The 288,358-nt window shown below is 41.1% G+C and overlaps 3 protein-coding genes, 1 long non-coding RNA gene and 2 pseudogenes across 6 annotated transcripts; 3 read left to right on the top strand and 3 right to left on the bottom strand.

Annotated features, from left to right (window-relative positions):
- Positions 1-110: 110 nt before the first annotated feature.
- TM4SF1 (transmembrane 4 L six family member 1) lies at positions 111-7,578 on the bottom strand. Its single transcript, XM_061194578.1, has 5 exons — positions 7,237-7,578; positions 5,625-5,714; positions 5,390-5,535; positions 2,817-2,997; positions 111-981 (listed from the first exon to the last, which is right to left on the bottom strand). Exons 1-5 carry the CDS (start codon positions 7,411-7,413, stop codon positions 967-969), a joined length of 609 nt encoding a protein of 202 aa, XP_061050561.1. The 5' UTR covers positions 7,414-7,578; the 3' UTR covers positions 111-966.
- Positions 7,579-76,476: 68,898 nt separating this feature from the next.
- Positions 76,477-89,722, bottom strand: LOC133093037 (protein Jumonji-like; annotated as a pseudogene).
- A 14,791-nt stretch (positions 89,723-104,513) lies between these two features.
- TM4SF4 (transmembrane 4 L six family member 4) lies at positions 104,514-127,969 on the top strand. Its single transcript, XM_061193554.1, has 5 exons — positions 104,514-104,875; positions 105,643-105,732; positions 116,602-116,741; positions 126,055-126,244; positions 127,489-127,969. Exons 1-5 carry the CDS (start codon positions 104,702-104,704, stop codon positions 127,504-127,506), a joined length of 612 nt encoding a protein of 203 aa, XP_061049537.1. The 5' UTR covers positions 104,514-104,701; the 3' UTR covers positions 127,507-127,969.
- A 14,003-nt stretch (positions 127,970-141,972) lies between these two features.
- Positions 141,973-271,325, bottom strand: WWTR1 (WW domain containing transcription regulator 1). The gene is made up of 7 exons (XM_061194576.1): positions 271,043-271,325; positions 270,179-270,612; positions 192,716-192,852; positions 166,133-166,335; positions 151,526-151,659; positions 149,966-150,078; positions 141,973-145,372 (listed from the first exon to the last, which is right to left on the bottom strand). Exons 2-7 carry the CDS (start codon positions 270,607-270,609, stop codon positions 145,188-145,190), a joined length of 1,203 nt encoding a protein of 400 aa, XP_061050559.1. The 5' UTR covers positions 270,610-270,612; positions 271,043-271,325; the 3' UTR covers positions 141,973-145,187.
- Positions 270,217-274,546, top strand: LOC133094076 (uncharacterized). 3 transcript variants are annotated; one of them, XR_009701356.1, is made up of 3 exons: positions 270,217-270,629; positions 272,040-272,420; positions 274,270-274,546. It is a non-coding gene; the product is annotated as an uncharacterized LOC133094076 (long non-coding RNA). The 3 variants fall into 3 exon arrangements; XR_009701357.1 differs by having other exon boundaries at positions 274,081-274,546; XR_009701358.1 differs by lacking the exon at positions 270,217-270,629 and adding an exon at positions 271,506-271,680.
- A 4,714-nt stretch (positions 274,547-279,260) lies between these two features.
- LOC133093630 (large ribosomal subunit protein uL30-like) lies at positions 279,261-279,975 on the top strand (annotated as a pseudogene).
- The last annotated feature ends 8,383 nt before the right edge of the window (positions 279,976-288,358 follow it).

The following is a 288,358-nucleotide window of genomic DNA, read 5'->3' as shown; positions in this document are numbered from 1 at the left end:
AAACCCCTAGCAATGGAGACCGTACAACCTGCAGACTGGAAAAAAAAAAAAAAAATAGGAAGAAAAAAGGAGGAACTTGAAACAAAGGATGATGAAACTAGACAACAAAATGGTAGTGAATACTTTATTTGTTGTATTTAAACAAGCAAATTTGGGGGGGGTGGTATTTCCTCATGGTCCTCCCGCCCTCCCTCCCCTATGTTCCCATGATGATGATCAACTGCTTTATTCCGTTCCCCATCTTTCTTCTTATCCAATTATCCAGGCCTTTGTCTTTTTAAATCCATGATCCTCAGTCTTGTCTTTGAAGGACGAAAAGCTTTCCACGTGTTAGGAAAATTCAGGATCTGGTAGTCCTTGCGACAACTCGCTGCATGTGTATTTTGACTCATTCATGTGGCTTCGCGCATTCTCAACCTGTCCTCCCACGCCAGGGAAGTATCTGTCTCTTTTATAACACGACTCAATTCAAAAGGCCCCTTGTTAGAGATTTGCAGGCATGCAAATGGGAAACACCATATAAACAGTGAAAAAATACATCTTTTCAGATTGTTGGATTTTCTCCTTAATGGTCTTAAAAAAAGCAACTAGAAACCTTTCATTTCATAAACACGTGCACATATAAATATTTACAGTCGTAATCAAAATGTGATATTTATCCTTGTAATGTTTCTCAAAAACATGACCTCAGCCAGAGTTTATCTCAGGTAGGCTGAGAACTGTCACTCAGTTTGTAAATTACCTCCAGAGTGTGGTTTATTTTCTCATTCCGAAAAAAAAAAAGAATTTCTCTGCTAAGTTCAAACACTGACATCCCGTGAAGATGCCAGTCTTTATACACACTTATAAAAGTAGAACATGTGCTGTATGATACACTAGTACAAAGTTTTACAAATTATTACAAGTAAATTATATAAATTACAGTGACATTGAGGAAGATTGTAGTTTTATCTTGGGGTGGTTCTTCTAGCAATCATATTGCTGTAAAGAAAATGAAATAAGCATCAGGTTCTGATCAGGCGAAACAAGGATGACATTTCAGTGCTTTAAATTCCTGTTTTAAGCAAACATAAAGCAGACTGATCTCAGCTTCAGTAGAGGTTGGGTCAACAACACTGAGAGCTTTGACAATGCTCACAAAATGTTTCCTAAACAAACCAGACTGTTGTCCTTCCCCAGTAAAAGCTGCAGAGAGAGGCCATAGAAACTGCAGTTTACGATGCTTGGCTGGCTTTGAATATGCTTGGGGTGGGTTTTTAATCTCAGGGATTTAAGAGATAATGCCTTGGGAGTTTCACACTGATGGGGGCTCAAGGCAGGCAACTTTTGAATTAAATGCTACAGAGTTACAGATTTGACTCATCTACATTAAAAACCTTGCTCTTTGAAACTGTCTTTTGTCTACAAACAAACATAACAGATCTGACCCGCAGTGTCTGGGAAGAAGCCTCTCTACAGTGACTCAGATGGGAAACCCAGTGGGACTCTTGGCTCCCCCCGCTCAGAGGAGAGTGACTTTCTGCCGAACCACTACAGCAATTTTGGTCGTTGACACTTATGCCCGTCCCCCAAATGCACCGGCGCTGAAGTCCAGTGGGTTCTCACCTAATTTAAACTCTGCCTTGTAGGAAATTCAAGGCTAAAAATAGGTTATTTTATAGTAATCCCAAGAGCATTCTTTGCCTCCCCCCAACCATATTGCCTGGAAACGACTCCAAATTGAAGGCTTTCCACTCTGCTGTTTTCTTGGAAATTTGGCAGGCTCCCAAGGCAATTATTAGTCTTGCTTTATTTGCCTGATAAGGAAATCTAGAATTTTATTTTAACTTCCCCTCAAAAATCGTAGAAAGTTTCCATCTATGTTCAGCAAAGTTTTTCGTGGTAGCAATGGGCTTTTCATTTTCATTAGGTTTTGTCTTACTTTCAAAGAAAGTTAGGAGACCTTGAACCAGAGAAGTGAATGGTTAGGAAAATACAAATTAAGTAAGTTTTTGTTTATCTAATCCTGCTTTACAGAATAAGACATTAAAAAAAAAAAGAAAGAAAGAAAAATTGGACCAAAGCTGGACTTCCATCAATTCAGTAATATATGTTTTTTAGGAAAATACAGAAACAAAAACTTTCCTTACTAACAAATGCGTATTTCTCCTCAAAATCATATCCCCAGGAAACAAGTGCTTCCTGGTTTTCTTTCACAGTGAAAGGCTTTTAATGAGCTGCTATTCAAAGGCCAGTAGTGATTCTCTAGGCTTAGCTGTTTGGGCATTATTGTGACTCCTTATAAGGAAGGAACTGTAGAAAACCCAACAGAACAGCAAGTGCTGCATACAGGTTAAGAGCAGAAGCTGTGGCATAAAATGACCCAGGGTTTGAAGCCTGTTACTTCCTTACTAGGTGATCTTAGAAATGTTGCTCAATCTCTGCATCATAGGCTTTTCTGGAATAGGGGTTTAGCACAATGCTTAGGGCAATGGATGATCGCTGTTACTTGTGTATACTAGTTGGGAATGTGAGAGCAAGCAATGAAAGGACATTTCTTTTGTGTCTCTGCAACCAGAGCAGGGGCAGTGGGTTAGATCCTGAAGGGGCACTCTGTCTATGGGTGACATTGTTTTATATACTCAGGGCCAGCTACAGAAAACCAAGATAACCCAGTGACTGTGACACTCAAGGAAGCTTCCTATTGAGAGCAAAACTGAATGCTGTCAATGCTATGCCACAAAAAATGGAATAAACACTGGTAGGTGGAGCAGGGTTTGACTTTGGCTTTTTTCTCTAGGATGAAAACAATGGTGCATTTTTACACAGGTTCTTACCTGTTGGCGAGAGCAGCAATAACCACAGATGCCTCCAAGCACTCCGTTTATTATTTGAAAGAGACACAAGATGAATTCAATTCCACCAAGTGCCAAGAGGATAGAAAACAGAGAGACATTCCATTCCACTGCATGCTTGGGTTCAATGCACTGGGACCACGTGGAGCTATCCAGAAGGTAACTGCGGATAAAAAGAGAACCTTCTGACATATGGCCACACCCAGTGGGATGTCTCATGAGCATACTTTTTGTGTGGTGTTTTTTTCATTCATCAATAGATTTATTCAATGCCCTATATCAGATTCTTCCAATCCAAGTCATTCCACAAAATGAGGAATTTAGCCCAGATCTGGTTGCTGTATAATAAACAAAAAATTCAACAAAGATTATGGAACACTCGGTGTCGGTTAGACATCGAGACAGAGCTGGGGATATAATGGCCTGGGTTCTGTCCTGGAAAAGCATCGCTTAAGAGAAGAAACAATAGCTAATCTCAGTGTAACCAGTACACTGATCAGGTAAACCAAGGGTAAAAGGGCCATAGAGGAAGGATACCTAACTTAGGCCAGGGAGAAGAGTTGCTTATGCATCTAGCCCACAAGTCTGAGCTCCACGAAGGTAGGAACCAGACCTATTCATCATTGTATATCCAATTCCCAAGCCGGTATCTGGCACATAGTAAGTACTCAACACATTGGAAAAGTCATCGAATGATGAATAACAATCCGAAGTCACTGTAAAATGTTAGCAAACCATACTGGGATCATTATCTGAATATATATATTCTTGATGAAATAGGATTCAATCACATGGGAAAATCTAAGATTGACTTAATTCCACTAAGAGATCTGGTATAATTCTTTCCTTATCACTTCTTCCTACCACAACAGAACAAAAGGGCTGCAAATTAGAGACCTCGCTTTGGAATGGTTCATTGAGCCAATCAGAAATTCAATTTGTTGATGACATACAAAAAAATTTTGTTCTTCTGGCCCTGTCTTTCTGCATATAAAGTGGAACAAAAATCCATAATTTCAGAACACAATATAAAAAAAATTCTTTGCCTCCACTTGGCTATTGAGCAACTAATCACTGGCTTGTTATTCCCCATATTGAAATCTCTGGACAAGTTGAAATGAGGAATAACACAGAAGCAGGAGGTTTCTTGCAGAAGCTGGGGTGGATCACGAGAGGGGCTATAAAATAATCAGCTATAAAAAAGTTTAGTGATACTCTCACCTCTCCTTGGATTAATCATAACGTTTTTTAGAGGTGGGTTTGTGCAGTAGATCATATGTTTTTGTATACGTGTGTAACCAATTTGTCCTGGTACATTCAGTATGTTCAGAACAAAGCATGAAAAGTATGAGCTGAAAAATCATGATCAATAACAATTTTGAACACCAAACTTTCAAACTCCTGTGAGTACTGATTTTCCTTCAGAAGCTACCATTGGGCTGTACCTGTTGAAAGCGAGTAGATAATATTAACAGCTAAGAATGGCAGTGCTCATGCTGTGTCAGCTTCTGTGACAAATATTTTATACACAGTATCTTATTAATCCTCCAGACAACTGCCATTGGCTTTATTTTACAGATGAAATAACTGAGGTACAGAGAGCTCAGTTCACCTTTTCCAGGTTACTGAGACAGTAAATGCAGAGCTGAGATTGAACCCAGGTCTATCTAATTCCATATTCATGATCTGATGACTTCATTATATGCTACAAAATTCATGGGAGACAAACATTCTTGAAAATATAAGGGCAATTCAAATTCATTATTCTTATTATTTTCACTCGTGAATCTCATTACTAAACCTTTCAAAATTCAAAACAGAATGTCATTCATTTATCATTATGTACATCAGTTTCTATCAGCTATTTCTGTTCTTTTCTCAATAATGGATAAGAAATAAGTATCAACATAAAACAATGGAGCCACTTAATTTTCCTGATGTTAAAGTCACGAATAAGATCTGTCTTATACAGCCTGATCACTTTAAATAAAGGGTGTGTTATACACAGTTATTACGTTATATGTGAGTGTGTGTGTGTGTCTTGGGGGGGGTAGTATGATTGACCCTGGGCTTTGGTTAAATTCATATGGTTTTCATCCATATTATGTAAGGATCCCATAATATTTTCTTAGAAAATAGTAAAATTAGCCAATTGCTCTGGCATAGTATACACACTGTATAAGCACAAACTTCACAGCTAGGCTGCCTGGGTTCAATTCATGACTGCCATGTCTTAGCAATGTGACTTTGGATACGTTACTTCATCTCTCTGTGCCTCCATTTCCTCATCTGTAAAATGGAAGCAATAGTGGAAGTCACCTCATACCGTTATCACAAGGACTGAGTCAGTGAATCCGTTAAAAAGCTTCTCTGGGTCAGGGACTGGGCATTCATCCTCCGATACCCCTTGCCTAAATTGTGCCTGAGTTAGTGAGAATAAACCTGGTTGAGAGGATGGATGAATGAATGGTTGATGCTTTTTTAGTTTGATGGGTTTACCACTATACACACGTGGTGGATAAGAACGTGCGACCTGATGGGGGTCAATCACTTACCCTCCCTCTGTGTTGGCAAAGGTGTAGTTCCATTGGCCACTGGCATCAAGACATCTTGGTCCTTCCGCTAAGCCCAGTGCTGCCACAATGACGCAGTAGCCAGATCCTGCAATTCCGATGAGAGCGGCCAGTACAGAAGAAAACATCTAGGGGAAGGAGAATCACCAGAAGTGAGGCACAGAGCGTCGCAGCTACCTCTTAGGGACCACTTCCCCACCGGCGCAGGAAAACCTACCGCGCATCTTTTGCCGCAGTTTTCGTGGCCGCCGCAGCCGCAGCAGTCGTCCTGTTCCAGCCCCATGAAGATGAATGCTGGCAGGAGCATCTGTTTAGAAAACACGCAAATTAAAGTCATTGTCTTTCCCCAGGTCCATAGGGTCAGTCAGGCTCAGCATCTTTTGGTAAAATATTTTTCTTTCTGACACTGTTGAATGTCTTTGGGTTAGGTTGACAAAATATCTCAAAGAATGTAAACTCTGAGGAGAAAAAAAAACCCTCTAAAGTCTAATATCCCTTTGTTTTCATGTAACGTATCACATTAGGTAGGGTCAGGGTCTAGCATGGGAGGGGTAAAATAATTACCTATAAATGTGTTAATCCATAAGAGTTCATAACATAGTTCCAGAGGCAAACTCTGTTCGGAAACTATTAAACCCTGTCTTTTAAGTCTGTTTGTTTGTTTGTTTTCCCTTGAAAAGCATAGAAGATAACAACAAATCTTCAACAGAATAACAAACTTTTTTATAAACAAGAGAGATGAAAGCTCTGTATAATAGAGGTGAAGTGCTTCTTTGAAGACACAATTGCATATGGTTGTAGCTTCACAATAAAGCTCATAAAAGAACATAAGTTTGAAATACTTTGAGTTCAAGATCAAAAGAAGTTTAAACAAGCAAGGTGTTGTCTTAAAGACAAATGATTACGAAATTAACTGTACCTCAAAAAATAAAACAAAACAAAACAAAAACAGACCTGAGAACTAGTGGGGAAAGAAAAGACAAATGATTATGTTAACATGATGGTAATGCTTAAATTCAAAGCAGATTTGCCAACCATAGTTAGTGTATTAAGTCTAAGTATCCTTTACTTGACTAAGAAAAATATTCTGTATGGTATTAGCAATTCCATAAAACTTCTCTTCAAAATTCTCAATCCCAGCATTTCAAAGTGGCAAACTCAAGTTTGTCCACATTATTTCCATGCTGTAGTTGAAGCTAATACTTTCAGCTCCCAGGTTGGCAGGCAAATTCCTCTCACTTCACTTCAAAACAAACCTTGGAACAAACAACACATTCCACTATTACCTTCAGACACTGATTTGTTGCTAACTGAAGGATTTTTCCTAAACACCACACCCCAGGCTTACATAAAGGAGAAAATTTATAGTCCTTTCCCAATAGCAATGCACTCACAATTCAATATTTTTCTCTGTCACTGATGCCTGAGAATAAACAGCAGAGAATTTGGATCCAAAACTCTGTTGATTTAGACAGAGAACCAGTGGACTTCTCCCAGCTCCCCAGAGCAAAGGTTAAATGACTGGTGCTCCAGGACTAGAAACTACAGTTTTTCAAATCGGATTTAAAAGCTAGTATCTGTTTCTAGCTGTAGAGTAACAGAGTTTAGCAAAAAAGTAGTTCACTTTTCGTTGAATGGGGATTTTGTAAAACAACATCTAATAAAATCAATACACTATACCTATCTCAACTTTCGTATAATCTGCTTTCAAAAGAAGAATGAACAAAAATCCTGGATTTGGAAACATACCTCATAGAAAACTTTCTATGAAAACATCTCATCTGACGAGAAAGAATTTTTTAAGGCTGGAATGATTCTGAATGACTTACCAGCAAACCTCCTCCTATGATGCCAGAGAAGAACCACACAAAGTGGCTAAGATGGTCTTCAGAAGCGTACTTTGTTTCCCCATTGGGAAAGTACAGCAAAATATTAGCTACAATGCAGAGGATGGCGAGCCACACCAGAGAATGTCCGATGCATCGCGCGCATTTCCCGTAGCACATAGTGGCGGAGTTTATTTTTTCCCCCTTCTCTCTGCGGCTTGGCTCGGTGATGGCCCAAATCAGAGGAGAGCGTGCCCGTCTGCGGAGAAAGCAAAAGCCATTCTCAGCCCATTCCTGCAACCTCTTAAATACTCTGAGTTCTAAGTCACCGGGTGGATGAGGTCCTTGGCTTTCATTGGTCCTGATTGCAGGCTCCGGTTGGGGTTGGGGGGAGGTGGGGGAATGTCCCGCCCTTCAAATGAAATCCTTGGGCTAAGCGAAACCAGGGGCAGGACTTGAGAAACAGCCTCAGTCATAGGCAAGAGAGAAGATGATTAATCCTCCACAAGGAATTCACTGTGTAACTCCTTCGCAGGATAAAAAAAAATCCACAGGAAAGTCTAATATAACTTTCCAGTAAGTGCCAAGCGTCCACAGCATGACAGCTCTGGTTGAGGCTGTGATTTTGTTCCATGCAGCTGTCTGGACAGCTTCCAGTCTGAGGGCTCTGTGTTCACTTTCACCTCTGCACTGATTTAATCCAAGACCTGGGGCAAGTCTCCTGAGCTCGTTTCCTTGTCTGTTAAAGGCAAGGTGTCCAAGCCATCACCCACGGATTTAAGGAAGCTTTTGGGAAAATTACAGAGCTGCCTTCTTTCCTCTGCCTCTGGCGTGCTCGGCAGGACTGCGCCTACTGTCCAGCCTTCCCGGACATCTGCCTCCAAAACAAATCTGGCACCGAAACAAAGGTGGCATTAGTCAACACAAAGGGCTCAGGCACCTTTTTATTCCTGGGTACTGCTGTCAGGCAAAGGGTTGCCAGGAAGGTCCAAGGGAGGTGCAGGCTCAGAAGGCGAGGCAGAGAAAGGCTGTTAGACTAACTTTCTGGTATAGTCTACCAGTCAGGTCTGTTGCAGGCTCAGAAGGCAAGGCAGAGAAAGGCTGTTAGACTAACTTTCTGGTATGGTTATCTTGCAGAAGGAGGGGTCAGATTCTGAATAATTTTAGCCCTTGAATAGCAGGTGGCACCGGCCAGCTGGGTGGGGGGAGGACTGAGTGGCCAGGTGAGGCCAGGAGGGCTGGAGGGACCCCATCACCAGGACAAAATGGTGAGTACAAAATAGAGGCAAAAGGTCTCTTTTTTGCTAAGGAGTTGTTAGTTCAAAAGAGGAAGGTGAGCCCCACTGGTGAATCTAGAAGCTCAGGCTGAGGCCAGAGTCTGAAGGATTCGGATCAAATCTAGAGGGCAGGACACATACCAAAACTGAGCAGCCAGCTGGGGTTAATGATGTGGGATCCAGACTGGGAAAAGGACCCAAGAGGAAGCATATGGCCTGAGTGTACTAAGAAGGATGTGTATCCAGACTGGCCTAAGAAATAGATGGATGGAAAACTGAGTGCAGACAGGGAAGCCTGAAACCACCCACCTGCTCAGTTATAAGGAGGCAGGTCTTCACAAGAACATTAATCCATCACCACCATGCATCCAAAAACCAGGCACGTGTGCCCTCTGTCCTGGCTTTAAGTCCTACTGGAAACGGGATTCCACTGGTGTCAGGGTCTGGGGTGGCAGTGCAGGTGAATGACTGGGTCCTCTGTTGAGGCATCGTCATTCTAACCCTCACCTCTGAGGACCTAGCCCATAGATAGAGGTCAGAAAGGGGGAGAGAGACCCTTTGATGACTTTGCCTCCAAGTGCTTAAATCCCCTTCCTCCTTCTCTACCCCACCCCTACTGTCAGTGGAGCAGGGAGAAGAGAGGGAGGGGCTTGGAAAGAGAGAGTCTGAGGTGACAGCCCAACTCTGCTCTCTGCCAGCTTTGAGGATCAGGAAAGTCACGTACATTCCTGGGACTCTGTTTCCTACTCTCTAAGACAAGGGGCAGGACTCCATCAGTGGTTCTTACGTTTCTGAGCCTTGTAATGGTATGGACCCCCTCCCCAGAAAAAGAAATGTACATATATGCAAGCACACACATTTTTCATTCCATTCCTGGGGGTTCACGGACTCCCTGAAGCCCGTTAGTGGATCCTTTCCCACGTTTCTCAAGGTGTGGCCTGTCCAGAGACCACTTGCATGACAGAGGCAGATTCCTCTTCCCTTGCTGGATGTCCTAAATAGCAATTTATCAAGGTGGGGTCCAATCACCTGCATTTTTTACAAACATTTCAAATGGGTCTTATGTTCACTCAGGTTTGGGGATCACTGGTCCAGTCCACAGCCCAGGTTAAGTCTCATTTGTATTAGATGTTCTCTAAGGCCACTGTCACCTCCAATGGCGCCTCAGTTCTACCAGAAGACAGTGCATGCACGAATTGTGGCGACACGTCACAACTCAGCATAAGGCACTTTCAGGCTTGAGCTGACAAAATTCTCTTGTAATATGGAGTCCCTTTCCCTTGCCCACCCTCTGCTTCTACCCCTCAGCTGATAACCTAAAGCAGGGTCTTTTCTGTTTCAGCTCTTGGTTTAAGACCAGATATGGTTTTCTGGACAATTTCTTTAACCACTTGGCTCTGGTCCTAGCCAGACTTTGCCCAACAGATGACCCTGGCCTTCTTCCTGGCCGTGAACTCTCAGTTTCCTGTGCAGACCTGCTATTGCCATGGGTTTCTTTCCACTCTCCAACTCCCACCGCTGGCCGTTCCCCCACCTCTACCTTCCTGTCTTCCTTGTTCTGAGTCTTATCTTCTTGCAGGGCTTCAAGCTGTAGGATTCTACTCATACATCACCTCAAAGAGGCCCTTTCCTAGGACCCTACCTTATGATGCTGTGCCCCGCCTCAGTTACTCTTCATCACATGCCCCTGTTCTGTTATCATCCCAGAATTTATCATCCCTGAAATTATTCTATGTATTCACTTGTTTCCTTTTCTGTTGTCTGTCTTCCCCTCTCCTCCCCTCTGACTAGGGAACCCTTTCTGCCTCATCCACCATTGCTTCCCCAGTGCCTGGAACAGTGCCTGGTGCATAGTAGGTGCTCCGTAAACTTTTGCTGAAAATTGAATGAATAAATAAATGAATCAATGACTTTTTAAGGCTATTCTCAGCAGGCTGGTGCTCCAGTCCCTCAACTCTATTTTGCCTCTCTGTGAGCCCACAATCTCACCCAGAACCCCCTTAGCTTTGGAGTCCACAATACTGCTCCTTGATCCTGCCACTGCCTGACTGTCTGTTTGGGGCGAGTTATCAACGATTCTGTACCTCAGTTTCTATCATTCATTTGTTCACCAATGTTTATTGAGCCCCTACTATGTTTTCTAAGTGCTGGGGACGCAGCAGTAAACAAACAAAAATCCCTACCTTTAAGAAGAGTCCATTCTATCAGAAGGAGACAAATAAAAAGTAGTGCTAAATAAATAAAATACATTGTGTATTGGTGATAAGTGCAGGAAAGCGGAATGAATGGGTGAGGAAGAGGGCCTCTGAGACAGGATAAAATAGAACCTACATCACAGAGTTACGATGTATGAAGTGAGTCAACGTGTCTAAGGCGTGAAGCACCTGGCATTTAGCAATCACTCCATAAATGTTACTTATTATTACTATTTTCATCAACACACTCTCTCCCAGGCAAGATGTCTCTACTCCATTTACGATTCATTATGTCTACGTCCCTAATATTCCATCACTCCAATAGACACTGGATCCCTTTATTATTTTTTGTGACTAATTTTTAAATACTGGAGCTCCTATAGTTATTAAAAGTTCACTTTTATCTCCCTCATTGCATCTGGAATCAACCTCAACTCACGAATACCTTTGGAAAGAGTGGTTTATACTGCACTACAGGACCGCATGTCCCTGAGCACGTTTTGGGTATGCTGCCCCACTGCCAGAGGGCCCTGTTCTTCCCCCCCGCCCCAGTCCATCCCCCCAGCTTTGTTCCCTAGGCCGAACTCATCACTCTTCCATTACACCTCCCATCACACCCCTGCCTACCTCCCAGAGGCTTATCACTCCGACTTTGCCCTTAACACACCCCCATCGAGCACCAATCAGACCACGATGCACTAATGCGCATCCTCACCAGCTTCCCCAGCTCCACTGAGGTCCCAGAGAGCAGGTCATCTTTTCTCCTTTGAAGGCACAACAGCTAACACAGTCAGGCATTTAGTTGGCTCCCAATAAATATTTGCTAAATTTTGTTCAAATACATAGGGAAGTTGAATATGGTCAGTTCAAAGATGATTTGCTCTTAAGTGAAGCCAAAATGTCTTATGAAAAGTTAGGCAAAATTGGCATTTGTTATGTTTAAATTAGAAACATTTCAGTTTTACCCATCATGCACATGAGCAGCTGTCATGTGCCACTTATAATGAGCTCTCCTAACCATTTGATGTGTGGAATGTGACTTCAAGAATAATTCCAAGGAAAACTCCTTTTGATAATATCGAGATAATATCAATGTAAACATAGATTGTAGTGTTGGAAGAAGCCTCAGTAGAGTGAATGGTTCAGCTCCCACCCCTTCACAGAATCTTTATGGTCATTTTATAGTTAAACCCACAGGGATTAAAGACTCTTCCCAATGTCATCTAGCTAGTGGGCAGTAGAAAGCAGTTACCTTTAAGAACTAATGTCAGTGGTCTGTGAGTCTACGTGGTTGTGAGATTCTAAGAGGAAGATTTTAACTCATATCTCTTGCCTCCTGGTTGCTTTCTTCCACATGTATTTTGCCTTCCTTGTTGGGAAAGCACTAGTTTCTCACTCAACTGACACTTGAAAAACATAACCATTCATAAATAATAACCATACTCATTAGAGCTTTTTTGATTATAAATAACAGAAGCCAGTTCCAGCTGCTTTAACCAAAGGGACATTAGTTATGAACTCCGAAGGTAGGGATGCAGATGGAATGGTGGGAATCATGCACAAGGGGAACCAAACTCTGTAGGAAATCCAGAATGTCCTCCTCAATCTCCATCTTATATTTTTGACTCTTCTGTCCATAACTTCATTCTTTGTAATGAAAACTCGTTTTCTCTCTCACACGAAAGAATACGGCTACTGACGATACCCAAGTTTACATTTTTCTCTGTTCAAGAGTCCCATTCCAACCCCAGATTCTGAGGGAAGGGAGTTGCACTGGACAAGACTGGGACACGTGCCCATGCCTGGGGGGCCTGAATAACTTGCTGCAAGAAGCCATCTCCGCAACCGTGTAGATGGAGGAGCAGGCATCCTCAGGAAAAGGTGAGCGTTGGACCAGGTGGAGAAGCCAGGAGCTGTTCTTTACTTGAAATTGAAATCAGGGTATCCCACCACAGTAAGAGGAAGGCGGAGAGAGGGAGCAGTGGTGAGCCATCCTACCCACAGCTTCCTGGCTTTCCCCTCACTTTAGAATGTAGCTCAATTTATTCTTATTCTTGGGTTGAAAATAAGCTTCTTGGCAAACTCACAATGAATCACCAGTCCACACCTGTCAGAATGGCCATCCTCAAAAAGACCACAAATAACAGATGTTGGTGAGGATGTGGAGAAAAGGGAACCCTGTACACTGATGGGAATACAAATTTGTGCAGCCACTGTGGAAAACTGTATGGAGGTCCCTCAAAGAACTAAAAATGGAACTACCATATGATCCAGCAATTCCACTCCTGGGTAGATATCCAAAGAAGACAAAAACTTTCGTTCAAAAAGACACATGCATCCCAATGTTCACAGCAGCATTATTTACAATAGCCAAGATATGGAAGCAATCTAAATGTCCATGAACAGATGAATGGATAAAGAAGATGTGGTATATATATACAATGGAATATTATTCAGCCATAAAAAAAATGAAATAATGCCATTTGCAGCAACATGGGTGGACCTAGAGATGATCATACTAAGTGAAGTCAGAAGGAGAAAGACAAATACTCTATGTTATCACTTATATGTGGAATCTAAAATATAAAACAAACAAATGGAAATGCAAACAAAAAAATAAGCTTCTTGGCCCAAGATTAAACCAGAGTTCCGTTTTTTCCCCTCATCCATTAACTTCTCAGTTCCCTCATCTCCATCTGGTAGTTTTAGCTCAACGTTTCACAGCCATCATTTTACCCCCTCATCAAGCCAGGGAACTCCCTGGCCTCATTGCCATTTTCAGACAAGACACCTCCTGGGACACCTGATCCATATTCTGAAGCTCCAGATGTGGGTCTAGCTCTCCCTTCTTGGGGGCTGTCTGCTCAGAAGGGCTGGCCTGCCCCCTTGTGTGATGGGTGAGCTGAGGCTGACAACCCTCACGCACGCCTGTGACAACCAGCGCACAAATACTTTAAGAGAGAAGGACTCTTGTTTTCTGACTTGAGTATCATTTCTTTGGGTTTTGTAACAGAGCCTGCCATATGAGATGGTGGAGGGCTTCAAAGATGATCTGAGTCTCAATGGACAATGGCCTGTGGGTCTCTAAAACCACACACACTGGCAAAGCCCAAGGGAAACAGGGACTCTCCGGGGTGGGGCTAGGAATCTGAATTTTAAGAAAGCTCCCCAAGAAATTCGATGCACAGTCAGAGTTGAAAGCCACTGACGCAGGTGACCCAGCTTTCTAGTTATTTTATAAATGAGGCCACCGAGGTCCAAAAGGGTTAATTTCAGTTCAGAAGAAAAGCCACAGATAATTAAAACAAAAACAAACCCTAAAAAATGAAAGGTGATGAAATCGTCTGTTTGTGTTTTTTGAACCCATCAACCAGGTGCTTCCCGTTGTGGTTCTCTTTTACTTCCCCAGATCCCAGCTGCCTTTGAGGAGGATGGTAAAAACTGTTATCAAGTTACTGTGCATTAGAGGAAGGAGGGAGGGACAATAATGTATAGACACGTGCCAGTTCTCCTGCGTGGTAATTGAATTTTACAGCTGTCCTGTGGGGAGCTGTTTCCAGGTGAGGAAACTGAGGCTCATGTGGGTTATGCATGCAGGCTGAGGTCACGAGGCTGGTGAGTGACACGTTCCGGACTCCTCCTACTCAGGTATCTCTGACTCAGACCCTCATGCTTTTCCCTTCACACGTTTGGCTTTTTTCTACTATTTCACCACACCCTCTCTAGTGAAAAACGTTGACCAGATTTAAGGACTTTTAATTTGGCAGTTCTGAATAACATAATTCCCAGACATTAATCATTTGGGTTCTACTTTAATTAGATAAATGATTTTCAAGTTAACCTGAGAGGGGGAAAAATTAGGAGTATGGGATTAACAGATACACACTACCATATATAAAATAGATAAACAACAAGGATTTACTGTATAGCAGAGGGAACTATAGTCAATATTTTGTAATAACCTATAATGGAAAAGAATTTTTTTAAATAATATAGTTAGATACATATACACGTATAACCAAATCACCTTGCTGTACACCTGAAACTAAAACACTATTGTAAATCAATTATACTTCAATTTAAAAAAATAAATAAAATTTAAAAAATAAAGTTAGCCTAGTGTTTTCAAATGAGACTTTCCACCAATGTGGGTTGAAGGGTCAGAACCCTGGTGGACAGCACAGGACTAAGCCTATGGACAGTATTGCATGAACTTGGCTTTATTGTAGCATAATAGAACTGTCAAAAATCAAGATATGTGCACCACTAAAAGTTTAAAAAAAGAGTAATTTATTCTTTTTCTAGATTCGGTATAGGAGAGAAATAATAAAACCTCTTTTCATTTCCTTTACCCTAGTCTAATGTGTAAAAGGATTTCCCCACTTGGCCTTTGAGCTTATATAAAAAATATGCTTGCCTTTTTTTTTTTTTTTAGAAAGGTTAGTGTGGAATTCTCTCCCCTGCTGCTTTCCTGTCATTTAAAATTCAGCCCAGTGGAGCTTCTGCCAGCCGGCAGTTGAAGATCACATAAGGAAGTGAGAGTGGTTGGCTCAGAGGTGATTTTTAGGCACCACTTTCCAGGAATCCCTGGTGACAGGGGATTTTGTGTGTGTGTGTGTGTGTGTGTGTGTGTGTGTTTGAGCTCTGAATAAAAAGAATCTTCCTGCTGTACAGTTTTTAGTTGTTTCTATGACTTCAACACTCTCCAAGATTTAGATTGAAGCATAAGTAAGAGGCAATGTGAACCTTCTCCAAGTTGGTGAGTTAATCCTCCACCTAGACCTCGTGGCCTCGCCACTTCTCAGCCAAGCTGTTTTTGTGGCTGTCAGTCAAACTCCAGCATGGCACAATTCCCACTGATAATGAATGAGCTGAAAACGTGGGTTACTGTTGATTTTGTCCTAGGGAATTTTACCCAGAACAGCATTACAGCAGTGGAGTAGTTGAGACTTGGTGTGTGTGTGTGTGTGTGTGTGTGAGAGAGAGAGAGAGACAGACAGACAGACAGACATCAAGGAAACATGGCAGACTTGGGTTGGCTCAAAGGCTCAGTTCTGGCCGAGGTGGACGCTGACCTTACTTTCTATCTCCCTGTTCATAGTCTCTACCTGGCACCAATGCAGGAGAACCGAAGTCCAAGTAAGCACTACCCCAGCATCTAGTACAAACACCATGCCTCAGATTTCCTCCCCAGAAAGGGAGTTGAGATTCTAATTAGCCGAATCATCTAGTGACAACTCCCTTCATTGTCGTAAGTTACAAAAACACAGTCACGTACTCTGGGAACCCTGATGGGAAATTCATTCCATTTTCAAGTTAAACAGTTAGCCTGGCCTGTTTCAAATGACTGAAAGATTCTTTAGAGTCATGCTTTCTCAACAATGCCTTCACAATGATTCAGAAATTACTTTTTCAGATTTAAAAGGCGAGGAATACTTGAGCAAGAATTGCAAAGAGCCTGAAATACCAATTTGAAACATAAAAATCATCTAGAATATTTCTAATGCATTTGTTCCTTGCCCAATGGGAACAAAATAAGCTTCTTTAGTGAGAGCCTTCAGGATAGCTGTCCCTCCAAGTAATTAAATCAGGAATTTGAGCTAGAGATACCAGTTGTCAAGAAGATATTATTAAAAGCAGGTTCAGGATGTGGAAACCCTGCTCTGCCTTGCATCTTCCTTTGCAGATGCAGGTTCTGGCTGCTTTCACTCCCCTTCATGAGAACACAGGGGAGAATGATCACAGGACCTTGTCCTTCTTGACCACCTCCTCCTCCAATTTCCTGACTGTCTTCTCAATAGTCTTGGTGTCTTCTGAGATGACTTGATGTTTTTAGGAATCAGAGTCCCATACACAGGTTTGGCATGAGGCTTGTGTGAGTTACTTTCTTTCTTTCTTCTTTTTTTTTTAATGAAGAAGGAAGAACATGAACATAAATGAGTGCAAAGCATTTTTTTTCTTGAATCACATATGTGACATTTCACAGGAGGTCTTCTAGCTTCTCACAGTATATTAAAGACAATTTAAAAGTTATTGTGGGGAGTTCTTAAAGAAAAAAAATTTCCATTAGAAGAATGAAGATCCCTGACAAATTCACTTTTTATTTATTTTCTAAAAAAGATGTAGATTAAGGTTTTCCCCTCATTTTCATTCTTCCTTCAGAGCTTCTGATCAACATGAGGATCCTTCATTCAATAAATATTTACTAAATAACTACTGTGTGCCAGGCCTGAGCCTGAGAACTTTACATGTACACCTCATAGCAATCTTTTGAGATAGGCACTGCTATAAACACCATCACACAGGTGATCCATTATAAGAGACTCTCCCAAGGCCTTGCAATTTGTCCACGGTGGCCATGATTTGAGTTCAGGCAGTCTGGATCCAGAGCTGACTCTCTTAACCACTACACCATATTGCCTCCAATCCAGGAGGCTTGGTCAGATGAGAACAGGTATAGTCACAAATGTTAATACCATTATAAGTAAAATACACCTAGCACCCAGATACCGGTTTCTAAATATTGGGTTGGCCAAAAAGTTCGTTTGGGTTTTAAGATGTTATGGAAAACCCCGAACGAACTTTTTGGCTAACCCAATACCATTCTCCAATAAAAGGAACCAAGACCCTTTGGAGAAATGGCTGATTCTAGGGCTGAAGCAGCAAAATACAAGATGGTTCTGGAATATCCTGTGCTCTGTGTTCTGTGTTGTTTTATGTAATAGTCAGTTAGATGTGGCCACAAGAGGAGACACAGTGGAAGCCTGGAAAACAAAATGTATTATACTCACAGCCCTGGAAACAGGATGCCACCCAGGGCCACATGGAAAAGACACTAGGGTGGTCAGGAGGCCGAAGGGGCAGGTGTGAGGGGAGAGCTTAGGCCACCATTGGTGGCATTTCAAGGGCAAAGCAAGGCAGGCAGGGTAGACAATTAGAATTGGCTAGTTTGAATAATTTCAGCAGGCTCTAAGCTATAGGGATTGTCCCTAGTTGCCTGGCACCTGGCGCTGGGATGATGAAGGCAGAGGAGTACTGCCTCCTGGAGTCATGGGCCAGATAGGGGCTATCTGGCTCTGGACCGATTAGTTTGCACGTCAAAGGCATGCTGGGCCTTTGCTATCTCTAAGAGCTGACTGGCCCCAGGAAGGGTAGTATCTCCCCAGCCAGAAATGTTATTAAGATATTGAAACATCATGATATATAGAAAATAAAAATATAAGCAATACAGCCAGAAAGTAAGGAAGTGCTTAAGGGATGATGGATCCCTGTCAAAAGGACACAGGGGTCAGTTTTAAACAGCTTTCCCAGGCCAAATCTGGAACAGCTTGAGCATTAGCAATAGATTATGACTTGTTGAATACAATAGGAATTCACAAGTTTATAGAGACATTAATTCATTAAAAGTTCGATGAAAATGCAATATTGACATTGTATCAAAGTATCTCCCTACAAAATGCTTACGATTTATAAAGGGGAAAAGAGTAACTGGAGAAGCCTGGTGGACACAACCTTAATCAAGTGCTTCAAGTTAACATCGCCAGTAGTGAGACTAATGGATCTCGTGAACCACTGGGTAGCACGCAAGGAGGATGCAGCATCACTGTGGTGGACTTTAATGTGGCCCCCATAATCCCACCTCCTGGTATTCATGTCCTTGTAGAACCTCCTCATCATGAGTGTAGGTGGGATCTGCAACTTCCTTCTAATCGATAGAATATGGCAAAGGTGATGGGAGTCATCCTGCTGTTATCTTACATCATATCAGCCTCCATCTTGCCAGCAGAACCATCTTAGAGTCTTGCTCTTCTTGCTGACTTTGAAGAAGCATGAGCTCTACAACCAAAAGGAAGTAAATCCTGCGAACAACCTGGGTGAGTTTGGAAGCAGGTCCTTCCCCAGTAGAGCCACAGGATGAGAACTCAGCCCTTGACTGAACCTTGATATAGCCTCACAGAGCACTCAGCTACACTGAGCCCAAAGTCCTGACCCACAGAAACTGTGAGATAATAAATGTGTATTGTTTTGTTTTGTTTTTATAAATTTATTTATTTATTTATTTATTTTAGCCTGCATTGGATCTTCATTGCTGTGCACGGGCATTCTCTAGTTGCAGCAAGCAGGAGCTACTCTTCATTGCCGTGCACAGGCTTCTCACTGCAGTGGCTTCTCTTGCTGCAGAGCATGGACTCTAGGTGCACAGGCTTCAGTAGTTGCGGCACGTGGGCTCACTAGTTGTGGCACACGGGCTTGGTTGCTCCACAGCATGTGGGATCTTCCTGGACCAGGGCTCAAACCTGTGTCCCCTGCAATGGCAGGCAGATTCTTAACCACTGCACCACCAGGAAAGTCCCATATGTATTGTTTTAATCTGCTAAATTTGTGGTAATTTATTGTGCTGTACAGAAAGTGAGTACAGTCACTTCTACAATATTCCTGCCAAAGATGCCTGCAATCTTCAAATGTGTCAGAGGGATGAAATAAACTGGACTGAAGGAGACTAAGGACACATAGCAACTAAATGCAAGGGATGATCTTGGATTGGATCTTGGACCAGAGGGCAAAACCTTGTTATTAAGGACATTATTGTGACAATTGGTGAAATTTGAATATGGACTGTGAGTTAGATAATAGCATCTTATGAATGTTGAATTTCTTGATTTTAAGCATTGTATGGTGATTATATAAGAAAATGATAAAGTGAAGATAGCAAAAAAACAATTGGTGAATCTGGATAAAGGCTACCTAGTAGTGTTTGGCACTATTCTTGCAACTTTTCCATAAACTTGAAATTATTTCAAAATAAAAATAATTTTAAAAAATTTAATGTTAGATTTCACTTCAAAGTTGTACTGGAAACAATTCAAAAAGCCCTATTGTCACTTTGGGAAATTCAAGGGACTTGGGGACCACTGTCATATAAGATATTCACTACCAGAGTCACATAGATATAAAAAATGTGAATAATAAAAAACCTTTGGTCACCTTGTATGGGTTTGGTGCATGTTGTCAGGAATTTGACGTAGAGACTTGCCCTTTGGGACTAAGCCTTACACGTTATTCGCCTAGGAGCAATGGTCCTTGGGATGGTGTGCAGGAAAGTTGGTGTGGTGCCATGTAGTGAACTCTCTGGGGCACTGCCCAGATCCCCTTTGGGCCTGAGGCCCTTGTTCCCTGGCGGCTGAGAGTGTGCTGGGCGTGTCCGCCATCCCCAGCTGAGGCTCTCTGTGGGAATTGCTCCCAGCCTAAGGAAGCTGCCTCACCTGAGGTAAAGCCCCTCCTGAGGGTGACCCACTTCTAACGACTGATGAGGAGGAATAGGCCCAACCTCCTTGCTTCAACTGGGACAACGTGGAAGGGCCACCTTAGTTCCAGGGCTCTCTGTGGGAGCAGCTCAGGTCCCTGCAGGAGCTGCATCATAGTTCAACTTCTCCTGTTGCCCAGTCCTGTTTCCTCCACTCTCCTCATAGGTGATGATCCCGAGAGCCCTCCCTAAGAAACCTTCTTCAAGGCAATCTCTACCCCAAGTTGGTTTTCCAGGTAAGTGGATCTTCAGCACGTGCCTTCTTCAAACCCATCGACCTGCCTCATGACCACATAGACAGTCTGCCTGACTACACAGCTGCTCCTTCCTATGGAATGGAGATAGGAATATTTCTGATCCATAACAAATGTGAATTTTAAAATTCAGGTTCTTTTTTTAAACAATGTGGCCACAGAACCTAACAGAGATGAGGTATTTCTCAACCTTCTGTGCCACAATGTCCTCACTCAGGAAAAATTGATCTCTAATGATTTTGTTTACTTTAAAACTTTTAAACATAACACAATTAGGCAGAATAATATAAAATAAGGCCCCCGCAGATCCCCTCAGCCAGCTCCAATAATTAGACACAGCCAATCTTGCTGCATCGGTAACTCAAATACTTCCTCTTTTCCATATTATGTGAAGCATATTCCAGACATCAAATTATTTCATCTGTAAGTTTTTCAGTATGTATCTTTAAAAGAGAGTGGCTCTTTAAAAAACATAACCACCAAAGCACTATGTAAAATGTTATAAATTAGTAACAATAATTCCTTAATATCATCAAATGTCCTTTCAGTGTTCAGATTTAGTTGTTTTGCTTCATTTATACAGTTAGTATATTTGAATCAAGATCCAAATAAGGTCTGAATATTATGATGGGTTGATCTGTCTCTGAAGGTTCCCTCTATCTATTTTATTTCCTTCCTTTCCATGTCTTTGTTGAAGAAAGCTGTAGAGTTCCCCACAGTCTGTAAACCTGTATTGTTTAACGTGCTCACCGCCATTTCCTGAAAATTGGTAGTTGGATCTAGAGGCTCCATCACATGTGGGAACTTTTTTGTTTTCTTTTTTTGGCAAGACAGCTTTTTAGGTGGGATTATATTCTTTCATTAGGAGCCACATAAGGTCTGGTTGTTTCCCATTTAGAGATGCTCACTGCTGTTAATGATCAATGCCCAGATAAATACTCATTAGGAGTTATAAAATGGTATATTCTATTGTTACATCTTCATTTATTAGCTGGCCTACTTTTAAAAAAGAGAATTTTCCCCTTGTCCATTATTTGGTGACTCAATAAGAAATTTGGCATACCAGCATTCAAAATAAGTGGGTTCCTCATCATCCTCACAGTATGACCAATTAATTTAATTTTGTCTAATATCATGATGAACTCCTGGAGGTCATGATGTACTTCAGACCATTGAGTTATTATCTTTAATGATACTCAAGATGTTCACTCTCTGGTCAATGGGAACCTCTTCTAGTGGAATCCTGGGTCCTTTTGCCATGGCCCTAGTCATCTTTGGTAACTTCCCTGCTATTTGGTATAACAAGATATACCAGGCTGATCTTGTACATTTCCTGCCCTAGACCTGGAATCAGCTATTTCTCCAAGAAGCTCTGGGTCTTTGTAGTGGGAAAGGTATTTCAAAACCACAATATGGGCTCAGGAAAACATTCACAGTCATTTTTTTTTTTTAATTCCTATATTGGAGGAAGTTGGATGAAGGGATTCTTTTTATACCCCTCTGTATTATTTGAATTTTCATCATGTGTATTCATTCTTTTAAGTTATTTATGGCATACAATAATACATAAATACATTTTTTACAAAAAGTAAAAATTCTTTCACACCCTTCTGGTACCACTTTCCTGCCAGAGATAACTTCAGTTATCAGTATGTTGTGAATTCTTCCAGATTTTGTCTTAGACAGCATTGTTACCTAAATAAGATTTCTGTCCTAAGGATTCCAGATTCTATTCAGATAATTCAAAGGAAGAGTTATCTAAGGTAAAAATGCAATGCATAGCAATTTAAATCTTTATTGGGACCAATAACTAGGGCTTCTGTGTTGCCAACTCCAGGGGGTGCTGTTTACATCACAGACTCTGATTGATTCCTCCTGGAATTTGCAGCACACAATACACCTACCAACAAACCAATAGGAGGATAAGCAAAGGACAGAACATAGAGAAAACGGCCTTGAATATATGAAAAAATGCTCAAGTTGGCTTTTAATAAGAAATATGCAAAATAAAACTACAACAAAGTACCATTTTTCACCTCTCAGATTGGCAAAGGTTAAAATGCTTACTAGCACATCATCATTCAATGCTGGTGGAATGACGGTATTTCTGGCTGTTTGACAATATGAATTCATTTACAAATTTATTAACACTTGCTAATTCAAAACACTTCTAGGTATTTACAAATATATACAAATACCGTTGACTGTTTAGGAAATGGTGTATGTGCAAGGCAGAACTTCTTAACAAGAGCTCCACAGAAAAATTTAGAGAATTTATCAACTTGAATGGTAAAAAAAATTGTGTTTTTGTTTTCGCTAAACTCTAACTGAAATTTATCATTTCCTTTAATTATGAAACTAGGCAGGAAACCATAATAGTATCAGTCTGTGCCTTTGTTACCAATAAAAGTCATATTTTATGTCATATTACAGTTGTAGATATTTTGAAATATCATTTATGCTCATCCATACTTTGAAATTAGAGTAGTTATTAGACCCATTGCTAGATCTCATTATCTAATTCATCAATAAACACATATATTTCTAAATAAAAAATATTTTGATAATTACATTTCAGTATAATTGGTTTACTTTTGATACTAAGGATTTTATTTTACATACTTGAAAACATCATGGTGAGAAGAAATTTATAGGCTTCACCAGACTGTCAAAGGGGTGCATGGGCACAAAAATAAGTTAGGAATAGGATAATTCATAGCATCATGTATATCATGGCAAATGATTGGAAGTAGCCCCAAAAGTACATTGCTACCATGGAATACGCTGCAGCTGCAAAAAAAAAAGAGGAATCTCTTTATCTAATAAAATGAAACAATATTCCAGATATTGTAAAGACAATAAAACAGTGTGCAGAAGGCCTTGTGTAATATGCAACTACTCATATAAAAAATGAGGTGGGGGGAGAATATATAATACAAACGTCTATCTGCTTGTAATGTGCATGAAATACCTCTGGAAGACAGACAAACAACTGGTAGTACTGGTGGCCTCCAAGGATGAGAGCTGGGTGGCTGGGACCTGGATTGTTAGGGAAGCTTCTTCCTGATACACCTCAGAGTACATTTAAAAATTTGAAACTGTGAATGTTCAATCTATTCAAAGAATTAAAATAAATAAAATTTAACATTTAAAAAGTTCTTACCAGAGTCTGTCGAGGGGATTGATACACAGCAGCACATCTTAAAGTCCAGTCCCCACCTGGTCTGTGAACTTCAGCCTGTCCTGCAGTGAGCCCAGAAAGTTCTGTCATTTCAACCCCTTACTCAGCCCAAACCCCCAATAAATTTTTTCTAAGACTTCCTTGGTTCTTGCCTTTCCTTCCACCTTTAGTCTTTTATCTTCCAGAAGTAAAATTTAGCTTATTCCATTGCAAAGCACACACATTCCCATCTTGTCTCTACTTCTATTGTATCACAAATGCTCACAAACCTAGTTGGCACCGGTGGAATTATTCTTAATGGGCAGTGAAGGGAACTATGTGGATATTCACAAGTTAATCATTTTTTGTCTCCAATATTATTTGTTCACCTTTTCATAATATATTTATTTTAAGGTGAAGTGTTACTCATAGAATGGGGCAGATTTTTAGTTGTGTTATTTACAAGGAGGGTCTAGTTGCTACTATTTGTAAGAGAACATAAATATTATGGTATTAGATCACTAAAATATTTCTTCTTTCCAAAACTTCTCTCATGAATTTCCTACTGTTTCCAAAAAGGAAGCCAAGTTTCAGCATAATACGCTGATGACCACATTTGTCCATAGGTCTTTGGCAATATAGGGTACATTTATACTACCAAAGTAAAATATTTTGAAGAAAACATTAATGCTGAGTTTTGAAGAGCAATGCTAGCATGAATAATGATTGCCAAAATTATGCAAGTGACAAAAGAATTGTGTTTATAAATATTTGTTTGGCACTTTGTGGTAACAAATGTTAATTCTTCTTGAGATTTGGGTCAGCAGAGAGAAGACTGTTTTATTTTTTGGAAAATATATTGCTTAGAAGTAGACTTGAGGTTCTTTGTATGATAAACAAAACTATGCAGGGTTTTGCCACAAAAACTTGAACAAATCATTTTAAATTAAAACATAAGCTTATTGTTTTTACGGTGGACACTGGGAAAATAGTTGAGGTCTCAACAGAAACCTCCAGCTTGTTTGTGAGTCAGAAATGTGTTTTCTTTGGAGTCATGAACAGGATGAAGAAAACTGGGACAGCTGCCCAGACCCCATGCTTTGAGCTCTTCCATGCTGCAAAGCGAAACAGTGGCTGGAACTGTGGGGACATTCAGGGCTGCCAGTGGAAGGGGGGTGGGGACACGCTTTGGGAGGAGGGAGATAAAGTTTCCTGTTACTTCTGAAAACCTGTGTAACAAGGTGAGTTGTTAAGAAAGGAATAACTGGTATTTCCAGTTCCTTTTCCCACCCGTGACACCCAGTACAAAGATTTCCCTGGATTGTGTTCCCCAGAGGAGCACATGGAAGTTGGGGCTTTGAAGTTGAAGCCACAGAAGCTACCTAATTGAGGTGGAAGGTTAGTTTTCTTCAGGCTGGGAGTGGAAATGTGCACAGGAACCAGGCAGATTTTTGGAGGAACCTGGGACTTGGGCTCCCTTGCATGTAAGTGCCTAACAGGAATTATTTCAGGATGCCTATTAGAGACTCAACACTTACCTCCAGGCTCATAGGAAACCCTGAGGCCTTGGGGGGCTCTGTGGGCCTGTGTGTGGTAGAGGAGTAGACCACCATGAGGGACATCTCTGGTCTGCTTGGAACATACTGCCTGAGCAGTGCTTTGGAAAACTGTTGAGCCACAGCTGACGGAGTAGCTGATAAGGACTCTGCAGGCTACGGCAACCCAGATACCAGGAGATTCTTGAATGAACCCCTGGAGGATAAGAGAGAATCCCCCAAGCATGACTGAGGTTGAATTTTCTGCCAGTTATGTAGGTGAAAGTACAGAACCAATTTCTCTGATTTAGAGAAATGTAGCATTTAGACACCAGTAAGTGGCAGAGTAACTTTCATACTTGTCACATTGAAAATATTTATATACAGCCAGGCATAAAGCTCACCTCCCCTGTATTACTCCTCCTCACACACACACACACACACACACACACACACACACACACACATTTCTGTCAACATCTTGGAACTGAGACTGCTTGGGATCAACTTGCTTCCCTTCCCTTCCTTCCACATTCTTCAGTCTTCATGTTACCTGTCACATTAGTCTTTCATTTGTTGGCTTCATTCACTTATTCATTTAATTCTACAGAAAATCTTGAGGGCCTAATATTTGCCTATAACTCAAAGGCATAGTTCTAGTCATGAGATGTTCACAGTCTAGAGCATGGTGTTGAGTAGAGAGTGATAGGGTCTGGGTGGATGGGCAGCGAGAACAGTTCATGACCCTAGAAGGAGGACAGGGGACTTCCCTGGTGTCCAGTGGCTAAGGTCCAGTGGCTAAGGTGGTCTGTGCTCCCAATGCAGGCGGCCCGGGTTTGATCCCTCGTTGGAGAACTAGATCCCACATGCCACAACTAAGAGTTCGCATGCCGCAATTACAGATCCTGCATGCTGCAACTAAGACCCAGTGCAGCCAAATAAATAAACAAATATTAAAAAAAGAAGAAGAAGGAGCAGGACAGAAGACTTTAGCAGTACAGAGGGACATTTAATCCCATGTGGAATGAGAGGAGGGGTCAGGCTAAATTTTTGCAAGAAAATGAGGCCTTAGCAGATCTTGAGGTTGTAGGGAGTAAATGGGAACAGGAAGAACGTTGCAGGGAGATGGATCAGCCAGGGCACATGCATGGGGACATGAAGAATATCATCTGCTCAATGAACCACAGAGCTTGACACTGTAAGAATACAAGCTGTAAGAGGAACAACCACATATTCTTTCTACCTATTGCTGTTTCTGAACACGATGCTTTATATACTCCCCTTGACAGTCATCTAACTAACTTCTCAAAGATTCTGCCCAGTGTGGATACATGTAAGAAGAAATAGCAAGCTAAGCAAAAGGATTTTTGGCAGCAAAGTAGAAGGCTGGACTATTGGGAGAGTTTTATTAGACCAATCACATGGAAATTCTGAATTCCTCTTGATATATATGGATAATCAAAATATATTAGTCAAATACTTAGAGCCTTTCATTTCTATACGTAGATTAAAAATTGTAATATAATGGTTTTCTGAGAAAAGCACATATTAGCAGATGTTACTGCAACAAATATCTTCCCTTATGTGAACAGATTTAACATATAATTTAGTGCTTGTCAACTGAAATTAAAATTATTATTTCCTGCATAATTTGATTATCTGTGGTCAAGAGGACACAGAAAGCTGAGTAAAGGGCGTGGTTTTCCACATAAAGACAAATGCTGTTTTCAGACTCAATGCAGAATGTCCTCTTAAAGGTAAGGTCTTGTCCTTGGCTAATTCCTCCACACAAATATTCCTTCCCTTTCCACTTTACTCTCCACCTTAAGCCATCTCTTCTTTTGGGAAGTGTCCCATGAACCAAACTCAGCGTTTTTAGCAGCTTGGTCACTTTTCCCAAGAAGAAAAAGGAGAATCATTTTCAATGAAAGTTTATTGCCCTTGGGCTGTTTGTCAGTTCAATGGACCAAGGAAAGAGATGGAAGAGATGATGAGATTAAGGAATTATTGCCTCAACCTAGTTTTTTCCTTAAACAAAACAAAAGTTTTAAAACTTTTGTTCCTTAGGAATAATTTAAGATTTTCAGTGAATGTTCCTTTAGAGTAAGTTTTTAAAATTCTATTTGAACCATAGACCCTGTGACAGCATACTGATGTTTATACCCCTTCTAACAGTAATGTTTTTAAATGCATAAAATAAAATACGTATGATTACAATTAAAATAAATAATTATACAAAAATACAATGATGAAAATTGGTTTTAAAACTTCATGATAATATGTGTGTCTTTATTAACACATTAAATAATAAGATCCAGCTCCAAATATAGTAGCTACAATATTTTGAGGTAGTGATGAACGTAAAGGATATTTTCAAGATATCTACAACAATTGTAATGTGATGGGAATTATTTCTCTTGGTGACAGACTTACAGGAACAGTTAATAATTACTGTGGTTTGGAATCTATATTCATAACTGAAGGAAGTATTAGAGGTTCAGGAAAAAAAAATTTTTTTTAACATCTTTAGTGGAGTATAATTGCTTTACAATGTTGTGTTACTTTCTGCTGTATAACAACATGAATCAGCTATACGTATACATATACCCCCATATCCCCTCCCTCTTGTGTCTCCCTCCCTCCCACCCTCCCTATCCCACCCCTCTAGGTGGTCACAAAGCACCGAGCTGATCTCCCTGTGCTATGCGGCTGCTTCCCACTAGCAAACTGTTTTATATTTTATAGTGTATATACATCGATGCTACTCTCTCACTTCATCCCAGCTTACCCTTCTCCCTCCCTGTATCCTCAAGTCCATTCTCGACATCTCTGTCTTTATTCCTGTGCTGCCCCTAGGTTCTTCAGAAACTTTTTTTTTTTTTTTTTTAAGATTCCATATATATGTGTTAGCATACGATGTTTGTTTTTCTCTTTCTGACTTACTTCACTCTGTATGACAGACTCTAGGTCCATCCACCTCACTACAAATAATTCAATTTCGCTTTTTTTTTATGGCTGAGTAATATTCCATTGTATATATGTGCCACATCTTCTTTATCCATTCATCTGTCGATGGACACTTAGGTTGCTTCCATGTCCTGGCTATTTTAAATAGTGCTGCAATGAACATTGTGGTACATGACTCTTTTTGAATTATGGTTTTCTCAGGGTATATGCCCAGTAGTGGGATTGCTGGGTCATATGTTAGTTCCATTTTTAGTCTCTTAAGGAACCTCCATAATATTCTCCATAGTGTCTGTATCAATTTACATTCCCACCAACAGTGCAAGAGGGTTCCCTTTTCTCCACACCCTCTCCAGCATTTATTGTTTGTAGATTTTTTGATGATGGCCTTTCGGACTGGTGTGAGGTGATACCTCACTGTAGTTTTGATTTGCATTTCTCTAATGATTAGTGTTGTTGGACATCCTTTCAAGTTGGCAATCTGTATATCTTCTTTGGAGAAATGTCTATTTAGGTCTTCTGCCCATTTTTGGACTGGGTTGTTTGTTTTTTTGATATTGAGCTGCATGAGCTGCTTGTATATTTTGGAGATTAACCTACTGTAGGTCGCTTCATTTGCAAATATTTTCTCCCATTCTGAGGGTTGTCTTTTCATCTTGTTTATGGTTTCCTTTGCTGTGCAAAAGATTTTAAGTTTCATTAGGTCTCATTTGTTTATTTTTGTTTTTATTTCCATTTCTCTAGGAGTGGGTCAAAAAGGATCTTGCTGTGATTTATGTCATAGAGTGTTCTGCCTATGCTTTTCTCTAAGAGTTTTAGAGTGTCTGAGCTTACACTTAGGTCTCGAATCCATTTTGAGTTTATTTTTGTGTATGGTGTTAGGGAGTGTTCTAATTTCATTCTTTTACATGTAGCTGTCCAGTTTTCCCAGCACCACTTATTGAAGAGGCTGTCTTTTCTCCATTGTATATTCTTGCCTCTTTTATCAAAAATAAGGTGACCAGGGCTTCCCTGGTGGTGCAGTGGTTGAGAATCTGCCTGCCAATGCAGGGGACACGGGTTCGAGCCCTGGTCTGGGAAGATCCCACATGCCGCGGAGCAACTGGGCCCGTGAGCCACAACTACTGAGCCTGCGCGTCTGGAGCCTGTGCTCCGCAACAAGAGAGGCCGCGAGAGTGAGAGGCCCGCGCACCGCGATGAACAGTGACCCCCGCTTGCCACAACTAGAGAAAGCCCTCGCACAGAAACGAAGACCCAACACAGCCAAAAATAAATAAATAAATTAATTAATTAAGAAAAAAAATAAGGTGACCATATGTGCATGGGTTTATCTCTGGGCTTTCTATACTGTTCCATTGATCTATATTGTTGTTTTTGTGCCAGTACCATACTGTCTGGATTACTGTAGCTTTGTGGTATAGTCTGAAGTCTGGGAGCCTGATTCCTCCAGCTCTGTTTTTCTTTCTCAAGATTGCTTTGGCTATTCTGGGTCTTTTGTGTTTCCATACAAATTGTGAAATTTTTTGTTCTGGTTCTGTGAAAAATACCATTGGTAGTTTGATAGGGCATGCATTGAATCTGTAAATTACTTCGGGTAGTATAATCATTTTCACAATGTTGATTCTTCCAATGTAAGAACATGGTATACCTCTCCATCTGTTGGTATCATCTTTAATTTTTTTCATCAGTGTCTTATAGTTTTCTGCATATAGGTCTTTTGTCTCTTTAGGTAGGTTTATTCCTAGGTATTTTATTCTTTTTGTTGCAAAGGTAAATGGAGTGTTTCCTTAATTTCTCTCTCGGATTTTTCATCATTAGTGTATAGGAATGCAAGAGATTTCTGTGCATTAATTTTGTATCCTGCTACTTTACCAAATTCATTGATTAGCTCTAGTAGTTTTCTGGTAGCATCTTTAGGATTCTCTATGTATAGTATCATGTCATCTGCAAACAGTGACAGTTTTATTTCTTCTTTTCCAATTTGGATTCCTTTTATTTCTTTTTCTTCTCTGATTGCTGTGGCTAACATTTCCAAAACGATGTTGAATAATAGTGGTGAGGGTGGGCAACCTTGTCTTGTTCCTGATCTTAGTGGAAATGGTTTCAGTTTTTCACCATTGAGAACGATGTTGGCTGTGGGTTTGTCCTATATGGCCTTTATTATGTTGAGGTAAGTTCCCTCTATGCCTACTTTCTGGAGAGTTTTTATCATAAATGTGTGTTGAATTTTGTCGAAAGCTTTTTCTGCATCTATTGAGATGGTCATATGGTTTTTCTCCTTAAATTTGTTAATATGGTGTATCACATTGATTGATTTGCGTATATTGAAGAATCCTTGCATTCCTGGGATAAACCCCACTTGATCATGGTGTATGATCCTTTTAATGTGTTGTTGGATTCTGTTTGCTAGTATTTTGTTGAGGATTTTTGCATCTATGTTCATCAGTGATATTGGCCTGTAGTTTTCTTTCTTTGTGACATCTTTGTCTGGTTTTGGTATCAGAGTGATGGTGGCCTCGTAAAATGAGTTTGGGAGTGTTCCTCCTCTGCTATATTTTGGAAGAGTTTGAGAAGGATAGGTGTTAGCTCTTCTCTAAATGTTTGATAGAATTTGCCTGTGAAGCCATCTGGTCCTGGGCTTTTGTGGTTTGGAAGATTTTTAATTACGGTTTCAATTTCAGTGCTTGTGGTTGGTTTGTTTATATTTTCTACTTCTTCCTGGTTCAGTCTCGGAAAGTTGTGCTTTTCTAAGAATTTGTCCATTTCTTCCAGGTTGTCTATTTTATTGGCATATAGTTGCTTGTAGTAATCTCTCATGATCCTTTGTATTTCTGCAGTGTCAGTTGTTACTTCTCCTTTTTCATTTCTAATTCTGTTGATTTGAGTCTTCTCTCTTTTTTTCTTGATGAGTCTGGCTAATGGTTTATCAATTTTGTTTATCTTATCAAAGAACCAGCTTTTAGTTTTATTGATCTTTCCTATCATTTTCTTCATTTCTTTTTCATTTATTTCTGATCTGATCTTTATGATTTCTTCCCTTCTGCTAACTTTGGGGGTTTTTTGTTCTTCTTTCTCTAATTGCTTTAGGTGTAAGGTTAGGTTGTTGATTTGAGATGTTTCTTGTTTCTTGAGGTAGGATTATATTGCTATAAACTTCCCCCTTAGAACTGCTTTTGCTGCATCCCATAGGTTTTGGTCATCGTGTTTTCATTGCCGTTTGTTTCTAGGTATTTTTTGATTTCCTCTTTGATTTCTTCAGTGATCTCTTGGTTATTTAGTAACGTATTGTTTAGCCTTCATGTGTTTGTGTTTTTTAGTTTTTTTTCCTGTAATTGATATCTAGTCTCATAGCACTGTGGTTGGAAAAGGTACTTGATACAATTTCAATTTTCTTAAATTTACCAACGCTTGATTTGTGACCCAAGATATGATCTATCCTGGAGAATATTCCATAAGCACTTGAGAAGAAAGTGTATTCTGTTGTTTTTGGATGGAATGTCCTATAAATATCAATTAAGTCCATCTTTTTTAATATGTCATTTAAAGCTTGTGTTTCCTTATTTATTTTCATTTTGGATGATCTGTCCATTGGTGAAAGTGGGATGTTAAAGTCCCCTACTATGATTGTGTTACTGTCGATTTCCCCTTTTATGGCTGTTAGCATTTGCCTTATGTACTGAGGTGCTCCTATGTTGGGTGCATAAATATTTACAATTGTTATATCTTCTTCTTGGATTGATCCCTTGATCATTATGCAGTGTCCTTCTTCGTCTCTTGTAATAGTCTTTATTTTAAATTCTATTTTGTCTGATATGAGAATTGCTACTCCAGCTTTCTTTTGATTTCCATTTGCATGGAATATCTTTTTCCATCCCCTCACTTTCAGTCTGTATGTGTCCCTAGGTCTGAAGTGAGTCTCTTATAGACAGCATATACATGGGTCTTGTTTTTGTATCCATTCAGCAAGCCTGTGTCTTTTGGTTGGAGCATTTAATCAATTCACGTTTAAGGTAATTATCGATATGTGTGTCCCTATTCCCATTTTCTTAATTGTTTTGGGTTTGTTATTGTAGGTCTTTTCCTTCTCTTGTGTTTCCTGCCTAGAGAAGTTCCTTTAGCATCTGTTGTAAAGCTGGTTTGGTGGTGCTGAATTCTCTTAGCTTTTGCTTGTCTGTAAAGGTTTTAATTTCTCCATTGAATCTGAATGAGATCCTTGCTGGGTAGAATAATCTTGGCTTTAGGTTTTCCCCTTTCATCACTTTAAATATGTCCTGCCACTCCCTTCTGGCTTGCAGAGTTTCTGCTGAAAGATCAGCTGTTAACCTTATGGGGATTCCCTTGTGTGTTATTTGTTGTTTTTCCCTTGCTGCTTTTAATATTTTTTCTTTGTATTTAATTTTTGATAGTTTGATTAATATGTGTCTTGGTATGTTTTTTCTTGGATTTATCTTGTATGGGACTCTCTGCACTTCCCGGAGTTGATTGAGTATTTCCTTTCCCATATTAGGGAAGTTTTCAACTATAATCACTTCAAATATTTCCTCAGTCCATTTCTTTTTCTCTTCTTCTTCTGGGACCCCTAAAATTCGAATGTTGGTGCATTTAATGTTGTCCCAGAGGTCCCTGAGACTGTCCTCAAGTATTTTCATTCTTTTTTCTTTAATCTGCTCTGCGGTAGTTATTTCCACTATTTTATCTTCCAGGTCACTTATTCGTTCTTCTGCCTCAGTTGTATTCTGCTATTTATTTTTTCCAGAGAATTTTTAATTTCATTTATTGTGTTGTTCATCATTGTTTGTTTGCTCTTTAGTTCTTCTAGGTCTTTGTTAAATGTTTCTTGTATTTTCTCCATTCTAGTTCCAAGATTTTGGATCAGCTTTACTATCATTACTCTGAGTTCTTTTTCAGGTAGACTGCCTACTTCCTCTTCATTTTTTTGGTCTGGTGGGTTTTTACCTTGCTCCTTCATGTGCTGTGCATTTCTCTGTCTTCTCATTTTGCTTAACTTACTGTGTTTAGGGTCTCCTTTTCGCAGGCTGCAGGTTCGTAGTTCCTGTTGTTTTTGGTGTCTTCCCCCAGTGGTTAAGGTTGGTTCAGTGGCTTGTGGAGGCTTCCTGGTGGAGGGGACTGGTGCCTGCATTCTGGTGGATGAGGCTGGATCTTGTCTTTCTGGTGGGCAGGACCACGTCCGGTGGTGTGTTTTTGGGTGCCTGTGAACTTATTATGATTTTAGGCAGCCTCTCGCTAATGGGTGGGATTGTGTTCCTGTCTTCCTAGTTGTTTGGCATGGGTGTCCAGCACTGGAGCTTGCTGGTCGTTGAGTGGAGCTGGGTCTTAGCGTTGAGACGGAGATCTCTGGGCGAGCTCTTGTCGATTGATATTACGTGGGGCTGGGAGGTCTCTGGTGGTCCAGTGTCCTGAACTCAGCTCTCCCACCTCAGAGGCTCAGGCCTGACACCCGGCCAGAGCACCAAGACCCTGTCAGCCACACAGCTCAGAAGAAAAGGGAGGAAAAAAAAGAATGAAAGAAAAAACTAAGTAAAATAAAATAAAGTTATTAAAATTAAAAAATTAAAATTAAAAAATTAAAAAAGAAAAGAAGAGAGCAACAAAACCAATAAACAAATCCACCAATGATAACAAACGCTAAAAACTATACTAAGATAAACATAAAAATCAGAAACAGGTCAGTCGCATACAGCAACCCCCAAGTCTTCAATTGCTCCCAAATTCCACCACCTCAATTTTGGGATGATTCGTTGTCTATTCAGGTATTCCACAGATGCAGGACACATCAAGTTGACTGTGGAGATTTAATCTGCTGCTCCTGAGGCTGCTGGGAGAGATTTCCCTTTCTCTTCTTTGTTCGCACAGCTCCTGGGGTTCAGCTTTGGATTTGGCCCTGCCTCTGTGTGTAGGTCACCTGAGGGCATCTGTTCTTCGCTCAGACAGGAGGCGATTAAAGGAGTGCTGATTAAGGGGCTCTGGCTCACTCAGGATGTGGGGAGGGAGGGGTACAGAATGCGGGGCAAGCCTGTGGCGGTAGAGGCCAGTGTGATGTTGCAACAGCCTGGGGCATGGTATGTGTTCTCCCAGGGAAGTTGTCCCTGGATCACGGGACCCTGGTAGTGGCGGGCTGCACAGGCACCCGGGAGGAGAGGTGTGGAGAGTGACCTGTGCTTGCACACAGGCGTCTTGGTGGCTGCAGTAGCAGCCTTAGCATTTCATGCCCGTCTCTGGTGTCCGCACTGATAGCTGCAGCTCACGCCCATCTCTGAAGGTCGTTTAGGTGGTGCTCTGAATCCCCTCTCCTCGTGCACCCCAAAACAATGGTCTCTTGCCTCTTAGGCAGTTCCAGACTTTTTCTCAGACTCCCTCCCAGCTAGCTGTGGTGCACTAGCCCCCTTCAGGCTGTGTTCACGCAGCCAACCCCAGTCCTCTCCCTGGGATCTGACCTCTGAAGCCCGAGCCTCAGCTCCCAGCCCCCGCCCACCCCAGCAGGTGAGCAGACAAGCCACTCGGGCTGGTGAGTGCTGGGCGGCACCGATCCTCTGTGCGGGAATCTCTCAGCTTTGCCCTCCGCACCCCTGTTGCTGCATTCTCCTCCGTGGCTCCGAAGCTCCCCCCTCCGCCCGCGAAGGGGCTTCCTAGTGTGTGGAAACCTTTCCTCCTTCACAGCTCCCTCCCACTGGTGCTGGTCCCATCCCTATTCTTTTGTCTCTGTTATTTCTTTTTTCTTTTGCCCTACCCAAGTACATGGGGAGTTTCTTGCCTTTTGGGAGGTCTGAGGTCTTCTGCCAGCGTTCAGTAGGTGTTCTGTAGGAGTTGTTCCACATGTAGATGTATTTTTGATGTATTTGTGGGGAGGAAGGTGATCTCCACGTCTTACTCCTCTGCCATCTTGAAGGTCCTCCTCAGGAAAAATTTTTAAAGGAATTTTTTCTTCATCTAATCCCATGGACTACTGAATTCTGTCCCTGCACCCAGACAAAGGACTCTTGTTTTACAGGGGTCTGGGATCAATACATTGACTCCATTTCTACTGTTAATGTGGAGAGCACCTTAGTGAGACCCATCCCCCCATGAGAAGGCAAGAGGCATCTTCATTCCCTTAGGAGATGGGAGAAGGAAGAGGAAGGTCTACTCTTCCATTGTTCTTTTAAAGCCTGTATACCTAAACTCTGTATTCAACCTGTTAAACACTGTAAACTCATTCCATACACCTTCCCTAATCCTTTACAATTTTAAAATTTATTAAAAAAAAAAAAGTTTTAGCCTAGAGACAGCACAGTAGAGTAAAACAAACATGAACCTGCCAGAGAACCCTTGTGCCCCAGCTTCATCTCCTGCACCACCTTGGTAAGTCCCTTGACTTTGATCCTTGGCTCAGTCACCATAAATCAGGCACAATAATATCTACCTAGCAGCATTATGGTGAAGTTTAAAGGTGGCAACATCTATGAAATTTGTAAGCTCTGAAGAGCTGTGCAAACACTACAGAAGTCCACTGTATATTTACAGAGGACTAGGTCTCCTCTATATGTCTTTTTCTCACTGTGTGTACAGACCATGGCCCCAGAGAAAGGTAAAGTCAATAACAGCGCATTAAGGAAGAAGTGTCCCTGGCTAGGGACTGGTACAGAGCGTCAGAAAGGTAGAGAGTTTCCTTTGCACCTGGTGTGTCTCAGAGCTTCTTTCCCTGCTGCTTTGTGGCTGGATAAAACCATCCTGCTCCACCAGCTCCCACAAGAAGAACATGTAAAGTTTCCCAAGTTTGCTTTAACCACCAAAGTATTCATCCATCCACCCACAAATAGTTATGAAAGGTATTAGAAATGGCTTTGCAGGTGCCAACCAATTGGAATTGTAGAGCCACCAGGGAATACAATGGCTCTTCTGTTTTGAAATAAATATTTAAACCTGCAAATATTTGTGGGCATTTTGTTAAGCCCCTGTACACATGGCTAACTCTTCAGCCTATACTCTGCCAAATGCCACTAATACAGAAACCATATTCCATTTTATGTTATTCTTTTAAGCAGTTATTCTTTTAAGATTTGTACATATATTTTAGAGAAACACACTGAAGTATTTTTGGATGAAATGATATGAAGTATAGATGAGTGAGATTGACCATGTGTTAATATTTGTTGAAGTTTCATGATGGACGTGTGGGGTTTAATTATACTATTTTTTCTACCATTGTATATGTTTGTATTTTTCCATTATAAAGATATTTAGAAGCTTTACCTGTACATAAGGAAAAACAAGGTATTCCACATTCATGTTAAATAAGTGGAAATAAAGTGAATTAGTGAAAATTTAGACTCCATCAGGTTCAGGAGAGATGGTTGCTATGCACCCTACCTTGTCCTAAAATTTGTTTTAGCAATATTGGCGCTATTATTTTACAGATAATAACAATGAACATTACTTTAGGCAGGAAAGCACATAAAACATGGTTTTTTTGCTCTGTCTGCACCTTTTTCAGCTAGACTGATCTGATTGCCAATGACGATATCCACCAGTTGTATCTGTTCAAATACATGCTGGTCTTTTATAGTAAAACTTAGAATAGCTATTTTTTCTGAAAACACATATGAGCGATCAACAAGGTGATCAATTTGAGGGACCTGTGTCCAAAATATGTAGTATATATTTAAAGTAGAATTAAAATTCATAATGGAGACACTGTTATTTACTGAGTATTTTAGGGAATCATCATATCTTTAGTACATGAAACACATATGGCAGCCTCAGTACTATAAAGATATCTTTCAACAGCAAGTTACAAGTGAACCACAATTTGAGATAATATATCTTTACGTAAATAATTCACCACTTTATCTTATAGCCAAGCCATAGATGCATTATTAAAAGGATTATCTCCTAAGAACATGAAACTGGTGATTACAGTTTATTAAGGCAACACGTAAAATGGCATTAACCCATTTACAGATGATCCTAGAGATGAAATTTGAAGAAGTTTAAAAAATGTTCTTCTGCAGGTTGTTTCATCTCTATTTTCCTCAGTATCATTAAATTTTTATAATAGGACAAATACATCACATTTAGGAGTGTTTGCTAAAATCCAAATGAAATGTATTAGTTTCTGCATGTTATTTAGGTTATAAAAAAGGAATATTTATCCCTTCTGTCACTTTTATGAATATCTCTATGAATATATATTGATATTTATGAATTCCATATTTTCATGAAAATCTAAAATATGAATATTAACTCTTTTCTCCCATTCCATGTCAAAACATACAACTTTTGGTTATAGCAATAGTGACTTGCTACCACAAAGACCAGCTCCCTATATAATTGGTTCCTCTTCTCCAAGAATCAAGAAAAATCTTTCTGGGACTTCCCTGGTGGTCCAGTGGTTAAGACTTCTCCTTCCAATGCAGGGGTGCGGGTTCGATCCCTGGTCAGGAGCCAAAAAGCCAAAACATAAAACAGAAGCAATATCGTAACAAATTCACTAAAGACTTTAAAAATGGTCCACATCAAAAAAAAAAAAAAGTCTTTCTGCACCACCCAGGAAGCTGATTCATGACAGAAATCAACAAGCTGTTAGATAGCATTCTATATCCTGTTCAGGGTCTTACTGGGGCAAATTGGGTCAAGGGTAGTTGACCAAGTTTTAAATCCTTTAAGAACATCTAATGAATAAGAAAGAAATCATAACTTCTATATCTTTATCAAATGCTGATTTGATTCTGCTTCGGTTTTGATTGCTTTGATCCAGCTCGTCACATAAAAAGAGTCCAAAAAAACAAGTCGGTTTGGCCATGATCTAAAACTTTCAATCACGTGTGCATGGTATTCGCAACTGTATCTGCTTGATTACTTAGAGTGATATTTCGCTCAGTGCAAAAAAAAAGTGAAGTAAAAAACTCAAAAGGAGTGCGGTGGATACAGTCCTTACTAATAATACCTCCATTTATGTAGAACTTTATGGTCTTCAAAGCCCTTCTAAATTCATAACCAAAATGTTGAGAAAAAAGCTGTATGATTATTACATTTATTAACTAGACTTGAGCTATTTCGTTTGATGCACGAAACAGTGTTAGTACAGGCAGAGCAGGTATTGTTACCATTTTGCAACTGGGAAAACTAAGACCCAGAGAGCTCAAATGACTTGCCCAGGATCACAGAAAATGTGGCAAGCCTAGAAGTAAACCTATGTCTCCTGGATCCTAGCACTTTTTCCCTCCTGACATGCCATACCGTTTCTAAGATAGTTATGAATGATGATTGACCTTAAATTACTTGTCTATCTTTGGAAAACGTTTTTTCTCCCCGGATCCCCAGCTGCCTGGCACCAGTACTCTCCTCAGGCTCTTGGAATCATGATTAACAGGAGGGGAACAGGTGGCAGCTTGGCCATCTGCCACATGGAAAGACTAGGTCACTTCCTCTTTGTAAAGGACTTCCAACCTCAGATTTGTCAGGCATTCTAAAATGGAGAGAAAAACAAATCCACCTCTGAAGCAGATGGAAAAATAAACACCTAAGTCGGTATTTTGGGTTCCAAATGAAAGCGTCATTCTAAAGGTAAATAATTGTTATTTCTAGAAAGAGAGAATAAAATTTCAGCTCGGTGTACCAAAACTATGGCCTCATCCATTAGGGTTACTGATGCAGAAGCAAGTAAAAACTACTGAAGGTCTGGAGTTCCTATATGACTAGGTAGTGCTTAAATAAATACTCGGTTCCCATCGTACAACTCAATGTTTAGCCAAGTCCAAACATACTGCTGCCAACATTTTAAAGTCAACACTGATATCTAAAATAAACACAGGCTGACTATCACACACTGGTACTTTGATGAAAATGTATTGTGAAATAGCTCCTTGCAAAGAGAAGTTCTTGGGCTCTTTCTCTGGTTAACTGTTGATTATTCAGAAGAATGGTAAACCCCCTAAATATTTTTTTTAATTCATTCATTCAACAGAGTTTTGTTCGTTTGTTTTGTGTTGTCATTGTTTTTGTTTGTTTTTTGAGCACTTACTCTCAGGAACTGTATGAGATTTTGCCCTACTTTCAAGTTCACAAGTTAGCTTGCCACAGTTTCATAGATGCTGACACAAGTGGTGAGATTCCTGGGTCAGAGACAAAGGACTTTATCACTTCGAGCTGTAGGAGTAGCCAGTGTCAGCATTTGAGAGAACTCTGAGCTTAGGGAGACCAGGTCTCTTACACTGAATAGTAAGCATACCGGCTTATTGCTATTGAAGGAGACTTCCTCCCTCTTCTAAGGCAGTTTGCTGCACCAACATCCTTGAAAAATATTGCATAGCAGAGACATTCAATGCCTCTACATGGAAGATGTGTAGAAATGTGAGAAATCTATGGAGAATTGTCTCCTGACACCTCTTCTCCACCAGACACTGTGATAGATGCTAAAGATATGAAGATTAAAAGAAAGAACATGCTATCTTGTTCCTGATAAATCTAATAGTGCTAATAGATTCAACCATGACACTGAACTCTTAAATTCTGTCCACAGAAAATGTGGGAAGTACAGTTTGCTCAGTATTCCTCCCTAACTTGATTCTTATAATCAGGAAAATTGGTGGGGGGTCCACAAAGCAGAAATCCTATCCTTTGGGTCCCAACATGTTTGCTACTGAAGTGTTAAAGTGATAAGTGCCAGCAAAATGGAACTAACACATTGTAATTGCATTAAAGTGCAATATTTCAACATTTCCAAAGCATCCAGTTTGTGGCATAATGATCCAAATGACATAAAGGTAAAGGTCATTGGCAGGGGAAGTAGATAACAGTGTTTAAAGAAAGAGGTGGAAACTGATAGAAAAATATTGTGAGGGAAACCTCTCTTAATTGTACTGATAGGACTTTGCTATAAAAGAAATGAGTCAAGCCACACCAAAATAGTTGGCTCTAGAAAATGAATCAGTGACAAAAGGCCTTTAAAACATATTTTAGAGGTGAATTTTTCTGTGGGGACTTGAGCATTATCACCAGAATGTATTAAAAAGACAAGTTTTTAAATTTCACTGAGAATATACAGTCTGAGCCTCTGAAAAAAAATACAGACATTTTATCCAAATCATTTCAGCCTCAGTTGATTCTTTATAATGACAGTTCTCATTAAGATGATCCAGCTTCCTTTATTCTGACTTTGTTTTTACCAAGCGTCTTTCCATAGTACTCAACTTCTGAGACAGACTTTCCCACAAGTGAGAGAAAATATTGACCTGAGAACATAAATATTCCAGACCCCTTAATAGCTCTATTTTTTTTCCACTTCAAATTACTTAATCAGCAACCTGGTTATCAATCAGGCTCTTGTAAATTTGGTTGGTACAAGGCAGCTCTGTAAGACTCTGATTTCCCCTAACATGAAAATAACTGAGTATTTGAAAATTCAAACACACCATCAAGCAGAACTAATACAACATTGTAAAGCAATTATACTCCAATAAAAAAGAAAAGAAATACTTATGTTCATCAATGGGCTCATCCTGGGACCCCACAGATAAATACACATATCTGGAAGACTCTGAAGGATTAATCAGCTAGCTTTCCTCCCTTGACATCTTCTCAATGTACTAATGATTTTATTTGTCCTTTTCCTTTGACTTTTCCATAAAATTTAAAATTAAGAACTTGCTGAAGATCTAGCTATAGTCTTTAGTACACAACACCATTTCCTACACTTGAGTATTCTTGGACAACCTACAATAACGACAATATCCAAATCATTTTATATGGTCATGTCTGTAATTCTTTGATCTCAGAAGTATTTCCTTTAAGATTTTTATATATATATATATATATATACACATATAATGTATATGTTTTATGTGTGTGTGTGTATATTTATAACGTTTTTGAGACATAGTAGAATAATATTGGATAACAAAGGCCTAAGTGCATATGTTCAGATTATTTAAATCCATTTAATTATGATGGTGGCATTATCCCCAAATTAGTTTATTATTCCAAAATATTTGAATCATTTAACACTTAAGAAATTGTAGGAAGTTGTTCAGTTTCCCAAGGTCTCTGGCACTTTCTTTAATGAGTATTTCCTCCAATGTACTTTGATGGTGGAGAAAGGGCTGCGAGGGAATCTTAGTATCTCCATATTTAGATACGTCCAATGTTCTGAGGCTCTTAAGAAGAACAGATTATAAAAGTCATGAAATTTGAATTATCATTAAAAAAAGTAATAAAATACCATTTCTAATATCTATTGACTGTGTCTGAAGAAGTTACTCTGCTCTGTGTAATGTGGGCATGAGCTTGGATTCAGAGGACAGTGTGTAAGAGGCTGGTGAGACATCTCCACAGAATCTGCCCAGCAAACTCCTACATTCACCCATGGCAAGATTTTCAGAGAAGTTCCTTGGATGTGTAAGGAGGAAGAAGGGAAAATATATTGGAGCCAAGTTTGCTTCTCTATGTTTTGTTCTGGGTCCCCATTATTCAGCTGATACATGTCTTTTCCCAGTTTTCAAAACCCTGCGTAAGGGGAGAAGGTAGATGGCAGGTCACCCAGAGGAACTGAAAAGCCACGAGCCAGTCAGTTTAAGCAGGAAAGTTGTGGGCATTTTATTTGGAGGGGGATTAGATGTATGCATGGTGGGAGGGGGTCTGTATCTGCCCCCTGCATGGAGTTTCCCAAAGTTGCACATTTTTTAAAACAGTTTTTTAAAACAAAAGTTGCACATCTTAAAAGGTTTAATGTCTTTAAGGAATTACTTCAATGGTACATTTGTGAAGGTCATGATGAAAAGATAAAACAGGAGGGAATGTGAAAGCAGGAGCCTAAGACCCTGGGAAGGGGTGACGCCTCTATGTGATTTATGTGTTTGCCCCCCAGCAACTGGTATCAGGCCTTGCTTTCCAGTCAGCCTGGCCCCCAGGTTTGCACCCTCTCAAGTTAGATGCCTGTTTTTACTCCTAGCAAGAAATACAACAAGGGATTAGAAACAAAACACCAAAAAACCCAAATATCTACCTAAATAAGAATATTTGCTGCCATTCCCTATCTTGACTCAATTACTTAGCTCAGTTTTCTTGCCTATAAAATGGAGTTTTGACACCAACCTCACAGAGCATTATGAAAATTAAATAAGATTTAATTAAATAGTTTGTGTCTTAAGTTTGTGTCTTAAGTTTGGGTTCCCAGAAGAGACCTGAAATGGGGATTTGGATGCAAGTAGCTTATTTGGAAGGTGAAGGGAGTATTCAAAGAGGAGGGCAGTAAAGTCAGGAAAGAAAACGGCCGGTGAAAGGTGCATTAGCAAGCCAGCTGTCGCTGTGCGTTATTGGGGTTTGCTATATCTCCAATAATTCTGTGAAAAAAGAAAAGACAGTCAAACTGGCTGTATGACACTGTGTGAATCCTACGAGATTCATGGCAGAGGAATTCTCTTTTTTAAATTGGTTGTCATGTGGGATACCAATGCTCAGGGGTTTGTCCCTTTATTTAGTTATAAACTATCTAAAACAAGTAGGGCAAAGAATATAAGCTAATATGTCAGTTCTGACTGAGTGATAGCACACCCTAGAGTTTTATCTAGAAGGATTCTGAGGGTCCACCCATGCCCAGAAACAAAACAAAACATAATGGATTATTAACATGAAGAGGGAGAACAGTACCCAGGCTTTGTGTCTGCCACCCCTAACTCAGCTGTCATCCAGGTTATTCATTTACCCAGGCCCAAAACCTCTTCATTATAATAACTTCCTTTACTGTGAGGACTTGAAAACAATAACCTAGATATCTTTTAAAACATTACAGCTAGGGACTTCCCTGGTGGCACAGTGGTTAGGAGTCCACCTGCCATTGCAGGGGACACTGGTTTGAGCCCTGGTCTGGGAAGATCCCACATGCCGCGGAGCAACTAAGCCCGTGCTCCACAACTACCGAGCCTGCGCTCTAGAGCCCACGTGCCACAACTACTGAAGCCCATGTGCCACAACTACTGAAGCCCACATGCCTAGAGCCCGTGCTCTGCAGCAAGAGAAGCCACTGCAATGAGAAGCCCACACACCGCAACAAAGAGTAGCCCCTGCTCGCCGCAACTAGAGAAAGCCCATGTGCATCAACGAAGACCCAACACAGCCAAAAAAAAATAAATAAATAAATAAATAAATTTCAGCTAGAATGTTATGATTAGTTTATAATAAGAAAAATTAATTAGAACCACAGGATCACTTTTTTTAACCTACAGATTGGCATATATTCAAAGCATGGATGAGCTTCTGGGGAAAGAGGTCCTCACGTATATTTTGGTGGGTTATAAACTGGAACATTTCAGAGTTTAAGTGTGCGTGTCCTTTGATTCACCAGTTCTAAGCATTTAACCCACAAATATACTCACATGAGCACACAAATATATGTTGAGGTATGCTCATTACAAAAATGTTAGTAGTAGCAAAGATTGGAAGCAACCTAAATACTCATTACTAGGGGGAGGCTCATAAATTACAGCACATTCAGACAATGGAACACTAAGCAACTATAAAGAGTAATGAAGATAGTCTATACAGTGATATACATGGAAAATCTTCATGATAAGTTGTTTAAAAAGGTGCAAAGTGATTTATTATGCTAGCATTTGTGTAAAAAAGAGAGGGAAATATATATACACACAAATGCACATGTGTATTTATTCACACAAATTATATAGTTAAATACAAAAACGTGTTAACAGAGGTGGTCTCTGGGAAAGAAAATTGAAGGACAGGGAAGTGTGAGTGGAATGGGTATTTATATTCTCCCTCTCATGTCTCTTCTGGCACTTTTTCAATTTTTTAAACTATGTTTAGGTACATTTTTAAATGAAGAAAATTAACTGTTTGCTAATTCTAACTGTTCCCTATCCTACTTTCTTTTCTTCATTAACCTTAATGAGAAAGGAAGGATGGAAGGAAAGAAGGGAGGGAGGGAGAGAGGGAGAAAGGAGGGAAGGGGGGAGGGAGGAAGGATCATTCCTATTCCCACCACTCAGGGAAAATCATCATTAATATTTTCGTGTATTGATATTACCATGTAGTCTTTTTTTCTCTGCATGAATATTTCTCTGCCTTTTTATAGTTAAAAAGTGGTATCATGTTGTACATATGCTTATATCTCCTACTTTTTTCACTTATATCACAGCTTATTGTGTCATTTAATATTCTTCTACAACATGATGTTTAATGCCTTATTGCACTCCAGAGCATAGATATAATATAATTTATCCAATTAATGGTTTAATATTAGATATTTAGCCATGCAGTTGTTGTTGAGAGTTGAAAACATAAAGAGACTATAGTAATGAGACTGGTTTTTGTGTGTGGCTTGAGGTACTAGTTCCTTTCCCTTATTCATGGACAGTTAACATAGTTCTCTCTAATTTATCACAACCTCAGGTATCTCCCTTAGCCAAAATCACATATGGAATATATAATTATAAAGCAGCCTTTTACTACCAACGAATAACTTAAAAAATGTGCATATTAAAACTATTTCACAAATTATTTGCTCATGATTATGACATTAATTGGAACTAAAAGAATGAGCATGCTTTAAAACCAAACTCGAGGGATTATCCTTTTAAACGATAAAATATGAGGAGATGTTCATTTTGTTTTACAGACTGTCTCATAGAGTAAATTTTTTCCAGAAATCAGAACATTTGAAGAGCAGAAATGCAAGGAAGAATGGAGCATGTTTATCAAATAATGCAAAGAAAGTTATCAATGGTTTGTAGCTTATGAAAACAACATAACAAATTCTTGCATCTAACAAAGCCATTTCAACCATCTGTTCAAAAACCACAGTTCCATACAAGGGCAGGTTTATAAAGGTAAAAAGCTGAAAGGAAGCTCTTGGCTTAAATTCCCAGTTCCCCACAGTATCAACCCTATGTGCTTGGAGGGATGCTGACGCTCACAGCACCATCTCAGCAAGTGGACCTGAGCAGCTGCCCTTTTTTTTTTTTTTTTTTTTTTTGCGGACTTAGAGGATCTGGGAAGTGCTTCTGTAATGAGCAGAGTGGTGCCCTTGGGAATAACTTACTAAATATAAAATAGAAATCATTATTAAAATAAGACATTTTTTAGAAACTTGGTATTATAATCAACATTTTCATATACACTAAATTTGACCCAACTGTTTATAAATCTTTTGATATGTATTTGGCACCTTAAGCAAAATATTAATGTATGTTTCTTCATTCATTCAACAAATATTTATTTGTGCTTGGTGCCAGCTACCTTTTTCAGTTCTGGGGATATGAGGATGAAAGGGGTCTTACATTCTCATGGTAGGGACTGTTATTTTTTTAATATAATAAATAAGCCAAAAAATAAACTATTTGCAACAAAAAGCAATAAGTTCTAGGAAGGAAACAAATATGGGCTGAGATTGAGAAAAACCAAGGGAAACCTCCTCTAGGTAAGCAGCCAGGGAGGAACTCTCTAAGGAAATGAAGCTTGAGCTGAGATCATCCCCAGGAAGAGATGGAGCCAAGCTTGGGAGATGGGAGGAAGGGCATCCCTAGCAGAGGGAGCAGCCTCCAAGGGCTATGAGTACAGATAAGACTTGGCGTGTCTGAAGAACTGAACCGAGACAAGCTCAGCAGAGCATCATGAAGTAGGAGAAATGGAACAAGACGAGGCTGAAGAGATAGGGGTGGGGGACCCTCTTCCACAAGCCCTGTGGGCCAGATCAGAACCGGGATTTTTTTCATAGCATGAGACCAAGCACAATGTTCGTAATATGCTTTATTAAAGGTCCAGTTCCAGAAGTTAAATAAACTCAATATCAGTGAATTGTTTTACTTTAAGAATAAAGACATGATAAGGTTTATTTAATGACAACTCAGGAAGCAGATAGTGTCATGTAGCCAAATGCAACCAGAAAAAAATTGGTCAGGGCAGGGTGATTATATTTCTCAGTTTGCTCAGAAGAGTCCCAGTTTACACCTATATTCTCAGCATCTTTTTGGTGTAACACTTGTCCCAGAAGTGTTTTTATTAATAGTTTTGTCAAAACAAGCCAGAATGGGTTGGGTAGACAGCCACTTTATACTACCAGCTTCTGTCACAGTCTCATTGAATAGTATATGAGATGCTTGTGTGATGTTTTCACTTTAACATATGAAAAATCTGAAAGAAACCAGCAATATCCCATTTTTCTTTTCCCAACTCTTTCCAGAAGCAATATAGCTAATACTCCCTTGCCATCATGCAGGGCCCTCCCTGATAAAATGAGGTACACTCAGTCATGAGCTGCTAGAGACAAATAACTACTTTTGGTTTCAGGTCGTGGTGAGAGAAATAGTCCATGGGGCTGACCCCGCCAGCCACTTGTTGTATCATCTTGTGACATTCTCTGAAATGCACAAAGTCATCAAGTGCCAGGTCAATGGAAAATATGTAGAGTTATGGGTTAGGTAAATATATATATATGTCCAGGAAATAGAACACGACCCGTCCTACCATAGAGCTCACTGTGTAGCCTGAAGCTATGGTGGCTTTACCATGTTTGAATGGTGTAAAGCCACAAATATTTATTTTATTGTTTGACAATGCCTTTTGATTTTTCAATAAACCCTTTCAAGAGCAATGATCTCAAGGAAATGAAAGTATGAGTTTAATGAAAACTTAAGCACAGAACTTCCACTTTTCAAGAAAGTTAATTATGAAAGCAAAACTTGCACAAAATGTATACATTATGACCCACAATGGGACCCACAGTGAAATCACTGACCTCTTGAAAATGAGGAGATACCAATCTTCTGAAAAACACCAGAGTCTACTTCAAAAGTTAATAGTTCACTTAAGAAGATTGGGATTGAATACAAGAGTTGAGCGGGTGCAGCTTCAGAAGGTATATTTGCACAACCCCTCTTGAATCATATCTTTTGATGTAGCTCCAATGACCTTTTTCTATTTTAATTTTGTCCTGTTTTAATTCCAAGCTCCTTCATGTACATACACTTGTAAAGTGATAGCCAATAATGTTTTGACTCCATTAACATAAGAAGAACTTGCCAAACTATTAAATGATGCCAATTTTATATCTCTGTCATCTGGTGTCATAAAAAATCCAGTAAATTATAGCAACAGTTGAAGCCCTCCAAAAATTTTTTCTTGGCATCAGAGTAAAACTTCTAGGATTTTATTTTGTTGAAAGCAAAACACCTGAAATTATTGTGACTGCTATTGTAAATTCAGTTACAAAGTTCAACACCAAGGATTAAATTATTTGTTTTTGCAGCCATAATATGTTTACAAACTTTGGTGGTGTACAGAATTATGGGAAAAAACAATGCTCTTACTAAATTAAAGCTATGGAACAAAAATGTACTGGAAATGATTGCCATGCACGTGATTCATAATTGTGTTCAAACAGGCTGTGATACTCTACCAATTGTAATAGAAGCTGTGTTATCAACATTTACAAATATTTTTATAAATATACAGATAAAATAACTGAACTATATAATTTTCATGACAACACTGTTGTTGAAGCAATAAAATACTTGGGTATGGAGGTGTATAAATTCACTTTTTGCTGTCCAATATTAATTAGATTTTAGAAACATTTGAATCTTTCAAGAACAAATATCTAACTCAACATAAGTGTCCTGTAATGTCATTGAACATTTTTTGTAAATATGTTATTTAAAGTTTGCTGCATTTTGTACAAAATCAGTTGGAAATGTTTATTCGAAGTATTCAATAAGTGGAGTTCCCCAAAACTTCAGCTTTTACATTTTGGCAAATTGCAATTATTGAAACTAAAGCTTGCAAACAGGAAGACATTGAAATTAAGCCATATAAAAACAAGGGAGGAATTGAACAAAATAAACAATGAGAGTTTAAGTGGTTTACAAGATTTAATTTTAAAATTCCAAAATTGTGCTTTTGACTATTTTGACTCATATGAAGAAATGTTTGATAAACCTTTTATTTTTAATTGCCTAAATTTGTATTCTGTACCACAATAGAATGAAATTGAAAGGCCTATATTTTTGCAGCATGTATATTTGTTGATACACACTCAAAAATATATATATATTTTTTGATATACACTCAAAAAAATCATAATATAGAGAATTTTTTATGATATTTTTCTTTGAAAAGTATTTGTCAAACAAAGGTGAAAAATTGATAGTCCAAGAGGCAAAAAAGAGTACCTATGAAAATATTTGGATTTAAGTATTTATACATTTTAATGCAAAAAAATAAAATAAAATTAGAATCGAAACTCACTTTGCTCTGAGCTTATCAGGTATTATGCAGACCTTAAAATTTTTAATTTTTTAATTTAGATTATAACTATACAAAAAAAGGTGTTAACAATTCAAATTAATTAACTATAAAATGCAAATTTGAAGGTTTCAGGAAATTTTGTGAAAAATTAAAAATAAAAGGACCCTATTGAAAAAGAATATAGTCTTCAGGAAAAAAACACTTATGAAGTGTTATTAGAGACAGATTATGTCTAAGAAACCTTTAAAGTATGTTACTATGTACCAAAAATAATTGTTCTTCTTATGTTACTTTTTATGTTCAAGTAATCATTATAAAGTTTTTTTTTTAATTTTACTTTAATACATATGAACATGCTATTTTTATTTTTGGAAGCAATTTTATTTTTGAAAATAGTTTTTGAATAGAACTACCTTATAAATTCAATAATTTGTCATTCAAAAATATTTTTAGAGCTATATTGCTTTAATTATTTTTGTTAATCTCTTTTATTCTTAAAAATGTCCCAGTCTGTATGATAAATTGTATAGTACTTAGTTAGCGCAGTGTCTCCTTGCAGGAATAAGCCTAAGCACAGGGACTGAAATTTCTGGATGCCCAAGCCAGCTGGGAGCCCCTCCAGGGACGTCAGGCGTCAGGAGCACAAATGCTCAGCTCCCATTTGCTCTCAGGCCTCCTGCATTTAAAACACCTCCCTCTGAAATCTTCCCTTGGTACTTGGCTCTATCGCAAGAGGAGCCTGAGAAACACTGACCAACCTCTGTCTCTCCGAGGCTGGACTCTTAGTCTACAGTAGATGTAGGTCACACGCCCCCGAGTCCCTCTTTAATAAAGAGGAGGTGGTGGGCAGGTCTGCCCTTCCTGGGTCCAGTCTCCCGTGGAAAGTAAAGAGAGTGGGAGGAAGCATGCCAATGAAAAACAGGCAAAAATCCCACAAAAACCCTACTTCAAGAACATTGGCAAGAAAGGCCAAATATAAGGACAAAAAGTAACCCTGGGAACTTGTTGCTGATCCTTGCTGAGAGCTCTGAGCTGAGTTTGAGAGTGATTAAGGGGGCGTAAGGGAGCCAGAATTTCCCTCATAAGCCATTTGATTTACTCAGAGGTCCTGCTCTACTAATCACATAGGACTCCAGTGTTTTCTCAACTACGAAAAGGCAGAAAGTCTTCTTCACAGGGAGGAATGGTATGTCCTGCTCCACCCTGAAATAGCAGAGTTCAAGTTCTTAGCACTTTCCATTTCTCGAGGTTTCTATCTCTCAGAAAGTGGGAACTCTAGGTTAGATGGGTTATGATTCCTTTCAAGGAAAAAAAAATTAGTTAAAGATAAATACTCAAGAAAGTTAGAATTTTTTAAAATAAATTCTATTTTAAAAGGAAAGAAAAAATCAAATACACCCTTCATAATGTCACTTCTACAAAATTGTTCCTATTTCCTTTAGGATACAACTTCTGAAACACTCTTTTTCCAGGCTCTCCATGTTAATGGCCCAGCCAACTTCTCCATCTTTATGTTCTCCTAACTCTTAATCGTGGACTTTCACTCTTGTCATCTCGTATCCTCACTGTCAAACACTCATGCCCTACCCCTCTTTGCCCAACTGGAAGCCCTGTTTCTGATGACTTTAATTCTATCTAAATGCTACCCTTCTTTCAAGTATCTAATCTCTCTTTCACCATAAAGCCTTCTCAACCTACTCAGCTCACAGTGATTTTTCATTTTTGCAAATCTACAGCACTTTTTAACAAGTTATTTCCCCTCTGGTCATCCTCATTTCCTTACCCGCAAATGAGTGACACCGCCTACTTCTTAGTGCAGTTAGTGAAGACTGAATAAGATGATACAGACACCTGTTTCTGGCCCCAGTATATAATTATCAATCGATGATTGCCACTGCATTGGAAAAGAGTGATATTATGGAAGAATAGATTGATATTGTGGAGAGAGTTTTTTGGTGCTGCCAGCATTGGGTTCCAACATCGTTTAATCCCCTGAGTTTGTAAAATGGGAATAATAGTTACTATTTCATAGAGCTGTGATGAAGACCAAAGAAGAGAAGGTAGGTAAGGATCCTCCCGGCTCTAGTACACTCAGTTTGGTTGTTTTTTCACCTTATTTCCTCAGAGGTAATTCATTCATTCACTCATTCCCTAAGCATGTATTGAGGGCTTGAGATACAACTGTGAACCAAACATAAATATTCTCCTCTCCCATGACCCGGCAATGGCGGTGCTGTGATGGGGACATTCAGGATGCCCATGGGAAGGGCACCTGATCCAGACTTGGGAGGTCAGGAAAGCTGGGAGCTGAGGGTAGCAGGGGCTATGGCAGTGATGCATCTCAGGTAGAGGCAAATTTTTATTATTTAATTTTTATAATAACAGTGTTTAACTTCTGAAAGTTTAACACTCAGGTCTCGTGAGCCTGTACAAGTCAGCCCAGCACACTGCTGCTTCTGTGGGAAAAAAGGGTCACCTTAGGTTTGATAGAACATCACACAGTAATTCCCTGTGGCAGAAGCATGTTAAGAATGAATTTCAATAAAGGGATGTCGGTATTTAGCTGTCAGAGTAAGATCTGCCGACGTTATCCTGAATAAAGAGAAATAACCTAATTCTTGTCAATTACAATTCAAATCTTAACACCAAATAGTCTTTAAAAAAAGAGAGAGAGAGGGGAGTCCTAATGTCCCTTTCAGCTTGAACATTCTAACAATTTAAGGTTCTGTGCTCCAACTACTGTGCGCGCACCTTGGATACGTTTCTTGTCCTCTCTGAGTCTTCATCTGTAAAATGGGGAGAATGAATGACTTGTGAGATGGTCACGAGGAAATAAAATACTATCAGTGGTTTTTCAGAAACAACCCAAAGTCCATCAGCAGATGAATGGTTAGACACATTGTGGTTTACTCTCTGATGGAATACCATTCAGCAACAGAAAGGAACTAACTCTTAATATGTACAACGTGGATAAATCTCAAAATCATTGCCTGAGTTAAAGAAACTAGATAAAAAAGTGAACATACAGTATGAATCATTTTTATAAAATTCTAGAAAATGCAAAATAATATGGGAACCGAAAACAGATCAGTATTTGCTGGTGAGAGATGTAGAGAAAGAGTGAGAGGGTAGAATTACAAAGGAACCCAAGGAGACTTTCGGAGGTAAAGGAAATGCTTGTTATCTTGATTGTAGTGATGGCTCCATGGGCATATACATGTGTCAAGACTTATTGAACTGTACACTTTAAATATATGCAACTTGTTGTTTGCCATTATACCTCAATAAGCTATTAAAAAACAGGAGAGGGCTTCCCTGGTGGCGCAGTGGTTGAGAATCTGCCTGCCAATGCAGGGGACACGGGTTCGAGCCCTGGTCTGGGAAGATCCCACATGCCGCGGAGCAACTAGGTCCGTGAGCCACAACTACTGAGCCTGCGCGTCTGGAGTCTGTGCCCCGCAACAAGAGAGGCGGCGATAGTGAGAAGTCCGCGCACCGCGATGAACAGTGGCCCCCGCTTGCCGCAACTAGAGAAAGCCCTCGCACAGAAATGAAGACCCAACACAGCCAAAAATAAAAAATTAATTAATTAATTAATTAATTAATTTAAAAAAACAAACAAACAGGAGAGACCAAGAAGCAGTGTTTTCTCCATGAATCTGAATTTATAATGAATCTTGTCATTCAAGAGGATGCTAATAGTTATGAATCAGTTTCGTTAGCAATCCTTTCCCACTACAAAGGAAATGCAGTTTTCTAACAGTTTGTGCCCTTATCATGTCCCACGAGATCAATTCTCATGACAGAGGATCATGAGGATCCCGTTTTAAACACTCAAGTACTCACCAGAAGCTTGTAGTGTGCGTTCGTTGTTTTAAATTAGTGGCTAAAAATTCCTTCTCATGACCCTGCCCACCTTTCACATGAGTTCAGGAATTACTTGTGCAATCTGCTGTTGGACAAAGTCACAGACCTAGTTTCTGGGAAAGATTATATGACTAAGCTGAATGACAAAATTGGCTGGAGTCAGTCTTTCTAAAGATTCAAGCTGCTCAATTATTTATATATTTATATGCATACATTATAAAATGTTTTATTTTTGAAGTAATACATTCATCTGGTATGTGTGAATACAAAAAGGTACATGATGAATAGCCTGAGTGCTGCCCCCGCCGTTTCTTGCCATTCCTGGCTATTCCCTGAGGGTAATCCATGTTAACAGATTTTTGTTGTGTTTCCAGATATAGAAAAAAACTACATATATGTATATTCTTCCCTCCCCCCCATTAAAATCCAGCAATTTGTGTTTTAACAGGCTGTCCGCGTAACCCATTGTGCACAGAAGTTTGAGAAGCACTGACCTGACATAATCTTACCCCCTTGGGTTTTTAGTTAACAGAGGTGGATATCTTTGTCCAAAATTCCTGAGTCAGGAATTACAAAGCCTAGTTCTCAGCTGGAAATGGGGTGACGGATGGGAGACAGGAAAAACCAAGGGGGGAGCATGTAGACAACACTTCAATCCATCACCTGATTTCCTTTATTATTCATGCCTTATTTTTAACTACAAAATAAATAAATTCCCAATATATAAAATTTGTGAAATCCCATTACCCGTAGGTAATCACATTACATATTTATGTATCACTGAGGGCAATGGGATTTTATTGAATATTTTTATATGTATAAATACGGTGTTTTTCTTTTCTCAACAGTAATTCTATTGTATGTCAATTTGTGTCTATATTTTTCTCAATAACAGTATATCTAAAGAATTTTTCCAATGAGGAGGAGGCAGTTGGTAGGCTAGTCCACTAGTTGGTGGGGAAGAGGGCATGGCAGGGTGTCACAAAGCTGCAGAGACTGATCTTGAAGGCAGCCTGGGATGCAGGTTGGATCTGAGACTGTCTGAACAGGCAGGCAGCCCTGAGTGAACTGTATAGAATCTAGGGGCAGTTACCTACCTGAAAGTCAGTGGGTGAGTTGGCCTGATACTAACATGTCCATCCTTATTTTATAGAACCCCAGTTGATGAGCCACAGGTTTTGGGGACTGGGGCCCGGCTCAGAAAGGGAGAAAGGTACCAACCTGGGCTTGAGGTTCAAAGTGGTACTAATTCCTGGAAAGGATGGCTGTGTTGAGAGTGAGAGTGAGAAAGGGAGAGAACCCTTGATAACCACACTCACTGGCACATCTATTAGGGATAAGGTTAGCCCTAGACTAGCTCCAGCCTGGGGATGCTGAAGGCTTGAATTAGAACAGTAGTGGTAGCGATGAAGAGGATGGGGTAGATTCAAGAATTAATCTTAAGTAATAACTGGTATGAGATGGTGACGGGTGAGGAAGGAAGGGAGGAGTATAAAGAAGTTTCCCAATCTTCTCTGCTAAGAATCAACTGGAAAGCCTGATAAAGACACTTCCCAGCCTCTTTTCTGAAGGTTCTGGCTTAACAAGTCTGGGGTGGGATCCAGGAATCTACATGTCATTCTTTTTTGTGTGTATATAGTTAGTATTTTTAATTTTTTTATTGAAGTACAGTTGATTTACAATATTGTGTTAGTTTCAGGTATACAGCAAAGTGATTCAGTTTATATGTCATTCTTACTGGTAGGAAGATGACTTCCGGGTCCCTGGCTTGGGGTATTGGATAAGGCTAATGGCATTCACTGATTTCAGTTTTAGTTATGTTGAGTTTGGAACATTACAACAATAGTGACTAAATCTGTTGAGCATTTACTCTATACTGGTGCTTTACATGCCCTATTTAATTTAATCCATACAACATCCGTATGAGGGAATTACTATGGCCATACTCATTTTGTAAATGAGTAAACTGAGTGGTAGGGACAATAAATAATTTTCCATTAATTACACAGCTAGTAAAGGGCAGATCTGGCTCTTAAACCCAGGCACACCTTACCCCAAAGTCTTTGTTCTTTCCAACAATGTTCTACTGTCTGCTGAGTGGACACGTAATCCTGGGCAGTTAACACCTGAGATGAATCACAGGTCAGGGCTGGAGATAATGATTTGAAATGAGAATTTGCTTTAGATTGCCCAGAGAGAGGCTGCAGAGAGAGAAGAGTATTTGGCCAGAGATGCAGCTGTGTTTCTATTTTGAAAGATGGGCAGTGGATGAAAAGGCCTTGGGGGTCAGAGGGATTCAAGGAGAACCAGGAGACACAAACATTTTATAAACTAAGCAAGTTGAATTGCCAGACAGAGTAAATTTAAGAGCAGCAGAGAGCTCCAGGAAGATAAATTATCCATTGAATTTTGCAAAGGGGGTAATTTTTGACCTTGCCCAGGAAGGTGCGGAGCGGGGGGAAGGCCAGGCTCCGCAGATTGAAGAGTAAAGAGATGAGGAGACAGAGATGGTGAATGAAGGCTTGTTTTTCAGAGAGGCTCAGCCATGACAAAATAAACGGGAAAGATACCCACCAAAATGTTGTTCACTGCGCTCATCTCGAAGTAGAAGGATTCTAAGTCAGTTTTATTTCCTGATTTCTTTTTCTTCTCTCAGGCTGAAAAATGCACTTTAGAAAGCATCGTTCTGGGGAAAGTGTAGGAAGCAGGTTTGCCTCCAGTAGCCTGGGATGGACATAAGAAAAAGATAAACTGTGGTCTTACCTTCATGCAGGGGCAGATGAACCGTGGAAATGAGAAAGATACATTCAGTGTCTTTAAAAAAAATTTTTTTTTCAACTTCAACTTTAAAAAGTAAACATGTATTGACAATAATAGGAAAATTATTTAAGAAGAAAATTAAGGCATTTGGGACTCAAGAACAGGAAGGACAGAGTCATGGCTAGAAGGGCTGGTAGGAGAGGTTTCCAATTGCAGGTGCCTGTTCACAGGACAAGGGAAAGAGCCTGGTGGAGGGAGAATTGGTTGGATCAGGATGTCTCAGATGCAATAGGGCTGAGAAAACTGGGGCCTGGCAGAGAGAGGAAGCCAGACTACGGGAAACAAAAAATATCTCTTTGTCATCCTGTGGATAATCCCTCTAACGTTTTCAGCTTCTACTTCTAGTTTGGTTTCCATATATTTATGTAAAGCATTTTTGCTACAAAACGGATCATCATTTTGTAATGTGATCTTTTTCACTTAGTATAGCCTTTTACATGACATTAAATATTATTTTAAAATAATGTTTTAGTACCTAATAATCCCTTATATCGATGTGACATTTTTAGGGCTAGTGAAACATTTTCAGATTACTTTCTAGAGAAATTATATCAATTTCTTTCCCAGCAGAAATAGATCAGTCCCGCTTCACCACACTCTCACAAGCTGTGATGTTATCAATTTTTTCCATCATTGTCTATTTGATAGGGAAAATAGGGTATAGAGTTGTTTGTTTTAATTTGCATTTCCTTTATTACCTTCAAGGTTAGTTATTTTGGTGGCATTATTAATCATATATATTTCCACTCTGAAATATTTACGTCCTTTGTTCTTTTGTTTAATATGATAATCATGCTTTTATTAATTTGAAATAATTTTTAAAATATCAAACATATTAATATTTACCTGCCGTCTTGGTCACATGTTTTGTTTTTTAAAGATTTATTATTTATTTATTTAATTTATTTTTCACTGCATCGGGTCTTAGTTGCGGTGCACAGGCTCTTCGTTGTGGTGTGCGGGTTTTCTCTTCTCTAGTTGTGGCGTGCAGGCTCCAGGGCGCGTGACCTCCATAGTTTGCAGCACACGGGCTCTAGTTGAGGCACACGAGCTCAGTAGTTGTGGCACGAGGGCTTAGTTGCCCCGTGGCATGTGGGATCTTATTTCCCTGACCAGGGATCAAACCCTCGTCCCCTAAATTGTAAGGCAGATTCTTTACCACTGGACCAGGGAAGTCCCAGTCACATGTTTTTAATTTTAAAAAAGTTTAGAGGGAGAATAGCAAACCTCTAAATAGAATGTTGCAGATATTGAAAAGTGATAAATATTTGCAAATATTTATATACGTTCTCCTTTGTTGACTGTATGATTTAAGTGCCTGCAAGCATTATCATTATCATTATTATTTTTACTTCATGCTTCAATATTTACTCCAGGTATTCTTTTTCTTATTTTTCACTTGAGTTAAAGATTTCCAACTATGATTATTGGGTGGCATTTCACTGCCAGTGGATTTCTTCATGGAATGTGAAGGGTTGAGACGGGAACAGCAGATGGGCTGTGTTGCTTTTCTGTGAAACGTCTAATTTTTTCAATGAATTGAAATGAGAGGAAAGGCAGCATTTCATAGTGATTAAATGTGGCTGCAGGCTTTAGAGTCAGAAAGCCCTGATTACTAGCCAGGAATGTATCCATGGCCCATATTTCCTCACTGGGTTGTTGTTTCTTCCTCTGTAAAATGGGACTGCAGTCTTGGGGGGGGGCGGTTTGTGAGGTTACATGAAGGATGCATGCAAAGTGTTTAGTTCCAGGCCTGGCACATGGCAAAGTACCCCATAAATGGTGCCGTTCTCAGGTTCGTTGGATGCAATGCCATTGCAGAGATTATCTCCTCATGCTATGACGTGCTGTTTCAATGTGATTCTGCTTTTCAAGCATCTTTAGAAAATCTTTACAATGATGAGCCCTCTTAAGTTCTGTTCTGTGTAGACTTACCTTTGATCCTTTTATGGAACTGCGATAAAATATTACAAGAAGAAATAAGTCTGGGATCCTCATAGCAATTGCTGATGGGTGGAGAAGCGCTTGTTCCTATGTAAAAACCCAACATTTAGATGTCTCATGGCACACTGTGAGTGCTTAAAATACAGCTATTAGTCACCAGATTCTGATTAGTGGCTTGACTTGAATTCTTTCAATGAATTAAAATGGTACTAGCTAGAGTTTAAAACAATAGTTATTCTCCTCTTTCTCAACTTGTCAAATTTCTAAAGTAAAAGAGATTACTTCGTGGCCAGCTCACATCTAGAAAACAAAAATAGGAGGTAAAGTCCGGATCTTTGTGAAGAAACAAAAGTCATCTCTAAAGTGTACAGCAGTTCCTGGTGGTTCCCATACAAGTGCTGGCTATTCTCACCCTTTAATTCTCACCCTTTATTCTCACCTGTCATATCACCTCAACGGTCTTATCTCAGAGGCCTTCTGGACTGTTCAGTTCCTTGCCCATCGTTTTCTTTCACTTTCTGCTTGGTTCCAATGTTTAACACATTCTTAACTGATTATTTGTGTTGCACATGCATCGTCTGTACCCTTTCCTGGGATGGAAGTTCCATGAGGACAGGGGCCAGGCCTCAGCATCCAGCTCGGGCCAGGCATGATGCAAGAACTCTGTGTATCTCTTCTTCCAGGCACACCTGTTGATTGAGACAACTTCACAGGTGAGCTAACAGTTCAAATCAGCCATCTCTGTACCTCTGTACTGACTCTCCTCTTTGCACGCTGGCTCCCTTTGTACTTGATGAGAACACATATTTGAAATTTCTCCAGGCATGCTCAGCTCAGGCCCTTATCAGCTCTCCTTTAGTCTATGACTCTCTCTCACGGGGTTCCCGGTGGGTGGTAAATGGAAGCCCATGGAGTAATGTGGTTGAATCCTCGCTCCTTAGTCCACAATAGAATTTGCTCAGAGTAAATGCAGAGCTAAACTAGGCTGCCTCCATGCCTTTGGTTAGTCAACAAAGATAAGGATAAACATAACAGCTCATTGACAAATTGAAATAAAAATGTAAGTGGCATCTTTGTGGTATTCACCAGGACTGGAGCCTAAGGATATTTGTCTCTCTCTGCACCTTTCCTTATCTCTCCTCTCTCACAGGACCTCCAGAGAAAGCCTTTGCTTCTAAACCAGCTCTTGTTCCCCGCGACCTGTAAATAGGGTGTTTTTCCTTTATTCCACACCACTCTGCCTCAGGCCAGCACACCCGGCCTTTGGAGACCTTACCTGGGGCAAAACTCTCAAGAGCAGGGGTTTTCATTTTTCAGGTATCAAAACATTAGTTTTGTTCATGGTTACACAGAAACATGGTAACACATGGAAAACACAGAAAAATGCCAATCAGACAAGTATGAGCGCTGAAACCACTGCCTTCCCCTGGGGAAAAAATTAGCAACAACATTCTGGCATACCCCTCCAGGAGGTTTTATTTTTTTCTTCCTATGTACTTATTTATCTCTATAAGTACAGAAAGAGCAATGATGCATTTTCAAAAGGAAACATCTTTCAGTCTGCCACAAAATTTACTTTTAAAAGAAGAGGCAAATTTTTTGTTTGAGCAGGAGAAGGATGGTTTGTTGGTTTAATTCATGGCTATAACCCTGCACTTAGAATAGTTCTTGGCTCAATAATTATTTATTTGAATGAATGAATGAAAGCAAATGACATCACTCTGTTAAACAGGAAAGCTACTCTATATTGAGAATGTCTATTTGTCTATGTCGTTTTCTTTCCTTGTCCAATGTTTCCCTACATGCAACCCTTGGGCAATTCTTCCAAACAAATTATAGCCTCCCTTTTCAGGGAAGTCTTTAAAAAGTGCCTTGGAGTCTTTATGGTGGGCAAGTCCAGAGTCTTTAGCCAAAGTCTACGGGGTTTGATTGAAAAAGCTAAGTCAATGATGAGCCCAGAACGTTGCTTGTTCAGAAACAAACAAAACCTTTGAGTATCTGGTCTAGTCAGAATATAAAGAAATAAAAAGCTGCCCATTTGAATTCTCAAATGCTTAGCCTTACAAGCTGCTTGAGTGTTGTCTCTTTTAAAGTGTGTGTGTGTGTGTGTGTGTGTGTGTAGTGGGGTGGGAGATGAGGAATGGGGGTGGAGAACAAAATGACATCACGTGTCTCCCGCCATTGTCTATATAGAATTTCCACCAAAAAAAAAAAAAAAAAAAATGTTTCATCGGAATCTAATTGTGAGGAACAATCAGACAAACCCCACCTGAGGAGCATTCCGGCCCGAATTCTTAAAAAATGAGCCAGCGTGTATATGCGAACCCCCGAGAATTGCAGTAGAACTTAGAGATGACAGTTTTTTTCTATTGCCTCCTATTTCCATTGTCTAGATTATGAAAGTGAGCTAGCCAGGAAGTAGACTCTTTTGCTCTGGAAATTAAAGTAATTTAATATAGAAAATGGCCAAATCCCATTCATTACCTAATTAACAGGAACATCTTTCTCCTTGATTAAAATTTGTTGACCTCATTAGCTTAGAGCAGAAGCGAAGAGAATACAGCAGCTGTCTCTAGAACATGTATTCCTGAGATAATGAAATAAAAGCCAGAGATATACTGTGCAATTTATAGTTCTCTCTTTTTTACCCCTAATCACCTCGTCTCTCTCTGGCACTCATTACCTGAGATATGGGCATTTTGGACTTTTTCTCTATTCTCTTTGTCAGCTCCACTGTGCAAAGTAGTCCTAGCTATAGAGTGAAGGCGATTTTCATTTTGGGAGGATGTGAGATGTAGTTTTCTCACAAGGCAAAGGAGGCACCCACTAGCTCTAAGATACATTTACCATCAAAAGTCTAAGGTGGAGAAAAGAGCAGGAGGCGCTCTTCCTTTTAAGCCCCTCATCCTACCATTGCCTTTGGAAGGTTAAAAATCTGCCGTTCCGGGCTTCCCTGGTGGCGCAGTGGTTGAGAGTCCGCCTGCCAGTGCAGGGGACACGGGTTCGAGCCCTGGTCTGGGAGGATCCCACATGCCCCGGAGCAACTGGGCCCGTGAGCCACAACTACTACTGAGCCTGCGCGTCTGGAGCCTGTGCTCCGCCACAAGAGAGGCCGCGATAGTGAGAGGCCCGCGCACCGCGATGAAGAGTGGCCCCCGCTCGCCGCAACTAGAGAAAGCCCTCGCACAGAAACGAAGACCCAACACAGCCAAAAATAAATTAATTAATTAATTAAAAAAAAAAAATCTGCCGTTCCATTTTAACACACAGAAATATAACCAAGGAAGAGAGTTAAGTTCATCACAGGGTTTAGTTGGCTGCATTGGATTTAGATTACTTTTACTAGTTAATTAATTCAACATGTATTTACTGAATTCCTACTATATTTGGGAACTCTGGTAGATACAGATATAAGAGAGTGGAGGTCACTGACGGGTGGACAGTCATTATGAAGCTAGTATGTAATTATCTAATTATCTACTTGATTAGAATTGAGAAGAGGGCTAAATGAGAGAGGTACGTGGTGCTGTGAGAGCATATGACAGAGGGTCTAACTCCATCTGGGGAAATGCAGAAACACCTCCCTGAAGAAGCAGTATTGACCTGGGATTTGGAGTAGGAGTGGGAGTTGACCTGAAGAAGGTGGTCAAGGGAGAGTATTCCCTAAGAGAAGGCCAAAGTGATGAGGCACAGAGTGCTTTGGGACATCTGTCAAGTTGAGTAAGCAGAGGTCAAATGGATCTAAGACCTTGCAGGTGGGTTCAACTTTTTGATTTTAATCCTGACAGCAACGGGATGCCACTGAATGGTTTACACTGGTGAGTGACACTGCAGGATAGTGAGCCAGTCAGAAATTATCTTTGTGCATAAAGCTTTGTATGCCAATCAGCTCACTTCATCAAGATATTTTCCCTAGTGGAAAATTATTTAAGTCAGAGAATGTAAAGTGGGGAGGGGGGGGTTGGTTGGTTCTTTTACATTTTATTATAGAAAATTTTACATACATAAAAACTGAAGAGAATAGCAAAATGGATCCCTATATAGCCATTTCCCAGCTTCAACAAAGATCAATATATAATCAATCACTTTTCATCCATACTCCCATGCAGGCACAGCCAACCTCCAATGGATAATTTTGAAGCAAATTCTAAACATCATTATTTCATCTGTTAATATTTAAATATGTATTTCTAGAATATAAAAATGCTTTTTGTTTTTTACCCTAACTTCAATAGAGTAATTGCATCTAATAATAATAATAATTCTTTAATATGGCTAAATGTCCATATAGAGTGGTTTAAATATATTAAAACTTTGGATACACATTATTAAACTGCTTTTGGGAACGTCTAAACAAATTTATATTTTCACCAACCATGTTTGAGACGGTTCGTTGCACTTTTATCAAAATTGTGTATTAGTTTTCTTTCCTTCACGAATTTAATAAATGAAAAATGTTATTGATATTTGAATTAGCATTTCTTTCATCAGTGGGGCTGAACATTTTTTCATAAGCTTATGAATTATTTATATTTCCTCATTAGCGCACTGTCTGTTCCTGGCCTTTGAACATTCACCAGTTGGCATCTTGGTGTTGCTTTCTGGGAGATCTGCATGAAAGTTTGTTAGAGAGGTGGCAACTATTTTTCCCATTTATGGCTTGCTTAGCCTCTTACCACTGTCACTGAATGTCACTGAAAGAAAAAAAAACTCTGAAGTTAAAACCCCTCCCAGAGTCATCCAGTCCTATGTCCACACCATACTTCCATACTTTGCCTGAATCGATCCTGCCAGATCTCTGCCAAGGTGTACCTGGTTTCTGTTTAAACATTTCTAGTAATAGAAACTTCACTATTTCAAGGGCATCAACCCTAAACGTGGGCCATAATGATTAGAAAATGCCTTACATCAACTGGAAGTCTTTATATTGAACTTAGTCACTTCTACCTAGTTCTCTTGGATGGAGTTACCCAGAATGTCTTTCTCAGCAGATGACATCCTTTTAAATCTTTGATGACTCTATAGTTCCCTACATTCTCCAAGCCAACATTCCAGTTCCTTCAACCACTCATTTACTGTCATCTCTAAGCTCCACATTATTTTTACCATTCTCTCCTAGACACACCCAGACTCAACGTTCCTAATAAAATGTCTCTCTCTGGCTCCTTATTTCTCCATCTACAAAATGGCTTGCAGGACAAAAGGGGTAATACTACCATTCTTGACCTCCTGCTTTGTGAAGTTGATTATAATGTAGCATTTTTAAAAATTCTTTAGGGACTTCCCTGGTGGTCCAGTGGCTAAGACTCCGTGCTCCCAGTGCAGGGGTCCTGGGTTCGATCCCTGGTCAAGGAACTAGATCCCACATGCCGCGACTAAGGGTTCGCATGCGCAACTAAAAAAGGATCCCCCATGCGGCAACAAAGATCCTGCGTGGTGCAACTAAGACCCGGCACATCCAAATTAAAAAAAAAAAAAATTCTTTAAAATATGTCTCTAGATGTAAGCCAAACTTTAACATGGAATTGAGCTTTTAGAGTTAGAATGAGATCGTTATAAATCATCTTACTTCCTAATATATAACACTTGATATTTTCTATCAAATTTAAATAGCACAAATTATAAAGTTGTTCAGATGCTCTACAAACCCAAGACGTCAAATTATATCCTGTGCATATTTCTGTGTTAGAGTATGGTTGTCAATATATATTCTCCTAACCTTTGAGGATTCTGCAAAAATTAGGTTGTGAAATATTTTCCCCTCGGATAGTGCCTAGTGATTTTTTTTTTTAATGGTAGAATGTAGACTATGGAAAGCACTTTAGATATCATGTAGTCCAACCCTCCTTCCCCAGTTTTCCAGAGAAACAAGCTGAAGTTCAGGGAGGTTAAGAGATTTTCCCAAGAACACATAAGGAGTTAGGGGCAGACTTTTGAAGAGGTTAGCCAGTCAGCCAATATTTTCTATGAATGTTTGTGGGAATCTGAAAGAGATTGGTCACTGATATCAAGATACCAGACCACTTTTGATTCTCAGAAAGTTTTCCTAGTCAAAGATATAACGAGTGATGGAATCTGCCAAAATAACTAAGGTGGAAGATTGTATTTTCTGAAGGTAACCACAGCAATAAATCCTGAAGGATTTCTTGACCCAGTAAATCCACACATCTGTGAGGAATAATAAACTATTGTTTTAAGGCATGAAAATTTACAGTGGTTTATTATGCAGCAGGCTTTCTAAACCACTCTCAGTTTTTGTCTTTTTTATAAACTGTTTTCCAGTGGGTACGATTTATTAAAAGAAATGCTAGCGAAAGTCATATAAAAGTATTCTTGACTCCTTAATCCCAGTGTTTAAAACCACTGGCCCTCTTTCCCAACTCTATATACTTAGTTTATTTTGTTATATTTTGTTAAATTTACTCCTAGCCAGAATCTTTTAGACAAGACACTACAATTCTCACTTCACAGATGAAGTGCTCTAGACTGAAAGATAAGAAACTCTCCCAGAAAGTTATAGAGCCAGATTCACATCCACGGCTCTCTAACTAAATCTGGAATTCTTTCTGCTTTCAGAGTTAGTGAAAAGGGCAAGATATTATTGGGTCTGGAAGAAGGCCTGGCTTTGGTTGAGTGTTAAGAATTACAGGCAGGGAATTCCCTGGCAGTCCAGTGCCAAGGACTCAGGTTCAATCCCTGGTCAGGGAACTAAGATCCCACAAGCCTCATGGTGTGGCCGCCATGAAGTGGCAAAAAGAATAATTATCTGATAGGGCTGTTGTGACGATTAAATATAATACATATGCAGCAGTAAGCACAGTGCCTGTCTGGGAGGGTTTCTATATATGGCCTCCAAATAATTCCGCCCATCCCCGTACACACAGCTGCTCCTCACACAAGCCATGCAGTCTATCTCCCCTCCCCTTGACTCCGGGTTGGCCTGGTGGCTTTTTTCTCCAGTTTCTAAAATTTACACGAAGACATTATTTAAAACTCTGGTGATATGCCAGCAGCACTTTTGGTTATTGCTGTGGAAATTATTAATTTGACTGACACACTTATTAGGTATACTTCTAAATCTCCATAATCACTGAACTCAAAACGCTTTTTCCCCTATTGAGAACAACAAGACAAATATTGACATATAAAGTTGTACATGGTGAATCTACTGAAATCTAATTATAAAGATGATGTCAGCAAGGATTGAGATCAACTGAGGAAATTTTAAGTGTGACTTACGATGGACAGAATGCAGTGAAAGGGATGTTCTGGGACTTCTAAGCCCAGGTCTTAAGAGGACCGGCAGTTTTCTACTTCTTTGCTGTTAAAATGCTCCCTCTTGGAATGCTTGAGACCGCCATGCTATGAGGCAGCCCAAGTCAACCACCTGAAGAACAGAGGTGTCCAGGACAGGAGCCTCAGCTGAGCCTGGTCCCAGGCAATCTGCCAGCTGAATGAAGCCACATGGTGAATTCTAGGCAGGACCAACTGCCCATTCAACATGCATTATTGTGAAAAATAATAAGTTAGGTTTTTTTAAGCCACTACATTTTGATGTGTTCTGCTACTCAGCAGAAAATACTGAAATGTTGAAACATATTAATGCTCAATTAAATATAATCGTTTAGTATATTATTACTATTATTCAGAAGTCTTGTATAAAGGATAATGACATTTATTTAGACCCAACTACCAATAAGAAACTTTTGACTGCATGGGAAATGGGAATAAGGATGGGATGATGAAGAAAATTCTCTTTAATCCTTTGTAGATTTCCATTTTTATTATGTAAAGTAAGAACTTCAGTACTTCAGTTCCAACCTGGAAAATCCTTCCTGCTGTGACGATTGAAATCCCCAAGATGAAATCTGAGTCACTCAATTGTTTATTTCTTATTCAACCTGGAATCTGCCTCCATCAAATGGCTTTTAAATACATGTCTTGTCATATCCTTGCTTTTCTTCCTGACTTGCAACTTTGTGTAATTGCTGTCTAAGTAGACATTGCAGCAATCATTTATCAGATTTATAGAAACAGCACCTCCTCTAAGCAAATACATAAATGTTTCAACCCTCTCTCACTTCCCTGCCACCCCCGAACATCTGGAGTTTTAACTTCCTTCATCTATTTTAAACAGAAGAAAGATGTTAGTGGAGACATCTCTCCCCTAAAAATGATTTGCTTTCCTTCTTCCAAGCAGCACTTAGACCCTTGGGAGAAATTTTAATTTGTTTTCTCAACAAGGGCATCTTGTTTCTCTAAGGAAATACTGAGGGGACAAGGAAGGACTCATATTTGCAAATAAGACTTTTTAAAATCCAAAACTGGAAAAAAATTTTTTTTAAATCCAGATTTCCAGGCAAGGTGCCAAATGGAACACAGCTAGTCTCACCCCTCCCCAATCTCACTTACACAACAATAAAGAGTGTTTTGTTGTTGTTGTTGTTGTTGTTTTTAGGCATATGGCGACAAAGATGTGAACAGGGGAGGAGACAAGAGCCACAAAAGAAAGAAAGCGCTAAAGCAGGACAAGTGGCAACTGAGGATGCAGACAGGAGAAAACTGAATCCCAAGTGAGTTTGTTTCCTAAGGCTGCTGTAACAAAATAACCATAAACTGGGTGGCTTAACCAACAGAAATTTATCTTCACACAGTTCTGAAGGGCAGAAGTCCAAGATCAGGGTGTGGGTAGGTTTGGTTCTTTCTGAGGGCTGAGAAGGATAATCCGTTCCCTGCTCCTCTCCTAGCTTCTGGTGGTTTGTTGGCAATCTTTGGAGTTTCTTGGTTTGTGGAAGCATCACCCAGTCTCTGCCTTCATCTTCACATGGTGTTCTCCCTGTGTGCATGTCTCTGTGTACAAATCTCCCCTTTTAATAAGGACACAAATCCTCTTGGATTAGGGCCCACTCTCATGACTTCATCGTAACAAAGACCCTGTTTCCAAAGAAGGTCACATTCTGAGATACTGGAGATAGGACTTCAATGTATGAAATTTGGGGGGACACAAATCAACACAACACTGAGACCCAAAGCAATTTACACCACAGAATCTCCCAGATTCCCACAAGGTGTCACCGGCTATCTCTGGAAGTGGAGGTGAAGGGGCCAGACTGCAATTAGCAGGATGGGATCAAATCTGTGTAAGCAGCCAGGAAATTGAATTTACTCTACCCTTACTGGAGGCTAATTCTCTACAGCTGAGCTGTCCAATAGGTTAGCCACTCGCCAAATGTGGCTAATCACATTGAAATGCTAACTAATTAAAATGAAATAAAATTAAACATTCAGCTCCTCAGTCGCACTAGCCACGTTTCAAGTGCCTAAGCCTCATGTGGCTAGTGACTATCTTATTGGAAACTACAGATATAGGACATTTCCATTATTGTAGAAAGTTCTACGGGACAGCACTGCTCTGAGGCATACACCAGAGAGAAGGGGACAGAGTGAAGCCTGTGCTACTGGACGTTAAGAAACCCCCGACACCACAGCCCTCTTCCTTCACTTGACCCACCAAATCATGCCCCGTGGGCACAATGCAAAGCATAATTTTATCCTTCTGGATCAATAATAGAAAACCTGTACCTTCAGTGTTCTCCTTCTAGGAGAGCAGGAGAAAAAGTGAGGGCACTTAATCTAACTTTTTCTTGATTCACTACTGTATGCCAAGCATTTGACACATATTTTCTCATTTAATCCTCATAACAACTCAGAGTGATGGGTGTTATTCTCATTTAAAGATAAGGAAACTGAGGCTCAAGAAGGCTGAGTAGCTTGCCCAAGCTGCCTTGTTTGTGGATGCAAACTCAGGACAGTTTGAACCCAAAGCCCACATTTTGCTTCTGCTATACTATACTGTTTGCCTAAATGACTGGTTGCCTCACTAACTTGGTATAAACAAGTCTCTAATTGTCTCTAGGTCTAATTTGCCTCCAGTGTCAAATAAGTTAAAGAACATCCACTCTATAAGATCAGCTAAGAGAAGGTTGAAAGCTTAAGTTTATTAAAAAGTCTGCATCTCTGTACAGATGCAAAATATCCTCCTATCCACACAGGAAATCCTCACAGAGAAGACTATGCATACAGTTTTAGAAGGTCCCACTATAGATATGGCTGCATTTCTACAGGGACTAAGGAGTCTTCTCCATCTTTAGCTTTGCCACATAAAATAAAGATGGTCCCAGGGTATTTTCCTGTAGTGCAAAGTACTGTCCTGACTACTAACACTGAAAACAGCACAGAGATTTCCCTGCTGGCCAAGAGCCTTGGGAGTGGCCCTCCTTAACCAGGTTTATCCTTAAGGACAAGACTAGCTGTAAAACTTCTCCGTAACACACTTTATAAAGGACGATGACTTGCGTCATTGCAAGTTCATTGGTGCACATTTCTACACGGATGTGAATTTGTTTGGGGCTCTTTGGTATTTTGCCATCTGTGTGGTTAACTTTTACAGGCATTTGTTTCTATATCAAGAAATTAAGTGATTGCTAATGAAACATTTTCAAATGCTATTTAGAAGAAAAGATTGTTTCCTGATTTCTTTCTACAGCTGGATGTGGTATCTAAAAAACTGGATTTTCTTTAGCTTAAACATATCTGTTTCAATTGAAATTTTTCTTGAGGTAATTATAGATTCATAGGCAATTGTAAGAAATAACAGAAATCCTGCATACCCTTTTTTTTTTCTTTTTTTTTTTTCTGCATACCCTTTACCCAGTTCAAACATATCTTTTCAACTGTCTTCAGAAGAAGTCAATACTGTTGACTTCTGAGTCAGTACTATTGATGTGTATTATACATGAATAGTGCAAACAAATTGGTCAATTACTCAGTCCTCATTTTCCAATATTTAAAAGGAACAAGTTGTACTAATTGATTTGTAAGGGTTCAACCAGTCTGATATTCCATTAGAATCTGAGATTAAGTTCTCTGGCAAACCATGGCCACCGCTGTTTCTGTACAGCCCATGAGGATGGTTTTTACATTTTTAAATGGTTGAAAAAATCAAAAGAATACAACTTTTTGTGACATATGAAAATTACACAAATTTCAAATTTCAACGACGATAATAAAGTTTTACTGGAAACAGCCATGCTCACTCATTTTCATATTTTCTATGTCTGCTTTCATGTTACAGTAGCTATAACAGAGACCATATGTCCCACAAAGCCTAAAATATTTATTGGCCCTTCACAGAAAAAGTTTGCTGGCTCCTCTTTTAAACTATTCTTGCTCTTTAACCCAGGAATGCCACTTCTAGGGATTTCTCCGAAAGAAAAATCAGAGATGTCCACCACTAGGGAATTCATTACATAAAATGTGCTACCTTCATCTGATGGAGAAATACACAGTCATTAAAGACCATGTTTTATAAGAGTATTTAATGATTTAGAAATGCTCACAATACATTGTTCATGCTCATGTTCTTTTTAAATCTATTTTTGGGGAAAAAAAAAAAAACCTCTCCATGTATTTATATGCATAGAAAAAGACACCTGACAAATCTCTCAGTGCTTGTCTTAGATGGAGGGGTTTTGAGTGATTTCCATTGTCTTCTTTATTGCATTCTGCATTTTCTAATGTTTCTACAATGAACATGTTTTACTTTATTTCATCTGAAACAAAATTTTGTTTTGTACTAGGTTGTTTATTTGCACTACTTCTAGCTGAATAGACACTTATAGATGTTCTTAGCAGGAAATTAATATATTTTCTTGTAGTTTGCCAAAAACCATCAGAATGTAAAGCATAGGAAAATCTAAGCAAGAAGGAACTGAAATTCTAATTTCTCACCTGATAATACTTTATAGTTACAATAAGGCTAATTATGTAGTGGTTTTATATTCTCTTTAAATAAAGTTAGGTTTTGAGATACCATCAGATTAACAAAATCTTAAAAATCTGAACACTGTTGGAGAGACAAAATTTTTAATATACTTATGATGAAAGTGTAAATTAGATCAACCATTGTAACAATTTGTAAACTTCTAGTAAAACTGAAAATGCACATATCTTATTCCCCAGCATATCCATTTCTAGGTATATACCCTAGAAAAATTCTCTTGTGAGTGCATAAGGGTAAAAAATCAGGGCAAAGATATTTATTAATACATTTTTTTCAAGACAGAAATTAGAAACATTCTATATGTCCATGGTCAGGAAAATGCATTAATAATAAGTGTTTTGTTGATATGGTAATCTCATACAACAGTTAAAATGAATGAACTCTATCTATGTCATTATGATTAGATCTTAATCTAATCAAATGAAAAAGGTGCAAAAGGATATGCGTAATATAATATTTATGTAAAAGTGTTAAAAATCACAAGAAGAATATTATATATATTGTTTCATTACATATACAAACAGAAAAATATATGAAAATGTAAACTTAAAAGATACACACCAGGTCTGTGATAGCATTTACTCTGGCGAGGGAAGAAGGGAATTAGAACTGGGGAAAGGTAAGAAGGGGACTGCAATTTTATTAATAAAGTTTCATTTCATTTCCAAAACAAACAATAAACAAACATATATGACACAATGTGAACTTTTATTTTTGTTGGATATCTGCTTATATTTTATATAGTTTGAATTTTTTTCCCCCTTAATACTGCTTTAACAGCCCAAGGAAGACAAGATGGGTAAAGTTCACAGACTGTGATAGTACAGAAGTGAAAAGTATCTCTAAAAGCAGATGGTACTGAGTTATCTCACAATTCACTGTAACTATTTTGAATTCCTATCTATAAATGTTCTTCTGGGGCTTTATCTCTAGACCTTATCATCCCCGGAAGTCAGGTGCCTTCTCTGGTCTTACGTTAGAACCAGAGCTTTCTCCGCCAAGCTAGTGACACTTCAAAGTTCAATGACATTTACAATGATAGTCATTACCGCCCTTTAAAATAACTAGAGGAGAGGGTATGGGGTTTCTTTTCAAAACATCAAGACTATGTCTCACAAGTAGAACAAGAATCACAAAGGTTCTGGGGAAAAAATAGGTAATTGTTGGTTATTAAGGAGATAATTCACAGATTCTATTCTCATACCAATTATTAATATCGGCTTTCAGAACAGTCATCTACAGTTCACCTAAATTTTATCCAATTGTGTACACAAATTTTTAAATCACTCTCTCTCCGTCATTAAAAATACATATATAGGACTTCCTTGGTGGTGCAGTGGTTAAGAATCCGCCTGCCAATGCAGGGCACACAGGTTCGAGCCTTGGTCCGGGAAGATCCCACATGCCGCGCAGCAACTGAGACCGTGTGCCACAACTACTGAACCTGTGCTCTAGAGCCCACAAGCCACAACTTCTGAAGCCCGCGCTCCTAGAGTCCGCCCTCCGCAACAAGAGAAGCCACCGCAATGAGAAGCCCACGCACCGCAAAGAAGAGTAGCCCCTGCTCACCGCAACTAGAGAAAGCCCGCGCGCAGCAACGAAGACCCAACACAGCCAAAAATTAATTAATTAATTAATTAAAATATATATATATATATATATATATATATATAACTATGTGTGTGTGTGTATATATATATATAAAACTGACCAGAGCACAAGAGTTAGATCTAGAATGCCTGGGTTTGAATCCAGATTATGCCATTTACTCTTTAGGTGACTTTAGGAATGTAATTTAGCTTTTTAAAATAATTTAATCATTTTTGCTGTTTAGCCTTTACAGTTTTCATCTCTAAAATGGAAATAATAATCTTACCTACTTCACAAGGCAATTACACAGTTTACATGGGTTAATATAAAAAAGTGCAAACAAAGACGTTCAATAAACGTTGGAATCTTGTATACTCCTTTAATACATTCATTTACATGGATGCCATGCACTCAGTAGGCACCCAGTAATACTTATGATAATGAACATGAAACAGCCTAAACATAGACATGAAATCCATTAAGTCAGTACAAAGTCATGACTCCAGCCAGTAGATTGCTTTATATCTACTCTTGCACATTAAGGCCCCATCCTTCTTGGTACTTGATGTCACAATACAGCACAGCTGTCACAGTCTTCTTCCATAATGCCACAGAGCAAGACGGAGGTCTCCCTGAGCCATGACTTTCAGGAGGCACACAGCTCTGCAGAGATAAAGTGGCTCCCCCAATACAGACAACAACAAAATGGTAGAACCTTCATAAAACTGAACTTCCGACTTAGCCTTCTCAGCTCTGAACCTAACTCCATCCCAACTCCTTTCATCTTCTCTTATAGATGTTGTCTACTCATTTATTTTTTCCTTTTGTTCTTTCCTAGTCCCGCATGCATACTTTAAAGTGTAATAAATTTCCACACTGGATAGGAGGGCCTGCTGCTTTCCAGCGGATGCGCCATACATAGTCCCATGATTACAAACCAAACCATGGCACTTCCAAAATAAGAATGCTAAGTATGTAGTCACAAGGTTCAGCCTCTGGGGCACCAGATTTTCAGCTCTAGAAATTACAGTTTAATATTAGTTGGCACACAGCTATACGGTTAGCTCACAGTAAATGGCCTTATGCTACATATAACTGAAATCTGCCGTGCAAGGTACATTTTTGGAAGGTATTCAAAATATATGTTGGTAATTCTGTGTGCCTGTTTTGATGATTGTAACCATGGTTTCCCTAAATCTTTAATTTCCTGTGGAGGTTTCTTTGGAAGTAACACAGAATAAATGTGACAAGAAGATTCCACTACTGAACAATAGAAAGCCAAAAAACAAAAAAATTCTTGTATCTTAACATTTTGATATGTCTACTTTGATTCCGTTGAAGAGCACATTCAAATTTCTCAACCAGGAGTAAGAGGACTAAAGATAATTTAGAGTCTTATTAAAACAATACCACGTCCCCCTCAAAAATTAAAGATTTTAGCATTTATAACGGCATTGAAATCACTCAATAAGCTAAAGTGTTAGCTTATGTGACTCTTTGCGATCTGAAAGCTGCCAATTGTATCTCCCTATGATTTAGACACACTTTTCTCTCAGGTCTTAATTAGAAAGGTTTTTTTTTCTGTTCAAACCATCTTATTGCATGTGGTGCATTCTGCCACCCAAGCCACATGACATTTTTACATCCAACCTTCAGTAATCAGTGAAGGCTACAAAGATAAACAAGCCATTAAACAGAAGGAAGTAATTAGCTTTTATTAGAGAACACTGAGATGATTACACCCCATGGTTTCTAGTCATCTTGAGGTGTGGCTCACTCTTCTTATTTTTAGCAGCAATAAACATACATCTCTTCCTACATTGCCGTTGTCTATGTATTCACAGGGCTAACTGGTATCTAAAGTAATTTCCACTTGGAGATTTGTATAGAGAAAGAGCAGCAATGCTACCTGAAGCACATGGGGAAAAATGAATCTTGTTCATTTGTTTTTCCTTCCAAAAGGCTGCGTGATAGGAATATAAGATACAGTCTCTGGGACTTCCCTGGTGGCGCAGTGGTTAAGAATCCGCCTGCCAATGCAGGGGACGTGGGTTTAATTCCTGGTCTGGGAAGATCCCATATGCCTCAGAGCAACTAAACCCATGCGCCACAACTACTGAGCCTGCGCTCTAGAGCCTGCGCGCCACAATTACTGAGCCTGCATGCCGCAGCTATTGAAGCCCACGTGCCTAGAGTCCGTGCTCCGCAACAAGAGAAGACACCGCAGCGAGAAGCCTGCACACTGCAATGAAAAGTAGCCCCTGTTCGCTGCATCTAGAGAAAGCCCACGCGCAGCAACGAAGATCCTTCGCAGCCGAAAAACAAAAAGTACAGTCTGATGAAGTCAGCTTCCCCAACTGTCTTCTCTAGTTCTGGGTCTAGACCTTACTGTGCAAATAACAAGCACTGACCAACATTGCAGTCTCTCCTGCCTTGTCTGATGCTGAGTCTTTACAAGAAGATAACCACTTGCGCTACGAACTCTGTGACAGCAACGATCCTAAACTTCCAGTTAAGGTCACTAATCTCTAACTTCAAATTTTAAACACAGGTAGAAAACATTGTTACACTGTAACTCTTTCTTCTGAGTAGTTAAAACTGGTTGCCTGTGGATTGAGTTCTTACTTGATGACATCACAAGCTCTTTTTCAAAAAGGAGTTTTGCTTACGAATACATGTATCATGGGTTCTTACCTGAGTTGAAAAAAAGAAAGCCTGATATAAATGGCAAGAATGGAACAAAGGTTATGGCAAACACAGTGTGATGTGGAGCCCTTAATTACCATGCTAAGCCCCAAAACATGATTGAGAGGTTGTGACTAACAGGCAGTGTCACGTCCCACTAGCAGGCATCCCCTCTCATGATGGGGTAAACCTCCAGCCATGACCAGCTCTCCTGTTTAACCCTGGTGTGGCAGGGGCCTCCCTTTTCTGGTCATTAGGCCTTGAGGAGGGACACTGCCTGTAGGTTCAAGGAGGGTAGGAGTAGGTGGGACCTACATTCTGAAGTAGAGAAGGGCAATGGGATGGCTGGTTCTCTAGATGGGGGAAATCACCCAGACCACCGTCCCCCAAATTGTCACAACTTTAGTTCCAGGAAGACCCAGAAAAGATGGAGTTTGTATAGCAGCGGGGTAAGGCATTTCACAGGGAGGAAAGAGAGTCCTGCATCAGCCATGGGAGAGATAGCAGTGATTTCCTATGCAGTGGGCAAAGGAGTCACCCAGAATCTCACTGGACTCCGGTGGGCCAGGTGAGGGCTTGGCTAGATGCTTCCAGGGGCTGGTCCTAGGGCTACCAACTTGGGTCCCAGAGTCTCTCTATGAACTATGTAAGGTGAGATGAATATCATGCCACTTTGAGAAGACACACACACACACATACATACACATACACAGCACCATCAATTCTATTAAGGGACTTATAATCAAAACAGTCTAATTGAAGTTGACATATGGGAGCTGGCATCAATTAGAAAGAGTGGCAAAGAGACCACTGACAGCTCGTGTGGCTTCTCCTATGACAATGCCAGGCAAGGCCATGTCTCTCGGTCCATTGGTGAGGAAGCGGGTGCCTATAGTTCCTGAAGGACTAAACTCATGCTACTAAGGCAAATAACTCCTTTACAGAAATGTAATGCTTTGCCCCATGGGGACACATTTTGATGGGAGGGGAGTCTGAACTGTAATAAGAAGAGCAGCATTCATCCTCATTCATAGCATGCGGCCATATCCTTTGGAAACACAAAACAGGCATTCAGAGAAATGCAGAGGCGTTACTGGAGGGATGAAGCAGTGGCACATAGTAGAGTTTTTCTAGCATCATTAGAATGAGAGACTTGAAGGGAAGAAGAGTTGTATGTGTGGGCCTGAGGAAGAGAACTGAGGAGAGAAAAACAGGTGGAAGAACAGGTAGGTTCCTAGGATACCCATCCTTTAAAGACCTTCATAGAGCCTAGGAGGGCTCAATTTTTTTTTTATTTCGAAAACAGTTTCCCTTTTTTATTCCAAACACAACTGAAGAAGGGCAACAGCTACTCCATTATTATTTTTTGCTGTTGTTCAGTGATGTAAGCAGCACTTATAAATGTTACAAGAAAAACCCTGTAAGCATCCAAGCCAACCGATGAAGAAACTGAAGTATAAGACTTTTCTTCATCTCGTCTTCTCACCCCTTCCCCTCCCCGACCCAGAAAAAGACTCAAATATTTAAAACAAAGTAAAGGCTTAGGTACAAAAGGGACAGGATTTTTTTTTTCCTTTTTTTTTTTGTTTTTGTTTTTGTTTTAGTTACAACATGAAGAGAAAAAATAGACCAGATGAGCACAGATACATTTTCACATTCAAAAAGAACGGCAGGGGCTTCCCTGGTGGCGCAGTGGTTGAGAATCTGCCTGCTAATGCAGGGGACGCGGGTTCGAGCCCTGGTCTGGGAAGATCCCACATGCCGCGGAGCAACTAGGCCCGTGAGCCACAACTACTGAGCCTGCGCGTCTGGAGCCTGTGCTCCACAACAAGAGAGACCACGATAGTGACAGACCCGTGCACCGCGATGAAGAGTGGCCCCCGCTTGCCGCAACTAGAGAAAGCCCTCGCACAGAAACGAAGACCCAACACAGCCAAAAATAAATAAATAAATTAATTAATTAATTAATTAAAAAAAAAAAAGAACAGCAGACCTCCTAGCGGCCCTAGATGTGACCACTAGAGTCTGTCATACAGAGTGAAGTAAGTCAGAAAGAGAAAAACAAATACCGTATGTTAACACATATATGGAATCTAAGGGAAAAAAAAGGTCATGAAGAACCTGGGGCAAGACGGGAATAAAGACACAGACCTACTAGAGAATGGACTTGAGGATGTGGGGAGGGGGAAGGGTAAGCTGTGACAAAGTGAGAGAGTGGCATGGACATATATACACTACAAAACGTAAAATAGATAGCTAGTGGGAAGCAGCCGCATAGCACAGGGAGATCAGCTTGGTGGTTTGTGACCACCTAGAAGGGTGGGATAGGGAAGGTGGGAGGGAGGGAGATGAAAGAGGGAAGAGATATGGGAACATATGTATATGTATAACTGATTCACTCTGTTATAAAGCAGAAACTAACACAACATTGTAAAGCAATTATACTCCAATAAAGATGTTTAAAAAAAAAAAAAGAAATGTAAGAGACATAGCAACCAATTACAATGTATGGACCTTATCTGCATCCTGATTCAAATAAGCAAACAGGAAAAAAATGACTTTTATGAGACAACTGAAAATTTATACATGAATGAATATTTGATTATAATTAAAGACATTAACTTAGATGTAAAAAAAAGAAAAAGAAAAAAAAGAAAGATTAATGCTGACCTGTGAAGGTGTAAAACAGCAAGCAGTGAGATGAAGATGGAATGTTAGAAAGATAGCACATCCATGACAAAGAAGCACTTACGGCTTCAGTCACTTTTTTCCTTTTTTTTTTTTCTTAAGGATGCTACCGGAGGGTTTTTTGATAAAGTACCCAACAGCACCAAAAACTAACAGAATGGATTTCCTAATGAAACCAGGCATAGGTTTCCCTCACGTGACCCCTCCAAGGCAGGCAGTCTTTTTCTTCTCTCTTTCCTTTTTTTCCTTAAACAGATGCCTAGTGATGTGCTGGAAAAGAGAACCTAGTCACTCCAACCTCCCCATCTTGCCTATGGTTAGGGAGCAGCGTTTGCCCGCAGCTGCCATAACCGCCCAAAGAAACAAAATGGGGATTCTCCGGTTTTAACAATCACAAACTCACCTTGCACGCGACAGAAGAAAAGATAGCCAGAATAAAGCCATTTCTTTCAAGTTTTGTGTGTGTGTGTTCTATCCCTTTTCCTCTCTAGAAAAAAGCTGCTCACATGACTGATGGTTTTAAAATTTGTTCTCCAAACTTCACCCTCTTCAAAAATGGGTTAAAAAGCACTTTTCCCCCAACAATTTAAAAAAAAAACCCACAAACAAAATCAAACCAAAAGGCTTTTGTCAGCCACAAGGGGTGATACAAATTAATACAGCCTCTCAGGTGTTTTAAAAGAGTGAATAGAGGGCAGTTTCAAAAATCTGACTGCAGTACCTAGGTATTCTAAGTACAAAAAACGTTCAACAGTTTAAAGCTAAAACAAAATTAGGCCTCTAAAACCAGAAGAAAATCTTCTTTAGAGCTAGTGCAAAGACAGCTTGTATCCTACAGAAAGTACTCCAAACTAGAATATAATAATTACAAAAATACATATATATACCCCTGGCCCGCAGTGCTGGCATCTTCACGAGGAGAAGGATGCGAGCCGGAAGGGCGACCCGGCCACCGTCCTCTCTTGCTGGGCCCTCTGTGTGGTATGGGTTTACCGAGACAGTTCTCGATGCTGCGGTTTTTACCAGATGCCTTGCCACAGATCTGATTGACCAGGCTGATAATTTGTTCCTTGTCCTGGCGGTACATGAGCTTCAGGCCGCGGCAGGACTTCTGCTTCTCCACGTGGCGCAGGGCGCACTGCAGGCAGAAGACCACGTTCTCCTGCACGATCATGAACAGGTAGCGCAGGGCTGGCAGATCTGACACCTCCTCTCCGCGGTCTCCAGCTGCAGCCACTTCTGAGGCTTTTTCTTGCCCTCGGGAGTCGCGCTGCTGCCCGCCTGGAACAGCTGCCACAGCTCCGTATCCCTGAGCTCTTCCAGAAGGGCTGAGATGGTACTGACAGTGGAACCGCTTTCCTTTTTCACTTCCGCTTGTGCGATCTTGTAGGGTAACTTCTCCATAGAGAATGGCTTAGCTCTATGGCGACGCTTCATTTCCTTGGCTGTCTCGAAGCCCATACTGGTCCACTGGGTGGTGGCGAGGCGCACAGTCTCAGACGCTGTAGCCGCTGCACGCTTTGGACCCACAGGATCGCGGGAAGCCGACGACGAACTGGCCGCTCTGTTGCACCGTCCTGTGTATGTACCTTGACCCCCTCCCTGCACAGCACCTCCAGGGAGATCACGACGTTGCTCTCGAGCATCTGCAGGCCGGGGGTGCCGTGGGCTTGCAGCAGGGTGTGCACCACGTCCTCGAGCTTGTTCTCCTCCTCAGCAAGAATGCAATACCAAATGCAGTGTGTAAGTAGTCAATGTAAGGAAGGGGGTTTTGGTCTCGAGACCAGCATGAGGTAGAAAAGACCATCTCACTATTTAGCCAGGGAATTGTCACTCCAGGCACAGCACCGAGGTGATGCGGGATGGAGCCGGTGTTATTGAGGAGGATGGTGAGTTTCCATCCGTGTCTTGAAAACGGCTCGCACAGCCACGTGGCAGTCCTTCTCAGAAGGGCTCAATTTTTATAAGACACAAAAATCTCTCAGCCTGCAAGCATTTTGATGTTTATTTTTCCTGTTCTGAAATACCCTTTGGATACTTACCTCCCTTTTTAATAAAGATACAGTGGGGTAGGGCATAGGGGAGGACATAAAGATAGATGGAGATTTGAGATGGAAAGGGGCAGACTGGTTTCTAAAGTCATCACGTTAGATGAAGGTTGCTTATTTTCAAAATTTACCTTGAAAATCACCTAGATCTCCCATAACACAGAGGATATGAGGTTTCTTACAAATAAAGCAGGTCATTTCTCTGTCCAAGGTCATTTGCACATTTTCTCCATGGACCTTTTCCGTGGGCACGGATTGTGTTGGGCTTGACTGCATCCTTTGCCTAATTACTGTAATTGAGGCAATCGCTAGTTTAAAGGGCTTCTGATCTGCCACAGGCAGGAGAAACCCTTTAGTAAGAGGAATTTATGTTGAGACTTTGCTGTGTACACATCCAAACGTGTGTGGTTGTATATGTGTGTACATGACCTGCTGGAAGATGCCTGCGATAGGATTACTGTGGTCCCTATCATTAATTTCAAGCCTTGATGGAGAAAGGCATACTCTACTATGTATTTGCTCTTTTGTGTGGGATCGCATTTGGTTATTGGCAAGAAGGGAGAGAGTGAGAGACACAGGAAGGTAAGGCCTGGGAGTGGCCAGGGAAGACCTTCAGGCATGAGAAATCGTAAAACCAAAAGTGTAGACTGTCTCCCACCTTGATAGGTTAGGGGAGATCACTACTCCAGGCTGGAATGGGAGGCACCATGTCACATAGGTTGCATTTTGTTCATCTCAGAACACTTCTTAAGAATCCATTGCTATCTGTTCTTCTTTACTGTCTACAGGACTACATATTTCTTAACTTCCTCAGACATATATAGATTGCATGTCCCAGGCCATGAATAAGTCTCTCTACTTCATGATGGTTCTAATATACTTTCCCTTTAGGACTTCACAGTTCCTGAAATGATTACTTTCCAGGTGGAGAAAACAAATTGAAGAACAAAAAATTATCTGTTGTAAAGAGGATGCCCTTTTGGTCCTAACAATTCTTTGGATAGAGATGAGATCACAGTTTAAAAGTTATGGCTTTTCTATTCTTTGCTCCCTTCCTAAGAAGGGAGGCCAAATGAAGTATTTTCAAGGGGTCTTTCTTATAGATATGGGCAAACAGATCTGTGGGTCTTTTCTAGATGAACATAGTTTTGTTTAAACATGATGATGATTAAATAAATTAAAACAAAAATATTGTCTTAGAAAGGAGTTAGAAAAACTGCTTCTACCTCATCCTCTTCAGATGACCCCACTGCAATAAAACTGCTGTTGAAATCTGAATTCTGAGTCTAATTGCTAAGTTGGAAACCGTGCCAGACATCTGATGTATAAAATATAAGACTTGCTGAAGGCTTGCAAAGTCACTATCCTTGGACTTGAAATTATATTTTTAACCAGGAGGACAACATGTTTTTCTTTTTCTATTCAATGTTTCTAGTAGTTTTAAATATATATATATATCCTATAATTTTATTTTAAACTAAAGCAAATATTTATAATGCTTTATCATTTATAAAACACACATTCATATATTACCTCATTTAATCTTCACAGCAACCTTTTGAAGTGGGTATAAATATTAGTCCTCTTTGACAGAGGAGAAAACTGAGGCTTGACCAGCCTAAGCGCTTTATCTGACTCTAAGCTGCTAAGTGTCCTGGGTGGGACTTTAAGTTGATTTCAGACTCTCAACTCAAAATTCTTTCCATTAACTTGGCTCTCTCATCTTCAGTCATTTTCCCACATGTCTCATTTGCAAGTATTTTCCTGAAACCATGGCCCAGTCACTGTAAGATAAAAATATACAGTGGTTCTCAATAGCCTGCATTCTTTTCCACAAATTTTCATTTAAGTCAATCCCACAGATGTTTATTTAACTCAGTGATGATGACACAGGGGCTCACTCTGTTTTAGGAAGGTAGAATATTACAGTGGACTAAAGACTCTGGAATCAGACTGCCTGGGCTTGAATCCCAGCCTACCACCTCCTAAAAGTGTGACCTTGGACAAGTTTTTGTGCCTATTTGTCTCCATCTGTGTAAAGGGTTAATAATATCATGTACCTCATAGGGTTGTTATGGTAACTAAATGATGTTATTCATATCAAGCACTTAGAACGATACTTGAGACTTATTAAGAACCAAATAAATCTTGGTTGATATTATTTGGAAGGGAGGAGATTTGTGGTGATCATACCTACATAAATAACTATTTGAAATGCATAAATAACTCTGCCACTTGGAGGAGGCCGATAAGTGCCACAGAATAGGTATTAACTAGGCTTTATTGAGGTTCTAACTTAGTGAGAACCGCAGGAGGACGCTGTTTGAGAAGGCCTGTGGGCTGGGGGAGGATTCTAAAAGAGTAGAACAGTCAGAGACACTTAGGTTTTCAAAAAAATGGAGACTGAAATGAATATTTGATGTAATTTTTTTTAAAGCAATGCAACCACTGGTGCCAAGCTCTAGGACAAAGAAAGTGGAAGAGCTTCCAAACCTCCCCGCCCTCCCATCCAAGGAAGCACAGGACTTGAATAGCACCTGACTTGAATTTCTCAATCAATTACCTTGTGGTGATGCTACCTAGATTCAGAAAGACACATGTAGTATTCCTGCCAAGGAGATGAAAACTTCCAGGTCTGTCTGCCCTCCACTTCAGTTCTGACTTAACCTGTGACTTACCTAAGTCACATAGCTCCTTAGGGGCCCCTCCCCACTTCTCTCTTCTCCCTTCCCCCTTCCTTCTCCTCCTTCCCTTCCATATTATTCTATCTAATGATGTTTTAGTGAAGGATGATTGAGACACATGCAATCATTTTGTAAAAATACAAAATGGCCTGTGTGAAAATGCCCTGTGGTTAAATGATGACTAAAAAAGAAATAAAAATCAGACCAACAAAGCCTAACTATCTGTCAATCTTCACATGAACTAGCTTGCTCAATCTCAAAATTAATGATTTCAGATATGTTAATTTAATGATGTGTCAGACCCTCGGGCTTGATACTGTTATTATATAAAGGAGTGATTTGCCTCATGGATGCCCATGAGTTAGCAGTAGAGTCAATAAAACGCCTCTAAGACTTGACCCCTGGCTGGATTAGCAGCCTGATGGTAACCTTCAGCTTGCTTTAGACTGAGAACTTCTGCTACATGTTCGAGTGGCTCAGAGGGCTGCCCTCAGAGCTATAAGAGCTAGGCTACAGAACAAGCCCTGTAACCACATGTTTGTAGCCTGCAGATGTCCTCCAGCCTTGGGGGTGGTGACTTTGTCCTTTAAAATTTCCCAAAGCAAGTACGTATGTACATATATGTATATGTATGTATATATGTATACAGACAATACATATATATGACTTGGAGCTTGAATATATAAAGAATTCTTGCAATTCAGTAATAAGAAGACAACCGAATAGAAAATGGGTAAAAGATTTGAACAGACACTTCACAAAAGAAGATATATACAAGTGGCCAATAGGCACATTAAAAATGCTCAACACCATTAATTATCAGAGAAATGCAAACTAAAACCTCAAGGATATATCATTTTATATCCATTAGAGTGGCTGAAATTAAAAAGACTCACACTACAAGGTGCTGCCAAGCTTGGAGAGGCACTGGAGTTCTCACATATTGCTGGTGGGATTGTACATGATACAACCACTAGAGAAAATAACTTGACAATTTCTGCCAAAGCTTCCATATGACCTAGCAATTCCATTCCTAGGTATTTACCCAAGAGAAATGAAAACACGTCCACACAAAAACATGTCCACAAAAGTTCATAGCAGTCATGTTCTGTGGTAGGCAGCCTCTAACATGGATCCCAATGATTCCCACCTCCTAGAATTCATTCCTTTGTTAATACCCTCTCCGGGAGGGTGGGCTGAACCTATGACTTACCTCTAACAAAGAGAATATGGCTACAGCAACATGGATGGACTTAGATTATCACACTAAGTAAAGTAAGTCAGACAGAGAAAGACAAATATCATATGATATCGCTTATATGTGGAATCTTAAAAAAAAAGATACAAATGAACTTATTTCTAAAACAGAAGGAGACTCACAGACATAGAGAACAAACCTACGGTTACCAAAGGGGAAAAAGGGGTGGGAGGAGGGATTAATTAGGAGTCTGGGATTAACATACACACACTACCATATATAAAATAGATGACCAACAAGGACCTGCTGTATCACACAGGGAGCTATACTCAATATTTTGTAATAATCTATAAGGGAAGAGAATCTGAAAAGGAATATATATACACATATATGTAAAACTGAATCTCTGTGCTGTACACCTGAAACTGATACGATATTGTAAATCAACCATATTTCAATTTAAAAAAAATAAAGAAAAAAATTTTTAAAGAAGAGAGAGAATATGGCAAAAGTGATGAGAGTAGGCCACAAAAACACTGATTTTGGTATTCTCTACTCTCTCTTGCTCTCTTCCCTGTTTGCTCTGATGAAGCCAGTGGATATGTTATGAGCTTCCCTATGAAGAGGCCACATGTAACGGAACTGAAGGACACCTCTGGCCAACAGCCAGGGAGGAACTAAGGCTCTTGGTCCAGCAGCCCACAAGTAACTGAATCCTCCCAATAACCGTGAGCATGGGGACGAGCAGTCTGGCCAACACCTTAATTACAACTTCATGAGAGACCTTGAGGCAGAAGCACCCAGGTAAGCTACACCCGAATTCCTGACCCACAGAAACTGTGACATAATAAATGTTTCCCTTTTATTTTCTTTTATTTTTAAAAAAATAGTTATTTGGTTGCACCAGGTCTTAGTTGTAGCAGGCGGGCTCCTTAGTTGTGGCTCCAGGGCTCCTTTAGTTGTGGCTTGCTGGGCCCTTAGTTGCAGCACATGGGCTCCTTTGTTGTGGCAGGTGGGCTCCTTAGTTGTGGCATGCAAACATTTAGTTGTGGTGTGCATGTGGGCTCTAGTTCCCTGACCAGGAATCGAACCCAGGCCCCCTGCATTGGGAGCAGGGAGTCTTATCTACTGCGCCACCAGGGAAGTCCCCTAAATGTTTCCCTTTTAAGTCACTAAGTTTTACGGTAATTTGTTACACAGCAATAGATAACTAATACATATTCATGGTAGTCAAAAACTGAAAACAGCAGGAGAATGATAAACATACTGCTGTATTCATACAACGGAATGTTACTTGGCAATAAAAAGAAACAAACTTCTGTTATCTGCAACAATATAGATGAAACTAAAACCACTAAACTCAGACTTCCCTGGTGGTGCCAAGGTTAAGAATCTGTCTGTCAATGCAGAGGACACTGGTTCAATCCTCAGTCTGGGAAGATCCCACATGACACGGAACGACTAAGCCTGTGCGCCACAACTACTGAAGCCCGTGCGCCTAGGGCCCACGTGCCACAACAAGAGAAGCCACGGTAATGACAAGCCCGCGCACCGCAGCCCCACTCGCCGCAACTAGAAAAAGCCCGTGTGCAGCAACGAAGACCCAACACAGGCAAAACAAAACAAAACAAAACATGAAACTCAGGAAAACAAACTGCAAACAAAAGAAAACATACAGTATGATTCCATTTATATGAGAGCCTAGAAAAGACAGTATTTACAGTAACAGACCATACAATAAACTTAAGGTGATTAAAAACTACCAAAGGCTACTTAGAAATTATTTAACTTCTTGATATTCAGTTTCTTAATCTGTAAAATGGAAATAAAGTAATACTTACCACACAGAATTTTTATAAGAATTGAACAAATATGCTTAGTATAATACTTGGGACACAGTAGGCACTCAATACTAGTTTCCCTGGTCTGAAGTGGTGTTTTGAGTCCTTTTGAGGATAACTTTACTTCTCTTTCCAGATGGATAACGTAACATTACTTAATTCAGTCAACAAACATTAAGTTCCTCCTTTTGAGGCTCTTCCCAAGGAGATTCCCAACTCCACAGGATGGGACAGAGACTTTCTGTGTTTTTCTTTCCTGGACCTAATTGTGGAGAGAGAGGAGAAAAGACAGCTAAAAGCAGGAAGCAGGAGGCTAAGCTCTCAGAAAGGAAAACACCACCCAGGGAGGTAGGAGATCCCTAAAGAATGTCTTCAGCATATTCCACACATACCCCCTGTGCAAGCCCTAAACTAGGATGATAACTGCCAATTCTGCACTGAAGAATGCTGAGGTTTCTAAAGTCTAAGCCATGGTGTTGCAAAGCTGAGCACTTAGCTTCTAAAGCTAAGGGCAAGATTGATGGAACCAGAGCTTTTCACCACAGGTGCCTTCACCCCCCTCCCCCAGCTCCTACACCTCCCCCCAGGGGAAGCATCTGGGCTGAGGGTGGAACCTGCTCTCCCTGGGAGGTTTGGGAGTGGCATTCAAGGAAGGCAGCCTCCTGCCAGGTTGGAGGTCTGAAGGAATGTGGCAGGTCACTTCTCTGCTGGCCTCCTCACCTCTCCATACCCCATGAATGTTTCTCTTGGCCTCCTCCAAGATCTGGGAATGTTCTAGCTTTCAGACAGCTGCTGGAGCCTCCTGCAGCTCTGACCTGGGTGACACAGATTCTTAAGAATCTGCCACCGCATCATAGGAACTTTTCAAGAATTTCCATAGGTGACTTCTGTGGACTCTCCTCCAGATAGACATGCACATTCTAGGCAAGGTAACTGGCATTGAAATCAAACAGGTCTACCAACTGGGCCCTGCCATACAGCAACTCTGTGGCCTCAGTTTTCTCATCAATACATTGGGGATGATTATATCACCTCCTTTTAATAGTATTGAGAATGACGGGGGATAGCATACGTCAAGTGCATGGTACTGTCCCTGGCTCACAGTAGAGCCTCAATAAATATTAGTCTTCCCTAATCACTGTCATGTCACACACTTCCAACAGGAGCATGAAAGACAATTCCCTCTATCCTGCAAATTTTCCCCAGTGCCCCTTACAAAAAGTCACAGTGAATTTTGGCGAGATCTGGTTTGTTCTGCAAAAGACAGTTCAATTCAATTTTGACTTAAGAAGGATTTGTGGAGCACAAGCTACCTCCTTGTAGGTCCTGGATGTTAGAGATGATTACTGGTTACCTATTGCCAAAACCACACCAAAATGTAGCGTCTTAAAACAACAATGTGTTATTGACCTTTGTGGTTCTGTGGGTTGACTCAGCCTAGCTGCCTTGTTCTCACACAATGGCACTTAGTGCTGAGTCATCTGAAGGCCTGTCTGGGCTGGGCATCCCAGACAGCTTCTTCACTGATTTATCTGGTGTCTCAGTGCTCCTCTACATGACACCTGTCTCCAGTAGAGCAGCCTAGACTTCTTACATGGTGGCTTAAGGCTCCAAGAGAGAGGAATGATCTTAAAGCCTGAGCCTAGGAAGGACCCAGAGTGTCTTGTGACAGATTCCGATGACAAAGCAACTACAGGCCAGCCCAGATTCAAGGAAGAAGAGAGACAGGCTCTACCTCTCAATGGGGGAGTAGCATATGTACACAAAGGGAAGGAATTGATTGATGGTGGACATCTTTAGATACAACATATGATTTCCATGTGGATATAAACACAAGATATTTACTTGTATGACTTTTTTGAGCTGATAGTTTTTCACCCAAGTGTGCTGTAAACACCATTCATCACATGTTTCAAGCTTTTGAGTTCCTACCACTGAAAACGAGGCCACAGCGAGGGACAAATTTGTGAACGCATCAGATCATGACATTTTCCTGTTGGCTAAGATGGCTTCATCGCCTTGGAACCCTTTTCCCCCACAGATTTCATCCTCCATGTGAGCTTGTTACTTTGTAATTCATTGTTCTGTCTTTAAAGTAAAAACCAAGGCTTCTGATCAGTCAGATGCTGCTTTATATCTTTCTACTGGCCCAATAATCATAGCTTCCAATGAGCTCTAGTTACTCAGCTAATTCTTCCAGTTAGAATAAGCCACATCCTTTAATAGCTCCTTGTACTTCAAAGCACTTACCTTAATTTGTAACTGTATTTGTGAGATTGTTGGATTGATTTCTATCTGCCTCACTATACTCGAAGCTCTATAGTCAGGTACTATTTATCTCCAGCATATAGATCTGTACCTAGTACATACTAGATGGTCAATAATATTCCTTGAATGAATGCATCGTTTCTTTTTTCCCAAACTATTTAAGGCTGAGAGAAGATCAACCCCATTAAAATGGAAAGAAATTTTAGAAATTTATTTCAAACGTATAGTGTTTAAGTGTCAGACCTTAGAAATCTTGACATCCAACTTAAGAAAAGTGAAATTATTGGATTCTGTGACTGAAGCAGTACAAACGAAGTAATCCTTAAGAACCATTCCACAGCAGAAGATATGACCTCCGGCACGCTAAGCTCTACTACAGGAATATATCTAGGTTTCGACTCCCACTTACCATTCCCGACCGTCTTGCTGGTTCCTGCATCTCACATTCCTTCCCAGTTGCCTCATACCTGGTTACCTAACCCCAGCTGATGGATGTTACAGCTGTAGTGTCCACTTGGCTTAAAATCTCCCTGAACTTCCTGACCCTCTCAGACAGTAACTTTCAAAGTCCTGCCCTGCCTCACGCCCACACGCACACATAACTCTGGAATCCTTGATTAAATTCCAATACCCTGATTCTCAACGTATTCAGACACAGCCCCATTCCGCTTTGGGAGTCCTCAAACTGCAAACACGGGTGAGGAATTAGACTCTAGAAATCTTTTTATTCTTGCTTTTTATTATGAAAATTTTAACAGTAAAGAAAATACTGTAATGAACTTTGATATGCCCGTCACCCAGCTTTAATTATTATCCACTCATGACCAGTCTTTTTCCATCCACAACTCCACCCACTTCCCCTCTCCCCTGATGGATTTCAGTATCCATCTCCAAAAGATAAGTACTTTAAAAAACACAGCTTAAAAAATGATCATACCTAAAAATTCTCAGGGCCCTCTAAATGTCAGTGACTACCAATCTTCAGTCTGAGAGATACTGACACAACAGAGCCCCATAAACTTAGCCCTTCTCTAATACTGCCCTCCACGACACTCCACAAGTGAACACGGGTACGTACGCACTCTCTAAAGTACACAAAGGTGTACATTTCTGATGACGTCCTTTACTGTTCCATGTAAGACATGGCACTAACAGACTATTGGCTTTACTTTTTTCTGTTCTTCAAAGACCACCAGGAACACCTGTATTTGGACAAGTTGGGTTTTTCTTGGGTGGTAGTGGTGGGAACGCACACCATGGGGAACCATGGAGCATCTCAATAAGAGGGGGTCAGAAGGAAGCTAGTAAAGGATTTGGGTGCTGGTGGGGTAGTTTGGGGGACAGTTGAAGGAAGCAGGGTCTTACTCTGGATTGGGGGTTGTCAGAAAGTGGAGGCAGTTCTATGAATGGATATCTCAATAGGTCACCTCTGTGGGAGGTCAGACTAGAGAGAGGTGAACGCTGACGTTGGTAAAGAAATTACCGTCTCCACTCAGTAAACGAGGGGAACGTTTGGTATTTTGTGTTGCACGGCGACCTTGTTTTTGTCTCACTTGATTGTGGTCTGAGAGGGACCTCGTTTGTTATAGATATTCTGTAAGATTGTTTCTGTGCAACAGGAAAGCAAAGTGATGCTGTGAGTGCCAGACCAGCTTGTAACAGTGTTGACATCTAGCTGTGAACATCAGATCCATTCTGGATGTCAGGGGCAATTTTTTTTCTTTCTCATTATCCTACCACTTTTTAGGGTATATGAGTTCACTGAATACTACTATTTTTAGTCCTGGTTCTGCATAACTTTCTGAACCTATTTCTCCTTAAAGATCATTTTTTATCACTCATAATTTACACGTGTGTGTGTTCTATTATACTATATTCAGCTGTTTATAAACTTTCTTAACTCTTTTTCTGGAGAAGAAAAATGAATTCATTTTCAAATGAATGTTTGAAAATGTAAAACTAGCCCAGCTATCTATTATTTATTGTCAAACACTCCAAAATCAAACTCATTTTGGGTGGACATTCAATAGCATTTTATGTGCGTAGGGCAGTCACCAGCCTACATTACAATTAATGCATTCAATTTAACTGGGCAATTTTCTCAAACTTTTTCACCTTCACTGGGACCTTTGGAAAGAAGTACATTGTACTCAGTAAAAGGTACACCACAAAATACACACCTCATGCACATACCTTACCAAACTCAAAATTCTACAAAGCAATGCTTATTCTTACTAATAGTGATATACCCCAATACTTCCTATTTTATTTCATTTAAAAATTAAATACTAACCTTCTAAATTGATTTCACGACCTCCTCATAGATCTCAACTTGCAGTCTGAAAGACCAACTTGGCACTAGGAAGTTACTTTGCACAAAGTAAAATATTTATAGGTTCTTCATTGATATTGATGTTGCCGTTGTTTTTTAAAACCACGGTGGGTGCTGTAAAAATCATTTAAAAATCTTTCCTGCCTAAAATGATGGCAATCATGCCGAATGGCATAGACTGTGACAAATTATTTGTGGAAAGAAATCCTGGCCCTCCCTCTTACTACTTTTTGGCTATCCCCATGCAGAGATAAACTCCATCATACATCAGAACTCTCATAACTGGATTTTAAGCCAAGTCCAACCTTAATTATCAACAAAGAAGAACTGCATTCCAGTGCTTGTCAAGAAGAATGATTTCTCTTCTAGCCCTACCAAAAGCTTATCTGGAAGACATGACTATAGAGGGATGACATTTGGAGATATGTATCAAACCTAGGTTTTTCTTGTTGACTCCCCATTTCTACCCTCGTCACTGTCAACATCATTCTTTTTTGTTTCCTGGCCCTTTCATTTGCCATAAAGAAGAAAGGACCCAAATTTACCCAAAGTAAATGTGATTCAGAATGGAGATTGTAAACTCACCATCAAAAGTAGACATAGGGCTTCCCTGGTGGCGCAGTGGTTGAGAATCTGCCTGCCAATGCAGGGGACACGGGTTCGAGCCCTGGTCTGGGAAGATCCCACATGCCGCGGAGCAACTAGGCCCGTGAGCCACAATTACTGAGCCTGCGCGACTGGAGCCTGTGCTCCGCAACAAGAGAGGCCGCGATAGTGAGAGGCCCGCGCACCGCGATGAAGAGTGGCCCCCGCTTGCTGCAACTAGAGAAAGCCCTCGCGCAGAAACGAAGACCCAACACAGCCATAAATAAATAAATAAATAAATAAATAAATAAATAAATAAATAAAAAGTAGACATAAATTTGGCTTTGAAGATCAAGATCCAAAGAGATCAAGACATCTATTCACCAACAATAGATTCGAGACCAAAGAACAGAGTAGCAAGACCAGGCTGAACACTTCAGGATGGACAGCCTGGGTTGGGCGTGGGGTTGAGAGTGATGGAGATTAACAAAGGAGGGGGCATTACTAGGCTGGAGGTGAGTGGGGTCCTGCTGGGGACACCTAACCAGAGAGGAATCCTGGCAAGAGTGGACTAAGCATCAGGGGGCTGCCCAACCCTGCCAGAGTGAGCTCCGTCCTTCACAGTGGCCGACGGTTGAGCCAGTACATTTGACTACCCATTGCCATTCACCTAAGGAAAACACTTCAATTTTAAATAATCATTCTCGCTAAGCGTAGTTGTTTTAGCTGCTATAAAAGAGTTTGAGCACCTTAAAAAAGAAGGCAATTCTGACACGTGCTACAACATGAATAAACCTTAAAGACATTATGTTAAGTGAAATAAGCCTGACATAAAAGGACAAGTATCGTGTGACTGCATTTATATGAGGTACCTAGTGTAGGAGGTGTCTCCTGCCAGACTGTCCATTGCCTACACCCCCATTCCCTGAGGGGAAAAAGAAGAAAACAACTTTTTCTTCCCTGAATTATCTTCATCTATAGAGTTACCATAGACACAGTTGCTCCGGTCAAAAACCTGGGAAGTAGTTTTGGCTTTTCTCTTTCCCTGTGCCCCCTCATCCAGACTTTGTCATGATTACCCTCCAAATCGTATCTCAAATCTGCCACTTCTCTGCCACCATCAACCTCAGTAAGACTCACTTGGGCCACTACCATGGCCTTCTATCTGGTCTCCTGACTCATATCTTCATCTTGCTATAATCCATTCCCCACTCAGGAACCAAAGTGATCTCTTTTTTTAAAAAAATATTTATTTATTTATTTGGCTGCTCCAGGTCTTAGTTGCGGCATGCAAGATTGTCGTTGTGGCATGTGGGATCTTTTTATTTATTTATTTTTTTAGTCACAGCATGCAGGATTTTTTAGTTGCAGCATGCTGACCTCTTAGTTGAGGCACGCGGGCTTCTTAGTTGCAGCATGCATGCAGGATCTAGTTCCCTACCAGGGATCGAACCTGGGGCCCCTGCATTGGGAGCAAGGAGTCTTACCCACTGGACCACCAAGGAAGTCCCCAAAGTGACCTTAACTAAAAGAAAAAAAAAAATAGAAAGAACTGTGTCACTCTTCTGCTTAAAACCTCCCAGTGGCCTCCCAGTGAACTTGAACTAAACTCCCAGCTTCTGACCCTGGCTTCAAGGTCCCACAAGACCTGGCCTAGCCTTCTCTCCAACCACAGTGCCACCTCTGCCTTAGCTCACGGTCCCAGCAACACTGGGGCCAGGTCTTCCCTGGACGAGAAGGAAGGATATTTGTCTTTCCTTCTCATCCCCTCAGTGTTCCCTACTCACCTCATTATTCTCTACCTTCCTATTCTGCTTGGTTTCTTTGTAGGGTCCATCTGAATTTTTATGTATTTTCTTCACATTTGCCTACTTTCTCTCTCCCCAACTAAGCCCCATGAAAGCATGGACCAAGTCTGTTTTATTTACCACTGTAAACCCAGCACTGCTGGGCACAGAATTGGCACCCAACAAAATATTCATTGAATGAATAAATAAGGAGGTATATAGGCTATATAAGCAAATCACATACCAAGTAGGAAGTGATAAGTGCTAGAAAAAAAATGTGTGCTGTTTGAATTCAGAGTCAAGAAAACAACTGAACGTGGGGACGGGCAGGGGGAGAATTAGAGAAAGTTACAAGTAATTACATTCTAAAAATATATCCTGAATATGTATGTTATATGTAAATCATATGCATCTTTTAGATATTTTGCCCGTTTTTGTTCACAACGTTATACTTTAAACGTTAATAAGTTTTCCTATTACGACCTAAATAAATCAAATATTCTTCCCTTGGTCTGCATTCCTATTGATATGCAAGGGAACAGAGCTGTTTAAAAAGAGTTTCCAAACTTTTGATGATTGTAAAATTATGATTTATGAGACCGGAAAGATTAAAGAATACAGTATAATGTGAGCTGTGTGAAACACTGGCACACATTCGGAAGGCTTGAGTTCAAGTGCTGCATTCGTGTGGCCTTGATATGGTCACTGTCTCACCAGAACTCCATTATCTTAGCTACAGTATACTAGTTTGGGCTAGATGACATTTTTTTTTATAAATTTACTTTTGGCTGCTTTGGGTCTTCGTTGCTGCATGGGCTTTCTCTAGTTGTGGCGAGCGGGGGCTACTCTTCGTTGCGGTGCATGGGCTTCTCATTGCGGTGGCTTCTCTTGTTGAGGAGCTCGGGCTCCTGACGTGCGGGCAGTAGTTGTGGCTCGCGGGCTCTAGAGCGCAGGCGCAGTAGTTGTGGCGCATGGGCTTAGTTGCTCCACAGCATGTGGGATCTTCCCGGACCAGGGATTGAACCAGTGTCCGCTGCATTGGCAGGCGGATTCTTAACCACTGTGCCACCAGGGAAGCCTGGGCTGGATGACTTTTCAGTGTTCTAATTATAGAGCATAAAATAGTTTTCGTTATACTTTATATATTTTAACATATATATAAATATATATTTAATGTATTATATATTTATATATATTATATATTATATTATATTTTTAATATATATTTTTTTCCTTCCTCCTAACTTTTGTCATGGAAAACTTCAAACATGTATACAAGTTGAAAGAACAGTAAAATGAACCCCCATGTGGCCATCACCAGCTTCCCAGCCACCAAATTCCCAGCGCCGGCCAATGTTGCTGTGTCTCTACACTCACCCATGCCAATGGCTATTTTGAACCAAATCCCCAGACATCATTTGTTTCATCTGCCATTCCCTACTGGAAAAAAAATTTTGAGAAGGAAAAGGACAATTTTTAAATTTAGAGCCCCACAATGTCACATTTGCTCATATATAGAAATTTAAGGACAAAGAGTCTACATTTAGTAGTGTGACAGGAAATGGACAACAGTTTTATCAGAAGTGGTTTTAAGAAGCATGATGCCCAGTTGCAGATTTTTAAGAAAAAGGTAAAGATATAATTTTTTTCCAGAGTATTCTTTGCATTTAAAAAGTCTGTCATTATTCGTCAGCTCTGATTGAAGCAATCCATATGAACGGATGTGGGGATCAGAGAGAACCTGAGAGCCACAGGATGAAGGGAGGGTCAATGCCGTCGCAGTCAGCCACAATCTGCTTTTCTGCTTAGGCCCCAGCTTTTGGAAGTCTGAGTGCCTGCGTCTGCAGGGTCATTTCTGGCCTCTCCAACATTATGGGTGATCAGTGAATATGATGACGTAGATTCCGCATAGGTTGCCAAATTTAGCAAATAAAAACACAGGACGTCCAGTTGCATTCTAATTTTGGAAGAACAATGAGTCATTTTTCAGTATGAGTAGGTCCCAGATATTGCATGAGACATACTGATACTAAAAAAAAAAAATACTGTTTAACTGAAATTCTAATTTATCTGGGCATCCTATATTTTATCTGGCAGCCTTAATTACAAGGCTTGTGTTCCAGTTACTCTGGCTGCGTAATGAAACTTAGTGGCTTAAAGTGACAACAATCACTTATTATATCTCATACTTTCTATGGGTCAGGAACTCAGACAGAGCATATGGGGACAGTTTCTGCCACTTCTGCTTCACGATGTCTGGGGCCTCAGCTGGAAGATGGAGGTTGCCTGTGTCTGGCAGTGGATGCCAGTTGTCAGCACGGCACAGAGCTGTTGGCTGTAGTGCTCCTGTGGGGCCTTCCTTACAACATAGTAACTGGTTTCCAAGGGCAAGAATTCCTAGAGATAGAACCACACAGAGGTCATATTGCCTTTTATGACCTAACCTCAGGGTCACTTTCACCCCGCCTCAAAGGGAAGGGGTATAGACCTGAACTGAACCATCTTCATCCCATAGTGGGAAGAGTGTGTGGGATGGGATATATACACTCTGCAACAGCACGTCATGCCATTTAGATATCTTATATCTGACTGTTCACTTTCAAATATAGATAAACTTTCCAGATATAACCTGGAATGAAGACTTTCCTTACGTGCTCTTTCCATTAACATTCTATTGGACAGCTAAAATGTAAATTTAATTATTTACATCTGTAAGGGTAAAATGTCAAAATAATTCATTTTGATTGTGAGAGCTGTCTATTTGATATACAAAAACAATTAAGAACTACTAAATTGCTCAATAGGGAAATCAGTTGACAGTTTGTTCAATAATTGTAACCTTTGTAGAATGAATTGGTGTTCTAACTTTCATAAAATTAAATAAAATAAACTTTCAAAATTGTATTTCATTTTTGGTTATTTAAACTCCATTTGGGTCATACATCTTTCAAAGAAAAGTCTTATTTAGAAATTCTTTACATATTAGGAGGATGAATTAAAAGCATAAAGATAACTTTAACCACTTCAAAACGTTATGAGCAGGAGAAACTTCAAAATTATATGACATCTGTGATCAATTGTCTTTGATCTAGACAGAATAATGCTATGATTCCATATCTAGGCTATTGTGAATATATATACAATGGAATATTATTCAGCCTTTAAAAAGGATATTCTACCATCTGCAACACCATGGATGAATCTGGGGGGCATTATGCTAAGTGAAATAAGCCAGAGGCAGAAAGAAAAAAACTACATGATCTCACTTATATGTGAAATGTTAGAAGTCAAATACATAGAAGCAGAGGGTAGACTGGTGATTACCAGGGGCTGGGTAGGTGGGGGACATGGGGAGATTTTGGTCAAAGGGCACAAAGTTGTAGTTATGGAGGATGAATAGAGATCTAATGTACAACATGATGACTATAGTCAATAGTACTATATTGAATACAGTACGGAAATCTCCTAAGAGAGTAGATTTCAAGTGCCCTCATGACAAAAAAAAAAAAAAAGGTAAGTATGTGAGGACATGATATGTTAAATAGCTTGATCGAAATAATCATTTCACTATGTATATGTATGCCAAATCATCATGCTGTACACCTTAAATATATTCAATTTATACTTTAAAAAAAAGCAATGCTATGAAGAAAAAGAGAAAGTACTAAATAATAGTGAGATATCCCCAAATATCTTGTTTCTCCACCAGCTTCAGTCAAAATGAGCATCTATTTAGATTAGCAGACAGTATCAAGCAGTAGATAGTGCTGAGTAATTATTGATCTCATGCTAGTCACACTTCTACAAAAAGTTCAAATAATAAAATTGCAATGATAATTAAGTTTATTGATAAAATTTCAGGTTCATTCTTATATCCCTTACGTTTATCCTATGAAGCTAATAGTTGGCTTTTGCTCAATTTTGGATGAATATAGATTTTAAAATTTGGTTGTTATGCACTGGGTCAAAATAAGTACAGTGAGCTACCAGGGGCAATATAACATATATAAGCAATAGAACTTCAGGTTCTAATTCCAAGATTCATACAAAGGCTCTGTTTGCCTACACACTGTTTTTGGAAATTTTTATTTGGTTTCCAATCACTATCAAATTAGAATATTTTGTATGATGTCCAACTACCTTTGAAAGATCTGGAGGGGTAACAGCCTGCGCCCACATTTCACAGTAGCCAGAGGTAGGAATTCTTAGACTGATTGAAGTGATAACCCCAATTAATGGCCTCAGTTTGACTTTGAAGGTCCTCTCATCTAGAGAAGTCTCTTTCACCACCCTTTGAATCTGGGCAGGCCTTGTGACTTGCTTTGATCAATACAATACAGCAAATAGGATCTTGCACACACCCAGTGTCTCTCTTGAAACTCCGCCATTGCCATCAAGTAAACAAGCCTAAGTACCTACAGGAGGATAAGAGACCACCTGGAGGAGAATCCAGTTGTCCCAGCCTAGGCCTAGACCAGCCTGCTCCTAGCTAATCTACAAGCTGACCTCAAACACATGAGGGAGCCCAACTAAGAGCAGAAGAACAGTAGATTTATAAATAATTAAAAGTGCTTATTGCTTTAAACCATTGGGTTTTGGTGTGGTTTGTTACACAGCAATTACTAACGAATACAGAAGAAAATGGATAATCGCTAATCCTAATTAGATAACATACTCCCAGCAAAACCAACATGTAACACATATGATAATTGTCCTTTATATATATATACATATACACACACACACACACATATATATATAGATACATATATATGTATATACACATGTATATAATCCAGACCAACTGGATTCTCCTCCAGGTGGTCTCTTATCCTCCTGCAGGTACTTAGGCTTGTTAATATATATATATTATATATATGTGTGTGTGTGTATATATATATATATATACATATTTCTTCAGTTTAGTTTTACCTGGGGGTGGGGTGATGGAGAAGAAGGAGGCTGAGTGAACAAGAAGCTTGGCCATGTGTGTTTAGAGCCAGTAGTTGGGGTTAGGTGCTGGTAGGCATTCTGGCGTGGACACTCTGTCTCTGCCTGCATGGTAACAGCCAGAGCCTTAGCCTGGAAGTCAGAGGATGTTTAATTCTAGTTCTGCTGCTTGCTGACTGTGTGAACTTTAGCAAATCTCAATTCCTCATCCATTAAAAGAAAATGGCTGTAACAATACCTGAGTGGCGACCTCATTGGCAGGATGGAGTGAGATGATGCTATGAATGCACACTGAAGGCTGAATAATAGTCATTTGCAAACACGTGCACTGGATGATGTGATGATGGGACCTGGAGCCTCAGCTGATCACACCCTAGTTTGGTGTGGGCTATTCAATATGTCTGCTACAACTTAAGAAATTCAGTTAATAAAATAAGTCAGTGTTTGATCTGTATGATGCCAAATACTCAGATTTTATTTTATAAAATAAAGAAAGAAAAGTTTTGTTCTGCTTATAAAGCAATGCATGTTTTACTCCCGACTCCTGTCTCCCTGCCAGTTGCAGGTATAAAGCATTCTGTAGACACAGCCATGACCTTCTTAGCTGCCCATGTACATCTCTCCTGTTAGTTCTATTGTCTTCTGTGGAGTTCAGTGTTCTTACTACCTTGGGCTTACCCTCTGGTAGACCATCAGGAGGTGACACCTAATGTTGTGCAGGGATTCTAGTCCTGTAGGTTGGATACAAGTAACATGATGTACCATCCGGTATGAGTTTTCTAGTGTCCTTTTTCTAACAGAGTAATAAGGGTAGTAAGTTAATGAACCAGATTATTTTCTACTCTTTTGGAAAAAAACTTGTTACTTACCTTGACTCTGTCAAAGAGAGGCAGATTTATGCTTGGCTGGAGCATCGGTTTTTCTAAAATATTATATACCTGATGTAATTGTAGATGTACTTACAACAGGAAGGGGAACTAATATGTGATGAATTCCCACTAGAATATGATCTCCCTGAGAGCAGGGTTGTTCACCACCAAGTCCCTACACCTAGAAGATGCTGACCATAAAGTCTATTGAACACATTGGTGAATGAGCAGCTACTCTCTATGCCGTGACCTTTGCCTACATCATCTCCTTTGACCCTTGATAGCCAATTATTCCACTTCATAGATGAAGTGACTGAGGCTCTGAGAGGTTAAGTAATTCTCAAGGGCCACAGTTATTAAGTGGTAGAGACTTAAAGACTCTTTCCATTATACCATCAAGGTTTCTAAAAAGAATTGATAGCGGGCCTGCCTCAAAGACACATGCACCTCAGTTACTCTGAGAAGGTACCTTCTTGTGGGATGATGGTCAGGCGTCTTCACAAGAACGAAGCATAAAATTCCGAGGACAAATCCCTTCAGCCAGGAAGCTTTGAGGGATCTTCGGGGTTTTCTTTCCTCGCTCTGCAGGTGCTAGATGAACCATGAGCCTGGTAGGCAGCTCTGGAAGTCACCAGGAGCTGAACTCATGGTCAGTGAAAACACTAGAGGTGTCCTGGATCAGGCAGAGGTAAGACTCTGTGGATCATGGCAGCTGTGAGATTGTGGCCCATGTGGGGACTCATAGCCAGTGAGTATTTGCACCTGGGAGAAGGGAAGTGGCTGATGTTTCTTCCGTCTAAAACATAACTGTCTAGGGAGTTTCCTGGCAGTCCAGTGGTTAAGATTTGGCACTTTCACTGCCATGGCCCAGGGTTCAAACCCTGGTCAGGGAACTAAGATCCCGCACGCTACGCAGCACGGCAAAAAAGAAAAAAAAAACCCACAACTGTCTAAACTGTTTGCTAGAAAGTGTTCAACATGATGTTATTTTTCAGGTGTTCCCCCCAACGGGAGAAAATACCATGCTTCAATCAGGTAGGATAATCTCTCCTCTCCCTCTCTGCCCTCCCCCTAAGACACCCCCCTCACCCCACCTTGCCAGTTACATGCACTCTTAAGTAGCTCTCAATTCAGTTGTGAACAAGCAATGAATGGATGTTCTTAAGTGTTAAGTGGAATTTTAAAATGCATTCAAAATTACACAGGAAGCACAAGAGCACGGAAATCCCAGCCTTGGAAACTTTAGGTAATTAACTATATGGTTATTCTAAAAGGGTATCAAAACTGTGGGTTCAAGAAGTAAATAAATGATCCTATCTTGCGTTTCCACAAGTCAGGTTTTATAGTTGTGTGGGGTGGCGTCATTATCATCATCATCATCACCATTATCAGTTAATAGTTTATGGTGCTTCAATTAAGTGACGGTACTGTACCAGGTACAGTCAAGGACTTAACCTTTCTAAAAGATATAGTCACTGTCTTTAAGGAGTGGTTCATCTCCTTTTCTGGGGCAGAGGTTAAGACGAAAGTTATTGATGTGGTGATAAGTTTGGAAAGTCGATGTAGCCTTGAAAGTCTCAGGAAGGGAGAATGTTGCAGAGTGTTGACTTCTAAAGTCATTGCACAGATAACCAGTGTGACTCCAGCGGCTTACAGGGAAGAATGAAATGCTGCAGAGGTCAAAGAAGAGTGAGGCCTGAGAAATGGGCACTGGATCAGTCTTGCAGTGACTCATTCTATAGTGAGCCCAGGGCAGGAACTAGACAACAAGAGGTTAACAAATCAGGTGGGACCAGGAACTGGAGAGAGGGGCTTGATCACTAAAGGAAACCAAGAAGTAGGGTGGTAGCTGAGGGAAGGAGCAGGGCCGAGGGAAGATGTTTCTAAGAAAAAAATTCAAAAGTGGCAAACTTTGATAATGATTCAAGTTAGTGAATGGGTAAAAAGGAGTTCATTATATAATTTTGTCTACTTGGCAAATATTTTTTTTTGAAGTACAGTTGATTTACAACGTTGTATTAGTTTCAGATGTACAACATAGTGGTTTGATATTTTTATAGATTATACTCTATTTAAAGTTATTATAAAATATTCGTTATACTTGGCAGATATTTTTTAACTTCCTTAATAAAAATTCAGGAAAAGAAAGGTAAGAACCTAACATCTGGGAAGAGGGTAGAGAAACGAGTAAAGGGAGGATACTACTAAAAGTATATGAGATCACACAGTCTCAGAGGAGGTGTGTTGGAATGGAAACAAGAGCACAGGTGAGAGAATTTACCTTCTTATAGGAAAGATAATAAAAATCAATGAAAATAAGGACAAAATTTGAGTTGAAGAGGAAGTGTTGGTATAAAAATATAACAAAGTTAAAAGGAAGATGAGGGACTTCCCTGGCAGTCCAGTGGTTAAGACTCCACGCTTCCACTGCAGGGGGTGCGGGTTCGATCCCTGGTTGGGGAACTAAGATCCTGCATGCCGTGCAGCCAAAAAAAAAAAAAGGAAAATGAATAAAGGAACTTGGGCCTCCTTTTCCACAAAGTGGAATGAGAAATTATAAGGTGCAAAGGAGTGGGGATGAAAGGAGGGAGGACTTGGGGAATGTGGAAAGGGCTAGAATAACAGTCATGGAATGCAGTACAGAATGAGTATGAGGAAGAAGACAGACTGCTGAGTGGTAAGGCCCGTCCAGTGGACATCAGCAAAAATTTTTAATGGACCCACACTTTGAGAACTACTGCCTTAAAGCACACAGAAATCAGTAAGCCAGAGTGATGAGAGCCCTCTTGCAATCTCAGAACCTTCTGAAATCCCCAAGTTGGCAGCAACTATCTCCAGAACAAAGTTTGCTAGAGCAAGTAGCAGCTGTCCAAAACACCCCACCCAGGGCAGATCCAGTGGGAAGTCAAAGTGAAGGTGTCCATTTGGCCCAAAATAAATATACTAATAAATGTGTACATATTCACCGTATGGTCCTAGGATCACAGGTATGTCATATGACATGACCACCAGCATCACCTGGAAGCTTGTTAGAAATGCAAAATCTCAAGCCCCCCCCAGACCTTCTAAATCAGAATCTACCTTTTAACAAGATAGTAGATGAGTCATATACACACTAAAGTTTGAGAAACCATGGTCTTTAACTTTGTTAAAAGCTTTGATATACATATAGATAGTCACAGTAATGCTAATCTCAACAAAGGAAAATATTGGGCCTCTGCAATGTCCCTCAAGCTGTACGGGGTACTGTGAAGACCACCAAAGACCTCTAGGATGCATTCTATACCCTCTAAGTTTAATCAGCATAGTTATTACTGGGAGGATTTTTTTTTTTTTTTTTGCAATTATAGTTCAGTCTCCAAAGGAAAGCAGTTTATTTTAACTTTGACTTTCTGTGATTTGGAGCTGGTCATTCGATTTCAAGTGAGTGATGCTTATCGTTCAACGCGGGCTTCTGAACACCACCACCAGCAGTGGAAGGGCAGCCCAAGTCAGCCACAGAATAAGTAAATACTTATCACACCAGCTCCCTACAACAAGACCTGCCTTTTAAATTTTGGTTTTAATATCTTCACCACCCTAGTATTTAGTCTTACCCATAATTTTTGCTCTCTTTGCTCAGTTCTTTTGCAGCTGGGAATCAGTCCTTAAAGTTAGTGTGAGCATCTTTGGGCAGCGGGCCAGTGTGAGCCCTCCCATCTCCCCGAGCACTGCCTTCTCCTTTTATTAAGACAAGCAGTGTGTGGGCTTGGGTTCAAATGCTGACTTGATGTTTTCTACTGCATGGTCCTCAGCAAGCTCCTTACCCCTCTGAGTCTCAGTTTCCTCCCATGTAGGAAAGAGTGAGTTACTGTACCCACTGCAGAGGGACACTGTCACGATTAAATGAGCTAATAATGAAAAGCATTAAAGCCATACCTAGCAAGTAACAAGCACACAATAAATATTAACTATACAATTTTGTTAAAATTTTTTTCTTGGCAATAAAGTTTCAAAAGTACATTACCTTCTCAGAGAAGCCTCAATATTTTCCAAATTTTGCTTGTTTTATTTTATTTTTTTACTGTTTTCTAGCATACTTGTGAATTTTTAGAAAGTAAATATGACTGGGGAAATACCTGTGCAGAGGCATAGACCAAAAAAATAATATGTAATTTCATAAAGTCAGCTTTATAAACATAAAAAAATAAATGCAGTGTTCACATTTCTCTGCCTTTTAAAACCATGACATGAATTTCTAAACTTAGTCTACTTTAGAACCTGTGAGTATATTTAATTTTAAAAAGAGGATGAGTAGCCTCAATTAGTGATGTTCCACTTTACGGAGAGTGGGTGGTGGCCGAGTTTCCAGCGAAAGCTAACTTACCACCTACAACCATAGCAGCATAAGGCTAAAAAGAAAGAACGCTGAAACCAATCGATATCTGAGCAGATCTCTCAGAAGAGATTCATCAGCCAGAGTTCATGCCTCTCTGAGGGGTCAAGCTGTGCCCTTTTGTACTGAGACCTGGGAGGGCCACAGCACACCCCTTTGAGTCATGAGGCAGGGTATGCTTGCTCATTCTAATTTTGAAAACAACTGGAGATACTGACGTTTAGGTGTCGATGGTGCTTGCAAAATCCCCAAGTCCAAATCCTAATCAAGCTGTACCCACCCATCTAAAATGGAGAGAATTATCCAGATTAGTCAGCCTGTAGCTGAGAAGGGCCCTGGATGCGAAGCTAAATGCACACAGGCAGCCCTCCCCGTGTTGATCGAAGCACGGTGTATTGAGGCATTACATTGTGGTAGTGAAGAGCTCAGCCTCTGGAGCCAGATTCCCTGGGTTCGAATCCTACCTCTACCACCGTGGCAGGTTAAAGATGGCCACAAATACTTTGACACTCTTTTCACGCAGAGGTGAGGTCTATGCCCCTCTCCTGAATCTTAGATGACTCTGACCAAGAAGATATGATAAAAGTGGCCCTGTCCCAGTTTCTGACTCAGGCCTTAAGAAACTGGCAGCTTCTATTTGTTGTCTCTTGAGCCACCATGTAAAATCTCACTACCTTACTGCAGAGACTATGTACGGACCCCTAAGATTACAGGGGGGAGAGAGGGACCCTACTGAGCCCAATCTTACCACCCTTCCCATCAAGCCACGTGGCATGTGAGTGAAGCCGTCTTGGACCCTAAAAACCAGTGCAATGCAGCCCCTAGCTGATCAAGAGCGAGTAACCCCAACGACAATATGTAGAGCTGAAGAATTACCTGATCTACTTTAAGACGAGCAGAAGAATCTAGTCTACTTCTGCCCAGGAGCAGTTAACTCATTTAACCTCTGCGGGTGATTTTTTTTTTTTTTTTTTTAGCTCTTGTCCCAAGTAAGAGATTGTAATACTGTTGAAGGCAGAAAGTAAGTCAGATTTATTTTGTTCACTAGTACAGCACTTGGCACACTGGTGGACACGTTGTGGGTGCTTCAAACACACTTACTGATTGCACTGAATTGATGATTCTTCATCTATTGCCAGGCGAAGAGTTTAGCAGGCTGAGAAAGCATCTCCCAAGTATCGTGCATGCCTCCCGCAGGTGAGCAGAGTCACCTGGAAAACATCTCCAAGTGCACTGCTCGTTGGCTTACGGATGGAGTGCCTGCATCACTGCCAGGAACCCCCGGACTTTCTGCTGCTTAATCCCCTGCCATCAAACTCCCAGAGGGTGTGGTCCAGGAGGAGAGCCACCAGGCTCATGTTCTTCTCCTTTTCTTTCTGCAAGGATCCCTTTCTGTCCCTTCCAGAGCTGCCATCTGCTCTCACTTCTGAGGTCTTCTTCTCGCAGGACAGGATCCAAAGTGGGGCTCAGTCTCAGCCACCTCCTCCTCGCTGTCTCTGAAAAGGAGGGCTCTAGCCCTTGTGGTTCAAGGGCTTCACTGCTAAACAGAGTGAACAGCAAACATCAAGCATGGGTGTCACAAGATCAGTTGCCAGAATCTCATGAGTGCCTAGAACAGTAACCCCACCCTTCCTGAGGGTAAATTTCACCAAGCCTCCCTCCCCTCCCCATCCCCTTCCCCCAGATTAGGTGTTCCACTTCCTGCTTGCAGGTCTAAAGGCACAATGAATAGCTGAACAATAAATGAATTAATCACCCTCCAATTGTCTGAAGTCAGGGCATTCCAGAAGGGTGACAGTCAGTGTTTCCCTTTCTCCACACAGGAAATAAATGACCTCAGGCCTCTCCCTCATAGTTACTCATGTACCACATCTTCTCAAAAATCGTGGAAGAAAACTGAACTGTGGTCCACAGTATCTTTTACTTTCACCTGTTCACTTAGTGATTGGTAACTCCGGTTACTAGTCTGAAAAGTCTAGGACATCAGGGCTGTGTTGCCCAGTGTTATTCAAATGCCTTGGGTAACTTCTAGGGGCAAAGGTCTCTGAAGAAAGAAAAAACTGCCCAGTCCCCAAAGGAGAGCTGCCTAGCTCCAAGGTGGCATCTACAAAGATGAACTCAACACTTACATCCTGAGAACTTTTATCTTCCTCCTGGCACTATTCTCAGAACTCCTTGTCAAAGCTGGTGGGTTACAAAGAAAGCTCATTTGCACCTGCTCAGTGTTGGAAAACAACTTCCAGCAAAGTGATAACAGTCCTTACCTGCTGGTGGTAGGAATACAACTGGTTTTCCTTTTCTTCCTTCTGCTTATCTGTTTCTGTGACTTTTCTACCCCCCACCCCACAAAAAAAATCCCGTATTACTTTGTAATAAGAAAAAAAAAATCACAGTTGTTTGTCGTTGTTCAGAAGGAAGTATGTCCCACTTTACCCATATACTTCACACATGGCGTCATTCTATTGTTTATATCGAAAAGATAATATTTTGTTAATTTCTAAAAGAGAAAATCTATTAGGGAGACAATAGCCTGGGTTTTGGTGACAAAGAATCTTGTTTTAAAATCTTAACTCCTCGCCTTATTATGCTCGGATGAACTTGCAAAATGTACTTAACCTCTCTGAGCCCTAGTGCCTTCCCCTGTAGAAGGGACGTGACATCTTCGTGGTTTGTGCTTAGTACATTATGCATGCTCAATAAACATTTGCTGTTTTTCTTCTCGCCCCAACCCTGAGATCGCAGAAAGTATCTTTATGGAGCAACCAATGCACATTTCACAGAATCTTCAGAAGGAAACTCAGCGTCCATCCTACCTGACTTCTCTGGAATCCTGTCCACAGCTTCCCTGGTCAAGGGTCCCTGAGCCCTGGCAGAACACTGCCCACTGCTTCCCTGGAAACAGGTGGCCAACTCCATTGTAGGACAGGTCTCACCATGATAATGATGTGACTTGCTTTTTATTTAGCTACAGTTTGACTATGAAATTCTACCTACTGTCTTATTCTAACCTCTAGGCTCTCAACAAAGAGCTAGCAGGCTCCATTTCCACCCCATAGTCCTTCAGCTGTTACATAGCACCAGTACTGAACAGGGTCATTACATAAGGTAGGGCTTGGTCTAGGCATGGCAGAGACTTTCTTAAAGTGACACAAAGCAAATTAGTAACCAAATCCTGCCCTGGGCAGTTGGCAAAATTTCCAGTAGAGGTCCCATCTTACCTCCTCTTACGCTCCCTGACTGCTCTGCCTCCAATCCACTCGTCAGTATCTTTCTTCTCCTCCACCCAACGCCGACCTCCCTTTCCCCTTATCCTTTGTAAAGGTGGAGATTTTTATTCCTGCATGGAAGCTATAGGTGAACAAGGTGATTGGGAAAACAGTTTTTGCTATTTCTATCACGCCAGGTTGGGAAAGAGATAGACTTAATAGAGTAGCAAGTATAGAAATAGAGTAATCAGGCAATAAAATGAATAGTTATTCTGATTTTATCCTTTAAAAAATTCCTGTAGGCCTGAGCTCAGCAATACCCAACAAGACCATCAAATTGTTGTTTTCCTATTGAGGAAAAAAGAAGCTCTTTCAAATAACTCTTTTGCATGCTAGGCTTTCAGCGGAAAAGACAAAGACACGCACTGTAGACCATTAAGTACTCAGGAGACATGATTTCAGCTAGGATGTAACTCAATTTTACAGTGCTTTATAAAGAGCCTGGGGGAAATATTTCTTGATTTGTGTAGGGCCATTGTCAGTTTAAAGGTGCAGTAGTCCCAGATGCTGTTTGTTCCAGCCCTAAGTTCAATTGCAGCAAGGTTGTGTGTCTTGTCTGTGCTGGTGGATTATTAACAGAGGTTATTGGTCTCCATGGCAAAATGATTGCAATGAACGTAATCTTATTTATGAGGGTGCAGAAAAAAAAAAAAGACTTCGGGTCAGGGAGAATGTATAAATGTCCATCGCCATCGAGGTTCTGCTATATTTGAGAAGCTGAAGCGACTCCAAGGACACAGTTCACAGGCTGATTTTGCTTCCCAGCTCCAAAGTTCGGATTGATCTGGGGACAATTATTACGCCTCTGCGGCGGATAACTCAGAAGAGAGCCTGTGAAGGAGGCATCGAGGGGACTCATATCGAGACCTGCATCCTACCTCCCCGGCATGTGCACTGAGAGGTGTGCCAAGTGCCTGGGCATCACCCTCATTCCCCTCGCTGTGTCTGGCTTCCTGGCTCACCTCCTGCTATTCTTCCCTGGAGGAAAAGTGATAGACAACAATGACCACCTTTCTGACGAGGTCTGGTATTTTGGAGGAATATTAGGAAGCGGGGTCTTGGTGAGTAAGGAAACCTTAAAATCTCCCCAAAGGAGATTTTCACTCTGTCCTTTTAAAATTGGGTACTTACGGAACAGGATGAGATTTAGTTGCTAACGAAAGCCCAAGCATCGCATGATGAAAAGTCAGCACTTTAATCTTTTCCCTTCTCCGTTGGGACTTGCCAGAGACATGTGCACTAAATTGACCAAGTAATGAAATCCCCAAGCTTAGGCTGGCAGCTCCCATGGGTCAGTTGACTTCCCTGAACCAAACTGAGAGCCGCATAATATCTTTAACGAGATAATGCTGCGGTGCCGGGTTGAGGAGGTTGGGGAAGGAGCACACATTTTCTAGTTAATCGATTGACTAAAACCCACCAAGAGAAGGAGGTGTCTGTGGGTTCCTCTTCCACTCTTGTGCTAATGATTTCTTTACCCCTTGTTTCCAATAGCAGTTGGGGACCTCTGGTTTAGAGAGAGAGAGAGAGATTCATGTTTCATGACAACTGAGGACAAGTTTCTTATCCCTATCCTAACCCACCATGTAAATGGAAACTCGGGGTGTCATATCTTGACATCTTGCCTTGGAGCTGCAGTTAGGCCAGATAGAACCTAAAGACTCCATAATACTTGTCTACCCACCAGCCAGGCTCCGTTAGCTCTTGCCATCCTCTTTGGCCACCGAGTCCCACGTTGCAGATGTGGTTCCTCACACAGGCAGGCAGGCTCGGGCCCCCCTTCACATGCCAGACCAGACCCACTCTGAGGTGCTTCTTTTGCCGGTAGATGATCTTCCCTGCGCTGGTGTTCTTAGGCCTGAAGAACAATGACTGCTGCAGGTGCTGTGGCAACGAGAGCTGTGGGAAGCGCTTTGCGGTGAGTTTGGGGGTGGGGGGGAAGGGGAGGGGCAGCCACCAGAACTGCTCCAGGGCGCACTGCCTCCTTGCACTGGGCATCGTGGGGATGAGTTACCGGCCCCAGGCAGGACTCTGGGGGCAGCTGGTACAGGGATGAAGGTGGGATTCTTGCTGGTGCAAAATAACAATAATCATAAAAATTTAAAACCATAGCCCTCCTACTTATAGGGTATGAGTACCATTTAAAATGTTACAAACAGGCAGGGATATCAGAGTTGGAAAATTGCAGTGATGCCATATAAGGAATGCATGCTCGGAAGGCAGAGATGGGGGCTGTGACTCTCCCTCTGCCACTTCGAAGCCCTGAGACCTTGGGCAAGTCATTTCCCTTCTCTGGCTCTGCATTGTCTCATCTGTAAAGGGGAGCTGGGACAGGATAACAGATGGTAACCTCCTCTCCCCAGTAGCCCCCTAAACTCTCCATCCACACCACTGCCAGCTTCAGAGGCTCAGCACTTCCCTACCTCTACCTGGATTTTGCCTCTGGCCTTCTGTTTCCTTTCTTTTTTCCTGCAGCCATCCATCTTTAGTGGGCAAGCTAGAGAAACTAGGCTTCACCATTCCAAGCTGGAGTGGGAAGAAGGCTGGGAGTGGGGTTGGGTTCCATTTCCACAACTGGGGTGCCCTCTGCCTTCCTTTGTTCATCTATAAGATGAGGAAGTTGGACTAGATCAGAATGTCCCAAGTACAGACAAGTTCTGCTAGTACACAGATGTGCTCTATCTTTCAATAACATAGAAAGTTAATTTTGATTCTCCTTCAGTCCTCTCGATTCTATCAAGAAAACTCTTATTTTGATGGAAATGTCTTTACTATTTCTAATCCTTTGTAACCTCCCTTTCTACCAAGTTTCCAGCTCCAGGAATGCAAGAAACATTAACTAGAAATTCAATAATATTTTGTTTATGTGTGTTAATGATTCTACTTTTTCATTCATAGAGGTGATATAAATGAATAAAATAGAGAGTTGACTTACAGAAAAATATTGAGTTCAGGTACATTGACGTGGCAAAAATGAAGAAGGCTGAACTGGAATTACTGGCTGGATGATGAGTAAGACCAGCTCCTGCTCTAATTTCCCGATATTCAATTGTCCATCTAAGAGAACCCCAATGATGAATTATACACTCTTACCTTAACCTCTTAAAGGGAAAGGTGTAGCGATTTGTCCTGAAACAGAATCATCTCTAACATTTCCTTCTCATCACTATTTGCTCAGTCAATTAAAAAATATCTATTGACTACATATGAAGGGCTGAGGCTGGTGCACCGCAAATACAATGATGCTTTTCCATGTGAGATCGAGGATCATTCAAAGAGAATGCTCTCACCTTTTTAACACCATCAAGCATTGGTTATTATAGCAACGTTTAAAATCATCATTTACAAAGAGATGTAAAAATCAACCACAATTCATTTGATACAGTTATGTAACATGTGTTATATATAATGATATTTTACTATACTTAATTATAAAGGAAAGGAATAAATATGTAACTCATTTTCTCTTTGAAATGTAATCCCACTATACCTTGTGGACTTGGGGGCAATAAGTTGGAAATAAGAATTTGAAAAAAATTAGCAATTAAGAAATTTGGATGAATTGCTTAGAAATCTAACAGCTCATTCCCTGGTGCTGAGTAAAAGTCTGAAGATTAGCCAGCATAAAACCAGGGTTTTTGTTTGTTTATTTCTTTTGTTTTTAGGTTTATACATAACCAAAGTGTAGAGATAAAGCAAGACAATGAGCTGGAGAAAAAAAAAATCTTGAGGTCACCCAATTGATAGTTTCATAGTGAAACTAAAAAATAGAGGCAAACTCTCCTCTGAGGCAGAGCAAGACTGAAATCCAGTCCCAGGGATCTACAATCTTTTAAATAAATTAGGGTAAATGAGAGTTGAGAAAAGGGAGCCCTGGGGCAAAAGCTATGAGAGGAGGGTAACTTCCAAGGTGGGCTTTGGAAACCCTGGCCTGGGTTTGTGGTTAGGTCTCAACCTCGTTCTCCAAAACTGGAGGTGCCCTAGCTGCTGATCTGTGGTTGGTCAGGGTCTTCTGCCCTCTAATCCTTAAAAAGAAAAAAAAATTTGACATCTCAGGGTCCAATGGGACAGCTGATTAATTTTATCAACTCTTTCGTGTTAAGTATGTTCTTTAATAAGAGCCTTTAGAAGACCTTGACCTTGACTCAGAAGAGTGTCTCTAATAATGGGCCTGATAAAGGAGATATTTAGGGGTAGGCTGGCATTTCAGCATCCTGAAAGTATATCAGGCAGATAAAGGCCCCTCCCCCCCCCGCCACCCACAGGCAGGGTCAGATGGTTGACAGACATGTTCTGAAGGAAGATCTTGGTTAGGTCATAAATCAGTCTATTCACTGTAGAGTCAGCACTTCTCCCCATGACCAGCTCGGCTCGCCAGTGCCCCTTAAGGATGCCTTCTGCGTAAGCACTTCTGCCGTCAGTACTTCCTGAGGCCAAGAGCACTGGCGCTGACAGCTGCCTCTGCATTCCTTGGAAGGACAGCCCGTTTGAGGGGGATTTAAGAAAGACACTTCTTTTGAAATAACAGATTATCTTAAAAGGAGAAATAACGTATGAAACCTTATTTCTTCAGTAAAGGTTTTCTATGCTTCAAAATCCTCTGCTGTAAAATGGACCGTGGCAGTTGCTACCTTTCGTAAGGACATTGCAAGAATGGGGGAAGAGGTTGCAAGCCTTAGCGTGCAGGGCAGGGGAGAGTAGTACCAAGTGCCCGGGGTACTGAGGACACATAGGTCCTTGATAAATGCTTGTTGGATGAATGAAGTAAATGAACGCTCTGGGAGGATTTCAGGTGATTTCCGTACTTTATCAGGCTCAATTCTCACAATAGCCCTTAATGAGTTAGGCGTTAAACTTCTCGTTTCATAAATAAGGAAGCTGAAGCTCTTGCAAGTTGAGTTTCTGACCACCACACCCGCGACACCCCAGTCTGTCTTCCGGGCTTCCCAAGACTGAGGCGGAGAATACAGGAGGACATTCACGTTTAAGCGAGAAAACACTTCAAGTAATATCTATGTACCTCTTAGAAAACTTGCTGAGAGGAACCTTCATGCCCACCAGAGATGTTTCCCCAACATGTTGCCACTACCCAAGCCTCAAAATACCATGTCTCCGAACCACCCACCCTTCCCCCTTCTCAGCCCCCCGCCCCTCCTCCCTCTGCTTCAGCTGACCTAAGTACACACCACGGACCAGGGCAGAGGTGGGATCTCGTCCCACATCGTCTGCCTCCAGAGCCCAGTAGAGGGGGAGGCCTTAAAGCTGACACATGGTGAATTCGAGAGCATCTTCTTCCATTTCAAGGGAAGTATTTACAGCATATACATTAACACATATTTCTTTAGAAATACAAACTGAACATGTGTGCTGAGCAACCATAAGATAGTCAGCCTGTTTACTTTTATTTTTCTCCCCAGAGCTATACTCTCTGTATTTCTGGAAGGTTAAAGTATGTGAGGCTATGATTATTAAAGCATTATAATATAATAGTGACATTTATCAAGTGCTTGTTCGTGTCATGGGAAATTATCCAAATCTTGGAAATAGGCAAAAGAGATTTCTGGGTATCCCCACAGTGAAGTACCAGGCATTATCTAAGAGCCTACCCCACCTGGGGGTTATCTGATTTGCTAGACCATGTGTACATCTGACTCCATATTTCCTATTTTTGATTAGCTATCTTACGTATTGTGATCTCTCGGAGACAGGTAGTTATTATCGAGGCTTATTTTACAGAAGAAGAAATGGAGATCTTAGAAAGATGACCTTCCCAAGGTCATGAGGAAGGAACCAGGACTCAAACCCAGATCTGTCTGCCTGTATCCCATGCCCTTGACCACTACACTACACAGTAGTGTCCCCCTTTACTATTTATTCATTTAGAATAGGGAAAACATGTCCAGAGTACAAAAACTACAACGGAAGCCACACATTCCTGACTCCAAAGTCTGGCAACGCCCTTCCCCAGAGGTTACCAGTGTTTCCAATTATTGTGTCTCCTTCCAGAAATATTCCAGGCCTTTTGCCTGTTTAGTTTAAAAAACCCCAACTTGAAGCATCTGCTCCCTAACATATCCAACTTGATTTCAATAACTTCTCTTTTAACATGAAAAATTTTGTATCCTGAAACCCATGATAAATGGAATGGACTTCATCTGATTTTAAGATTGATAATATCTCAGAGTAGTACATTTAGCAATTTTTTAAAGACTTCTGAACACGAAATGACTTAAAACAAAGTGACATAAAGTGTACCTTGCTTCATGTAGGTCATCCATTCCGGAAAAGTTATGAAAAATTATTTGGAGTATTTTTTTTTATTTCAAGATGAAATATTTCAAATGTGAATACAAAAACAAAACGTACTACCTGTAGCTTTATGAAATTGTAACCTGATGCCATATTTTCTTCAGAAAGTTTTGTAAAGAAATAAAACCTTATTGCTTCAGTTGAGGGTCACTGTCTTGCCCTCCTCTGTTATACATCCCTCCCTCCTGCGAGTAACTGTAATCAGGGAAGCAGTACAGACCATATCTATCCATTTTTTTTAACTTTTACTACCAAAAATCAATCTTCCAAATGTTCTAGACTGTACTGTCCAATACAGGAGCCACTATCCACATGTGGCTATTGAGCATATGGAATGTGGCCAATCAAAATTGAGATGTACAATTTCGTTCTTTTACATGTAGCTAGGGGCAGGACGGGAATAAAGGTGCAGACCTACTAGAGAATGGACTTGAGGACACGGGGAGGGGGAAGGGTAAGCTGGGACGAAGTGAGAGAGTGGCATGGACATATATACACTACCAAATATAAAATAGATAGCTAGTGGGAAGCAGCCACATAGCACAGGGAGATCAGCTGGTGCTTTGTGACCACCTAGAGGGGTGGGATAGGGAGGGCGGGAGGGAGGGAGACGCAACAGAGAGGAGATGGGATATATGTGTGTGTGTGGCTGATTCACTATGTTTGTAAAGCAGAAACTAGCACACCATTGTGAAGCAATTATACTCCATTAAAGATGTTATAAATAAATAAATAAATAAATAAATAAGTAAATAAAATTTTTTTTAAAAAATTGAGATGTACCTGGGACTTCCCTCGTGGTCCAGTGGTTAAGACTCTGCGCTTCCCCTGCATGGGGCGCGGGTTCAATCTCTGGTCGGGGAACTAAGATCCTGCATGCTGCGAGGCTTGGCCACAAAAAAAAAAAAAAAATTGAGATGTACCATAAGTATAAAACACATACCAGATTTCAAAGAATTGGTACAAGAGAAGAATGTAAAATATCTCATTAGTAGTTTTTATATTGATTACCTGTTGCAATGATAATATGTTGGATATGCTGAGTTAAAGAAAATATATTATCAAAATTAATCTCATTTTTTTAAACCTTTTAAGAAGTGTTACTAGAAAATTTTAAATTATGTATCTGGCTCACATTATATTTCAGTTGGACAGTGTTGGGATAGAGGTGCTTACAAGGGGGACTCTTCAATAAAGGGGAAAATTATCTCATTGCTATTTTATATTAACCTGGTTTTTCATTTACTCAGACTTGCCTAAAATGAGGACTGTTTGCATTTGTGCTCACTTTTTGTGTCTGTAAACATTTGCCTGTTGAAATGTTCCAGGAATGATATCTAAAATCCTCCACTCATCTCACACAGCAGGAATAACACAAGACAGATTTCTCCTCTCATTACCAGCCAGTGGATGATGAAATCCAGAGTTGTTTTAGTCGAAGGGACCTTCTAGAACCACCCACCCCTTTCTTCTGTTTACCTCCAGAAGCCGAGGCCAGGGAGGCGGGGGCCTGGGTGACTCAGGAGGCCGGGACCCTGGTTTCCTCAGACTTCCAAACTGCCTTCCTGGAAATGTGACCTTTCTTTTCTATTACAGCAATTTTAGATACTCTTCCATTCTTAATAATCAATAGTTTCATGATTCCTGACTAATAATTAGAACTCAAGATCAGAAGGTCAAATAAGCAGAAAGATATTTTTTTCCTTATCTGTCATTTTATTTCTATGAGAGAACCAATGTCATTCACAGAGAAATTTGCAAATAACAGAATATCTGGTGCTAGTGGCAGTGTGTTTTGTGTGTGTGTGTGTATTTGAAGAGGTGGTAGGTACAGGATCCTAGACTGGGAGGGAGACCCAGTTCTTTTTTTTTTGTTTTTTTTTTGAAGTATAGTTGCTGTACAATATTATATGTTACAGGTGTACAATATAGTGATTCACAATTTTTAAAGGTTATACTCCATTTATAGTTACTATAAAATTTTGGCTATATTCCCCGTGTTGTCCAATGTATCCTTGTAGCATGTTTTATACCTAATAGTTTGTACTTCTTATCCTCAACCCCTATGTTGCCCCTTCCCCTGAGACCCCAGTTCTTAATCCAGCTCAGCCACCTTCTAGATGTGTGATTTGAGAAAGTCACAAAAGCATGGGCTTTGGAAACAAGTGGCCATGGACTGATCCTAGTTCCACCACTTTACTCTTTGTTTGACTTACAGCAATTATCTTAATTTCTAGTAGTCTCAGTTTCCTGTCTGGAAAATGTAGATAATCACACCCACCTCACAGGTTTGTTGAGAAGATTAAATGAGATAATACATCTAAGGCTGTCACAGAATGAAGCTCTTTGCATTATCTAGAAAGTGAGATGATTGCACTAGAAGGTTTTTGAGATTGTCATTTTTGTGAAAACATAATTATAAGAATATTTAACCATCTATTTAGTGGAAATTCTGGCTTTTGAAGACTTTTAAGCAATTTTAAGATGAGAGACCCTTCCTTCATAGAATCTTCTTTTTTAATTGTGACAATCCAATTCATCCCAAGGACCACATGTCAAAAATGTTTCCAGACCACTCAGAGCCTCACTCTGAAAGGACAAGAAGTAAAACGTTAGGAAAAACTAACCTGAGCGTAAGCTTTCAATTGCTCTACTGGAACGTTCTGGCCATTCCTAGATTAATACCAGCTGTGTCTAACTAAACAGCAAGTTGACTGGAGCATGGAGGTAGCTCAGAGACAGAGAAGTAGCTAAATAAGCTCTCGTTAAATTGGAGCAGCATCTCCCAAATTGTGTCGTTGCAAGGGCTCAAGGGAAGAAGTTATAGGCTCCTATGAGATCAGAAAACTCTGCAAATTACAATACATACCCAACTATAAGGTGAAACTTTGTATGAAACCACCTCTCATTTTCCCAGAAAGCAGTTTCAAAAAAAGTTCTTTGACTAACATGAATATATGCATAAGCATTCTGTGATATATGCATATTTTAAATCACATGTATAAAATATGAAATAATTTTAATATATTGATTTTGAAATATTACTCCTCCCCTCTCATTTATTTTAAAATGTTTTCATGTTTTTTGACCTTAATGTCTTGGCTCCCACTGAAGACACCATTGGAGCCATCAAAAGTTTCCCACAGCACATCTTTTTTTTCCATTTAATGACATTTTTGTACCCATGTATGATGCTGTCAGCGGAAATTTCACTCTTAGTCATAAATATCAATTCAGATAAGATGAAGACAGTATTCAGACATCCCTCTTGCAAGTATATATTAATGATCCCCACAATTGTAAACACTAAACATACTTATATTAGAATGCCCTTTGAAAGGCTTGTTAATTATAATATCTGGAACTAGGAATTGTGAGGTCAACTTTCCTAGAATAATTAGCAAATCTGTGTTAAGAAGGAAATGTTTAAATAATTCTGTCGTCCAACAGTAATTGGGTTGTTTCTGACTAATGTCTTTCCCACACAATACTTGTTTGTTCAAATTTGAAGAAATGTCCTATTACCTGATGGATGAAATAAGGGCACAGCTCTAAAGCAAGTCCTTCACTTCTGAGGGATAATTTGAGAGCTAATAATTTTCCTTACATTCCAGTATACATAGTATATCCCCTTCTTGGAGCTTCATACATATTAGCATATCACAAAGATTCTTAGAAGTACAAGAGGAATGAAACCTATATAACTTTATACAATTCAACAATTTCCAAAATTATTCAACAAGACATCCTTTGGAAAAGAGATTGCCTGTTCTAACATGATAAATTGACCCAAATTTTTATTTACTTCTGACCTAGATTATATTCACAATGTTCTTGATGGTGGGAATGGGTTTAGGATACCCTAGGCATAAAAATTAAGAGGAAAAATCTAAATAATGAGTATATGAACTTTAGTCATTGAAAATATCCAATAAGTAGTTATCCAGTGCCTTTGATAAGCTGGGGAGGAAAAAAAAAACCAAACTGTTGGTGGTAGGGGTGGAGCAATGTCCTAACTATCTTCAAATAACCCACTGTCCATGGCTTCAAGGAGTCTGTCCTCTGGTTGGGGAAGACAGACATAAACAGCTATGCAGTAATGCATTATATATACTGTGCTATGATGGGAGTTGATACATTCTAGAGCCCTGGAGGTGGGAGATATGGATGCTGAAAACTTGGCCTCTGTACACCAGTGCCAAATTGAATCTCTGAGACAGAGTTTTGGGCGAAGTAGAAAAGAATAGCTTTATTGCTTTGCCTGGCAAAGGGGAACACAGCAGGCTCATGCCCTGAAAAACTGTGTCCCAACCCAGGGGGATTTGGTGAGGAGTTTTATAGCAATGGTTCAAGGGCAGCTTTGCTGATAAGGATCAGGGTGTGTGCAGGGCCTGAACTTCTTTAATCTGGTCTCAAGTGGTCTCCTGATGAGCTTCTCAAGGTTATCAAACTGTGACCTTCTCTGGAATGAAGAATGCTAACATCTTCCATTTGTTGGGGGTTTTAGTTCTATAAAGAGCTCAAAGATATTATTATGTGTACCCCTTGAGATGGAGCCAGGACCCTGCCCCAAGGCTGAATTATTTTTTCTTGGCTGTTCCTCCCTTGTCTCTGCATCCCCTCCATTCCCTGATTAGCAACTGTTCAAATCTGCTCTTTGGGATTCTGGGAAGGTCATGGAGGCTAGAGTCTGTTCCCTACAAACAAGAAACAGGGACATGGAAAGGCTTCCATGCCCAGGAACTCCACAGGGTCTTGTTCTGTTTCAATATGAAGAAGGGAATGGTCAGTTCTACATGGGAAGTCAGACACGGCGCATGGAGCCAGAGCTCAGTCTTGGAAAGTTGCACCAAAAATACATTTATAGGGACTTCCCTGGTGGCACAGTGGTTAAGAATCCACCTGCCAAGGTAGGGGACACGGGTTCGAGCCCTGGTCCAGGAAGATCCCACATGCCACGGAGCAACTAAGCCCATGTGCCACAACTACTGAGCCTGCGTGCCACAGCTACTGAAGTCCGTGTGCCTAGAGCCCGTGCTCAACAACAAAGAGAAGCCACCACAGTGAGAAGCCCGTGCACCTCAACGAAGAGTAGCCCCTGCTGGCTGCAACTAGAGAGAAAGCACGCACACAGCAACGAGGACCCAACGTAGCCAAAAATAAATAGATAAATAAATAAATTTTCAAAAAAACACATTTATATATGATATGACATATGATATGAATATGAATCCCAGCTAAATAGATTACACAGATTCCAGTTGCCCAGGCACAGTTAGATCCTCTCTACACTCTAACCCCACCCTCAAACCCTCAAATATATACTGTAAAAAGATTGATAGTAATACAGGGAAGGGGAAAGAGGAAGTAACTGACATTTAACTTGGGTTATCACATCTAATTTAGGTAGGCTTTATCATGCCCATTTTATAGATGAGAAACTAAGAGCCAGTCATCACACAGAGAAAAGTAGCAAAACTGAGATTTGAGACTGGGTTCTGCTGACTTTTAAACTCTTGTACTTTGCACTACACCTTCATGTCCCAAAGCAATAGAGGTGATCATTTTCCACCTCTATTTACAGAATTATTAATGTTTCCACACTACTCTTTAATTACTGTTTAGAATGGACATTGCCTCTCTAGGCCCTTTTTTTTTTTTTTTTATCTCTAAGAGGGAGTTAGCCTGGATGGGCTCCAGGATTGTTTCTGCCTTTTATATTCTATATTCTATCTTGATTTTATAATTTAAAAAAAAAAAGATGTAGTGCAATCTATTTTTCACTAATTAATCTCTGTCATATAAAAATATTTAAAAGAACTGGAATCGTTGGGCTTGTGTAACCCAGAGAAGAGAAAACGTACAGAGGGTGGAAGGGGTGGAGAGATGTCATATAGAAAATATTTTTGTGTAAGATATAAAATATCTTCAGATATTTTAAATGTTGCTACCTCATGGAAGAGAGGTTGGACTTAATCTTTTTGAACTCAAGGAATGTAACTAGGACTGATGAGGAGAAATTCTAGACTTCTACCCTTTCTCATAAGCAGAACCTTCCTGCCACATGAGGCCCCACTGTGACTTAGCCTCAGTGAGATGATTGGACCACAGAACTGAAGATCACTTCCCATTCTAAGATTCTTTGATTCTGTAATAGACTGGTCTTCCATATTAGGCCTGTGAAGGACAATCTGTTCTTAACAAGGTTAAAAATCCTGGTTCAAAGGTATCATACCATAACTAGCACTTGAGTCATCAATGAATAGGTGAAAAAGATGGGGATGGGGGGGAGGAGAAAGGGACATGAGACACCAAAATTCGTTCTAGGAGACCCCACAGGCCCCATTTCCAGTAAAAACTGGCTGCATACCCCACAACTTCCCCATATTCACCATGCTCAATGACAAGCCAGTTGGGCGTGCTGTGTGTAATCTCTGGATACCTTAAGAACCTGGCGGTCTCTCTCCTTCTCTTTCAGATGTTCACCTCCACAATATTTGCTGTGGTTGGAGTCTTGGGTGCCGGATACTCATTTATCATCTCAGCTGTCTCAATCAACAAGGGTCCAAAATGCTTCATGGTCAATAATAGCACGTGGGGCTATCCCTTCCTGGACGGGTAAGGTACACCCTTCAATGCTCACATGTCACCATTGGGGGCACCAGCAGGTAAAGTCCCACGGGGGATACCGCTCAAGGTCCGCCATCTTCAGTTTACAAGTCTCAGGCATGTTGCTCCTTTGAGGCAGAGCTGGAGTTGTGGGGTGAAGTTACACAAGATCTCACCTCTAAGTGCTCTTTTGACAGACACCAGGAGAAATAATGGAAGAGGGCACCTCAGTTGACCTGAGAGAAGGAGGTTGGTGGTGTCACCACTTGCATTCAAATATTTATTAGCATCAACATGAGGCAACTAATAATATTAATAAACAGAGAGCAGTGCCTTCCATTGAAAATCTTATAATAGAAAATGAGAATGATTACTCATTAACAGAGCTCAAAGGCTTTCACTAATACCCCAAATGATGGATAACTAAACAGTCTCTTAAGGTGCAGATTTATGGAAAACGACCTTGAAAACACTGTAGGTTCTTCATGAGAGTTATTGTTAATAGAACTCACTAAAGTAACACTTCATATTTTCACGGTACTTTGTAGTTTATAAAGAACTTTTTAAAAAATAAATTTATAATTTAATCTCCACAGCAACGTTAAGAGGTAGTAACTCCCCACCAAGGCAGGCTGAATAAGTGTGATGTGCTCCAAGTCTCACAATTAGTGGGCAGCAGAGACAGGGAGCAAACTCACGTCTTCTAACTTCGAGTATTATTAGTCTTTTTATATTACACATCCTTCTGCCCTAGACCACACTGCTCAAGGCAGTAGACAGTTGCCATACGTGTCTACTTAAACTTAAATTCACGGAAATGAAATAAAGTTTAAAATTCCTCAATCGCACTGGCCATATTTCAAGCACTCAGTAGCTGCACACGGCTATTAGGGACAAATTGAGCATCATTAGATAGGGCTGCACTAGACTCTAACTTCCAAGGGAGCTGGGACAATCTCTGTTTTGTTCATCATTATGGACAATAGCACAGGGAGTGACATATCTAGGTGGTCGGGAATTAGAGTTGATGGGTCCTCCTGTACACAGAGGATGGGGCCATGCCTAAAAAAATCTGACACCGATTATTTAAGTCAGACCCCTATTTATTAATGCATAGTGAGAGGCTACAGAACCTCGAAAGCAGGCTTCAGATGGAGGAGATGGAGGAGGCTGGTTCTGTATGACACCAGGTCTCAGTTTGCCCACAAGTGTTTCACCTAAAATATCATTCCCACGCCTCTCTGTAGTTAAACAGGAGTACAAGCCCTCTAATGTCCTCATATCACATGCGGTGATTGCCATGGGTGTTTATTTTATTGTGGAAAGCCCTCTCCTCTTACAGAGGACCGCTGTGGGCTTGGCTTGCTTGAGCACAGCATTCAGACAGCATAAGTTTGAGCCACCTCCTGAGGTCCCTCCCCCGATGGCTCCCTCTCCCCCACCCAGGGGTGTGACTGTGAAGCTACATATTATGTCTCCTTTCAAGGACCCTTCTGCTAGTATTTCTATCCACAGCGTCAGTGCAGTATTAAACCTGTTTTCTATTTATTCTGTAATGTGAACGCTACTCCCCTTGATGGACTTAAAATCAATTTGAATAAATCTATGTCCAAAACAAAGGAGAGAGAAACACAAGGCATGCCAAGTAACACCCCAAGGCAGTACAATGGTCTTATATTGTTCTGACATGAGGGCCTCACACCCTCCCCTGGCACACTCACACCTGCTTGGGGGAGGACAGGAAACCACTTTTCCTTTTTTTTTTTAATTTTTTTTTTTTTTTAGTTGAAGTATCGTTGATTTACAATGTTGTATCAATTTCTGGTATACAGCAAAGCAATTCAGTTATACATACATATACATTCTTTTTCATATTCTTTTCCATTATGGTTTATTACAGGATATTGAATATAGTTCCCTGTGCTATACAGCAGGACCTTGTTATTTACCCCTTCTCTATATAATAGTTTCATCTGCTAACCCCAAACACCCAATCCATCCCTCCCCCGGCCCACCCCCCCTTGGCAACCACAAGTCGTTCTTTATATCTGTGAATCTGTTTCTGTTTCATAGATATGTTCATTTGTGTCATATTTTAGATTCCACATATAAGTGATATCATATGATATTTGTCTTTCTCTTTCTGACTTAGTTCGCTTAGTATGATAATCTCTAGGTCCATCCATGTTGCTGCAAATGGCATCATTTCATTCTTTTTTATGGCTAATATTCCATTGTATATATGTACCACATCTTCTTTATCCATTCATCTGTCGATGGACATTTAGGTTGAGGAAACCACTTTTCAAAGCCCTCTGCATCTGTCCTCCTGCTGAAGCAAGTTTGCATTCACATCAGACCCATGTATCACACGTTACTCTGTGATAGATGCTTTCATATGTGTTGTTTTATCTACTCCTCACAACAGCAACTAACCCATCCATTAACAGGTGTCAGATTAGAGCGCTTTAATAACAAACACAGAATAAACTGTGCAGGAAAGCAGAAACATTTCAGAATTCTCCACCCATCCTCTGTTCACTGTTGGGCTTTGATAATATCTGAAGGGGAAAGGTTTGTGTACCTAGACATCTGCAGAGTGGTTTCAAACCATAGTATGATCAAAAATGGCTGCATAGGGGTTTATTACAAAATCATATATATTATACTTTCCAGGTGATTTATAAGATAAGAATGATTTTGACTATTCGTGCTCTTTCCCATCATGCCCTGACTCTAGAATTTAATCCCACATAAAATGCAAGTCCACTCTTGGTGTGAAATAGGCCACGACTGCTACAGGAAGGGCTTTCAGGAGGATGGGTCCAGGCAGGGTGTCTCACCGCACCCTCTGTACCTGGCGGCCTTTCCTCAGCTTGCCATTCTCCCTACATCCCATGTCCTGTCTTCCTTTATGATCTTATCTCCCACTGCCAGCTCCAAACCTCCCCTCCAACTGCAGAAGCTCATCCTGAGTTTCTTACAACAATCCTTGCACCTTGTGTTGCTTGGTGTTTTCAGTTAACAACGTGCCTTCACCCACAATGTTTCATCTGATCTTCACAAAAAGCGCTCCTTCAGAGGTAATTCAGCTGAGGCCCGGAGAGGAGAACTGACTTGCCCAAAGGAATACTGTTCTTAATGATGGAAGCTCGAATCCAAGTTTTCTGACTTCAAGTCACAATGCTTTTTCTAGAGCACAGTTTATATTGACTTGCACTATCTGATTTTTGTAGAGTCCCTCTCGAAAAGCTCAGTGGCCTCTGTCTCCAATCTTTTTTACTATCCCATGGACTCTTCTTATCCATCGGATCCCAGTGTGTAAGCATCACAGGAGTTGTTCTTGTAGCTGCAAGTGTAACACACATACATAGCTACTTAGTGAGTGAAAAGAAATAATCACTTGTATGAGACCAAAGAAGAGGACTCAAGACAGTTTCCCTTATCACCAAATGGCAGTGGCAGCATCTCTCCCTTCTCCTCCTCTTCCTCCTTCCCCTCCTCCTCCACCACCTCCTCCTCGTTTTTCTCCCCCTCCTCCTTCTAATGATTAATGGCTGAGTGTTTTTGCATGCATTATCTCACCTAATCTTCCTAATAAATCTCAGAAGATTTCTTATCCCTACAGTAGAAAAATACAGTTCAAAAAGTTAATTTGCCCAGGGCTTCACAGCTAATGATTAGTAGGAGAATTAAAAAAACAAAAGTACTTGACAGGACCTTACTTTGTGCTGAAGCCTGTCCCAAACATGGAGCACAGAAGGACAGACATGGTCCCTGCCCCAGTGAGTACATGGTAAGTTAGGGTGACGACAGGGAACAGACCCTCACTTGCCGAAAGGGGGAAATGGAGGTGTGCAAGGGAAACTTCTGGGAGGAGGTGACGTGGGCTGGTTTTGGAAGATGCACAGAAGTGTGCCTTCCAGAGAGGATGGGAAGCACGTTTCAGGCAGAGAAGAGAAAGCCCTGAGACAACTTCGAAAAGGGCCCACGTGCTCAGAGAATGTCCGTTCGCTGAGTGGCCGGAAGCTCAGGGTGAATGTTGGGGGTGGTGAAGAGGGACCCACAGGATGCGGGTGATTGAGAGGCAGGTAGACCTTCAAGACATTGGGGAACAGCAGAGGACTTCAAGCAGGACAAGCCACGACCACTTGGGAGTTTTAGGACGATCATGATGGCAGCGACGTGGAGGATGAATGGAAGGTCTCAGTAACTGAAAGAGGGAGCAAGGTAGGAGATTAGAGTAACAATCCAGATAAAATCCTGACCATCGCCAAGGCAGCAGAATTGGGGCTCAAAAGGAGAGAAATATCAGAGACTGTCTGAGATGGAATCATCAGGATTAGGTATGAGGAGAAAGAGGGAAGGTTATCAAGGTGGATTCTGAGGTTTCCAGCTTGGGACACAAAAGTCAGGACTCTTCAAGTCCATAGAATTTAGTTCTGTTTTCCTTAAAAATGTTTGTTGGTGCTCATTTTAAAGGAACAAAGACAGTTAACTTTTTCTGTCATGGGAACCATACTAAAGAGGCATCCTAGAAGGGAAAAGAAATCTGGGACATTTTGAGATACACCCTCTTGGCTTCCTTTGAAGTAGGACCTCCTCCCAAACAAGGTCTTCCTTTCTGAGACAATTGGCTACCTCTACCTTGACCCTGAGCTGCTAAAAGGGAAGCAGCTCGCACAGGGCATGGGGACAGCTGCGGGAGGGAATGCAGGAGGCAAGGCCAAAGACAATCAGCAGTGGGAGAGAGACAAGCAACACAGCCAAGCACAGCACTGCCCGGTCAGGCTGCAGCCCTCCCTGCTCCCTGGGGAAGGAATTCAGGGGTGAGGAGAGGGCTCTCTCATTAAGCACAGAACTGACACCATTCAGTGTTCTGCCTGGACTTGCAGTTAAGACTATCTGCAGCTGCTCTTCAATGATTACTTATTAGCAAGAAACCCCATACAATTCAGTTGTGCGCGAGCACACTCCCCAGAGCTGAAAGCCACATGGACGGGGTGAGATGGCATGGCAGCAACCTGTTCTCAGCTTTCATGAAGCAGGAAACCCCCAGAGATGTTAAGATCCGGCTTTGCCCTTGGCCCGACTTGACTTAGGGTCCAGTTCCACCTCTGCCACATACCGGTGGTGTGATCTCGGGTGATGCATTCACCTTTCAGCTCTTTCTCTGTGAAATGGGGTGGCAGCAAGATCTACCTCACAGGTTCAGGCAAGAATGAAATAACATGATGTACATAAAGTACCATTACTGCCATGTAGCACTTGCCAAACATTCAATGTTATGGTTCATTTTTATGAATATAGCATTGCTGTGAATGGAATTTATTATGATGCATCAGAACTTTCTAAAATGTTATGCTTTTATAATAATTTTGTGATTAATTTCAATATTTTCAACCAGTCGCATGAAGGTTCAAAGAGAATAATTTCTTTATTATGGTAAAGGAAAACTTTGATTGACATACTATTAGAGATAACTATACACACTATTAGAGATGTATTGTGTAAATCAAATTTCATAAATTAATCATATTTTAATTATTCTAAAGGGATAAAATTACTCAAATACAGGGAATGTGTGTAACGATTAAGAGCACCGGCTTTGGAGTCAGACAGAAGGAAGATCAAATCCAGGCACTTACATTCTCTAGCTTCAGCTTTTTTTTTTACACTTTCTAAATACTTAATGTCTTTTTTTTAGCAGTACATTTCTTGTAATTGAAGTATAGTTGATGTACAATATTACATAAGTTACAGGTGTACAATGTAGTGATTCACAATTTTTAAAGGTTATACTCCATTTATAGTTATTATAAAATATTGGCTATATTCCTTGTGTTGTCCAATATATCCTGTAGCTTATTTTATACCTAATTGTTTGTACCTCTTAATCCCCTCCCCCATGTTGCCCCTCCCCCCTCAACTTCTTAATCTGTGTATATGTTCATTCATTCAGTGAATATTTCCTGGGGCATTGTTCAAGAAAAGTAGCACCTCTTCGTAGGATTGGGAGGGATGATGGAACGCAGCTAGCCCACCGCCCAGAACACGGGCAGGACCCCGTACATGAAAGCTGCTCATTTACTGAACACTCCCTGTGCTGGAACTGGGGACAGAGATGGGGGACATGGTCTCTACCCTTGTGGACGTATAGTCACAAAGAGAAGACAGACAAATGGACAGATGAGGACAGCTCAGGGTCCGGGGCACTGTGTACCAGAAGGAACCAGAAGGCTGGGAAGCACAGAAGGGGTACCACAGCCAGCTGAGGGCAGGAGGAGCATCAAGGGGTCTGTCTCAGAGGAGGAGGTGGCACCCGAGTTACCCAGGCAAAGCCCTCAGGCTCCCCTGCTCCTTCCTTCAGCTGCCTTTGTTGCTGGCAAGAAGTGAGTTGTATGAAATCCATGGTGTTCTACTCTGAGGTTGATGGAATTACTGCGTCTCAGGTGGGACCACCCTTCACAGTGATGAGATTCAGTGGGTTTAAACTGCCTCAGCTCTCCTCATGTCACAGAATGTGGAAGCATGATTAGCCTCCAGATCCATGAAAAATTAGGGCCCTCTCTCACCTGGGGTTGGAGGGTTGGACACAGCAATCATTTCCGGGGATCTGAGACTCTCAGAACCTGAGAGTCTGGGGGGAAAGAAGAAGGGCCTGTGCAACAGCTATCCGTGAGGGTTTGTAAGGGGTGAGGCAGCAGTTGGAGTGAAACGGAGAGCATTTCTCCGCCCAAACTCAATCCTTGCTTCCAAATTCCCCCGTGAGCGGTTCATCAATATCACCACCAGGGGGTGGTGTCGTCCCACCACTGGACAAACTCTTCAGCCGAGGGTCCAAACTGGGGACTGCCAATTACTTCACCTTAGGATCTTTTCTTTATAAAATGTGCCTGGAAAATATTGTCTTTTTATAACCTCTTATAATCAGCAAGTTGAAAAATTGTAAAGATAGGAAGGACTACATGGAAAAAAACAGAATGGAAAAATGAGTGTTTTAAAAATAACATAATGGGGGCTTCCCTGGTGGCGCAGTGGTTGAGAATCCGCCTGCCAATCTTCCCGGACACGGGTTGGAGCCCTGGTCCGGGAAGATCCCACATGCCGCAGAGCAACTAAGCCCGTGCGCCACAACTACTGAGCCCACGTGCCACAACTACTGAAGCCCACGTGCCTAGAGCCTGTGCTCCGCAACAAGAGAAGCCACCGCAGTGAGAAGCCCGCGTACCGCAACGAAGAGTAGCCCCCACTCGCCTCAACTAGAGAAAGCCCGCACGCAGCAACGAAGACCCAATGCAGCCAAAAATAAATAAATTAAAAAAATAATAGTAACATAATGAAAAGAAGTTTTATACAGCAATACATAGGTATATTATCTCAGTGAAATTTCACAATTGTGAGGTTGTTCTCAGCCCATTTTATAGATGAAGAAACTGATGTGAAGGCCAGGGGGTGGGGGGGTGGTAGGTGACTTGTGTGAGGAATACACAGCCAGTGAGAGGAATGCTTGGATTCAAACCCAGGTCCATCTGAATCCAAAATACCAGCCTTTTTCCTTTAGACCAGACTGCTCAGCTTAAGTAAAATAATAACAATATTAGGGTTTATTGAAAACTTACTATATGCTAGGCACTGTTCTAAGTGCTTTACTCATGTTAACTCGTTTAATCCTCACTTTAATTTAATCCTTATTTAACCCTATGATTTGATATTGTTATTCCCATTTTACAGAGAGATACACAAGTCACCCAGCCAGTGAGCTGCTAGAACCTGTATGCTCATGGGAAGGTGAATCAATGTGATAAACAATGTTTTATTTTTATTTTTTTTATATTTTATTTTTTGTAAATTTATTTATTTTATTTATTTTTGGCTGTGTTAGGTCTTCGTTTCTGTGCGAGGGCTTTCTCTAGTCGCGGCAAGCGCGGGCCACTCTTCATCGCGGTGCGCGGGCCTCTCACTATCGCGGCCTCTCTTGTTGCGGAGCACAGGCTCCAGACGCGCAGGCTCAGTAGTTGTGGCTCACGGGCCTAGTTGCTCCGCGGCATGTGGGATCTTCCCAGACCAGGGCTCGAACCCGTGTCCCCTGCATTGGCAGGCAGATTCTCAACCACTGCGCCACCAGGGAAGCCCCAACAATGTTTCATTTTTAAATCAAGAGCAAAAGTCTCATTCTTTCCTTTACCCCTTCTGCTCTACTAAACTCTGGGGCATCTAACATCACTTCAAAGATTTTTCAAAATCTTAATACAGAATGTATCTCAAATAAATGTGTACTGATGCACTGGAGAAATCATCAGAGACAGATCGTCAAAATGATCTAAAAACAATGAGGTGGATATTACTTTAGTAGTCAGATGGAGAGTTTCCTATTGAGGCCTTGAAAGGAGAGAGGACGCGTAAAGGAAGAGGGAGAGACCAATTTGCGGCTTTAAGAATGTGAGAAGGAATATAAAGATGCAGAGATTTTACCCGCTTTACCCTCATTGTTGTCTTAAAGATACCACACTTCACATTTCTCCTTCAAGGCACAATGCCCTTGATATTGCAGTGGACTCCTAATGTATATATTTTATAAATATATTGCAGTTTCTCCTATTTCAAAGTTTTTATAAAATGTGTATTAAGGCAGCAGATTATTTCTTCCTTTTAGTTAATTAACTCTTTTTGCAGGTGGAATCCCTACATCTTCACAAAAATATAGCTGAGTCAGTTCACAATTTGGCTAGAAGTAGGCCTTAAAAGAATCAAGCTCTTCCCTTTAACTATATGACACAATTATACTTTACATGGCTTCACACGGCCACTAGACGTGACAGATAATTTATCAGAAGTCCAAAAGGTCCCTAAGGACAATAGTAGGATAAAGGCCGTGAACATTTGTGAGATTCTGCTCCTTGAGTGTCTTCATTTTCATTGCCCCTTAATAGATATTAAACTTACCCATCCTCCTGGTCAGCTCATAAAAATCACTCTGTCACTCAGTAGCTGTGTGAGCTGGAGTAAGTCACTTAAGCACTCTGTGCCTCAATGTTCTCATTTGTGAAATGGAAGAAAAGAACCATAAAGTTTCTATGAGAAATAAAGGAGTGAATATGTGTTAAATGTTCAAAACAGGGTCTGGCACCATAGTCTATACTCAATAAAATTGTTAGGTATTGTTTTTAAAAGTGTTGTTATTATGGGATTTTTTTTTTCTCATGGAGCTTCTATCTTGGATAGATAGTATTGCAAAAGAAGAATCGTTATGGGGACTTTCTAGCCTAGGGTATTGCACACTTTTTACCAACATCTCCTTTCTCCCCCATGTCCCCGACAGAGATTACCTCAGGGACAGCGACCTATGGAGCCAGTGCCAAAAGCCTGACAACGTGATTCCCTGGCATCTGACCCTCTTCTCCATCCTGCTGATCATAGGGGCGGTTCAGATACTTATCTGTGCCATCCAGGTGATCAACGGCCTCCTGGGGACCCTGTGTGGAGACTGCCATTGCTGTGGCTGCTGTCAGGTGAGTTGGGGTCTTTGTCCTTCCTTCTCGGTACGCAGGAGGCCAAGTCAGGCCACTAGCGCTAATGAGATGAGGCGGTGGAAAGGGTGACGGTGACTGCAGGAAACCAGAGGCAGGCTGGAAAGTCCAGGCAGCCCCTCTAGCAGCTGAGGGAATTTCTGGTCTCGGTGATGCTAACGTACCCAGGCTGAAGCTGACCAAAGTTTTCAGTCTTACCCCTACTCCATATACATATAGAAGTTTATGATGATGTTTACATGAAGATCCCCACAGGAAGTGGACATCTGTTGTAGGCACATATTGTCAGGAATACGCATCACGGTCTGTCCCCAAATGTTTTATTTTCTAAATAGATCTAGAAGTGGGTTAAAGTTGTTGAGTAATATATGGAAGGGTATTTTCTTTCCCTTGGAAAAGATATAGAAGAGAAAAATCATTCTTAAGTGCAAAAAATAAAACGAAATCATTTTGGGATTTACTCTCCAAATAAGACTGTAAATTATCAACAATATAAAAAATAAAAATAAACCTATGGACAGTAGGACAAGGTGATTATTTCAACTACTGAACAAGACAGATCAGTCAATTATTCATACGCATAAAGTTATTTTAAAGCACAGGTTGAAGTATGAGGAAAAAAATTAAATAGAACTTGAGAGTTGGGGACTTCCCTGGTGGTCCGGTGGTTAAGACTTCATGCTTCCACTGCAGGGGGCACGGGTTTGATCCCTCGTCGGGGAACTAAGATCCCACATGCCAAGCAGCATAGCAAAAAAAAAAAAAAGCATCCATGTTAATAACAGAAGGCTCAGTATATTGTACTGACTGTTATTTGCTTAAGAGGATGGAAATCCGTGTGACAGCATAGCTTCAAGGAAAGGAACACAGTCTCTGGATTCCACCTCCCCAGGTTCTCTACTTATGAAGTCCTGGCTCCTCTACTTATTAACTGTGGCTTCAGATACATCACTTGAGCGCCATGTGCCACTTATCAAAATTAATTTTAATAATAAAATGATGGAAAATAAAATGAAGCTTCCACACCTATAGCCTAAGCGCAAGTTAAGTAACAGATTAAAACTGTGAAATAGAGTCAGAAAAGTACAGAAAACATTCAGTAGGTAACCAATAAGAGGTAGGAGTAATCAGGAATAAGAGGGGTGATGGGGAGGGGAAAGGGAGGGGAGGAGAAAGCAAAAAAAAAAAAATGATGTTGTAATTAATTAACTTTTTCTACCTTCCAGGGAGATGGACCAGTCTAAACCTCCATGATTAGCTGCTCTAACTTAATGGTGTGTGAGAAGATACCTTAAACTTATTCTTCTCTTCTTGGGGTTGCCAATTCCTATCTGCTTCCTAACTGACAAAGCTTAGGGAAGCCAGAGTTATTCCTTCTCCTTTCCAACCCGGTCAGCTCAACTTAGAATCTTATGTTAGTTTCAAATAAAAAATAGTTTGGCCACTTAAGTAATATTTATGAATCTTTCAAATTAGCTTCCTCTTAGAATCGAAGAGCAAGTTCAAAGCAAATATTTCATAATTTTTTCTTTAAGAGCGAAAAATGTATAAGGTCACATGTACTGCCACACTGCTTCTTTGTACACAGAAGTGTTAATATCTTTGAAGTTTTACGGAAGTCAAAGGAAGAAAGCACATTGAAAATGAGAAGCTAAGACCAATTTTTATTTTTGAGATCTGTGGGAAAAAAGAATGACTGATGGATCATAAATAATTTTTATTTGTTTTCTTTTGTGCTAACATGTTTGAATTACTTGTAACTAATCTTCTGGGCCTGCCATCATTTGCTAGGGTTTCCTTGTGTATATTAAATTAAAATCAGAATTCAGAGGTAATAAAGATTGTGTGCTTTTGGGGAGGTAGGGGCAAAAGATTGAATGAATAACACCCTCTTTTCATCTTTTCTACAAATGCTTCCTTTGCTCAAACAAAAAACAATGTTTTTAAAAAGTTGATTTGGGTAATAATTTTGTCAGCCTATGTATGGCCCAGGATTAAGATAATAAGTGTTATCAGTTCTACATGTTATGTTAAGACATTAGCTTTGGTTTTATGAGTCAGGCACTAATATGGAGTCAAATCCATTCTGTTGATTTCAGCTCAAACCCCAACTACCCACATATCAGTTTGGGGATCCTGGGAAAGTTGCTTTCTAAGTCTCAGTTTCCCCATCTGTAAAAGGACTACTGAAAGGCAATCAATCATCAAGAAATTTTGGAGTCCCCCAAGGGTGAAACAAAGAGGCCTGTGGGATTGTCTATATGACTGATGTATAATACGGAGGATCTTAGAGGGTGTTACAAGCTAGAGTCTCACTTCTGCTCCTGCCAAGCTGATTGGCTGCATTATGTAAATTAGGCACACCCAAAACTGGGTTTCTCACAGTCACCAAGAAAGCAATTACTAATCATAGTGCTGGCCACTGGGGGCCGGGCACTGAAGACACAAAGAGTTACATGTTGTAATTCTTCCCTCACTATAATGAGAACTCTGAGGTCAGAGAGTGCCTCTGGCACTTGCTTAAGTGGAAGGAAGAAAGGCAGGCAGATAGGCAATTAAGATCTCATTGGCAGAACTATAAATACAAACACACACATACACATACACTCACACACTTACACACAACGTGTTTCAATTCAGTTTAGACCATTGGTTCTCCAACATGGCTGATCATTAGAATCACCAAGGAAATGTTCTAAAGTTATGATTCCTGAACCCCAGCTTAGACCTACTGCATCTGAAAATCTAGGCATGAGGCATGAAAGTTTGTCTTTTTTCCATTATATAGTGTTGAAAGCTCACCAGGTGATGCTAAAATCCAGCCACTTTGAGCAACCATTGATCTAGACCACAGACTGGCATGCACCAACAATGATGAGTCAGACCCCATAACAGTCCATTGGGAGCTCACACTCTACTGATTAATACTAATCAATGTAGTACATGCTAAACCCTAAAGGTGACACATGTAATGGTGTTCCAGAGATTCAGAGTTGTCAGGGCATTAGGGACTGATTCACTACCAAAGTTCTTTGATGAGGAAATAAGAATGTGGGAAAGACACATCAATTCTTTTTTCAGGAGTTTTCATTGACTCAGAACTTCAGAAATGAAGGGATTGTAGTCATCATCAACTCTAGTCTCATTATTTTACAGATAAAGAACTAAAACAAGTCTTTGACACATTTTCACACAAAAGGTTTCAAATCTAATTATTATGAAGTTAGGGAAAATAGCTTACCATGGATAAAAGGACTTAAAAAGAAGAGAGAGGAAACGGTAAAGATGAATGGGCCCCTCCCTTGGTACATCCTCCTATAAATACACACACCTCTCAAGGTTGGTCAACCAACTGTCCAGAAAATTTAGTTTTTATTGAAATATAGTTGACATGCAATATTATGTCAGGTTCAGGTGTACTACATAGTGATTCAACATTTACATACATTATGAAATGATCATCACAATAAGTCTAGCAACCATCTGTCCCCACACAAAGTTATTACAATATTATTGCTTTTGTTTCCTTTGCCTTAGGAGACAGGTCCAAAAAAATATATTACTATGATTTATGTCAAAAAGTGTTCTCCTTATGTTTTCTTCTAGGAGTTTTATGGTTTCCAGTCTTACATTTAGGTCTTTAATCCATTTTTCAGTTTATTTTTGTATATGGTGTGAGAAAATGTTCTAATTTCATTCTTTTACACATAGCTGTCCAGTTTTCCCAGCACTGCTTGTTGAAGAGACTATCTTTTCCCCATTGTATATTCTTGGCTGCTCTGTCATAGATTAATTGACCACAAGCGCATGGGTTTATTTCTGGGCTCTCTATTCTATTTCATTGATCTATGTGCCAGTACCATACTGTTTTGATTACTGTAGCTTTGTAGTATAGTCTGAAGTCAGGGAGTGTGTTACCTCCAGCTTTGCTTTTTTTTCTCAAGATTGTTTTGTTATTTGGGGTCTTTTGTTGTTCCACACAAATTTTAGGATTATTTGTTCTAGTTCTGTGAAAAATGTCATGGGTATGTTGATAGGGATTGCATTACATCTGTACATTGCTTTGGGTAGTATGGACATTTTAACAATATTAATTCTCCCAGGTCCATGGTGCTAATAGGCTGGAGGGAGGATTTGAAAATGGTACTTGCCAATGCTGGTGTTATCCCAATAGAATGAGCTCCACCGACTTCCCTGCTGGTCCAGCAGTTAAGATTCTGTGCTCCCAATGCAGGGGGCCTGGGTTTGACCCCTGGTCAGGGAACTAGATCTTGCATGCCACAACGAAGATCCTGCGTGCCACAACGAAGATCCTGCGTGCCACAACTAACACCTGGTGCAGCCAAATAAATAAATAAATATTTTTTTTAAAAAAAGAATGAGCTCCCCAAAAGGACCACCATCCCCATTCTCAGAGTGTGGGGGTGGTCCCAGTTGTCTCCTGAGTCTCCAGGATGCTCTCCAAGATCAGCAAGTGGGTGTGATTCAGTCTCCTTTAAAACTACCACCTCTGGACTGGGTCTCAGAGCATGTGAGATTTTGCATGTGCCCTTTAAGAGTAGAGTCTCTGCTTCCTATAACTCCCCAGCTCTCCCAAACTTAAGCCCTGCTGGTTTTCAAAGCCAGACATTCTGGGAGTTCATCTTCCTAGTATAGGATCCCTAGGCTGGGGAGCCCAATGTGGGACTTAGACCCCTCACTCCTTGAAGAGGACCTCTATGACTGTGATATTCTTCCTGTTTGTGGACTGCCAACCCAGGGGTGTGGGTCCTGAATATAACGTGTCTCCACTCCTCCCACTGGTCTTGTTGTGATTCCTCTTTATGTCTTTAGTTGTGGGAAATCTTTTCGCTAGTCTTCACGTCCTCCTCACAGATAGTTGCTCTGTAAATAGTTGTAATTTTGCTGTGCTGTGGGCAGAGGTGAGCTCAGGGTCTTCCTACTCTGCCTTCTTGGCCACCTGCCTGCAGAAACTTCTTTTATGGGAGTTACCAACCTCGTGTTGCTTTCTGGAGTACATGACATATCTCTACACATTGGACTACAAATTCTTTGAGGCAAGGACAGTATCTGGATTCAAGTCTACATCCCCAGTGCCTAACAGGGGACCTAGCACATAATAGGCAATCGATAAATTTGTTGTGTCAATGAAGGTGCCCAGGGCCCATTTTTCTTTCTCCTATACCCCCAGACTGAGTGAAATAGTGCCCCTCATCCTGAAATAAACTGTAGGAAGATTTCAAAAATGAGTAGCCAAAAAAAGTAGGAAGTGGGCGTCTGTGTTACAAACTGAACAAGGGGCTGGAGTGATCCATGAGTATAAAAGTTAAAATTGTATTTTCTATAACTGCGTTTGGTTTCTGACTCTGAGTGCCGCTGAGCCGGGGTTTAACTTGGGTTGTTCTTGGGGTTTTCCCTTCTGTGTCAGCATTCTACTGGGCCCATGAGCACAGAGACTCACTTGAATGGGGGAAAGGAAAAGTGGGGTACTAGGAAGAGCAAAATAAAACCTAAATTATTTTCTGAAAATGTTACTCAGCTACATACACACAACACGCTGATGAGCCTGAGCTCTTAGTGGTGATGGAGGAAAAGAGAGAAAAAGAAATTCCAGGTTTTACCCAAACATACCAGTCACAAATACAGTTGTAGGCAAGAAGTTATAATGAAGCGCTGAACAATTACATGTAAGTAGCACCCAGCTTCTCCTCCCACTGTTCAAGCCCTAGGAGAAGTCTGCCCAAGAATTGAGGACAGCTCTCCTCTGAGCAGCTTAAGGAAGACACAAGGTCTCTGGAGGATCTCCAGATGGAGACAAAAACAACAACAACAAAAAACAAATGGTCAGATGGAACATCTCAAGACAGGCATCATAATCCTTCAATCGGCAAAGACCCAGGTAGCAACAGGATATGACTGATGACTTTGGATGATCGCGTGGAAAGTGTACATGAAGTACATTCCTATTTAGCCAACAAACTATGGAATAACTATGGGTGCTAATCTATGGAGTATATTCATCCAAAAGGGGAAATAAGACAAATAACGAAATAGAGAAGAGGGTAGAGGAGGAGAAGGAGAAAAAAGAAAAGAATAGGTCCAGGGTTTAGAACAATTCATGGGAGAGGACCACTGAGATTGGCCCCAGGGAGGAAAAAATCTGCCTTTCTACAAAATTACTTTGTCCTGTGTTAGAAATACTAACAGACTGACACTGACCTCAGCCCAGCATATCAGTCATGGTTCAGTCAGAGATTAAAGATCCATGTGTGTAAAACTTACAAGGATTTTCCCTTACTAATTGTGGGGGCTAGTTAAGCAGTCTCTGATAGACTGTTGTCTCTGTGTCTGATGCTGGGGCTTGAAGTCCACAGGGCAGGCAATCAGCAAGGGAAGATGGTTGTAAAGGGTGAGAGAGCATGAACAAACTGGAATCCACAGCATGAGCTGAAGACCAGGAGGATGGATTGAAACCCGTGTCAGTTCTCGTTGCCTCTGACTTCAGTGGTATGTGTGTCCTGCAGAAGGTAGAACCCTTTACCATGGAGCTAAACACACACTGGGTGTGGTGTGGGCCCCGGGGGCAGAGAAGCTGAAGATCCTGGGGAAGGCGAGCAGTTGTAGATCCAGCTGCTGCCTTATGTCAACGACAGTGTGCAGGAGTTACAAGGTGCTACTTCTTCCTGTCTGCCCACCAGAGCTGGCAGGAATCACTCTTGTGGTGCACCCTAACGGGAAGCATAACTTCGGGAAATGCAGTTTGACCCAGCCAAGTCAACATGTTACAAAGCCACCATACTCAGTTTTGAGAAGGGAATGGGTTTTTTTTACTTTCTTGACTGTGTACACGTCCTGTTTCTTAGTGTAGATCAGGGCTTCTCAGCCTCCTCATAGCTGACATCTGGGTGAGGTAATCCTTTGTCAGGTATGAGAAGAGCTGCCCAGTGTACTGTAGGACGTCTAGCAGCATCCCTGGCTTCTACCAACTAGATACTAGTATCAACCTCTCCTTCTCAGTTGTGAGAACCAAAAGTATCTCCAGATGTTGCCAAATGTCCCCTGGGCGGCAAAGTCACCCATTATTGAGAATCACTCGTCTAGAATGTGTACTGCTTGAGGAGAAGAGCCATAGTTCTTTATCCTGGAAACCAACAGTGTTTACACACAGAAAGTGCTCAGTAATTGGTTGAATGCCCAAATATGTGCATAAATAAATATCTGCCCATCACCAAAGTGACATACATACATTGAAAAGAAGGTACTCTGTTCCTTAAATGTTCTGACTTCAGAGCACTGCTTTTCTTGGTCTAAATATACTCCCAGATGATCTTCACTGCTGTGGTTTCATGACTATGTTCATGACCCCCATGTCTGTATCTCCAGCCCAGACCACTGCCTTGCCTGCTAAATGTCTGTTTTTGAATTCCTCACTGGCATCTCAAAGCAACATTTCTAAGCTGAACTCTCCCAGTCCCTCCATACATGCTTGTCCTGAAATCCTCGTCTTAGGGAATGTCATCATCTGTATTAGGTAGACTTAGAACCGCAGGAGTGAGCCGAGATGTGTCCTAAACACAAAATTTAGCATGCTCCTGTCCTTTCGATGGCTTCCGTCACCCAGCCCCCACTGGCCTCTGCCCTTGCTCTGCCTGGAACTCAGGGATCCAGTAACTACCTGTTGTCATTGGCACCCCATACACTCTTTGAAATCCTGGCTTTGCATGTGCTGTTCTGTCTGCCTGGGAACACTCTTTCCCTCTTATTCATTAGGGTAACTGCTTCTTCTCCTTTATTTTTAAAATTTGTGGGGGGGGGGTCTTTGTTGCTGCGCGCAGGCTTTCTCTAGTTGTGGCGAGCGGGGGCTACTCTTCCTTGCGGTGCACGGGCTTCTCGTTACGGTGGCTTCTCTTGGTGCGGAGCACGAGCTCTAGGCATGCGGGTTCAGTAGTTGTGGCGCATGTGCTTAGTTCCTCCACAGCATGCGGGATCTTCCTGGACCAGGGCTCGAACCCGTGTCCCCTGCATTGGCAGGCAGATTCTTAACCACAGCGCCACCAGGGAAGCCCTTCTTCTCCTTTAAGACTCAGCTCACTTCTCATCTTGTTCTTCCTTCATCACAGTACCCCCAGCTAATTGACAACCCCTCCACTTTCTCCCATGACATCCTGTATATGTCAGAACGGTTGCCCTTTGCAAGTTATATCACATAACACTTCCTTCTTTCCCTCTGGACTGAGAACTGCTTGTGCTCGGAAACTCTGTCTCATCAATGTTTGTACTTCTCCCCACCATTGGGCCTGGAACATAGTAAATGCTCACTGAATAGACTGTTATCCTTGTTATGGCTCTATGAATAAATTATTCTGCTCAAGAGAAAGAAAAAGCTACTCTCACGTATTTTAGAATCAAGCATTTGTAATAAAAAAAAAATAACTCGGCATTCATGGTATATACCCAGAAATCTTGGTAAGTGATATACGTGGAGAATTTCACTTAATCCTCAAAACAACCAGCCAAGTGTCCACAACGGCCCATATCGTCCCTGCTTCTTTGTCTTGACCAAGCTTTAGTGATCCTCCTCTCCTCCTCACAGGACCCTGAACTCTGCTTGCTCCTAAGCCTGGGCAAGCACTCAAGTGTCCCTTTATCAGCTTATCCAGGGAATGGGCTGACCACAGCGAGACACCGCTCTTGTCAGACCCCCGGCCATCAAGGCCCCTTGCTCACCCAACTTCCCATTGCTGCGAAGGTCTGCTTACCCCTCCCATAAAAGAAAAGCCTTTTTGATTTGTTTTTGAGATGCCTGCAGGTTCCTGAGATTGGTGATTTTCCTGATGCAATAGTCCTTTTGAATAAAGTTTCCCCTTTTCTAAGCCTGCGTTTGTTTTTATTTGATACAACTCTAAGATAAAGAAACTACGATTAGCCCATTTTGTATAAGACTAAAGTGAAGTTTAGAAAAAATAAATTCCCCAGGACCTCATAAAAAGCAAGTGGGAAGTCCATGATCTAAACCCAGAGAGTCGGAAAAAAAAGTGAAAAATAAATAAATAAAAGGGACTTCCCTGGCGGTCCAGTGGTTAGGACTCAGCGCTTCCACTGCAGGGGGCACAGTTTGATCCCCTGTTCGGGAACTAAGATCCCACATGCCTCAAGGCATGGCCAACAAATAAAGAAAGAAAGAATAAAATAAACCCAGAGAGTTGGACTATTTGAGGGTGAAAGTCCACACTTTCGGCCCTGTGCTCCCTACCTCCCGAATTCTTCTAAAAGCACCTAGGAAGGGATGCTTTCTTATGCTAACTTAAAGTTCCATTGTAAAACTGAAATATCAAAATTTTGTTATTTTTTAAAATGTCATAATTTATACTGTTCATTAATTCATGCTAACCTGAATTAGTGAAAACTATCAATTAAAACGTGATAATCAAAATCATTATTTTTATAGAATCTTTCAAAGCGCCTATATAAAGACACCCACACACGGAGTCCCCTGGCTGCTCACTCCTATAAATTTTATTTCCCAGTTATTTCTATTTAATGATTTTATTCTCTCTGTGTGGAATAAGCTGGAATGCCGAGGCAGAATTCTATAACCCTTGGGGTTAAAAAAGAAGAAAGAAAAGGAAAGAAGCAAAAAGAAAAGGAAAAAGGGGAGAAGAAAAGAAAAAAGAAAAGAGAAGAAAAGAAATGAGAAAAGAAAGAAAAGGAAGGAAAGAAAAGAAGAGGAAAGGAAAGAAAAGAAAAGCAGGTTCCTAAGCAATGTGCCCCCATGCCTGCCACCAGCTGAGAAGCTGACACTTGCAGAGCATGTGCTCTGAGGCAGACATCAGTCTTGACCTCCGTCAAACCCATTGAATCACAACCTGCGCCTGGGGATTAATTATGCTAATATTATCACCCTTAAGTGAGAAGTGAGGAAACTGAGGCATGAAGAGGTTGAGCAAGAGGCCCAAGGTCACAGAGCAAGACGGTGGCAGAGCTGGCATTAAACCCGGGACACCTGGCTCCAAGCCTGAGCCTCCCTCTGACCCCACCAGGCTCTCCTGCAGGGCACCCGCAAGTGTCAACACCAAGACCGCCCCCTCGCCGCACTCCAGCTCCGCTGCTTTCCACCGGCCAGGCACAGGTTAAGCTCATTCTCGAGAAAGCGCCAGGCGCTGAGTTCAGTGCAAATGGGCAGCAGGTACTGCAGACAGTGGACTAAAGAATAAAAACATCTGGGAGTTGATGTCAATGATCTGCTTCAGCAAATGCAGAGATCTCGGCTACTGCTGAACACGCACGTCTTCCCCGTCCAGGCTTCCTCAGGAACGTGACCGGTTCGCTGTTTCAGTGTGTGGCCCCTCCTGGAACAGGGAACGGTGGAGAGCTGGATGCTGCCTGAGACAGTCAGTACCTGTGCGACCTTGGGGAAAGCTCCAGGCCTCAGTTTCCTCGCCGGTAAATGAGAGCTATGAGTCAGGTCATTCAAAGTTCCTCTTTAGGAGGAACTAGTTTTCTCTGAATAGCCTAGCTTATTAAAATCTGGGTCCACAGAGCTTAACTCCTTGGAGAGCTTTTTAAAGTCCCAGTGTTCCCTCACACCAGTCAGAATGGCCATCACCAAAAAATCTGTAAACAATCAATGCTGGAGTCGGTGAGGAGAGAAGGGAGCCCTCCTACACTATTGGTGGGAATGTAAGTTGGTGCAGACACTATGGAGAACAGTATGGAGGTTCCTTAAAAAAACTAAAAATAGAGCTACCATATGATCCAGCAATCCCACTCCTGGGCATATATCCAGAGAAAAGCATAATCTGAAAAGACACATGCACCCCAATGTTCGTTGCAGCACTATTTACAATATCTAGGACACGGAAGCAACCTAAATGGTACATATATACAATGGAATATTACTCAGCCATAAAAAAGAACAAAATAACGCCATTTGCAGCAACATGGATGGGCTTAGAGATTGTCATACTGAGTGAAGTAAATCAGAGAAAGACAAATATGATATCACTTATATGTAGAATCTAAAAAAATGGTACAGTGAACTTATTTACAAAACAGAAATAAGAGTCACAGATGTAGAAAACAAACTTATGGTTACCAAGGGAAGAAGGGGGGAGAAGGGATGAATTGGGAGATTTGGATTGACATGTACACACTACTGTATATAAAATAGATAACTAATAAGGACCTACAGTGTAGCACAGGGAATGGTACTCAATACTCTGAAATGGCCTATATGGGAAAAGAATCTAGAAAAGTGTGGGTACATGTATATGCATAACTGATTCACTTTGCTGTACAGCAGAAACTAACACAGCATTGTAAATCAACTATACTCCAATAAAAATTAATTTTAAAAAATCCCAATGTCCAGGCCTCACCTCCAGAGATACTGATTTAATTAAAAGAGATTGAAGCCCAGGCATCAGTGCTTTTTTTTTTTTAAACTCACCAGGTGATTCTAATAGGGAGGCAGTTTTGAGAACCATTGCTCTGGAGTGTTTCCAAACTTGAATATTCACCAAAAATACCTGGAGGGCTTATTCCTACTGCAAAGTTTCTGATTCAGTAGGCTTTGAGGGTGGAGTATTTCTAGTAAGTTCCCAGAAAACACTGATGCTGCTGGCTTAGAGTCCCCACTTTGAGAACTCCAGAAATTTTCACACCCTCTGAAATGGTGTATGCAGTCAGATGAGTAATTTTTACCCCCCAATTCTGGAGAGAAAATTCATAGGTTTCATTAGATCCTCAAAGGGACCTTTGACCTCAGAAAGTGAAGAGCCAAATTTAGAATTTAATCGCAAATTTAAAGTTTTTTGTAGGCAGAGTTTCATAGCAGATGATTTTGCAACTTGTTCCATCTTGAAGTAGCCCCAGAGGGGTGTGTGTGTGTGTGTGTGTGTGTGTGTGTGTAAGTACCTGGGCATTGCTGGGCTCTATGATGCCGACACACCGACCAATCCACACTCAGTTTCCCACCCAGAAGTTGCACTCAGGGCATCAGGTTGGGGAAAAGGGTGAACATGACAACTTTCCCCAGCACCAAATGTGAATTCTGGGGCAAAGGAGAAGGAGAGAGAGAGAATTCCCAGTGACTCTTTGGAGCAAAAATAAAACCTCTATGGATAATCATGTTGCCTCATGCCTGTTGATGTTGGGGCCATAAACTTGAGAAAATGAATACTGTGCCATCACAATCAGCCTGAAGATCAGATAAACAACATTTCATCAGCATGAATTATCCTTATCCTCTCATCCAAAATGTGGCGTGGGAAGTTCATATATAAAATTTAACATATGTTTTTTCAACCTTTCAAAATTTCCATTTTTGTGAAATGTTTTATAATGTACAAGATACATTCGGACAACATCTATGTATATAATTTACAAACAGAGAAATGAGCAGGCAAACATACATACCCTGGGGTTCCATGATAGAAAAGTTTAGAGACTACTCATCAGGTGTGGTGGTCCTCAAACTTGAGAGTCCACCAGAATCACCTGGAAGTTTGCTAAATAAATGCAGATTCCCAGCCCTCAGCCTCGTTCAGATTCGGGAAGTCAGGGAAAGTCACATTCTACGCTGACATCTTAGGATAATCTGAGGCAGGTGATCCATTGACTCCACTATAAACCTTGCTCTGAGAATGCCTTTTTTTTTCCTTTTTTTTTTTCCTATGTACTTAAAAATAACTTTATTCTCACTCAAAAGTTATAGCTCTTCCTGGCAAGGGATATATAGCTGAGTGCAAAGAAGGTTAACAAAAATATCAGTATTCTGTATGTCCTTCTATTTCCTGGTCCCGTGATGTCCCACTCCTTCCCCAGCCTCTCCTGGCGTTGGTCACCACACATGACAAAGCCATCTGCTGCCCTCTAATGGCAACCCGGCCCAGCTGATCACTCAGCAAATAATTTCTCAGCAGGCAGGTTTGGCCATCTTTCTAAAGAATCCAGTTTTTTCTAATATTTCCCCGTCGAGGAACATTTTCCAGAAGCCTCTTTAATTCAAGACATAGAAGTGCAAGCAAACAAGTCAATCAAAGATGGTGCCGTCCACAGGAAGGGTTGCAGTGTGAAAGACAAATTCTCACAAACATATTCATTCATCCAACAGATGTTCTGAAAATATTTTTGAACAGTGTACCAGGTATGGTTCTAGGTGCTAGATGCTAAAGAAAAAACATCTCTGCTCTCACAGCACTGACAGGCTAATGGGGGGAGACAGTGACATCTTACTGTTAGATGGTGGTAAATGCTGTTGAGAAAAACGTGGCCTGGGAAGAAGAGAGGGAAAAGCTCACCAAAAAAAGAAGGAAATGAACACTTATTGACCATTTTTGAATTACTGAGTATTCTACATAAGTCACTTCTCTTGATCTTCACCACTCTCTCATTGTAACCCCCTGTTTTAAACTGTAATAGCCAATTTACATGTAAAGAAACTGAAGTTGCACAACCCTAGAAACTTGGCTAAGGCCAAGATGTTAATTAATAGCGACATGGTACTGACCTTCTTAATTGGTTGTAGGAAGTGAAGCCCAGGGCAAATTTGTAAAGGAGACTGCCCACACCTGCCCTTCCTCAGCTCCCACACCCACCCTTCTCCAGGACCTTCAGTGCTGCATGGAATGGGCTGGACTCACCTTTCCCCATTAATCTTTCCCTTGTTCTCATTCTCTGAAGCTCTTATTTTACTCTATGCTAATTCCATAAATGGATTCTCCTAGAGTGCGGGTGTTTAGTGAATCCCATAATTTTCTCCACTTATAGCCTAACTAGTCACATCATCATTACCCAGGTAAGATATTTGAGGGGGCCCTTTTTCTGGAAACAGTCTGTAATCTTAATAGTGGAAATATCAGGCCCTCTGGTTGAGTAGAAACGAACATGCTTGTTGAAATGGTATTATTTATGGGGATTAGAGTCATATTAAAATATCAGTTTCTCATCTTCCTGTCTGTTATAAGTATTGAACTCTCAAAAATGCTATAAGAAAAGAGCGTGTCTTTGTGTGCACGACACAAATCCATCGATCTCCTGTGAGATTTGAAAGATAGAGAACTTTCACTTTTTACTTTATACATGTTGGTATTTATAACACTTTCAACAGTGAGCTCCCGGTACCTTAAATGTGATGATGAGGGACTTCCCTGGAGGTGCAGTGGTTAAGAATCTGCCTGCCTATAAAAGCAGAAACTAACACACCATTGTAAAGCAATTATACTCCAATAAAGAGGTTAAAAAAAAAAAAAGAAAACTCAGATTTGACTGAAATGTACTGGAAGCAGGACATATATTTGAAACTCAATGACTCTGGGCTAGAAATACTATCAACAGTGTTAAGGACATATACAAAATGAATGCTTTGTGTGATTCTCTTTCCATAACAAATTGTCTTTTTTAACATTGTATTGTTCAATATTTAATTAGATTATATTTTGAAAGCAAAAAAAAAAAAAAAATCTGCCTGCCAATGCAGGGGACACGGGTTCGATCCCTGGTCCGGGAAGACCCCACATGCCGCAGGGCAACAACTACTGCGCCTGCGCTCTTGACCCGGGAGCCACAACTACTGAAGCCCGTGTGCCTAGAGCCCGTGCTCCACAACAAGAGACGCCACCGCAATGAGAAGCCGGCGCACCACAAAGAAGAGTAGCCCCCGCTCGCCACAACTTGAGAAAGCCCGCGCACAGCAACGAAGACCCAACGCAGCCAAAACTAAATTTAAAAAAAAGTGATGATGAAATACAGCTTTTAAAACGATGCTTGAGACTTAGACTCTGGACTGTGGCTAAGTTGTTTCCACCAGGATCTCTTCTTTCTGTTGTTTAGCTGAATGCTTCTGCTTAAAAACACTCTGCTATTAAGAGTGCCCTCGGGCTTCCCTGGTGGCGCAGTGGTTGAGAATCTGCCTGCCAATGCAGGGGACACGGGTTCGAGCCCTGGTCTGGGAAGATCCCACATGCCGCGGAGCAACTAAGCCCGTGAGCCACAACTACTGAGCCTGCGCGTCTGGAGCCTGTGCTCCGCAACGGGAGAGGCCGCGATAGTGAGAGGCCCGCGCACCGCGATGAAGAGTGGCCCCCGCTCGCCGCAACTGGAGAAAGCCCTCGCACAGAAACGAAGACCCAACACAGCCATAAATTAATTAATTAATTAATGAAAAAAAAAGGAATATTAAAAAAAAAAAAAAAAAAAAGAGTGCCCTCACCTCATAAGGTATCACCACAGCAAGAATCAAGGGACTCAACAGACAGAGAAAATACACTGTCACAAGCCTACACTCAGAATGAATGATAAGCTGTTTTTAGTTTTGACGAGAAGCCACAGCTTATTGTTAATAACAGAGGAACGCCTAAGAATCCTATAGTTCTGATGTCTCAGTCAAATCTGTGAGGGTGTTGGAAGGACTGTGTGATTTAAAAAAAAAAAAAAATATATATATATATATATATATATAGTTTTTAAAGTCTCAGTGAGTTACTTCAAATAAAGTCTCAGTGAGTTACTTCAAATAAAGTAGAAACCAGAATTCTGTGGATATTTAGAATATTGAAGACCAGGCATTTGAGCCAAAAAAATGTTTGCCTACAAAATTTTATTTCTTTCATTGTCTGCCAGGAGGGTTACATAAGCCTTTCTTCAGTACCACCCAAAGCCCTCAGTAAAAGGAACACACACAAATAATGACAAGATAAAGGCTCCAAGTGGAAATTCAACTGTATTTATTTTTCTTATACAGAATCAGAGAAGTAAAAACCAGTACCAAACTGCAGTTAAAATGGTTTGATCTGACTGATTTTTCTGCATACTTTCTGTATGTATAGCAATCTAAATTAAAAATAAACACACATATATCATATTACAAAATGTAGAAATAATTTTTTAAAAAGTTAAAATACTAACACATAAATGATGTAGTGTGTTAGGGAAACGGTCTCTGTCAATCACCCATTTTCCCAATTAAATTAATCTACAATTTCCTTTTAACAGCTTTTATTTTTCATAAAAGTTGCACTTTCGGAAGTTACTTTCCAATTATGCCATGAGAACACAACTTGTCATTAACAAAACTCACTCCAGATCACCTTCTTCTACAGAGGTTTTCTCTCAAGCTGGAGTCAGCAGCAGCCCCAGCAAGCTGAAGGTTTTACTCTGTTTTCATGTATGTTGTATAATCAGTGAAAAGAAATGGCATTTCACAGCCTAAATTCTATGGTGAAACACTAACAATTACTGATTTCACAGAATTGCAAATAGGTTTTGACAATGTATTTACTTCAAGAAAATGTGTTTTATCAGGGGAAAAAAAAAAACCTTGAAAGATCTCTGAAATTATTTTTCAATTTCAACTTTTAATCTGCCTTTTCTCTTGCAAAATTATTGGATGAAATGTTGAAATTTATTGATTGATTTAGGACTAAAAAGATGAGATATTGTGGCAGTTCTTTTATAATAAGAAATATAGTATAAATAGCACCGTATCATGAATTCTGCAGGGGTTTTAACACTTACAATAATAGGAAAGAGCCTTTAAAAAGTTGTTCTTACTTTAGATTTCTAGCTTTAGTGTTCTTTAACAAAGGCCATATTTTATGGCCTTAAAAATAACAACAAAAATTATATCTGGCTTCATTTATTAGTAAACACGTAGTCAGGGTCCATAGTTAATTCTGGAAAAATAATTGTTATGTTCATTAATAAATGTTCCAACTAATTTCACTAAAAAAATTCTTCTAGTATTTTCTAATGCCACAAGCTTACTAGGAAATTACTTCTAAAAATTGATAATACAAATCATCGATGTTTTAACTACTTTAAAAAGAGAGGGGTATCTGTTTCTTTTATGTTTAATAACCTGAAAATGAGTCTATAAAAATATTTTTTAAAAATACAGTAACACTGCTCAGTTTTACTAGGTCCCTTGTTTTTGAGTCCTTTTTTTTTTTTTTTTGCTTTTTCTTAGAAAGAATGTACAATGCTTTTTGCAATTATTGCTAACACAAGAGGAAAAGAAATAGTGCTCCCTTCAATTTAGTAGCAAAAGAAACATCTACCCCCATCTCTCTCAGAGCGCTTTGAGAGAGAGAGAAGGAATCAGAGGAACAGAAACCATGGGTCCTTCAGGGGAAAAAAGTCACTTCATTGTGTTGGAAGCAATGGTAGGTTTATGGTCTTGTCCGCCTACACACTTAACATCAGCGTAGACAGGGCAACACTAGTCCTGCCCCTCCTTTTCCCACATAAAGTGCACCGAAGCCTTCTTTTCTTCTACAACAGTCTTTTGGTACAAAGACTGTAGGAGAAAATTGTTGCTTTGCTCTTTGGGGGCACCTCATACCTCCTGCTCGTCTTGCTTTTGGGGTACTACAGCTTGTCTATTTCCATTTCACACCTAACAGCCTTTCCACTACATTCCCTAACTTTACTACTTCATCTCTGACCTTTACACTTGCTTTCTTTCCAACAAGATAAGATGTATTCTGCCCATCTACCTTTTGGTAGATCAAAAAGGATCTCAGATCCCCAGCAAATAAGCCCCTTGGGAATGGAAAGGTTCCTCTCAGAGACCTGCACTATTAACGTCTCTCAAAAAAAGATATTAAATTCATAGATTATAAATAATGTCCGTTCAAAATATTAAACAGTTGAGGACTTCATTGGCAATGCAGGCAGGGGGCATGCCAGGCAAACCCAATGCTCTCTCTCAGTCCTTAAAAGCTAATAAAAAACGGTTTTGGTTACATAAGAGGTATTGAGTACATATTTCATGCCTTTTTATACCAACTGTAGCAAACAAGGTTAGGATAATATACTTAGGAATCAACATTAGTGACTTCAGAAACATGTCTCCACCATACACCCTCAGGGGGCATTTTCTTTACATGTCAGTCAGAGATCTGCTTCATCCTTCAAACAGTTTCCTAGATAAGATTATTTTAAACCCTTGAAATCTTGAAAGAAGCAAAACCGACAAGGCTTTGGAATTTTAAAAGCAACAGCTTACTGTGCGTGCCATCAGGTTGAAAGCTATGTGGTCCTGATGTTTCCAGAACAGTTTCAAAAGACAAAAATACAGTTGTCCTGACTTATCAAAAACATTTGGCTGCCCTTTGTCATCAGCTACAAAATGATAGTGCTTCATAAAATAAACATTGACTTCTAAGCTGCAGTTTAAAAAAAAATCCAACTTGTAATTTTAAAAACCTTTGTTTAATAAATGTTCATAATTGGTACCAAACTGGTCTCTTTCATAAGATCTTAGTGTAGGAGCTGTGACTAATGCTGCTGAAGGGTAAACTACAATAGGACTGTGTGTGCCTTTGTGAATACAGGGTAATAAGAACCAACAGAACCAGCATGGATCCCAGACTACATTGTATTCCAAACAGCAGAATTTTACTACCTGTACAATGATTTTTAAAGCTCAAGTTAAATATTTTTTTAAAGCATTTGGTACTAATGTCATCAACACAGTTTTTGGAACTGTAAATCAGGTTGAATTTTGTGTACATTTCCTGGACCGAGCCGCCTGTCAGAAGTCACTGCCTGTGGTCAGCTTTTCATGGTTTATAATCAATTGATGTATAAATTTCAACTAACACCCATAAAGCTTAGTCATGGGGCAGCAGAAAGGAAAGCAGAGAAGCAATTCTGCATAATCAATTCTGCTGAAACAATTCTGCATAACCCATCACAGGAAGGCAGGCTTGCAGAAAATGAAAGTAGAATGTTTATTTATGTTTAACTTAAGTTACTGTCAATCAAATCCAGGCAATGATTAAACTGGCCACAAGGAAAGGAGGGAGCATGCGTCACGGAGGCAGTAAGCGGCACACCTGCAGACTTGCTCTGCTCCATCGCTTTTTCCAAGAGGCCCAGGAAATGTCAGGTCACGGCTGCATCCAAGCTACAATGGTACTGATTACAGCCAGGTTAGAAAAGGCTCGCTTTTGTTCAGAGCAGATTCTACATCATTGAAGAGGGGGATCAGATCTTCAGATTCCAAAGTTCCTAGATCAACATTTGTTCCCGGAAGACAGTCAAGAAAATCAGGGAAACGGGTCTGCTGAGGGTTGATGTTCATGGGTGCCTGTCCTGCATTTTCTCCTATAACAGAATGAAATGAAACCATTTTAATTCTTTTTTAGAGCTCTTGAAAGAGGGACAAATTCAAGTGTCAACATAACTCTCATCTTCATTTCCACTGTGCCTACGTTCCACCAGAAGATTTTATTGCTGCAGGTCTTAAATATTTCATCTCTGTGCAAAATTTCAGCTACCGCATTATTGAAACTCAATTGGTGATGCTAACTCCTAAGAGATGCAGAGACGCCAGGTGAACCTTTAATTGTTCCGGGTAGACATTGTCCAGAATGGGTAAGTCCAGGGAAACAGGAAAGGAGCAAGTGAGGGTGCTGTGGATCTGACCTACAATCAATGACTTCCCATGACAATGGCATGAAGAGCTGGTTTGAGTAGAGAGGCCCTGCCTGTCATAAAAACCTTATCACAGAGCTATAATCCAATGATTTAACTGTAGGCTCAAATTTGCCCATATCACCCCTCTTTATGTTCAAAGAGAGTAGTGAGGAGTTTCTTTTAACCACGTTATTAAAAAGCTATCTTCATTGACGACTCTAGGGATCATTTGCAAAGTATTTTAGAAAGTGGGTGCTGCAGTTCACCCCCCTCACTCCACACACACATATACCCCACAAATATCTACCCTTCTCACAATGCATATGAGTCACAATGCACGGGAGCTTATTAAGGTTCTGAGAAGTCTTCTAATAAGGAAGTCTGATATATTTTGCTTAAGCCACTATGACCTAAAGCCATTTTATCATCGAATGCAATTTTGGCAGAATTTATATCCTAATAGAACTAGAGTCTATAGAACCTAGTTGAGAGAATGCTGTTCCAGAGGAAAGTTAAGTGCCTGGGATATGACATGTGGAATACATGTTCTTCATGAATGATAGTATAGGAGAAAGCGTACAGACAACTGTGCCAGGAGACGGAGCTTTTTAGCTGTGTGACCTTAGACACACTTCACTTGTCTGAAATTGGGATTATAGCACCTTCACAGATTGGAGTTAGGTGCCATATAATATCTGCCACACATCCGTGGCTCTGGGCTTCATTCATACATACACACTTAGGAAAATACAAAAACACATTGCCTGTTGATTGTGCTGAGAGAAAGAAAAACCTGGGAACTCAATCACAGTGAATTACAATATCAGAGCAACTGGCTTATTCCAAGAGCCCCAACCAATTTTCTGAAGGGATAAAATATACCTCAAAGTCTGAGGTGCATTGAAAACTATAGTCAGCTTTCACCATGGAATCACTTTTAAGAAACTTATTAAATTAGCTTTTGTGTCCTACAAGTACGGTAGCCTTCCTGAAAAGCCTGCTTAGGAATTTCACTATTCTGAGCAGAACAGGAGAAAACTCATTTTAACCATATGCATTTTCCAAGGAGAAAAATTACATTTTTCTGAGTGATGAGGGAAAAATACTCAAACTTGCATTTTGGTGATAGTAAAACTTGATGGCTTTTCTATAACTCATAAAATATCAATGACTCTTAGGACTATTTTATAGGATTTTCATTGCAAAAGGCAGTATTTTAAAAGTTAAATCGAGTTCAACATGACCTCAATGCTGTTGTGTTACTGACTTGAAAAACAACATTAGTTTAGAAAAGAAAATCCAAAATAACTTTTTTCTACCCACTAGAGTGTAACAAATGGAAATGAGGCTGAAAAAAATTATCTGCCCTGAAAAATCAGCTGATCTAAAGTGCTGGATGTCTTTTTTTCTTCATCTCCAGTTAGAATTATTCATCTCTATTGATTTCCCATTTTAACTTTTTAATAAGTCAAGAATTCATTTTTTAACCAAATAAAATCTCTCTGTTTTAAAGAATTCCTCTTATCCTTTCTCCTCAGGCATGGAAAGCATGAGGAGACTAGTTAAGTTTCTTCAATAAGGTTAACAATCTTAAAATCTCTCTCTTTGGAGCAACTCTGCAACCTCGTAGTAATTTTTTGGGTCTCTGCAGTTTTATCCATTTAAAAAGTGGGACATATTGTACAACATGGTGAATATAGCCAATATTTTACAATAACTATAAATGGAGTATAACCTTTAAAAATTGTGAATCACTGTATTGTACACCTGTAACTTATATAATATTATATGGAAACTATACTTCAATTAAAATATAAAGGATGCATATCTGCATAGATAATAAAAATGAATGAATGAATGAGTGAAAAGTGGGACAGAAAAAAAAAAACAAGCAATTCTTAAAAGGGTGTGATTATCGTAGAATATTCTGGAAGGTGGATGACTTCCAGCCTTTGCTCCTGTTATTCCCTCTACTCTATCCTCACACCATGTCCAGCTGTTGTTTCCATGTGTATTTTGCAAAGGGAGTGTTCAGCTGGCTTGTTCCTATTTAGCATGTGGTCAGCATGTGATCAGTGGGTCTACTAGATCTTTGCCAGCCACACTTGAGCTCAGCTTTTCCTCATCTTGTTCCTGAAAAAGTAATTACATTTCTCCCCTTAAGGGGGTTTATGCCCACTCGCTATAAAGGCTTCACAGATGTGACCCTAAACCCAACAGGCTGACACTCACTACACCAGGTTAACCTGGAGCCCTAACATTTAACACGACCAACTTGTACATTACTTCATCCTTCTTAGAAGGAGAAGACAACTTTGTGCCAAGCTCTGTGACCTCATGAGCCCTCACAACTCTACAAGGTGAGCACATTACTCCTACTTTATAGGTGAGAAATCTGAGGCCCCTGGGAGGTTATGTCACTTACCCAAAGTCATTACTAAGAAGTAGAGAAGCAAAGATCCAACTCAGGTTGCCTGACTGCAAAGACTATGTTCTTTTCAGGACACCACTTAATTCTACATTTTGGCTTCAAAAACATTCCCTACTTCTCCACTCAGTGTCATTTTAGAAAGCCATAGAATAGAATCCATCTTCTTTTATTTTTAAATGTCAAGCTTGGATTTAGATCTCCTGAGTCATTTCTTATTTAACTTTGCTTTTTATCTTTACTGGCTTCCCAGTGTTTAAAAGATGAAAGCAAATAATTATTAAACGTAGGAAGGAGCCACTTCATCAGGCAGGTCCGAAGAGGGCAAGATAAATCTCACACTGAAAAATAAAGAGAGGGAGGGAGGGAAGCAGGAAGCGAGGGAGAAGGCTGAAGTAATAAATTGAAGAATAACAAAACAAACAGTTCAAACTATTCCTGTGTGACTCCTCACAAGACAGTCCGTGCAATTCTCTCAACAAGTAGATGACGGGCTGCACGGAGAGCCCGGAACAGCTGCTCCAACCTTCTGGCCGAGTTTGACTTTTGTCTGACCAATCGTTTAGTTTTAGAGCACAAAGTGCAGTCATCGAGGAGCAGAGGGTAACAAACACGGGCGCTCTGGACAACGGCACTGGGGAAAGCAATCATTTCATCACAGAACGATTTTCTTTCAACAGTGACGATGGAGGAGAAACTTGCATGAACAGCTCCAAAGAGAGGATACATCCGCTATTACTTAATTTTTTTTTAAGTCCATTTTCAGGGGGTTTTTTTTAATTGAAGTATAGTTGTTTTACAACGTTGTGTTGGTTTCAGGTGTGCAGCAAAGTGATTCAGTTGTACATCTATAGATGTAGATATAGATATAGGTATAGATACAGATATTTATAGATATAGATATTTATATAGATATTCTTTTTCAGATTTTTTTTCTATTATAGGTTATTTCAAGATATTGAATATAGTTCCCTGTGCTATACAGTAGGTCCTTGTTGTTAGCTGTCATTTAATTTTGGTTTCAGAATATCTTCTGGGAGTTTAGGACTTTGATAATTAAGTCTAGACCAAATTTGGAGGCATCGCTCCTAGAGAAATGGTGAAAAGGAGGTAACCGGGAAGCCAGCTGAGGCCTAGCCTGAAGGCAGGGCAGGCCAGGAACTATGTTAAATTTAACTGCTGAGGGAGGACATTGTTACCAGGTTAGGATTTGGAGCTGACATTTCAGAATCCTCTGAGTTGCTTAACTTTCCAAATGCCCACTGCCAATTACTTCCCAAATGCAGTTAATGACATGAAAAAATTTGCATACTGGTGGCCTGTACATTACAACCAAAAGCTAGAAAAGCATAAATATTCCATTGTGGAAGAATGGCAAAGCAGACAGTGGTATGTTAATGCAATTGTGAGGAAAGGGCTATATGAAGCAAGGACAAGCAAGAGGAAGGAAGGGAGGGAGGGAGGGAGAGGAAAAAAGCAGAAATTAAAATCCTGTGCCCATATATAAAACTATATTCGTATAAACTATGGGGAAGGGGCTAGAGTTTATGAATAGTGCCTGGGTTCCAGTGGCTTTTCAGCTGTCAGTTTATGTTGTTGTTGAGGTTAAGTGTCTCTGGTTGGATTTTTGAATTGAGAGGACTAGGGAACTTCCCTGGCGGTCCAGTGGTTAAGACTCCACTCTTCCAATGCAGGGGGCACAGGCTGCATCCCTGGTCAGGGAACTAAGATCCCGCATGCTGAGCGGTGTAGCCAAAAAAAAAAAAAAAAAAAAAAAAAACCGAATTGAGAAGACTTAAGAGACGATTTAAAAGTGCAAACCCACTGCAAGGCCTCGCAGACTTGGCTCCTACCTGTGTCCATCTCATCCACGTTGCTGAGGAAGTCCTCCGGAGTCGTTGGGACACTGTAGCACCCTAGCCCCAGGCCGCTGTCGGTGCTCTGCTCCCTCGAATGATATGGCCCCCTGGAGAGCAAAAGACGGAAAGAAATTTCAAAATCAAAATACAGTCATGAAGACCCTCAACGAGTGTAGTTCTGTCAACCAGCCCAATCTTCAGATAACAAAGACAGGTGGACTTTGCACTTCCTTTTAATTTTGAAACATATATCCCTGTGTCAATGAAATTAATAAATTGTAAGCAAAATAACCTGGCCATTCATAGTGTATTGACATTGATTCTCTTTTCATCTCAAAATAACAATTTGAACACCGTTCTACATACAGAGAATGATACCATTTATGTACATTTTTTTAAAACCGAAAACGATGTTGAATATTGTTTCTGGATACAGACATTAACAGGCAATAAGAAATATAAAAATATGTGTGATGAAAAAAGAAAATAAAAATGTGTGTGATGGATACACATCAATTTCCAAATAGTGGCGACCACTAGGGAGGGAAGACGGGAAAGAAATGGATTTCAGTGGTGGTGGGGAAGGGTTTAAATATTAATTGTAATACTTATTCAAAAAAAAATAAGATCTATGGAAATATGCAAAATGTGGGAGCTGGGTACATGGGTAAATCTTAAGTTATTCTTCATACTCTTCTGTACGTTTGAAGTAGTTTTAAATCAATCATTTAAAAACGCCTTTCTTTCATTATTTCCGTTACTGTTTGTTTTCATCTCTCTCTCTATTTTTAATAACTTTCATGACTGTATTTGCTTGTTTGCCAGAAGCCTCTGCAAGGGCAGAAAAGACACAGGAAATAGAAAACTGCCCTTTATTTGGGTTTAAAAGGCTACAATTAAGGTTGACTACTTCTACTCATGAAGATATTTCTGGTTCAATCACCTTTTCCTTCTTCTCATATATTTCATATTTTAAAACAACACCCCTTTGTTTCAATTAAAATTTTAAATTGTGAAATAATTTTAGACTCACACAGAAGATGTAAAAAGAGTACAGAGTTCCTGTACTTCCTGTACCCAGCTTCCCCAAGGACATGGTACACAACCATAGTACAGTGAACAACACCAGGAACTGACAATGTATATTACTATTAACTAAACTATAGACCTTATGCACATTTCGCCACAAACATCACCTCTTAATTGTTTTGCTCCCTTATTTGCCATATGACATGCTTTTATCCCCTGTTGGCTACATAAAACCACAAGATTCTTCTAAATAATTACTATACAACACCATCCCATTGAGATCGTAAGTTCATCCCCACTTTCAAATTATTGACTAGGGGTTTACTCCATGCCATAGCACCAATTTTTGAATTTGAGATTTAAAAAAAAAAGGTAGATGACTTCTTCCTCCACTTTTTTTTTTCTGCCACCTCCCTCCACATCCTCCAAGCTCCCCAGCTTTTCCCAACATAACCAAAGATCTGTTATACTGTAAACCACATAATAAAGAAAGCAAAAATAAGTGGTCCTAAAATGTTGACTTACCCATTGAGGAAAGGATCTGAGCTATTATTAGTGATGGATCTCATGTCTGGAGTCATGGCGGGTGGGTTGACAGCAGCCTGAACCGTGGCTAGAGTCTCGGCTTCCATGGGGAGCTGTCTACAGAGGGCGGCTTCCTACAGAGAGATGACAGTCCGAGGGAGAGGCAACAGTGATTCATTCATTGTCATAAGGATCGGGGCAAAGGATGCTTCGCATAAAAACTTTTCACCAAACACAAAAGCACTTTACGTTTATTCCTCATACGTCAAAATCATCAGGAAATCATTAGTGTTCTTTCTCTGAAGAAATCTTACAGGTATAAGTCACTTTCTCACATTCACAAAGTTAATGAGAAGCTCATGTAATATTTGCCCTCAAGGCACTTACATAGCAACTATCTAACCCATCCAATTGCTTGAAATACCCAAATCATATAAGGGCCTCTCAAGACACTTTCTCAGAGACAAGGCTATTTTTACCCCAGGTGCTCAGACCAAAACTAAGCCAATCAAAGCAGCTGTACTCCTCTGGACCAGCAGGTACCTTCTGGTCTTTGCCACTTATAGGCCAGTAAAGCAGTGGGATTACAGAGTTCTGGCTCTGCATTAAGTCACATCTGGCAGTTTTATATCAATAACCAGGAGAGCAGAACAACCAGTTTAAAAGCTTGTTAGTCAATCAGCTTTTCTATTTTACTAATTATTTTGTTGACTAAAATGGCTGAAGTTTGGGGAACCATGCAGATCCAATCCAAATCCCACTGACGATTAACTATTCGATAGCATATGGATTTCATCAGCAAAAATTAAAACACTAGCATTTTTTTAAGCTAGCATTACTTTGTCAAGGAGAGTCAATCCAAAAGGTTACAAATCTGACTGCAATTACTTTCTCTAGATATAACCTCTAGGGAGTCTCTCCCATTTTGACAAACATGACCAGACATCAAATTCCTTTCAAATTTGCTGCTGTTTCCAGAGAATAATACTTTTATATATTTATACATGTGTCTAAAACCAAAGTTAGGCCCTCCCCATATTTATGCCTATCGGTTTCCCACTACTCAGGCTGAATCACTGGTCTCACCATCCCTCAAACCCCAAAACCATGGCTACAATGGCAAACAGAATATTTAGACCATCTAAGTTACAGTGTCTGTGTTAGATCCCTTCCAGCCCCGACACACAATGATTTTAGAGAGTAACTGCTGTCTAGACAAGTCTAGTGAAATCATCGGCCATAAAAACTTTCGGTTACTAGAGTTCATTATACTGTTCCGAGGAGTTATGGTAGCATGACTCTTATAAACCATGAAGACCTGATTGATAAGAAACTGCATTGTTAACTTATACTGAAATGAATAGCCTGTCTAGACAGGGCTCTTGGTTCACCTCTGTTCATTTGGATTGCAAATAATCAATACTTAACTAACAAATTTTATTCAGTAATCTGTAAAAAGCAAACCAAAAAATGGAGTTTTTTTTTTTTAAGGGGGATTTAATCTCAATCTTGGAAGTACCTTCTGACTAAATCTAGAAAAATTGAATTACTTCCTATAGTTGTTTTTATGTGGCAGGCAGTGTGCATTAGAAATCTTATCTTCCAACCAAAGCTTACCTGGAGGCCTCACACACAAGAATAACAGGGACTGGATCTGGTGTGAAGAGCACAGAGGCCACCAACCTCTCAAACGCACTCATACACACAAACCACAGCCTGAAAACAGCTAGTCAATGATATAATTTCTAGTCCTTTATAAACTGTAAATGCAAAGATCCTTTGGGCAATAACCTTCATTATCCAAAAAATCAACTGTAACTAGAATATTCCAATTCTCCAAACTTTCTGAATAAATGTGGAGTTTACCCCTAAACGGATACCCATTTAAACATACAGCTTGAAGAGATTGCTGCATTTCTTTACATGTGAATTTGCAGTTGCATGTTGAATTTGCAGTTTCCAGGTGGTCTGCATTTAAATACAGTAAGAATCATTTCTGGAACTTCACTGGGGAAAAAAATATAGATACAATGTATATATGAATTATTTGTCATCTCTAATGACATATCATATGAAAATAAAATGTTTAAATTATAAGAAAAATATCTAGTTTCTGATATTTTAAGCTTTCCTCTTCATTTAAATTACTCTTGGAATAGGTCAAATAGATACAATATGCATTTTAAAAGAATGCTTGTGTGTGGCTAAATATATAAATGAAATTCAAAAGAACTATTTATAATAACCAAAGCTGGAAGAACCTATACTATTATATATCAGGGAAAATGTTTCATGGTGCCATTTCACATCTGTCCCCTCTATTTAAAATGAGAGATAACTGAAGTTCCATTCCTCAGCATCGATGTTTCCCTAACTACTTTGAGGACTTGACCTCCACGGCATCATAAGAGGCAATGCTCTGTTCTGCCTGTAGGGGGCTCGCACTATCATTTTCGCCTCCGAATGACTAACTTGGGAGAGAGAATACAGAAAAGGTGTTGAATATACCTGAAAACTAACTTTGCAATATAAATTAGGCCAGTCTGAGTTAGAAAGTTTTCCGAGGGGGCAACACTTTCTTCGGGATTATTCTAAGATTATTCTTAAGTCATAGCAGCCACTGTGAAGGTTATGTTGGCCCCTGGCTCTAAACCCACCTGCTCCCTATCCCACCTGGAAGGTGGCCCACAAAGCCTGCCTGACAGCCCTGTCCAGGTCTCCTCCTTTGTCTCGGACAGCACCCCCCTCACTCCTTCACTCTCTTCCCAATGCTCCTCCCACTTCCGGCATCTGCTCCTCCCACTTCCGGCATCTGCTCCTCCCACCTCCGGCATCTGCTCCTCCCACTTCCGGCATCTGCTCCAACTGTTCGTTCTGCTTGGAACACTCTTCTCAGATCTTCCTGAAGTTCACTCCCTCATTGATGTCTGTCTCAACAGATGCCATCTAGTCAGAGATTACATTCAGTGTTCTTGATGGCAACTTATATATTTACTGTCTTTCTCTTTAGAATGTAAAGAGAGGAAAGGGATCTTATTTGTCATGTTCACTTCTGTATCCCCACTGTGTATAACAACCCAGGCATACAGTGGTACTTGATAAATATTCACTCAACGAAGAAATGAAAAATATTGCTGGAATTCAAATGGAAATATTTTAAATTATAATTAATAATAAAAGGAAAAATTAACTAAGATCATTCAATTCTCATCTTCAACCACAAGTATGAGTAAAACAACAGTCTACTGTATAGATCCCAACTAGCCAGGCTCAAACTCCATCCTAATGAAATGATCCCACGGTGTTTTTCCTGCTCCCAACACAGAAGATGAGCAGGAGGGCAGAGTGGTCAGGAGCAGGGATTCCAGGGCCAAATGCCTGGATTTGAACCCTAGCCATGCCATCTCCCAGACAGTTATCTAATTTCTTTGTTCCTCATTGGTAAAGTGAGGAAAATAATAGCATCCACCCAGTAGGGCAGCTGTGGTGATAAAATGAGGTAACACATATAGGGTACTTAGAGCAGTGCTGGCACACGAGATCACTTAATAAATGTTAACTAAGTATTATTATCGTCTTATGTTCTGTATTCCAATCCCAGAAAACAAAACAAAAGCAAAAACAAAAATAAACAATCTTAAAAGTCACACTACCACATGGAACTGATCCACTTTGAGTGGTCTGACACCTTTTCCTGGTCAACTTTCACCTTGGAAGGATTACACCAATGTGAAATTCATCATGAGTCAGCAAGGCTAAGAATATAACTTTCTTTTTATTTTACCAAGGAGAGGTTTGTAAACCTTTTTGTATAACATAAAATTGATTTTTAATATAAGTGGAGAATGGTGAGAAGTTTCATTTCACTCAATTATATTTTATAATATAATAGTTCCATATTTAGATTTTTTATTTATTTATTTATTTTGCCGCACTGCGTGACATGTGGAACTTCCCCAACCAGGGATGGACCCTGCACCCCCTGCAGTGGAAGTTTGGAGTCTTAACCACTGGACCACCAGGAAAATCCCCATATTTAGAATTTTTAAAGGTCTAGCCTTTTTTGAATGAAAATAGTTTCCTATTTCTGTTCATAAATTGAAGAATAGCAATACAAAATCTAAGGTTTGGAAATAAAAGAACTAACCTCACTAACACGTCCCCATCCAAAGAAAGGAGGATTTTTATTTAAAAAAGAAAAAAAAAAGAAACTAAATTTAAGTATAAAATTAAGCCCCAGACGCAGTATGATTTTCGCTGCCACGTGCCCTCTGCTGCCCTTGCACGGGCAGAAATGAAAGGCAAACACCTGACTTTAGTTTGACCAAGATGAGGGAGTCAAGACTGAAGGAGAAGCGGAAGCAAAGGCTGCAGACGGGGCACTGGACTAAGTGAACTGACGTGGAAACGGGGACAGTTGAACAGGGCTGGTCTAGGACAAGACTCAGGTCTCCAACTCAGAGCTGGCAGCGCAGCTGCTCTAACCCTGTGCTCCCTCCCCAGCTGCCCCAGTGCAGGCAGGATAACAAATGCTAAGCTGGAGGCACACCTGAGCCCCTTGGTCTGTCTCATCTCCCACCTCCACTCCAGTTCAGCAAGATCCTTTCCCAGTGTCCCTTCCACTCCCACCCACCCTATCCTCCCAAACAAGTCTTCAGTTTCCTGAAGTCCTCGGTACTTTGGGTCCCTCTTCATCAAGACATATCTCCCCACTCTTACGGGTTCTGTTACACCACCTTTCCCAGGATGCCTTCCCTGACAACCATAACCACAGCAAACCACTACCTGCCCCTTTCCCACCCCTGAAGTCCAAAATAACGCGTCCAGCTGGGGTCTGAAACACCGTGTCTCACAGTACACTCCTCACCCGGCCCCAAAGCAGCTCTTCCTGCTGACGTCAAGCTTTCTCCTAATGCCGTCACCCCTTCTCCCAGCTCAAAGTCTCAGTCAACTGTCTCCCTCAGTCCCCACAACCATTCATTCATTTGCTCCCGTATTTATTTTTTAAAAATACTATGGAGACTACCAGGTGCCAGGTACTGTTCTCGGCAACAGGGATACAGCAATGAAAAATACAGACAGTGTCCTGCCTCTTCAAGGATTCTAGAGGGGGAGACAGACTCCAACGGAAAATGATGCAGAAGGGCCAAGCCTCGTGGGGTCCACCTCCCCGATATCTACATGCTCCAAACCTTCTTTCCAACTCAAGTCGTCTGCACTCCTTCTCTAGACCTACCAATCTCCACGTGCAAGGCTGTTCTACACTTTTGTCACGATCTTTACAAAGAGTGACCAGAGGAGAAAAATCAGGATAGGGAGCGGTCAGAGTGTCATGTCCTATGAAGAAGCAAGGGGACTGTTTAAGAGAGACTTGTGGCACACCATGGCTCTCAAACTATTATTGACTGCCACATGGAAGAAGGAAGATTCCTTCTACCCCAGACTGGAGGCAGACCTGATGGAGGGCTTTGTAGTTAGTAGTTCATTCAGTGATAGAACTGGCTGCTTCTCAATTCTCTGGGCTACTGGCCACTGGAATTTTCAAGCAGTTGTTGAGGGTTAAATGCTACTAGATATGACCAGGGCTTGGCACAGAAGAAAAAGTGTCCTTGGATTCAGAATAATGAAAGCTCAAATCCCAGCTGAGCTACTCCCTAGCTATAACATTTTGGAGTACATTTTTAACCTTTCAGTTTGTTCATCTGAAGAAAAAGAAAAAAAAAAAAAGACATAAGATTTATCTTGCTGGGCTGTTATAAAGATTAAAAAGCATATTTATCAAGAACCTGGCACAGTGAGGCAGTTACTAGAATGAGCTACTTACTCATGGCGTTAAATGTTTTAGGAGGTGGAGATGTTAGCTAATACTTGCATATCACTTACTACTTGTGAAGCACTGTCCTAAGTGCTTTAACATACTATATCTCATTTCATCCTCATGACAACCCAACTGTCTCCATTTTATGGATGAGGGCACTGAGGCACAGAGAGACTAAGCAACTTTCCCAGGATCTGGCCCCAGAGTCTGTTGTCATGGCCACTACACAGACAGAGGCAAAGAGAGGAAAGCCAAAGATTGAGGTCGGCAGACCTCAAATTTTCAGCCCTTTCACCTACTGGCTGTGGGACTTGGGCATGTTATTTCATTTCTCTGAGCTTGTTTTCCCAGCTATAAAACAGAAATACCAACCCCCCTCCTTCGGGCAGTTTAGAGGATTTAATGAAGTGGCCTGTTTCACTGTCCTGAACACAGTTTCCCTCTCTGAATTGGAAAAGAGATGGAACTGGACATATTCTCTGATCCTTTTCAACGTATAAGGGTGGAGCTAGTGTCCTGGGAATTCACAAGCATATCCAGCAAAGTTATAAGTTCAGATTTTAAAGGCCAATTTCAGAAAGATCTGGAAAGCTGCCCCTGGTAACCTCACCCCCACCCTCCTCCACCACAACTTTATTTTTTCTCTACATCCAAGCTGGGGGTGGAAAGACTGTTGCAAAATAAAGGCTTGAGAATCTCTTTCAGAGTTTGTGGTCTTCCATCTAGCTCCCTAGAACGAATAATTACATGCGGGTTTAAAAGCACGCTCTCCTACGGGCTGGGGGAGGGGGTGGTGTGTCAAATAGCCGGAGGGGTGTGAAAGACAAAGGCCCATCTGTAAGCGGAAGGTGTCCCTGGAAGCAAACTTCAAACCTCCTTTCCTTCCAGCTCCCCACTGGCCTGCAGCCTGCCTGTGGAATAAATCAAGAGAGGAGGTGAGCAAGTCAACAGCAGTTGAAAGCATCCTGCAGCCCTGTACATCCCGGGCTAAGGGAGCGCCTCCCGCCAGCCAGCCCTGGCCCTCCCTGGAATGTACTTCAAAGAGAAAGGAAAGACAATAAACTCTTCTGAGGGTGCCTGCTTGATTTAGGTGTGTGCGGCCAGGGATACTACAAAAATGGAAGATTGTATTGTTTTCATTAGAAAGGGTGGGGTGAGTAGAAACAAATGAAAGAGAAAAAAAAAGACAATATTTTGAAATCCTAACATTAAAACGGTTATTCTGGTGCAGAGAAGTTGCTCTCCCTGCCGAAACCTCCCCAGACTTCAGAGGCAGAATGCTGAATTATTTACCTTCTTTATAAGGAGAAAAAAAAAAACATGCCCAATGTAAATTTCTTTTTAATTCTGTGCTAAGGGATTCTAGAAATTCACTGTCACATTTCCTGGAGCCTCCCTTTTGGAAATACCTCATCACACAAGCTCAGCTGCCAGACTCAGACTGTCGAAACTCTGACACTTCGGGGAAGACATTTGTTGAGTCCATAATTATTATCCATGGCCAGTTTGACGCTCTTTTAATTCAGGATGTATACAGCAATCTTGTGTTGCTCCATAATCTCTGTTATCCTTTAGAATCGAATTAAGGAAAACATTATATAATTTAGATAGTCTCCTCTTAAGAAAAATAGCTGAATGGATTTCGAGATGGAATATTTCTTCGTACCTCTGATCTTATCAAGATCCGAAATATGAAGCTGCTTTGCATTTGTGCAAACCTGGTGAACCTCCATTTAAAAAAACGTGTTTGTACTACTCAGCCATAAAAAAGAACAAAATTTTGCCATTTGCAGCAGCATGGATGGACTTGGAGGGTGTTATGCTAAGTGAAATAAGACAGAGAAAGACAAATAGTGTACAATATCACTTATACGTGGAATCTAAAAAAATACAACAAACTAGTGAATATAGCAAAAGAGAGGCAGACTCACAGGCATAGAGAACAAAGTAATGGTTACCAGTACAGAGGTTGGGGGTAATACAGGGATGAGGAGTGGGAGGTACAAACTATTGGGAATAAGATAGGCTCAAGGATGGATCGTACAACATGGGGAATATAGCCAATATTCTGTAATAACTGTAAATGGAAAAGAACCTTTAAAAATGAATTTAAAAATTGTAATAACCTGTCATAGAAAAGAATCTAAAAAAAAAGAATATATATATATATATAACTGAACACTTTGCTGTATACCTGAAACTAACACAACATTGTAAATCAACTGTATTTCAATAAAATTTTTTTAAAACTGTATAAAAAATAAATATTTAAAAATAAATAAATAAATAAAATTTTTAAATGTGTTTGATTTATAATAGCTTTCAAAAGGGTCCCTTTTGGGCTTCCCTGGTGGCGCAGTGGTTGAGAGTCTGCCTGCCAATGCAGGGGACACGGGTTCGAGCCCTGGTCTGGGAAGATCCCACATGCTGCGGAGCAACTGGGCACGTGAGCCACAACTACTACTGAGCCTGCGCGTCTGGAGCCCATGCTCTGCAACGAGAGGCCGCGACAGTGAGAGGCCCGCGCACCGCGATGAAGAGTGGCCCCCGCTCGCCGCAACGGGAGAAAGCCCTCGCACAGAAACGAAGACCCAAAACACAGACAAAAAAAAAAAAAAAAGGGTCCCTTTTAAAAGAATTGGTATTTTTCAGAAAATGGATTATTTCTAGGACTTGTAGACAAATAGAACACTGACAGCAGTTAGAATGGAAGCCCTTTGAGGGTAGGGACAAAGCCTATTCGTTCACTGCTGTGCATTTAGTGCCTAGAGCATGTTGAACAAATGAATGAATGAACGTAGACAGCCAGGTTACTCTACAGGGATCCACACCCTGGGTGGACAACATGACCTCTGATGTTGCAATCAATCCTGAAACCTAATTCTCTGAAATGCTTTTCTAAAAGGAAATTATAGCCCCATGTGCTGAAGGCAAGACTCTGTGAAGCAGCCACTACTTAGGCTATGACACTTTTTAACGTCTCTAAATAGCTATTCTTCACATGACAAAAAACAGACCTCAGAACCTTCCCTGGACCAGTGCTGCTCACAGCCGGGTGTGTCCCTCCCCGGGGCCCTCGGTCAGGAATGGCTGCGAGAGGCCGGCCAGCTGGCCAGCCAGACCCGGTAGTGGCTGTCAAGCCCAACAAAAATCTGTGAGACCTGCCAAAAGAATTCTGAGGCCTCCTGCCCAAGCCCTCTCCCCTTGTCCCTGTTGCCCTGGCAACCAGAGGCCGGGCTTAGTCAGCATTTTTGTTTGACAAGCTGCTTTCTCCTGTCCGCTGAGGCTCAATTAAGGGAAGGATGGGGGTAAAAGCAGTGCTGAGTCTGCCTGGGAATAATAACCATTTCCCAACAACGCAGAGGGAGCGAAGGCTTCTTCACTTAAGACTCTTTCCAGGGCCTGGGGGCTGACGGGAAGTCCTCGAGGTTAAGATCATCTTTGAGGCAGAAGGTCCCCCAGCTTCATATTTAAATGAATAATACAACGAAATACTCTCCTCAGATAAAGCCAAGAGTCTGCTTTTATGTCAAGGAATTGTTCTTTCAGAGGGTAAATAGGGACTGAGAAGAATGTTTCTCAATTTCTTACGAGTTACTCAAATTTCCCATTTCCTCCGGTAAAGTTGTAAACATGCCCTTTATGATACTGAGCAAATATTGTGTTGGTTTTTAAGCTGTAACAGCAGAATAGTCTATAGTCTTGTGGGCATGTGTGGCTCATAGTATTTTAAAATTTATGTCCAGAACCGTTGTAGAAAGGATTCCAGGCAGCTTAGAATAGATACGTCCAAACTCACAGCACAACTTCCATGGCTGATGCAGAATAAATAAATGACTTCCCAATATATTAAGAAAAAGAGAAACAGTAGTATTCTCTACTACCAGTTTTGTTTTTAAAAACAAAATACACATGGATACATACAAAGACTGGAGAGAAATCACCAACATCTTCATAGCTGCTCTCTTTAGGTAAGAGTATAAGTGATGATTACATTCTTTTTTGGTTTTGATTATTTTAAACATTTTCTACAATGAATGTGTTTTGTCTTTTCTGTGCGACACTTTTACCTTATTATTATCTTTATTTAGAGTCGAATTCACTCTGTGAAACTGTACCGTTCTAAGTTTTGACAAATACATAATACAGTTGTGAAACAGCCACTGCAAGCAAGACACAGAACTGTGCCATCCCCCCAAACCCCCTAGTGCCTCTCCTGTGGAGGCAGCCCCTCCCCGATCCTTAACTCTAGCAACCACTCATCTGTTCTCTGTCCCTATAGTTTTGCCCTTTCCAGAATGTCATATAAATGGAATCATACATTGTGAAGTCTTTTTTCTTTTCCTTTTTCTTTTTGGCTGCATCGCGAGGCATGCGGGATCTTAGTCCCCCGACCAGGGATCGAACCGGTGCCCCCTGCAGTGGAAGCACAGAGGGTAACTACTGGACCGCCAGGGAAGTCCCATTATGAAGTCTTTTGAGTCTGGATTCTTTCAGTTAGTAAAATGCTTTCTCTCATCTCAATCAGAGAAAACAAACAAAAAAACTACTAAATTATATTTTAAAAAGTTAAAAACTATTTTTTTACTTAAAAAAACTTCATAAACTGAATTCTAACTTTTTTTTTTTTAATATGAAGGTAGCAGGAAGTACATCTTCAACTGAGAATTGCTTTCTTTTCTAGGGTTGCCGTTTCTTAGATGAGCCTGAAACCGCTTCATGGCTTTTTGGAAAACTTAGCAAAAATAAAACTCATTATCACGGACAATGGAGAACGTCTTTCATGAGAATTCACTCTCCAGAATGTCTGTGATAGACGCTGAAAGCAGAGAAAGTTCCACTTTCCTAATAAGGCCATGTACTGCAGACCTGGCTGGGATCCCCTTGGGCTCGTGGCACCCCTGCCCTCGGAGCACCTGCCACATTCTGAGATAATTCATCAATTATCAGATACAAGCAGTTCAACCCTGTTGCTACAGCAGCCAATGCTAAATTGTAGGGATCATTTTTAACAAAACTCTCCTACTTCAAAAGATTCCTAATTAGGGGAGATACTAAACCTCACCGGCCCTTTGATCCGAGTTCTGTAGCTATTCCACAACCTGTTGGCCTGTGGGAACGAGGAAAAGAAAGAAAGAAGCACCTTATGCTCATTTTCACAGAACTCCGGGCTCTGGTGCATCTGGTCCCTGCTCCAGCTATGAAAGTGAAAGATGGCAGCCACTGGGACCCCACGAAGTAGGGAATGGTTTGAATTTATCCTTCTGGCCACCAATCTGGATTAGAGTTCATCATTTTGTCTCCTTTGCTAAAATGTAAGTTATCTGAAGGCAGCCATGTCCCACTTATCTTTTTATTATTTCCCACAACATAAATGTTGGGTGAATAAACAAATGAAGAGATAGAAGAAGGAATGGAAAAAAATAATTTTCCATCCTGAAATAATGGCGGTTCACTTCAGATCTGTAATCATACTTTCCTCAACTTCATTTTGTTAATACCTCTGGCATGATTTCAGTGACAAGTTAACATCTGAGCTTTTGGCATTGTGAGGTGTATGTCAGACTGTGGAACAAGAACTGAGGAATTGTTTTCTCCACAGCACAACATCAGACTACATGCCTAGAGGAACAATGGCACAGAAACAGAAAAAAGAAGAAGAGGGAGAAGGAGAAGGAGAAGAAGAAGAAGAAGAAGAAAAAGGAAAAATAAAACAATATTTACATGGCATATAATTTATAAGGACCTTTCACATTTGTCATATATTTAACAATGATAAAAATATACAGAGTACTTCAATAAAAAAAATGTTGCCTTAAAAAAAAAAAAAAAAAATATATATATATATATATATATATATATATACAGAGTACTGATGACTTCCCAAGAATTAGGAACAAATTCATTCTACTTATTAAAATTTACCAACCTCCTTTCCTATCATAGAGATGGAGCCTAGGAAGGGGCCTCTCTCCCAGAAATTCTCCCTTGATAGGAAGGTCAGGGCCTGCCTGCTGGGCAGGGACTTCAAGAAGACAGGCTGGACAGCTAGGGCCCTCCTGCAAACTAGAGGGAGGCCAGGAGAATTACAAAGTGCCCAGAAAGCAAAAGATATTCAGGAAGTTGTTGACTACGTAGAACAGGGAGTGGGACAGAAGGAACAAATGGAACAGACAATCTTCAGAGCTCATCAGGACCACCATTGCCTCCCTCCCTCTACCTTCCTACCCGGTGCTGGAAGGCAGCTAAACAGGTGAGCCAAATATCACTTTTACTTCCAATCCATTTCCCTGCTCCACCCTGGCTTAAGTGCAAATAGTGAGGCTTAAGTGCAAATCACCAAAAGAAAGAGGTAAAAAAAAAAACAAAACCCACAAAGGTGATACACATAATCCACTAATCCACACCTGAACAATCAGACATCTTGGCAAATGCCACTGTCATCAAACACTCCAACACCATTTACTGTATGGCCTTAAATAATATCTTTGACCCTGAGGAGCAGGCTGCTTCTGGATGGGGGAAAACGTCTGCCACGACTTAAAAAAGTCTCTTTAGACCTTTTTTCCTGTATCCATAATAAAGATAAAAAGACATCAGAACCGTCCATTCCGTCGTCTTCTCCTCCTTTAACCACACATACACACGTGCGCGCTCGCACGTTCAAAGCTGAACTACAGGAGCCTCTGGACAGCGTCCCTCCCCGATGTCCTGTACAGTGGAATCGACACTGTCATGCAGCAAAATACTCCAAGTTCCACAGCCTCTAGGGATCAGCATTTAAGGCACTTGGTTGGTATTTCTGTAATATGAACCATCAATACTAACATTCTGGTTCAAAGGCACCTACGGTTGGAATAAAGGAAACAATCTGGGGCACTTTTCTCCACCCCTTTTCAGAAATACTTTCTGTGGGAAAGGAGGAGGTGGGGTAGGAGAAAGAGAAACACAGAACGAGGCAGAAACTGAGACACAAGTCATTCTTTGCGGGGGGAAAAAAAAAACATTAAAACTTATAAATGCTACTATAATACTATTTCTATTTACTCTATATTATAAAATAGATAAATTATTCCAAATAGAATTATTATCCAAAGACAGAAAACCATAATACAATCATTTCCTGCTAAGAAACATGATACTGTATATCTAAAAACAGTATAAACAAATGCTACCCTGAAATAACCGTGAAAGTTCAGACATAAATCCTCAGGGTAAAAAAAGCACAACGATGGTTATATTACAAAGTTGTATGCCTCAAATTTAGAGGATAGTTCAACAGAACAACAAAGCACAATTTATATTCATTTCCCACATTTTCAAAGGCTATGTATAAGGAATTCTTTGAATTCATCCTGTTTTTTAAACTTCACACAGTGTAGATACTTTATATTTTAGAATTTATTTGATGAGAAATACATTATTTACCTATGGCAGTCAATGTATATTTTTGAAGGTATCAGATATAACTAAAAGAAAAAATAGTGTTTACCCTAATACCCCCAGCCCCCTGTAAGAAAGCTTTCTGGAACAGTTAAAACTACTCATTTCCATCCACATGGAAAGGAAGCTACCCATGTATCTTGCTTCATGTGAGTCATAAAGCAAAGTCTGAAGAATTAAAACAATAAACTGAAGACTTCCTCCCCAAAATGCAGCTAGCAAAATTTATAAGACCTGAAAGCATGTGCTACATTAGTGTAGCAACACAGAAGAGAATTCTGCTCTTGCACAGACCAAGCCACTGAAGCAGGCAGAAAACTGTGGGCTCCTTCAGGGATTTTCTTTCCTTTATTTTTTGAAGTGAGGCCCTGAGCCTGACTCACAGAGGACACACACTCTGTTGACTGACTGACTGAATGAGGAAATGGCACAAAGGTGCCTGATCAAAGCCCAGGGGGTTTTGCAGAGCACTCTATCAGAGTCTGTATGCAAAACATTTTCCTTTCTCATGCTCCCTCAATTTTCTTTTTCTCATGCTGCACGGTGGATCAAAGATGGCTGCAGATTCTTTGTCATTTCTTGCATGGAACATCCCCTCTGCTATCTGCTCTCATTGGGGGTTGGCGGGTGTGCTGTGACTGCTCTGTCCAAGAGAATATGGAAGAACTGACTCTGCGGCAGTTTCCAGAGCCAGGCCCCAAGACCCTGGCAGCTTTCAATTCCTGTCTTCTCAGAACATTCTCCTGGGGAGACCCAAGCTGCTATGTAATACTTCCCACTGCTCTGAGATTGCCATGCTAGACATGCCGTGGGCAAATACTGCAGCTTTTAGTCCTAGCTATGCTCAGTCTTCCAGCAGCCCTTTCCATGGTGCCACACACTTGAGTAAACCCACCCTGGACCCTCCAGGCCAGCCCACCCACCGGTCGACCACCGCTAAGTGACCTCAGTCAAAATCACGTACAGCACAAGAACAGTCCCAGCTGAGCCCTGCCCCAATTCCCGGCCACGAAATGCCGTGATATAATACAATGGCTATGGTTTTAAGCCACTGAGCTTTGCGATAATGTATTACACAGTAATAAATAACTGGAACATATTCTTTCTCTCCTTCTAGTGATTCGCAGTGAAAGCCAAAGGCAGCCATGCTGATGCAGCTATTCCTTGTACATATAAGTTTGGCTCTCAAGACAGTGCAAATAGATGGTGGAAGTCTGAAGCAGCGCTTTGGGCTTTTAATGCTGCTGGAGAAAGATGTATTTACTCTGATGGCAAGTAGACACCTACCCGCTAGCCTTGCCACCAAAGGCCACGGAGCCGCCATCAGGTCCCCCCGAAGGCCATACCTGCCTCATGAGCTCCTCTTGACGCATCCTAATCCTCTCTCTCTCCATCTGGATCCTCTGAAGCCGAAGTTTCTGCTGCTGCTGCTGTTGCGTGGTCAGCGCGTTGGGCATGCTCATGAGCCCTGCTGGTGGGTTCTGAGGGGGGTGACTCTGCTGGCTCAGGGAGCTGGGTGCCATCTGCTGCTGGTGCTGGTGATTCATCACTACAGGAGGGACGAACAGGCGGGTTAATGACCAGGGACCACAGCACCTTATCAAAAACAGATCATCAGAATGCTTTGCGCTTTACACTATAGATTCCTGAGATTCCTTCCAAAGCACTTTCCTGTTAATCATTACTGTTGAAGTCATTATTACCTTAATTCAATTCATGGAGGCTCAGATAACCGGCCCCTCTCCTGACTCACCTAGTCTTGGCTTTTGTGCCCTGTTAAAAACCTGATTTCACACCTTGCCTGTGTTCTGGAGTACATTTTAAACCTTCCATAGAACATAGTGGTCGTAAGTAAATTCCACAAAAGTTGACACAACATAAAAGCTAATTTTACCAGGACATCCGGGGGTGTGTATGCACGGTCTCAGATAACCTGCATGCTTATGGCAGGGCTAAGGAGGGCATGTGATCATTGATAGGTGGTGGGTAGAAAATGATATTTAGGATGGATGAGTGAATTGACGAGTGACATGTAAAACATAGTACCTAGATCAGGGACCTACACAAATGCAGGATGTCATTCATGCTTTGTTAAAAGAGGGTGTCCCAAAGAAATTATTTAGTGAGAAATTATTAGTGAATAATTAGAGAATCATTTAGTGAGAATTATTGTGAGAAAGAAATTATATAAAAATGCTAACAGTGTTTGTGATTGGATAAAGCCACAAGAAGTGTTTGAAACTTTTTAAGGATTTTCTATTTGTCTGCCTTTACCAACATTTAAATTTTTGGCATGCAGTACTTCACTTTAGAAAAAAAAATTTGTAATCCTTTAATAAATTCTGTAATTGGTGTCTTCCCCCACCCCCACCCCCACCAAAAAATGCATCTTAAAAAGTGCTAGCTTTCCTCAAAACAGTTTACCAGTCAAATTTGCTTAACTTCTGCCTGGTTAATATCCTACAATAAAGAAAACCATGCTTTTCAGTCTATTTGCTCCTAGGTCAGGGCCAAAGGCAACAATGTGTAATTTTACATACTTCATTTCTGAGGGAAAAAACGCTCAATTTTTGCTATATTTGGTATCACTACCTTTAAAAGATAAAATTATTGGCAGACTTTACTTAAAGTTCAAAGTAAAATATTTCAGATCTTCAGTTTGTTATGGATATTACGAGGGAACATATTTTATAACTAACCTTTCTTTGATGAATTTTAAATTAGCCTAATCAACTATGTATTAAATGAATGTGTAGAAAACACACACACACACACACACACATTGAAAAGAAAGTATCAGGGAACCCTCCTACACTGTTGGTAGGAACGTAAATTGGTATAACCACTAGGCAGAACAGTATGGAGGTTCCTTAAAAAACTAAAAATAGAACTACCATAGCATCCAGCAATCCCACTCCTGGCCATATATCTGGAGAAAACCATAACTCGAAAAGATACGTGCACGCCAATGTTCACTGCAGCACTATTTACGATAGCCAAGACAGGGAAGCAACCTAAATGTCCGTGGACAGAGGAACAGATAAAGAAGATGTGGTACATATATACAATGGACTATTACTCAGCCATAAAAAAGAATGAAATAATGCCATTTACAGCAACATGGACAGACCTAGAGATTATCATACTAAGTGAAGTAAGTCAGACAGAGACAAATATCATATAATATCACTCATACGTGGAATCTAATTTTAAAAAATGATATAAATTAACTTATTTACAAAACAGAAACAGACTCACAGACTTAGAAAACAAACTTATGGTTACCAAAGGGGAAACGTAGGGGGGAGGGATAAATTAGGAGTTTGGGATTAACATACACACACTGCTATATATAAAATAGAGAATCAACAAGGACCTACTGTGTAACACAAGGAACTCTACTCAGTATTCTGTAATAACCTATATGGGAAAAGAATCTGAAAAAGAATGAATATATGTATATGTATAACTGAATCACTATGCTGTACACCTGAAACCAACACAACATTGTAAATCAACTCTACGCCAGTAAAATTTTAAAAAAGAAAAGAAAATACCAACACTGAAGATTTTCTGTAGAACTGGTTTCCTTAAGGAAGAATTAATTCCATGACAGGAACTTCCTCTGGATGGGAGTAGAGGTGGGGTAAAAATACTCTTTTTTTGAAATGTCCTTATAACTCACTCAAATCTTTATCACATTCTCACTGTGTGCTGGGCACTGGGTTTGTAGTTGAATAAACAGCTCCTGCCTTCACAGGAACCCACAAGGAAGGTATGAAGAAATGAGGTGGGTTTTTATGCTTGGCTGTGGAGCGCTAGAATGTTAGGCTTTGTAAGGATTCCTGGAAAGCATCTAGTCCGGCTTTCTATTTTGTGAAACCCAGGGAGGTGAGGGGCGTGCTCTGCTTAGAAACAGGTGGAACCAGGGCCACAGTTGAACCCCCAGCACCCCGTCCACCTGCCCTTTCAACTGTCCTTGGCCGCCCTCTGCCACACCTGAAACTGAAGACCAGGAACGATCACTGAAACGGAGGCAACCCCTCTACATACAGTTTCCCTTCAGTTGATCGCAAGGAAGCGCCACTTAAACAGCAGGCCCTCAAAGCACTCAAAACAGGGCCCTGGGACAAAGGGTGCTCAGGCTACAATTAGGAAGGGCTCAAGGAAGGTTTGGACAGATGCACAGGTCTGCTCAAGCCCAGGGAAGTCACTCGAGGCAAGGTAAGATACTGGAGTATTCTGCCCAAACAGTTTGGGCTTCACTTCCTGAATCAAGCCCACCACCAAGAACTCTCATTTCTTGGCACCATCCCTGGCACACAGGGAAGCTCAGTAAACGATGGGATGGATGACTGAAACCAGCTGGGCATTCCTTATGCTCTTAGTTTGAGAACAGAAAAAAAGCACAGTTGTGATCAATGCCAAAATAACTGGAATAAGCACTTAATTTCTACAGCTTGTTGGAACAGAATCACAATCTCTATTCGAAGGCCTGGGTGGGAGGGTCAGGGATGGGACACACACTGTGTCATCGGGGAAAAGTTCTCTTAAATACCAATTCAAGTAAGACAAAGTCCAGATATCCAGAAGGGTTTAATTCATAAGACCTCTTTCAGGCCAGGAGACAGAAGCTTAGATGGAAGAATAGTGATTATCTCCAGGCACAGTTGTTTCTGAACCTTCTGAAAAAGTATGCTCGTATTTTTCTGATGTAACTACTATAGACAAAAAAAAAAAAACAAACTCAATTGTGTCTATAAGAGAAATGTGTAAATTGAATATTTCCAATATCAGAAATCCCCAGGTTAGGAAAAAGCTTAAAAATGTTAAATTTTTTTCTTAGCAGTTCAGAGGTTATGTTAATTTTTATAACTCAAATTCTTTGAAAAATATTAAAACTGGCTCAGGTCTGGGACTTACTGACATGACAAATCAATTGGAACAGAACTATCTGCCGTAACTTGGGAAGACAGCATTGTCAGTCTACTCACACAGGATTCTGTTACTCCACTCCACACACTGTCCAGATACTGCTTGGCAGGTTTTATTGATGTCTGCATCCTTATCTGGGGGAGTCTAAGACTTGGAGAAGGTCTCTTCCAAAACCACACCCTTGCGAGTCTTTGAAACACCAGCCCTTACAGCGACCATCCACTGGGGAGGCATGGTGGACATGCTGCTTTCTTCCATTTAATTTAGATTTGACCATTCAGACTACACTCAGACTAAACATCTCCAGCTATTAAATGTAGTGACTGGAAAAGAGTAGAACTTAGCCAGTGGCTTTGTTTTCAAAATAAACCACACCCACCAACAGAGAAGTCTATATGAGAATATTCACCACAATATTGTCCATAACAGCAAAAGACCAAAAACAGTATCCACCAATAAGAGATCATGATCCATTCATTCAGAGGAATTCTATGTGACTATTCCGAAGAATGAAGCTCTGTAGGTCCTTCTATGGAACAATCTCTAAGAAACAATGTTTAGAAGAGGGAAAAAAAAAATCCAAGGAAAAGAAATGCATGTAAGAGCATGCCACTATTTGTAACTAGAAAAATGGAGGCAGTGGGGATTCATATTATATCAATACATATACAGCAAATCTCTCTAGAAAAATACACAACAGTGGGTGCCTCTGGAGAGGAAACTGGGTGTCAAGGATGGGAGGAGATCTTCCTTTTCCTCTTCTGCACTGTTTGAAGTTTTTCTGTGTGCATTTATTATTTATGTAAAACATAAAAATGTAAAAGTAAAAAACAGAAAACAAAAGCACGGTCATGTATGCATCAAATATGCAAAATATCTTCTTGGTGGAGTGAAAGGAGGTATCCCCCAAATTATTTGAAAAACAACGAATAAGGCTTAAACTATAGTCAAGATCCTCAAAACTAAGAGCCTGCCTGGTGCAACTTCTCCTTGTGAAGGTGAGGAAACAATACCCAGAGAAACAGTGAATTTGGTAGAGATCATAAAATGGTCCAGGGCCTAGAAGCCAGGTGTCCTGCCTGACTCAATCCAGGTGCCCATGATTCAACCTGTCACTCTGCTTCCTCTAGTTGTTTCATTTCAGACTGCTTTTGAATCTTTTATTAGGTTGAATCTTATGAACTTCACTGATGGTTGAGGTTCTAGCTACTCAAAGACAAAGAGGCAAAAGAGGCCCAAGACAGAGATAAACAGAGAGGAGGTCCTCAGGGGAGCACAGGAAGGAAAACATCTAGACTTGCAATGAACAAAATACTCCTTGGGATAATATTCCATAACATTTTAGGGAGAGAATAGTTCAGTTTAAAAAAAAAAAAAAGAAAACAAGCAGAGTATCTCAAATGCAGTATCTGAGGCCAAACCAGTTAAGGGCAGACTGCCATTAAATGCCTCAAAAAGGCTAAAGACCTAGTCAAGTTCTAGACTTTTGCCAGTCCCCACAGAAAGGAATAACCCAAACAGAAGATTTCTCCATTGAAGCAGGAATGCATCAAAACTAAAGCAGAAAAAAAAAAAAAAAAAAAAGAAAACTAAAGGAGAGACTTCTTTGTTTTTCCTTCCAAGAGAGTCAGAATTTAAATTGAAATCCACTTTTATCTTTTTCATTCTTTTCATCTCCTTTTCCTTTTTCTCTTTTTTTTTCTTTCTTCTTTGATAACTGGCTTTCTCGTCTGTGTTTGGCAATCAAACGTAACCAAGCTCTGCAGATATGTAACCAGAAACATTTCACTGCTATTATTCAATATAAAAGAAAACACCAAGAAAAACAAAACTCCACAGCATCTGAGATATGAACACTCTTTTGATTTAATGATTGTATCCTTGGTGAAGTAAACGGTCAACATGGGAATGGGGTGCGCAGAGGGGGTGACTACCCAGACTCTCTGTTTAATGCTGCCCAGGACGCTGATGCACCCTCTGACCTGCTCCAGCAAACACACCTGGTCACGTCTACAAAGCCCCACAAGTAGGCTTGAGGCCAGGAAGGTCCCTGGACTCAGTTCTAAGCCTACACGTCATTTGTTGTATAAGAAGCAGACATGGAAAAGGTAAAGGCTTCACTCCTGAACTTTTGCCTTTTGCAGCCGCAGGAACAGAGAGCGACAGCTCACAGACAAAGTGTTTGGGCAGCTTCCCCAAGCCAGGAGCTGCAGACGAGGAGGGAGGCCAGGGAATCAGGTTGTCCAGCAGGCCTCCTGGAATGTTTGACAAATGTCTTTCTGGCCTCGGAGAGGTTCAGTGGCTTGCTTTTCTGTGTCCTGGGCTTGCTTCCCTTGTTTTTAAAATAGGCTATGGTTACACACACACACACACACACACACACACACACACACAAAATGCCAAATGAAGAAAACAGAACCACAAGATTAGGCTCAACTACAAAACCTGTCACGGGCCTGCATTGGGCTGGCTCTGAGCAGATTATAGAAAGGACAACCAGCTTGCCAATGGCTAGAAGCCACACCTAAGCCCTAGAAAGACACAGAAATTACTTTATTCCCTTCAAATCCTTCTCCCTGATGCACATGTGAGTCTGGGGAGGGCAAAGAGGAATACCTTTTGCTAGTTACCCACTGTTGTTCAAGATACAAAGTAACAGAAAAACAAAACAAAACAAAATGCAGGGAAAGCAAGGGTTGTAAGAGACTGCCAGAATATCTGCTGAAATTCTCCATCAGCAAATGTTGATTTAACAGGAAAATCTCAAAGATGGTTTAATTTGTACTTCAGTTTTCACAGGTGGTAAACAGAATCTTGCTAAATGAACTTCAGTTCCACATATTCAAAGTAACCTTTTAGTTTAGTTTTGGGGTTTCTTTCTTTTTTTTTTTTTTACAAGCTTCCATGATAAAACATCAAGCATTCCAAAGAACCCTTCTAACATCATCCCTTGAGTGTGGGAAGAGCTTTGAAGAGGCTGACTTGTTGTAAAAACCTGGTTGCAGTTTCCTCAAAGTAGATGAACATGCAACATTCGAATACTGTACACACCTTGGGTAATACACTTGATTTGGGATGTGGGAAACTTCCTCCTCCCATTTGGAACAGGTGTTTAATTCAGTTTGACGTTTGGGCTAATACGTTTGTATAAATTGCATCAGAAACACATCCCAGACACCTAAACACCCATGAGAGGGCAACACAAGCTCTCCTGCATCACGGACTGTTAACTGGAAGCTTGACGGTCACTCCATTCTCTGTCCCTGCTCTACAAGTGCTGAAATGGGTCTGTCCCAGTGAGTGACCAGTTGTCCTAGTTTGACCAGCGGGTTTCCTGAGACACAGGACTTTCAGGGCTAAAATCCAGGAGAGTCCCAGGCAAACGGGATGGTTGGTCACCCTAAGGCCTGTGAATGTCCGTGTCCCCAGAGCTAACTCATGGCAGTAGAACCCAAGTTTCCTATTTCCACGCTAATGTGTTTCCTTACAAAGAGAACCAGCGCCCGTATGAAATAACCATTTGATATTTAGAATGACAGTCAGGCTGCCCAGATTAGCTCTCAGTGTGTCCTCCATGGGTTACAACTAGCTGGCTGTCCTTTTGTACCCATACAACTTGGTAATTGGAGAGGGAATATGACTCCTGCACTTAATCTGTAACTTTTTAAGGAAATCAAGCACTATTTATGACATTGCATTGCATCACTGGTAAACATGCACTTGGTTAAGGCTGAAAGTCAGGACATCTTTCCTGTTGGATTCTGGGTTGGGCTATACACACAGAACAGAAGCTCTTTTAAGAAACACTAAAGTGTTTTCTTCCTGTGATTTGAACTCTCACTTTCCTGGGGGCTGGATTTGTGCTCTTTATAAATAAGACCTAGGAAGGAGCCAAGTCTCCCCCTGCCCCTTGGAACCAACCCCAATGATACGGATCTTCCTTATAAACATAGAACAAAAATAATTTAGTGCATTTCAAACCTGACTTGCTGATGCATACAGCAGCCACTAAATACATTCTCCCTGAACTAAACTTCAGGGTTTATGGGTCAGAAATTGGTGTAAAATATCAGTTCATTTGTAAGAAGATGATCAGCATAGACTTTTTTCTAATTTAAAAGAAATATGATAAAGAAGAAAACTCAGAATAAACTGGAAATCCCTCCCTACCACACACACAGACACAATTCTTTCTCTTGAGGATGCATTTTAATCATTACTCCTCTAATCTTATAAGTGAATATTTAATGAATACTACTTTTGTTGCTGCCTTCTCTTTACTTCCAGAACATAGTTCCCTGTTCAGGACCCATTGCATTTTGCTCTGTTTTATCATTAGTGGTTTACAAACCCCACCACACTCATCACAGCTGGGGCCATGTATTTACCCTACTTTGAAGCATCACCATAGAAGTTCAGGCTGGAAGGGGCTTAGTCCATTTCGACCAGGGTTCTCAATTCTTTTTTTTAGCAGCAGGATCTTTCTCCAGAGCCTGATCTATGACATGAGGCAGAGACACCCCACATGTGCAGGGGCTCATTCACAACACGCCTGGGGCCTGTGCCGGTGCCAGTGAGCGCTTAAATGGCAGCCCTTTTGACTCTCTTCTCTAAATTTTCTTGGTCTGGCTTTCACTGTGCTTTCCCTACAGGCGTTTCCCAACTCTTGTGTCAAAATATTAAACAAAGTTTTAAAATATGTTGAACAGACACAGTTCTTGGAGACTGAATACTAACTAAGCTTAGCTTCTGCTCACATGCCCCTGAAACCCTGGCATGGGGCCTTGGGACACAATTTAAAACCACTGACTTAAGCCAATTCACTCATTTTTGAAATGAAGAAACTTGGAAGGTTAAGTGACTCAGCACAAATCACAGGCATAGACTGTGACAAACCTAGGAAGCCCAGGGAATATGCTGGAATGCATGGCTGGCATCAGCTGCATTGACCACCAAGCATTGCCCTGTCCTGCAATCAAAAAATATTTACCGAGTTAAATGTGGTGACAAGGATTAAGAGGAGTTTCCTTTTCCCTATTTCATGAAAAGGTCTAATGCAGACTAATTTAATTAACTTATTTACTTATAAAATGATGAAATCAACACGGATCACATGTTACAATGACACCCTGTGTGATCTGGTTTTACATAAAATGGTATAGGGCTTTCTTCTTCAGTCCTTAAAAAAAAAAAAAAAAAGACAAAATCAGATAACTTTGAAGAGTTACATTTCATAATTCAGGAAGGTTTCAAGCAGAAGAGGTGCCGCCATCAGGCAATACTAGCCCTTCTGGCCACAGCGGCTTTGGGGAAGTAATGATGTGCAACAGATAGAAGCCAAAACATACAGGTGTAAATCGTATCTGACATATAGGCAGACCCAGCCACACCAAGCTTCAAAAATATTTCAGCAGCAAGAGTGTCTGGGTGCAGCTGCGGGTCTTTTCCTCTCTGTTTATGGGCCGTACATGGCTTAACTCATGTGAACTGGCCAATGTCAGGTGTCACGCAGCCCTGTCTGATGGAAAACACATGTCTACGGAGGTAGAAAAGAAAAACCCAGCCTCAGTCCAGCCTGGACTCAGTCACGATACAGTGAAGGGGGAAAAAGGGCTGCAGACACGTCTCTCGCCCTTCTTGCGCCTCTCTCAGCTCCTGCCAACGATGAGTCGCTTGTTTCTCTTATTTCCCAGAAACAGTATTAGCCATCCAACAAGGTCAGCAAAAAAAAAAAAAAGGCAGCTTTTCACTTCAGGGTGCATTCGGTTCCAAAAATCTGTAAAGTATTAAACCAAGAAGCTGCACTATCCCAACTTCACAGTGAGCCCTTTATTCCAATTCTGGGTGAGAATAACTATAAGGAAATTTCTCAGCTGGCTCAGTTGACAAGGCACAGAGTTCTGGGATCCCTGTGCATTCAGCCACACTTTCTCGGCTTCAAACCTTAAAATCACTTCCAGTGCCCCCAAAACTGAACAGGTGGACCTTCGGTTTTCCAGATGCCCCCAGCTGGTCTGGTTTTAGACTTATAACCCAAGCTGCATTTACTTCACAAGAAACCCTGAATTTTTAGCACCAGCAAACGATTTTCCTACTTGCTATCCTGTCTGCCCATCCAAACAGTAATCTAGTCAACAAACCAGGGTGCAAGTATTCAGGCAACTCTGCTCTCTTAGGTGTAAAGATGGAAATGCCTGTAACCTAGGTTTTTATGTTTTCCTAGCAAATGCGTCATCTACAATGTATATTTTATTGGCATTTAAAGGATTTCAACATCAGTTTTCATGGTTTTGACAGATCCAGGACAAGCTAGAAAAAAAAAAATCACATCTTTCTGGCATGTTCATTTATCTGGGTCCTTTTGCTGTAAAGAAACCATATTTCTTCTACCTAAAGCAGCATCCGAACGTGCTACTCAGATTCCGTCTGATTTCTGGGATATCTCAAGATTTATCAAAAGTGGCCTGGCAGGAAGCACATCTATGAAGGCAGTGAATTTAGGCAAATAATGACCTAACTCGGAAAAAAGAGGAAATTGGGTGCTTCACTGTGCTGCTTCACAAAGTTATCTTTGTGTCTTTGAATTTAATTTCATGGCCTGGCAACAGCAGCAAAACCAAAACTTTTCTTGTTTTATTATCTTCAGACAATAGGTATACTTTTATCCCAGCAGGAAATGGAAACTCTGATTCATGCATTTATTTTCATTAGTCAGGAGAGAGTTTATTGTAGCTTTTTATTGGTTAGCTTTCCTGAATGATTTTAAAACTACTCCAGGTGCAAAGTGTGGCAACCCAAGCTCAATAACAGAAAATGAATCCACAGCTGCGTTCCACAAGAAGTGAGAAGTTGCCATTGTGGGCCGCTGGTTCTTAATCTGTTTTCTTTTTATTACGTGCCATTTTAGTAAACATCTTTATTATTAAAAGAGCTCATACAACAGACACTCCAAGAGATAAGTCAAAGGATTTGAACGATTTATGAAAGAGAACATGTATTTACTAATCAAACATGGAAAAATTATCAGCTTCACACGGAATCATAGAAATGCAAATTAAAGAGCCATTCTTTAGCAATCAAATTAGCAGAAATAATACAGTAAGGTGATGGCGGGTGTTTTGCATCCAGCCATGAGTACTCAGGAAAAAAACCAAAACAAAACAAGAATTTAACCAGGGGTAGCAGGATTAAGAAATCTGCTAAAATTATTTGTCAAATTTTGGGACTTTGTGCTTATATGCATGTACCCCTAGATCTTATAGGATTTCTAGTGACCCCAAAAGGCTAATTACCTTTGAAATGAAAATGTATCAAAATACTAATAGTGGTGGTGTTCGGATGGTAAGCCTATGGATGATTTTTTTTCTTTCCAGTGTTCCAACTTTCATTTAAATATTCACTCACCAAATATCTGCTAAGCCCCATGCAGGTGCAAGGCCCTGTTTCTAGGTGCTAGAGATACCGATGAACAAGACAGAAAGGCCCTGGCCCTTCAGGAGATTATAGTCTAGTGGGGAGACACAATAGCAAATATATAGTATAATTCTAACGATAAGGGCTTTGAACAAACAAATGCAGAACTATTTGAGACAGGCGTTCCTTCTGTGCCTGAAGAGGTAATGTGTGATTTAAAAACATCTGGATGAAGTGCAGAAATCAGGGTGGGGGGCATACTAGGCTGAGGGAGAACAAGTGCAAAGGTCCTGAGGTGGGAAGGGGCCTGACCTGTAGGCTTGGAGTACTTGAGCAAAACAGGGTTAACCCACGTGGCTGAGGGGCACAGGGGGAGAGGCAGGGACCGGGGCCTATGGGGCATCATGGCTGTGGTAAGCACTGCGGTTAGCCTCTGTTCCAAAGTGATAGAAATCTCCTTCGGGCTACTGCTCGAACTACATGAGAAACTGCCAGAGTATTTCATACACTATGCTGAAATAAAAAATTCTGAAGAAATCAACAGATGGAGAAGTTAGGGATCTGTGTCTCTGGGCTGTTGTCTCTCAGCCCTGTGAGGTAGTTCAGAGTCATCACTGGGCAAGAAAAGAATAAGCTCTGCGGTGGAGGTAAGGAGAGGTAGAAACCAAAGCAGCTCTGCTCTTAAACACTTTCAAAAGGAGATTCCGGTCCCAAGCCAAACAAAACAAAAACCTACGCCTCTAAATTTCATTTGTCAGGGTGTGCCAAGGGGGCCCTGTTCTTAAAAACGGAAACAAAACAAAACACACACCAACAACAAAAAGCTACAACTCTGGATTTTCTAAATTGTATGCCTGAGTCCAGCTGGGTACGCGGGGGGTAGCCTTGTGGTCTGCAGCCGTTCCTGGCTGGTTCTCTGAGATGATGCCACCACCTAGGGTCAAGGAAGGGTAGAGAAAACCTCTCTCTAGAACTCCGGGTGTTCACAGTTGGGAGATCTTTTGAGGACTGCTAGATCACAGTGTCTAGATCATTCATGGGGAATTAGCAGGAGAACTCCCCCTTCGGCCTCTATACCTGGAAAAACTTTGCTTCTCCTCCACACCAGGCGAGCCTTTCCCTGATGGATGATTTGACTCCTGTAACTGAACATATCTCGTTCCCTGAGCACGAGCCCCCCAAGTCTCAGAATCAAAACTGCAGGCACCTCTAGCAACCACACAAGGCCTGCAGCATGCATTTTTCTCCCTGGCTTTATTATTTTCTCAGCCACTGTCTTCTATCCCAACTTAAGTCAATTATTTATATGTATACTTTTTTTTTTTTTTTTGCCACACCACGCGGCATGTGGGATCTTAGTTCCCCAACCAGGGATCAAACCCGCGCCCCCTGCATTGGAAGCGTGGAGTCTTAACCGCTGGTCCACCAGGGAAGTCCCTATATGTATACTTCTGAATTAAGTGTGTTGGAAGAGGCAAGAGTAGAATCAATGGACGGAAGCATCACAGTTTCATTTCAAAACTCTATCTCTGTACATACAGCTACACCAATATAGCATTTTTTAAAATTTTATATTGGAGTATAGTTGATTAACAATGTTGTATTAGTTTCAGGTGTACAGCAAAGTGAGTCAGTTATACATATACATGTATCTATTCTTTTTCAAATTCTTTTCCCATTTAGGTTGTTACATAATACTGAGCAGAGTTCCCTGTGCTATACAGTAGGTCCTGATTGGTTATCCATTTTAAATACAGCAGTGTGTCAATCCCAAACTCCTAATCTATCCCTCCCCCTACCCTGCCCCCCTGGTAACCATAAGTTTGTTCTCTAAGTCTGGGAGTCTGTTTCTACACCAATATAGTATTATTTATGAATTAAATAGTGTTCTGTGAAGCCTAAGTAAGCATGCTAGATATGGCATTTGCGCATCATCCAGAGGAAGGAAAAGAGTTTACATGACCTGAGGCCACATCTTACAGAGTCCTGGTGGACCAGAAAGTTTTTCCTCTTATTGCACTGTCTTTATGGGACACACTCATGAGAGGAGCCAGCTGACCCAAGAAACTCCTCCCATATCACCCATTCTGGGACAAACTGACATCACATGCCTCCTGACAGGATGCAGGGAGAAGAATACAACATCACTTCTGTCGTACTCCTGCCCAAAACGTATAACCTAAATCTAAACCAGGAGGAAACACCAGACAAAGCCAAATTAAAATCCATCTTCAAAATAACTGGCCCATACTCTTCAAAAATGTCAAGGTCCAGAAACACGAGGGCTGAGGAATCATTCTAGGTAAAAAGAGATTAAGGAGACAGGACAATTAAATGCAATGCATGACCTTCAATAGATCCTGGACCAGAAACCAAAAAGGCCATAAAGGACATTACTGTGGGGACTTTCCTGGTGGCGCAGTGGTTAAGACTCCGCGCTCCCAATGCAGGGGGCCTGGGTTCGATCCCTGGTCTGGGAACTAGATCCCACATGCATGCCACAACTAAGGAGCCAGTGAGCCGCAACTAAGGAGCCCACCTGTCGCAACTAGACCTGATGCAACCAAATAAATAAATAAATAAATATTTAGGGGGAAAAAAAGGACATTATTGTGGCAAATGAAATTTCAAATATCGACTGTGGATTAGACAACAGTATTGTACCAATGTTAAATTTCGTGATTTTCATACCATACAGGCATACCTCAGAGATATTGAGGGTTCAGTTCCAGACCACTGCAAAAAAGCAAGGCATACAAATTTTTTGGTTTCACAGTGCATATAAAAGTTATGTTTATACTATACTGTAGTCTATTAAGTTTATTATATATATATATACATATATACACACACACATAGACAATATATATAATGCAATGGCATTATGTCTAAAAAAAGTACATACCTTAATTAAAAGGTACTTTATTGGTAAAAAATGCTAACCCTCATCTGAGCCTTTAGTGAGTCAATCTTTTTGCATTAGTAGTCAAAGTACACTGATCACAGATCACGATAACAAATATAATAATAATGAAAATGTTTGAAATATTGCAAGAATTACCAAAATGTGACACAGAGACACTGAGTGAACAAATGCTGCTGGGAAAATGGTGCTGATAGATTTGTGTGACGCAAGGTTGCCACAAACCTTCAATTTGTAAAAAATGCAGGATCTGTGAAGCACAAAAGTGAAGCTCAGTTAATATGAGGTCTTCCTGTACTGTGCTTAAGTAAGAACACATCCTTTTAGAAAATATGATCTGAAGTATTTACGGGGAAAAGGGCATAACATCTCCAACTTAGTCCTGAAGAGTTCAGAAAAAATATATATATATATAATACATCTTCATACGGAAAAAGAGAGATAAGCAAATGAGGCAAATCATAAACAATTAACAAAGGCAAATGTGGGCAAAGGGTATGTGGGAGTTCCTTGTACTATATTTGAAACTCTTCTGTAAGTTTTAGATTATTTCAAAATAAAAGGTGACATATTACAGCAAAGAAAAAACTTCCCGTAAACACACCTTAAACTCCCTGGAGATTGAAAATTCTCAGCCTGGCAGAGTCCAGACAAACCGTGCGGTATACGGGCCATTGTGCTGTGATGTTATTTCTCTTCGGGGAAACTACTACTGCTCAGTGGTTTTGAGAACTGACTGGGGTTTGGAGGGAGAGAACCCTAATTGTAACAGGTGCTACATGATCCTGATACCTCACACTCACCATTCCTCCCAGCCTCGCCACCTCCATCCCCGACCCCAACTGTTATTTGTGGACAAAAAAACTTTTGGCTGCCGTTTCAGTAAACAAAGAGTGGTGCCCGCCATCAAGCCAGCAGCCGACCCCAGTGGTGAGCCCTGAGGAGCATTCAGGATGGAGAAAAAAAGGATGCTGGCCCTAGATAATCAACACGTAAATCAAAGGAATAATTTCAATGAGTCCAGACTCTTGCATCTTCCCATACACAGAAAAGCACTAAAATCATTAACTTGAGATGTCTGGTTTTTGTGATTAGTAGTAATCTTTTGATGTGTGACTATTTTTTTGCAGCAGCAGCAGCAGCAGAAACTCCTATATATCGTGGCTCCTCCCTTACCTCTTCAGAACAGTTCCTCAGAGCTATCTGAGGGGCTGTCTCCTGGGCTATAGTCCTCAGTAAGGTCCCCGAATAAAACATAATTCTCAGCTTTTAGGTTGTGCGATTTTTTTTCAGTCGACACATCACAAGAAAAAGAAAAAACCATGTGTGGTGATGGATGTTAATTAGATTTACTGTCGCGGGACTTCCCTGGCGGTCCAGTGGTTAAGACTCCGCGCTTCCACTGCAAGGGGTGCGGGTTCAATCCCTGGTGGGGGAACTAAGATCCCACATGCCGTGTGACATGGCCAAAAAAGAAAAAAAGGATTTATTGTCATGACTACTGCACAACATACACACATATCAAATCACTGTGCTGTACACTTGAAACTAATATAATGTTTATGTCAATTACATCTCAATATTTTTAAAAGAGAAAAAAAATCTCATTTTTAAAAAAATAGAGAGCCTGGAAAGACAGGACAAAGAGGTGCCCTACGGGACTGGTCTTTCAGAAGAAACAGCTCTGGAAAACTGTACCTAACAACAAGACACTGAACTAAAGAATTACAAGTTTTCTTGGGTAGAACCTGGGCTCCAAGAGTTAGTTGACTATAAAGTTTGAGGCCCTGGGATGAAAGGCCCTCACTTCCCAGGATCAGAGGTGAAGAAACTGTTCCATGTTGGCCTTCTCGATAAAAGGAAAACTGGGCAAGCTAAGAAGGGCAGAGTGGAGGCTGGAGAAGGAACTTCCATTTGCAGCTGCCCTGAGCATTCATTTTGCTAGGATGGGATGATCCAATTCCATTTGGGGAGAAATGATAGTTCCATTCTAATTAATTCAGGCATTATGGCAATTGATAAGAGTGAAAATAGAATATTTTTCTGGATATTTAAAATGTAAGCTTTGAAGCAGCTATATGAAAGTCTTGTGAGCCAGGACTAAATCAGCCACGTTAATTTTTCTTTTTTTTTTACTTTATTGTTTTTTCCATCTCTGCAAATATTTAACTCTTGGCAAAACTGAAAACTTACTCTTCACTGGTGCCTGAGAAATATAATACTGGAAAGGAAAAGGACGAAAATAATATGGAATGAAATGCATGACATGTACTGGGAAGCAAACTTCAAATGAAACTTCCATTTATGGCTTAGTCAAAAACATATGGATATGCAAGCTGAAAACCAGAGCTAGTGGGAAAGCTAGGTGCCTGGCTAAAAATACACTTTTTGTGGCAACCTTAAATCATTTTTTTGTAAAAGAAAGTAGCAGCCCAAACAAATCCTCCCCAACACACACAGTGGACCTGCAGACAATTACTTACTTAGTTCGATGAAAGTAAACCAGGTCAAAACTGCATTTTTTTTTAAAGGAATTCTCATACTTTCCTAACAAATTAACATTCCAAAGAAACTGGAAAAAATGAGGAAATTAAGGAAGGCACAAAAATTTATGTACAAGAATATTTACTACAATATCATTTATAATAATAAAAAATAGAACCAATCTATATGTCCCTCAATAAAAGAACTGGTTAAATAAATTATGGTAGAGTCACACAATGGCATATTGTACAGTCATTAACATGATGTAATGGTGTATAGAAAGAAATATGCCCAAGTCCATTCATAACTTAAATACATGTATAAACTAAACAATGAGAATCTAGTTTGTACCTATCAGAATTATAAAGACTAAAATGTTTGATAATGAACATTATTGGCCTGAGTAGGGAGAAAGAAACACTTTAATACACTGTTGGCAGGAGTGTAAATTGGTGTAATGTTTTTGGAGGGAAGTGGAACAACTTTACAACTTTAATTGCACATAACCTTTGACCCAGGAATTCCACCTCTGCAAAATTATCCTATACATAAACAGCATATGGCACAAGGATTTACATACAGGGACGCACATTGTGGCGTTGTTTAATAATAGCAAACAATCAGCAAAGAACCTAAATATCCAGCCTAGGGGCCGGTTGAATAATTATGGTTCATCAATATAATGGAATATTATTTACTGCTAAAACAGAATAAATACATCTATAAGTGCTAATTTAGGAAGCTCTCTAAGATATGTTAAGTTTTAAAAAGGCACATACATCCAACCACACATATGTATGTAGAGTATTTCTGGAATACAGATGGCCCTCTGTATCTGCGGGTTCCGCATCCACGGATGCAACCAACTGTGGATAGAAATTGAATCTGCAGATGCGGAACCACGGATACGGATGGCGGACTGCACTGCGCCATTTTATGCAAGGGATTTGAGCATCCTCGGATTTTGGTATAGTGGGGGTCCTGGAACCAATCCCCCGTGGTTACCGGGGGAAGAGGGAAGACTGTACTGAGGAAGCTGGTAGTAGTAGTTTCCCTGGGGAGGAGAGAAGGGCGGGGGGTCCTGGTGTGAAGGAGACTTACTTCTCTTGAATGCTCTTTAGAACTGTTTGAATATTGAATATTTCACCATGTTTGTGTTACGTTTCCAATAAAAACAGCTAATCAAAAAATATCTATTGAAACAGAAAGATGCTCATGATACATTAAGTGAAAAAAGCAGGCTACAAAAAAGAATGTAGAGGATTCTCCAACCTCTTTTGTTTACATTTGTATTGAAAAAAGACAAATATGAGACAATGTTAGTGTGATTTTGAATGGTCAGATTACAGTGTTTTTTATTTTCTCATTTTTTGCTGATCAGTATTGTCTACAATGACCAAGTAGTAATTATATAACATGGGAGGAAAATAACATTCTTGAATCTTGCTGCCTCAAATATGTTTTAGAATCTTAATTTTTCCTGCATTTTTTTTTTTTTTAAAAACCAGGGAGATGGCTGATCTTCCTCTCTTCAGTGCACTTAATGAGAAAAGACCATGAAGGCTTTTGTTTTCCTGGCTTCTCTTATGGTATTATTTTGCTGACTTCATCACAGAGAATTATCCAGAGTCAAGCGTGGCAGAACAGCTGTTTCTGACCACCAGCAACTGCAAAACACCCCGGGAATAAATTTAGACTTCCAGAAAGGAAGAAGAAATCAATCTTGCCGTTGATACAGGGTGGGGGAGGTGATGATCAGGTGGGGACAACATCACCAGGAGCCCCAAAGAGGAGATCAAAGAAAAGTGTCCAAATGTCACTCAACACATCAATTTGGAACAAGTGGCCGAATGACAAACCATCCCAGAATCCCTCTGCCTAAAACTGTAACTGGGCAACATTCTCCACAGCAAGGAAGATCCTGGGGACAAACTACTGGAAGTCAGCCAGCAGATAGTACTAAAACTGTCCCAATTATTTTTAAAACTCTCGAAACAGAGGCCCACAGCTTAGTGAAGAGATTAGACTCCGTTAAAAATAAATAAGTAAATGAAGGTCATGCCCACAAAGAAGGGACTAAGGAAAAGCTTGACCTGGCCTTTACCTCTTTCCTAAGAGACTCTGTGCTTCTTTGGGGTATGGGGTGCCCCTCCAGAATTTTTCAGGGCTTTAAGCTTGCAGAGGCCTGACTCTTTGGTCAGCTCTCAGCTAGCAAAGTTCAAGATGGACTTATACACTGACCCTATGAATTTAGACAATACACCTCAATAATCTAGATGCCAAACTGCGACGTCTCCCCTAGTTTTTGAAGTTTACTTGGTATGACTGGGGTCAGAACTCACTGGAAAGTGGCTTCAGCATTCACATACCCAAAGCTCATGTGTGCACTGACACCAAGTGCCAAAGTGACAAATGCCAATGTCACCATAAATGTCTATTTCAGGCAAAAATCACAGTTAAAAGTTGGTGAAATAAGTCAGACAGAGAAAGGTAAATATTATATGTTATCACTTATACGTGGAATCTACAAAATAAAACAAATCAATGTATATCACAAAACAGAAACAGGACTCACAGATACTGAGAACAAACAGTGGGGAGAGGGAAGCAGGTAGGGGCAAGATAGGGGTAGGGGATTAAAAGGTACAAACGACTGTGTATACAATATGTAAGCAACAAAGATGTATTGTACAACACAGGGAATAGAGCCAATATTTTAAAATAACTATAAATGGAGTATAATCTTTAAAAATTGTGAATAACTATGTTGTACACCTGAAACTTAGACAATATTATACATCAACTACACCTCAATTAAAAAAAAAGAAGTTGGTGAGCACACTCGGCGTTCTTTTCAGGTAACTCAAGTTAAAGACTGGATCTCTGAATGCGTTTTTGCCAGTTGTTCTGATGGCAGTTTCCAATCTCTGTGCTAAGGCACAGCGTTCCGTGGCTGTTCCTGCACTTGGCTGGTGACCAGAGGTATCTGAGCACTTGAAAACAGCGCCCATTCCTAGACTCCACCCTACATGGTCTGAGACAGGACTTCGCAGGGGTGGGGTCCAGGCAGTATTTCTCCCAGCAGCTGCCCATGACTGTTCTTTGGGGAGCAATCAGGCTCCTACTGGACTCTGAAGATGTATGTGTAACAAATGGCCCAAGGAATCCGACCCGTGCTAGACCTGGGCCTCCACTTGAAGAAACACGGATCTTAGAGACCAGGGAATGACTTGTTTGCCACAGGTAGACTCGGCTGTAGAAGCCTGACGATTCATGGTTCTGTCTCTATTGCACACGGGGCCTGGAGCCTTCTTCCCTACACCCCATCCTCTTCTCCCACCATAAAAAGCTCAAGACACCAACCAAATGGTTCTCCTTTTTTTTTTTCTTTTGGCTATTATAAAAATATCACCATATTACAGAGAAAATTAAGGGGAGCACCCCCAATTCAAAAGCCTTACTATAATCACTATGAACATCTAAAAATACATAACTGATTTACTCAATACATTCATTCTACTAAGTGGTGCACCTGTGATGCATAATGCACTTGGCCATGGGCTAGAAATACACAGGTGGAGAGCATCGTCCTGTGGGAAAAGAAAATCTAAACAAAGTCTTTTTTAAAAAACAAAATTATAATCATAGTATAAACAATTTTGCCTGCTTTATCAAATCAGACTGCTATAATAAAGTTTTCCACGTGCCATATAGTCCTATAACTATTAATAGTTACAAATATATTTATTTTCATATTGCAGGCATTTAATGGGGGGGGAGCATCTTTGTGTACAGTTTTCCAAAGTGTCCATCTAGCAACTACTTGGAAATTTTATCTTGGGGGATATTTTCTTAGGAAAATTTTGGCATCAAACATTTTTCATGGCTCTTAAGACTTCTTATCAAAGAGGAGATTTGCTACCTAAATTTCTAAATTTTGTGTAATAAAATCTATAAGTCTTCATCACGTAATCTTAATGCATATGCAGATGAACGAATACTGATATAGATGAGGGATTCAAGAAAACACAAGGTTCACGTCTTTATCGACTATTACGTCCACTTTATTGCACAAGAATTGAATCAGTTGACTTTATTATTTGTGTTTGGCCCCCATTTCACATAATCTTTAAAAGCCTTAAAAGGAAGGAACTGTAATGAATCTCCTTTAGGAAACGCCGAAGAGTGGTCTTCAATAATGCCGACAGACTAAATTCTGACAATTGATGGATTCCTCCAAATCTCTCTAAGAAAATAATATTGATTTTCTACGGCATTGAGAAAACTGCTCTCTCTTTTTTTCATCAAGAAAAAACAAAAAAACATTGTAACCAGAACCCCTTCCCCTCTCCCTGTGCCCACCAGTCTTCCTTCCCTTCCGTAAAGACCCACTTCCCACCACAGCACTCTTACCAGCGCCCCATCACCGCCACCCTCCCCCATAAGCGTGGAGGTTTTTCAGTTTGTCTTTGGGTTTGTGTGTGTATGTGCTTGTGTGCGTTAGGCTAATTCATGCTGCGGAAACCGCAAAGTTCAAAAAGTAGTGAGAACATCAGAGCTGGAAAAATCACAGTAGCCAGATGTGTCTGCCATAAACTCACTACATAAATTTGATTAGAAGAAAACTACTGGAAAAAGACAAAAATAAGATAGCCTACGTACAAATCTAACTTTCAGCAAACTTTCAGGATACCTCTCTACATGCTTTCAGCAACACTAGGCTGCGGTGTCCCTTAGCTATTTTATTTGCTTTTGATAAAATGTCTTCAAGTGCCTTTGTACACTTCCTAGAGGGACAAAGGAGTCAACTTTGCAAACTGAGCAGAGACTAGATTTTCCATCTTGTCTTGAAAAGCATACCCTGCAAAAAAAAAAAGCAAGCAAGCAAGCAAGCGAGAAAACCACACATGTGTTTATAATTTGAAACACAGATCAAGATAGACCTGGAGGACAGACTCTGGCCTGGTGGATGGCACATCTTCAAAGGGGGAGCGTGTGTGTGAGTGTGTGATATTTAAAAAATTCCTATAGCATTAAAAATACACCCTGGCTGCCCTTTACCAGCGGTTTCTGAACTGGCTGGGGCTGGCAGTCTGGTGGAGTTGTTATACAGTCTTTATTTTTCCTGTCCTGTCTGGGAGGATACTGGCACCCCAGGTCAGGGCCTCATTCCAACAAGGAGGTCCGTTAATGTGTGACAGGAGGCCAGCACACCATGGTTGATGATCACTAGGACTGTCACCAGAAAGGCAAAACTGCCTGTCACTTTCTCTCTGCAAAGACATTTTAAAATATGGGGAGATTTTAAGTCACTGTACGACTTCAGTCCTTGTGTGCTGAGAAACAGGAAGACCTTGACACCATCGTGCTTGCAGAGGGAGAAGGTTCTCCATGTGGAGCTCGAAGTGAACCGGTTCTTCACAAACTCCCTCCGCTCATGAATGAGCCCGGGCTCGAGCGTGGGCCTCTTCAGCTTCTCACAGTCGCTGCCTGGGGTTCAAGATTATTTTCGCAACGTGTAAGCAAAAGTGTCCAAAAGATGAAAGCTGCAGCAACTGAGGTTGGGTTTTCCTGAGGGAGAAGGAAGAGGATGGCTTTCTATCGCACACACCACAGGCTTTTCCTCCGGCTACACACAGGCCAGAAAAGTGAGGAAAAGCCAGGCTACCAGCCCATAATAATAGTTATAACAATATGTTTCTTGGGGAGCTTTCTCTATGCCAGGTACCAAGGTATGGAATACCTAAATACTCAAAACTTGTATGGGGAAGAGACTATCATTATCACCATATTACAGATAAGGAAAATGAGACCCAGGTACTAGTAAATGTCTAACCCAAGAGAAACTCAGTTCTGACTCCAAGTCTTCCCATTAACCACTATACAAAGAGGTCCCTGCCCTCCACACCACCCCCATGACCACCCTAACAACGTAACTGATTTCCTTAGCAGGTTCCATTTGCCCCAAACCCATTGTTTTATATATTATAATATGGCCTGTGTAGAGTCCTTTTTTTTTTTCTGTTTGTTTCATTTTTTCCCCTCCTTCAATAAAATTTATTGGCTATTAAAAGTAATTAATCATACCAACAACCCACTTAAAAGATAGGAGATCCTACCTGGTTTGTGTCATGAAAAAAATCAACTTTCACACATACAGTAGTTTTCCCCCTTCACTGTGTTACAGAAAAGTGAGGATTTCAAACAAGTTGTCAGCCCCCAAGTGATATGGCCTCCACCCAGTGGTAATCTCTCCTCTTCACTATCTAAAGTTCTCCAAAACCTTCCTTTCTTCTTCCATTCACTGGGTATCTCTGGGAACTCAGACGCAAAGGGGACCACTCTGCTCAAACAGAATCAAATTGGATAAAACCTGACAGACAACCTGATTTGGTAAATACAAAAACAAACATTTCAGTTAAAAATTAGACCAAGCTGGAGAGGGCTATTTGAAATAACCTCTTGAGAGTCTGTTTCGTTTTACTTCAGCATTTGAAAAGAGAGTGAGTTTAGATACACAACCAATCTGCCATCCTACCAAGAGATAGATGCCTTTTCACTGGATTTTGAGGCAGCCTGACAAAAGTATGCTCACAAAGTCACTCACAAAATGACTTTCACAAAGTCACTCACTCCAGGATGCCTTTGAGTGATGGATCTCTTCTCTCCCAATTAAAATATGGGTTGCCTTACAACCCACATTTCAGGAATAGATCTACTGAAAAAATAAGCTATCCACTGACAAGAAGTTTCTTGGGGGGGGCGGGGGGAGGACTGAAACAATTCCACCAGGGGGCGCTATCCTCACTGAAAGTAAAAAATACAGAGCTCCTAATTTAAAGCGCTTTGCACACTAACCAGCCTAAAATAAATATTTTTTTGAGAGCTTTTAAGATGAACAATGAAATTGTCTTCAAATCTAACATTCTATAGTTAAATAAAACATAAAACTTTTCTTTCCACAAAGAACAATGATGATATAACATTTCATTACGTGCCAGGCATGGATCTATGCACTTTACTTAAAATCTCATACAACCTCCTCACACTATAAATATAATCCTCATTTTACATATGGAGAAACTGAGGCACAATTAAGTGACTTAACAGAGTCACCAATAGGCAGAGCTGAGATTCAAAGTCTGACAGTCTGACTCCCAAGTCCATCACTAACACACAGAAAAACATGGAATCACAATATAAGGAGATTTATTGCTGAATGTGTTTTGCTATGTCACTGATTATATCATAGATCCAGAAATACATAAAATTAGCTTATTACTAATTCTATCACCTGACAGTAATGTTCATTGCATTTTGACATCATTTTCACTTGTACATAAATACCTATCAGTGAAGGGGACACATCACTTAAGTTCACTTATTTGTCAGATGTATGCCATTGAAAAGACCAAAATTCTAGATTTAAGAAGTAGGAGGAGGAGAAGGATCTTCTATGGTTAAAAGGTAAAAAGAAAAAAAATGCAGTTGATGTAAAACCGACATAGAAGTTTTGAATCATATTCCAAATATTGACTTTATATATATGTTTACATATATATGCTAATGTATGACGTAGGTATAATATATGTAAACACAGATGTACACCTATTATTTCTAAAATAATGAAAATAAAATACCACATACTAAACCTCAAAAAAAAAAAAAACAGTAGAAAGATCTGCTCTTTCTATTTTTAAAGGTTGATAATAAAGAGTATAAACTACAGGCAGAGCTATAGCTTAAAACAAAATACTCTGAGTAAATCATTTATTATTAGGACCATATTGTGACTCTCTAAATTACCCCCAGTCTTTGGAGCTTACTTTGCATTCCCCGTTATATTTCCAAACTTGGGACACATCTGTGATTCTTGAGAGGCTAGCAACGCATTTTGTAATGGGCAAATATTCAAATATTATTGGAAAAACCCCAGAATGTGTGTCTTGAGAAATTTACTGCCCCGATTTATTAGAAATCTGGAAAAAGGTATTTTATTCAGCCACAGGTAAACCTGTTTCAGACATTCAGATTACAATTTCTTTAGATAAACTTTACCAGCAACTGGGCTTTTAGTGCGTGGGGGGATGGGGGGAGGGCAGACTCACATGTGCCTTCAGTATTAAGTTTTTAGCATTCAAGGTCCTTCTAATTTAGTCCACTTCCTACTCGTTGTGCAATTTTGTAAAATTAAGGAAAGTACATGAAAGAGCACAAACAAGGATCTTCACTCCAATACTGGGTGCGCTAACAACACACTAAACCCAAATACCCATCAGATGGAGGCTAGTTAAATAATTGTAGCATATCAACACGTTGGACTACTGGGCAATTTAAAAAAAAAATGAGGCAGCTTTGTGTATACGGATGTAGAAGTAGAAAAAAGCAAGGTGCAGGATGGGAGGGAGACGCAAGAGGGAGGGGATATGGGGATATATGTATACATATAGCTGATTCACTTTGTTACACAGCAGAAACTAACACACCATTGTAAAGCAATTATACTCCAATAAAGATGTTAATAAATAAATAAAAAAAGATATTATGAGCACAAAAAAAAAAAGGCAAGGTGCAGAACAGTGGGTATAATGTGCTAGCATTTATGTGAAGAAACATACACATAACTGGAAACACTGATTGACTCCAGGCAACATACAAGGGACTGAGGCATGGGTATCAGAGGAAGACTTACTTTTTGAACACCCCTTTGAAAAAAGTGTTTGAATTTTTTTAACCAGGTCCATGAAAGATCTTTTCCAATTATAATCGATTATAAAGTTAACATTAATAATTTAATAATCAGCTTTTAGAACTTTTAATAAAAATTAAATGGCTAAAGAAACCCTGAAACTCGTCTAATGCTACCTAATTTGTGGTTTCTTTGCTACACTCACATCTGCTTTCTACTTGAGCTCTTATATACTGGGGACAAGTGACTCACAGAAAGCTTTGGTTTACCACTGCTCGTAGAAGCACCGGCACCATTTTCCTTGATCTACCCTTTAGATACGAAACACAACAGAGATTGTTCTGAGTCGTTTGCTTTTTGTATATATTTTACATCTGCAAGCTTTAAAATGGTAGATCCAGACTTCCTGGAAGAAGGGACAATATATTTACTTGAATATACTGACTCAGGTGTCCTTGAGTCCATACTCACCATGGCTAAGCCACAGTTATAAAGGAAGGGTGTCCAAGAAACTGCTTCCATTTTTATCCTGTTCATTCCTGAAAATCCAACAGGAGATTCTTTTCATTCTCTAAAATTCTGTTCTGTGCATAAAGCAGTATCTGGATATCTGATCTTAAATGGAAACATTACCTGAAAATGGCACTATCTTTTTAAAAACTTCAAAATTGGCCCTCTTATTTTTAGCCTTTGGAGGTGGGAGAGAATGACTAACAACAAAAGCTGATTGGTTCTGCTGCAGGAGTGCATTCATTCACATCTGACTCTCTCCAGTGGGCAGAATTGTATTTCTTTTGAAGTAAAGGCAATTAGCAGAAACTAATCTCAAGTTTAAAATCACACTTATTCAAAATGAAGTGAAATGTGAGCCGTCCTATCCTAGGGCAGGTGTGGGGAGAAGCCACCCGCAGATTATGTAAGGGTTGAATGCATTCCCCGACCTCAGTTCCAACTCCGGCTCTACTAGCCCACAGCTGGGACTTGGGAAAGTTTCTGCACCTATAAAATGGGAATACTGTCACTTCTTGTAGGGTTGTTGTGAGGACTGAATGAGATAAGGCAAGAAAACACCTAGTCTGGTGTTAACCACACATTGTTGGGGGGCGGGGCGGAGCAAAGAGATTTGAGGCCAGAATTGTACACTTTGGCAGTCTTCAGGGACCAAATTCACAGAAAGGGTCTAAGTGCTCTTCTTGCCTTGGTCTGGATGAAGACAGGAGGCCTAAGTGAGTTTTCAAAGAACTTCAATAAATGCAACTGGAGGGGATGCTGGAGCTGTAGTGTAAACCCTGGTAGCAGTGTCATGAACTCTTGAGCCAAGAGGCGAAGAAAAGAAGGCAAGGGCAGTGAAAGGGTAATGCAGCCAAGAGGGAGGAGAAGATACTATCTGGGTGCGTGAGTAGGCACTTAGGCAACCAGAGCTGCTTCTGAGCTCCAGAGGCCCTTGGTTGAATACTTGTTTATCCAGCTCCGGTCAAAGCTTACCGAGATTCGGCTGAGACACGGCCATGGACCTCTGGGGCGCTGGTGTGGAAGTGGCAGCTGGGTGGAGGTTCATATGATTCAGGGGCTGATTCATCGCCTTCCTAGGGTCTTGCCATGTGGTGATTTTTTCTATGTGACTAAAAGAAGGAAAACAATTACCTCTTTCATTGTTAGCATTATCAATATCATCATCACCAGTAACAACACAACAGTTAAATGATGCTGGCTCTTCTTCCCTTAGGATCTGCTTATATGAGGTTGACACATTGTTTTCAGCCAAGGTCAGGCTTGCCCACTTACCCTCCATCCAAGTTGGGCCACGTTGGGGATTTTGCAGGGGACTCTCTGAACATAAGTCCATGACTTAGCTGACCAGCTGCCCCTATGTGCAAACACACTCTTAAGGTTTTTCTGCCTTACCAGGGATGGACAAGCCCCAGCGTTCCTCCCCACGGTCCAAGGAGCCTACGTTCTCCAACCCCCTGTGCTCACTGCCATCCAAGCACTGGGATACCACAGTGCAAACTCCTCTCCCAAAGCTGGACCCTGCGCTCCTGCCCGCCAGCCCTCCCACACTCTCCCAGCTCATATAATTGACATAATGAGGACGCCTCCCCCTGTCCTCAGCCAAAGACAGGGCCCTTGAAACCAAACTCATGAACATCACATTGCTGAGCTCTTACAAAGGGTAAGACACTGTGAGGTCCACATAGGTAATACGTAGACCCTCAAGAAGTTTATGTTCCACCATGCAAGGTAACAACTGTGTAGCTGGAGAACAGGGTAGCAGGAAATAAGTGTAGGAAGTGCCAGATTATGGAGGAACCCAGATGCTGAGGCATAAGGGTTTCTGAGGGAGGAGACATGATTAGACTTTTGGTCATATACAACTTCCAGGGTTTGTTATTACAACTTAATCTCAGAGAAACTAGCATGACATCAGCTTCTACCCAGAGTTTCCAATATGTCCTTAGAAAGATGGACGGGGGACTTCCCTGGCGGTCCAGTGGTTAGGACTCTGTGCTTCCACCGCAGGGGGCACGGGTTCGATCCCTGGTCGGGGGACTAAGATCCCACATGCCTTGCAGCGCAACCAAAAAAAAAACAAAAGATGGATGGGACATCTAGCTTTGTCTACCTCCTTCCACACCACATCTTAAGTCACTTCTGGTGCCTTAAAGACCCTGTGCCACTCCATAAACTCTTTTTTGAGAGTTTATTACATTTTCCTTTTAAAGATAAGCATATTCATTTGGTGCCACAATTCTTGTTTTATGAACTGTATCAGAGATCTTTCTGTATTTATCAAAGACAACGAACTTTGATAGCAGAAGCTGAATGTCAGTCCTTTGTTCCAAGCCTTGTAACTAGGTTGTCTCTGCCAAACCAAAGGGCAATGTCAACCCCACACACTATAGACCTTTCTGGATCCACGTGAAAAGGAGAGAGATTGCTCCTTTCAAACACACCTTACTTTTGAAATAACAATGGCTTCCTTTGAATCCTTAGTGTAGGAAACCACTATTAGTATCATTAGGCTAAATCCTAAATCAGTGCAATCTCCTGCACTGGAGTTGTATTTATCTTTTATTTTGCTTCTGTTTCCTCATATCTGAATACTGCCACTGCTAAAATTCTTCTTCAGATTTCTTCATCCCAGACGGGAAGTTATTGCCATGGGGAGCTCATTCATTGCCTTGAGTGAAAACTTGGATGTTTTCCCAAGAAGGCCTTTAAAATGAGTATGATTAAAAAAAAAAAAAAGTCAGCCTTCATAAAGGAGGCAAAATTAAGTTGAACTGTTGAGTTTCATACTATAGGAGCCATCAGTGGTCTTTAAAAAATAATCAAAAATAAACTGGGAGGAATAAAAATTAAAAACCAAGACGATTTTGTTAAGAAAAACACAAACGGGGTTGGGGGAGGGGCTGAACTACAGAGATGAAAGTCAATTACCTAAGCCTAAAGGAAGAAACAACTGTCTTGGTTACACCTTCAAGTTTAATAACTGTAATTCTATTCAAAGCTTGCATAAAATCCTTTGTCAACTTTTGGTCTTGAGAAGACTCATAGCCAGCCTCAGGGGGTCTGTCACAGGCCTTCCAAGTGAGGAAACAATAGATGAGGATGTGAAAATTAAGTAAGCCCCCTTTAGCAAAGTAATTAGAGTTAAGAAACCCTTTGACTAGCTATTCCTTCAGGACTCTTACTACTAAAACATGTTTTCCCAAGGTAGGCACGTCCTACAGAAATACTTTCCACTGTGGTACCAGGAGGGGAAGTATCCTTCTCTCTTTCGTGAGCCTTTCTTAGAACCTCTGGCACCATGGATATTGATACTGTGGTAGAAGCAGCATGAACGAAGCCCTGGTGAGACGCAGTGACATACACCGTACGGTGGAAGACATTTAAGGACGCTGCTGTGTACAGACACTCAGCTATCTGTCAGTGGTCGGAACTAGACAGGAACCAGAATGATGCATTCCCAAATGCCAGTCCCCCACTCTCCCCTCCCATTCTGAACAAGTGGGCTGGGATTCCCAAATCTGGGGAGAGCAGAAAGGCCCGCACCCAAAGTGGTAGAGGAGCCCAGCTTGCCTGAGGACTGCCACCACGGCTGGCCAGCCTCCATCCCCTGGGACAGAGGTGAGGGCTTTCTGGGTGGACCCTTTGGCCCTCATCCTGATAGATCCGACCCCAAAGATGCACAACTCAGCCGCGGCTTCAAGCCCCAGAACTCCCCCAGGACCGTGGGAGTCTCCGCAGCCCACCCTTCAAACTCCACACCCAGCCAACGCTTTTAAAGGAGTTTTGTTCCCAGTGAATTTGTTAATTAAAAGTGTCACTCACTGTATTCCCCAGAGACTTGAGTACAAGAGGGAGCCTTTCATACGTGAGCAGCTCTCATTGCTCTGAAACAACCCTGAGAAGAAAGCCATTCCAGCTCCCAGCCTCTGTACATCCGTCGACCTCACGGCAGCTTTACTCTAAAGCTCAGTTTATGTGATGTCCAGGGCGGCTCCTGGTCTGAATGCCAACAGCAAGGGCACTGCTCACAAGAACTTAATCCACTGCTCATGATTTGATTTGAAAACTAAATTCTCTTATTGTTCAAATCGCTTAGCTCCCCTCACCCCATTCCCAAACGTAGGATAAACCACTCGTTATTTCATACTGCTGTCTCATCTCTACTCCTTCTCTCAGAGCTACTGAGTCACTTCCTTTCTTGTATTTCTCAGTGCAGCCTTACTGTTTGCCAGCACCCACAGTTTAGCTAGATTAATCCCCACTTCCCTACTACTCCCACCCCTCCCTGATGTCACTCCCTTAAAGAATCCACTTCAAGAAAATGTCTAAGGAAAAAAAGAAAAAAAAAATCGATAAAAAGAAAGAAAGGAAGGAAGGAGGGAGGGAGGGAGGGAAGGAAGGAAGGGAGGGAGGGAGGAAGAAAAAGTCTCTGCTATTTTAAAAGTCTAGTTTTTCTTAAAATTTTATATATTTATATATACTTACATATGTATATTCAATCTGCCTATTAGTGTGTATTCTATGATCACACATTCTATACAGCTTTCATATGAAAATGGAACAAAAAAAGAAAATAAATACCAAGTATTTATGGTGATATATGCAAGTAATATGCTCACTGGAGCTTTTTTTTCCCCCTTATCTAAACTCTTCTGTACTTTCCAGTTTTTAACAGAGATAATGTATTGTTTTCATAACAAGTAAAAACAGAAACACTCATGAAGGTGCAAAAAGACAAAAAGGAAAATGATGCATGGATATGCAGGTCATAGGTACTAAAAAGTTATTGGAGATAAACTACAGATTTGGCTCCTATTTTTGAGTGGCCAAAGTAAGAAGGGAAATGGATTCAATTACATGGCTCCATGCTTTTTATAAAGAAAAAAGAATGCCAGTTTCTAAGAGAAAGAAAAACTCTTCTTGACACACACACACAATTTTCCTGGACTTAAAAAATGTCTGCAAGGGTTTCACATGGAGGCCTGGGGTGGTGTGCAGTGGAAATGGTACCTGAAAGAAAGATAATCGGGGTGGTCTTTTCCTCTTCCTTTGGGGGCCCCTTTGACCACTACTTCCCATACTGCCTTTCTTCACAGTCTCATAAAGGACAAACCTCCAACCACATCAGGGTCTGTGAAAGGACTGCCCAGGTCGGCAAAGAGCCTCAGCTCTGAGGACCTGAATTTTGCCCAGGGGCAACAAAGGTCAGCATTTCTCTGAGAAGATATTTGGCTGGAAATGGTAGCTTATGGAAAACTGTGCTGTGTTAAATAATTCTTCCTTCTAGAATTAATGTATTCTTCAATAAAGACACAAGTTGAAAAAGTCATTTTATGTATTAGGAGAATTCTATGTTGGGGGTTAGAATGTCATGGAAATCATTGGGGGAGGGGGCAGCATTACCACCCTCTCCTATCAGCCTGGCCCCTCCCATCGGCCTCCAGGGGATTGTTAATTTAGCTCCTATTTCCACCCTTCCAGCCCCCTGCATGACCTTTCACCTTGATGAGGGCAGTGGCCTCCAGGCTTCTCCTCCAGTCTCTCAGGTTTTCCTCTTGCCCTCCATCCCTTCCCCACCCTCTCTATCTATAATCCCTTCTTTAACCCACCTCCAGACTCATCCCAAGGACAGCTGGGATCCTAGTCACCCGCGGACCCTTAGTCCCCCCTGGCCATTGACAGCCTACTGGGAGACAGTATGAGGCACTATGGCCTCTGGAAAGACCACAGGCTTGGAGTCACACATACCTGAGTTTTCATGTAGCTCTGACCCTGTGTGACCTACGTGGACAAGACATTTAACCCATCCTAGTCTCAGCACCCATATCCGTGAGACGGGTAAAAAAGCCAACAAATGCTCCGGTTCCTTCTTGCAAGGGTGAAAAAGGTCTGTTCTAGGAAACCTGTAACGGCCAAAGTCACCTGCCAATTTCATGACCAGTTCACTGGGCTTCCCCTGCTCACTTCCTCAGCAAATAAATCCACAGAAGGCAGCTCCAGCCTCCAGCCCAAGGCTGGCAACCTTTGGTTCAAGTTTTTATTCAACAAGTGTGGATTGTGTATCTATTGTGCACGTGCACTTGGTAGGCATAAAAATGAAAAGCATTTTGTAAATATAAGATCCTGACTGGCAGCAGAACCATGAAAGGCAAAGATAAAATCTTATCTGTAAAAATAGAATCCACCGACTCCTTACAGCCCAGGAAAAGGCCTGGTGTTTTTGGACGAATTTACCCTCCAGTTCATGACCTATTACACTAACTTTATGGAAGGAAGCCACACAACAAAGACTTTCTGAAATAGAGAAGGCCTATGTAATACATTTTGTATTGCTGGAAGCATACAAAGATATAAAAATAGGAATGATTATAAGTGCTTAATTTTGAAAGAATTTAGAGTTCGCAGCAACGTAATAAGCTGCTTGCTCATTTCTATGGGCAAAGATTTCATTTCCAAATATAAGTGTTTGGCCTTTTTACTCCTCCTCCTCTCTTAATATATTAGAGTTTCACATTAGGTAGTGTCAGAAATTACTCAGGGCTCCCTACACTCAACAGAGCTATTAGGGCAGGACTTAGAAGCAGTGTCTTCTTTTCTACCACCCAGGCCCAGCTAGGTGGTTAAAGAGAACCACACCAAAGAGGTGGGAATTTAAAGGCAACCTGGGGTCATAAAACCAAGGCTGACTGGCTCAAAACTCAGTTCACATTCAGTGCTGCTTGGCTTCATCCCCTGGCCAATCCCAGTTTCTCTTTAACCTCTCCCTTCATTCTTTCTTGTTTGGGGGGGTGTTAATATTTCTCTTCCAATGGAACATAAGCTCTTTTGATGATAGATAGGACCCTAGGGGCAGAGCAAGGTGTCTTGCACATTGTAGGCACTTGAAAAACAATACTCCTGCAACCCCCATAATATTCACAAGACCAATCGAGGGCCAAAGTAAATTATCTTATTTTTAAAAATCAGACATTAAAATTTTTTTTGACTTTCTAGGCCAATTCACCGCCCTCTTAATGTTCTAACAAAAGTATATATACACTGAAGATTACGTGCTTAAAAACTGCTAACTGAAATAGCTTTGCAGCTTGCTTGTTGTGAACCAGTTCAATTAAACTCATCAGTGTTAAAAATGAAAACTGAAACAGATTTGCACGAGGTTGATAATTTCCCAGGCAGGGCTTGCCAAGTAAACTGGAACCGCTGTCAGCAGACAACAAATACTATGCCGGTGTTTAATCCTATACCAGATGGCAAGAAGACTTGCCCAAGACTCACATTAAAGTTTTGAAAATTTTCCACAATTAGAATTAAAATACAAACACTAAAAGCTGGTTTACTTTTTTATTGTATTTCAGGGATAAATGCTGCCTGTGTTTCAATCACATTACACATGTAGGCAGTGTGTTCTGATTTAAATTTCAAGACCTAGGAAATGACACATCATATCTTACTCATACCTTGCGTTTCTCTGAGTGGCGCCTTTTGTTGTGCTTTGTTTTTTGCCAGTGATACTTGGCTCTTCCGACTGACACCAGAGGTGGGTCTTAACCACAAGAACAAAGACAGCTGGAATACACACTTACTAATTCTCCCAGGCCCAGAGGCACACTCTTTCTTAGTTCCTCTGCCGTCACCAAACCCAGAGAGAAGTGGGAGCTGATCAGAGTGGGAGCCCCACGGCAGTGGTAGCTCAAAGCCCACGTTTAAACTGGCAACCCGATCTGATGAGTAGCCATCAGTAAATTGTTCCCCTCTGTTTAACCCTATCAGCCCAGCTGGTTAATGGGAATTTGGCTTCTGAATACATTGACAATCGGATATAAAGTGCTGGCTCTCCACCTGGCTGAACAGATCCATAGCTAATGTTTTATTTTCTTTCTAAAGCCACCAGTCTCCCTCCCAAGTTGCCATCCTTCCTACTGTCACCCCAGTTGATGATTCTTTGTCCCAAAGCAGCTTTCATAACACTACAACTGGTTACAATTCTTATTCTGTTCTGCCCAAATCCTAAACATCACCACCTCTTGCTAGTCCGATTCATAAGAATAGAAGATACAAAGAGGTAAAAGTCAGGCTGCAAATGTACCTAGTGGACACATCCATTAGCAAAACATTCATATCATTCATAGATTAAGTCCGAAAGCTATAAAAACCGACTCTCTCATGTCGTACAATAAAGGTGACTGTTCACACAACAGAAGTGTGTTGGCTGAGAAAGCTCATCCTTCTTTGAAACCACAAGTAATTTATAGTTAAAAGGTTCCGGTCAGATTTTCACTTCGGCAGCTCATCACACATAGCTGCAGTCTGTGACACAGGACTAATAATTCATATATAAGTAGGGGATTTTTTTTAGGATCCTCTAATAAAAGATGATACCAGACCAGAAGTATTATTTTGGTGCACGCTTCCGGTCTCTACCATTCACTTGCCAATTCAAAAAATTTCAGAGTTCTCTGGAATTCCGAATGAATGGCAGGGATTGTATTTTTAACCACCAGGCTCTAATCCTCGACTTCCATCCCAGCAGTGCCAAGAAGTCTCTACTTGTTGAAATTAGCAGCAGTAGGAGCCGCAGCAGCGTGAAAGGTCTGCGGGCACTTCCGCCGCGGCCAGCTGCGGGCATCTATCTACGTGAATCCTTTCCACAGAGCATCACCAGCTTTTCTGCAAGTTCATTCCTGACCCTGCTCGGTCCGGGCAGAAGCTGAGTCAGGCAGAGCTGCTGTCAGCCCCGAAGTGCAGAGCGAGCCCACGTGAGGCTGTAATCTACGTAGTTCCTTCCTGCAGGGGTTTCTTTACCAGCGTTTTGTCCCTGGGGTGGGAAAGTAGGGGACACTATGAATACACCACTTTTGGAGAAAGCCTCTTTGGGAAGCGGGTGACTCATGGACACAGCCCCAAGGTGTGACTCACTGACCTCGCTTCGGAGGTTGAGCTATTGTGTGAGGCTCCCCGTCATCCCCGCGGAGGTCTCCAACACCACCCGACCGGGGCAAACCCGACTTGGTCTCTGCAAACTGAGCCAGCTCTTGCTTCACTTCATTTTTCCTATTCCCAAAAACAGCAAGAAGAAAAAGGACTGCGTTTCTGTTTGCTTGTTTGCCTTTGGCCAAGCACCCGATTAAAGAACTTCGGCTGTATTGCAATTGTAGTATCGACGCTCAGCCTATTTTTTCGCTTTTCATGTCAGGATCAATAATGATATTAAAAGATTTATAAATCACGTTGTTTCTTGTGTTGAAACCGAACAACAATGTAAGAGTTTATTTTACCACGTTTTATTATTTCCAGGTATCAAGTATAAAATATGTACTTGGTACCTCTTTTCCCACTTTTTCCTTTTTCACAAACAAAAATATGGGATGGGAATGAGGAGAAGTGAAGAAAAGATGAGTTGCCTAGTGAATGGCAAATTCTAGAATTATCAAAGGAAGTAAAAGGCACTCATCCATTCATTCAGTTCGTTCGACAAGATGCATTTACACTGGCACTGTATCTTCCATGAGGATTCAGTTCCAAAATCAGTTTTGGCAAATGTGGAGTGTGGTGAAAATTACCACTGAAAATCCTTTAAATGGCCCATAATGTACAGTCTGCTAAGCTTTGTGTATATTATAAGGTCTTTCAATAAGTCCAACACAGATGGATCCTTCCAGAGTTAGGACATGGTACTGTTTCTACAGCCAAGCTCCAGATGAAGTGATGCTGTCCCCAAATACTTATGTTGGGATTTGGTAGGCATGGAGAGTTGACTTCATGCCACTTAAATAGGCATATGGTCCTGAATGCCTGCAGTGCCCTTTCCTCTGGGATGGACGGAACAGAAGATGATCTAGCGTGGGCCCTAGGAGCTGGCAATCAGGTGGGTAGTGGCAATGAAATAAAGGGTGGTGTGGAGGTTAACAGAGCACAGCCCCTATTTTTATTGTTATTATAAATGGTCCAGAGCCTGACATTCTATCTTGATAGCTGCATGTTAGATACGCTCCCCATATCAGCTGCATCTGACATCTGGGAAGCAGCTTTAATCTCGCGATCAGTATTTTAAAGAATTTTTTTTAAACCACCGAGCTACTTGAAGTGCTCAAATACTTTGAAAGTTGTTTTTCCAGGCTTTCTGTGCCCAACACGTGTTTCAACGTGTTGTTTTTCCAGTTGTTCTTAAATGGGACATTGACACACAGCTTGTTCTAACGGGGCCAAATGAACTAAATGTCACTTGCCCAAAGAAACAGGGCAAAACCTCCTAAAAACCAAAAATTCTTTTGGGTTAGTCTAGTTTCTCCTCTATTCATGTGGGGGGAGTCAATTCCTTTTTGTTGGTTTGTTTTTTTTTTAATTCTGGGAAGAGGATGAGCCACCCTGGGCTCTGGGTGTCAGTCACTTTCTGCACATGTTTGAAAGACAAGACACATGGAACTAGAGAAAAGACGGCACGAACCCCAACCCCAGTCTGGAGAAAGACTGGAGGTGCTTTTCACAGCCCGCATCTCATTTCGCAAGAAACGGTTTGGAGGATGGAAGACAAAAGAAGGGGAGTTGAGTTAGGCTTCCCAGGCAGGGAGGGGAGAGGGACACTGGAGGCCTTGAAGATAATCACCGGGCAACACTGCTTATGTTTCCTGTAAACTCAGCCCACAATGTCTCTTTACATGTATTTCTTGGCATCTCTGGTTGAAAGCATCACCCAAATGAGGCAGTACTGCAGTAGCTTTGAACTTTGCCTCTGCAATTAACCAGTTAAGAGACCACTGAAACTTTACTTAGCATCTCCAAGCCTCAGTTTCCTCCACTGTAAAATAGGCATAAGAACATCCTTTCATGAGGTTGTTTTGAATATTTCATCCAATAACAAAAGTAAAACACTCACCCGCGAGTGCCAGACACACATGACACTCTATAAATATTAATTCTTCTTCTTTCTCTCATGAAAATGTATCCCAACTTTTTACAAAGATCTGAGGAATTCAAATGCAAAAAAATCAGCAAACACCCTAGGGTACAATGAAACCAAGAAAATGGGGGAAAATGAGAGTGCACATCCATTCACTGCAAAAACTACAGATTTATTTGATTTCACATAGAGTAGCTAGTTAATAATTGATCTAGAGACAAAAACATTCTCAAAATACAAAAGAACTAGCAAACCACCAGCCTCAGTGGCTCCTTCACTACCACCCCTCCTCCCAGCCTGCATTCTAACAATAACAACTCTCAGATCCAGTGTAAGAAAAGGCCAAAGCTGAGATTCCTCTAGTGCCCTCATTAGGCACTTTTAGCGGTGATGAGCGTCCCATGTCAGCACAAGACCTTCAGCCTCATGTATAAAGTAGAAAGGATTTCAGCTTGAAGTGAAAAGCAAAGACTGAATACCAGAAAAAGAGTATCTAATGGCTTTCCATCCTTCCTAACAGAAATGTTCAAGAAGTTTTACACTAATTTAGTTTTTTAATCACTTACAGGGTTACAAGAGTTCACCCGCATAGCTCACCCCAAAATGTAGGGATACGGATTAGGTACAGAAACGCAAGAAGACTTGAAGTTTCTGTGACTCAACAAAATGGAAAAACAAATTTAGCCTAAAAAGTACTATAGTTTTATACAAAGCATGTTAATGCAAACTCCAAAGAGAGTTAGCTTTGTACCCACAGGTGGATGTTAATCAAAAATATACTATGGCTTTAATCTTTTGTATTTAACAAAGAACAGAAATATGGATCTGTTTCCATTTTTTATGACTTATTTCCCCATCCAAACCCCACTGTTCTTCACTAAAGTGGCTGATATTAATTCTCATATTTAAAAAAATCTATTTATGTGTATTTAATTTTGATAAGACTTTAAACTTCTAGGAAACTTGCAAGAATATACAAGGTACTGTCACCTACTGATTCACCAACTATCATATTTTTTTCAAAGTTAGTTCTGACTGAAAAGTAGCACTAGAATAATCATCTGTTTTGATATGATCCCTTAGTAATACTTTGGCGGGTCACTTTTCTAACTTTGAAGAGAGGTGAATTTTATTATATAACCTATGCAAGATAAAGAGAGATGGGAAAAAAAGGCTAAGATATCTGAATAACCAAATTAAGAAACAGAGTGACACCAAACTTGTTAATATCTAAACAAAAGCAATAAAAATTTGGCAATAATGATGACCCTTAATATCCTTTCACGGAAGGGGAAAACAGACCCCACCCAAGAGGAGGAAACCAAGCAGAAGATTTCTTTATTTTTGGAGCTACTAATGGCCATGCCACAGTGTGACAGAAATCAAACATCTATATATCTGAACAGACGTGGGCTGAACAGCTTCTTCACTGTGCCTTTTTACTTAACTGGCAGGGAAATTTTTCAGACTGGGAGGGAGCCACCTTACTTGGGTTCGTTTATTAATTCAATCTCCAAATAAGTTTTCTTAGAAGTGGAGGAAACATGTGAACAGCATTTGAATTCTCAGCCAAATGTCCTTCCAATATTTGGAAGGAATGCTCTACTTGTACAGACATCAATTTTGAAGAAAAAACTGTAAATATATCAACACCCGCCACATCAACCCTCTGCAGAATGTGTGATTTAAACAAAAGAAAGAACACAGCTTCAGGAAAATAGCTTTAAAAATGCTCACCCAAGAACCCACAGCCTCACTAAGGGTCACTCTTGCATATTACTAAACTTAACTCGGTAACCCCTTTCTGGAGAGTAGTTTGTCAACACGTTACAAAACCCTTTAAAAATCTTTGAACCAGAGACTCCACTTCCACGAAGCTTATACCAAGGAAACAGTTAGAGAGATATGGCAGAGATGGCCAGCTGCTTCTGAATATCTGCTCTCCCTCTCTTCTGGGTGCTAAGTGTGGCCAAGAGACTAAGTTCTAGACACTAAACAGAGTGCTGTGTGAAATTCTGGGGAAGTTCTTTAAATGGAAGGGATACACAAGCTTTTCTGCTTTCCACCCTTCTTTCTTCCAGCTTGGAATGTGGACGTGATGGCCAGAGCTACAGCAGCCCTCCTAAATCATGAGGAATGAAAGCCACTCATTAAGAACAACAAAGTAGAAAAGGACAAGTACCTGTGCAGCCATCACATCAGCCCTTGACCACCTTACCTTAACATTAGAGATAAATAAATAATCTCATTTCACATCCCTGTTAATCACAAACATAATTCCAAACCAGTACAACAAGTATGCAAAATGTATGTGCAGGGATGTCCATTGCAGTTTTGTTTATATCTTAAATGTGTCGAATGGTTAAATAACTTATGGTTCAGCCAGACCATGGAAGACTGAACAGACATTATAAATGACACAGATCTATATTTGTTAAACTGGAAAGATGTTCACAATATATTGCTAAGTGAACATGATCCTATTTTGGTTAATATACATACATATGAATAAGGGGAAAGCAGGTTTCATTCATATCTTTAGATTTCTTGATACTGCCTCCATTTTGTACAATAAGCATTATTTCTCAATCAGAAAAAAGGAGAGAAAGAATGAGAAAAGCTATCCTCCCCCACTCCAAGTAAACTCACTTCCTGCTTAAAAAATAATGTTGCATTCCACTTTTGAACCTAAAACTGCTAATTACAGCCTCCGAGAATAATTCCACAGCTAGAGTGTAGGGTTGAACATCTGTGAGTCCCTCAACTGTGAGTTGGAAAAGGCACCACCATAATACTCCTCTGAGTGCTTAGCCTAAAGGTGCTGTGAACCACGGAGGGGCACAAGGGGGCCAGGGGGTGGGGGGAGCTGTAGAAGGAAGGGATGAAGAGGATCAAGGGAAATTCTATAATTAAGCAATATTTCATGGCTGCCTCTGGCAGCTGTTTGAGCGAGGTGGGGGGACCCTGAACGAGGCGTCAACAGACAGAGCAGCTCTGTCCTCGGACAGATCAAGCGGGGCCTGTCATCCCGAGCACTGTCTACACTTCACGGGACGATCTGGGGCATCTTATATCCAGCACCTGTCAGCTTTGGAGACTCCCAGCTGCGGTGCTGTTACTCCCGTCATCTGCCTAATCCAGAAGGGAGAGGCATTTACTGTCTCTCAAAAGATTAGGTTGAAACTCTCTTTGATTCTTCTTATGAAAGAGAATGCATGCCTCATGTCACTGTGTTTGTTTTCTTCTCATCCCTCCTGACTTTTTTCTTTTCTTATTAAAGGAATAAACCTGCCCTTGCAGCTGTATTTTTCATTTTTTAACCCCACGTTAATTATATCGTCACTCCAAATAACGGTTTAAATTTAGTCTGATGACCAATCACAGGGCTCTTTCTCCTCCCGCTCTGAGGCACATCCTGCCTTCAGCCCTGCTACGCAGTTCCCACTGACTTGCAGAGGAACTCCATGTAAAGAATGAAGCAGGATAAAGATCGTAATAATGGTCAGAGGAAATGGTATGGAATATTTTCTCTGCAGGATGTGTTTAGATTTTTCCTTTCCATGAGACTTTTTTTTAAAGGGTGTTGAAATTGAAGGAGACTTTAAATAAGCTTTCAAGTTCTCAGTAGTTCCAATATTGGATTGAGTATTGAAGACCCACAGCAGGTAATCAAAAACTACTCATGGAAAAAACGACTAAAAAAAGGAAGGAAGGAAGGAAGGAAAGCATTTAATGAGTTTCCTTTAACAAATCATTTTGCTTCTCAGTGTCTGTATCAAATGAATCTTACGCATATCTTATATATCCTTACGTATCAAGTGCTCAAAAAACTCAGCCAGGAAAATGTGTTCTTTCCTGGTCCCTGGAAGGACATGAAATCTAGAGGATGCTGCAACATCCTCTAAAACAAATGAAATCACTATCAGTTCATTCCTGTTTGATTCAGCAAAGTGGTCAAGTGAACCACCACCGAGTGCCACCCACCATGGACCCTGAAAGTGCACCACCTCGGGCGTATAGCAATAAATAAATGCTTTTTGTTGTTGTTGTTATTTGGCCGTGCCGCGTGGCTTGTGGGATCTCAGCTCCCCAACCAGGGACTGAACCTGGGCTACAGCAGTGAAAGCGCTGAATCCTAACCACTAGACCACCAGGGAACTCCCAATAAATAAATGTTTGTCAAATGAATGAATGAGTGAATGAATGAATGAATGAAGTGGTACTAATATTCATTAATAATGACAGTCATGATAATAATGATTCATTATTAGTCATACATCATAATATTCACAATAATGATGGCAATAATAATGTCTGAGAGCAACAGTTGGCATGTATATAGCATTTTATAGCTTCAAAAATTATCTTAATTTGATCCTCACACAGCAGATTTACTAACTTCCATTTTTAAGATCCAGAAACTGAGTTGGGAAAAGTTAAATGACTTAATAAATTTCCTGAGGTTCTATGTGACCCAGCAGAGAGCCCACTCTTGCTCTCAGAGTCGCATCTGGGGCTTTTTTCCATGACATGATACTGCCTTGTGAACCCAAAGAGGCTGATGCAAATAACCTGGACCCTTAGGAAGGAAGGAAAAGAGGGTATGGACAACTGGTGCTGCTGATAGCCTGACTTAGTCCTGGAACAACAGTCCCACTACAAGCTCAGTCCTTCGGAGGAAAGGACCCCACAAGATAGATACCCCGCCCCGCCCCCCATCTTGCTTCCATAACACACCACCATCCCTCCTCATCCCTCCTGAAGCCCTTGAGTCATGGAGTGTGTACACTTGCCTGCAAGGTTGACCTTTTAACTGGCCTGGTTTTAATCAGGCCCATCCTGTCGAGAAAAGGGACTCCCGTGACAGTAAAACAAATTAGCTCCATGTGGTCCTGTAGTTGATGCTAGGGAGGAAGGAGAGGACGAAATACAAGTACTACTTTAGAAATGTAAACCAAATACAAAGCCAGACTCCCTGCTATCACTTAAAAGGAAGAGGTAAAAGGACTCTGAAGATGGATTTGGAGACGCAAAGGTAGCAACCGAGCATGCCTGCCTTGAGCAGGGCTCCAAGCCAGAGCTGGGGCTGTTAAAGGTCCCGCGTCCTGTAAAGTTTGTTCCTTCAGAAACTCTGATGATAACAGCTTCAGCCTGATTTGTCTTTGGTCTTCATTAATGTCGATTACTAGGGAAAATATTCATATAGGGTTGATGCTCCATAAATGTGTTCTTTCTATAATACTTTAGGTTACTGGCTTTTATAATTGACTATAATTACTTAAGTGAAATTCAACATGTAGATGAATCTTTCCTACCTAATCTTTTTATGGGGAGAAAAAGAAATATTGGAGATAATTCTAATTTTCCTAAGCTACTCCCTTTCAGCTTTTCATAATATTTTACATTTTTAACATTTACACAAAGTACATTTTTGTAAAGTGCTCTGAAATGAAAATATTAGAAGAAACAGCTCAGAACTGTGAGGATTTGGGTTCATTTTAAATGACTTTTTGAGAAAAGGTTCACGTTTGCATACTCAGACACATACTAAATATGATTTTAATACAAAGTACAGGAATATGTACCCATGTTATCATATGTCATCTAACGAGAGAAAAGAAACGTCTATTATTGCATGGAAATGAAATCAAGAGGAAAATGACAGAAACACGTCTTTACATGACTATCTAGATAAACTATCTGTATTTTCTTATGTTGCTCCAAAATGTTCCTTGAACAAATTTTTGTCAACATGTTCCTACAAAAAGAGGTTAAGATAAGCCAGGCAATCGAGCTTTGGTCTGGAAAATTGCCGTAATCCTGATAAAAACTATTTTGACAAAAAGATGAAAATGAAAGTGTGCCCTAAGGTGGGAGCATGGCGGGGGGTGGGGGGGCGCCCGGGGGCGGTAATTAATACTAAGTCACTGTGAGGTAATTTGGGGGAAAGACACTTCTGAGTCTGCCAACAGCATCACTTCGTGGGTGGACCTCATCTGACATTTCAACCTAAAATCAACTTCTCAGGTGACAAAAGCTTTTGGGCTCAGTCACACTGGTTGTGAGGAGATGCAGTTATGGGCAGGGTAACCTCAAGTACGTTCTATGGGATATTAGTCCTAGAAGATAATCCCCCAAGATTGCACCCAAAAAAGTTTTGTTATCAAATAAGTTTGGGAAACACTGAATGTTATATTTCCCCCCTAAAATTTATACAATATATATGCATTATTATAAAAGGTTCTGTGTTTAAATTAGCTTACTTAACATTTCTCTAATTTATTTTAGGTATAATCTTTTTTTCACTTTATTAATATGCTGCAGAATACATTTTAGGAATTAGAATATACCATTTGTGGTATTTATGCCAAGCATAGCTTCAGATTAAATCCAGCAGCATTGTCTGAACACACAATATACTTCAGATATTATAGCAATATTTGTATTGCTGTAGTAATGTTTTTCTTATTGGCTACCAACTGACCAGAACTAAAAAACTATAGGCAGTTTCCATGGGCAAATGTGGGTGTGATGCTATGAAGCCATGATTCCAAAGCATCCTAATGACAGAGTTTATTCAAAGCAGAGTTCATGTAGATTATAGAGAGATAGAGAAAGGCATATATAAGCATGTGTGTGTGTGTGTGTGTGTTTTAAAAAGTGAACTGAACTGTTTACACCCAGAAGCTTTTTTTTTTTTTTAACATCTTTATTGGAGTATAATTGCTTTACAATGGTAGCACCCAGAAGCTTTTAACCTTCTTCCTTACTTTAAAATCGGGAGCCTGTAAGTATCTGTCTATTCTTAGTGTGCTTTCAAAATGTAGCTTCCCTTGGCTGGGGTCACAGCTGCTGCAAAGCACTCTGGGTGGCTCCTCTCCATCCCCTTGAAACAACTGGTAGGAACCCAGCACTAGGCCATCAACCCAGCTGTTCAGTCTCACTTTCTAACTTTAGCAAGTCACTTCAGAACTAATGTCACTAGGGCATGCCACATTGAAAACCACACCAGAGAAGGTAGATTCTTCCCCCCCACCCCCCAGAAAAAAATCCAGGCACACAGATCAAAGTCACACTCAGGTACCTACAGCAATACTACCCAGATGCAAATATAGGACCCACCTGACCTGATTTATGTGGGTCATCTAAGAAGGCTTCACTGGACACCTCTCTACCCAGTTCAGCCCATTAGAAGGATACCTGTTAGCAGTTGCAGAGCCCAACAGCCTAGGAGTCCATGAAAACGAACCTTGGGTCAAGATACTTGCACGTACACTGTACTGTCTGTCGGCTTTCCTACTAGAATACAGGATGCATGCCTTTCCACATTGTTAATGTACCATAAAATTGTCATGAAGACCTCATAGTGTAATTACTTGCATTTAATTGATTATACATGCCCCCAACCTTGTTTTCTTTCTTTTTTTAACTGCATGCTCATTGTAATGACTTGTCCCAAAGCCAAGTGATTTCAGAATTATTTGACTGTTTATTATCCTTTGAGAGTTACTAATTAAAATACTTTCCTTCAGTGAAAAGAGTTGCTCTTTTCCTGAATTCGCTTCGGGATGCTCACCCCTGAAGAGAACTCCAGGAATGCCTTGCTAAGCTCGCCTGTAACTGACGGCCTCCATTGTTAACATATGCGCGGGCTTAAAAAACATTAAGCGACTTACACAAATGGAAACAAAATGCCCTTTGAGTTCTATTGATAACTTAACCTTTAGCGTTTTGGATTAAATCCCATTTCTCGGGAAGCAGGGGGAGCCACTGAATGAAACCATTATGTAACACATTGTTGTGGGAATTATTTTGTGTGAAAATATATACAGTATATCATCTAAAATGTCTTTGATTGACCGTGGGTTTTCATAATTCCTAACTACAATATACATATCTTTTATGGCTTCTCTAATTTGTGATCCCTGTTTTAGGGAAATAGAAGTAATTTTGAGCAGGCAAATGATCCCATGACACTGGACATAGTGGAAACCCTGGAGAATGCGGGGGTCTAGAAGGGGTAGATGGGGTACTTATTGGAGCTGGGAAGGTCCTGTTTCTTGAAAGCTGCTTAGGTGGTGTGTCCAATTTGTGAAAATTCATCAAGCAACATACTTAAGATTTGTGTACTTTTCTACAAAAACTATAGTTCATTTTTAAAGTAATTAAGAGAAGTTATTTCAATTTTTTAATTATTTCAGTATTAAAAGTAATTTCTATAAAAGAAAAAGGATGTAGTTGCCATCTAGCAGAAACATAAGCATTACCCTGAAGTGTTTACGAGGAACAGAATTAAGACTGGTCTATTTTTCTACTTTGTTTTAAAAAATGATGCACAGGGCTTCCCTGGTAGTGCAGTGGTTAAGAATCTGCCTGCCAATGCAGGGGACACGGGTTCGAGCCCTGGTCTGGGAAGATCCCACATGCCGCGGAGCAACTAAGCCCGTGCACCACAACTACTGAGCCCACATGCCACATCTACTGAACCCCGCGCGCCTAGAGCCCGTGCTCCGCAATAGGAGAAGCCACCGCAATAAGCCCACGTACTGCAACGAAGAGTAGCCCCCGCTCGCCACAACTAGAGAAAGCCCACGCACAGCAACGAAGACCCAACGCAGCCAAAAATAAAATAAATAAATTTTTTAAAAATGATGCACAATATTTGCTTTGACAAATCGATGTTAAAAAAAATCTGAGACAATTGGGAAAGTCTGAATATGCACTGGATATTAGGTGATACTAAGAAAGTACTGTTTGTATCTTGATGTCATGCAATAAGAAATTCACAAAATGACCTATGTTGTATTTGTGTCAAAATGTTTGACCTAATTTAATCATAAGAAACGCACGTGGAATATTGGTCTAAAATGTTTTTTTAAAAAAAGTTAATGTTGTGAAAAAGAAACAAAATGGTAAGAGAGGGGCACATTTCTGAATCAAAACAGAGACATAAAACTAAATGCAATATGTGAACACACACACACACACACACACACACATGGCTGCTAAAGATATTTTACAACTGGGAGAATAAGGCCTGTATACTCAGTTACATTATTTAACTAAGGGTAATTTTCTTGGGTAATCATGGTATTTGTTATTGTGTAAAAGGATGTTCTTAGGAGCTGCATGCTGAAGTATGCAGCGGTGAAATCTCATGTTGCCTGTAACTTCCTTTCAAATAGTTCCGTGAAAGAAGAAAAGAATACACACAGAGAGACATATGTTGAAACGTTGAGATTGCTGAATCCAAACTAAGGAAGAATACGCTCTTCTTCAGTACCTCTTTGGGTTTGAAAATATTCAAAAATTTTTTTAAAAATCATTGTTAATTTTGTTAGGTCTGAAAATGGCAATTTCGTTATGAAGGAAAATGTCTTTAATTTTTAGAGATAACTATTCAAGTATTTAGGGTTAAAATACCATATCTATTATTTGCTTGAAAATATTATACTTTCATTAAAAAATATGAAACAAATATGGCAAATGTTAACCATTCTTAAATCTAGGTAAGGAATATATATATATATATTTATTTATTTATATATTTACCAATAAAATCCTTCCCAAGTTTTTTTGGTCTCAAGTTACCAAAATAAATTTCAGTAGCAGTCTTCCCCAATTAATTTTCAAAGTTCTCCATAAATTGGTAGAGCTTGGAGAGACACCATTAGTTCAGTGTACCTAGAATTCTGACTCTTTGTAAATAAAGTCAAACGACACACTTCCCTCTCAACTCCAGTTATAACAATAATTAGGAGAAGGGATGGTAAAGGTCCTACGAGAAATACTTCAGTCTGTTCTGAAACTTAAATGTTGTCTGGCCATCTTCCAAAGACAAGCCATCATATTCCTGTCCTGCTCTCTCAGACGCTGCCACTGATAACACAACTGCCTTCAGGAATTCATCTTTTTCTTCTGGGCCATTCTCCATTGGGGAATTAGCTCTGGCACTTCTAAAGCCCTTGCTGGACCCCAAGCAAGCCCTGGCACCACAGCTCTCCCGGCAAAACCCCTCTGTAACCTGCCGCCAAGTCCGTGCACCGATTAACTTAGAAAAGGAGAGCCCACTTCTCTGTGGCCCTCTGACCTCAGGGAGCAAGAAACTGTAGCTTTTAATCCACAAGGCAACAGCTCTGCTGCAGTGGGCCTTTGATGGGGCCCCGGATGTGCATTTTCTCTGCTGTAAGGACAGCAGAGGGCCAAAAGCCCTCAGAGCAGCACCTAATCCCCTAGCCTCGGACTCCGGAGACCATATTGCACAACACGCAAGGGTGTGGGCGGTGGAGTCCAAAAAAACATGGTTTGAAGTCCACATCTGCCACTTACTAGCTGTGTGACCTTGGAGGAGTTACCCAGCCTCTATTTCTCAGTTTCTTTACCTGTACAATGGAGATATCGCAAATAGTAGCTAACAGGTTGGGGGGAGGAGGAGGTGGGGAATGGGTGAAGGGGGTCAAAAAGCATAACTTCCAGTTATAAGATAATTAAGTTCTGGTGATGTAATGTACATCAGGACTATAGTTAACAATAACTGTACTGTATATCTGAAAGTTGCTGAGAGAGTAGATCTTAAAAGTTCTCATCACAAGAAAAAAATCTGTAACTGTGTGGGGTGATGGATGTTATCTAATCATTTTGAAATATATACATATATCAAATCATTATATTGTACACGTTAAACTTATACAGTGTTATATGTCAGTTATAATATATCTCTATGAAACTGGAAAAAAAATGTTTAGTTAAATTTTTTTTGGCTGCACTGCAAAGTTTGTGGGATCTTAGTTCCCCGACCAGGGATTGAACCCCCACCACGGCAGAGTTCTAACCACTGGACCGCCAGGGAATTCCACCCGCCCCGCCCCCCAATTTTTTTTTTTTTTGGCTAAGCTTTTTATTTATTAAAGTAATTAAATTTCTAATTATAAAACTTTCTCATAAAGAACATTCTAGTCCCAGATAATTTCACTTTTGAACTTATTCAAACTTTAAAGAAGACATTATCTAATGAACAGTATTCTTCAGAAAAATGAGGAAGAGGAAATATTTTCCAATCAGTTTCATGAGGCAATATATCCCTCTTACATAATCATGACAAAGACATTATAAGAAAAGAAAGCCGCAGACTGATATCATTGTGAAAATAGAAACTACAACCTACAGGCTAAATCCAGCCACACCCATTCATTCATATATTGTCCATGGCAATAACATTTTTTAATGTTACAAAAAAAAGAGGTCTGGAGTCAGGCTGTATTCCATTTCTAGCTCCTACAATTATTACTTGTATAAACTTGGGCAAATGACTTAATCACTCTGCAACTCAGTTTCCCACCAATACCTATGACACAAAAAGACCTTAAAACAAAGCCTGGCAGGTAGAAAGCCATCAGTAAGCATTAGCTACCATTATTATTATGAGGACTAAAGGACCCACCCCATTATCTTGAAATTAAAGTTACTAGGACACCTAAAGCTCTTAGCATAGTGCCCAGCACATCATAATTGTTTATAAATGTTTGCTATATGTCTGGAGGCATAAATGGCAGGAAAGGTGTTTGGGGGGATTCACGGATTGGAGAAAGAAAAAAAAGTTTGCTATTATTATTGGACTTCACAATAGCTCTGTTAGGTAAGCAATAGCAATATTAGCATTTTGCTGATGAGGAAACAAAGGATCACAAAGACTCAATGACCTTCCCTCTGTTGCATGCTGACAACAATGACTACTATCCATGCCACTTCCTAAAATTCTCCATGCCTCAAGGATCCACTAGGAAGGAGACAGAAAAACTAAAACAGCATTTGAAGATGTACTCATGAACATCAGCATAAGTATTCTGAAGCTAAGTTTAAAAGATAAAATAGTAAGTGATGGGAACAATTGTAGACTGCCCTGAGAAAGATGCTTGGAATTAAAGCAACCCTGGACACAACTGTACTTTACTTTGTGCCACTGAAAGCTCCTGCTAAAATCCTTTTTCGGTTGGTTTATTTTAATCACATTTGAAATGCAGAGAGAGCTCCTTTTGAAAAATAATTTTGTTACAAACCTTTCTGGAAAGTGAGTGATTATTTTTCCTAAAGAATTAAGCTCCCGCCCCCTTTATCAAGTTATTATAGATACAGATTTTTCTGTACCTGTTTAACTAAAAATAATCAGCATTTGTATTCAAGAGAGTGCGTGCCTTCAGGTGGGTGTTGGTCCATCTTAGGTAGAGAGTGATGGTCCCTACCTGATCTATAGTGGACTAGAAAAAGCCCACTATAAAGGCAAATTCTCCCAATAGATGCCTTGCATCATCTGCTTCTCAGCAACATGTTAGATTAGCACTAACAACGCAAAAATCACAGCACAATGCCAAAGTCAAGAATACAACCGAGAGTACCCTCTTGAAGCTATTAGTACTAGCTACCACCCAGCTGTTGGTCTCCTACAGAATCTCAAGAATTTTCCTTGCATCATTATCTCATTTAATACAACAAAGAGAAATTATTATCCCCATATTATGAATGAGGAAACTGAGGTTCAAAACGTTTAAGATATGAGACTTGCCTGAAGCTCCACAGCTCATAAATAGTGTAGGAATTTAGACCCCGGTCTGCTTGGCACCAAAGCCAAGCACTCCTGAAATTTTCTGTAATCTTGTTAGTGTCCCTTGGAAGAAAAAAGAAGATACTCAGAATCTTAAGAATCTGAATCCAAAATTAAAAGAAAATAAATATTTTAAAGAATTAAGCCCAGTCGAGTCCAAGAATTCCCCCATGGGCTCTGGGCAGAGCAAGGCATCACTTTCTAAACAAACGCAGCCTGCTAGGTGTCCCACCCCAAGCATGTCGCCCCCTGCTTGGTTCAAAGTGGCCACAACGCTGACCACGGTCTCCGGTCTTCTACTAGCTGTCCTGGGCCAGCACACAACTCAGAGATTAACTTTACAGGTCCAATCACAGCTGGGGAAGTTGATGAGGTATTAAAAGAGAAACAGAGACAGAGAGGCACAGAGAAGGTGGGGGAGGAGAAGAAAAATAGAAAGGGGGTAAGAACTAGCACTCCCCTCTCACTAAAGAATTTGAGTCCGTTGCTGAGCAACAAGGGGGAGAAAAGCAGTTGACAGCCATTCTAGCATCTGCAATTGGGCTTCAGTTCAAGAAAAGTTAACACTTGCTTTTAGCTACTGCCTCTGTGCTACAGAGCTGCATTTAGATAAATTTTATGTTTTCCACATTTTTACTCTTTTTTCCCTTCCAGTTGGCAGGCTTTCTTCCCAAACCTCTTCAAGGAGATATAAAACTCAACTGAAAGGGGAAAACTGCTAAGAGCAGCATCATTCAGGAATTTTTTTTGAGCAAAATAAATCTAGGTGGTGTTTTTAGTCACTGTAACCTGCAGCGGTAGGTCCAACCTCTCAGTGAGGCGGTGAAAGGGGTGAAGCTTCATGACACTTTTTGCCTATACTGTCCCCGTGTTTTCTACATTCAAGAAGGTAGCTTATTCATTTGCAGCAACATGGATGGACCTAGAGATGATCATACTAAGTGAAGTCAGTCAGACAGAGAAACACAAATATCATATGATATCACTTAAATGTCTAATCTAAAAAAATGATAAAAATGAACTTATTTACAAAACAGAAACAGACTCACAGACGTAGAAAACAAACTTACGTTACCAAATGGGAAAGGCAGGGAGGGGTCAATTAGGAGTTTGGGATTAACATATACACACTACTATATATAAAATAGGTAAACAACAGGGTCCTACTGTATAGCACAGGGAACTGAAAATCAATATTTTGTAATAACCTATAATGGAAAAGAATCTATATATATACATATATATATATATATATATATATACAACTGAATCACTTTACTGTACACCTGAAACTAACACAACATTGTAAATCATCTATACTTCAATTTTAAAAAAGTTGGCTAACTTGTTTAGATTTTTTTCAAATTAAACAAAAATGAATGAATTTTGATGTTTCTTGCTATTTTAGTGACACTTACAAGCATCAAAGCCTGGGGTCTTAGCATTTTTATATTTAAAATTATATTTTTTGTTTGAGCCCTTAGGAGAAAAACACATTTAAACAGACTTTTCTATAAGGACTAACAGTTATACTTCCAAATGCAGATCACAGTGTTATCATTTTCAAAAAAGAGCCTTGCAAAGATGTTCCAAATATAGATCACCATGCCCCATTCCCATCAAACTTTGTGTACCTGAGTAAGTAGACTGATAATTAAAATACCAGGATTCTTTAATATTCATCCAGAATCCACCCCAGACATCTCTAGCAATGGTCTAGTCACTTATTACAGCACCATAAATCATACAGCATCTACTACAATGTGTAAGTAACTTTTCCCAACAGAACTCCTTTGTTCCTCAAGCTATTTGTGTTACATAAAGCCCACAAGTAGCCTACAGAGAAGACCAGATAGGCAGATATCTTCAAGGCAGGCTCACCCCACTAAATAAATGGTCTTATTACTAACAGTATCCAGCAACACATATACATTCATCGCTTATTAGAAGGGCTGTGCTTCTGAAAAGCTGTGATCAAATAGATCTTTTTAAATCAGAGTCCCTTTTTTCTTTCACTTGCATATGATCAGAGCTTACTACTAGGAGACAAAAATGTACACATAGTTCCATGCACACCTCAGATGTTAAGAAATGGAAAAAACCTCAGAGACCATGGAATCTAACTTCCTTCTAATCTGTCTTCTGCTTCACTGTGCCACATTCGTAAGTGACAGCAAGAAGCACTAGAGTCACACACATCTCCCAGACCATCTCAACCCACTTCACAGAGGAAAGAGAATGTGACTTAGACATGAGTATTATTTTTTTCTTGCTGCAAGCCCAGGGGACCTCCCCAGTCTTCCATTATTAGAGGGCTTTGTTCCCCACTCCGAAGACTGGAACTATCAACAACTGACCAGTGGCAGCAACCAAGTTTTATCATCTGCTTATTTTTACAGAGTGAAAAAATGATTGTTTTATTTTATTTATTTATTTTTGGCTGTGTTGGGTCTTCGTTGCTGCATGTGGGCTTTCTCTAGTTGCAGCGAGTGGGGTCTACTCTTTGTTGCAGCACGCGGGCTTCTCACTGTGGTGGCTTCTCTTGTTGCGGAGCACGGGCTCTAGGTGCACGGGCTTCAGTAGTTGTGGCTTGCGGCCTCAGCAGTTGTAGCTCACAGGCTCTAGAGCGCAGGCTCGGTAGTTGCGGTGCACGGGCTTAGTTGCTCCAAGGCATGTGGAATCTCCCCAGACCAGGACTCGAACCCGTGTGCCCTGCATTGGCAGGCAGATTCTTAACCACTGCACCACCAGGGAAGTCCCAATGATTGCTTTATTATTGAGGATCACTCATTACATGTGGACTTTTAAAATTATTATTTGTGTACAAGAGCAATTTAATGATATTTACACTACAAAATTATCTTTGATTGACCAACCAATTTTTAATCATATGCCACTGATGTTCCATTCCTGCCATGTTTGAATTATGTCAGTCTATAAAGTGAGGATTCTAAAACTGCAATGACCAAGGTCTATCATGGGAACCTTGTTCAGAAATCAACATCACTCTGCAGAGTACTGATTTGTAGACTAACAGCTGGATACTGGAAGGAAGATTTGATTCATCAAAGTTAGTAGGCTGGGGAAAACAATGGGTCTAATTAGCAAATAGATTATTCTTAGGCCCTTTGCTAATTTCAAAAGGATAAGCTTATTGGTTCCCATAGCAGAAAATGCAGAACAAATAACCAGGTTAATCACTGAAGTTCAAAAAAAGTTGGCCAGTAATGGTCATCAAGGGCTCTGTGTCCAGGAAATCCCGCCAGACAGGCACTGTTTGCAAATGGCTGGGAAATATGGTCCACTGCCATCAAAAACAGATGAAAAGCAGGATTTGGTTAAAAGAGTGAGTCTTTGCCCAAGCAAAACCTTTCCAAAATAAAGAAACAGTGTATGCTGGCTGCCAACTGACCTCGGCTGAAAAGAAGGGACAGTCCCGCACTGGTGTTCATTATACTCATTCTCAATACTATTAAATGGTGTTGAGTGGAAATAAAACTCAATCAAGGGAAGACCCTGCCAACTCTGACAGCGTGGTAATATCCCCAACTAAAGTACTCAGATTCTCATTAAATCACATATTTTTTAAACTTAAAAGTAAAATATACCAAGATAATATCTATACTCTAGTGTTAAGAGAAACTACAATAATACGAGGAAGGATTTAGATATGTGTTCAAAAACATCGAAATTCCAAGAATTTTCCGAATACCTCTAGGCTATCTTTAAAGAGCAACAAAGTATATATTATACAGAGTAATTAAACAGGGCAAGGGATTATTAATAATAAATCTTTTCAAAAAATAATGTCATTATTCAGAGTCAATAGCAGTACTCGAAGATTCTTCCTGTAACATAATCTCCTATGGAAATATAACTGAGTTAACAGATGTAAAGTACCTGGTACATCGTAAGCATTATGTAGGTATTAGCTGAGCTAATAAAGTCACAGAGCCAAAAGGGGAAAGAGAATTCTGATGACTTCTTCATCCAATCCTAACACAGTGTGCCTTCCTCACCCCTCCAAGAAACTCAAGCTGATATCCAGTCCTCTGTTCCTGACACACTGTTCACCTGAACGGAAATAGTAAAACAGATGTCAAGACAAGCACTACCCATACCTCACATACCTTCCTTTACCCTTGGTGGGAAGGAGGCCACTTCCCCAAGATAAGAATCAACCTGGGGGTACCCATTTGATATGTTAAATGAAGTTCAAATAAAATGTTTCCATAAGTCACGAAATTGCCTATTTAAAATTCACATTACCAACTGCTTGACCAATAGAATATAGTGCCAGTTTCCAGGCTCAAGTCTTCAAAAACTCGCAACTTCCACTTTCTGTCTCTTGAAATGCTCATTCTTAGAACCCAGGCTCCATGTCATAAGGAAGCTCAAGCAGTCAATAGAGAGTCCCTCATGGAGAGAAACTGATGCACCCAGCTGACAGCCAAAACCAACTTGCTAGGGTGAGCTGCCTTGCAGAGGATTCCTAACCCTCAAGCCACTCTAATGGACAATTTGTGGAGCAAAGATAAGCTGTTCCTGCCACGTCTGTCCAAATTGCAGATTTGGGAGCAAAATTAATGACTGATGTTTTAAGCCTCCCCTTCCCCCCACCCCAAAAAAATCACATTATCTCAGTAAAACATAGAGCTATGCACAGGTTCTAATTAATCAACATTCCTGAACTCAAAAATATATAAATTTTAAGAGATGGGTGCATATTTTAAAACAAGCAAGCAAAAAATCACCAAGCATGACTATTTCTCCCTTTCTTGAAACTGTAAGGTCAGTTCTCCCCTGAGAAATTTCCTTAGTTCATATCTAATACTTTTCCAGTTAACAACCAGCCCAAATACCCGCAAACCAATATATGCCCCGATTCCTCATTCTATACTATCATTTAAACAAAGCAGTATGAACTAGGATATGAAAACAAACTTTTTGTTGATTTATTTTTAAACAGGGTCCTGTTCCTTGCATACCTTGTAAGAATCCTCTAAACTACTTGAGAAATTTGTTCATGTTTATAATACCTAGCAAACAATCCTAAAGGCCATAGAGCAAGTAATCAGCCTTGTAATCATATGGTACGCAATGACTGCCTCAATACAGAAAGAAATTCAATATAAGCAAGATATGAGAGTTGAGGTGCACTAGACTTCAGTTACATTTATTCAAAGAGATTTACACTAGCGGTTGTGGTAGGTCTTATTTCTAACAGATTTTAAAGTCCTTTTGAGCTTGGACTACATCTAATTTTCATATTCACCACTAATGACCACAAACCAGACCCCACTAGAAAAACTATCAATATGCATTTTGTAGGCACTGAATAGTGCTGGGGGGAAATGGGGAAACAATAAAGTTTTCCCACAGGAGAGAAATGTATCTATGTAGGGTTCAGAAGAAATGTTAAGAAAACTCAAGGCAAAGTTCAGTTTGAATTTTTCATTCTCGAAGTCACAGTGTAAAAGGGTATTTGAAAATCTTTTATATTCTTGAATGGGAATTTGCATCTATTTTTGCTAACAGCTATTTTGGAATGAGCTGAGGATTTGGATTAAAGAAGAAGGAAAGGATGTGAATGGAGGCCACCCGAGATGAGAAGACGTTTCTGGTAGCAACGATCCTCCCTCCTTCATTTCACCCTGAGCCCTGAGCAGCCCTGAAATCCGAGCAGTCACAGTATCCTCAACGCTTGGGAACAACCTGACTCAATCTCGCAGACGTCAAAGGTACAAAGCACAAGACCTCAGGAGCTTAAGCTCCAGTGGTGGATCATTACTGTGTGATCCAACTTTTAAGTGTTCGGTAAACCCCTTAAATAGCTCATCTTTTCATCATTGTTTAAATTGACCATGCTGATGTTCAAATAACTTACGAGAAAGCCTAATTTTAAAGCCAAATAATAGTAATAACCAGGCTTCATCCAACTCTAGGCTTCAACTGTAGAAATCTATTTTCTAACTGCAAAAAATATTAACTTTGGGTAAGAATTTTTTTAATCTGACAAGAAGAGACTCTGAGGCAATAGTCTCGTTCCTCTTACTGTGAGAAGCCAGTGTCCCTGCCGAGCTGGCCCTCTCCGTCCCCACCCACCCTGGGCCCACAAACTGCCTTCATCACTACTGCTCTCTGGCTTCCCACCAAGTCCTCCAGAGATGATTTTCTAAGTTCAGTCGAGTAACCAGATTCTATGAAATAATAAAAGGAAAATGGAGTTCATGACTGAAATCAAGCTGGGTGGAGACATAAAGGGTCTTTTGTTAATCACTGTACAAGGGAATGCAAATGAAGTCAGGCTTCGCAAGGAATTCTGATATCTTAATGAAGATTTATGAAGAATTTTTGGCAAATACACCTCCAATGCAAGGAGAAATGGTCACATAAAAATACTGGTTTATGATTTCTTTAGCTTAAAAACAATTCAAAAGACAGTTCCTTCATAATAATCCTAGTAATTGAACCGCGAGGGTTTTTTTTTTTTCTGTTCTCTAATTACACTCCCCAACCCCATTACACTTGTCTGTTTCTTCTTTCTTCTTTGGTTAACTCTGAAGTGGGATAGTTCATCAGCTTGCCCTAAAGCTGTGAACTGCCCCACTGATGAAATCATGAGAGTGATTAGATTTCTCTACTCCACACAGAAAGTTTTGTTACACAGTTTTCTTTGTTCATGTTCTTAGTAATGCAGAAAATCAACTGACATTTTCTCCTAATAATGATTGGATTATGAGAGAATGTCAATGGAAAAAGAAAATGCTGTCATGGTAAAATGCTTAACTGGTGCTATGTAAATGTCACACGAAAAAGCAGCATGTGAAGCCATACAGATCTCATAAGGAGCACATTTCCCACATCCAGGGTCAGCGATGGTATTTTGCCCCAGTCATGGATTTTACGTTGCAATCAAGACACACGGAGATAATTAGAAAGACAGTGAATTCATGAAATATATTCAAAGGACGGGAAATTTTTTAACTTTATAAGCAGCAATAATAATATTACTAGCAGTAATACACTACAAATAAGTAGTTTATGCAAAGTATTTTCACATTTCATAATATGCAAAGCATTTTTGCTTTTGATTCTCCTGATATTTATTTCATTCTCTAACTCTGGAAGAGAAGTATTATCATCCTTACTTTATAGGTGAAGAAATAGAAGGCTAACTCATTTGCCTGAAGTCATGCTGCTAGAAAAATGGCTGAGACTCAGTCCCCTGGGATGAATGCCCTCATCACAGCTCACAGCGCGCAAGTCCCAGGCACCCGAGAAGGGGTCGCCACAGGCTTTGCGAGAGCACCCGAGCGACCAAGTTGGCTTTGACATCTATTCATCATCCAAAGGAGGAGCTGGAAGAGAAGCCAATCTTGCGAAATCAGTGCTAGCAGGGTCTGGTTTACTCCTAGGGTTCTGGCTCCTCAGCTTCTAGCTGTAATTCAGAAAATGCAGGAAGTGAAGCAAGGAGGTCAAAGAAAGAGCTCTGGGACTTCCGGAAGGGCCAGGTGCTCCCTGTGTCACAGTTGCTGCTACAAGGGCTGCCTTAATCCCTGGTGCCTCGCCCAGCCCCATTCCTCCCAGCCCACATGCTGACCAGCTGCTCAGTGCTTCTGTGCGGGGAGCGTGGGGGGCAAATGTCAGGCAAGTCCAAGGCTCCTGGCCCTCCAAGCACTACCCTTCTTCCTGACCCACCCTCACACCCTCCTCCAGGCCCCCAGATCAGACTTGAGGGCAGGCCAGGAAGCAGATGCGAGGACAGGTGCCTGGAGAAACCAGGCACAGAGAAAGGCTCACACAGAAACTGAAGCCATAAGTTCTGCATTCTTCCCCCACCAGGCAAAGAGGGGGAAGTGTCAATGGAAGGCTTGAGTTACTGAAGTGCAATAGTCACCTTATCCCCCTGGATTTCAGGATGTCAACGTTCATGGCAAGGCTTTCAGGCCGGTGCCCCTGCAGGAAGGAATGATCACTAATTGAAGGGACAAGTAATTCAGACAAAGGGAAGAGCACTGTGAAGGTCCAGAGGCTAGCAGGAATGCAATATTTTTTTTTTAAGTTTATTTGTTGTGATTGTTTATGAGATATTTGTGTATATATATATATATTTTTTTTTTTTAATTTATTTAATTTATTTATTTTTGGCTGCATTGGGTCTCCATTGCTGAGCACGGGCTTTCTCTAGTTGCGGCGAGCAGGGGCTACTCTTTGCTGCGGTGCGCGGGCTTCTCATTGCGGTGGCTTCTCTTGTTGCAGAGCATGGGCTCTAGGCACGTGGCCTTCAGTAGTTGTGGCACCTAGGCTCGTAGTTGTGGCTCGTGGGCTCTAGAGTGCAGGCTCCGTAGTTGTGGCACACGGGCTTAGTTGCTCTGTGGCATGTGGGATCTTCCCAGACCAGGGCTCGAACCCGTGTCCCCTGCACTGGCAGGTGGATTCTTAACCACTGCGCCAACAGGGGAGCCCAAGAATGCAATATTTAGGAGGAACTATAAGAAGTTCGTATGGCCAGAGAGTAGGGGTTGGGTCACAAGGGCCTTGTAAGCTCAGTTAACACATTTGCACTTTACCCTAAAGCCAAATGAGGAGTTTTAAAACAGATGCTGTGACACTAATACATTTGTCTTTTCAGAAAATCACTCTGGCCACAGCATGGCAACCAATCAGAGGAGAGTAAGACCATCTCAAGGAGGGAGATCAGTTAGAAGACTACTGCAGATGCCCAAGCAAGAGGTGATGGTGACCTAGACCAGGGAACATAGAGAAGGGAGGTTATGGGGACACTGATGAGGTGGGGCTGTGAGAAAGACGGGATGTGATAGGTGAGGACGAAATGATGGGTGAGGTTCCAGCCTGAGCAACTTACTGAGCTCCAAACAATGGAGGAGAAGCAAGTCTGGGAGTGAGACCCTGAATTCACTTTGGACATGTCGTCTTTGAGGTGACTGTGGTACACACAAGTGGATGCGTCTAATGGACAAGTGGATACAAGGGTCTGGAACTCAAAAGAGAGATTTAAGCCGCAGGTTTAGACTAGGGACTTGCCAAGTACAGGTGCTGAAACCTTTTCTCTAGTTACCGAAAAGTGGCCGTGCCTTACAGACCCCCTCAAGCCACAACCACTCCATGAAGCTGCTTTCTTATCACCAGCTCATGTTCTGAACTCCTGTCCTGAACTTAATAGCCTGTACAATATCACTGAGATATTGGCAGAAAAAGACCAGACAGGTGTACAGACAGACAGCCATTGTCATTGGCTGCATACTAATTATTTATTTATTTATTTATTTATTTTTAATTTTTTTTTTTTTTTTTTGAGCAGGGGGCCATGCCACACATCTTTACAGGATCTTAGTTCCCTGACCAGGGACTGAACCTGTGCCGCCTGCAGTGAAAGCGAGGAGTCCTAACCCCTGGATGGCCAGGGAAGTCCCCTAATAATTTATGCATATGTATTTTCCTGCCCCACCCAACTTTAAGCTGTTTAAAGACAAAGATGTGTCTGGTATAGGCTCTGGGTTTTCCAAGGTAGTCTTGGTTCCAAATAGCCTGGCCCTATGCATTCCTGTGTCGTTAAATTTTCTTTAAAAACTTCAACATTTCCTCAAACAGTAAATGAACAAATTTTTCAGCAAACGTTATAATTAAATATATAGGTCATGAAAGATTGAGGACCACAAAAAGACACACAGACCCACAGGATGACGAAACAGCAAGATTTCTCACTAAATTGCATTAATAGCTAATACTGATAATTCTGAAGTGCCCGTGAGAGGCCGACTCTTGGGTCACACAAACCTGGGTTAGCACTGACACTGACGCTCCACCACCGCGGATAGGGATGTAACCTTGGGCAAATTCCTTAACCTCTCTGTGCCTCAAAAGCCTCCTTTGTGAGGGGAAGATGGAAATACATAACTAATAGGTTCATTCATACCAAGTTGGGTATAGACAGGCAAACACAGACTCCACGTTCATGCAGCTTACTGTCAGATAATGACAGAAATAATTAATTACAGTTGCTCTGAAGAAGTAGAAGATGCTATAGGGCTTATAACAAGGGGAATCTTCTGTTCCCAGGAAGGTGAGGGAAAGCTTCAATGAAGAGGGGACATTTTAAAGCCAGACAAGAGTAATTAACTAGATGATAGGGTTAAAGTGAGGGGAATCCCAAGGAGCGGCAAATGCAAGAGTGAAAAGTCTGCGGCCAAAATAAATGAAATTTTTTAAAAAAGAACAAAAAAATAAAAATAAAAAACAAACAAACAAAAACAAAAATGTCTGAGGCCAGGGACTTCCCTGGTGGCGCAGAGTTTAAGAATCCGCCTGCCAATGCAGAGGACGTGGGTTCGAGCCCTGTTCCGGGAAGATCCCACATGCCGCAGAGCAACTAAGCCCGTGCGCCACAACTATTGAGCCTGCGCTCTAGAGCCCGTGAGCCACAACTACTGAGCCTGTGTGCCACAGTTACTGAAGCCTGTGTGCCTAGAGCCCATGCTCCGCAACAAGAGAAGCCACCGCAATGAGAAGCCCATGCACTGCAAAGAAGAGTAGCCCCCGCTCGCCGCAACTAGAGAAAGCCCGTGAGCAGCAATGAAGACCCAATGCAGCCAAAAATAAATAAATAAAATTTTTAAAAAAATGTCTGAGGCCAGATATAACTTTATTTTATCAGAAAAACTGTGAGGTGACCACTCTGAATAAAAGTAGCGCAGAGGTGGGATTGGTTGGAGGGGAGTGATGAAAAACAACAGCTTTCACTATTGTTGGATTATTTATTACTGTCATTGTTATAAAACTATTATCATAATGGTATTTTTCTAGTTGTAAAGGCCAAGAACGCCACCCTTTTACAAAAATAAAATTTGTGACATCAAGGCAAAGCTATGTGACAGCTTTAATAGGTATTGTTAAGTATTTCAGTTGCTTTTATTTTGCCTATGATTTTTTTAGTACTCGTTTATAAATGCATGTGGAATATTTTTATAAGAAGTACTGTGTAACGCAAATATAAATCCACTATTATTGCTTAGAAGGCTGATAGTATAAATTAACTTAAATGTCCTTTGAGAACTTGACATAGTAATTTTCTAAAGGACCTATTTGACTGACCTTCTCTAAAGCTCTGAGTTGAATGAAATGCTTTCCAAATTAGCCGATATAATTAAAAAGAGTGAATTCATTCTCCGTCAGTGAAGAATCAGAGTCATCTTCAATGATTAACAACTTTAGGAGACTGGGAAAGTCAACAGAGAACTGTGTGACTATAAAATTTCCTCTAATAATTCAAAGACATTACTCAGAGATTTGCCAAAAGATAACTGAAACAAAAAATACATGTGTGAAAAACAAGTAGTGAGTAAGCAGACCTCTTCTGAAAAGTACAAATAAAACTACCCACCCATCACCTTCAACAAAAGATTCCCATTTCGAATACAAGCTTTATAAGGGCAAACAGTTTGGTCTTCAATGCCTAGACAAGTGCCTGGCACATAGCAGGTGTTGGATGTGTTGGATGAACAAATAAATAAACAAATGAGGAACCACAGTAACAATGCAAATATTGAAATCTGATATTTAAAATTTTGAATTATTCATATAATTTTTTAAACAAATATATTTTAGATGTATAATTACCATATTATTTTTATAACGATAAGAAAGACTGTTTTTCACAATGTGGAAAACAATTTCATTTGGAATACTGAAAGGTGCATTTCTGTATTCTGACTACCCCACCATCACATTCACACACACAACCGCACCACCAAGCCCTGTACAGTTAGGGTATATTTTTCTCCCAATAAATATCTAAATAATTTTTAGGAAGGTAAATTGCAACAATGATCATCAGAAAAAGAACGGACGCATAAGTGATAAAGGGTCTAAAACATGAAGAGCTACATGAAGCCTTAGAAGTCATCTAGTCTGACCCTATCATACACCAGATGGGTAAAAAGATCCAAAGCACCACTCAACTTCGTATTAATGGGGCAAGGACAAAAGCACCAGATCTTAAAGAGTCATCCAAATTCCACTAGGGATTTTCTTCGCAAATTTGTGTTAACTAATCATAATCAGATTATCTACTAAAAGGTACTGAATACCAAAGACCACCACACCCTTCCCCTCTTCAAGAAATTGTCATGCCAATTCATTAGGCTAGATAGGGGACAGCAAATGATGCCCTGCAGCCAAATCCCACCCACCACCTGTTTTTCTACAGCCAGCAAGCTAGGCATGGTTTTTACATTTTTAAATATTCAATTTTAACAAACTAAAAGTATGATAATATTGGTGACACATGAAAATTCAGATTTCTGTGTCCACAAACAAAGTTTTATTGGAACACAGCCACACTCATTTGTCTATGTATTGTCTGTGGCAGAGCCGAATAGTTGCGTCAGAGACCACAGGGCCCACAGAGTCTAAAATATTTATCATCTGGCATGTTATAGAAAATGTCTGCGACCCTCGCACCAGGAGATAGTTAACGTGACTTCAGTAAATTTCACCTTCAGAAAGAGCCAGCCCTGTCCCCGCCAACCAGCTATAGTCACTCACATGCTATTTCCTCTTCTTTGATTATTGAAACTCCACAGCAAACTATTGTTTTTACCAGTCACTCAGAAAACAAAGATAAAAGTTTCCACAGAGGAAATAATAACCTTCCTTTTCCAAGGTCCTCATCTGCCTCACTTGCAGTGAAATTAAAAAGCAATGCTTCACTCACAAGTTCGTCTGTGTCATTTTCCCCAAGTGAATTCAGAAGACTCCAACAATTCACTTTTAAAATGAAGACTCAGGCAGAAAAAACAACAACAAATAGCCAGGTTAGTGAAAATGAATTTATTTACCCTACGGGGGAAAAAAAAGAACATTTATTATCTGGAACTGAAAGCAGTTTTCTCTTCCTTTGATATGCTATTATTTTAATATCAAAATGTGCAAACTATCCTTATGTACTACCCATCTTCTAAAAATTGAAAATTATAATATCCATACTAAAAATTTTAATTTGCCGGTTTTCCAGATGAAAACAGAGTACCGAATTCATACCTGCTCAGTGTTGCAAAATGACTTCTAAGATGTCAAGAAGTTTTTTGTTTGATTTTGTTCCATATTACTTTCCTCTACCAGTGTACAAAGTACTGCCTTGTAACAAACACATCAACTCGGAAAATCCCATTCCCGGGGCCTTTGGAAAGAACTTTAAAGGTGTCTGTGTTCACTTACATCATGACCCCAGCTGTTATGTTCCTAAAGTTACAAATGGCCACTCTTCATTTTAAGAGCGCATTTAAAGAAACCTAATGTTAGTTCAACACGGGTAAACAGTCTCCGACACTGTATAAATAAAGAATTCTTTGAGTTGTAAATAGTAGTTGCTCAAAGTAGTGGAAAGCGGGCTGAGAAATATAGAAACAAGAGATGGACACAAAGTTCGCAGGGCCTCCCCCCAACCCCCTTTCCAGCAGGGCAAGGAGTGAGCACAGGACATCAGAAACTGGGAGAGCTTGGCCAGCCAGAGGGGCACTGAAGTTGTCAACACCTGAAACCAGCTGCCGTTCAGTCACTGTTCACTCATTGGCTGAACATCAACTGAAGAGCCTCCTACTTATCCAAAATCCAGGGGATTCAAAGGCAAAAAAGGCCTAGACTCTGCCCTTGAGAAGCCTACTGACATGCAGGTAAGGGAGAATAGCCTAGAACCAATAAAGCTACCCGGAGGACAGTGACATATGCCAGGGGTTGGCTAAATGCAGCCTGCAGGCCCAATCCAGCTGACAGCCTGTTTTCGTAAATAAAATTTTATTGGCATATGGCTACACCCACTCATTTATTATCCACGGCTATTCTGATGCTATAACGGCAGAGCTGAGTGAATGCAACAGAGACGACCAGGTAGCCCACAAAGTCGAAATACTTCCTATCTGATCCTTTTCAGAAAAAGTTTGCCAACCCCTGAATAGGCAGAGAGCTGGCATCCAGTGAGGGTAATCAGAGGAGACTACACGAAAGAGCTGGTATTTGGTCTGAGCCTTGAAGAATACGGAGAGTTTCAAAAGAAATGGGAAAAGAATATAGTGAGGGACAGAACAGCCAAGATGAGATGAGTCTTGAGCAAGCAAAGGACCCAACCTGAACGTGGTACAGAATATAAGCCAGGTGTTGTGTCACCATGGCCAACGGTACTCACCTCAACTACACAGTTTAACCTCTAATAATGCAGTTCCATCACGTTTGCTAACTCACTGGCAATGTTATTCCCCTTTCCTCTAGCTTCCTTGACTTTTATGGCAACCCTCATCAGAACCTAGTAGAAGCCACAGTGCATTACGGAAGTTCCAAAAAATGTTTGTTTGCTGAATTATTGTTTTATCCAATCATAAATTTGCATGTGAGTTTAATTTCAAAAACACTTGTAACATTATTGCCTTTCTGATTATTTTATTTTATTTAAGACTTCATACCTTTTTATTTTATTTTATTTTTTTATTGGAGTATAGTTGATTTCCAATGTTGTGTTAGTTTCAGGTGTACAGCAAAGTGAATCAGTTATACATATACATATATCCATTCCGTTTTAGATTCTTTTCCCATATAGGTTATTACAGAATTTTGAGTAGATTTGCATTTAATCCTCAATCATGGCAGACATTATTACTTCCATTTGGCAAATGAGGAAAACTTGGACTTACTGCATGTCGCATATGGAGTCAGGGGCCAAGAGACTGGCCTGGAACCCTGGATTTCCCCATTCCATCCCATGGCTTACTTTAGGAAAACACTCCTGTTGGAAGGCTTGCCACATGGACTACATTCAAGACTGGAAATTCCAATAATCAAATACCAAATAATCAAAGAGAAATGGTTTTTGTGGACACATCCTTGCCAAACTTGAATTGTGGCTTGCATTAGCTAGAGCTTGGTGCTACTTAAAATCTAGACCAAAGACCAAGAGCTGGAGGTAAGTTCATTCTGTGCTTCAACATCTCTGGTCAACATGCACATTTTGTTACAACGGGCACTAGGTCAAACTTCACATGGATTAACTTGAATCCATTAGAGATGAAAACAAAACTCACCTACCAATATATATCTTGGCAGTTGGATCACTTTATTCTGCATTGGAAAACTCACAGTCCTTAAAAGAAAGGCATCATTAATAATTAATTCCCCTGTCCCTCCGTACTGGCAAGTACACAATAAACAGGATTTGAATGAGTCCCTTAGAAACCCCAGTTGCCTGCCAACTGAGTAATATCTTTTCAGGGAAGGGCCATGAAAGAGATTCTAAAACCTTGGGTCGCTAAGTATTTCCCATGCAACAGGACATGAGGCTTCAGCGCTGAATTTCTCCACCAGCAGGATATTCGCATGATGAGTAAATTAGCATGGAAAACAGGAGTTGCTTTCACCATTTGTCATTCCATAGGTCAGACTTTCCATAATCACCAAGTTGATATAAATGGCTTCTTTAATCATGGAAGCTGTTTCTTCTCAACCCCTTCCCCTTGTCTCTCCACTCACATCTCACCTCCACTAATCCCTCAAAACATCTCTTCCTGCACAATTTTTATTTTTTATTTTTTATTTTTTTTAAAGATTTGTCAGACTCGCTTTATTGTGATATTTGCTATTTATTTATTTATTTATTTGGTTGTGCTGGGTCTTTGTTGAGGCAGGCGGGCTCCTTAGTTGTGGCATGCGAACTCTTAGTTGTGGCATGCATGTGGGATCTAGTTCCCTGACCAGGGATCGAACCCGGGCCCCCTGCATTGGGAGCGCAGAGTCTTATCCACTGCACCACCAGGGAAGTCCCCCTGCACAATTTTTAATTTGTGTTCCTTTAACATAAGCCCATCTAGAGGCCTGTATAACTAAGCTATTTTCATTATAGTTAACTTCAGAACAGACAATGGTTCCAAAGCAGGTCTGAAAACCATTTTGAAAAATAGAATAACTCTTCTTTCAAAGTAGAGGCGGGCAGGCTGGCAGCAGAGCACAGAGGCATTTTTATGTTTTCAGGATCAGCGGAGGGACTACACCTGCTCTCTGAGGTCCCTGTCCCAGTCATCTTGCCAATGTCCTGCCTCCCAGCATCTATCATCACCTAGCTTTTTCCCAATACCCACCTCTTGAAGCCAGGGCATCCTCAGAAGGTAAATCAGGACACGTAAAGGCAGAGGACAGAACACAATCAAGTATGAAACCTAAATACAGCTTAGGGGCCTGGCCTAGGAAGTATGGTCAATGGGTCTCCCAACCTGGCCTAATGAAATGATGTCATGAAGGTGAGCATCGCTCCCCAGCATCAGCACCAAGGAAAGAGAGGCAAGAGCCAGGGACCAAGTATAGGGCTGAAGATAAGCAGCAAGACTAAAGGTAAAAACTTGGTAGTTAAGAAAAGGTATCCTTTCATCAAATCTTTAACCGTGGTCATTTTTAAGTCTTTTGTCATTTACAGACAGTTCTGGGTGTACTCTGATGCTTTTGCAAAAATGCTCCTATAAAAGGGTTTCATCTTCAAGGAATTCATGGAAAAGACTCTGACAAGTACAGGTTTTTGGTAACTGCCTATACTGCTGAACTGAATGAATAAGCATTTTCAGAACTCTAATGGAAAACTGATGAATTCATAAAAGTGCTAACAAAAGATCAAGATGAAAAAAAATTAATTACATGGTACTGAGTGAACTGATGAGGATGATTATAATTTTTGTGACTTTCTGTTTGAATAAAAAAAAAAATGTTAAAAAAATTAAAATATAAAATAAAAGGATGCTGAAGAAAAGAAAAAAAAAAACAGACCTGTCTGAGAAACAATTAAATTGTCCTCAAATTGAAGCCAAATAATGGAGACAGATCCCTTTGGTTAAAAAAATAATTAAATTAATCAAACTTCATCAAAAAAAAAAAAGAAAGAAAGAAAAGGTATCTGCCTTGCACTGCCATAGTCACCTCAATATAGCCAATCTCTACTCCCTGCATGCCCTCTTTTATTTTGGTAACTTACATTCTTTTATTACTTTTTTAACAAGCAAATAATCTAGGTTCATGGTGGGGAAAAAAATGTAAAATACATATAAACAAAAATGAAACATAAAGATGCATGGGTGGAAAAAAGAAAAGAAGAAAATCCATAATTTCTCCACCCAGGGAATCTATTGCTAACATTTTGGTATTGCCTTCCAAACTTGTTCTTGCTTACATGTCTTTTGAGGGGGTCTTTTCCTGAACTGCTTTCAAACAAACAGATTTTACTTTTATTCCATCTGGAAGAAAATCAGTTCCTCTGAGAAGCTATTACTGACACACTTCTCAAAGGCATGATGATTAAGGATTTCTTTCCATCTAGTATAATATAAATGTTTGATCCTATATATTTTTCCAAATTATTAATGCCATTTTGACCCAGGAAGTCTTTTATGAACAACATGAACACCTTTCAAAAAGTGACTCTGGAGTGACAGCTTAAGTGATGAGTACAGGGGCGTTCATCATACTACTCTACTAGTATTGGGATATGTTTGAAATCTTCCATTATAAAAAATGCTTTGCACATGCACCTCAGTATTAATTTACGTGCAAACCAACATGTGAAGTGCTCACTAAATAAAATAATACTTTGTACTTTCAAAGTGCTACTCTTGAATAAAATATTTGCAAACATCTTCCGATTTAATGCAGAAACACCTAAAACTCAGCTGTGAAAATTGGGCTCAAAATATTGGTTTCTGCCATTTTTAAAAGAGTTTCTCCTTCGGCCAACTGATTTTTCAGACTGTGAAAAACTGTGTACAAAATTCCATGCCACGTGGAATTTGCTTTAAAATAATTTATCTAGCAATTAATCATTACAAATTTTAAAACATTTTTAGCCCCAGGTTTTTTGGGTATTTTGGCCACATCACGTGGCTTGCGGGATCTTAGTTCCCTGACCAGGGATTGAACCCATGCCCTCAGCAGTGAAAGCATGGCGTCCTAACCACTGGACCACCAGGGAATTCCCTTAAAACATTTTTAAAAGAGAGAATGGGTCAATGATGAATGTTGAAGTGGGTAATGATGGGCCCGTGGGAATTTATTATACTATTCTCTCTGCTTTATGTATATCTGAACATTTCCATAATACGAAGTTTAGTTTTGTTTTGTTTTTAATCAAATCCTTCATACCCAGGGTAAAGATTACTAAGCTTCACTGGAGTGGCTTCAGTATGGAGTATGCCCAGTGCTGGCCTCAGCATGTTATACTCATCTATTCCTCATGACCTGCCTGCTGGGTGGGTGTTACTGGTCCCGATTTGGTATGTGAAGAAACTGAGACCCAAAGGAACAAACAACTTGGCCAAGGACTCAAGGCGATGGAGCTGGGGGAAGGAGAAGAGCCACACCATGGAGGTGTCTGCTACACATATTGTTTGGTCCCTTTCTAAATATTATTGTACGTGAGCATGTCTGTTTCATTGTCACTTGCAGTATTTTAGTGCATCCTGTTTTTCTAGAAAAATGAATCAGCCCCTCTCTGTTTATCCAAGATAACAAAACAAAACAAAAAAGCCCCGAGAACAATATTGGTCTGATGGAGTTCATCCTGACTGTAAAAGGAAACGTCCCTGAGTCAATATCCTCAGTGAGAGACATCCCTTCATAAAACAAACCAGGAATATTCCAACGGGGCTCAAACAAGCATAAACATCCACACCGTTCAGTGGAAGCTACTCTGTACTCACTAGCCGGAATTCTGACTGCTTTGTGGAGGCTTTTCCCGTCTCATCTCGGATTCATTCCATGGACTCTATTCCCTCAAATGGCTCCAGCTTTAAAGCTTTCATAAGGTGTCTTATTTTTCCCCTTAACTGAGAAGAACTCTCCCACCCTCTTTTCTGCCTCTCGAAACAACCCTATCCTTAAAAACCCAGGTCAGGGAGCAGTCTCCTTTGTGACGCCATGTAACCCCCCAAACACACACACACCGGCTGGAACTAAGTGCTTCTTTCTCTGTACTTTCCTAATAAAATGGCTGTGGTCTCCTTTAATAAATTTCCTTGCATCGCTGTGTATTATGATAAGCCATTTTCATATTTCTCTCGAAAACTCATTGCCGATTATTTAGCACAAAGGCCATTCATTCATTATTACATCCCACAGTCTCAGCACATAGTAGAAGCTCAGTGTGGAAGGAGAAGAAAGAAGGAGGGAGAAAGGAAAATGCTGCTTTATATGTACAGGCCAGAGATGAGTCTAATAAGGGAGTTAGGATCTAAAGTCACCAAGTGAAGACAAAACCAATTCAGGAAAATTGCTCTTGAAAATCAAACTGAACATTAAATTTGCTGTACCATTTGTAGACATCCTCTCTCTTAATAAAACCAGCATACCCAGTTTTCCCTCCAGCTTCAGGACAGACAGCTGGGGAGATACTGGTTTTCACTTAGGTGTCATATTGTAGTCATACCCTGAGGGTCTCCTTGGAACCAGATGCACAGAAGGAAAAACAGACTCACATCTCATTTCACACTCCCTCCAGGGCATACCCTCCCAGGGCTAGAGTGGAGCATTACGCAATCCATCTTCACTTTCTCTCTGGCCCCCTCTCTCTCCGGGCTCACATGGGTGCATCCAATCACACGCAATGTAACTCCACTGTGCATCCTCAAGTTCATGACTACTGGAGGCTTCTGGTTTCCAAGGATTAGCTGCTTTCATTATCTCTAGCTGACCTCACTCTAACAAAGAATTTATTTGGAGCCCTTTAAAATCCCATATAGCATATCAATATTACTCATGAACTCTGAAAACCTCTCCCACGAATACAAAATTAAAATGTAGAATATTCTACCACTGGATAAAAGAAAATAACTGTTCAAGTACACACACACAGAGAAGCCTGGTAAGATAGATACCACAGCGGACAGTGGGTATTCAAATGGTGAATTATGGGAGATCCCCTCCCCTTTTATTTAACAAAGAACTATGGATACAACATTACTAATCATTAGAGAAATGCAAATCAAAGCTACAATGAGGTATCACCTCACACCAGTCAGAATGGCCATCATCAAAAAATCTCCTTTTGGGGGCTTCCCTGGTGGCGCAGTGGTTGAGAGTCTGCCTGCTAATGCAGGGGACACGGGTTCGAGCCCTGGTCTGGGAGGATCCCACATGCCGTGGAGCGACTAGGCCCGTGAGCCACAACTACTGAGCCTGCGCGTCTGGAGCCTGTGCTCCGCAACAAGAGAGGCCGCGATAGTGAGAGGCCCGCGCACCGCGATGAAGAGTGGCCCCTGCTTGCCACAACTAGAGAAAGCCCTCGCACAGAAACGAAGACCCAGCACAGCCAAATAAATAAATAAATAAATAAATAAATAAATAATTAAAGGTGCTAATAATTAAAAAAAAAAAATCTCCTTTTGAAATAATTTTTAAGAATTACTTTTTAAAGGCTACTCTCAAGTTCTTAGGGATAGACTGAAACAAGAGATGCCAAAGATAAGTCTGTGCCCTCTGCAGGCATGTTCTTTTGGACACTGAAGAATGGTATGAGGGGCTCCCTGAGCCAACAGGCTGCCTGCCCAAGTTGGCCACAAGCCGGTGCTACAATGTCAGGCAGCTAACAGATATGTCCGGGCGGCTGGGGCGTGTGGGCAGACACTGAGGCGCTAGTACCAAGCTGGGGGTGGGCGGACCAACATCTCTGATCATCCATCTGTGCCGGCCTCGGTGCCGGACGCCCCACGTGTGTTTATCTCTAATCCTCACAACGACACCCAAGGCAGGCAAGAAGCTAGACAACTTACCCAAGGTTACGCAGACAGAAGATGGCAGAGCCAGGGTGGGAAGCCAGGTCAGTCAGGCTCCAGAAAGTGCTCTGAACCAATGGAATACAAAGATGTGGTCCCCACACACCTGGAGCTTACAGACTGATGGAGAAAAAAGTGAGGGCTATGCAACGTCAAGTGTGAGAAATACCAGTGAAGGGTTAGGGACAGGGGGGATTTGGGAATGCAGAGCGGAGAAACCTTATAAAGGGCAGAGGTGAAATTTGAACCCAGTTCTGTCTAGACCTAAAGTCTTTGGGCTCTGCACTGTAGTAGGCTGCCTATCCAAGCTTCAGGAGGCTGGGAAGGCAGAGGAAGTGCCAACTGAGAGGACAGTGACATCACAAGTGCAAACCTGTCCCCTCTCCTTCTCCCGCCTCCCCAGGTACCACCTGGGCTCCAGAAAGAGGCAACGAAGGAGCCAACGCCACCTCCAAGCCATTGACATCTGTATGATACCCAGAGACATTCAACCCAGAGATGTTTAATGTTTAGGCTGCTGGCCAAACAAGGAAATCCAAGATAAACCTGCCATTCTGTCATGACCTCATCCTGCTGCCAGACAGGCAGAAACAATGGCAAAGAGGAACAGCCCTGCTATGTTTTCATGGCACCTTTCAGGAAGAGATGAAACTCACCATCAGTTACACCCAACGGAGGCTGTACCACGTGCTGAGGCAGGGAGCAGGGGCTCTCCTGAAGGCAATCCAATGGGCTCCCGCAACTTCTCAAAAGATGAAAAATAGCACGGCCTCCCCTCAAACTCTTCACACTACCTGACAGGAGTTCCTATGAGGCAGTGTTTGTCAGCTGTGTTATTGAAAGAGAAATCAGGTATACAGTTGACAATTTCTCCAGTCTCCACACTCTTTTCACTGCAGCACAACAAAGGTACTTTTGTTCAAGCTTCTTACTTTAGGCTTTAATTGACTGCCAAAACGAGGCTCACAAATATACCTTTATTGCCCAGAGATGGGATGGCCCAGCAATACTGCCCACTTGGGTTGCCAGTTAATCCTAAAAACAGGCTGAATCTGGGGATCTTATTACACCAATGGCCTGGTTCTCTCAAGATCTCAGGGAACCGGTTTCTAAATTTTGTTTTCCAAACGGTGGTCCTTTGGAAGCACCTAGAATTCCACCATTGCACCTTCCTTTAGGTGCCCGATTATGGACTTGGCTCCCCTTAAACATCTACACACTTTGATTTTTAAATTTATTTTTGGTCCTGGGTTCTAGCGTACAACACTCTTAAACACTTACCTAAGTACTTTATATAGACTGACTCTCTTAATCCTGGAAACAGCCTTGTTTAATAGGTGCTTTTGTTATCATCTCTGTTTAGAGATGAAGAAACTGAGACACAGAGAAATTATGTAATGTGGCAGAGAGAGGCAGAATTGAGAACCGGACTCCAACACTTTGACTGTAGAACCTGTATTCTCAACCCCTACCTTAGACCACCTCCTCTAAAGAGGGTTTAGGGTAACTTGGTTTCTTTCTGCTTTAGATGAGGTACTCACAAATGGAAGCAGGGCACGTGGAACATAATCAGGCTCAAGGTCATGTGTGGACATCCTAACCTCAGTGGTATGAGACCCAAGGATGTAACTGGATCTCCTTTGAACCTGTTTGGTCAGTCCTCAAATTGAAGCAACAGAATTCACCTTCCAGGACGATAGTAAGTCTGACCGCAGAACCCAGCTGGGCTGACAAGTCTGGATGAAGGACAGTATTCAGGGATCGGCTGCCTTCAAGTTCAGTTCCAAGTGCCTTAAGGAAGACGCTTTGAGGAGCTGAATCTCACACAACTGAATTTCATGTTCTCTTTCATCCCTCCTGCACACACACACCCCCCCCCCACTAACATCTACCTTTGTAAAAGGCTTCTTTTAAACAACACAGAGTAACTTATCTACTCCAGACAGAGAATGTTTCTATAGGAGCCAAAACGAATGTCTAGATCATTTTTATCCAGATCGCATCTATCTACACCTCAAGATCCAGCTCAAATCCAATATGTCCAATTCCATTAACAGCATTTCCGCCGCTAAAAGTTACAACTAGTTTTGCCCCACATGCATCCAGGATTGAACCACATCTCCAGGCCGCGGAGACGACAGCCTTTACCCAAGAATCTCAAGCTCTTTTGACTATAGAGCATTCCAACGACTCTATTTGCTCAAAATGACGCAAGTAGAGAGAACGCAGAATTGTGGAGCATCGTAAAAGAATCCACGTCACCCTCGGTAGGAACAATTCTATACTGGGATTAAATTTGCTGAATGAACCACAGATCCCTAAAAACAAATCTGCTGCCATTCTGACTTTACGGCCCTGAAAATGTCACAGAATGACATGCTTCTCTACCTTGGCTTTCACCTCACTTGAACTGTTTTGAGGTATACTAGATATGGCATTTTAAAGGGCAAAAAACATGCACCCAACAGCTTCTAGGCCTCCCTTATGGAGAAACAGTCCTTGTTTTTAAACTTTCCAAGCTTCTTAAATTTGCTTCTTCCCTGTCTACTTTTCCAGACGGGAATGCTAATCACAGGAGTCTTTGTGAAACTATATTTCTGTGATTTTTTTTTTTAACTCAAGTAATGTTATTGGAAGGAAGCAGAAAACCACAGGGCCCAAACAGAAGTGACTAATGCTGGGAGCAAGTGCTGGAAGAAAGAAGGCCCCACAGAGAAAGAGACCACTGCACCACAGTAGCCCGTTGTATGTCACTGTGGCCACGACTGTTTGGAGACTGGCAACCAGATTTTCCAGTTCTCTTGATGTGCTAAGCAAAGTAACCAGGTGCAACTCCTTTCCCTGGCAATCTTTTGCTAAAAATGATAGAAAGAAAAAAAAAAATAAGAAAACCTAAGGAGGAGAGGAAGAAATTCAAGTAAAACGCTCAATTCAGTAGAAGACAGAGTCATTCTGTACCTATCTCAATTATATGACAGATCTATTTTGTTTACTTTATTTATGTTGGTTTTTTTTTTTTTTTGGTTTGTTTTTTGTTTTCGGTCACACCGCGTAGCATGTGGGATCTTAGTTCCCCGAGCAGGGATCAAACCCGTGCCCCCCTGCAGTGGAAGTGCAGAGTCTTAACCACTGGACCGCCAGGGAAGTCCCTTTATTTATTCATTTATTTTATTTCAGACCTATTTTTAAAGAACTACACATATTCTATCATCTGATGTTCCGCATTGCAGGTGTTCTCAAAAACTTTTACATGGAAAACAGGCCAGTGACCTAATGGTTAACTCTGAATTCCTCTGCTATCATCTCAACATGTTGTTGGCACAGTTTCAAAATCAGTATGTGGTTTTTCTTTGGTGCTATAAGGATGTTTGCTCTCGGTCCCAAAATGTCTTCATCATTTCACCTTCCTTATCTTTATTCTTTCAACTCTCACTCACTCACCTTTATCTAAAAACTACTTTGATAGAAATCATGAGTCCATATGCCACACCCTTCCCCTGCAAAAATAATACCTGTATCTGTTACTACTCACTGCCTCTCACCCCCCTCTTCTGACATGATTGGTAGTAACTATTTCTTCATGAATATAAAACTGTTCATCTCAAAAACAGCAAGGGGCTTCCCTGGTGGCGCGATGGTTGAGAGTCTGCCTGCCAATGCAGGGGACACGGGTTCCAGCCCTGGTCTGGGAAGATCCCACATGCCGCGGAGCAACTGGGCCCGTGAGCCACAACTACTGAGCCTGCGCGTCTGGAGCCTGTGCTCCGCAACAAGAGAGGCCGCGATGGTGAGAGGCCCACGCACCGCGATGAAGAGTGGCCCCCGCTCGCCGCAACTAGAGAAAGCCCTCGCACAGAAACGAAGACCCAACACAGCCAAAAATAAATAAATAATTAATTAAATTAAATGCATTACCTCATTAAAAAAAAAAAAAAAAAAACAGCAAGGGACTTGTTTTAGCCCAGTCTTACGAGATGTTTCCCAGACAACAATGTTTTAGTCACAGGTTGATTAAAGCACATTGTGGATGATGTTGTTCTCACTATTTTCCCAAGTACCAGTATGTTTTCTATCAAGGTTGTTATTATTTGAATAATAGATTTACTTTTCAAAAACCATGAAAATACAATCAATTGTCAATTTATTAGGGACATTAAATAATGAATGTATACCAACAATATAATACATGAATAATACACAATAGTAATAACAATCATTTGGTATTTACTAACACATTCTATTTTCCCACAGAGTAAAAGAAAATGAAGAATTGATGTACTTGATTCAATAGCCAACCAAAATGATTCTGAGTTGATCATGATTCTTTCCCCCACCATCCTCCATGGTCATAATAGCCTTGGATCCAATAATTTCTAAGAATTAATTCTAATGAAGCAATCATGGATGCATCTTAAAAATTTACAAGAATGTTTATCACATGGCTTATTTAAAGTGTGAAAACAGGAAACAACCTAAATAATCAGTCATGGGGGCTGGATGAATAAATTAGGGTACAACCATAAAACGGAATGTTGAGCAGCCACTAAAAGTCATGCTCTGATGCCATTAGCTAGGAAAGGCATCCCAAATCATTTAAGTTTGCAAAATGTGTTCTTTCTTTTTTATGAATTAAAGCCTATATCCATTGAATAACATCACTTCCATGAACTTGCATTCTGATCTTACTTGAACAGGAGAGAAATAATAATTTCTATGGGTAAATGTAGATCTGTATAAATAGAAATGATATCATTGCTTTCAGGACTAATCATCTGCTATGTGTCCATAGAGAAAAGAGGTGAAATCCTGATGAGAAGTTGCATATAATGCTAAAACTTCACAACCCTCTCTGAATGACCTCAACTCATGCTGATAGCACTTAACTCTGCATCTCCTCATTACTTTTACGTAGTCCGGGCAATGCCATGCTCTCTCCCATGTATGCATGTTAGCGCTCCAGTCAGCCTACAGGGTCAAAGCTTGGGTCTTTGTCTCCCACTGTAGTGGAGGTTATGTGGTTATTATCTGCCCTGCATCTCTTCCCCTCTTCTGACCACAGAACCTCCCACCCCACCACTACCACCACCATGACCACCATGACCACTTCCATTGAGCAACTGCTCTTTCTCCATTCTAACGAGGTGATTCTTGGGTGGTGACCAACCCAGTACCTTGCTTCACTGGACTCAGGGAAGGGCAAATGAGCAGATACTGGCATACACTGAAGCTGGGGGAAGAAGGAAGCCCTCTCATCCCTTTGACATGGCTTACCTGGAATATAGGAAGCCCAGATCTGCCTAAGGCCACGCTCCTGCCAACCAGAGAAGAGAAGGTAGCCAAGGGGAAGAGAGATGTCAAGGAAATACATAGGAGTCCAAATGATACTGAGCAGTCCCTCGATGTGGAGTCAACCTTGGCCTCACCTGCTACATATCCTTGCTGGGGCTAGTGTGAGTTAGCCATCTGTCACTTTCAGCTGAAACAGTCCTGACCGGTCCACTCTCACTCACACAAGCCAAAGACAAGAATCTACATCCTGTGCTATATTCACGGCCAAAAGGTCCAATCTCTACTATTCAAGCCCTTCCAGGTAATTGGGTTACCCATCACCTTGGAGGTGTGCATCATACAAGATCCAGTTAGCTGCATCTTTCTAAAGTTCCAGTGCTTGTACTAAGAAGAAAGAACTGGTTCATTCCGTTTCTTCTAAAAATTAGAAAAATAAATAATAATCACTCAACCTTCATAGGAAGTCTCTTCTCAGGAAAAGTTGGTTATTAATGAAATAGACAACTCTGCCCTTTTTTTACCCCTGCCTTCTATGACAGAGTTACTGTGACTTGGCTGGTTTGTTTGTATTTAATGAAGCAGAAATTAGGACCACATGCAAATAAGTGTTTTCTCATAAGGAAGACATGAGCTGTTCTAAGCACAGCACTAAAAGCCCTGACTCAAACCAAATGCCACTTCCTTAATCACTAATACACCTCCAAACAGCACCCTGAGTTTCCCATTTAAGTACCTACCAAGTCCCTCCCTTCCTAGATGTCTGACACCCAGTTGAACTCATAGATCAAGGTGACATGCATCAACCATTCCAAGCGATGAATGTGCTACAACCATACAGTAATGGCCACAAAATAATTGTCACTCATGAACAATGAGTTTTCCTACAGGGCCCAAGAAGAAAAACATCAGAGATGGCTTTCTGAGTCTAACCAAGGTCCAAGGGACAGGCCTTCAACTGGGAAAATTGTCCGTGTGAAAATTTCAGTAGTAAACAATTGTAAATAAATTAATCTCACTAGGTCAATCCTCTGCATTCATTATTGGAGTAATTACTGCATTGCTAATTAATAACAGAGCCTCCAAAAGGGTGCCCCCAAACCCAGTAGACAGTCAGTAATGCAACATCCAGGGGCAGACCATGTTAGATAAGTGTCCTTTATGACTCGTGACCATATTTCCCATGGGTTTTTTTCTCCCCTAAAATCCATTCAGTTGACATCAGTCACTATACAAAATAAAGCTAATGACTTCTCTTACTTGAGCCAGGATGTTAAAAGAATGTTTGTATGCAAACATATATATATTCTGTAGTGTGTAATAAATACATAAGTAAATACATATATACATACATACTATTGACCTAAACCAAAGTGATGTTTAACATACAAATGAAAAAAAATTTTTTTACTTTATTTAAATAATTTGCATTAAAACCCCAAAAGCACACTCAGTATTATTGGTTAGAGATGAAATTCTACTCCTCTTTTTCCAAACTCCTAGAGAAGGTACTGCAGGGATTTGCCCATGAAGACTACAAAAGGGCATCAGCTGGATAATTGCCCATGTTTGAATGTGTGCTCAGATGGGGTTATGAAATACATTGAACATAGGGGTGCATCCAAGACTAGTATCAAAAACAAGGTGTTCTTCCCTGGTGGTGCAGTGGTTGAGAATCTGCCTGCCAATGCAGGGGACACGGGTTCGAGCCCTGGTCTGGGAAGATCCCACATGCCGCGGAGCAACTAGGCCCGTGAGCCACAACTACTGAGCTTGCGCGTCTGGAGCCTGTGCTCCGCAACAAGAGAGGCCGCGATAGTGAGAGGCCCGCGCACCGCGATGAAGAGTGGCCCCCACTCGCCGCAACTGGAGAAAGCCCTCGCACAGAAACGAAGACCCAACACAGCCAAAAATAAATAAGTAAATTAATTAATTAAAAAAAAAAAAAACCAAGGTGTTGCCCAACCTTGGCATATGGTGAACAGGTAGTTGAACACCCACTCTGTCCTGAGGCCACCAAGCAGCTGATTGGCCAATACTTTATTTATGTCCTGCCCTGCCCTCTCTTAGTTCACACTAGTGTAATAGCCTGCTCACTGTGTCACTCCTCAGCATCTCTTCAAAGAAGGTCAGGTAAGCTAGAGGCTAACAAAAAATGTGAAATGAGACTTGAGAAGTATCTTAGGGACTTAGGGTTGCCAGATTTAGCAAATAAAAATGGAGGATACCCAGTTAAATCTAGATTTCAGATAAACAACAAATAATTTGTTTAGTATAGTATGCGCAAGAAATATTGGGGATATACTAATACTAAAACTTGATCCATTGTTTTATCTGAAATTCAAATTTAACTGGACATTTATCAGGCAGCCCCACTTAGGATAAACATCTGTTGTTGACTACCCATCACCTATGCCCACTGCTTTCCTAACCACAAGCCAAATTTCCTGGGAAACACCTGCCCCCATTTTCGGCTTTGTGCGGTGTCGTAAGGAGTAAGTCAACTCTGAGTATCTGCTGGGCAATGAAATTCAAGGAGGAACGCAAATTTTAATAGGAAGAAACTACTCTTTATTCTCCTAAAAGTGAGGAGGCTTCAGAGAAAGGGAGGTATGCCAGCTGCCTTAAACCATGACCTTCCCTGCCCCCCTCTGAAGCGCCAGAGAAGCCAAGAAGGGGGCATAGGTGGTAACAGCTGAAGAGAGTGTGATGTGGCTACAGCTGGCATCCCCGAGTCAAACTGGTTAAAACTGGTACTAAACCAGCCAGAGATATCCATGCTGCATGGCCCATGAAACCACAGGGTTTTCTATCCATTGGGAAGACTTACAAAGCTCTCTAGGGTGGGTCTTCCCCCTTTCTTTGTATAGTGTAGCCAGTGAGGGTCTTTTTTTGTTTGTTTAAGGAAGTATTATTTTTTTAAAAATTCTGAAGGTATAAAAAACTACCATTATTAAGCCAGTTTGGGGCACTCTGAGCTGCATGCTTTGCAACAGGAAAACCCAGACACGCAAATACTATTTCAACAAGTAGCTTCCACTGAAACTACTTAGTTCTTGGTGTTGTCCATTGCTTTTTATGATGGGCTAATTCTTCCCCTGGAAGTCTCTTTTTCCATATGATAGAGCGCGTGTATCCCTGCCAACAGGAAACACAAGGTGAGCTTTTGGAGGTTTGGAAAAATGACCGTGCAGATCATCTCTTCTATTTTCCAAATACCAGTAACTTGTTGTCCAGAGTGTTGGTGAGGTCTGAAACAAAACCATAAAGATATCCTTCTCCACCACAGTACAAGCTGTGATAATTATCTTTTGTTTTAGACATGACTGACCCTAAATAATGCATTAAAAGCCCCTATAAATTTCAAATTGGGAGAAAGCACATAATAGAGGAATTTTTTTTAAAAAAAACCTTTCAAGTCAGCCAACCCATCTACTCCAGAATATTTGATTATGAAAGCAGATAACAAAAAAAGAAAAAAAAAAACAAAACAGGGAATTCCCTGGCGGTCCAGTGGTTAAGACTCTGCACTTTCACTGCCGAGGGCCGGGGTTCAATCACTGGTGGGGAACCAAGAGCCCACAAGGTGAGAGGCGCGACCAAAAAAAGAAGAAGAAGAAGAAGAAAGCAGATAGCAATATGAAAAGCATATATATAAGCACATGGGAAAAAAGTAAAGTTATAATAATGACATTTTCTGTGGGTCTTTCTTTCTTTTTTTTAAAAAAAATTAATTATCATTATAAATTATCTTGCTTCTGCCTCTGGCTCTAGCAATGAACAGAAAGAGATTTTTAGAAGAAACTCTCCAGGCAAAAGAAAATTAGCAACTTATCTCAAGTCTACAGACAAAGACAAAGATCTAAAATTTTCAGAGATCATTTACTGTCTTCACGATCCCTTCTAGCCACTTCACAGGCAGGATTCACCTCCATTTGGGGACAGGTGATCAGAATTTCTTCTTGCTCTTCCTCTAGACCAGCTCAGGCCTGCTCCGCTCACTGTATTTTCCAGGCAGCCGTGAGCCAGAAACACAGGGCCAAGACTTGTGGCTTCACATGAGGCCCTAGTCACGTGTCCAAGCCTTTCTGCCCTTGTTGGGCTGGCAAACAGGAGTTTACATGTAAGTCAGGGCCCTCAAGCCCCAGGACCAACAACAGGAAGCAGAGTCATGATGCTTAAGGTAATAAGCCGCGTCCTTTTCCACAGTCACAGTATGGACCACAAGGCCCTGAAGTCACCCCAGAAATAATGTCTATTCTCATCCCATCCATTTGTTTCTGTACAGTTTGTATCTGGATGCAGCAAACTACATCTCCTTTACTCATTCCTTCCTTGTTTCTAAGCTGTATTTAATTCTGAAAAGAGCTACAATCTGATGATGGAAAGGTCAGACTTAATGGAAAAAAATGAGTCTCAGTCCCCCAGAAACAAATACTCTTTTGTCGAGATCGCCCACACAAAATCTGGTCATCCTCTCAGCCTGGACACGTTGGCCTGTTCACAGTGGCTGTGCACGGTTCAGACTAGTGCGAAGGATGCCAGGCGAGACCTGTCCGCACTCACCTGAGGCCAGAATAGAAGAGGGGAGGGAAGATTCATGTAGCCCCACCAAGTTTACAGGGGCAGAAACTAAGTTTGCACGAGGACAATGATTTACTTTCCATTCTCTCAAAAGACCTGCTACTGTAAGAGTTGTATGTTTCTAAAACCTATTTACTTTAAACAATAAAAAATGCTTTTATTTTGGGTGTGGAGGCAGGCCTTGCCTAAAATCCAAAATTGTAGGGTTCCTTGATTCTTAATAACAATACTCGCCAAATCAGTGATATTGTTATGATCGCACCCTCCAAGTAAAGTTCGATCGAATTAACATTTCATCTCTCTTTCACCTATTTACCAAAAAAGGCATTTCAGTCTTCATGAACAGACTCCAAATATAAGAGCCAATAGATGTTGAATAACCATAAAAAAGCTCAGGGTATCAGCTACACTCCGAGACTAAAGCCTACAAAGGAAACACTCCATCTTCCCTGTCCTTTTCCACAAAGAGTGAAATTCACTCCCTCTGTATCTTTTTATCGAAGAAAGAAAAAAGGTCTTACCCCCATAGTCATTCTTCTCAAATGGCCTGATGGAGTAGTAACCAGAGCACAAATCTAAACCCAAGAGCAAGCAACACCATTAACACATGCAAGAGGAGACATTTAATTGTCCCAGTAAGACTAAGCAGGTCCACCTTGGCGACTGCAACTGGGGTAATGGTCCTGGGCTCCATGCTTTGAGTCACTGCGCCTTACTAAAATTGACAATGTTAAGCACTTATTTTTTTATAACCTTCATTTTTATTTATTTACTTATTTATTTTTATAGCCGTAATGAGGTCTCTCTGCGCTGAGTTGCCCCGGGCTCCACACCCTTTCTAGCATGACCCTGACTGTAAGGAAGCAAGCAGGGTAGTTTCCATTTTACAGAAGAGGAAACTAGGGCTTGCTGAAGTTATGCAAGCTCATTAAACGGCAGAGCTGTGATTCAAACCAGAATATCTGACTCCAGAGCTCACGAGTACTCCCTACAACTACTGCCCGCTGCTGCTGACCAAGTATCCAACCCCCTGGGCACCTCCACTGCACAAACACAGAGTCCTACTCTATTAAAGCAGCAGAGGGAAACTACTTTTGGCAACTGCAGAAACCACAACAGGAAAGGCCATTTTCCCCTCAAAAATAAGTATAATTAGCCAAAAGGTGGAAACAACCCAAATGCCCATTGACAGATGAATGGATAAACAGAATGTGGTATAGCTATACAATGGATTATTATTCAGCCATAAAAAAGAATGAAGTTCCAATACATGCTACAATACAGAGGAACCTTGAAAACACTAAGCCAAGTGAAAGAAACCAGTCACAAAAGAGCATAGAATATATGATTCCATTTATATGAAATGTCCAGAATAGGCAAACCTATAGAGACATAAAGTAGCTGAAGGCTGGGGGGATGAGGTTATGGTGAGGGGAGGACGATAGCTAATAGCTACCTAGCTAGTAAGGGATTCTCTCTATAGTGATGAAATTGTTCTACTATTGATTGTGGCGATGGTTGCACGTATCTATGAATATGCTAAAAAACCACTGAACTGTACACTTTAAATGGGTGAAATGTACGGCATATAAATTATATCTCGATAACGCTGTTTAAGAAATTAAGTGTCATCAGTTAAGCAAATTAAAAGAGACCTCGGCTATCTCATTCAAGTTCGTTTTTAAAGGTGAGGAACCCTAGCAACGAGCCCAGTATGAGAGTCTAAATCAGTGTCCCAGTGTGCTCTGTCTGCCGGTCCCACTACTCAGTGTTGCTGGGCACTCGGCTCAGTGCCAGGCCATGGATAATGGGAGACCCTCACCACTGCCCCTAAAGAGCTTAAATGTAGTTGGGTTTTTTCAAGCCTGAAACAACAAATCCATTCAACAGCCTGTAGCACTGGGTCAAGAGGAGGGGAAGACCATAGGAGCTGAGGAGATGGACAGGAGGTGAGGCCTGAGATGGGCTTTCCGAGAGGAATGAACTGGATGAAGGCCCAGAGAAGAGAGGGGAGGGCAGTCCTGGGAAAGAAGACAGACGCTGCCGAGTTAAGTATTCAATTTGCACCATGTCTTTCAGATGAGGTTTAAACAACATTATGGTCCTGGGACTTCCCTGGCGGTCCAGGGTGAAGACTCCCCGCTCCCAATGCAGGGGGCGCGGGTTCGATCCCTAGTCGGGGAACTAAGGTCCCTCAAGCCACAAGCCGCGGTGGAAAAAAAGAAAATTATAGTCCCATTACTAGGAGAATGGGTAAATAGGCGAGAGTTCAGCCCCGACAGGACAGGATGCCAGGGAGAGTTCTGAGCGGGAAATGACAGGGTGAGAGCTGTCTTTGCAGAAGTCTAGCCTATCTGCAGCGTGCAAGGGACCGAGGTCGGAGGCCAGCGTGTTACAATCTACAAGTGAAGTATCAAGTACTAGTGTAGGGGCAACAGGAATGGAGAGGAAGGAAGGAAGGAAGAGAGATCACAGAGGAGAAAAACAACAAAATCCAACCATATCAAGACCTGTGGGAGGGAACACAGGGACAACCAGGGCACTGACTCTGGGCCCAGACTGCCTGGGTTTAAATCCTTACCAGCTGTGTGACATTGGTCAAGTTACTTAAATGCTCTGCGCCTCCGTTTCCTGAGTAAAGTGAGGATAAAAATTGTGTTTCTGTCTGTCAAACAGTTGTTGAGAGAATTAAATACAGACAGTGCTTAAAACAATGCCTGGCACTGAGTAAGTGCTCTGTACCGTTTGTTCAATAAATACATGTAAATGCATATTCAGATCTCCATGACCTCACTTTCTGAAGACAACAGCAGCAACAAGGAAAAGCCTCATTATCTCCCATCAAGCTTCCTTTTTCACTCTCTTTTCCCCATTCATTCACCCCTAGGTGCTAAGTTCTAGGAAGAATAAAACATGCTCCCTGCCCTTGAGGGTGGGCCTTCTGGGAAAAATTGAACAGAAAAAAAGAGCAATAACTATTCTCCACCAGGATCCAGGCACGATAAATGGCTGAACCACAGGCTTGGTGAGCAGCCCAAAGCAGCAAGCGAAAAGATCCTGGACCAGGCAGGCCCTTGGGGCTCCTGTTTAAACAGCCCTGAGGGACTTTCACCTGCTCACCCGGGGCGCCCTTTCCAGGCACTGCCTTCCAGCCAGAACAACTGAGCCTCTTCCCTGCCCTGCTTCCTAGTAGCTCATCTTCCGGGCCTGGCCACACTACCTCGCCACCATGCCTGTCCCCTCACAGCTTAAATCAAAGACTCTGAGGCCAAACCTTGAACCGACGATGCTGGCCAGAGAGCTCTGGGCAGAGCTTGTAGACCACAGAGGAGAGATGGGATCCTTGCCTCTTGACCAAAGAGCCCGGGAAGGACAGAAATCTGACCTATCCTCACCTTCACATGGTTGTGATAATGCGGTGCTGTCTCCCCACACCCGCACCCAGCCCACCCCCATCATGCATACTCACAAGACTGCTGGGGTATCATGCCCCTACTGAAAAGAAGGTTAAACTACCATACAAACACAAGTATTTTTCGTAATTGGACTTGAGTCTTCTATCTTTGGATAATTACTAAAAAATCTCCCTTCAAAATGATAAAAAAACAGAGGAACAAACAAAAACCCAAAAAACTCAAAAGAAGTAAGAATTTAATTTATACCAGATCTTTCAGATGAGATTTAAATAACATTACAGTCCCATTATTAGGAGAATGGGTAAATAAACTGTAATAGTTTATGATGATGGAATATTATGATGGAATAATATATTTAGGTAGATCTCTAGCTACTGTCATGGAAAAGCATACTTTTACGTGAAAAGAAAAATGGGACATTAAGGTACAACATATAAAAAAAAATCTGAATCACAGCTTTGCACATGCACTTGGACAGACTGTGAACTGAGAAGGTGGCTCACCCCGGAGGGTGAGGACAATTGGGAGCAAAGGAGTCAAGAGAGACTGTCTCTGGCTGGATTTCTTAAAACAAAATGCAGGGGCTTCCTTGGTGGCACAGTGGTTAGGAATCCGCCTGCCAATGCAAGGGACACGGGTTCGAGCCCTGGCCTGGGAAGATCCCACATGCTGCGGAGCAGCTAAGCCCATGTGTCACAACTACTGAGCCTGCGCTCTAGAGGCCGCAAGCCACAACTACTGAGCCCGTGTGCCACAGCTACTGAAGCCTGCGTGCCTAGAGCCCGTGCTCCACAACAAGAGAAGCCACGACAATGAGAAGCCCGCGCACCGCAACAAAGAGTAGCCCCGGCTCGCCGCAACTAGAGACACCCCGCGCACAGCACCAAACACCCAACACAGCCAAAAATAATATAAATAAATAAATAAATTTATTTTTAAAAAAAGAAAATGCATTCATGTATAACTTGGGTAATTTTTAAAAATAAAAAATAAGTAGATACTGTTGCATTTAAATATACCACCATCTATGGGTAAACCTAATTTATAACTTTAAATTCTTCTTCCCTTTATTCTGATCAGAAGAGGGTTCAATTCCTGCTCTTTGGAGATCTGAAAAGATGATAAAATTAAATCCTGGTTGCGTGTGACCTTAAGGGACTTGTAAGGAATAAAAGAGCCCAAGCCAAAATTTAAAATAAAGATATTAATAATAGATATATGATTTAGAAGGTGACGCTCCCAGGAGAACCATTTCTCCTGGGTTTATCTGGCTAAACTTCCTTTCAAGTTTGTTTGTGGATGCTGATGATGCCACTGAGGATGAACTTGAGGCTGTGTTTGAATACTTGCTACTCTAACTAGCTCCTCTGACATCTCTCTGTATTCACTATCGACACAGTTGATCTGCTTAATTACAGTTTTGTTGATATCTCAAATTCCCCTTACTTACTTTGCATCCTGAAAAGTCCTTTGAAATCTAAACAGTCTACTACCTCTCCAGCTCTGTTTGGAAGGATTACAATCTTAGGATCCTTTGAAAGGGGGTTGGGAGTGGGGGCTGTATTTCCAGCATGGAGTGGAATGTGGAAATAATCTAGGAACAGATGAATATACTGGATTTATTCCCAGCAATTTTGCCTCTCCTAATTCGTTAGTGTTCTGCTTGAGGAAGTGATTTATTGGAATTTATAGTCAAACTAATAATTAAATACAAAGAATAAAATATATTCCAAAGTGTAGTACACTTTATGTGGACCCACTATGCTAATAAGCACAGTACCCGTATCTGCACACAGTATGTGCTCAATAAATATCTATTGGCTTACTGCATAAGGAAGAAGCACCAGATGATCTAAATAATGGAGAAATTTTTAATTATTTATATTTCTTTCAGCAAATATTAACTGAATTCCTATCATGTGTGCCAGGCATTGGGCTGGGCACTGGAGAGATACAAATGGGGTAAAATTCGGTTCTCTGTCCTTAATATAAAGAATGAAAATAAAGCATAAGCACTCTCCCTTGGTGCAAAAAAATCAAGTCTACCTATAACTTCTAACACTCAAATTCAAATCCAACTCGTTGTACTGTTACATCTAATCTACAAGCATCCTTTTCTGGGACTCTCCTGGAGGTCCAGTGGTTAAGACTCCGCGTATTCACTGCAAGGGGTGCAGGTCCAGGAACTAAAATCCCACATGCCGCATGGCGGAGCCAAATAAAAGAAAAGCATCCTTTTCTGCCTCTGACCACTCAGTAACATTTTGATCATTTCAAAAGCATGTTCAGCATTAGCCTTGATCTCAAAAAATATTCCTTCGTATCAACAGGCACTAGGCATTAAGGACAACACAACACCAGGTCCATATTCCTAGTGTTGACATATTGGGGAAAGTGAAATAAATCCATTCATTTAACAAGCCTTACACAATATTTTAATGGACAATAGGAAAGATCAATTGCCAAATTACCCATACAGATCAAATTACTATGGAGGCTGGAGGAGGAGGAGATCCTTCTAGCTGGTTGGTCCAATAAGGTGTCAGAGAGGAGATGGAGTTGGCTAGACCAAGCAGGAGATGGAGAACATTCCAGGCCAGTGAGAGAAAAGATACACTACTCTTAATCAGAAGTCCAAAGACGAGCCACTCTGTATGAAATATACAGAGGCCATGAGCACAAAATGGAGAGAAAACTGGAGTGATAAGCACCCTCACAATCATTATGGGCTGGCTACCCTCAGTCCTGTTTATTAACATACTCCCAAAAAAATCACTCCACTGTTAGATAGACACATGCCTTGAATCGAAAGGGACCGACCAACTGCAAAAAGGGATACAAGCCCCCAAATAGAGTAAAATTCCCTGAAATTTGTATTTTTAAAGAGTTCATATGAAGGGCAATGGCATTAGCATAATACTGGCTCTGAACTTCGGAGTTTTAACCACGTGTTCAAAATGATTCGTTTTCTCTTGTCTCCCTCACTCTCTTGGCCTATTTCTCTCCTTTCTTCCTTTATTTTTCCCTCTCCACCCTTCTCGGTGTAAGTTAAAAAAAAAAAGAAAAAAATCAATGCCACAAGTCTGTATGTTTAAATTCAGCCCACATGACATTTCCTTCGAGTTTAATTGCTTCCATACAATTTACATCCGTTAGTCACGCTACACCCCAGAGTATTAAACATGCTCTTTTACAAAGAAGCTCTTGTCCTATAATAACCCCCATAATCAAAGTGCAGGAATTATGGGTAAGGCCCAGCCGGATGACGGGTGAAACAAACAGGTTTTTAAATTCACCCAAAGCAAGCTTCGGGCAGGAAGCAAATCAAAGCTGGCCACTCTACCATCGGGCTTGAGAGCAGAAACGCTGGCCTGAACAGAGATCAGGGCATCTCCGCACGTCCAGCCAGGAAGAAATGAAGTCAGATACTATTATTTTTTTTTTTTTTTTTTTGAAGTCAGATACTTCATCTTTGGGCTGCCTTGAAGGGCCACCTGGTTATATTTTCTCTGCTTTCAAGTCAGCCCATCCCAAAAAGTCCTAGTGATGCACTCCAAAGTCCACTCTTTAAATGAATAAATCATTCTTCTTTGTTATTCTGAGAAAACTAAAGTTAGATTTTCCATCTTCCCATAAGCAACTCAGGTAACATTTCTGGCCTTGTCCTATAGCAAAGGACATCTACAAACATCTCGAAGGTCTTTTATAAACCCTTATCTTTCTAAACACTTGTTACTTATCCGATTATCTTCCCCACCTCTCAACAAACCACCTCCCCAAAAGTTCACCTTTGTGATTTTATAACTGCACAAGACACTAACAGGACTCTGAATCTTCGGATCTCCCTTATTCAGCTAGCCCACTTGGCAAAAGAGTTGTGCCTACCCTTCTTAAAAGCCTTTTAAGCAACATTTTTGGTCCTCCCCACTGGATTCAGATAAATGCTTCTCCACCAGGATAAGACATTTTTTAAAAAACAATTTTTAATTCCATGCAATCTCTCCTTGTGTTCAAAATCCACTCAGGGCAAGAGCCAAACAATCTTTACAACGAGGGTGTAAAAGATCCCCACCCTTGCTTCTTCTTTTTTTTTTTTTAATAAATTTATTTATTCTATTTATTTATTTTTGGCTGCGTTGGGTCTTCGTTGCTGCGGGCGGGCTTTCTCTAGTTGTGGCGAGCGGAGGCTACTCTTGGTTGCGGTGTGCGGGTTTCTTATTGCAGTGGCTTCTCTTGTTGTGGAGCACAGGCTCTAGGCGCGCAGGCTTCAGTAGTTGTGGCTCGCAGGCTCTAGAGCACAGGCTCGGTAGTTGTGGCGCACGGGCTTAGTTGCTCCCCGACATGTGGGATCTTCCCAGACCAGGGACGGAACCTGTGTCCCCTGCATTGGCAGGTGGATTCTTTACCACTGCTTCACCAGGGAAGTCCCCCCAACCCTTGCTTCTTAAAGGACTTAGTAAAGGTTTCTATAGCTTACCCCTTTGCCTATGTTCCCTCATTGATTTTCATAGACCAGTGATGTTGTCTACGGATAAAGGTTAGAACCAATAGAGTTTGGATCAGATATGTTATTCTAGTCTTAGAAACTGGTGGATGAAAACATTTTGCTTATTGCCAATGAACTACTTTTGACCTATTCTAATTAAAAACAATTTCTATGCTATCACTAAAACACAATGTCATTGAAGGTTTATTTTTCTTTTACATGCTATACAGATATATTATTTACTGTAATAGTCTAGATCTGGACATATTCTGAGTCATAATCACTTTATGCATCAAGTCACTAGACAAATCAAAGTAAAATCAGATTTTTAAAACATTCATTTAGAAGCTCCTATTTACATTTTGGAAAGGAAACTTTATATTTTAATGGTATTAGATATTATTTATTATGCAGTGTTCTTTTATCTTGTTCCACAATGCAACTTTTTTGTTCTACTGTTGGCAGAATCGACTGTCACTGTACAAAACAGACATTGTTTTAAAAACCCATTTGTAGTGTCAGTAAATATAATCTTTCACTTCAGCTGAAGCAACTCCACAGCATCAGTTTACACCTCCATGATCACTTGCAAGTTTATAATACTCTTTTTCAGCAGCTCTCAAAACTAGACTCCAAAGAGATATGTACCAGTCACCAAGGTGTTTACCAGGCCTCAGAAGGACCTTCCGAGAACTCTTGAAACTTAATGTGCTACTGACACTCATCTTTAAGGTGAGTATGGACAATGCACTTAGATCGTGGGATTTTTTATTCACACACATAAGGTAAGCTGGACATTCCAGTGCATGAGCAACTGGAAAATCAAAGTCTTGTAATGGTTTTCAACCAATTAACTAGGGCTGGCCAATTATGAGGTTAAATGAAAAGCACTGTGGCAAAACTTGACTCATTTCACTATGGTTAATAATTAAAAAAGGCTGTGTTGGTCTAGCCACCTGCCCAAGTTTCAGGCAAAAGTTTCAACAATTCTGAATCTCACCTTTAAAATCATTTCTTTAATGTTGACACTCCAAATTGTTCATAATGACTCTACACTCTCCTCTGCTCCTACTGTTAAATATCTGTTAATAATCACCGACTACTCAATAGTTATTAAAATGTCAGCAACGGACAAACAGAAAGAACAATGTCTCCACTGTGTCCTGTATGGGTTACAGCCCTTGGACCTTTGCTTGAGAACTTTCCGAAGTCCCAAACACAGCCCTTGCCATCTTCATGCTTACAGAAATGCCAGATCAATAAATGCAAGTTTAACTTTTTTCAGACCATAGATAACTAAACTTTTTTAAAAGCGTATGGAAAAAACCGACCATTAATTTAAAAACACATCTGGGTACATCTTGACCTTTAAGTAGGTGATCTTTCTCCATTCTTGTCTTTCCCTCCTACAAGTTTTTACTACAGTACATATTTACGGTTGGATTTTATGCTAAAACGCACAAATAGCCAAATATATTCTGGATGATATAGTTATGTAACAAGAATTCATATTTGCCAAAAGTCCTATATGCAAAGGTTTATATTTCACATAATACCTAAAACTAAGACCCATAAAAGTGGTGACAATTGCACTAGAGAGTGCGTCTACAGAAAACATAAGTAATTTTATAAGCAGCACTGAAGTTTACTGCTTCTTTTATGACTCTTAATCCCTCCTACTAAATTCACATGTTCACACAAGTCCCAAACCAGTAACAGGGCCACTAGATGCTCCCATATTAGCAAAATGCAGCAGAATAGGCTTTTAACTACAATCCCAGCTTTAACTATAAAATGTATTCAAACTCAAACCAGTTTGATAAAATCAAGCATGTTTCATTTACTTACACTGTGAGAGGGTAAACTGACCCAGGGCATTTACCTGCATTTCAGAATCCCCTTTGCCAGCTATCAAAATCAGTTCCGGCAAATGGAGAAACAAAGATGGAAAGATAAACGTTTATCTGCAACTACAGTTACATAATATTCTGACCCATAAATTTTTAACTGATACTCTCCAAACATAATCTGCTATTTTTATGGCTGCAATTAAGTATGACGCGTCTCAGCAGTTGACAGTACTGTGAGCTACAAACTGTGACAAAGGTTTGACCACAGCGAGGACTGGAGATGGCAATTTTCCTCGTGGCAAGTGATTATCATATCAGTTAGAGTAATATTTTTACCCAAGTCTTATAACTTATCTCAGTTAGTTATAAAACACTGATTTCAGACCTCATTTTAACCAGATGTTTAAATAAGCAAATGTGTGGTCCTTCTAGACGGGCAGAGGATCTCTACAGGGACATCATCTTGCTCCTTAGCAGGACACCTCAGCGGAGGTGGGAATTTGTGGGATGCGCCTTATCTAATTCAGATGCTTATTTTCATCATTTTTCTCTCTTCAAAAGCTATCTTATCCGAATTAGTGCCCCAGGCCCTAGACCTGGCCCAACCCTGGAGAAAGAAAGTGGCCTCAGTGGAAAAACCATTCACTGGACATTTTTCAGTTCTCATCTTCCTTGACCTCTGAGAAACATGCCACAAAATTAACCCTTCCTCCTTCTTGAACTTCCCTGGATTTGGGGCACTACTTTCTGGATTTCCTCCTATATATTTCTGGCTGTTTCTTCTCCATCTCATTTACCAAGTCTCACAGAACTTCTCCTTTCTTCTCAATCTATATGTAACCTCTCTCTAAGGAATCTCATCCACACCTGGATTTGAATAAGAATAATAATAAATACATATACGGTTATAGTTATATAGATAATATATGTAGGTAGATATAGTCACCTGGAAAAAAAATATATATATATATATATCTCCCTTGGAAATCTTAAAGTCACCTCAAACTCAACATGTTAAAACACTTCTCAACCTCTTCTAAACCTTCCAGTAATGCTTGTTACAACTAGAAGCACCACCATTCAAGCCATTATATAGCCAGCAACCTGCAAATTTTCCATTTCACCTGTTGTCCTCACTGCCCTTATCTAATCCATCAGCAAACCCTTTCAAATTTACCTCTCTAATATCCCTGAAATGATTTCACTATCCCTCAAATGATTGATTTCACTTCTTCCCTTTTCCAGCACCACCAAAGCAACTTCCCCATAATTAAATAACTCGTATTCTCTATCTGCAGGGATGGCATATCACCAATGAAATGATACACATTTGTTCCAAAAAAGATTGTGAAGGAGGCAATATAAAATATCTAGAATGGAGCCTAACTTAAAAGTCTTTAAATAAAAAAAAAAAAGAGAGATAGTAAAAAAAAAAAAAAAAAAATCACTCGTACGAGTACCTTCATTCCAGAGTGGCAGAATATTCAAGTCATGGCTTGTGAATCCTGAAACTGCAGTTACAATGTCTATCCCCATTTCATCCCAGTACAGCCCACATCAGACAGCCCTGGAAACCCTGATCAGTTTTGGAGCACCAAGGGCATCAATTTTCTGAACCACAAAGCCAAATCCCAGTATCTGAACTATAGTTACCCCAGCAAGGTTTCCCACCCTGAGACCTCCCCCTCAGGCATCACATGAATTTCTCCAGAATTTAACCCATATCTATTCTCAGTCCTGAGGCTGTGTGAGGGTCAACCAGAAACAAAGACCACCTAAGCTGTGATTCCCAAGATCCCAAAACATCCAACTGATGCAAGTATAAATGAGGTCATGTGTATACATAATAAATCCCTGAAAGATACACAAGCAATTGTGAACAGTGGTTCTATCTGAGTAAAACTAGAGGGTGGAGTACTTTTTTCGCTTTATATCCTTCAGCTCTGCTTAAATTTTCTGATGAGAGTTTGTTAAAAAGCTGTCTTTTTTTTTTTTCTTGGCCACGCGGCTTGCGGGATCCTAGTTCCCCAACCAGGGATCGAATCTGGGCCCCCAGCAGTGAAAGCTCGGAGTCCAAACCACTGGACTGCCAGGGCATTCCCAAAAAGCCATCTTTAAGAAGAAATCCAAAAATAAAATCAAGTCAGTAAAAGTTATGTCTGTTCATTTTGGTTATATTTATCATTTGTTTGTGTTTTCTACTTTTTGATGGACTATCACAGGTGCTTCCTCAACCTGTGAACACCTAAGCCAAGAAAGGTTTTCCATGGACAAATTGGGAGAAAGACAAATATTCATGTCTCAGTATTTGCAGAAAAGCCATCACAAAGGAATATATATTTTAATAAACAATCCAGCATATGCATTTTTCCCCAGTCATCATGTTTTGTTTGTTTTGTTTTGTTTTGGCACCCCAGGTAGGACACGAACCCACAATCCCTGGCTTAGGGACCATGGTTTAATTACTGAGTCTATAGCTAGCCATGTTTACAGGTAAATTAGTCACCAAAAAGAACAGAATTTGAATTTATCTTCAGTGTTCAGAATTGAAGTGTGTCAAAGCATATTTTTAAAACAAAGAGTTAGTGTAGGGGGCCACAAAGACATAAAATATACTATGTACTGAAAAATTAATCATATACAACCTTTGTGCCATAGAATTTGTTTCCATATTGAGACTCGTTATTCAACATCTTTGGTTGATTATTCTTAAGTTAATGAAAGGTGTGATTAATTGATTGATTAGTTGGTTGATATCTAAAAGATAGTTATAAGGGTGGATGGAAAAATAAAATGATAGGTAGGTAAATGGATGGATGGATAGATGATAGATAGATAGATAGATAGGTAGATAGATAGATAGATAGAATTAAGGAGAGAGGAACAGATTAGTGCTTCTCGAACTATCTGTGGTAAAGGACTAGTGTTTTTTACTTTCAATCCGTCAAGACAAGTATGTGGTCCTATTGTAGATGGCTTGTGTGTAGCTCAGGCCACATGTGACTTATCACACAAGTTTGACGCACCCAAACTACCCTGTTCCACAAGGCAATCCCATTGATCATGTGCTTAGATGTCACAGCAATGTTATTTTGCTATAAAAGTTTCTAAACACTCTCGACTTCTGTATCTAGCTCATCACAGGCCCGTAACATTAGCACACTGGTGTCAGTCTACGGACTACACTTTGAGTAGCACTGAGATACAGGATCAGCTACTTCACACTGCTATGCTACTCATTCCGATTGGTTGGGCATCCATCTAACTGGCCAGTGCATTTGCCAGCCCATGTATCACCCTTGTATAAGAAGGGTAGGTATATTGGTTAATAGGTAGAACAGTAGATGATAGAGAAATTAGATAACAGACAAGCTAGATAGATAATAAATTAGGTAGGAGCCAGAGAGTCTCTGCTCTTTATGAAAATAATTCTCTAGATAAAGCGTTAACAACGGTTGTCTCTAAATAGGGATCCAGGGAAAATCAGAAGAATCTATTTTCCACTTTCCTCCCTCCAGTAGTGGCTGAGCATATACTATTTTTATATTTAAAAACAAAATCAGAAACAATCTAAGTGTCCATCAATAGGGGATCAGTTTAAGAAATTCATTGTACATCCATACAATCGAATACTATGTAGTCCTTAAAGAAATAAAGCAGATATTTATGTACAGAAGAGGAATAAACACCAAGATATACTAAATGACAAAAGGAAGGTACAGAAGAGTGTGCACCATTTGTACTGTATTGAAAATAGTCTAGGTGGGAATACACATTTAATTTACATATACATATGCATACTTGTACTCACATAGAGTTTCTCTGGAAAGACAAAAGAAACTGGTATGCTGGGGAGGGTACCAGAGGACTAGAGGGAGGGTAAAAGAGACTTCTCACAGTACATGCTTTGGTACTATTCAAAATTTTGCCATTTACGTGTATTTATTACCTATTTGAAAATTTTTTTTTAATGTGAAGTCATCTGAAAACATTAACATGTGATTCAGCATCATGAGTGAGTGTGAAAAGGCTCCCAGTGGGTTTCAATAAGAGTTTCGGAAGGATTCCCCTGAGAGGGAGGCCACGGGCTGCTCAGGGCCTAGGTGGGCTTCGGTGGATTAAATGTGGTTCCAGAATCTCAATTTTGTCTGTGCCCAGGTGACCAGCCTCATCCAAAACCTACAAGAGTATTCTGGGAACAACCAGACCTGCAAGCTATTCATTTACAAGCAGAGATGGCAGATTCAGTGGGGATGGGCCTGAGTCGAGGGTAGCCTCGTACCCCACTAACTTGGAGAGCAAAGACCACCCACTATGGTGGAACTGCACAGGCTAAATTAAATATACGACCAATGAATGGATCTATGGATGGACAGAGGAATGGCTGCTTTGCTAGGAAAGCACTATCATTTCAGACCCATACGTTAGTATAAAGTGCTTAGTTCCCTAAAGAACTAGGAAGACCTCAACATAAGGGACAATGGTGGGGTCTTATGCTACATTCAGATAACTCTAGGATTGGTGGATCTCAATGAAGGGATGAGGAAGCTGGCATTTACTAGTGAAAGGTCCGTGTACCCATCCTAGCTGCGGTTCTAAAGCCTCAATGGGATGCATGGTCATCTAACAACCAATACTTATCTTCAAGCTAAGTCAGGCCAGGTTCTTCTTGGACTCAAAAATAGACCTTTAGCATTTCTGCTTCTGCACTTCTCTTCCTAGCCCCTCTTTCCTGGAAGCCCTTTGGCTCACCTGCCCACATTCTTCCCATTTTTCAAGACTCCATTTATGCCCAACCACCTTTACAGAGACTTCTCTGAACACCCACCCTTCATCTATCTTCCTCTCCACTGCATTTAGTACGTGGAGCTAGGATTCTAAACTTTCAATCCAGGATGCGCACAGACCTGATGGAACTACATTCCTGAACACGGCAGATTCCTATGAAGAATTCCAGGGTGCAAGCTTGCAAAGATTTAAAAGAAAATATTATGGGATTCCTTCCTTATCAAGCACCTACCTATGTGCCAGGCCCTGTGCTCAGGTTATACAATGACAAGCAAGAAAAACATCATTCTTGCCCTCATGGAGGTTACAGTGTAGTAAGAAAGAGAAATAAATCAACAGTAATATGGGGAATTCCCTGGCAGTTCAGTGGTTAGGACTCTGGGCTTCCACTGCAGGGGGTGCGGGTTCGATCCCTGGTCAGGGAACCAAGATCCCACATGCCGAACGGTGCTGCCAAAAAAAAAAAAAAACCACACAACGATAGTATTATAGCAGCAGTGCTACGTCTGCGGAGACACAGAGGGCTGTGGGAGAACCTAGCAGGAGCATCTAAGCCAGCGCGGGGGCTGTGAGTCAGGGGAAAACCCCTGCAGGGCTGGCCATCTAAGGTGATGCCTAAAGGTAGTGTAGGCATTAACCAGGCAAAAAGCAGGGAAATAATATTCCAGGCACAGGTAGCAGCTTGTGCCAAGTTCCTGAGGCCAGGAGTACAGCCAATGGGAGAAACCAAAAGACGGTCAGCCCAGCTGCAAGTTTCAGACTTATAACCATAATAGAAATGACAGCCTTATTGTGACACACCTCAAAGTGCTCCCAACCCAGGAGAGCAGCTGCACACAGGTCAGAAGGAGGCTATTTAGCCTGGTTTTGTCTGTATTCCCCGTGTCTCTCCAGCTAGACTGTCAGCTGCCTGAGGTCCGAAAAGCTGCCACATTTCTCCCATCCCGGCGCAGTGCACTGCGCTGGCACACGAGAAGAGTGCAATGATTTTTTGTTGTAAATGCTGAAACGGCTAAAGACCTTTAAGATGGCACAAAGGCAAGGCCCTGGGAGAGCACAGCCCCCATCACCATCTCAACCAGGAACAAGACAGGAGTAAGTAAACTTTCAGGGCTTCTCACTGTGCCAGGCACAGAGCAAAGCACTTCGCATATATTCCTGATTTCCTTCGCATATATTCCTGATTTCGCTTCATCTAACAGCAAATATCGTTTTTCCCTTTATCATCTGCTGGGTCTAGATGGAACATTAAATAAAATCTAGAAGTCCAGGAAGAAGTGTATGCAAATAAAGAATATGTTGAAGGAAATGCAGAAGATTTGCCATTAAGTCTACTTCTTATCCTGACTTTTCTGGAGAGTTTTTGGTTAAGATTTTAGCAATTACTGTGTTCATTTCTAAAGAAAATAACCCAAAACAGATTAGCAGATGCAAACTGGTATCTATAGAATGGATAAACAACAAGGTCCTACTGTATAGCACAGGGAACTATATTCAATATTCTGTGATAAACCATAATGGAAAAGAATATGAAAAAGTTATATATGTATAACTGAGTCACTTTGCTGTATGGCATTAATTAACACAACATTGTAATTCAACTATACCTCAATAAAAATTTTTTAAAAAAGAAAGAAAAGAAAAGAACCCAAAACAAGAAAAACACAAGCAGTTCCCAAAGAGGATCTCCTTAGTAACATAAGCTCCAGGCTTCAGTTACTGAGCTAAGGCTACGAGATCCCTCCCATGCCCCACACACCTACCCAAATCTACCACTCCATCTTCCCTTGCCTCTTTGCTTGCTTTCCCTTGTGGTTTTTATAACTTCCCCCTACCCCCGATTTAGAAAGAAATATGTTTATTATGCGACATTTGGAACATACAGAAAGGCAAAAAGTAGACAAGAAAAATCTCCATAATCCCACAAATGACCATCGAGCACAGTTTGGTATGTAACCCTCTATCAGACAGACACACACATACTTTTTAAAATAAAATCAGGATTATGACCCTTTCACAATGTACCATAATTATTCGGTTTTCATGTGTTATATCCCACTTGTCTGATATTTGGGGCCATTTCTTATCTCTAAGCATTGGTAACTGACTGTTAAATCAAGAAATATAAATGAAAACATAATACATCTACACAAAGCACACTAAAAAGAAAAACTATAACTTGATTTAAACATGAAACTCTCAACTAGAGAAATAACAATGGAAGTCACAAAAACCCTTCCCAAAGTCCACAGGACATTCCTAGGTGGACAGTATGAGATTAATAGTTGGAATAAAAATGTTCAAAAGTCAAATACGCTTGTGAAATATTGGCTTAAAAATAAACTAGTTTTGTAACAAGTGACTCTGGAGTCTTGAACATGTATTGTGAAATTCCAAGACAGGGATAGAGCCTGCAACATATCCCAAATCTATTGGTCCAGGAACCTTTTGCTCACAAAGTATCTGAGTGGACTAGGGTTCCAAGGAATACACTTTGGAAAACATTGCTCTGCTGATATTTCAATGCACTAAAACATTCAGAGTCCCCCACAGACCAGCGGAAGGGCCATCCCTTCAGACCTTCCCCTTCAATAAAAAGTTTATTACTTCAGTCCTCAGTCTTCCAAATCACCCTTTAAAAAAAAATTGTCCCCTGGATTGGTGGATTCATTTACTTCCACCATCCTCTCCTATGGTTAGATATTTCATTGAGGGAGGACGGGAAAGGCAGAGATGATAAGTAAGGGTGTAATTCCTACATGTCTTAATTTGTCAACAAACAAAAACTGACACTGAATCAACCCCTTAAGCAATTTATTTCTAATCAATCTCTGCAATTATAAAGACAATGAGAAGTAACCTTTTTTCCTGTAAGCTACTTTACTAACATCTAACTAACCCTCTCAACAAGTCCTCAGCAACATACCCAATCCTGACATAAATTAGGTCATCCGCCCTCCATGTCACATCTGTGTGCCCTGTAAAATGATATGGATTTATTAATGGTGAAAATCTCAATGAGAAGAAAAAATAGTTATTGTAGGTATACTATCCATTTCTGGTTTGTTTCATCATTTCTCTCTCCAGCACTGAGAGCTCCAAATTTGATCACCCAGACTGAGTTTAGAAGCAAACTCTAATGCTCCATCCACCACTCCAAAGTTATCTGGTCACCAAGGATACCTAGTTACAGGGCCTAATTATGGGCATGTAACTGACATGAGGCAGCACAGTACAAGGGCAGAAGTACAGGTTTGAGAATCACATAATTCTAATCCCATCTCCGCCACTCGCCTGTTATGTGACCCTGGGCCATTTACTCAACCTTATTGTGCCTCAGTTTCCTCAACAGTAAAATGAGAAAATAATATGTACCTGTTCACAGGTCACTGTGAGGGTTAAAAGAATGTGTGAAAAGCACCTAGGGTTATGAATAAAGTTTCCTTACACATGTGTCAAGAGTGTGTTCCACGGTTGATTCTGGTGCTGCCTCTCCGGGAAGTACTGACTTATAGCTCTCTGCCTCCTCTGGAATAGAGCAAGTAATCAACCAATGTCAATTACCTCCCCTCTTCCTCTCACCCCACTTCTCAATCTCACTCCCCCTCCCACACACAGAAAGGGCTCGACTAGTAGCTACAAGCCAGATTCCAAAAATCAGAAAGTAGACCCTCCTCAGAAGAGGTTAGATATCCTCTGCCCAAGATGCTGCAGCAAAAGGGCATCCGTGGTGGGCATTCCTATTTAGGTTTTTTAACAGGAAAATTGATTCTCAGTCTTTATTTACAATTTTTAAAACCAGCTTGCAATTCCAGATCCAGGCTTCATTCAGCACCAAACTATAACTGAGAGTCAAAATTAGTTTATCCTACTAGCAAGGTCTCTGCATCTGATTTTGGCCAGGTAGACATCATATGCATGTGGGGAGGCAAGGGGAAGCAAGAACGAACTTGTACCGAAAGTCTACTATGTACCAGACACTTCAAATATGTTATCTAATCTTTAGAAATACCATGAAATAGGACTTCCCTGGTGGTGCGGTGGTTAAGAATCCTCCTGCCAATGCAGGGGACACAGGTTCCGTCCCTGGTCTGGGAAGATCCCACATGCCGCGGAGCAACTAAGCCCGTGCTCCACAACTACTGAGCCTTTGCTCTAGAGCCCGCGAGCCACAACTACTGAGCCCATGTGCCACAACTACTGAAGCCCACGCACCTACAGCCCGTGCTCCGCAACAAGAGAAGCCACCACAATGAGAAGCCCATGCACCGCAACAAAGGGTAGCCCCTGCTCACAGCAACTAGAGAAAGCCCGCCCGCAGCAACAAAAGACCCAATGCAGCCAAAAATAAATAAATTAAATAAATAAATAATAAAAGCAATCTCTCTTTAAAAAAAAAAAAAAAAGAATCCGCCTGCCAATTCAGGGGACAAGGGTTCGATCTCTGGTCGGGGAAGATCCCACATGCCTCAGCGCAACTAAGCCCGTGCACCACAGCTACTGAGCCTGCGTGCCACAACTACTGAAGCCCGCGCGCCAAGAGCCTGTGCTCCGCAACAAGAGAAGCCACCGCAACGAGAAACCCACATACCACAACCAAGAGTAGCCCCCACTCGACGCAACTAGAGAAAGCCCATGTGCAGCAACGAAGAGCCAACGCAGCCGAAAATTAATTAATTAATTAATTTTTAAAAAAAGTTTCTCAAGTATGCACTCCAGCAAAATGAGGGCATAAACCAAAAAAGAGGAAGACAAACAAACAGCACTCCTAGCCATGGAAAGAAGTAAAGAGAAGCCCTAGGATGACAGCTCTGTTGTAGATCTAGAGAGCAACAAGAATGGAACAGAGAGCTTCCCTGGTGGCGCAGTGGTTAAGAATCTGCCTGCCAATGCAGGGGACACGGGTTCGAGCCCTGGTCTGGGAAGATCCCACATGCCGTGGAGCGACTAAGCCCGTGAGCCACAACTACTGAGCCTGCGCGTCTGGAGCCTGTGCTCCGCGACAGTGAGAGGCCCATGCACCGCGATCAAGAGTGGCCCCCACTCGCCACAACTGGAGAAAGCCCTCGCACAGAAACGAAGACCCAACACAGCCAAAAATAAATATAAATAAATAAATAAATTTATAAAAAAAAAAAAGAATGGAACAGAAAGATGAGGGAATCTGGACATAAAAGCTTAAGGAAAGGAGACCTGATAGAATCCAGGGGATTGAGAGCCTGGAAAATTTTGAGATCATAATAAAGGCAAATAGTATATAAACATATAAAAAGGCAATTAGAAATAATAGGAAAAAATGTTTAAGAAAGTCAAGATCCAAAGATGAAGAAACTGAAAGGTAACACAAACTTTAACAACTGATGAAGAGTGAAAAGAAAGAATCCCTATGACTTTGGGGCTGGATATATCCTCCTTTGAGTGTCCCAGGAGTCCTGACACCAGACACAATGTGCAAGTCTAAGATCCAATGTTAATACACAAGGCAATAAATTATATTAAATGTTGCCTCCAGTTTTTCAACTTCAAGAATAATTTATGAATAAAAAATTCAATTTGGGGACAAAGCACAAAACCTTTATTGGTTATGGGTTCAGAGCTTTGGAATATTAAGGTGTCACTAACAAAAAGCAAATTGTGGACCTGATAGCCACCCAAACCTCCTTGACTTACAAAATGGGGAGTCAGAAATACTGTAAAGGGGCTTCCCTGGTGGCTCAGTGGTTAAGAATCTGCCTGTCAGTGCAGGGGACATGGGTTCGAGCCCTGGTCTGGGAAGATCCCAAACGCGGCGGAGCAACTAAGCCCGTGCGCCACAACTACTGAGACCGCACGCCTAGAGCCCGTGCTCCACAACAAGAGAAGCCACCGCAATGAGAAGCCTGCACACCGCAACAAAGAGTAGCTCCCCACTCGCAGCAACTAGAGAAAGCCCACAAGCAGTAACAAAGACCCAACGCAGGCAAAAATAAATAAATAAATTTATTTTTAAAAAATTAAAATTAAAAAATAAAATAAAAATAAAAAATTGAAAGGTTCCCTCTGTGAGCCTTGAGAAGGTGAAGGAAACCATTGTGTTTCAACAAAAGTCCTTTTATACAATTGGGTTTGTTACCAACTGCACAAATCACTTCGACAAAAATAATTTTCTACCACACATTTCAGAAAAGGCAAAACACTAAAATTATTACTAAAAATTAGGAGTGGCAGCAAATGTTATAGTTGGAATTATATTTAACAGTGGGGATAATTTTTCTTATAGAATGTTATTCAAATAAAAATTTTCTACAAGAATGGAAAGTTCTACTGAATCCAGATCACTTTCTTCTTTATAATTCTCTATTTTCTGGTCTATGTACACCAAACATGTATTCCATTTATAACCAGAAATTTTTTTAAAATTTTAATGTGATCAGTGTTCAAAGTCAGTGTGCCAGTTGCTAAGAGCCCAACACCTACACACCCCAGCCTGATTTATGAGCAGGAACAATGCAGTCAGTCTTCCGAGGCCATGCGTTTTAACATTCTATCCTCCCCATTGTTAAATGCTACCCTAACACCACAGGGAAGGTGTGAATGCTTAGAAAAGATGTCCTGTAACAGGTACCAGAAAGTGATTACACCATATACCTAGGAACAATCTTGCCTGAGAAAATGACAAAAAGCTTTTTTAAAGCTTCTTAGATGTCCAGGCTTTGTATCCCATAAAGCTCATTGTTCAGCTGGGGAAGTGACATGAGGATAAAGGTGGGAGTGGGGAAAACGGAAAACTGCTCCCTAAGTAGATGACAACAGATTAGAGGGCCAGTCCAGGGTCCACCATTAAATAACCACAAATGGCATTCCCAAAGTCACGTCAATACCCTTCCCTGGCCTCAGTTTTCTAACCTTCCCCCCCCCAGAAAATGACCTTGTCAATTATAAAATACTTTGATTTCTGATTTATAAAGCCCTCAACTCCTGACAAAATCAAGAATAGGATTCTACTGCTAGCCCCATTTCACAGATGTTGGGGCAAAGTCATGGGTAGATTTTATGAAAATTAATTCAGGGTTAGTTGCCACCATTTTCCAAGCTTCTACTTAAATCCACCAAAATACATTGCTTTTTGAGGCTGTGTAACAAAGTGTGGCATATAACATTTATCTTATTCCAACTTTAAACAAAGCTCCAAAAGAAATTCAGAGAACTCTTGGCAGATTGCTTATCTCAAAAAACAAAAGTCACAGTGACTTAATTTCTTAAATTCCCTTAGCTACTTGGCCAAAAAATTTCCAGGGATAGCATCAGATCAAGCCTACAGGCCTACTGCTTACACGTTTTTCCAGTTGTTGTCTTTACTGACTATCCAAAGTGAAATGAAGATGCACCCAGCTTTGGACTGAGGAGTGGCTTTTAGTTGGGGGATGAGGCAAATGGAGCATATCAACTTTCTCTAAACCCAAGGCTAACTTCCATTTTTAACCTAGTTTCACAAACATATTTTAGAGCTACTCCAATCATTCAAAGCCTGTATAAAAGGGAACTCTTTTGTTTTATTTCGTTTATAGATCTTTTCCCCCTAGCTTTCCTCAGATATTAGACAAGCCCAGCTCTTATTTCATATTTTTAACAACCAGCTATACCAATCATACATTATATATATTTGTGTGTGTATATTTATAAACACAATTCAAAAACCATTTGGGACCAAAAATAACCTCCAAAATTATTAGAAATTATTGGGTCTTTTTCTACTTGTATGTACTACTAAGTCCATTTCTATAAAAGTCACAGTAAGATATTCAAAACTGCATTTACCTAAGTAAACCAATACAAGATGCTACTTTGGATCTTTATGTAGTATACAAACTAATGTCATCCTTTGGAACAATATCATCACACTTAGAAAAATGTCATGCTATTACATCACATACTTGAATTCCACCAACCATTTAGAAATCAAAGCACTGGACTTCCCTGGTGGCGCAGTGGTTAAGAATCCTCCTGCCAATGCAGGGAACGTGGGTTCCATCCCTGGTCTGGGAAGATCCCACATGCCACGGAGCAGCTAAGCCCGTGAGCCACAACTACTGAGCCTATGTGCTACAACTACTGAAGCCCGCGCACCTAGAGCCCGTGCTCCGCAACAAAGACAAGCCACTGCAACGGGAAGCCCGCGCACCACAACGAAGAGTAGCCCCAGCTCGCCGCAACTAGAGAAAAGCCTGTGCGCAGCAACGAAGACCCAACGCAGCCAAAAATAAATAAATTAATTAAAAAAAAAAAAAGAAATCAAAGCACTGAGTACGTGTCCACACTATCACTCAAAAACCAGGAGAAGACCAGTTGTGGACTAAAATGACCATCAAGTCTGTTTTAGGACAAGGGCTTCTCAGCAATGCATCAACCCCAGCAAAAAAATAAAGCACTCCTCCTTGCACAAGACATCAACAGCTTTGGGATGGGAAAGGAATAATTGGCCACCAGTATGAGTCAAAGGGTTGGCTATTATAAGCCTCATCCCTCATTGTGTATTTGTTATTAGGGTCCTCTCACAGCCATCAAAGTATCAAATATTAGTGCCAAAGAAAGGCTTGATTACCTTTTTAAAATAGCACATAACATCTTAAAGTCTAAACTAAAGCTACTCAATCAAAGAAATATGGGCTTTAAAATAAATTCCAAGGCAAGTTCTTAGAGGAGGAGTTTCCCTCCATGGCAGTGAAGAGCCAGCCAGGGCAGGCAATCCTGGACCAAGTGGTCCAGCTGGCACGACTTCAATCCAGGCCATTGATAGCCTGACCCCCCCATGACCTCACTAATTACATTTCAAGTTCCAGCTTGGCTTCTCCTCCAGAATATAATTATTTTAGGGTACCACAATTGAAACAACCTTCTTTATGCCTATGAATATATTTTCCTATACAGTCTAATTCCACTCAAATGTAAACTTCATTACATCAAAAAGCTGGAACAAAGGGAAGGGAAGAATGACAAAGCAGGCTCCTGATTCGATGGTATTTTAGGTTACCAAGGGCGACATAATAAAACTCCGACCCAATTTCCACACAATTGATTTGTCTAGCCTACAACTACTTCACCAGGCAGTTAACTAATTACATCACAGGTGCTGTGTGGTCATCACGTCACCAGTAAGGCCTACCAGGCAGTGTTCACTTTTCCAGACTGCTTTTCCCAAGAATGGAGAGACTGGAGACCACCTACACTACCAACAGTCCCTCTCCTCCCCAAGCCTCAGATCTGCTCTAGCATTATCTTGGTGTCATATCCCAGTGGACCAGGCTCTGAGTTATCTGACTTAGAGTGGGCAGGGAAGGGAGTAAGAGTTCGGGTCCAGGAGTCTGTATCAGTACTCCAGCTTCAGGGCATGGTCACCTATGTGTTTCAGGAGAATTCTCCCAAAAGTTTTTTTTTTTCTTGTACCTCTAAGAGTTTCCATGTCCCGAATCTCTTGTGACTTCCAGGGCCCTGGAAGAACTTCACCAGACTCAGTTTCTGATCCCTTACAATTCCGGCACCCAGAGACTCACTCCCTACTTCCAGCCTCCCAGATCTCTGGGAAACAACCGTGGAAGGTGACACATCACCTCTCTGTCTCTCTCTCTCCCTTCTCTTTCTCTCTCTCTCTCTCACACACACACACACGCACACACTCAAGAACAAGCGTGCACGCCCTGGGTATCGTGACTCTGTGTCCCCCCTAGCTCCAGGCTGACTTACTTGAGGAAGTACCTCTGGCCAGTGGCCGTGAAGGTCATCTCCCAGCCCGGGGGCAGCGGCAGCTCGTCGGTCACGTCGTAGGACTGCTGTCGGAGGTGCGCGTGCTGCTGCGCCGGGCTGCCCGCAGCGCCCGCGCCGGTGCCCAGCTGCAGAGACGCGGGCGACGAGTGCGAGCGGACGTGCTGGGCGCCGCCGGCCAGTCGGGGCCCCGGGTGACCACCGGACGAATCGGTGCTCGACTGGCGCGAGTGCGAGCCGGAGTCAGGCTCCTTGAAGAACGACTCGGGCAGGATCTTCTTCCGCCACGAGCTGGGCTTGGGGTTCATCACCGAGTTGAAGAGGGCTTCGAGGTCCGTGTCTAGGTCTTGAGTGACGTGGATCACTTGCTGCCCGGGTGGCGGGAGCGGAGGGGGCGCCGAGGCCGGATTCATCTTCTGCAAGGAGAAAGGAGGTCAGATTAGCCTTTTATTGAGGGTCGGAGAGGGGGATACGGGTGGGGGGCGGTGGAGAATAGAGAGAAAAAGCAAAAGAGACAGATAGGTGTCTGCCTCGGGATCCCAGACACCCAGCAGTTAAGACCAGCCGGATGGGGGGAGGGGTCCCTCCTGGCCTCGAGAATTATGCAACTTTCTTGAAGCCAAGAAGTTACCAGGAAAGGGGGGATGGGGTGGCTGCTGGGAGTTAACTGCACTGGAGACTCTGCTGAACTGCTGGTGGCAAAGGACAGGTCGAAACTTTCCAGGGCAGTCAGCCCCCCAGAGTCTCAACCCGAGCCAACTCCAAGACATCTCAACTCCGGAAGCCCGAGGAGCCGGGCGCCCTGGAGTGGTGCCGGGTGAGCGGGCGCGCGCCAGCGGGCACTACCTGGGCGCGCAGCGAAGCCGAGTCTGGGCGTGCGGCGGCCGCCGTCCCGCCCGAACTCGCCGTCGGGCCTGGGTCGCTAGGGTGCGTCCCGAGCTTGCAGGGCTGGAGCCGGGACCCGGCTGGCAAATCCTGACCCGACTCGGTGCCTGGCAGCCGAGGGGCTTCTGCTCTCACATCCCCCGAACTGGCCTCAGGCGCTCGCGCTCCGCGAGGAGGCAGAGGAGAAGCAGACAGCGCGGCCGCCGCGGCTCCCGGACTGTCCCATAAACAAAGTTTGGAGCAAACTCCCACTCCCAGGAAAGAGGCGGGGCCGAAAGTTGAGCTGTTGAATTATGCATGACCTCCAAGTCCCCAGCCTGCCTGCCCCCGCTCGTCCCTCCCCTTCCTCCTCCTCCTCCTCCTCCCACCCCCGGCTCCAGAAAACCCTGGGCGTGCTGGGTACTTTGCAGGGTAAGAGGAGACGGGTGCCCTCCACCCACTCCTCCTGGTCGCGCGGACCTCTCCCGCGGAGCCCTGGATCTGCATTCCTTTGAGTTTACCACGGACTTGGGGCGGGATCAAAGGGAAAGTGGCCCGAGCCTGTTTAATCAAGGACTTGTGGACCGAAACCAAGGCTGGGGGCGGCGGAGGGCACGCGGGTGAGGGGCCCAGACCGAGTAAGGGACGGTCCTGGGCGCCGCGCCATCCCTTAGTGCCGGGTGCCGAGGCCGCGAGCGCCGGAGCGCTGCACAGATCCGTGATTCTGCCCGAGGGCGGGCCCGGGTGCGCCCCGGCGCGGGGAGACACCAGCGAGGCCAGCCTTTCCACGGGAGGCTACTTAGCGCTTGTGACCATATTTGGTCTGGCGAGGAGGCATCTCGGCTGTTTGGCTTTCAATTGTCTGCTCGTGCGCAGACGGTGCCCAGAAAGTGCCTCTGTCGCTAGGGATGCGGCTTCGCCAACTGGTTCATTGTAAACAACCTTCAAACCATTTATCAATCCTTGTTTTCCTCTCCAGGGTGACTCAGGTCACTAGGGGTTGAGAAGAAACCTGGTCAAAGCTTGGGCGCTGGAAAGGGACAGCGATCGTGCCCCGCTCTCCCGCGACATCCGCGCGGGTAGTGGGAGGATTGGAATGTCCCTGACGCCCTCCAGAGAGCCTGGAGCCGGGATGGAACCGGAACAGGTGGCTGGGAGCAGAGAGGGTGCGCCAGTGACCCGGAAAAAACCACCCACCCTCCCACCGACTGGATCTAGGCGAGGGGTGGAGACCCCCTGCTAGATCTAGACTGGCAAGACAGCTGCGGGAAGTAGGAGGCGGCCTGGTCCTCCGGAGCAGCTCAATTCCTTCTTTCCCTTGTCCCTTCTCCACTGGGGGGAAGGGGAGAGTGGCTGCGAGGTAAGTCAGGCTTCAGAAAGTCCCTACCCGACCCCATTTGATTCAAACATAAGTTTATGGAATAAGTCATATGAGGCGATATATGTAAAGCACTTTGAAGACATACCTGCCTACATACCTCTTTGTTAAAAAAAATAGAATTGTATCAAGTGCAAGTATTGTGCCTTCACAGTTTTATAAGGGTGGAACAAAGTCAAAATTAAAATCTGGAGTTGCTTTGAAGGAGGAAAGTTTATGGGAAAGACAAAGCCACCCCACAGTTTTGCTTTGGAAAAGGTAAGAGTATTTGGGGCACATTCCCTGAATGGCTTCTCCCTGTCAGTGCCCAAAATAGAGCAGAGGCCACCTAAGTGAGCCCGCCCCCCATTATCTGTGTTTGAGGGTGTGCTCTGATTCCAAACTCCCCACAGACGGGAAAATCAAGACTGCCTGAGAGAGAAAGACAGTCATGTGGATCACTGTCAAAGGTGAGCATGGCTCCTTCAGGAGACTCTGGAACTGTCTCCCATCAGCGAGTCCTCTGCCCATAGGACCAGCAGAGGGAAGGGGAAGCTGCTACAGGTCACTCCATGGGAAATAGCATCTTTACAAGCTATCGTCAGAAGCCACCACAGTTGCAACAATGGGGAAATTAGCTCTGGAACTAGAGGAAGTGACTGGGACCGAAAGGTTACTAATTCAGAAGCCACTTGACGATGAACAGATGGAACCTTGAGGCCAGCCCAACTCCAGGAAGGTCCTCACCCAGGAAGGAAGGTCTTGCTTTGTAAAGAGTTCCTGGCTGCTGCACAGAGGAAGATGCTGAGGGAGCCATGAGATTAATCAGTTAGGGAGAATCAGGATTGAGGTTGGGTGGGCAAGGATGCCGTCATTCCTTGCCAAACTTCAAGACATAGATAGTGGAGGACAAAGGAGATGCCTGAAATGGAAATTGCTCTGATCACGTGATAGCTCAAAGGGAAAACTCCCAGTTCCCAAACAGTCTATAAGATATGATAGTGGATGGCCAAAGAGATTTGCTTCAGTGCTTCAAACAATAGTTTCAGATTAAATAACATTTACAGGTGCCTTGTGTCTATCAGGTACTGCCCATAAGAGGCAGTATGGTGTAACAGGTAAGTGTATAATGAATCTCTGGAGGAAAATACCTGAGGCAAGATACTGAAACTCTCTATTCCTGAGTTTTCTCCTTTGTAAATTAGAAACAATAACAGTACCCACCTCACAGGATTTTAGATTAAAACAAATTACAGTCAGCCCTTTGTATCCTTGAGTTCCACATCCACTGTGGATTTAAAAAAAAAAAAAAAAAATTCCAGAGAGTTCCAAAAAGCAAAACTTGAATTTGTGGCACACTGACAACTATTTACATAGCATTTAATTGTATTAGTTATTATAAGAAATGTAGAGCTGATTTAAAGTATATGGGAGGATGTGTGTAGGTTATATTTAAATACTATGCCATTTTATATAAGGGACTTGAACATCCTCAGATTTTGGTTGGGGGGGGGCGGGGTGTCCTAGAACCAACCCCCTGCTGACACTGAGGAATGACTATATACAAATTTTATCTGTTCCCACTGATTTAGAACACAAGCTTTGAAATGCCTAGCTCTACTCTCTACACTGGGCAAGTAATTTAACCTCCCTTAAATCACAGATTATTCATTTACAAATTGGAGATAACAGTGTGGTAGGCTGTGACACTGCTGGCCTTCAATGGACCACCCTTCTTTTGGTCACACCCTTATGGAGTCCCTCCCACTTAAATCTGGACTGGACCAGTGACTTGCCTTCGCCTGGAAAATGCAGCCCTGCATCTGTGCTTGTTCCCTCTTTTAACCCCAAGGGAGGTGTGGAAGTTTCTGCTTCTGTACTTTTGGGAGATCTGAGCCACTAGGGAAGAAGTGCAACTACTTTGCTGGGGAAACCATGTGCAGAGGAAGAGGCCCTGAGATAGGTGGAGACAGGAAGAACTCCAGCCTTCCAGCACCGGAGCTGAGCCCAGCCCACAGCCGGCCCAACAGCTGACTGCAAGGGCATCAGTAACCAGCATCAAGACCAATAGAACCAGAGCCCAGCCCAGCCCAGCCCAGATTGTAGAACAAATAAAATGAATATTGTCTTAAGCTACTAAATTTTGAAATTTTTTTTTTAAATGCAGAATGGGCATTCTAAAGATGAAATAAGAAATTACAAATAAAGTTCTTAACACAAATTCTGTTACATGCTAAAGTATTTAATAAATAATGGCTGTGATTTGGGCTGAGACCCATAAAATAGATAATAGACAAATATTTTACAGGTAAGGAGACTGGCCCAGTGAGTTTTAAAGTACAGGAATATCTCACTTTGTAGCACTTCACAGATACTGCGTTTTTTTTTTACAAATTGAAGGTTTGTGGCAACCCTGCATCATGCAACACTACCAGCTCCATTTTCCCAACAGCATTTGCTCAGATCGTGTCTCCATCATAGTTTGGTAATTCTCACAATATTTCAAACTTTTTTCTTATTGTATTTGCTAATGGTGATCTGTGATTAGGGATCTTTGATGTTACTATTGCAAAAAGTTTACAACTCACTGAAGGCTCAGGTGATGGTTAGCATTTTTTAGCAATAAAGTATTTTTTAATTAAGGTATATACATTGTCTTTTTTTTAAACATAATGCGATTGCACATTTAACAAACTACAGTACAGTGTAAACGTAACTTTTATATGCACGGGGAAACCAAAAAAATTCGAGCGACTCACTTTATTGCAATATTCGCTTTATTGCAGTGGTCTGGAACTAAACTGGCAATATCTCCGAGGTATGCCTGTATTTTGTCCAAATACGTGAAATGAATTCTTGGGGGGAAAAAAAAGCTGGGACTTAGCCCAGGGTTTGTAATCCTAGATCGGAGTGCTTTTTTCTACTCTCCCCTCCTTTGAGCCAGGAGTTGCTCCCTGGTTTTGTCATTTTTAATCAGTGAGATACTTACTGCCTACCTATCTCATAGAGAAGAAACTCCACAATTTTTATAAGATAATCAATTGAGACTACACTCCTGCCGATATGTAAATCTTTGTACTTGCAAAGACTTTGCACCGGAAGCTGATCTCCAGCCTCCAAAGCCTCCCCTCAACACTCTTCCTACTGAAAGCTTCCCTGAGTCATCCATCTCTCCTCCCTCTCTGTCCATATCCAATCAACGGCAAGGACTGTCAATTCTTCCTTCTGATGTCCCTCAAGCCCATCCTTCCTTTCCCACTCCCACAACAGGACCTTATCTTCAAAGCCTTGCAGTGGCCTCCTAATTGGCTTCTCTCCCTCCAGTCCCTCATTTCTGGCCTCCCATTTTCATGTCATTCCCTGGCTCACAAGATTTGAACAACTACCCACAAGAATAAAAGTCAGAGCTATCAATCCAGCACCCAAGGACTCCCAACAAACTGCCATCTTCACAGCTTTCTGACCTTAATTTTTACAAAGATGTGTCCCTCATCCACTTCAGCTAGGCTCTGACCCAAGCACATTTGGCCTAGTCCTTCACTACACCTATCTCTTTGTTTGAACCCTGCTCAAAACTGCCCTCCATACTCCATTGTCAAACCTTCAGCCATCCCTCCTTTCCCTTAAATTCAGGTTGTTCTTGTCTTTTTCACTCCCTTGACACATAATCACACGTAACACTGCTTTATATTATATTTTAACTTTTACCTCACTATCTCTTGCCTCGACAACTGGATTGTAAATACCTGCAGGGCTAGACACATCTTGCATTTCCTTAAGGAATTGCTTCTCTGAAGGCCATAATTCCTTGTTGAGGGAACGATGATCCTCACGTGATTTTGCCTGTTCCTCTTAAAGCACCCACTGGTGTACTCTTAACAGTTTGTAAGGTACCCTCTCACCATTCACTGTAATTTTGGCACTGCCTATGGACTCAGCTCCTGAAAAGGATTGCAAGCTCTTTGAGGACAAGTCTAAGAGGACTTCATTTTCTTTTTTCTCTTCCCCATGCCTAACAAGGTGTTCTCCACACAGGAGTGTCCAGTACACTAGCCTAGCCCAGTGGCTGTTGCCTGCCATTTTGCCTGAGGAAAGCCACAGGCTGCTTTTCTCAGCTCTGAGTCACTGACTTGGTCTGAGTGAATGATTCCAGCTCAGGTGAATGGTCAGAAACTTGGTGGGGTGAGTGAGTTGTTAAAGGACTCTAGCCCAGGAGCCCTTGGGGCAGAACCTGCCTGGACTTGCTGAACCAGTATGGAGAAAATTCCCAGAGCAGAATCACCATTAGCAACTGAAGAGGAGCAAAACAGACAAGGACTTTGAATAGATAAGGGTTTGAATAATAAAGAGTCCAGAGAACTGTTGAAGAAGATTATTTCAACAGGAGGCTAAGAGTTGACCAGTTCCTTGACATGGTACTTGTGTATTCATAATTTACCGCATCTCAAGTGTCTACCACAGTGTCCAGCATATGGCAAGTTTACAAATACTTACAATGATTGGTGCTGCCACCCAGTTTTGCATTTACTCTCCCCAGATGCGGGTCTCACTGTCAGGCTTCACTTTGGTGTTCCTAAAAAATGCATCACTGGTATGATCATAAGGAAGATAATTTTGATCAAGGTGATGATGACGGTGATGATGGATAGGACTGTGGTCTGCCTAATGTTATCTATTACTTCAGCAATGCAGTTGCACAAGAGGAAGGAGGAATTTCTGAGATTTAGTCTTTACTTGGGTAACTGTGCATGAGTTGTTTATCCTTTAGTATTTTTACTATACATATGTATTTTTTTTTTTTGGACTGGAGAAAATAATTTTAAATGGAAAAATTAATTAATTAATTAATATATTTTTAGAAAAGAAAAATACACTTTTGGAAATGCTTAACACGGGAATTCCCTGGAGGTCCAGTGGTTAGGGCTGCACGCTTTCACTGCCAACACGTGGGTTCAGTCTCTGGTTGGGGAACTAAGATCCTGCAAGCCGCATAGCACGCCCTCCCCACAAAAAAAAAGGGAAAGAAAAAGAAAATGCTTAACAACATAAAGCGTGTTTTGGAGGTTAACTAGCAGCTGTATTGGAAAGTTGCCAGTTGCAGCATAATCTATAGTAGGGGAAAATTAGAAGTTTCTTAAACACTTAACATGAGATTGGTTAAGTATATGTGACGGCTCAATATATCCAGTGAATTTTGGGTAGCTATCTGAAGTAGTACTTATGAAGACAATATATCAATGTGAAAATGTTTTTTTTAATAATTTTTGATGAAAAAACATCCAGAAGCAAGTATTAATGAATACCATAATTACAACTTTGTTCAAAAACATGGAGGCGGGTGGGAAATGAGTAAAAAATAAGATGCTAAAGTAATACCAAAAAATAAAATGTCTATGTAAAAATAAAATACATAGATAAATGTCTCTCTTTATGTACTTAGATCTGTGTAGACCTATAAATGTGTCACATGATAGAGAAATTGAATCATCACCCTCAGAAGCCCAAACCATATTATTAATATTATTTTGGGTGTGATGAAAGAACTAATTAGCAGTGTTTGGGGGGAAATTTCAAGGTGCTCGGTATTATTCATATATTCAAGAAATATATGTATGTGTGTTATATATATATGTGTTTTTTATATATGTATATAAATTTGGAAAAAAAATTTTTTTAAAGAAAAAAAATTGGGGTGCCCACTATGTGCAAGACCAGAAGTGGTCTTTCAAGCCGAGCTTGGAAGAGTTTACCACCTGATAGGACATTCATTGGTTGACGATGTCATTCAACTCCTCCCTCTACCCAAATAAGTCCCAGATCTGGTTACACCAGCTGTTCAAGCCACCTCTCTTCCCCTGTCTTATTTGTCATGTTGACAAGAGCCAAGCATATACAAGCTCTGCTGTTACCTCTCTGTCTCAGAACTGTCCAGACTCAAGTGAGGTCACTTTTCGTGCCTGGTAAAGAAAAGTCAACTGTGGTTTGGAGCCAAGGAGACGAAGAGAGGACCAGCCAAACCAAGACAGGGTGGAGGGAGGGCCCAGGAGGAAAATGCTGCTCCACAAGAGAGCTAACACTACAGGCATAAGTTCAACTCACACATGCTTAAAAACAACAAAAGTTTCCTTTAAAAATATATATTTGAGGGCTTCCCTGGTGGCGCAGTGGTTAAGAATCCGCCTGCTAATGCAGGGGTCGTGGGTTCGAGCCCTGGTCTGGGAAGATCCCACATGCCGCGGAGCAACTAAGCCTGTGCGCCACAACTACTGAGCCCGCACGCCTAGAGCCCGTGCTCCACAACAAGAGAAGCCACCGCAATGAGAAGCCCGCACACCACAACGAAGAGTAGCCCCCCTCGTTGCAAGCCCATGCGCAGCAACAAAGACCCAACTCAGCAAAAAAATAAATAAATAAATAAATAAATAAAAAGATTGGCTTATAAAAATAAATAAATAAATAAAATTAAAATAAAAATATATATTTGCATATAATCTTGGATCAGAGGGTGAATTTATTCTCATGTAGTGTCTGCCATACAGTAACTCCTAATTTGACCATATGACTGTAGACATTTCCCCCTAGTCAAAATAATTAAAAGTTATTAGTATTTCAATTGTCACAATAAGAGTGAATAATATTTATATAATATTTTACAGACTACAAAACAATTTCACATGTACAGTCACACATGAATCTCACAGTAACTGTAAGAATTGGCAGGCAAGCCTTACTGGAACTCCTATTTTACAGATAAGAAAACAAAGGTTCAGATAAATTTCTGTCTTGCCGAAGGTCATTGAGTTGTAACAAAAGAGCCAGAACTCAGCTCTTTCCAGTTGGAACCATGGAGGGTGCGGAAGAGAAGAAAAAGAAGGTTCCTGCTGTGCCAGATACCCTTAAGAAAAAGCGAAAGAATTTCGCAGAGCTTAAGATCAAGCGCCTGAGAAAGAAATTTGCCCAAAAGATGCTTCGAAAGGCAAGGAGGAAGCTTATCTATGAAAAAGCTAAGCACTATCACAGGGAATACAGGCAGATGTACAGAACTGAAATTCGAATGGCTGGGATCAGAGGTATCAATGGTGTGAGCCCAAAGGTTCGAAAGGTGTTGCAGCTTCTCCGTCTCGTCAGATTTTCAATGGCACCTTTGTGAAGCTCAACAAGGCTTCAATTAACATGCTGAGAATTGTGGAACCGTACATTGCCTGGAGGTACCCAGACCTGAAGTCAGTAAATGAATTGATCTACAAACGTGGTTACGGCAAAATCAACAAGCAGCGAAATTGCCCTGACAGATAACGTGTTGATTGCTCCATCTCTTGGCAAATACGGTATTATCTGCATGGAGGATCTGATTCATGAGATCTATACTGTTGGAAAACGTTTGCGTTCAAAGAAGCAAACAACTTCCTGTGGCCCTTCAAATTGTCTTCTCCACGAGGTGGAATGAAGAAAAAGACCACCCATTTTGTTGAAGGTGGAGATGCTGGCAACAGGGAAGACCAGATCAACAGGCTTATTAGAAGGATGAACTAAGGTATCTACCATGATTATTTCTGTAATCTGGTCAGTTAATAAACAGTGACTGCTTTCAAATTGAAAAAAAAGAGCCAGAACTCAAACTGTCTAGTGCCTCCAGGCTTTCAAATTATATTTATCTTATAACTTCTTAACTGAACCAGAGTCTTAATTGCTTCTTCCTTTGTGAGCATTACAGAATTCTATCTGTTCCTCAAAAAAAAAAAAAAGAGAGAGAGAGAGAGGATATTTTTAAAGTTATTTTTCCTCCACTGACTTACAGTATCATTTCACAAATGCCTTGTCATCTAATGGCCATTCAATGCACAGAAAATTGAAGTTTAGTTGTCTCTTCCCTCTCATTAAATAAATGAAAAGTCAAATGTGTTGGAGGGAACTTAAAATGCAATCAAGTCCTGACTAATGGAGTGCTTGTGTGTATTAAAGGACCCCTTCTGTGTTGTGAATCATCACTACTAATTAATATGGAACAGGAAGTCCCTGCTTTTTTTTTTTTGAAAGGATTGTAGTCCTAAAGTCGCTTTGTAAATTGGTCATTTGGAACTCAGAATGCATTTTGTTACAGAAAAAATATATCACAAATGATGACTAGGCACTATAGCCTAGCCATTTAACTAGGGGCTCTAACAGCCCCAAATCCTTGGGAGCTCCCAAACCTCAGTCTGTCCTGATCCTTAGATTGAGTCTTTCTAGACCCTTCGAGGGCTGGTGTGGGAAAGAGCTCAGAAAACAGGCAGATTTCTTCCTGCAGCAAGAAGAGGCTCCTACAGGATCAAAGTGTTTCCTGTGAGTCCAGGATTACCTTGTTGGGCAAATTCATATTTTCTATATCATACACTTGCCAGGAGTGGGAGGAAAAGTTAAGACTCCTCTTGGCTGCAGGTAAAAAGTTATGTTCACTAAAGCAAAAGTGAGCAATTACAAGGATACTGCATAGAACCTGAAAAAGTCCACATCCCTCTCTCTCTCTCTCTCTCTTTCTCTCTCTCTCTGTCTCCCCTACCCCACTTCTCTCTGCATATCTACTTCATTCTTCTTTCTGCACCCAGCTTTTTCTGCTCTTCAATCCACATGGCACATGGTTGTCTACACCTCACAGTTTCACATATTATACAGTTTCTCTTGAAAGAGAAATGGACTTTTGCCTCAAGTCCAAATTCCCAGGGAAAGGTGTCTGATTGGTTTAGCTTGAATCAGGTGTCCATTTGGACTGATCACCTTTAATGGTGGGGAGGAGGGAGAGCAAGGTCAAGAAAAAGTACAATGAGCATGATTCTAAAGGGAAGGCAGGGAGCTCTCAGAAAGAAGGCCCAGGCAGAGAAACTCAGAGATGGAATAGCTGCCTGTGTTCATATGCTTGGCATTTCTTAGCAGGAACAGAAATCTTTTAGCTCTTTACCTTTTAGAAACAAATCACCAACAAAATACTTAGAGGTATCACATGATGCCCTTACAGCCCAACAATTTTAGGACGACATGGGCACCAACCTAGTGGCTGCAGATTGCAGTTCTACTGAGTCATCATCTCCCATTTTGGAGGCAAAGATTTCAGGCAAGAGACATTTTATTGTTCATTCTGTGAATTTCCTCCCACCTGCCATTGTTTTTGTGTTTCACAGGAGAGAAAATAATCTGAAAATATTTGAAAAGGGACTTAGAACACCTTGATGAAATGCCAAAAAGAAAAAAAAGAAAAAAAAAAACTGAAGGAGAAGATCCCTGAGAAGTAGCCACCACCTTACTAAAAAATTCTGTAACTACCGTCTATTAAACTGCCAATCAGGGGCTTCCCTGGTGGCACAGTGGTTAAGAATCCGCCTGCAGAAGACCCGGGTTCGAGCCTTGGTCCAGGAAGATCCCACATGCTGCGGAGCAACTAAGCCCGTGTGCCACACTACTGAAGCCCACGTGCCAAGAGCCTGTGCTCCGCAACAAGGGAAGCCGCCACAATGAGAAGCCTGTGCACCGCAACAAGAGAAAGCCCGCGTGCAGCAATGAAGACCCAATGCAGCCAAAAATAAATAAATAAAATAAATAAATTTAAAAAAAACAAAAAAACTGCCAATCAAGGCTCTTTCTGGTATTGATTGTACAGCCAGGAGCTCCAGGTTAGAGATGATAATATAATTCAGCCTGGCTAGTAGACATTGTATCAATATCTGTAAAAATAAAACTGGTTATGGTTTTCAAGGGAAAAAACTCCTAGATTTTTAGTTTTCTCTCGCAATTGTTAAAAGACTTGGGACTTCCCTGGTGGTCCAGTAGCTAAGACTCCGAGTTCCCAATGCAGGGGTCCCGGGTTCAATCCCTGGTCAGGGAACTAGATCCCACATGCCACAACTAAGAGTTTGCATGCCGCAACTACAGAGTCCACGTGCCGCAACTAAAAGGCCCTCATGCCTCCATGAAGATCCTGCACGGGGCAACTAAGACCCTGCTCAGCCAAATAAATAAATATTAAAAAAAAAAAAAAGACTGCCTTATTCAATTAAGTATGGCAACTTGTACCTTTCAATGAGGAATGACAAAGTTCTTTGTCTGATTCTGATTCAAATACGTCTCAGGTGAGGAATCTATCTCTTCTATCTGCCCTGGAGATAGGTTATATTGAAGTGTCCAAGAGCTGATGTTTCATTACTTTACATCACAAGCTAAGGTCTTAAATTAGAAGTGGTGGATCCCATTCTTAGAATAGAATTAGTCACTAATAGAGAGGGGCCCTTTTGGTGAATTCCCTGACAACTCTGGAGCAATAGTTATATTGATTCTTCCACATAAACTCCCTTAGACACTCTACTCACCAACAAACGTCACAGGGGTTTCAAAACATTTTGTGTTAATGTTTGAACATCACAAGAAATAAGTCTCAGTCTGTTTGGTTGAAAAGACAGATACAACCTGGTGGTAAATTTCATTCTTGCTAATGAATCTTCCTTTGACTTTCTGCGCAGCTTGGCCAAAGGAGTTCGGAGACCGAACTTTACAGCCTCCAAAGCAATTTGCTGGTATGGGAGAGACCCAGCCCATTTTCCCTAAAATTACAAAAGCCTTTGTGCAGAGTCCAAGTTTTTATCTTTAGTCAGTCTTTTCTGTTTCATCACTGCCAGGGGATTTGTTTTTGTAGGAGAGGCAATAAGAACTCCACATATAGGTATTTTCCTACCCAGACTCATTTATTTGCAAGGGAACCTCTTTGGTGGCCACAAAATCTCACCAAGGAAAATCCCAACCAAGTTTATTACTGGGCCAGTTCCATTAATCCGCAGCTTGGGGCAGCAGTGTGTAGCTGGTCTGGGAACAAGAGTGCTCTTTCTTTTATTTATCACAAATCCATCTGAACTCAAAAGGGCCTCACTTAAATCAGGAATTTCTATTCTTCTGGAAATGTCATTTCATCTGAATTAGCAGTTCTGTGGTTTAAAGGAGACAAACAGGAATCCTACCACTAGAGTCCAATGGCAGGGAAAAGGGAGGCAACCATAAAAGTAATCCAGGGAAAGTTTGGAGGTGAACTTGCCCTCCTGTAAATAGACAAAATAGACCTCTGTTTCCCTAGTACAAGTTCTAGAAGACACTGACGTAACCTGTAACTCCTCTGCAGAGTTAAATGACGGTAAATTGGCCAACAGAGATACCTGTATTTATAGGGTAGGTGTCTGTTTAACCTTCAGGTTTAAACTCTTCATCAAGGAAAAAAACCCAGAAAAACAGTTGGTTACTTGGAAAAGAACTATTTAGAAGTGTGATTTGTGGGTCAGTTCAGATCCACCAGGAAGCAGATGCCAAGATGGAATTAGATGAGCAAGAGATGTATTGCAGGAAAGGCCTCTAAAGAATGGAGGGGAGAAGGAAGAAAAGCAGGCAGGATTGCAATGCAGGTATGACACCTGTATTCATGGAGGAAAGAAGGAAGGAGGATTGGGTGTGAAGAGCTTCAGACTGTAGTGCAACCCTGAGAAGGTCCTGACCCAGCTGATGGGGAACTTCAAGGCAATGCTTGACTGACAGGTGGCCCACATGGGCAGGAAGGGCCCAGCTTTAGCACCCCGCTGAGCCCAATCACTCACTGGCAGGCTGAGGAGAGCATGGCCTTCAGCAGTGAATTTCACAGATGCAGCAGCTGGGGCTGTCAGCTCCCTGCCCTCCTCACAGGAGATTCTCTGTTGAAGGGAGCCCTAAGCAGTGAACTCGCATGGTTTTCACCCTGGTCTACACAGACTGCATCACATGGACAGACTTCTCTATCCATTTTCAGGGTACAGTTCTTCCCAAGTTCCTGTGGACCTCTCCTCTTGAGGGGAAACTTAGAAGAGGCAGTTTAGTGACACAAACCACAGCCCCCATGCTGCAGTTGGTCTTGAGGCCATAACTGGCATTTATCTTCTCTCTCCTCAACTGTCCACTCTGAAGACTCCACATCCTACGCTATCACCTTTGCAGGAGTTGATGGCTCCCTTACCTGGTAGTGCAACTCAGACCTTCATTCCTAGGGAGCCCAAGCCCTTGGAATCGGACCCTTCTCAGAGTGAGGATGTTGTGTAAGTCCATCCGCAGTTATAACTGAGAAAATGAATGCACAGAGGTACCAAGTAAATCACCTGGTTGTGCACATTTCTCCCTCCCCCTTGCCCTCCCAGTGCAATATCAGCCTTAGCTCCTCCCACTGCTCAGGGTCATTGGTTCTGGCCCGGAATGCTGGCAAGTCTTCTCTCCTGTTGGTCCTGGACACAGGAGTCTAAAGTGCCTGTGTGGCATTCATAGATGATAGTTCAATCATACCATTATGTCACCTAGCGCACTCCCTTTGGGGACCTGGACCTCTAACCCTACAGAGCCCAAAGTTGTGAGGATGGGAAGCACAAAATTCCCCAATGGGTCACTAGGAGTGATGTTAAACGGGCCTCCTCTTGTTTCCACCCCTTCATTCTTATACCCGTGCATTCTTCCTATAAGTGACATAATATCAAATAAACGTCTCTGGTTTGGTGTATACATTGTACTCGGTAGGATGGCACCTTGTCCCTGCAGAGTCTTGCTTACAAGCTGGTGCTTTAGCTATGCCTTCTGTCTACCAGTTTAGTTAATTCTATATATTGAAGTATGTAATATAACCAGTGGATTCTATAGCTAAAGGGTAATTTCTGCACCTCCTCTGCTGCAAAGTGGGTTCCGTGATCGGATGCTGTATTGTGTGGGATTTTATGCCAATGAATCAGGCATTCTGTAAGTTTCCAGATAGCAGTGCTGACTGAGGCTCTGTGGGCAGGGAAGGCAAATTCATACCCCGAGTAGGTATACATTCCTGTGCAGGCTGGATGGAGGGGGCCCACTGCAGTCAACTTGCCGAGTGGCTGGTCGGACTCTGCCAGGAATAGTGCCACATTGGAGGCTCAGTCTCTGTTGTTGGTACACTGGACATTTAGAAGCAGCAGGAACTAGATCAGCTTTGGTAAGTGGGAGTCCATACTGTTGGGCCCATAGCCTCTGTCTCCAACACCTTTCACTTGTCCATCGTCTCCATTCTGGGGTGGTTGAGGGCAAAGAATGGCTAATGTCAACTGGCCAAGTCCATTTTGTCTACTTGGCTTTTTAGTGCCTCTTCAATGGTTAATAATTCCGGGTGGGCATTAATATGTAACACAGAATCTTCATGCTTCATGCCCACTCTTATATATCCATCTACATGCCTCTGCTTCTGACCTTTGTCAAAATCTTCCAGTGCTTTCCCTTTCAGAGTCACTGCACAGGAAAGTATATGTATTCACATCTCAAGCAGTTACCTCCCCTTCCATACAAAGTGAATGACCTTGCAGTGCTTGAAGCTCTACCCACTGGGAAGTTTAAGATCCACTGTCCATTTTTGTCTTGCACCCACATACAGAGCCAACCTATCCAAAAGCTAACCCTAGCTTTGAATTTTTCATCCCCCTTCAGCTGGTTGGGAACCTACAGAGAGTGAAGGCAGCTGGTGCATCCATAGCGGATGACATGGGTGTCTGGGATACCTGCTAATGCAGTTTGCTCACACCCTCTGGTCCTGCTCAGGCTCAGAGCTGGATGTACCATTTCCATTTTATGATGGATTGCTCTTGGGTCTGTCCAACTTTATAACTCGGTAGACCAAATAGAACTCAGTTTATAATAGACAATTCTAAATGTATGCTCACATGTTACCCCATGGCCAACTGCTCCATCTCTACCAGGGCCTGGTAACACACCAGTGAGCTATTTCTGAAAAGATGTAAAACTCTCTGCTGCAGATGGCATGGCCCAGCTCTAGAGATCTTAGAGTCTGTGTTGTGATTCTCTTACTGGGGCTTGCTATAAATTCCACACTGTATCATTTCCCACCTCCAACATTATAGGCTCTGCCAGGCAGTATGGTCAAGTAACAGGGCTGCCTGCACCCTGTACTTGCTATAGAGCCCTTTCTTGCTCTAGGCCTCACTCAAAGATAGCGCCTTCCATGTCACCTGGGATTTGGGCTACAATAGCATTCTTAGGTATGGAATATGTTGCCCCCAGTACATGAAGAAGTCCACCAGGCATCGTGGTTCCTTCTTTAGAGTAAGAGATGCAAGATGCAGTATTTTGTATTTTACTTTGGAGAGGTTGTCCCAGAATACCCTTGACTACTGAACCATTAAAAACCTCACTGAGGTTCAGATCCCTGAACCTTCATAGATTTGTCTCCCATCCTCAGGTGTACATGTCTCCTACTAAGGCTGTCAGCATCCTAGCCACATCATGCTCATTTGCCTGATCAGCACACTGTCACTGATGTAATGGATCAATGTGATGTTCTCTGGGACGTTTAGATGGTCCAGCTCTGTATCTGAACCACACATAACAGAGGGTAGAGAATTAACATATCCCTGGGGCAAAACTATAAATAAATGTTGTCTATTTCACATGAATGCAAACTGGTTCTGATCCTCTTTTCTTTTTTTTTTTTAAATTTATTTATTTAATTTATTTATTTTTGGCTGTGTTGGGTCTTCATTGCTGTGCGCGGGCTTTCTCTAGTTGCAGCGAGTGGGGGCTACTCTTCATTGCGGCGCACGGGCTTCTCATTGCGGTGGCTTCTCTTGTTGCGGAGCACGGGCTCTAGGCTCGAGGGCTCAGTAGTTGTGACTTGCAGGCTGTAGAGCACAGGCTCAGTAGTTGTGGCGCACGGGCTTAGTTGCTCCATGGCATGTGGGATCTTCCCGGACCAGGGTTCGAACCTGTGTCCCCTGTATTGGCAGGAGGATTCTAAACCACTGCGCCACCAGGGAAGCCCTGATCCTCTTTTCTTTCTTTTTTTTTTTTAAATGATTTTATTCATATATATACACCTAACATTTTATTCTGGTTAGAGTTTACTTTATTTCTTTCTTTCTTTACTTATAAGTTTTTTTTGTTTTGTTTTGTTTTTTAACATCTTTATTGGGGTATAATTGCTTTACAATGGTGTGTTAGTTTCTGCTGTATAACAAAGTGAATATACATTTCACTTTTCAGCTATACATATACATATATCCCCATATCTCCTCCCTCTTGCGTCTCCCTCCCACCCTCCCTATCCCACCCCTCTAGGTGGTCACAAAGCACCAAGCTGATCTCCCGGTGCTATGTGGCTGCTTCCCACTAGCTATCTATTTTACATTTGGTACTATGTATAAGTCCATGCCACTCTCTCACTTCGTCCCAGCTTATCCTTCCCCCTCCCCGTGTCCTCAAGCCCATTCTCTACGTCTGTGTCTTTATTCCTGTCCTGCCCCTAGGTTCTTCAGAACCTTTTTTTTTTTTTTTTAGATTCCATATATATGTGTTAGCATACAGTATTTATTTTTGTCTTTCTGACTTACTTCACTCTGTATGACAGTCTCTAGGTCCATCCACCTCATTACAAATAACTCAGTTTCATTTCTTTTTACGGCTGAGTAATATTCCATTGTATATATGTGCCATATCTTTATCCATTCATCTGTCGATGGACTTAGGTTGCTTCCATGTCCTGGCTATTGTAAATAGAGCTGCAGTGAACATTGTGGTACATGACTCTTCTTGAATTATGGTTTTCTCAGGGTATATGCCCAGTAGTGGGATTGCTGGGTCATATGGTAATTCTATTTTTAGTTTTTTAAGGAACCTCCATACTGTTCTCCATAGTGGCTGTAACAATTTACATTCCCACCAACAGTGCAAGAGGGTTAACTTTTCTCCACACCCTCTCCAGCATTTGCTGTTTGTAGATTTTTTGATGATGGCCATTCTGACTGGTGTGAGGTGATACCTCATTGTAGTTTGGATTTGCATTTCTCTAATGATTAGTGATGTTGAGCATCCTTGCATGTATTTGTTGGCAATCTGTATATCTTCTTTGGAGAAATGTCTATTTAGGTCTTCTGCCCATTTTTGGA

Source organism: Eubalaena glacialis, chromosome 6, assembly GCF_028564815.1.
Source record: "Eubalaena glacialis isolate mEubGla1 chromosome 6, mEubGla1.1.hap2.+ XY, whole genome shotgun sequence".
Classification (NCBI taxonomy): Eukaryota; Metazoa; Chordata; class Mammalia; order Artiodactyla; family Balaenidae; genus Eubalaena; species Eubalaena glacialis.
This window is presented reverse-complemented; position numbering and strand designations above follow the sequence as displayed.

Bases quoted from the DNA above. Each gene is read 5' to 3' on its own strand.
- TM4SF4 (XM_061193554.1), top strand. From the start codon at position 104,702: ATGTGCACTGAGAGGTGTGCCAAGTGCCTGGGCATCACCCTCATTCCC. The intron at 105,733-116,601 runs GTGAGTTTGGGG...CTTCTCTTTCAG, and splicing joins GCTGTGGGAAGCGCTTTGCG to ATGTTCACCTCCACAATATT. The intron at 116,742-126,054 runs GTAAGGTACACC...TGTCCCCGACAG, and splicing joins GGCTATCCCTTCCTGGACGG to AGATTACCTCAGGGACAGCG.
- WWTR1 (XM_061194576.1), bottom strand. From the start codon at position 270,609: ATGAATCCGGCCTCGGCGCCCCCTCCGCTCCCGCCACCCGGGCAGCAA. The intron at 192,853-270,178 runs GTAAGTCAGCCT...TCCTTCTTTTAG, and splicing joins GGCCAGAGGTACTTCCTCAA to TCACATAGAAAAAATCACCA. The intron at 150,079-151,525 runs GTAAGTCAACAT...TTTGCTCTCCAG, and splicing joins TCAGATCCTTTCCTCAATGG to GGGGCCATATCATTCGAGGG.
- TM4SF1 (XM_061194578.1), bottom strand. From the start codon at position 7,413: ATGTGCTACGGGAAATGCGCGCGATGCATCGGACATTCTCTGGTGTGG. The intron at 5,536-5,624 runs GTAGGTTTTCCT...TCCTTCCCCTAG, and splicing joins ACTGCGGCAAAAGATGCGCG to ATGTTTTCTTCTGTACTGGC. The intron at 2,998-5,389 runs GTAAGTGATTGA...TTTTATCCGCAG, and splicing joins TTTGCCAACACAGAGGGAGG to TTACCTTCTGGATAGCTCCA.